Raw genomic sequence first — 264,526 nt, 5'->3', positions numbered from 1 at the left:
TTCAAATGCTATTAGATTATTAATGATAATCTTAAACTATAATTTATTTTATTATTAAGTTTATTTATTTTATTTAGCCTTGTTGTGCAAGCTCTCTGGAGCTTGTGCAGAGGCAGCAGCTTTTGCCAGAGGGGAACTGGAATCCCCTGGTTGGGCCTGGGTTCTCCTGAGGTTTTTTTTCTCGATTAGAGTTTTGGGTTCCTCGCCACCGTTTGCATACTGTTTTTGCACTATCTGCCTGACCGGGGGGGCTGCTTTAGAATTTTAAAGTTTTACTTAATTAATATTGCATATAGGAATTTATAGTCTGTTATATTTGACCTGTGCTTCTTTCTCCTTTATCTTAAATGTTTGCTCTCACTGTGTGTGCGTACTTGTTTGTGTACGTGTGTGCGCGTCCGTGTGTGTGTGTCTATGTCTATGTGTGTTAGTACATGTGCATATTGTGTGTGTGGATGTGGGTATGTCTGTCTTCTGTGTTTTCACCTTTTTCTTGTTTTTACAGGTACAACTTTAATTTGTTTTGCTTATAGTCAATATGTCTCATGTACAGCTGCTTTGTAACAATGAAAATTGTAAAAAGCGCTATATAAATAAAGTTGAGTTGAGTGAGTATTGGTCTTACAGGACATCTGTCAAACATGGGCTTTCAGCCTAGGGTAGTTCATGTATTTGAGGTGTTATCTACCCTGTCTAGGTCTAAAGTAGTGTCCTTGCAGGTATTTTTCTTCTAACTTAAGTCAGGCAAGGATAAAAGGGTGTCTTCTTATCCAAACTGACTTAAATTTCAAGCTATACATTTAGTTTTGTCTGTATGTATGTTCCCTGGGGATCAAACCCATGATCTCTGCAAAGCTTATGCAATGATGTGAAGATAGTTTGGCCGTCTCAAAGTAGAGGAAGCCCTATTAGATTGTTGAGGCAGTTACACAGGCTGGTTGAACAGAAAACCAGAGAAAATTCCAGGGCCCCGGTTTATGGCAGGGCCCCTCTTTAACCCTCTATTGTGACTGGACTAACACCAACAAATGTCCAGTGCCATTAGATAAGGCTGCTATAGGACAACTGCCAGCCACCTCTTTTTGGAGAAAGGGGGACCTCAGTCCCAGATCGGAAAGGAGAGGACTTTGCATTGGTCTACAAGATCACCAAAACAGCTTTAATTCCCCCTGACTCTCACCCTAAAGTTCAAGCCAGTGGGCCATAAAATTTCTTAAGACCTCCAGATGCACCATGCAAATTACATGGAGCAGGGTCAAACTTTTCCACATTCACACACTTGGAATCCCTAAAAGAGACAATACAATTGAAACACACCCTAGTTTCAATTTTACTCAAAACGTTTTTGCACATGGAGTCTATCATCCAGTATTAACCCACTTACCAACACATTGTGTACTTGGTCTTTATGCATTCAGCACTTTGCCAAGTATTGTGAAAGTGGTTTTGGAAAGGTAATGCGTAGGTAAAACTTCAAGAACGGTGTTCTCATTTAAATTTGTGTTTTTGTGCAAATGAGTTCCACATGGACGGCTAAGGGTGGGCTGTATGGTATAGTCCCTTTTTATATAAACTACTAATAATCTCACTGGGGTGGAAAAGAACCAGATTACAATGACAAAAAGTACCCTCTCAGTTTTTCAGATACTTTCAGATTTTTGAGAGGCACACATAAAGCACAATTTCATTTATGACGTTGATCTCATTGGTTTTAAAGATTCGGTATTACATTTTAATTTGAAATAAATTCATTAGAAACATCACTCTATCCATGTGTTTGTTGGATACTCAGTCTAATGAATACTTTGGAGAATTTGTCTTGTGTGTTTACATTTAAATTATTTGTAGAAAGAAATGCAGGGTGAGTTACGCTTTGAAGCCTAGGCTTCTCTTAACACCAAGTATGATAGTAATTGCAATGCTCGTCTTCTGAACGCTGATCTGCTATAGGCCTCATATAAATGACTAAATCCATGGGCTAATTCATTTCACACACGTCTGGGTCACAGCTCTGAGTAATCCACACAACACACAAGAGTGTGAACAAAGTTTCTGTCCTGAGAAATCTCCATCAGCAGCTCATAAAGTCCGTGATCTAGAGGAGACGTGGCCACTGCTGACTCCACTCTTCAGCCATTGTTGTGGCTGAAAGCTGACAACATGTGACATGCCACAAACGAATGAAGAATGAATTCCGTGGGTTGTATCTCCGACGCAAGTGCGGAAAGTATCAGAGCTTGAAACCAGGAGCCTGTGGTTAACAGATATGCACTGCAGGACTCAACAATATGACGGCAGCGCGTTTACTCACGCCGGAGTATTTAATAAGCTTGAAAACAGCTGTCAGCGACACGAACATTCCAAGACTGTTACGTAACCCAGAACAGAAGCACACACTACTCCACTTAAAGTTAATTGGGGAGGTGAGGTGGGCACATTTGCAGCCACTTCATACTGAAAAATTTCTCGAAATTGATTGGACACATTTGTTATGCAGCTGGAACCCCGAAACCCCAAAAACACACACATCCGCATGTGGATTACCATCAAGAATGTACTGTGGTATTATTTGAGGTACCATGAAAATACTAGGGTACGTAAACACGATACAGTGATGACAGTAACTGTTGACTGTTCCAAGATGGCAGACGCGTGGTCATGTTTGGAGTATTCAAATGGGGCATATCTATGCATATCATATCTATACATATCTACGGTTGTGCTAATACTGTTCAGTATTAAAGTACCATGGTAGCAACACAATTGACCCTATGCACAGTTACTTCTTGGTTTTCGATAAGCCAGTTCAGGTATTTCCAGTCAATATATAGGATGTCATTCTGCACTCACTGCATTCAAAAAGTGTAAAAAATGATGGTTGAATTAAAATCTTCTGAGGAGAATCAGTGTAATACGCAGCAGTACTCAAATGTTCTGAAATGTCAACGTCTTTTCATCTCGTTTCACGTTTAAAGAAATAAATTCATGTTAAAGCCACAATATGGACGAATTTTGTTATGAAATATCCAAAAATTTTCATGCAGTTGTGCACTTACATTATCCCAAATGTTCCCAAGAATGTGCAAATCCAGAGAAATTCCTGTTTAAAATAATGGCCCGTTGCTTGTCTCCCTTGTATTTGTCGCATATCAGTGACGTAATATCCGGTGCTCCGCACTACCCTCAGTTTCCCCTTGTAGAAACTACGGCAACACGCAAATGCGGAAGTGGTTATACCGCATCTGAGACGCAGCATCTGTTGTTCTGTTATTATGGATCTGTCACGGTCCTGCATTCTTAGTTCTGTATTTCTAGTCATGTGGCAGGATCGGGACGGAGCCCTTAGGTTCTATGTGAGAAAGCCATGAGATGTTTATGTTTTTTACTTCTCATGTGTTTTCTCGTGTCTTGTCATTGGCCCCGCCCCTCTCGTTTCATATATTGCTTCCCTGCCGTGTCTAATGTTTCCCACCTGCCCTGTGTCATTATCCCTCATTTGTCTTACCCTATTTAATGCCCTCTTGTTTCATTGTCCTGGGCTCTTGCGTTGTATATGTGTGTTTGGTAAATGTCCCCCGTAAGTGCAACTCTGTGAGTTCTTGTCTTGTTCCTGCCTTGTCTTTGGGATTATTATTTAACGTTTTGGACTTCCCTGCCTTTTACTTTGACGTTTGGTCGTGTTTTTTTATTTTTTATTTTGTCCTGTTGTTTTGTCCCCTCGTGGGTTTTTTGTTTGTTCATTGTTGGTAATTAAAAGTCTTGTGTAACCCCTTCATTGCCGCTGCCTGCATCTGGGTTCTTCCTCCACTCCACATTCGTGACAGAACGCAAGAGCATCACTGAACCCAGCAGGTAGCATGAGCACAGGGCGGTCCCACCTAGCTCGCCTCCTCTGCGGACTTTGCTAGGGGAGCGAGAGCGTGGACGAGTACGTGGAGAGGTTCCTGGACGTCGCCTAGAATGGCGTCTTCGGTGAGGAGGAACTCTTGGTGCTATTCAACTCCGGTCTCAGGAATCCACTCTCGAGGGCGGAGATGAGGGCGTTGAGGCCGCTGGACTTCGACTCCTTGTGGCTGTCTGCCGTGGAGCGATCGGAGTCCACGGTCTAAACATATAACAGTTACCCATCTCCGCTGGTCACGATCCCTGAGCGTGGGTCCCTGCAGATCGGGGTTGTGGGCACCACCACGCCATCCTCCTCACTCTCGGCAGCCTCTCCACCGTCCACCAGCCCCATTGGCAAGCGGGGGAGGCGAGAATCCTGGGGGTCCTCGTCGGAGGCCTCCAACCCCGAGCCAGCCGTGCCCTTCACCTCCTTCCTTCAGCCGACCACCAGACGGGTGGCTCGGCTGAAGAAGAAGCGGCAACGGAGGGGGGCACGGACTCCGGTACAGTCAGTGTCCAGTCCAGCACCCAGCCCGGTGCAGCCGACGTCCAGTCCGGTGCAGCCGGCGTCCAGTCCGGTGTCCAGTCCGGCGTCCCAGCCGGTGATCCAGCCGGTGCAGCAGCCGCCGTCCCAGCCGGCGTCAAGCCCTCCACAGCCGGCCTTCCGGCCGGCGCAGCAGCCAGCCTTCCTGCCGGCGTCAAGCCCTGTCCAGCCGGCCTTCCAGCCAGCATCAAGCCCTGTCCAGCCGGCCTTCCAGCCGGTGCAGCAGCCGGTCTTCCAGCCGGCCTTCCAGCCGGCGTCAAGCCCTGTCCAGCCGGCCTTCCAGCCGGTGCAGCAGCCGGTCTTCCAGCCGGCCTTCCAGCCGGTCCCCAGCCCTGTGCAGCTGGCCTTCCAGCCGGTCCCCAGCCCTGTGCAGCCAGCCTTCCAGCCGGTCCCCAGCCCTGTGCAGCCGGCCTTCCAGCCGGTCCCCAGCCCTGTGCAGCCGGCCTTCCTGCCGGTGCCCAGCCTTGTTCCCCCCAGGACTTCGCGCCCTCGAGCGCAGCCGGGGACTAGTACTGTTCCCCCCACAAGCCCTTGTCTGTCCCCACCCCCCTCCCATGTTTATTATTTTTGTTGTCCCACCCCAACCCAGTAATTGTATTTTCTGTGTTGCCCTTGGTTATGTTGTCTATGTTTATTTGGTTCCTGTCTTTGTCCCAGTCTGTCATGTCTTGTTTGTCAACCCCTTGGTGAACACCTGGGGGTGTTCATTTACGGGGGGGCTCTGTCACGGTCCTGCATTCTTGGTTCTGTATTTCTAGTCATGTGGCAGGATTGGGACGGAGCCCTTAGGTTCTATGTGAGAAAGCCATGAGATGTTTGTTTTATACTTCTCATGTGTTTTCTCGTGTCTTGTCATTGGCCCCGCCCCTCTCGTTTCATATATTGCTTCCCTGCCGTGTCTAATGTTTCCCACCTGCCCTGTGTCATTATCCCTCATTTGCCTTACCCTATTTAATGCCCTCTTGTTTCATTGTCCTGGGCTCTTGCGTTTCATGTGTTATACCTCGTGTCATGCTTGTGTTCCCCTTGTCCTGCCAAGAAACTTTTCTGTGTTTGCCTTTCCGTGTTATTAGTTAGTCTGGTTCCTGTCATTTTAGTTTAAGTCTAGTTTTCTTGCTTTCTTGCCTTTTTGCCCCGTGTAGGAAATCTTTGTTTTGTATTATTCTGCCTTAGTTGAGTTTTCCCCATCGAGGGTGTTTTTGTTATCAGTTCTAATAAAGTATTTTGTGTTAACCCCTTCACGCCTGCCTGCACTTGGGTTCTTCCACACCATCCCTGACAGGATCACGATTACTCTTTGGCGAGTAAAGGAATCCCAAAAAAGTGTAAACGTAGGCCAAATGAGGCAAGCAGGTTTATGGACAAACTAAGAGATAAAACAAGGATTAATATCGGCGTGGCGTTTTCTAAATGGAGAGAGCTTCACGACCAACTTGGACTCGACAGAGACTCCACTCTCGCATGTGTTTTAATAGACAGGTAAGCACATTTTATTTTATTTTACACGAAACACTCATGCACAGATTATTTGAATAGTTATGAACAGTTACCCTATAAAACACAGTATACAGTATGTCGCACAAAAATATGTAGCCAATAACGTTACTTGTAAATACTGTGGGTTCGTTCAAATTTACTTTTTAAACGACAACTGTATGACTGTTTTAAGTACTTAAAACTGTGTAGCATTACACTACCAAATCAATGGACAAAGTCCATTATCAGTCGCGGGCTAACGTAGCATTACATTTCACGTTTCTTGCAAGCTAATTCATTACGATGACATAAAATTAATTAACATGTCCCATAATGCCACTCTCCTACATAACGTCATTTAGCTTCTCCTTTTGTTGTTGTTTCGAAAGTGTGCCATTCCATATTGTGGCTTTAAAGGGTTACTGAAAATTCTGTCATGTATTATTTCGTGACATAGAAAATATGAGTTGTTCCAAACCTGTATACATTTTATTGTTCTGTTCAAAGAAAGATATTTGGAAAAATGTTGGACATCATTGACTACCATAGTAGGAAAAATCAAAATGGTAGTCAAAGGTGACCCAGAACTGCTTGCTTTCCTAAATTCTTCACATCTAATTTTGTGTTCAACAGAACAACAACAAAAAAAATGATATAATAATTCTTCCTACTTTGGTAGTCAATGATGTCCCAGAAATGTCAGTTGCTAACATCTTTCTTTGTGGTTATCAGAACAAAGAAATGTATACAGGTTTGAAACAACCTGTGGGTGAGTAAACGATGACACAATTTTCAATTTTGGGTGGAGTATCCCTTTAAGGCATGACTATTTTTCTGACTAGACTCTGATTATAAAATAAATATTACACTATTGATGCTGTTAAAGCTACCTCGGAAATGAAAGATATCCTCACGCCAACGAGTTCCCTGTCATATGGTCAATACTTACACAGCAAGTAAAGGATAGGAAACCCCCAAATAAGGTATGCAACAATGTTCTTATTATTTCTTTCACATCATTTAGATGACCGGTTGTGTATGGAAAGTTACTTTAACTGTCTTTTCCTTGGAAAGAAATGAGATGAAACAAGTTTGTAAGCACTTTCAGCACATCATGCAATGAACGTTGCCTCAATTACTGTAGATTTCAAAACACAAACAATCCCTTCAAAACAAATGCAAAGTACACTGTTTATCCACATAACATTTGGCACAAATGTTTGAACAGAAAATGAATCCTGAATGTGAGCTGATCTGCTAAAATGGCTTCAACCTTTCCATTAGTTGAGCGTTACAGTCAAAACAAGGGTGAAACCGTAACACTGTTTGCAGTAAGAAACAGATAAGAGTGTCAGATATGAACTCACTGCTCATTGTTCACCATTTTAAACATACTTCCTATAGTATACAAAACTTCTTTTAGTCAATGGTTGCCTCACTAATAACTAATCAAATAAAAACAAATCATCAAACTGATGTTTTGAGGAAATGGAACACTTGTAATTTCAAATCGATTTTTAAAATATTTGTGTGAAAATATATGTTTCTTTTTTCAATCTATTGAAAGATAACTAATTTCGTTGTATAATGAGATCCTGCTTTGTTGTGTTTCAGAAAGCCTCTGAAAGCATTTTTCACCGAACCATTACTAAGCCGGCCATCTTTCCATGACTCAGTCCGGATCATCTCTGCTCTCGGCCCCTGAACATGTGTCACGACTTGTGCTGTTGATAACTCCAAACTCTTGTGGTTATGTTATTATATCATTGGCTGTCTAGACAAGATAATAGCTTCAGATAAATGCATTAAACGTCATCTTCTCTTTTTGATCGAATCCCCCTCCACTATTCACTGTAGGAGAAAGAAAATGTTATTGTTTAGGAGTTCTTAGTTGTGTTTCATTTAGGTTTCAACTAAGCCTCAGATGTTTCTCGTAAAACTAATGGAAACAGAAACAAAACTGCCTTTGTTGAAACACACGAAGAGTTTGGAGGTGTAAAATGAATGTCGATTGTAGAAGTAAAATAATCTGGATTTGAGTCAATTTGATGAGAAATGTTTCAGTTCAACTTCAATAATATTGACTTTTGATTGCAGACTTGACAAATCTGAGCTCAGTTTGACACATTGTTGATATCTCTTCTTAAACTCTACTGTTGATTTCTGGCTCTTTTTCTCATCAGAAATATCTGATGAACAGATGAAATTTAAGCAAAAATGACCATTTGCTCTCCGTTTAATCTCATTGATGTCTTGATAGAGATCTCATCTGTAATTGTCGTATAGCTGTGGTGAAATTGTGAACTAAAACCAAATGTTCTGTTTTTTTATTAAAAGTGTTTCCTCTCTCAGAATAAAGGAATCATATTAAACTGTAAGTCAAGTTCTTTTCACAGGCAAAGTTTGCACACTTTCAGTTTATTCAGATGGTCCTCATGTGCAGATCAGATGTTTAAAGCCACTCATTAATAGGAAATTCCATCATATTTACAGGAAAGTCTCTGAGATCCTGGTATGTGCTATTTCTCTTCGAAGATTGAGATTTGGGAGAAAAGAGCAAGGTCATCATTTGTCTGAGTTAAAATAATTTTAAAATGCGTCTTTTTAGTTGGCTTATGAATTCTGAATGGGTTTTGCTAGTATTCTCCGTCATGGCTTTTCCCATGGTGTTTGGTGGATGTTCTGTTTCCAACATAAATAAATGTGCTATTTGATTTTAGAAAATTGTTCAGCCTTAGAGGGGAGCTTTCCCATAAGAGAGCAACATCACAGATGAGGTCAGATGTTTAATAGCTCATTATTTCTCCAAGACATGACTGAGATGTGAAGAGCAAGTGGAAACTTTCGCTTAAGTCTCATCTGCATTTCAGATATTTCTCCTGAGAAAAGAGTCAGAAACCTCACAAATGTCTCTTTCATTAGAGTTTCAGAAGAGACGTCAACAATGACCACGTTTACACGGACAACAATAATCCGATATTAACACGATTAAGACAATACTCTGATTAAGAACGGACCATGCAAACAGAGCTTTTTGATTCGCTTAATCCATCTAAACTCATAATGGCAGTAAACACAAATGGAATTAAGACGGGTGGAGTACTCCTGTTTTAGTGGCATTATGGAAGTGCAGTGTAGACATGTACACAACTTAATCGCTGGTGTCAAGCAAGAAAGCACATTTTTGGTCCGAACGGGAAACAAGAAAGATGCCAACAATTCTAGAAAATAGAGTGAAACACCAAAAACTGTATGTGGTACCATGGCGAAGACGAACCGTTTGTTGATAAATGAAATGATGGAGGGAACGTCGAACGGCGTCGCTTAGAGACGTAATGACGTATGCCATTAATCCAACTATGTAGTGTGACATGTAAAACGGGCACATGAAAGGTATATTCTTAATGTAAACACCTTAATCGTAATATTATTTTATTCAGAATAAGGCAAATAATTTGATTACTGACGTCCATGTAAACGTGGTCAGTGTCTCAAACTGAGCTCAGAGTTATCAAGTCTAAAATCAAAAGTCAATATTATTGAAGATCAAATTATTTTACCTCGACAATACATTCATTTTACACCTCTATACTTTCATTTTATGAGAAACAACTCTGAGATTGAGTTGATATCTAACACAAGTGAGAAATGCATCACATCTGATTTATGATAGATCAATCTGTGAGAATAAAAAACCTTTTGGTTTCCCACCAGCAGTTCTTCTGCACAGTTGCACATTATTTTTTCTATCTTTGCCGTTCCTAAATAATGTGTTAGACAATAGCAGCTGGAACTATCGCAGTATATATCACCCATCTCGTTCAGGGTAATTCAAAGCTAATCATTAAAATTTCCATTGAAACGATTATCAAGGCTCCCATTTGTAAGACCACAGCTGTGTCATTCCGCTTCTCCCAACCTCTCACTTTACTGAGCGCAGATGTGGAGCCGACCGTCCTAAGGCTTTAAAAATGGTAGTCCAGAGACCATACAGTAAATGATGACCTCATCTCTAATTCCCTCTCGAGCGTGTGTAGTCAGACCACACAGAGGTTTCTTGCATATGGATCACAAACATTCAGCGTTGCATGTTCCGGTCTGGTGTTTTAGGAGACTCGGGGGCCGGCAGACGATAGAGTCGTAGTCTTTTTTTGGGGTTGGTAATCGGGTGCAGATTAATAGTTGCTGTGTGGGCTTGTAACCAATACAGAGTCACGATCAGATTTGGGGAAACTTTTCTTTCAAACCTTTTGTCCAATCCAAACACAACTGAGGTGCCAAAAGTTGTTGGTCCTTACTGTTCGCGATTTATGACCGATGATGGAATCGTCAGAGATATCATTTGGATGCATAAAACACTACTTCGCTGACAGATCTCTTTTGCGTTTCGTGAACCGGCGAGTAAATGATATTATTTGAATTTATGGAAGAAATGTAGACATTTAAAAGCCCTGGTTATTCTCGGAGCTCTCCTCGCCTATTTCTGTCTAGTTTACGAAATAAATACTGACGTCAAGGTGATGGGAAAGGCATTATTCACACTATTTGACATGGTGACGCAATTCCAACATACTCGGTGTCATCACAGAGTGGAAAACCGGTGTTTAAATCATTATTCAAGCGGACTCTATGAAACACTTTGCCAGACGTGTGAATAATCTCATGCCACGACAACTCTGCTGCTGCTGTAACGTAATGTAGGCTACTAGTAGCACACGTGTTATTTAAATAAATACTACACCCATTAAAAGGTAAGGTTTGATCTTTTTTATATAGAAATGTTCATCAGTGCATATAAGGTCCTACGTTGTGATAAAAAATGATTGTGTAAAATAAAAAACCCTGTTCGTGGTGCGAAACAAATGATGTGTCACCTTTAAGTTGGAAAATGTATTAAAATAGCGTTCTAAACGCTCAAAAGTGTGTTCAGAGTCATAAACGTGTCATCGTCTGAGCAGAACGACTCACCTGAGGCAACATCTGGGGTGGGGCGACGTGTTCGCTCTGATTTTTGTGGCTTTGGGGATCTAGTGCTTTTTCATCTCTGATTGTTTTTTCTTGTCAGTGACTTCATAGCATTATAAGTGACAGCTGCGCTGTGTACAGGCCGGTGCAGGACCGCATGACGCGTACGGTACAATACCGAGGTTATGTAAATAGGCCGTCTGGGTGGGATGAGAGTCAAAAGAATTTTCCATATGTCTCCCTGATGACTTTAACATGACCTGCTGACAAGCACAGACGAGACCCCCACAGCTGACACGCTAAACCTCTTTGTTTGGACCCCGTGTGGTTCTTCGTTTAAAGCGATGGCCAGTTGTTTGAGATGTCCTGAAAGAATGAAAGAAAAAGCACAGATGAGATGTCTTTAATGTCTCCTAGATATCAATGAAATAAAAAGGAGAGCAAACGAGAAAATTCTCAAATATTTCTCGTGAGAAAATGAGATGTCAACACCGAGCTCAGATTTGTCAAGTCTGCAATCAAAAGTCAATATTATTGAAGATCTCAACATTTCTCATCCAATTTACCCAGATTATTTTGCCTCTACAATTTACACTCATTTACCACCTCCATACTCAATGCCCCGGTTTCACAGACAAGACTTAAGACTGATTTTGACCTGTCTTAACTGAAAATAACTTGCCCGGACAAATATCTGTCTCAAGATGCGCATCAGTAATGGTTTCTTATAAGGCATTTTAATAAAAGCGATTTAAATAGCCTAAATGAACCAAGGCATAGTCCTGGCTTAGGCAAAACCTTGTCTGTGAAACTGGGACTAGATGTGTTTAAACTTTTTATCTCTTCAGTCATAAATACAATGTTTCTGACTGGAATACTTTGGTCATGGCCATGATAAAAATAGCATCCATCATTTAAATGAAAAAAATGCTGTATGTAATCATGTTTAATGAAATGGTCTCATTACAAATTTGTCCATACTCTGTTGTATGTTTTATTCAGATGTCATGATCTGTCATGAGTGATAAATATTCACAGGTGTTTCTAGTTATTCAGTAGTTACTGTGCTGGCTTTCTATTGCTTTGTTGTTTAATGATTTCTGTCTGTCTCTATAGCACAAATTTCAGGACGTGTGTAATACTGCCACCTAGTGTTACGATTTCACTATAAACATTTACAAGCTTTCTATTTACTGAAGAAAGTGCAACTCTAGTTAAACTGGTAACACTTTACATTAAGCTTCCCTTCATAAAGCATTTATAAATGTGTTCATTAATGATTAGTAAGTCATTTACAGATGCATTATAAAGCAGTTATAACTGCGTAAATAAAAAGGGAATCTAATGAAATACCTGCCAAATAGTGAGCCATTTTAACTCACATGTTATAAATGCTCAAGAAATGTATTTATTCATTATTTATTTGACTCGAAAGCAGATTCATTATTGTCTTGATGTTGTTTGCAAAATAGGCTGTCAGACGGGAGACTGTAGGGGGTTATGTTGGTTTTTCTTATTATTGTATATTTCATATCGTATGTCACTTTTCAAACCATGTTGCTTACCTGATCCGATTCCCAATGTCTTCATCATGCTTATCCAAAGCAGTTTTTCTTGCTTACCAAGATAAATGCATCAAATCACTTTTTAACACTAAATTTACAAAGGTTGTTGTTTTATTAATGATTCAATTACTTCCAACAGTTAATCAAAACCTGAAAACATTTATTTATTATTTATTTTGTAAACAGAAACAGAATGCTTGCTCACAAGGCTACATTTATTGAGCATTTATAACATGTGAGTTAAAATGGCTCACTATTTGGCAGGTATTTTGTTAGAATCCCTTTTTATTTACGCAGTTATAACTGCTTTATAATGCATTTGTAAATGAGTTATTAATCATTAATGAACACATTTACGAATGCTTTATAAAGGGAACCTTAATGTAAAGTGTTACCGTTAAACTAAATGATTACAATCCAGAGTCGCTGAGTGACTCTTTGTGCACGTGTTTTTTATTATTGGAAACAGTGACCATATACATGTGTGTTTATAAATACCGAACTGATTAGCGTTAGCGTGTGCCGGCAGACACTGCTCCTGAACCCTCCACATGTTGCTTTATCACAAAGCACGAAGCTGCTTACTATTAGCTCGGAGACTCCTGAGATTTGATACTCTTCTCCATAAAACAAACATCTCAATTTCTTCTTGAGAATGGCAACAAAAAGTCCATAAGGTTAAATGAAGTCAAACTAGAGCAATTCTGCCAAAAAGAGTTGGAAGAGATTTGAGAGGGCATCAGAGTAGCCTAAATAAAGCCCAGAATGCCATACAAATCAAGATTAAACATAGGCCTATGTCTGCATACAGCCCATCGATGGCATTAAATCTGGTCATGTTTTTATGAAAAAAGGTTTGAAGGTTAATAAAATTCCTAAAAACTTGCCACATAAAATTTTGACCAAAAGGTGGTGCTTTTGGAAAAAGTATACTGATTTTGCCGGGCTAAAAAGATCGAATTTCTGTGACATCATCGACATTTCTGCGGTATTTTGCAGTGAAAGCTAATAATAATATAACTGTGACATTCATGTGAATGACAGCTGAAGTACATTTTCTTTTAAAGTTTGTTTCTTTATATTTGACTTCTTGTAAAAGCTTTCCTACTGTCAGTCTGCTGGTTGAAGGGGATTTTTCCATTCTTTATTGTGCTTTAATAAGCATTTATTCATAACCATTCTCCAAATCAGATCGTAGCACATCGAGTTAAAGACTTACAAACTTGCTCGAGATTGTCTTCCACTATCCATGATCCATGTAAATACACCATGAATCCATGTAAGATCATTCACACTACTGTCTGATGTTGCCTTCAGAGAAAGCAAAAGGTCCGTCTGTGAGAAGGACAAAGTCTGCAGGAAAGATCTCACCAAAACTCATGAAAGCGGAACATGTCACAGTACAACGAAGCGTTTCTATGATTTTCAGACGAGATGGCTGAATTCAATGTTCTTGGCTGATATTTGACAGGTCTCTTTTTCTAAAAATATCAATACATGTTTTATCAATGCAGCTGTTGCAACGTGTGTCTTTACGGAGGAAACTTATTTATTAGTTAGTAAATCTCTTTGGGCCAGAAGTGAACGTACGTTTACATATTTTTGACAAACTTGTCAATAAAATCGCTGTTAGCATCATCAAACAGAGGCAACACACTTCTGCACAGTGCCCTTCATACAGTTTTAGCAACAATATTTTTGTTGTATTCAAAATGGAAAAAGAAGACAGTTGACAGATTATGAACAAATGCAATCAATAAAAAAAATATTTAATAGGAAATGCTTGGAAACCTGGCATAAATCATTTTTTCTGCTACACGCCATGACCGCTAAGCTTTTTTCAGTGGGCCTTCTTTCTAAAGAGTCAACAATTTGGCAACATAATATGTTTACCGAAAAAGCCTTAAATAATGCACAATATGGCTTTAAACATCTTGACACTAATGCACCATGTAGACCAAACAATCGTGTGCTGTTACCCTGATTCGAAGCGCTACGGTGGCTGACACAGGACAAAGATGTCTTCCCGGTTTCAGTTACAGTATTTACCGAAGGAGATCATGTATTTACGAAATTGTATTTGTCCGTTTAGGGCTACTGTACATGGCGAATTCCATTCAAGGTGTATGCAGATAGAAATAGCTCGTTCTAAGGTCATAACAACATATCAATTCATTTTGTAAGGTCTTTATGCACCTCTGAAGACAGTTATGTATACTATATTGCATTTCCGTCAATAGATTCACCAAAAAATGACAACTTTAAAACAGCTTCTATACAAATATAACGTGCAACACTTGCTTGTCACCAGCCGAGGGCGCTCGCATCGCAGATTTGAGGGACATACACTGAACCCCCAAAAAACTTCATACCATAGATTTTCTATTGTTTTGTAGATTCATTAATCTGTATTTTTTTGTTTATTTTGTAAGTGTACAAGTTATGTAAACAGACATATTTAAATATTTCTAAGATGAATAAAAGACATATTTACTTTAAAGTGATGTGTTTGTGACAACATTTATTTAATACACTCATTTAGATACTCATGTTAGGAAGCATTCCTTACGTGACGTGTCTCCTCAGTATATAAATTCAATGAGAGATCTTTTTTTCGTTTTGAGCGAAATGTCCCTTTAATCTTTTGGAATTGAACCTTTTTTCACATATCAAGGAAAAGACCCATATCACGACTCTATTCTGTCTTATCAGCTATACTTAATCCGGCGGCATTAAACTAGTCTCGCAGTTGCCATAAATTGACACGATTTCCAGCAGACAGTGAGAGAGCGGGACTCATACGGGGATGAAGAGCTCCAGGGATGATGTAATCCTCACACGAGTGTCTTCTAATTCCCGTCCTCTTTTGATGAATCTCAATATCTCGGTTCGGTCCCGTCTGATGACTTTCTGTCTGTAGCACTCAACAGGAGTTCAGGTGGCAGGAATGAGAGAGCTCTGTGATGATATACAGCGTAACCACACAGCAACATGGAGAGATGTCCTCCCTCGGTTCATTTTCCTGAGCACATGAAGCAGATAAAGCGATTATGTGGCTGAAATAGAATTACAGAGAGACCGAGTGGGCGATGTAACAGAATTATCAGCATGGAGGATTTCTTTAGGTCATCATTAACGCTCTGAAGGCCAAACCAACACTGTAATGTATAAAAAAATGAGGGTCACTTATGCATTCTTGATTCATATTTTATACACTTTATATTAATACAAGTCTACAAAGTTACGCAATAATACAAACGTAATTCGAATTTTGTTAGTCGTAAATAAATAATAATTTAAATCTCGGTTATATTTGATCATCTTCAGTGTAGTCAGTCTTTGTGGAGAATTTGCCGAAATGTTCTCTTATGAGGTCTCACCTTGAGATGCTCTTTGAAGGAGTTCACATCTATTCTGATTTTGTAATAAAAATGTACCTAAATATAAACATTGATTTCTTTATACACAAATTCCCTTTAATGTTGGGGTTAAATAGATTTTGTTTTTTTGAGGGATTCTGCACATCAGCTTCTCAGCAGATTCCAGGCTGAGGTAAACTCAACATTGTTGGTTATTTTAAAGTCATCATGAAATAACAAAAATGTTTCTGCTTATTTTTTTTAACAGAATATTGCAGTGTTTGTTATAATTGATTGATCCATGCAGATCTTTTTTTTTATTATTTGCCCTCATAATCAAAATCTGAAATTTCCCTTCCAAACATCTCAGCCTGAGGGCGGGACTATATTTACTGTCTAAGGGCCAGGCATCCAACTGCCAACAATCCAATCAAGTTTTGAGCTTGAATCATCAATTACGACATATCGGTGAATTGTAAATAAACAAAAACTGTACAAATTTTCACATATTTTGAAAATGATTTTCCAGTTGTCATGTCAGAAAATTCTAGAACTGTCTTTAGCACAGGGAAGGTAAGCGATGGAGGATGACTACGTCTGGAACTTGGTTCGTGAGGACAGTACAAGTCATAAAAGACAAAAATGATCAAATGTACACTCCTGAAGACTCATTTTTAGTAACTCTTATGTTAATCTGTTGTTTTGAGCTCAGTGTTATGCCAGTACCTTGTAATTTGAGTAATAATACAGAAATGTATAAATGTGTTTTTTTGTGGTAAAAAAATGTAATGTGATTTTTGTGTTTCTTAAAACAACTTTTTTTACATTGTGTAATCAACAGCCATAAATATTGATGTTAAAAATCTATGTTTACTTTATTCCAAATACAAGCAACATAAACACAATGGTTAATATTTGTCATTTAATGAGAACATGTGCTAAATATCCTAAAACGAAAAAACATGCTTATCTTTAATAATTCAACATTTCTTAGGGTTAAAAAACTCTTTATCCCGCCTTAACCTCCTGTTACATTACATTATTGCATCCACCAAAGCTGCGCATTTCAAGACACTTCTTCAGGTCTTTAAGACACGCTGAGACAAACAAACAGACACATTCATCATGACTCATCTGTGGTTATTTACCTGTATTTACAAAAGACCACGATTGAAATTGAATGAAATTGTTAAAGGTCATGTTCTGTTAATGTGCTTAGTATAGTAAATAAATGATAAACCGAACAAAAGTGTGATTTTTGCAAATCTATTTAATAGATATCAATTTAAAGGGATGATACGACATGGCTAAAATGATTGAAAAATTTGTTTTAGATGTCATGCAATGTGTTTACATGATTTAAGTTTTAAAAACGCTGTATTTTCCACACACCTTGCATGTTTGTATCTCCTCTTTGCTCCGCCTCTCTGAATCTCTCAGATTTTTAACAAAGCTCATGGCTCTGAAAAGCGAGGTGTGCTGTGATTGGCCAGTTAACCGGTGCGTAGTGATTGGTGGAATACTGCAAGCGTGTGAGGGAAATGTCACGCCTCTTACCATATTCGGAACATCAGGTTCCTCTTCAATTGTACTGACAGGTACTCCCACCTTACTTGCGTTTACATTTGGTCGGTCTTAGTCAAATCAGACCACCAACTGACGTAGATTTGTGGGGGTGTGGTTACACGAGGCGTTTCAGGCAGGTCTGGGTGAGCATTCGCTTTTACATAGAATTTTTCTTTTGTTCCCACACTTTCATTTCTGCAATTTTACGTGTCTAATACATGCATGAGCGACTTATAACACACCAAAGACACAGAAAAACACGTGTTCGCGCCATATGACCCCTTTAATGCAACTGGTGTCTCATACCTATCAAGCATGTTTCATACGATCAGTGTTGGTTGTTCACCAGCAGGTGGCAGCATTCGCAAACCTAGTGCAATTCTGTGCTTTTTCTTAATCCAACAGCTTCTCTCGTTCTGTATTTCAGATCCAACACAGTCTAAACTTCTCCATGCATATGAAAGCCATCGAGCCATATAGTAAATCCATATGTAAATAACTCCAGTGAAAGCCTCGTATATTCGGCTTCCGACAAATAACGTAATATAAATAAGAAAGAGAAAGACTGAGGTGTATCTCCTGAGATTGCCTTTTTTTATAGGCGGTAAGCAGGGACGGTGGGCAGCCGAGTTGATCCAGGCTGGGGCGGGCGAAGAGGTAAATGTCATGCACCGCTTATTTTTATTGGAGGTTCTGCCACAATCTCCCCTTTCCGTTCTCCGTCTCTATTGTTTAAAGAGAAGCTTTTAATGCAAGGCACCAGATGGGTCCTCAAACAACTGTGGATAGAGGCATGTTTACCGGTCAGTGGTGTGCAGAACAGGTGGACATATCAAATTTTATGGAATTGTTAAGAGGATATTAGCATCCAGAAGGCAGGATATGAGCAGATATGTGTAGCCATTCAAAATCACATATAAAGGGAGGTTAAGGTTTTCCACTGCTGTGGATTATATGAGATGGATTATACTATAAGTATATTATATTACTCGAATGGAAAAGAATACTATAGGATATAATGTTATATTTACAAGTGAACTGTAGTACAATTTCTAGATACTTTATTTGTTTTATGTAAAAAGCAGCTGGATTGACAGAAATATACCGTAAAATAATATTTTTCCAGTACAATTATAGGATATACTGTAAGGATATATAATAAATTGTTTCCCTGTTTTTCTTGTCAGTTTGCTGTCTTTTTCTATAATTTTACAGTTTTACTTCGGCAGTATTTCAAAAACAAGCAGAATGTTTTACCCTGTAAAATCACACTTTTTCCCCCGTTTTTCTTGTAAATTTGCAGTCTTTTCCCTGTCATGTTTTGACCGTATTTCAAAATTATTCGTTAAAAATTGTTTAAAAAAACAGTATGTTTTTTTTTTTTGACATTTTACATGGAAAATCTGTAAAAAAGTTAAATCAAAAAGTTAAATTCTGGAAAATTACATTTTTTTTAAGTGCTGGCAAAACTCAGGCCACATTGTTACATTTACGCATTTGGCAGACATTTTTATCCAAAGCAACGTACATTGCATTATCCTACACATTTTGTTTCTAAGTATATGCAATCCCCTGGGATCGAAGCCACGACCTTGGCACTGTAAGCGCCATACTCTGAGCCACAGGAAAGATGTTACAAGAATTTTTACCATGTTAGAATAATGTAGCACAATCCTAACATGTTTAAGCATAATGCCAGTATGACTTAGCATGATTTTAAAAGGATGTGGTGCCAAAAAAATGACAATTCTGTCATGAATTACTCACCCTCAAGTCGATCGACAACCTGAGGACCTCTGATTATCTTCAGAACACAAATTAAGGTTTTGTTGCGGTCCAGGAGCTTTCTGACTCCTCCCATAGACTGCAATGCAACCACCTTTCAAAGCACTGAAAGTGAGTAAGTACATTGTTGAAATAGTTCATGTCACTCCAGTGGTTCAGCTTTAATTTAATTATACCATGGTCTGTTTGAATACTCGATTCTGATTGGCTGAAAGTTGTGCATTAAAACCATTTAATGCACAGGTAAAAATTAACTAACGAAAATAACTGTAATTTTCACCTGTCTGATCAGAGATGACACTGTAAACATCAATAATAACTTTAACTTGGCAAATGACCAAGTTATGAGCGGTATAATCCACTGCTACCTGTGCGATACAGTATTTTAAAGCACTTCACAGAAACAAACACTTGGCCTCCACGTCGTGCATCAAAATCCTTCAATGCACGGCTAGCCGTGGACTATCCCTTACTTATATAAAGTGAGGAGGATACTTTTTGTGTGCAAACAAAGAAAAATAACAACTATATTTAACATTTTCCTGACTTCCGTGTTAGTTTCCAACGCGCGTTCACGAGAGCACCAAGACGAGATGACAGTGCATCCGGGTTGTGTCATGCGGTGCTGACCTCGGATGCTCTCTTGAACCCGTGTCTTAATTTGCGTTCTGAAGAGAAATGGAGGTCCTCGGGTTGTCAAACGACTTGAGGATTAGTAATTCATAACATAATTTGAATTTTTCAGCGGAAGGTACCTCTTTAACATCTTAAACCACGATGCTAGCAAAATTTGACATGTTTATGCATGATGCTAGGACGTTTTCACATAATGCTAACATGATTTAGCATACTTTAACATGATACTAGCATGTTGCTAGGTGTTGTAAAGTTCTATAATCTGCTTCCCATGTGTTGCTATGGTGTTCTTTATTTTTACTAAATTATTTTGACATGCCGCTAGCATGACTTAGCATGTTTCAGCATGATGCTGGCTATTTTAGAATTTTTAGCATGATGCTAATAATATGTAGCATGTTTCAACATAACGTCGCCTAACAAGCTTAAAAAGTTTTGCATTCGATTTGACTATGTAGATAAAACCCTTTTGCTTTCAAAGAAAAGTCCCAAAACATACACAACATAAAGAAAAAAACATTGCATAATGTAAATAAACTGTCTAGCTAGAATGCTTTAACCTGATGGTAATATATATATTTTTTGCATTATGCTAACAAGATGTAGCATGTTTTAGCATTACGTTACCATGATCTAGCATGATGCTAAGCTATTGTTTTGCTGTATAATCTGATTTTTGTGTGTTATTCCTTGTTACTATGGTATTTTGGCTGTGTTGATATTAATAACCCAAGCAAAAACATTTGCAACGTGTACAGTAAAAGTGACGTGTATCATCAGAAGAGAACGTGCTCATACAGTATATTTCATACATGCTGGCATCCCTGTGTCATTGGACATATCCATGGTTGTGAGAAATGGGTGGAATGCCCCGTTTAATGTCTCGTATGATATAGGATGTGTGTTGTGGATTGCGTGTGTTTGAGCACCTGGCTCTCTGTCAACACAGGATCAGATCTCTGTGTACATTACGCTGCTCGCACCGTCTCACTGAACATGACAATGGCTGATCCATTTCCTGTGATTAAAACTGAAGGCCAATACTCAACACAATCCCAACACAGGCAGCACTTTCCCATTTAATGGTGCAAGCAAAGTTTTGCACCTTTGGTCTGGCTTCAAAAAAGACTGAATTATGTGATTGATAATATACATGGTGTATTATAGTGTACGTAACAATGCAATGATGATAACAACGTTGAAGCTGTGCCATTACAGGTATTGACCTGTGTGGTTTGAATAGCATCCAATTCCCTGTAAAACCCACTAATACCAAAACCTAAGACGGTTGAAGAAGCAGACTGCCCATTTTAATAAACTCTTTGATTGGAGTTTTTTTTCTCCAAAATTGACACATTCTATAACATGGACACTGCAACAGAACATTTGAACCGCTTTGAGATGAATACTTGTCTGTAGTCTGTCTATTGTCTTTTGAAAATGTCCAACATTTCTACTTCATTATTTCTGCTACAAAACACTTACTGTATAACCACAACTATAAACAATGTTATTCCTTCAACTTTACTGTGCCCTGTAAACAAAGGCGAAAATGCTGAATTCTATACATTATCTAAGGCCTTTTCTACATATTTACATGACTAGTGTAGATTAGTAAATAACTGTTCAAAACTTGATGATATTCGTGGGAAATCTCTGTTATGATTAAGATTCTGTGCTTAACTGCGGTGGAGGTTATCACCTTTTTTGGAACTTGTGAGAGCCGTAAAGATCGACCTCCAGATCATACATGAGATTTGAGATATGGCAAAGGATTATTGTTCAGTTTGCTGTATTTAAATGATTCGACTGCACTTTGACCAACTTTCCTCTGGGATTCCTGCAACGAAAGTGACGTATGGAGGCGTTTGGTGCCGTCAGAGACTCAGAATCGCTAGTGTCTCATTACGATCTCATTATTGTCCTCACTACAAGTAGCAGCAAACTGGCACAACTTTTTAACCTTCAGAATGATATCGTGTAAGGCCTATAACACACTATAATAAGCCTATAACGCAACGAACATAAATCCACCACCTTCTCTTCTGGCCTTACCAGCTGCCCTTTGACCCCGTGGCCTTTTTATACTGACCATGTGCTGCGAGACAAAGGGCTGTCTTCGCATTACTCACAGAGACAGCTCCGCCTGGACCCCCTACCCGGAGTCCTCGGGACAGAGACGAATGAGGCTCTGAGCCTTCTCCCTTCAGTGGCTGTCAACATGGGCGTCCGTCACCAGCTAATAATGCCAGAAGTCAAAGCAAGGGGGTTCAGGTCAAGTTTGGGGCCGTCGACATGAGCCTGTCGTCAGATCCATCATAGTCAGCGCTGGAGGCCAAACATGAGCAGGATTTAAAAGAGGAAAGATGTAATGGACTGCGGAGATGGTAGTTGTCTTTGTATGACGGACAGTTTCATAAATTGACAACAAGTCAAGAAAAGAAAAATGAAACTAAACTGATTGTTGACGTACAGTGACTACACAGCTATAAAATTAGAGTCAATCTTTTTTTATTCAATTATTATAAATATAGTCGTTATAATAAATAACACTATATTTTATTTAAACTATTCTTTATAACTTTGAATTAACTTTGTGTAAAAATGTGCTTTATTAATAAACTTGCCTTAAATGCGTTGTCTAAATGCTCTGTAAGAAAGTAGCAATACCTTTTTGTAATTTCAGACATAGGATCTTGAGAAATCTCAACGTTTTTTTAACTAGATGAGACAGACATGAAAGGAGTTTGTCCAAAGTCTATTTGCTCTCTAGTTAGTCTTGTTGCTGTTTGAGAAAGACATTATAAAAACAACATATTGTCATTGTCCGTTATTGGTCAGTAAATGCACATTTTTTTGCTTGTTGTCAGAAGTTAACAAGCTTTTTGAATGGTTTTCACTGGTTAAAGCAGCATTCCTTAACTTTTGTCTCCCTGTTGCTTTCTACATTTGAAACATAAACGATTCCCCGTTTCCCACGAAATCCCTCACCACTCAAATGACGAATGATTATTATAAACTTACCCTTGTGAATTGGGCTAAAGGAAGGAGACAAATGTTTATAAACTTGCTCAAAAGCTACTTGTTGTTCATTTTAACCAGTAAAAGTTGTGAATCGCAGCTTTAAATATACAACTCAAAAGGTTGACAAATTGTAATGATTTAGGAAAAAACTCTGTCTTTCAGCAACTACTGCATATAAAAAGATCTGATCTGATTTGTGAGTTTTCTGAGCACTGACTCTCTCGCTCTCTCTTTGTGTCATTGTCTCTCTCTCTCTCTCTCTCTCGTTCATCTCTCCGAGCATCTTTCTGGCAAGGCTGAAGGAATCCATCCTGAGATTAGACCCGACTGCTGTCTGAGATACCATTGACATTTCAACATGACATTTGAGACGCACTCCATCTAACTGAAAAACACCTTCTCTCTGCATTACTCCATTATGTGCATCAGAAACATTTACAGAATAACAGACTCCATCACATTAACCTTTAACATGTGACTGACAGCTGGGGTTAAAGGTTTCATTTTATTACGCTTCTTTCTCTGGAGTGATAGACAGCAGTTGCTCGTAAGCAACAGTTTATGATATTAGTAGTAAGATAAATCACAGCGGCAACTTTCGTACGGTCAAAACAGACAACAAGCCCGAGATTGTGTTAAGAAAAGCCCAACAAACATCAGCTAAAGTGGGTTTGGGATTTGATTGTCTAATCACATTCCTCGTAATAAACCATCAGCGCTCTGCGACTCATCACGGAAGCGCGGCGGCCAAAATCAGCTCCAGAGATTGAGAGCGTGCTGGTGATTAACGTGCCCATCCACCGATGGAGACTTCATCTCTACGCTATTAACATCCTGCATGGAGATGGTCTCAGCCCTCAAGTCCTTCTCGTGAAAAAAACACACAAATGATCTGAATAAGATCCTGATTCCAGCTCCACTCATTTGTCTTCTTGAGATGGAAATCGGGCGTTTCCCCAAAGCCTCGCCATCCGCAACACAGTCTAGGGCGTCGGTCGACCCGCGCTCACCGTCTTTGTCACGTCTAAAGTAGATGTAAAGGCATGGCCTTAAGCGCCCGATCTCATCTGCGAGGTCTTAGTATGCAAACCACTCCCTGATGCCCACAGTCTAATTAGGCCTAAATTAATTTGAGTGCAATCTTTTATGTCTCTGGGCCAGGCTGCGGTACTTCCCTCCATTTGCAGAATCATATTAATGTTGGTGTGGGAGCGCTACTCTTGGAGATGAAAAGACTGATACAGTTAATGAACTCCTGGCTCTGTTCTTTCCTTCTCCCGGCACAGGAACGATAAGTGCAATGAGCGGGGCCTTATTAACCCAATTATATGGGCTAATAAGGAAGATCATATACAAATCGAGGATGCTGTACTATTATAGGGGGATGCAAATGACGCCAACTAACGAGCTACGTGTCAACGCTGGAAATGCGACGTCCGGCATTCTCCGTAAATTCATGCGTAATTGCATGCTGCGTGTGTGCGTCTTCTTTATTGGGTGTCAACGCGGTGTGAAGAGTATTTGAGGAGCTGCTTTCAGCACCATGGACAGCAGCCACTGAGTTACTGTGACGTTCTCAGACGGCATCGGCTCGCTTCTGAGACTTCAATTCACAGACTGACGCTTCAAAACCTGTATGTGACTCTTTCGTCTGTGGAACACAAAAGAAGATATTTTGAGGAATGTCTCAGTGGTTTTGTGTTCATACAATGGAAGTCAATGGGGTTGCATGTTGTTTGGTTATCAACGTTCTTTAAAATATCTTCTTTCGTCTTCTGTAGAAGAAAGAAAGTCATACAGGCTTGGAATGATGTGATGTTATATTGTGTTGTAGAGTAATATATTATTATTTGTCAGATTTAATGTTACCATTGTAATACAAGTTTAATATGCAAACGTTGCACTAAACTGCCCTACATATTTAATATTTTAACTGAAAGGTGAAAATGTATTCTTACTGAGGTTTTCAAAACTAGATGGTTCAGCAAGAGTGTTTTGAGTAGTGGTTGTAATAGCAATAGTCAACCTGTAGGTGGAGTTGTGCAAGTGATCCTTACTAAACATACAGTACACTGATATTGATCTATTACAGCTTTAGGATCGTTTCTATATTGGGGCAAATTTAGAATGTGTAGATCTGCATCTGTCTATGCGATTTACTGTTTGAGTCCTAAATCCTCCTAAATGACATAAACAAAAGTAAAACTCAAAACTCCGAGAAATCCTGTCTTGTACATTAGGCTTGTAGACACGTTTGTTAAAATACCCTCATTTCTCTTTGTGTGGTTATGACTGTATTGTGTTTATTGTGTTGATAAGTCTTTTCTGTGATAGTATTAAGAAAAGGCTCGTGGCCAGAATGGGGGGATGTGCCGGCCGAGCAGCTGTATGCAAATGAGACGCGACAAGCACGCGCCGCACAGCAAACACGCGCACGCACACAATCCCATTAAAATGCCATCGAAGTGCGTTGTGCTCAGTTAAACCAAAACAAACCAACTTCTCATAATGTTAACGTAAGCGAAACTTGTTTGGAAAAGGGGAAACGTATACAGAAAGAACAATCTTTACGTGAGGCAAGATGTTAAATATTGATGAGAAAAACTCCTGCCGGGCGCTCGCGCATGATTAAAGCAAAATGCAACATTGCGATCTGAATGTTGTGTAGTTTTTTGTGTGTTTTTTTCAACTCTGTATCATATGATGTTTATGAAAGTGCGGGAGAGAATGACAGCAGGCGCATATCTGAATGCTCGAGCAATTATTTGACTGGGTCATACAGCAGCTTTATGCTAATGAGGGGAACAAAAGATGAATGCAAACCCGCGCAACACGTCTGTCCAATTATGCGGGCAGAAGAGAATTTAAAGCAACTGTTTCGCAGAATTAAAAAAGTCTAAACCTTTAGCTAAAGTGAACGCACGAAAAACAGCATGGGAAATGAATTCAAGACATTTGAATACAGCATTTCATTTCTGACGTGTATCAAAACCCTCTGAAAGTCTCTATAAAAACGCCTTCAATAAAATGTTTATGTTTATAAGTAAACTAACAGATCTAGCAGCGGTATACTGCTGAAGGAATTACGCGCTGTTCTATGCTTCCAGTCGTTTATTGGTGTTATTCAAATTGTAGTAAAACAGAGCTACGCGTTGCACAAATGTAGCGAATGACAGAGCATTCTGGCTTGAGTTGTCGTTGGTGAGGGAGGTTTGGAGTAATGTAATGATGGCTGACCCCTGGCTTGACCTCGAGGTCAGTGCGCATCTTTGATTGCGTCCAGCACGCGTCTCCCTTTTGGCCAGATTGCGCGTGTATCCCTGTTTCACAGCACAGAGGTCAATTTGCTTTTCAAAGGCAGAAAAGGCTGTGACGGCTGGCCAGAAGCGGCCATTGTGTCCAGAGATGAGATGAGAGCTGCTTCTGATGACTTATGCATGCGTGAGCCAGCTGATTTATACCGCGCGCAGACAGACGCGTGGCATTAGAAATGCCTCCCGATGGCCAGATCTGCAGACTTAGACAATGCAGGGAAAGCACTTTGGGCGCACTCGAAATCTTCACGTTTCATAAGTACTGATGAATAAATCAACAATATTCACCTTGCGTGTAATCCTTTTATGGAGAAGATACTTGGTTAGAGCGACCTTAAACGTAATAGATTTTTTTCCAAATACAAAGCTATAAAACATTATTTTACAGACAATGAAAAGTATTATAGATCAAATTCAAAATATAAATGACACATTGAAAGTATAAGTGTTTTTCACAGGATTTCCAAAAAGAACAGTTTTGCTGTATTTCCACCCAAACGGATCTTTTTCCTATTTAAGGAAAACTAAAATAACAACAACAACAACAACAAAAATAAGCATGCATATTCCACCCAGGGAAATGCACCGACACCGATTTAAAGATCAAAGTTAAGCACACATTACCAATAACAGATCTAAAACAAGCACTGGAAACCAACTTTCTTTGTTGTCGCTCATTTGAAATTCTGATGATGATGGCAGTGAGTGACATTTCCCTCGCTCCCCTATAGCCACGGCACGCGCTCCTCTCCATACATGTCCATCAGACCGTGAATAGAGACCAGCGCGCATCGCTATAAGAAAGGCCAGGTACATCTGCTCTGTAGCCCCCGGTCCGAATCTCTCAGCCCTCCCACGGGCAATTCCACAGAGATCGGCGCTCGCCTCTGATTGGACGAGGAGGAAGCGAGCAGGGGCGAGAACAATAACATCATCCCCGCTTAAAAAGAGTGCAGCTATGCGTTAAAGAGCAAAAGCATCTCTCAGAGGGAGGGAGGCGGACGGCGCTTCTGTTGCTCCGGATCATAGACCGTTCGTCCTGTTGTGCCTTGTCATCCTCGCCTCATCCATCCGCCGACATGCCCAAAGGATTCCTAGTGAAAAGAAACAAGAAGGCAGCGCTCGTCTCCTACAGAATTCGCTCGGATGAGGAAGGAGGCTCAGCTCCAGAATGTCACATCCCTCGGATGGAGTCATCTTTGCCCGCGCCCGTCGCTTCCAAGCCGGACAGAATCATCTCAGCATCCCCGTCAGATGGAGCAGATGCACCGGTGCCGGTCCACAGCGCGAAGCCGGTGCAGTTCGGCAACCCGGAGACGGTCTACCAAGCCCTGTACAGCCCCACCCGGCCCATAAGCAAGGAACACGACAGAAAATATTTCGAGAGAAGTTTCAATCTGGGTTCGCCGGTCTCCGCCGAATCGTTTCCCACACCCGCCTCTCTCACCAGCCTGGACCATCATCATCTTCTGTTCGCTCCGGTTGACTTGAAAATCGGCACCAGCAACAGCAACCGGAGCGGAACGGCGAGCAGCGTCGCGCACGCCCCGTCCGTCAGAACCGGCACCAAAAGACCTTCCTCCGACGCCGAGCGCAAAAACGGCGGCGGCGTCAAAAGCGCCAAGAAACCCAAAGCCATACGCAAACTGAATTTCGAGGACGAGGTGACCACGTCCCCGGTGCTGGGCCTGAGAATCAAAGAGGGACCGGTGGAGATGAAACCACGGGCGGCCTCGAGCAACAACACCAACAAGCCCTTGGGAGAGTTCATTTGCCAGCTCTGCAAAGAAGAATACTCGGATCCCTTCTCTCTGGCACAGCACAAGTGCTCCAGGATTGTACGGGTGGAGTACAGGTGTCCCGAGTGCGACAAAGTCTTCAGCTGTCCCGCAAACCTGGCGTCTCACCGGCGATGGCACAAACCGCGAGCCCAGAGCACACCGGGCTCGCAAAGCACCAAACAAGCCATCCAACCCGCCAAACCGTTCCCAGCGGAGCTCAAAGAGTTCTCCAACGACAGGGACTCGCCGAGTCCGGGTCTGTCGGAGTCCAGCTCGGACGACGGGCTGTACGACTGCCAGCACTGCGGGAAGAGATTTAAACGCCAAGCCTACTTGAGAAAGCACATGTTGGGACACCAAGCGCTCCGTAATCAAATGGCGGGAGACGCTTTTCACAACGCGGAGAGGCCCGATGCCGTGGACAGCCAAAGGAGCCAAAGTCCACTCAATCTAAGCCCCGTGGACTGTCTCGTGTGTCCCGCGTGCGGGGAGAACCTGCCCACCAGGGCGAGTCTGGAGCGACACCTGCGCCTCGTGCACGACGATTCTCAGGCGTTTCCCTGCAAGTTCTGCCCTGCCACTTTCTACAGCTCCCCGGGTCTCACCCGACACATCAACAAATGCCACCCCACCGAAAACAGGCAGGTCATTCTGCTCCAGATGCCCGTTCGCAACGCCTGCTGAAGGGCGCCCGCGCGCGTCTCCAAAAACCGACACCAACGGTGTCGACCTCTTACATTCATCAGTTTCCTCTCGCCCCGGAGAAACAAACTAAAACGTGTTAGTTTGGTCCTTACAAAGGTATTTTTCTAGAACCCTTGCACACATCATGGTAATGTAATAGCTTCTAGACCTAAGACACGTTCGTGTACCTCTGCCTCGAATTCACATGCTGTGCGTTTCGCGTCTGTAGCTTTAATCTGGTATGTGAATGACGGGACTGACAGAAAAACACATAGATCTTCAAAAGTTTCCCTTTAGTAGCCAGAAATGCCTTTAGAGAGAAATACAACAAACTACTGCCTTAAGAACTCTTAAGCGTTGAAATGATTGTTCTTGATCTTTGAATGTCGGCACACAATGACTTGTGTAATAACTTGCTATCATGCTGTAAAATTATTGTAATATGTTTATTATCGGTAATATTTTATTTATTTATGTATTTATTTAATTTCAATGGCTCCGTGTACCTAAATTATTGTTTTGTGCTGTCGAATCATTTGTCAAAGTCTCGGGTGGTGTCAAGTTTGGATGTGCGCTCCCTTGAAACGTAAAGCTCTTATAGATGCAATCCTTTTCTACGTATACAGCCTATTTTCCTAAATGTTTGCTACCTAGCGCTTCACGTGTGCGTCCGTGCTGTCTACTCAAATAAAATATTTTCAAAACGAAAAGCTTTCTGTTCGTGTCTTTCTTTCTTTATTCTTGCACTGTAAACACATTTCAGGCTTTACCTTTAATATCAGATGATGTGGTTTTGTTCGGGTTCTCTGTATAGGAAGTCCTTTTTTCTCCGTCTCAGCCACTGTATGTGAACAGCAGATGGCAACTCATAGTTCTTTCATATGGATTTCAATACAACTGAACTTCAAGGGGCCCCTTAATAAAATCCCAAGGGCCAGATGCCCCCATTCTCCATACATCACACTTAACCTAATGCTCTTTAATGGTTTTTATCGGTCGATTATTACAACTTTTGCAAAACATGAATGTATTGTGAAAAACAATTTCTATACAACTCTCAAGGTTATGAGTATTGAAACAACAAAGGCATTCTTCTACAGGTGTCAGAGATGATTTTAACAACCCATATAAAAATAGCATATTTCAGTATTTATAGTAAAATTCCTACATGCTATAGTGTTTTGGAAATTAACCACAGTAAATAATATAGTATACTATCAATTCACAGTTGTTAATACTGCAGTACAGAATATAAAGTGTAGAAATTCATATAATTTATTATTACAATGATTTAATATAAATTACAAGTATATTGACATTTTCTACAGTAAATACTGAAGTATAATATTGATACATTTACTAAGTGAAAATACTGCACAGAACACTAAAATACACATTAGGACAGGTTATGATAGTAAGTTCTGAAGGATTTGTTGATGTTGGGTTGTAAACTCTGTCCTTGCTTAAAGTGCAGCCGTATTGATTGTAAATGTGTCCGGTCATCCTGATTCCCAATGCAAGCCTAACTTGATCAATAAAATCATGTATTTGGCTCACAATAATTCAGCTGGAGTCACTAACCATTGTGATAATGAACACAGAAATGTACAAATGTGATGCATTTCTGCACAGGCGGTATTGATTCTGAGCCGGATTCATCACGCCTCTTTTAAAGACCATTTCTGTCAGTGGTAACAAAAGGCTGTCCATCATAATCCAGAGGTTTACAGTAATACTGTTACTAAATAAATAAAATCAGGGTATGTGAGGGCAGATCAATTACATATAGGAATCACGGCGAGAGAGAACACACGTTCTCCAGAATGAGCAAACAAATGAATCACGTGCGCACATTATTCAGATGTGCAAAGTTCAAAGTCCCTGTCATCTGTATGACTAACATGATTTTGATACAGCATGGTTTAGCGCACTTTTAAAGCGAGACACTGCAGGTGAATAGGATTTTTCTTGTTTGAACATATTAACTTGAAATGTTGTCAATAAATTAAATGACAAATTATTAAATAAAATGTTTTCTGACAAAACATATTTTGATATGCAAATGAGCGAATATCTCATTAAATATGTGCATAATTACATAAATTTAAAAAGCAAAAATCTAGACACTGACAACAGTTACACATGTAATCTTTGTTTCATTTAAACAACATATCAGTGTTACACATTTTTAAAGATTTTTTGAATAAATAAACACAAAACAAATTATCACCATATCCCCCCCCCCAATGGTAGGTAAATCAGCTAAAAAACACTGTGCTGTTAAATCCTTCAGAATATAACTAAGAATGAAAATGAAAAGTATAGCTTGTTTGTTGACATTTTTGGTTCAGACCGTTGAAAAAATCTCATTTTGAGAAAACGGCTGCTAAAGATACGCAATTAGATGAGGACAAATAGAGGATGGGAGTAACAAAACACCTAAAATATTTTTTTTATTGTGAACTTTGTCATTTTAAGGTAGCACTGTTAAAGAGGACAAGCACAATCTGAAAATCGAACATTATGCACAAAAATGACTTTTTTGCCTGCCATGTCTCACCTGAAAGTTTGAAAATATACACACACGCACACACACGCACGCACGCACGCACGCACACACACACACACGCACGCACGCACACACACACACACACACACACACGCACACACACACAGGTAGGCAGTAATTACATGCGAGTGTGATGGAGGCCACCTGCACGAGTTGGAGGTGTTGGAGTGCGTGTGCACCTGTACTCTGGTGAGACGGCGGGAGGGGACGCTTCTCTGCTCGCCCAGCAGCAGGGGAGACAGATGGGAGGAGGTTCAGGTTACTCTCAATATTCCCTCAGCGACAGAAGAACCTCTAACCCCGAGCTTCACCTCCACCCACACAATATGTCCAAGCATTCTCTCACAAGAGCACAAAGCCGCGGATGATTTTAGACCCGTATGTGAAAACATACGGGATGTGACGAACGGTTCTTCAACCTGCTCACAGGCAGGAATGCGAGATGTTTTAAGATGTGTCTGAATGCACGCGTGTCACACATAAGAGTTACCAGTGATGAAGCGTTTTGAAATACCGAGAAAGATTTTTAAAATAAAATACATCAAAGATTCACACAAGATTCAAAATAAGGTTCGACACCGAAAAATAAATTTGGCCATCATAGTTTCACCATTTCTTGTCATTTTATGTAGTCTGTAAATCTAATATCATAAAAATGATAATGATATAAGAATTAGAAAACACCGCTTGCCATAAGAAAGCAAAATCACAGATCTCTATCTCAATTCTCTCTCATCAATGGGATTAAATTAGTCTCATCTGCGTCTCAGGTATTTCTCCCGAGTCAGAAATCGGACAAATGTGTCTGTCATTAGAGTTTCAGAAGAGATGTCAATAATGTCTATAAACTGAGCTGGGATTTGTCAAGACTGCAATCAAAAGTCAATATAATGGAAGATCTCAATGAACTGAAACATTTCTCATCAAATTGAGTCAAATCCAGATTATTATTATACCTTTATAATCTACATTCATTTAACACCTCCGTTCTCTTCACGCGTTTCAACAATTGTCTCCAATTTTAGGAGAAACACCTGAGACTAAGTCGACACTTAATTTAAACCCAACTGAGATTTTGGCAATGAAACACACAACTCATATAAACATGATTTCAAATCGATTTAATGAAATGTTTCAATTTCTTCACATTTCTAGTAAAGATAAAGTAATTACTTTGTCTATTAAAAACAGTCTGATATGTTAACAAGTCAGAATGAAATCTTCAAGCTTCAAGGTCTTTTACAAAGATCATATTACAGGCATTAATATATTTATATCCTTCAGAATTCGTAGCATTCAGAAAAAAAACCAAACAAACAAAGAAAATCCCAACACGTAAGATACAAGGCTAACGGCAAAGTCTACGATGAACGTTATCATTAAAATTGAATCAGGCCATGTGCAGTAAGACACGTCGCCGGCGAGCGCTACGTCAGCATGCTGAACCCAAAAACAGACGGCCCGTTTCAAATCTGCACGAGGCGCGACAGATCGGCGTAGTGGTTTGGATTCGGGCTGTCGATTTGCATACATTCGCCAACGTTTTTCATTCAGAGCGGACTCCGAGATGACGACTCCTATGCTATCCGACCAAACAAACAAACACGACAAACAGGCAACACAAGACAACAAAGAGAAACGTGTACAGGTAAGGCAAAGTAGTGTGTGTCCTGTTGCAGCTCGGGTGGAGCGTAACACCTGGCATCCATGGCAACCGGGATGGGTCTCTACGGAAACAGAGGGGGTGGCGGGGCGTTGGCGAGTGGGGAGAGCCGGAGAGAGAAGCGCTGGCATGCTGCTGGTACGGTAAAGGGCACTCGGAGAGGCACGCGGGATTCAGAGGAAGCAGGTGGAAAAGAACCCCTATCCAGCATCTAATCAACAGAAGCGCCTCTTACAAAACACGGACAATCTCCTTCAATTTCCTCCGCTGAAACGTAAGGATCACACAAAACGTGAAATGATGCCGCTCTCCATCCAGCGAGTGCTGGAACAATTAAAGTTGGGGAAAAACAATACAAAACAAAAAAACGAGGCAATCACGCTCCAGCATGGACGAGCAGCTCCCCGTACACACACAAGTGCATTGAGCTCAGGTTTACCCGAGGCTCTGCCGGAATCTTCATCTCCATCGAGTCAGGTGTACATCACATTACCATGGAAAACATTCTCCCGTATATACACGAAACAAATATATATTATTAACTGAACCGCAACGCGGAGGGAAGAAATGAAACATGGGTCTACGCCACTGGCCGAGTGCAAAAAACACGTAGAAAAACATTGGAATGTCAGAGTAGATTTCCACGAGATCACAAACACAACACGCTGCATAAATCAAGCTCGTAAAACAATCAAACGAGTGGTTTAAAAGAAAATCATACGATTTCATAGCGTCCTACTGTAGTTTGAAAGATGGCACTGATTGTCCGCTCCGTTTACACGTTAGTATTAATCAACGTTTTGTGTGAGAATACTGGAAAACCATGTCTGATTCGCGTCTTCAAGAGGTTCAGTATTCTGTATGAACATTTCAGTGCTGGTACGGACAGGACATTCAGTGCACTCGCTGTCATTGGTCCAGTTTTCAGTGTTCCACACTAAGACATTTAGTTTATTCTGCATTACTATACTCCAAACCAGGAAAACATTAAAAAAGCTTGTCAGAGTATTTAAAAGGTTGAGGGAACTAGCCAAAGCCTCGGTTTTGTAAAAAGATTTTGTTGTAAAACAGTGATTTTGTTGGTTGACTCTGAATCGTTCTACGTGACTGGTGATGCATTACCATGCATTATTGCGAGCGACGGTTGCGTCTTTCAGTGCTACTCAGAAAGAAAACCCAAAATAAAATCAGTCCATGAATACATTCATCCACACAGCTGCAGGACGTTGCAGTCCGAAGCGTTCAGTTGGAGGACTTGCTGATGGCGCTGGCCGAGCGGCGGATCTTCCCGGAAACCCTGTTCTTGGAGGCGCGTGGCATGGTGGGCGAGACCTGGTCGCCGGAGTCGGTCACAGTAACGCTGAGGTCGGCGCTCGTGCTGTAGCTGAGGGAACCTGGCGAATGAGAAGCCAAGATATTACACACAGAGCGACCATGCTATCAACACGCTGCCTTTAAAACCAACAGCATGCCATTACTGGCTCTGACAGAGGCGGATGTGAACGGTGATAAATAAACACTCGAGAAATAGCAATCACGTCTATCTGCTTAAACTGGAAATGAGTCATTATTATAACAATCGGTCGTCAAGGTTGTTGCTTTGCTAATTCAGATGTTGTGATGTGAAGCGCAAACGCGAACTACGGCTGTGCGACACTCTAGAAAGCATCTAAATTAAACAAGCTTCCTGCTTTGTCAAGATGGCATCTGCCTGGCTATTTTCTTTCTTTCTTTTCGACCGTTTTCTGTGTTTCTTTTTTACGGGCCTCTCAAGTTTCCGCGAGCAGATGGTGCGGGGAACATGCGCTCATTGGAGAAGACCTCCACTCCCTCCAGGGCTTCTTTGAAAGAGGGGGAGGAGTCTCAGCACGTGAAAGGAAAATGGGAGGTGCAAACCGGGGGCGGGGTGGTGTCCCATCCACACGTCAGTAGAGACCAGCGCACACTGAGATGCCGGCAGAGAGGATCCACACTTACACACAGTGACAGAGAGTTACGTAGGGGACGTCTGCCAGTTATTGATCACAGTAATATCTCTCTGTCTTACGCTTTCACAAAATTGTCCTAAACGCACTATGAACATCAGATTGGTGAGGCGTGTGAATCAAACCAAACATGCAAACACCCAGATTTTTTTCTTTATGAGTGACCCTCTGTCTCATAAAGTGCCCTCGGAAATCATGGAGAGCACGTTGTGTTTGTCGTGTGAGAAGAAAAACTGGATAAACATTATAGGAGGCCAAACATAAAATAACTATATATAACATGCATAACTGTTTCTTATTTTGACATTTTGAAAGAATCACATGTTAAACATTAATTCAGAAATATAAATACATTTTGACATAAACTACATAAATGATTTTGCTATACACCGCTCAAAAGATTGAACATTCGCAAAGAACAAAAATGAGAAACATAGCGTGTTTAGAAAAAACAAACGTGTCACGCAGCGTTATCCATATAAAACAAATATATAATTTCAAAATGACGTTTTTTATTCAAATATCAAAAAATATTTGAAATAGAAAAGATACGACAAAAATTCCATGTGTCCAAACTTTTGACTGGCAAACATGTGATCGGATTTGCGTGCATATATAAAGATGTATTTAAATATCTTGTATAGTGACCAACTTCATATTTCAAATGTCTACAATTATTTCCTGTTTGGCCCCTTATAAAAACATATAGATAAAGTAAGTATTATATAAGGTAACCTCATTCCCATTGGCTGCCTGCAGCAATCGGAACAAAAGGCGTAAGTGACAAAGACATTTTCCAGTAGGGCAGGTGTTAGTGTCAGATGCGGCCTCAGGCAAACAGACACACGCCGAAAGACAAAGCAACAGGAGAAAAGAGTGGAAAACAGAGAGAGAGAGAGAGAATAAAGCAGAGACATGCAGGAGAGGACGGAGACTCGTTCATTCATTCATGCCGCCGTTCCGAGCGTGCTCAGATCAGCCAGCCCCAGCGCCGCCGCTCCGTGTTCCTTTAAAAGCTGCGTGCGCACGCCGATCATTAGTGAAAATAAAGAGGGGAAAGATGAGGAGACGAGCCGGGGGAGGAGGGTAGGGGCTTCTGTTCGGCCCTAGACTCTTACCTTCGGTTACTGTATTGACACCTGTAACACATTTAATCTACAGGGGGGAGAGAAGACAATAGAGGAACTGGTAAGATCGCACCATCACGGGAAAACTGTGTGTGTGTAAAGAGAGAGAGAGTGAAAATGTGTGTGTTAGTTATCACTCCTGATGGGTACAAGAGGAAAGAATGTTAAAAACACACACAAATAACACATGGAAAGTGAGTGCCCATTCAGACTGTCCCACTTCTGCTCTTTGTGTCATGCCGTGAACGGGAGAGGAAAACGGTGGGACGTAAAACACGTAAAGGCAAAACCACATTGAACATCACTCTTTTCGCACAATATGTGCATTCAACTTGGGTCAGTGTAACATCGGTCGTCCGCACCGGAGAGAGACTCTAGGTGCGGTTATTTTGTAAAATCTGGACGAGATGTGAAAATCTCTGCAGTGGTATTAAATCTCTTGTGCACGTCACGTGATGCTATTTCTATGGTGAAGTGACCATAAGTGACCCTTACTGAAATCTGCTGATGAAGCTGTATTATAGCTGAGGTTCAACTCACAGTTTAATTGAACAAACGAACAATGATGTGCTGGGGAGACTGAACATGTGCTCAGTTCACTTTGAAGGGATGGACATGCAGGGCATCAGAAATAAAGAGAAATGGGGGGTGGGTGGGTGGGAGGGTTCGGTGACATATGTGTAGGGCCACATGCCTAATGGAGGAAGCAGGCAGAAAAGTCTTACAGTCCAGCTTGGCCCAGTGGTAATCCATGTCCCAAACCATCCCTGGCCAACGCCTGCCCGCTGTCATGGGTGAGATGAGGATGAAACACACCCCGAAAAACACACAACAGCTAAAGTCCTACAACCTCTTCTTCTGCAGTCTGTGTGGTCTTTCAAACACTAGAAGAGTCCTCATCAAACATTTGGGTATACTTATATACTTTCCTTATAAGCCATCGAGAGCACTTTTTGACAATATTAGGAAATAGGAAGTCATGGGAGGTCCTAAATGCGTGCATGTACTGTACTTTGAAGGTAGCGAAGTCCACGAAGGGCAGTCCTGTTACTTCATTATTTAACATTCTTCCACTAGAAAATGTAGTCACTGAAAGGTAAACGCTTATTAAGATCTCATCTGTCTCTTCAAGTAAATTGTTGTCGTGTAAAGTAAAGGCGGTCCTGTGACAGACTAGCGTTTACACTGTAAGAATAATATACATTATATTATATAATTATACTTATAGTAAGTAAATACTTTTCATGTAATGTTGTCTTGTTTTTTTCTGCGACGCAAAATGAAACGACACAAAAAGAAGAAACTGGAGAACAGGCACGACAACTCGGGTTAAGCAAATGAAAGTATGAACATGAGAAAACCATGAGAACAAACCGATCTGGATAATTGGCGAAGAACATTTGATGTGTTTGATGGTTGAACAACAAGAAATCGAGGGAGATGCAAAAGAAATTGAGTTTGATGTGTTTAATGGGGTCATTCTCTCTCTCTCTCGCTCTCTCTCTGAGTGGGCGTGTCCTTGAGCTGTTTAGTATGCAGCTTTGTGACAGGTCCAAAGAGGTCACCATAGTGATTTTCAACGCCCCTCAAAGAAATAAAATGAGTGTCGCTTTAGAAATCAAAACTTTGCCTCAATCGTTCTGTAAATTCTCCCTAGGAATGTGTACTCTACTATGCATCTCCCACTTTTACTGCCCATACTTAAAAAAAAAATGAACGAAAACAAAAACAAGACAGGAAATCATTCATTTAACTTACACAAAAACTATACACAAGAGTTAGGGATTGTTCGGATTAAATAAGGCAGTGTTATCGCTATGGCATGTGCTTCAGCAATTTCTTTTCAGGATTTTATAATTCACATAATATTCTAAAGCCTGGAAATATTTATTTACAATACTGAAAAAAATACATGAAACCTAAATAATTAACAAAATGACAAACACAAAACAAAATTGCTAAAAAAAAACTCAAATTAGCATGAACACTAAAAATAAGAAGATAAAATCTCATTTAAAATATGTATAAAACTGCAAGCAAGCTTAGCGAAAATACTAAAATAAGCGATCTCGACTAGTGATTAGCTGCTATAATTGAATTTGTTTCAATTCTTTTGAAAAGTTAATGTAAAATAATACTTAATTTTGGTCAAGGTTTTAAATAACATGAGGGCGAGTAAATAAATAGAATTGACTTTTTTAGGGGAACTATGGACGGTTTAAACAACAACATAAACAAACGTTAGTGCACATGTGCGCGTTCGTCGACTGCCCTTACACATTCACAAACAATAGAGTGCCTGTAGATCATTTCTGATAACAAGCAAAAGAAACCAAGAAGAAGCGTTACTTGGCTAAACTTGTCTCTCCAATATTTTGAATTTAGACTGCGATACCATTCTCAACCACTAGATGTTAGTATGTCCCATACGGTTTCTTTATATACGACAAAACTACAGGACCCATTCAACAAATTGTTTATTTAATATACAATATAATAATAATAGAAATAAATATTAACATGCATTAAATGAAATATAAATAGTTACTGTATATTACTAGACACTAGCCAAACACAGACCGGAAGTTAACTGCTGTCCCGGCGCACGCGTCCGATGAAACGGTTAATATTTATACGAGCATGAACATTACCAGAAAACCCATAATTCATAAAGCTGTAATGCAGTGTGTTTTCAGCATGATGTGCTGCATCACACACCCCTGCTTTCCTCCTCAGAATGAATAAGGATCACAGGCCGTATTGATTTTATGTTTGCTTTCATTAATTGTAGCGTTCAGATCCAGATGTCCCATGTAGGGATGTGTTTCTTTCACCCCATGACTTCATGTAGACCCGTGCTCTCTTAACAGCACTCAATAAATAACCACCAACTCCAAAACATCTTTCATTCACTACCACTGATATGACACTTCTTACTATCATACACGTGTTTGACTGGTTCACAGGACGAAGTGATCAAATTATAGTTGCTATCTGTCAGTGCAGAGATTTCATAGTATGTTTCCAGAAAGGAAGGAAAGAGACTGAAGTGGTAGGAAGCAGAAGAACGTGATCAGATGCAGACAGACGGGTTCTTACCTGCACCTGCTGATGGCCAGTAGCTGGGAGAGGGCGAGAACACCTGGGCAGCAAAGTCCTCAAAGGTCATGTTCTCCTTGTGATTCTGAATGATGGCTTCCAGGTAAAGAGCCCTCTCTTCATAACTGAGAAAGGCCATCAAGGAAAATGTGATTCACAGCAAATAACCACAGGGGTCAAAAATACCTGGCTAGATTGAACGACAGCGGGAACGCAGAAAGATAACTCTAAAAAAAAAGGCTACTCGTTATTTAAGTGTAGCCAGAGGCACTTCCTGTTTTAGATTTTGAACACTACAACAACGTATAACCAACAAAACACTGAACTGAATCAAAATTTTATTCTTTAATATTTTATCATATGCACTTTATTATATTTACCACACTGCATTTGCAAGATGTAAACTTCTGATGACCAGAGATTATTTAGTGTTTACAAAAAAGTTTGTTTATTTGAAAATAAAAGGCCTTTTTTCTAAAAACATTGGAATTTGATTTCCTAAAAAAAAGCATCAGTCCTGAATGTCCAATCCAGCATCATGTGTAACTAAATCAATCTCAGCTATAATGGAAAGGGAATTTGTTTTATGCCAACATCAAGATTTACAGTATTTCATGTCCTTTGTTGTCTACGCTCACTCAGACTGCTCAAAGCATTTTACTCTCTCTTACGGAAACGAAAAAGGTTCCGAAGATTTTTCCTTTTTAAACCTGACAGCTCCTGCTCGGTCACTGTTTTTTCTGCATGCCAAAGAACAGCACGGCCATTCTGCTCAACATCTCCTTTTGAATAAAGAAACGGATTTGGAACAACACGATGATGAAAGAATCTCAATGTTTACATCTAAAACCCTCTTATGCTTCCACGAGCAGCTAAAGAAATCGAGGACTAGGCACAGTTTGCTTTAACTTCGATCGGGATTGATCCTGTCCCACTTTGTTTTTTACAGTAAATAAGACAAGGTGGGCATGGGTTGTACGGCAGATAAAACGAATCCCAGTCCGTCAGACTCGTGAAGTTTTTGGCTCTGGAGTCATTACACACATGGCGAGCGTGGCCTGTTCAGTTACAGAGCTCCAGTCCGTTAACCGTCCAAACAATCCCAGGAGCAGGTGTTTCTGCCTCCGCACACCAACTTGCGCCTGCCAATCCCCCAACAACCAACACACGTATACAATCTGCCTGTACGGCTGTATTTATATGTATAAACGGACGAGCGCGCGCTCTGATGTCTAATGAATAGCTTGTGGAGTGGAGGCAGGGGCGTTCCAGGGCTGAAATTCTGGAGGTCCCCACTGATGCCATTCCCATCTCATTAGGAAAGCTGCTTATTCCGCCAGGCGCTAGGCTGTTGCCAAGGCCTCTGCGCTCCGTCGTGACCGCCGCGAGCCGGCATGTGTGCGCGCGCCACGTGCCGGCGCAGCAGGGGCCGAGGCAACCGTGACAAATTGTTGAAAAGGTCCGTCTGAACCCAGCGCTGACAAGCACCTGAGCCTGCGGGCTACACGTGAGGAGGGAGCAATCTGGACGCTTTTACACGCAGTGGAGGGGGGAAGAGAACTTCATAGACGTTACGGCCTACCCTCACAATAAAAACCATCAGCGCATCAGTGGCGACAGTCGCTCGGCGACACACGGTGTTCCGGCCCACCCCGTTTCCTTTCAGGGATCTCTAAATCAGGCCTTGCTACTATGGAAACAGGGTCACAGTTTTAGTTCGCTGGGAAGAGAGCGCACAAAGCAGAAAACTGGTAAAACAAACGGTCTACGGTCAACGTAAAGAGAACAAAGTAGTAGGTGTACAGGAAAGTGTACGCGCGAGAGGAAGGGAGGGGGGGGTAAAGAGAGAGAGGAATGAGAATAAGGGATAATAAGCCTGATCCCACTAGGTCAACAGAGCCATATGGCGTTCCATTATCAGAGATGCAGATGACTTAAGCGTGGCTCGGCTATTGAGATTCCTAAAACAAATATTGACCCCAGCCGCAGTCACCTCTGCCAACCTGCACTCCCTCTTCCCCAGAAGAAAAAAAGACCCTTAACACATTTACACAGCGCTCATACCACACAACACAACACATCGTAGATTCATTGGCGTCCGTCAGTTCCGATAACCTCAGATTTTCGTGATATACTCGCCAGCTGTTTACATAAACGCACACTCTGGATTAGCCTTGTCACTTGTAAACAAGCTTTGTAATACGACAAATGGAAGCGAATGGCGCGATACAACCATAAAACCAACTCCCCAAGTCTAAAAACAATCACGCTTCGACTCTTCAATTCAATTGCTGGTCGCCCTTCTCTAACTTCTCCTCTTTTTAGGTTTCTCTGACACTCCGATTGTTGTGGCACAGGTTGTTCTGCTGAATGACAAGGGTTCACAGATGACGTGGATTCATTTAATAAAACAGAGACCGGTGACGCAGGTTAGCGGGTAACAATCAGGCCGGCGGCGTATATCGAAACATTGAGCTCCGAATGTTTGCACGGACAGAGGTCACTCAAAGGACGCCGCTCCGGCAAACCACAACGGCTGCGCTGAGAGAAAAACAAACACGCACGAGGTCCGGACGGCTAAGCGAACAGAAGCTCAGGGATTTCCCAACTTGAATGTAATTTAAGTCACCATTTCAGCACCTGCGATATAAAAACTCTCCGCTCCGGTAGAAACGCAGCAAAGTGTTGAGGTGGGAATTTCCAAAAAAACGTCATCTGCATGAAGAGAAGGACGTGGTGTCAAGAGGGCAAGTTTAACTCCCTCGTCCCCCTGCCATGTAAAATGAAACGATGACCTCATTCAAGCACAGGTCAGAGCGATGGGAGAAATGGACAAAGAAAAAAATCATGCAAAACAAAACGCACAATAGCTCGGTTAGGCTAGAAGGAGAAAAACAGGCAGCGAAAATCCACTTTGAGGAAAAGCGTACTTGAAATTATTTAGCAGAAAATGCTTTTTTCCACTCTCTTGGCAGCCACTTTTCCGCCCCGCGGTGCACCAGGTGACAAAGGCGAGGCATTAAAGGCCCCGGGGACCGTACGGACTCATTGAGTATTCAGGAAGAGTCCAAAACAATTCATTCAACTGGGTCTCCCGCCAGAATGTAGGAGCACAGTCGCACAAACTTCAACTGTTGTGTGTATACTGTACTTAACAACAAACAACTTGAATAAAATGACAGTAAGAATCACGAGCTCATACCCTATTGTACCCAAATGCTACCCAATTAGCCACCATGAAACGATCCTTTTTTTCTGATGTCAATGATGGGGTGTGAAGAGTTTGTGTGCTGTTGTCCAGATGGTAAGGGGTGGCCGGTGGGGAATTGAGAGGTCAAACACTTTGGCAGATCAAAGCCAAGGTCAGGTGGCGGTAGTGGCCATGTTCAAGGTGCAAGGGGACTGGAAAGGCCTCAGATGGCTTCTCATTAGCAGTCAGCTCAGGCCCCGGACCCCCGGGACCGCCTTCTGAACCCGGCTCACCCTAAAACCCCTCCCCTTTGTCCACCCAACAAAAGATCTCACCCCGCATGACACCTCAGCCTGGATATAACACCAATGACTGGGTCACAATGGCAGTTTGGCAAAAGGCATAAATCAGACATTTACATGTTCATAGAGCAGCAGATAATGCGGGCGAAGAGTTATGAAGATCATATTGTCATATTGAATAGTAAAGTAGAAGTCATATTTCATATCAGAAAGTCTATTCAAGAGGTGAATAACTGACAACCAACAACTCTTTCCTCAACAGCATTTTCAGCACCTCATTGTGTAACAGTATTAAAGCTACAAGCTTGTCAATTGTTGTGTCATAAATGATGAAAAATCATAAGTGGTGGCGAAAAGAGATAAAGTTCAGCCTTAAATAAACAGTTATATGAGAGTTGTATGCATTACTATATTTTGTAGGTTTAATGTGACTTAATTTTGACTTCTTATAGCTTGTTTTCAGTGTTATTGTAGTTTTATAAATATTTTAAATGATCTTTTTTTAAAATATATTTTCATGTTCATTTTAGTTTGATTTTGTTGCTTGCTATTTTATTACTTTTGTTTATTTTTGTTATATTAATTAATATTAATTATAAAAAAGTATACATTGATTTTTATTTCAGTTTTAGCTTAGTTTTTATTTTTGTTCAGTTAAATTTTCAGTGTCTCAAACTTATCCCAGTTAAAATGTCTAATTTCCATTGAAGTTTTTTAAATGATATTTTATTGGATTTCAATGAATAGTTTTAGTACACTATAGCTTCGCAGTGTGACCCATCCTTCTGCTTATGACAACCACGTCTCTTTTTTATAATTTGTAAACACAGATTTGGATGAGACAATGTGAGGAGAGCACAGATGGACGGAGTAACCCAGAGGCCTGAGGAGGAGGCAGAGGTTCGACTCGAGAGCCCTGACAGTTGGGTTTAATGCTTTATTAGCAACGCAGGAGTCAATTAGCAGACAGAAGGTTGAGGCCTTGCACTGCGGAGTCTGGTTAAACTGGAAGAAAGGCCAGGTCTGGTCAGAGGTGGAGGCTGTAATTGAAACATAAGGAGCCTGGAGCTGTAGCCCGAGGAGAGAGGGCCTGACACTGGGAAGTCACCATGATGCGCATCTTTCATTTACGTGCCTCTCTCTTTCATGCAGTCGAGCACCACAAAAATACTTTTGCCTTGTATGAAAAAACAAACAAATGAAGAAGTGCGTTTAGAAAGGTTGATGGAATGAGACTGCCCGGGAATATATGCTTAAACACCATATACACCAAATATATTTTTGTACTATTTTCAGTCTGAAAGGAATTATGTTGGTAGCGCATAAACGGAACAATTATCCCACTATGAATATAATGATTTACACAGATCCGACCAAACAAAAATACAAGCCGCGCTTTTTTGAACTGTCTTGTCACGCAGACTTCTATGTTTAGTGCATAACTTCAGTTCTATTACTGTAAGCTAGGGGTGTCTACCTCTTATTTCTTTTTTGGTTTATTTAGCCTAGTTGTGCAAGCACTGTCGAGCTTGTAGAGATGCAGCAGTAGTGCCAGAGGAGAACTGGTTCCCTCGAGGCTTTTTGCACACTGGCATCAGCTTTAGAAAGTTGTACTTGTTAATATTATTTTACATTTTGCATGAATTATTACTACCCCATATAATCATTTACAGTCTGCATAATATATTACCTGCGTTTCTCTTCTTTGATCTTCTGTCTCTGTGTGCATGTATGCGTGTTGTGGTGAGTGTCAGTGCGTGTATGTTATGTTCGATGTGTGTGGGCAAGCATATGGGTTGTGTCTGTGTTTCTGAGCATGACTGTTTGTGTTCGCTGAGTGTGTGCCTGTTTTTCATGTATGTGCGCTGTGTGTGCGTGCGTGTATGTGTACTGTATATTTTGTGTGTATTGTGTGAATGAGAGTGTATCTATTCACTTTGCTCTTTGTACCTTTTGTATATTATAAATTGATATAGTTCAAATGTTTTCATGTACAGATGCTTTGTAACAATGAAATTTGTAAAAAACGCTATATAAATAAAAGTTGAGTTGAGTCACAAAATTACACATTGACAATTATTAAGATATTGTGACACCCTTATTGATTACAGAATAAGATGCTATATAGTCTAATGAATTGTAAGTAAGTAAGTAAAAAATAAACAAAATGAAAAAAATCGAATGATTGCATTATTTCAATAGCATAACATTGATATTGTGAATTTGTTTGGCCACAATAATTATGTCGTGAAAAACAAGAAAACAGGGATCTTCCTCACGCTTCTATCACGTGTCATTTTTAACGAACCTTTACTAAGGCCATAATATCATAATAATGCACACAAATGTTTAAAATCAAGCCTCTAAAGTTTCAAGCGCAGATGCAAATTTCCGTCATTTCAACGGGGCCACAATTGAGTCACGGCAGAGGTTAACAATACATGTCTGCTTCCCTCTCTTATTTGGCCTCTGAATGGGCTCTTATGTGAGGACGAAGAAGTTGAAGAACCGGAGAGTGACCATGCATGCTCAACCTCCACTCCAGCCAAGCACCAGCCATTAACCTCCACCAATCACATTGACCTTGCCGTCTAGTCGGGAAGAGGATAATTGGCTGGTTAGGAAAAAAGCCCCGCTGCTTTTGGGACATTCTCCGAGCTGGCGTACTGCTGACATTCATAGAATGTTCCGCATACGGATGCCTTCCGCATTTGTTGCATTTGGGCACTAATTAGGCGGCGACATCAACAGTCAGATTACACGCTGACATCAACAGTCACCGACTAAGCGTCACAATGTCATTTACACTGGTAAGTAAGTATACACTATTACCATGACAGAGTCCGTAAGAGGGACAGGATTTTGTTTTGCAGTCGACAAGACTGAACTAGATCTAATAATTGCATTTCAGTACACTGTGTTGAGGCTGCAATCCGTAACGCTTGTTTAAATAAACTTGAAAATCATTACGCAAAACCTTAAGCCAATTCAAAGCGGTATGCTCAAATAATGATTGATGAATTGAGCTTTCGGGTCAGATTTCGCTGGAAATGTCAGTTTGATGTCATAAGTTACGTAAAGTAACCTGCAGTTTAATGTTTCAAACAGAGATGGCGATAGAGAGGCAAAGGTTTCTGATTGAAGCTCTTACGTCGAAAATAACCTTGAGGAAATGAGTCGGACTGTGTTCAATCGAATTTCTCCAACTGAATAGCGCAAGAAACGCTAGCCCCATCACGCGCTGATTACGCTGTTTGTGAACACGCACCATTTACAGACGTACACTCAAGCATAAATGTTAACTCGGAAATGCTCGGCCAATACGTAAAAAGCCCTGAAGTATCGCTTTTGCAACTAACGAAGCATTTCTGAGGGCTTTCATGGGATGGAAAACCGCGTGTGTCGAAAAGCACAACTAAGAACAGCCGCTGGCGAGATAAACCCGCTAAAAAGAGAGCGCGAGTCGCTCCTGACAAATGGACTTGACGCCAGTTACTGTCAGCTCTATCTGCCCGTGGGATAGCAGGTGTTGATTGGTGGCTTTCTGTGGCGCTGCCATAAGTGTACCTGTTGTCACGGTACCGGACGGAGGCGAGAAGCGCGTCTCTGTGGAAAAGCCCAAAGGAGGTGTGAGGTGATTATGAGACGGATGGGGGAGGGCGGGAGAGAGAGCAATCCGGAGGGACGAGTGAAACAATGCTGCCGATATGCTTGTCATTAGCTTAAGGCCCTGGCGTCTCATTAGTCAGCTTGTTCTCAGTAAGACACGATGATTACTGATCAAGAGTGCAAGAGCCAACAAGTGTGTACGAGAGCGAGTCGAACCATCAGAAAGCGTCCGTAAGATATGTGTGTGTGTGTGTGTGTCTTCCGCTATAAGCCGATGCTAATTAAGCCCAAAGCCTAGAGCTGAGGGGACGCGGAGCTAAAACAGGTTAATTGAACCTCCAGGGGGACGTTCACACCCTCCACATCTCACCTCTCCAGCATCCATCTCAGAACGAGACGCAACGACGTAGAATTACGAGCTTGACATCACTGGCCATGCGGATTCCCACATAGAGCCGCCATGTCGGCCGCGTCTGAGCGCAGATTTACGGCGGGTCTAAATCAAACGTCTGCCGTTTCTCAGCGCTACCTGAGCTTGCCAAACAAAGGGCGCCTCTCCCTACGGCGCTCTAACTATTGATCCGATCTACGGGTCGAGGAAGGGGGCTTGTCGGGACAGAGAGAGAGAATGTGGTAAGGTTAACAGGTTACTCCATACTGAAAGATCCACTGATACAGGTGGCACTCGTATTATGGATGTCGGGAGAGCTGTCCATGAAAACCATGCGTGCGTGACTCAGCGGCTCTCCGTGGCCACAGATTAACCAACTCGCATCTGCGGACCATTTTAGGAAAGCTCCGATTTCAGGTCTGAAGTATGACGAATATGACTGCATACGATCTGTTTTGAGGATTTGGAAAACACAAGCGAATTGGATTTTTTAAAAAAAGCACAACTTGACCCGAATCATTCTAGTTGTTTTTGGGCGACGGATACCAACGTCAGTTAAAGTCACTTTAAGAAACCTTTTTTCTCAGGCTGCCGTCTTGCGTGTATCCGATTCTGCTTCGTTCAATACTCTCTTTTAAAGGCTTCCATATGGGATGCAATAATAATGCGAACAAGCCAATACTATAAAAGGCAATCGGTGACAGGCAGTCCTTTTAGAGGAAGTTATAATAAGATGGAGCCATCAAGGCAGACGCATCTCAAGTCGGAGGTGGGCAGTGCAGGTTCTTTGAAGAGCTCTTTTGAATCAGACACACGGCTCTTTGTGATAAAAAGCTTCAGCGTAAATAAAGCCCTCCTCGCCGAAACAATGAGATTAATTCACATGCGAATTTGCATCGGGTGCTGAATAATTAGCTAAACACAGGCTTGTGAATGGACGTGGACTGCGAGATGGAATCGGTGAACCTCTTGTAATGTATCACACAGATGCATGAAAATTAATAAAGGAGTTCAAATAAATAAATAAATTTGGCAGACAAAACAGAGGGGAATAGACCTACCTAAACTAGCGATGACTGTTACACTTCTGTATTAAACTGACAATGTGACACTAACGTTCTGTACTCAATTTGTTTAATGTAACTTTTATTTTGATTTTTTCACTTGAATGCAAAAACGAGCAGTATTTTACAGTTTTAAAATGCCTATATATTTTTACTTAAAGGGATACTTCAGCCAAAAATGAAAATTCTGTCATCATTTGCTCACCTTCGAGTTGTTCCAAATCGGTATACACTTCTTTGTTCTGATGAACACAGAGAAAGATATTTGGAAGAATGTTTATAACCAGACAGATTTTGACCCCCATTGACTACCGTAGTAGGAAAAAAAACAATGGTGGTCAAAAGTGCCCCAGAGCTGATTGCTGTCCTACATTCTTCAAAATGTCTTTTGTGTTCAACAGAACACAATTTTTCCTACTATGGTAGTCAATGGGGGGCAAGATCTGTCTGGTTATGAGCATTCTTCCAAATATCTTTCTCTGTGTTCATCAGAACAAAGACATTTATGCAGATTTGGGACAACTCGAAGGTGAGTAAATGATGACAGAATTTTCATTTTTAGGTGAAGTTTCCCTTTAAATACTTCATATGACAAAAGATATTTTGAGAAATGTCTTTTGAGTGGTTTTGAAATTGGGGTTTTCTGTCACATCTAACTTTTCGAAACGGAGGACGTTTAGGTGGGGACGGGGGAAAAGCAGTAAACAGACTTTTGGGTTAGAAACTCTCAATCCATCTCTTTTCTTTCTTTTCTTGGGGGGGGGTAATTCTTGCCTGCAGGCGTCCCGAGCAGTCAAGCGCACTATTACGAGGCAACAATTAAGCAGGATGTGGAAGGCGGCACCTGGTCCGAGGCATTCAGAGGCTTTCAGGAGCAGCTGACTGTACAGTGTCCTCCACACCAGGTGGTCCTCCTTCAATGACATTAGCTAGTGACTCCAGGGTTAATAAAGGGCCCGTACTGGCCCAGTGTGCTCGCACAAATCCCATTCACTCGGTACGCACACTGGCTTCTTAAATAGGCTGACCAAACAATGTGCTTTCCCAACACCCACAGAAAGAGAGCTGAAAACACAGCAGACACATTGAGAACGTTACTTGGGGTGGCATTAGAAAGCAAGGCTTTCTAAAAAAAAACGTAAGCACTCTTCTCAGGATACGACACTGGAGGAGCCGCAATGTTTGCCACATAGTGACTAAAACGGTGCGCTTTCTTGGCCAATAGGTATTTTCAGTGCATATAATCCATATATCCTTTGTATTTATACCTCCTTGTCTCAATGGCTATCGTGGCCCATGGTTGCTTAGCGACGAAAGATGCCAGGAGAGCGCAAAGTCTTTGGGGAAAAAAGGAGAACGCAGTGCAGCTCGCGTTTTCCGTGCGGTTTTAGACGTTAAATGTGAATCGGGCCTAAAGAAGTCAGAATGCATGACATAGCATGATAGCTTCGCTTTAACATGACATCAATTTTTACACTCATTTTACATCAACCTACAACTTAATAGTGTAAGATTTGAATTCCCTTAAACAACAACAAAAAATGAACAAAAACACACCTAAACCTCACTATGGCAAGATTAACGAGCTGCAGCGCAGCCCATCTTGACGCAGCGCAGATAATCTTGACTCACTTGATTTCACTGTGATTTCACACTTTTGGACCACACTATATGTATTTCAATGTGCATTTAGTTGTCGCTAGCTACCCCTAAATCCATTATTACAGTGATTTATCTTTGGAATTTCTTCACGACAAAATAAAATACATATTCGTTTGGGTGCATTTACTACAATGGATGTGCAGCTCCATAACGTAGGTTGTAAACACTGCGGCAGCATTTTGTGTTGAATACAGGGGTTTGACACTGAAACAACTATACATGTGCAGCCAGGTTGCCAATCTTCACATATTTACATTTTGTCAGAAAGTATGAAAGCTGAATTCGCAAAGCATTAGCACAACTGTACAGAAAATACTGCAATCCAAACAACATAATGGGAGACATGTCACAGGTCAAATAAGGACAAATTGCTGGTGCACTTCTCGCTGGTGCATCTCAAGTGATGTCTCAAACCCACGGTATCCTGGTTAACGTCTCCATACTATGACAGAGAAAATATTTTGTACAAATATGCCCTCCAGACATCACCTTTGGCCACTACTCTACATGCATTAGGAAAGCACCCAACGTTCTTGACGGCAAGTATAAGGTTTAAACTCGAGAGTGAGGAAATATTACACTTAAAGAATGATGAGACACAAAACAGCTTACACAGTACTACAGAGGTGAGTAGGGCTGTCACAGTATCAGATTTTCATCATCATAACGGTATTATCAAAATATCTACTGAAATAAAAATATTAAAAAACTATGCTATTAATCAAATTTATCTTTCATTTTGTGTTTTCTATTTGTTCCACCAATAAAATATATACTGTATCTGTATATTGAGGCGAAGAGAAAGACTTTGCAACCATCTCTTAAAGCAAAATTTAAAAAATGTGCTAAATGATGTACGATATCATCATATGTGTAGAACACGATAATCAGTAATCGTGTTTTTATAGTTACTGTCAATACCGGTATATTGTGACACTCGAGTGGAGGAAAAGAATGAGTGTATCTTTATGTCTGGAAGATCAAGACTAAATATGGGTTGAGAGGGGGGTCTAGGGACACTTTCTGGTCATTCTCACATCAGAGCTCTGTGCAGTAAGCATGAATAAGACTAATATACATGACAACAGCTACAGCTTTGTAGTGGCTCTTCTGTAGTAATTAAAGAGCTGCCTGAACGGTTTGAAAGCAAGATGTGCAAATCACAATAAAACGCTTTAACAGTGCTTTAACACGCTGGATGTCTGGAAATCAAAAGAAGGACCCAAAATAAAAGCATCACGAATGACCGATGTGCAATGACGTTCTGAAAAATGGCATTGCATTACAATGAACATTTAATTAACAAATCGCATGTTTTGTCGAGATGACGCATCGCTGTGCATTTTCGAAATGCAGTCATCTAGCGTGGTAACATTAGTGGGGCTTAGCTCTTCACCGACAAACTGCACTCTTGCACTTCAGCACCTAAAGAACCTCCATTTCCACATCAAAGCCCGGACAGAAAAAAGCACGAGGCACACTCTGATGTCGCGATGCGTATTATTTCGTTGTTGTTGTTTTGTTTATCTCGCCTAGCCTCTTCGGAGAGACTCGGTTTTGTGCGAACATGCAAATGGAGAGACACAAGGACATCCTTTAGCTCGGAACAATCGCGGGCAGCTCGCGGAGACGACGTCTGTTCCCTTTGAACTGTTTAAAGTGGTATTAATGGCCAACTTATAAATAATCAACTAATTCCCTCTTTAAAGATATCCGCCAGGAAGCAGGGCGCGCTAGTCTTTAAAGAATCGACCGTTCTGACCCGAACGTGCAATAAAACAACCTCTTGAAGCTCTGCGTGCTTTTTTTATGTTACAAAAGAATGATTTCCAATATAAAAGAGCCGTTTGGGGTTATTTGCAACAATGTCTGTAAGCATGCTCTAGATGACCGCAGAAAAAAATGTCGGGAGAAAAGTCAGAAAAATGTATGTACCTTGAGATGTAATATCGATACCATTTTTGAGATGGGAATTCTTTTCTTGATAATGGAACGTATAGCTAGTGATATTCAAAAGGAAAGCTCACCCAAAAATCAAAATTTGCACGAAACACTAAAGAAGATATTTTGAGGAATGTCTCAGTGGTTTTGTGTGCTTTAGTGTTTTGCACGAAAAGGGACACGAGGGTGAGTAAATGATGTACGATGTAGTGTTTTTTAATTAAATTAGCATCAAAGTTACTTTTGTTAAAAAAAGGACGAAAAACCAAACGTATTACAGGAAGAATAATATAGTTGCCGGGTTATATGGCGGCTGACATTTGAGTGACATTTAGGAAAGAATCGGATACGTGCGGTATATGAAGGGATAAAAAGGGACGGCGGTCTTCATTCAGGCCGAGAGAGACAAAACTGAGCGAGCGAGCTCGGGGAGATTGAATGCTAATCAGGGCACTGCTGATACTCTCTGATTGAAGACTCTTTCTCACCATTGGAGGATTTCAATATCACAAGAGCCCTAGAGGCCGTATTCTTATCATCCGGCCGCGGACAGAAAAAACCAGATGAGATACAACCTTTAATGAGGGCCCGTCCAGAACAACCATGACGATTAGCGAGAGGGAAATCAGGCATGCATGAAGACCCAAACACAAAGGCACGTAGGCCCTCAAACGTGCACATATATGCTGGCACGCACTCGCGCGCAAACAAACACGAGCCTTGAGACGTGGGAGCGCTCCAAAGAAATCTTTTGAGGGACGTTATCGCGCGAAGAATACCTCCGCTGCTGCGGGCAATTGAATTCTAATGAGCGAAAAACAAAACACAAACAAAACAAAGCCACGGCGCTCTGGAAACGCGCCGTCTCTCGTACGTTCAGATGCTCCCGCACTTAAGTGGCGAAGCTTGCCAGAATTGCTTATTATCACTCCCTTTACAAGACTATAGACAAAGAGCGACCGAGACAAAAGCCACACGCAGCTCATCAATGCGAACGCACTCATTGTGAAAGAGAGCGCGGAGAGGCGTCCATTCGGATAACCTGAGAGGGCTAACAGCTTTCTCCTGGAGTTGGCAGGCCGAGGAGGGAGGAGAAGAAAGTTCATTAATTAAACAGGGCTTGGGCGGACAGATGGAAGTGCTAGCTGGATGCTAATTACTCTGAGAAGACGAGCAGGTTTAACACTCGTCCGCCCCTCCTCCGCCATCAATCACAATTAGCGCGCCGTTCCAAACGTCCGTCCTGCCTGGCGGACCGACAACAGCATAAGCGAGAAACAACAACAAACTACAATCGGCCGACCGCTTCACGTCCAATTATGGAAAACCAAAGCAACATTTCTTTTGTCTTGGATAACGTTGATTAGGGGCAACTGCTGTGCAACAGGTCATTCACATTGGCGTGGCATGTTAACATGCACTAGCATGCTACTTTTCTAAGCATCTTGAATCATCAGTGTTGGAGGTCAGGTCAACCTCGTCGAACATTTCCTGAAAAAAACCTGCATTCTGTGTCTATCACGGTCGCCTGCTATCTAGACACGAAGTAAACAACAACAAAACAACACGGAGTGCAAAAAAAACATGGGTGGGCAGGTGCCAACAGGAGCCGCTCTCACGCTTACGAGGCGCTTTAGTACCGTCACTCCTGAGGGAGCAGTAATAAAGGAGCAAGCTCTGAGTAACTCTACCTCTCTCTCTCTCTCTCTCTCTCACACACTCGCCGGGATCCCACCCTGAGCTGGCAATGGCCCCTCCATTCACAATAGTGGCAGAACATAGACAGATGTCAAGCATGAATGCCGAGCGGAGTGCCGGTGAATTCTTTTTAATGTGGGAGGAGTTTCAAATTTAAATGTACACTGTCAAATTCAAACTCTATACAATGTAAACACAAAATGTCCTGATGACAAATACACGGCTGTTGTGCCTTCAATGACCTTTTTAATTCACCCAATATTATACATATATATACAGTATATACCCAATTACTCTTTATTGCCTCATCCTCTTTAAAACTCATTACCAGAGATATATTAATATTAAATGAGGTAAAAGAGCGGGGAAATTCCTAGATTTGAAGAAAATGCTATGCAACAATTTCGAGGAGGTTAGGAGGATGCGGGGGTTATTATCACTCACTATTTATGTTGATTTAAATCATATAAAATTTAGAGCAAAAAATTATTTGAGAAATAAAAATGAAAAATGTTGACCTAGCAAAGAAGGGAAATAAGTGTAAAGGCACTAAAATTATGAACAGAAAAAAACTCAACTAAATGTGTAACTGAAATAAACCTAAATAGGAATAATAATATTAATAATAACAAAAGTGATAATTATAATAAATAATACATTCAATATTCATAATAATACAATTTGACAAAATAGCTTAAATTAAACTAATTTTAGCCAAAAATAAATAAAAAATACTATAACGATTTTGCGTTTGCTAAAATGTTGTGAATATTTTTTTAGCATGTTGCTTTGCAGTCGCTATGGCATTCTGGATTGTTGCTAGGGTTTTCAGGGTGGTTGCAAACAGACTCGTGTCTAAAGTCCACCTCCAGTGTCTATGATATTTAGTCTGACAATTAATAAAAGCAAAAGCACATCTTGTCTCAGCAAGGCATAAAATCTGAGGTACATGAACAATGTGGAACTATAGTTGAATTGTTATTTCTTCAATTCTTATGTAGGAGCATTAGTGATATTGTCTAAGCAAACAAAAGTAACAAAGAAACTGTGAGTATTTCGCTTGACATTGATAACGCATGAAGAAGTTTGACCCGGTAGCATGCTGTACTCCTATCGAATTAGACCCGACTCGATGACCCGCGAGTCTTCCTGCTCCACACGGAAATTTGATTAAAAAAGCTATTGAGGATTCCAAGCATGATTATAATGCGCCGAAAAGAAAGCCCAGGCCGACCCGAGTCCAGATAAACATGAAGTACACACACCTATTACATCTGCCACCTGTTTTGTGCCAGCTCTTTTAATTCTGTCACTGAGTTGTTTACTGACCTGTGTTTAAGTTCTGGCTTTACCATAAGAGAGAGTCCCCTACGGGCATGAATGCATGTGTGTGTGACTATTCATTGTTCCAGGCATCAGGAGCAGCAGGAGGGGTAGAGAGAGAGAGAATGAAGACTAATGCTATGAGTCATTTGGTGCTGGGGTGGGTGGGGGTGAGGGAGGGAGGGAGAATACTTGAGTATTTCATATAAAGAGGCAGCAGTGAGACGCCATATGCCATATGGGCAAAACTGACTTTCCACTCATGGCTGGGCTTGACAAGCCTGTGGATGGAAGCCCCCCCCCCCACACTCCAGTGTGTGAAGAACAACAACAGTGTTAGGCTTGTTCAGAATGGAATATTATTTCAACAGTATTTCATAATTCAGACATCAGCATTCTACACTGATCTCATTCCATTGAACATTTATTTCATTTAATTAAGTCTTAGAAATATACCTCAATCCAATTTAAACCCAATTTATATCTTAAGTGTATTCAAGAATGTTCACACCAAAACAATAACTATTAAGATAATTTGATTTTAGATTATTCAACATTTGTATTTTTTGATACACCAGCAGTATATACAAAACAACCTGTAGTGAAATGTTAATCTGTTAAACTTTATCTACAGTGAAAACATTTGTATTATTTTTACTGCATACTTTCATTACATTTTTTTATATACAAAAAAGTATAATTGTAAAATTAAGATCTAAAAATGTGTTGTTATTACACATTCAACACAACTGAAATTTAGGTGGTAACATTATTTCACATTTAAAGTCCTTTATATTCAAATAGATTTTGATTGGCTGTCATTATTTTTTAAGTCATCAGCTGGAAAAAATTACCCTGAAAGTGACAGTGACCATATTGTAGATCTTATTTGATTTGATCCTTGGTGTGAATAGTCATGAGAGTAAAATCACTGCTTGTATTACGTTCGGTTCATCCACTGCACTGGAAATAGAAGTGCATTGCATTGTGGGATTGAATATTCATCTCAGTGTGGTCTGTTGCATATTATGGCGAATGCAGCAGGTCATCTGGGTATTGAAAAGATTAGGTTTCATCCAAAACATTGCTGCAACATTAGGAGCAGTATTCTAAACATAGCCCCAGACTGTGTGCATGCTTGTGTGCAGGTGTGGAAACGATGCCGAGGGGGAAAAAAGACTGTGGGCAGGTGTGCGTGGGTTGGCATAACTCGGTGATCTAATGCGCCGGACTTTGTCGGGTCCTCCAACAACAGCTGGTGAGTTGGGAAGCACAGGAAAGCAAGCATGGGGAGCGAGACAAAACCACGTGGGGAGAAAGAACAGCATGCTGGAATGAAAATGGGATTAGAGGCTCTGAAGTCATCTCCATTCATCTTGAAGATGCTCTGCAGGGCCAGAGACATTCTCCAGGCCAGAACTTAAATGCGAATGCTTGGCCGTCACTATCAGGCCCTATGGGAACATACTGTAATCATTTCATCACTCATCCACAAGATAAGACACTATCCACAACTACACTCATAATTCTCTGACCCGAATTGTGCTTTACATGTGACCACACCCCAACCTACCCTTAAACATCCTCCTGCAATCGCAGGTGCTAAAAGCACAGTCTCGCATGACTGACGGCAGGCAGGAACAGATGACGGCTATTGATTTGTGCCCAGAGATGGATGTGAGCCAGGAGGAGAGAGCGGGGAAGGAAGCAGGCTAACTCCATCGATTCTCGGTCAGCGGGGGAGGCAGCAAAAGATACTGAAGGTCAGTGAATCTCTGCATCACGTATTAAAGGCCACTGGCCTGCCATTAGAAAGCGTCTCTCTTGATATTGCCTCGCGCAGAGGCGGAGAGAGGTGCTGCCAAAAACACTTTGACTTCAGGCCAAGAAGAGGCGGCTGCCCCCTTGCCAAATCAAAGTAACTGGATAACACCAGGTTGACTGTTGCCGGTGAAATCCCACCACTCCTTACTTGAGGGTCTTGAGGGCATATTTTTGGGCTGCAAATCAACATTAGGCTCGTAGTGTTTGTGATGGGAGCTTTGCGACTACCCGCCACATTTGTCGGGTCGTCAACAATATGGATTCTGAGTTATTCGGTGTGAACCAGAGGTCAGAAGTACCACTGTCAAGGTCAAGAGAAGCCCACGCCTAACAACTGCCGGCAAAAATACAAAATATTGCTCCTGGAGTCTGAGAACATAGTTGGTCGGGCAATAAACACAGCGGGGAGTTGAGCTGATGAGGCTGTTAACATTCAGAAACTCACTGACAAACACAGTCATGTGCGCCGACTCTTCATTTTCAAAACAATTATGCAAATAAGGTCAACAACTGAAAATCGATGGTTGCAGACATTAAAACCAAGGGTACTCTTGTATCAGACAAATCTTTTTCATTGTGTAATACCCTGTTTCGCAAAACTCGGCCTGCATCAAACTCCAGTTGATGAATCAATAATCTTGGATCCTTACTTCACCTTAAGGACGATGTGAATGGTATCAGCAGGAGATGGGACTGTCCATTCAAACATCCCCGTTAAGCCCTTCGAAAAAATGTAATCCCAGAGCCGTGCGTGACAGAGATCCATACTCGCCTGCGTACACAAACGTACGATCGCAGACAATAGAGTGCGGGCGCAGGCCAGCGTAGGGCACAGGGGTGGATTGCAGTGCCCCATGCCAAGCGCTGGTGGTCATTTCACCAAAACCCATCCAATTAGAGCTGAGTGATGGTTCGGCCCGCTGGAGTCCCCTCCATCACTGCGGCGGGGCCAGAGAGAGACACCTGCTTTTATCAGCCGGCACAGGGTGCACGAGGACTCTCTTTGAAGAAATATTCAACTAATTACATTGGAGCACCGAGCACAACAAGCGGGAAAATTGCAGGGTCCCCTACCCATTGTGAAGCAGAAAACTCCAGCCAAGATTTCATCTCGGCACAAAAACAGATGCCTTTCAGAGCGAGAGGCAAGGTCATTGTTCTGACCGAGAGCAGAGGGAGGAATGGAGTGGAAGAGGCTATGTTCATACCGCAGCTTAATGTGGAGGACATTTGATTTTTTTTCCCTTTACATGTGATGCGACCTGCCTTTGGATGACAATGTGAACTGGAAAAAGCTAAATCTGGGCTGCAAAAATGAACTTCTTATTTAGTATTTTTGGCTATTTTCAGTACAAATTCTAAAACGTAAAAAAGAAACAAAATCTTTAATTCAATTAATATTCATTATAATATTTAACAAAACTATGACCAAACTTATTTCAGCTTAATCAAATAAATGTATAAATAAAATAATTTAATTTTCTTTAAAATTTTTTTTATTGTTTTTGGCATTAAAACAAGGCTTGATGTTTTAGATCATTTTGACCTCTCAATTGAATGTATCTTGATTTAAGTACTTGCAGACATTTGCATAGTAAAACAAGACAAAGATTGTTGTATTTTTTGTGTCACCTCATGACATGTTTTTCCGTCTCCTCTGGGTCAGTTTAGGACAACTGTCTGTTAAGCCCTGTGTCTTAAGTGGTCCAAGTTAAAAAGGTCATGTTAACAACCTCAAAACAACTAAAGACGGATTTGACCAGAAAACATCGCAGAAGAGATGTAATGGAAAGACCAACAGTGAGTGAGTGACTTTTGTGCCGATACGTACAAGCGGCGACTCTAGAGCAGATGTTCTTACGATAGACAGATAAGAGGCAGTGGTGTAGAGGCAGCAGTAAAATGCAGATCAATTATTCATAGGGACAGATCAAGTCATTGCAGGAAGCTGTGAAAACGAAATATCCTTAATGGCTGTTCACACCCTATTCACAGGAGACGCAATAATGATCAGTGACGTAATACCGTTCCAAGAACGAAAACACTTGGTAAAAATGTAAGGCATGATATCTGTTCCACTGCACGCTGGAGGTGTTATACGGGCCTATTACATGACTAAACACTGATTACAAAATGATATAACGGCTTTTCTACAGAGTGCTGCTACTTGGCCCATGGCTCTGTTGGATTCTTTATGTTGATTGGTCTGACTGTCTATATCTTATAAAGGCACAGTATTTCTTTATGTCAGGTGTTATGCGTCGATGCTGTCGATATACTCCAGTTCTATTGTTATGCGAAACATACCGATAATAGCATGTGTTGATCTCACAGTCTTTCAAAGTAAAGGATACAAACTCTGGTAGAGCGGCAATCGAGACTTCACGGCCCTGCTGGCGTTGATACACGTGGCCCGCACCAGACTTGGCAGCAAAGTTCCCGTCACTATCGCCCCGTCAAACAGAGGCCCAAAGAACGGCACCTGATGGATAGAAAACAGAAGAGAGGACGCTGCGAGAAAACCTATGAAGTCTAATCCCAACGCCGTGTGCAAAAATCAGAAACTAAATCAATGTGTAAAATAGCTCGAACCAGGACAAACGAATCCAGTCCATAGTTAATGCAGCACTTCCATTTGTGGAGGCTTGTGTTTATCGAGTGGATGAAATAAGAGTTATTTGAGCTTAGAAGCAGATAACGGCGGCACAGCCGAGGGAATTTCACTAATTGCGGCTGGTGACAGAGAGCATGAAACGTACATCAGACGCCGTCTGATTATCGCAGGCCGCTCGGCACAAAGCAGCCGAGTTCTGTGGCGGTGACGTGTTTACGAGAAATGACAAATGATGCGAGTTGAGTTTCTCTGGGGATCTAGTGGCAGATGCAGGAGGAGGAAGATGAAAGGCAGCTTGACCGCGATGAGAGCGGCGTGCCGACGGTGCAGTAATGGACTTTGAGCATTAGTGCTCTCAGAAACGAGACAGGAAGAGAAACTTTCCCCTCCAGCCACAATCCACATCTCCTGCCAATCAGAGAAACATTGCACATCCTGATCTTAAGACGCCTCTGGAGAGGCATTTCACGTAAGACGTAAAAATCGGGTGAATTACAGCGGATTGTTGCGGTATTTAATGTAACGTAATGTCATTATGATCACGTTAGGGGACATACCTGCGGTTTCTTCATGATCTGAATGAAGAACATGTGGTTTTTCATCGGGTAGATGATGATCAGGACGTCTCCGAAGTCAGTGGGGATGATTCCTCGCCTGTAGTCCCGCGTGTGCTCCGACCACACTATGTGCACTTCGTCGTTTCCCAAGTGACGAAGCTACGGCAAAACGCATCAATAAATCTGACGCTCAACCCATAAAACCTTGCCGACATTAAACATTCATTTCATCTGAGAAAAACAATTGCAGAAATACATTTGTGGAGCGCATGCATATTGAGTAAACAGAAAAAAAGCCTGAAAAATAGAACTAAAAAAAGGCCTGCACACATTTATTAACACGCAGAGAGATGTTTTCTTAATAGTGAGCAATAAATCTAGAAAGAAAAGAGCAAAGGCAGAACATCTATTTTAGTCTGTAACAACTCCTGAAATTATTTAGGGAATTTTCAATCTTAAATGAAATGAGCTAGAGAGATTGGGCTCATTATGTTTCAGTCATTTAAGCAAATTGATTTTACCTAGAAAATTGCTTAGATTTTCATTTTACATACAAATATACATATATCTCTAGGAAATGCATTTTTGCAAGCTCATTTTGCTAAGAGTGTACCGACTCGAAACGCAGGAGCCCTGAGAGTCTGTTTAATATGTAATGCTAATGTTAAACCACCAGTAATGTGTTCAGATCATTTATTTCACATTGCTTGTAAGAAAATGTCCATAATAGGTGCAGAGATACGTAGTGTACCAGCATCCCTAAAACCTGTTTAAGTCCACGCAGGAGAGATTACATTTGTACAGACTAGTTTAGAGTCGGGCGATATACTGGTTAAAACAGGTAAACATTTGTAAACCAGTATACATTTCAATCAGCATTCCTAATTTAGGATTCTACTACAGTTGCAAGAAAAACGTAAATAACTCAAAAACATGGTCTAATCTAAAAAGCGGACATTTTACTGCGAAACGTCTTGATGCATTTTACAGTTAGGGCCATAAATATTTGGACAGAGGCACATTTTTTGTTATTTTAGCTGTGTATCAATATGTTTTCGAGTTACAGTTTTATAATAGATATTGTCTTAAAGTGCACACTCTCAGCTTTATTTAGAGTGTATTCACATCCAGATTATCTGAAGGATTTAGGAATTACAGCTCTTTAATATTAAGCTCCCCCTTTTTCAAGGGACCAAAAGTAATTGGACAATTGAATAAAAAGCTGTTTTTTTCACAGGAATGGGCTTTTCCTTAAATAATTTTGTCATAAATGAAGCATTTAAGAGCGGCCAAATTTGGTACATTCTAAGAAAAAAACAACACACCGCTGAGCTCAGTAACAAAACAATTGTGGGCGTTCATATGAGATAAAAGTGGTTGATGATGACATTATCCTCTCCATGATAAAGAAAAACACCTTCACAATGTCCAGACAAGTGAAGAACACTCTCCAAGAGGTAAATATGTCAATGTTTGTCAATCAAAACAATAAAGAGAATACAATTAAAAAATAGAGAGGGTTCACAACAAGGTGCAAAAGCCTCAAGAATAGGATGGGTAGATTAGACTTCTGAAATAGCCGAACAAGCTCTAGAAAGCATTTTTTTGTAGAGATCAAATTAATTTCAGCCTGCATAAGACTAAAAAGAATAAAAGATATGGAGAAAGCTTGGAATATCTCATGATATGAGCATACAACATCTTCAGTAAAATAGTGTTCAGGCAGTGTGATTCCTTTCCACGCATGACGTCCTCAGGCACTGGGTCACTGGTGTTTTTTGGTGATGTAACAGAAGACAGACGCATCCGGATTAATTCTTCACTTGTCTGGAAGTTGTGAAGATGTTTTTCTTCATCATGGAGAGGATAACGTCATCATCCACCACTTTTATCTCAAATGGACGCCCAGGATTGTTTTGTTACTGAGCTCAGCGGTGTGTTTTTTTCCCCCCAGAATGTCCCAAATTGTTGATTTGGCCGCTCTTAATGTTCCTGGCATCTTTCTGACGGATGTGTAGTGTTTTTGAAATCTAACTATGGTCTGTTTCACTTGCATGGCGATCTCCCTGAACCCCATGATGTGGGTTCACAGCAACAGCTTCCAAATGCAAACACCACATGTAGAATCAACTCCAGACCTTTAACGTGCTTCATTTATGACAAAATTATTTAAGGAAAAGCCCATACATGTGAATAAAACAGCTTTTTATTCAACTGTCCAATACCTTTTGGTCCCTTGAAAAAGGGGGGCGCTTCATATTAAAGAGCTGTAATTCCTAAATCCTTCAGCTAATCTGGATGTGAATACACTCTAAATAAAGCTGAGAGTGTGCACTTTAAGACAATATCCATTATAAAACTGTAACTCGAAAACATATTGATACACAGCTAAAATAACAAAAAATGTGCCTCTGTCCAAATATTTATGGCCCTAACTGTATTTTTGATGGCAAGAATTCAGGCTCTCTTGGCTTGTAGTGCCTTTCCAATCCTCATAAGCGTTGTGCAGTTTTGCCGGAATGTTCAAACCTGACCCATCTGAACATTTTCAGAAGCAACTGTGGAACACTCACGATGTGCTGCAACGTAGTTTTTACAAAGATGTGGTATTAACATCATTTGTTCAGTGTTCTGCTAGCGGACGTGGGTTTCTGGTGTTATTCTGCTGTTGCCCTTGGGTTCTCTGTCGTCAGTAATATCCTTGTGTGATCAGAAGATGGCTCACATCAGAACCAGGATGGTTGAACAATAGTAAACCAACCTTTCTTCAGAACAGCAGAATTGTTAAGCGTCTTTATTTAAAAGACATGCACCTGCACAACCCACATCTTCAGTCTTGTCTTATTAATTGAAACACCTGACTCTTATTATTTCTGGATGAGTTGTTACCACTTTTCAGTCTGTACTGTGCGTGACTGTGTTTAATACACAACTGTTCGTTATGCGTTATTAATCAGATTGCGTTTCTCTATAATTGTGTGTTGCGTTTCTATCATTGACAGTGATCATGCAGAATTCAAAGGGGTTATGCAGGTAAACTCAACGTTTTCTTGCAACTGTATCTAGAGAGTAGGATGGCTGATTTTCAATATGGATGCTATTGAATTATACATAAGCTGTACATATATAACTGATAAATTACATTTTACTCAACGTTTACAAATAAACAGAAAATGTGTAAAAAATAAAACGTGCATTATTCATTGAAAAGGACTGCTGGGTGGTGTGGCACGGTTATTTCGAAATATAGCGGTGTTTCGTCCAAATTGATCAGACTAATTGTTTCTATTGCGGTTGTGCATAAAAACAGGCAAACCAGTCACTTTAAATATTCACAAAAAAAGAAAAAGAGTTTGTTGGAAAGAACTATATGACAGGCCCAACTAACGTGGCCTTTTTAAGGATCTTGTTTTAAACTGCCAGTCTTTTAAAAGCATATCAAAGATGTATATTATTAGGATATCCCAATACTATGACCTGATTTGTATTTTTTGCTGTATCGTACACCGTAAACATGATCATTTTAACACACTGTACATTTGTTTACTCAAAATCTATACAAAACAAAAACAGCACCGACCACAAAGAATTCATTGTAAACAAATAACAACAATTAAGCAGACTATTACCAAAATGGTAAGAATCAAAGTGACCGTTTTGAGTTTTGGAAACAATGTGGTCGCGATGGCGCGACCTCCAGCGAACTCCTCTCAATGGGTTTTAAACATCTGCCGGTGCACCGAAGCCTAATGAGCCATTACCAAAACATGTCCTCTTCACCAAAAAATGCAATTACCACATTTCCCCATAAGCCCTTAATTATTCTAATGGGCTAAAATTAAACAAACTGATTGGGCCGGCGCATACCGAGCCATTTAGCGAGACGGCAGAAGAATCGGTGGTATGTAAACAGGTTGGGCGGAGACATGAGATGCGTGACATACTGTACGTGTGCACCAGATGTCAATCTCAATGAAAGGGAGCAGGTGTCAAAGAACGCAGACTTCTAAGATAGCATTCTATTTGACTTCATTTAAGAATAGATAGCCGTGCCTGCCCGTGCCAAACTGGCCATTAGCATTTTTGAGTTTCGACAGCGGCTGTCAGGGTGTTGCTTTGTGGTTGCTAAGGGTTCTTGAGCGGTTTTAGGTGATGCTTGCATTATCAAATACCACTTATAAGAGAATATAACCGCTCATACGTTGCCTGGAGCACAACATATACGTAGACTATTAACACTGAACAGAACAGAAGAGATGCCCTGAGGCTTAAATGCTGCCTTGTACAAACAGCAGCGTCCATCCCTCTGCAACAAAGAACCGTGTGTGCGTGTGTGTGTGATGACCGGCTGCCTCCTGACACGACGGCCTCGCATGGCAACACCCTCCCAGTAACTGCATTACCGGGCCAGCCAGCTGCTTGGCTCCCTTCTGTCCCCCAGCACTCAATTGGATTCAGAAATTCTTTCTCTGTGTTTTTCTTGGTGTCGCCCCTCCTTTCTGTCCCTGTCTATGAAAGTTGCATTTGTTAATTAGAGGAGTTACTTCCTGCCTGTAGCCGATAAAACAGCCCTTTCAGCCCTGCCCCCGCCCGACCTCTCTCGCTCCTAGAGTAATTACTGAGCCAAAATGAATCGAGCGCGGCTCTCGGCACACGAGCGGAGTGCGGCTGAGACGGGCTAATATGAGCTCTGACAGAGTCCGGGAGGAGACGGGAGCCTGATTCATTTTTGTTCTCCGCAGGCCACATGATCGGATCGAGCCTCGAGCTACGCGGGTTCCCACCGGCTCATTTCGCCAGCGCTAACCTGCTAACGCACGTCAATCGCTATCCTGCCGACACGGGCGGAATTCGATAGCAGGGCCCTGCTGGTATCCGGCAGGCCTTTGGCCCTTGCGGTGTGAGTTAATGTGCTGATCGGGGCCCCGGTCACAGCGCGCGCGAGAGCCCGGAGAGCTAGAGCTGTTACTAAATCTGCACGCGCTCAGATCCCTCGCTGACAACATGGTGTCTGAGCTCGCAGCGGTCTGACAGAGACATGCAATCGGCGGAACATCTCTGGAATCACGCTTGAAACACGTGTCACTCGCCTGCTGCTGTGCTTGAGCGACACACCAGCCATAAAACACAGTTAATGCTAAACTAAACTGTTTAAAAAATGATCAGGGTCTGAGTCGGGTGGAGGATATAAGCCCAAATAAAAAGTAATTTCCACTCATTTTTAACTACAGAAGTATATTGCCCTCGACTAATCGAAATAGTTTAATACACATGAACGTGTCTAAGGCGATAGATACAATGTGTGTGTGAGACGATTTGTGATATTTTGAATGTACCTTTTTAGTGATGGAATCGTCTGAGTCAGAAGGCATGCGAGTGGACACGTGGAAGATGACCTCCACGTTGGAGGTAGCGTAATACGGCGCTGTGTTTCCCGTGCTGCCGTTCCTCTGTAAACCTCCCATGAACCCACAGTGAGTGGCCAGATCCACCTGAGAGAGAAACAGAGAGAGAGCGTCACGCTCACAGATGAAGACTGCTGAAGTTGGTTTCATTGTATGTGTTCGGTTATGTGAGCAGCACCTCCCATCCGAGTCCAGAAACAAAGTCTTCATAAGCCTGAGTGCCTTCAGTGTTGGACAGAATGGAGTATTTTTCCTCTTGGCCTTCTCCAATGTAGAAGACGGCAATCTTATGGGTCTCTCGACTGAAATATACAAAACAAACCAAAGTCATGCGGATTAAAAATGATAACTATCGTTTAAAAAAACTCAATTCAGTTCCCTTACCACAACGAACAACTGTAAGTTTATAACGATTTATAAGTTCAGGAAAGTTTAACGTTATTCATTTTCAGAACTTGTTCAAATAAGTGTAAATGAATCTGCAATTTGATGTTTCAAACAGAGATGGCGATAGAGAGGCAAACGTTACAGATTACAACTTTACATAATCTTTCAAATAATGAGTCACAGACATATCTTATGATATAAACTGCTTACATTTTAGTTGGTATTTTTATCAATACACAAATCACTAAATAATCGTAAAAGAAATCAAAAACAGATAAGAGGGAAATAAGAGTGTTACTTAGTAGGAGCTAGCTAGAAACCAAAAGTTGGTTTGTTAATAATGTCAAATTTAAATTTCCCATAAACTATAACAGTTTTCTTACAACACTTTGAAAACAGGCCAAATCAACTCAGAAAAGAAGTCCAAATGACCAAATGATACTTGGGTGTGACAATTTTATAAAGTATTTCCCATTTTAATAGGGACATTAAATGGGCTACGAGAAATAAAGAATATACAATATAAATATAAAAAATAAATATACTTTCAGTAAAAATTGTAAGATTTAATGACTAAATAAATTGTTTCTAAAAAGGACTGAATAGCAAATTCAACAAATGACGAAATTGTGTAGGTGCAATTGTTGGATCAAAAAGGACAGGCAAAAAGAAATGGATGTGTTTACACCGGCTACTTGTTATACTGGGAATTTTATGTTCACTATTAATTTACGTAACAAATCTAGTCAGAGACGGTCTAGAAAAGAAACGTACGTGTTCAACCAAACCAGAATTCACGAAGACATGAATTTGAAAAGACAACTGAAGCGTTGTCGCACCGAGTGCCTGTCTAGGAAATAAACAAACCACTGGTATGTGTGAAAACCTGCGAGCGGCGTCTCTCCCTGAGCGGTGTTGCTAGGGAAGCATCATGCCCTTGCAGCGAGATGTTTGGCATGCTCAGTCAGCGGTTGCCATGCGTGGGGCGACTCTGAGCGCCGAGGGGAACTGCGGGCCGGTCCTGTGGGTATTCTTTAATAAGCCTCTGTAATTAGGCACTCTGAGCACCCATTGATCGCTGCCGGCGGAGAAGTGTGGAGCTGTGATCAGCCAGACGTGAGCAGGATTAGGCTGTGAGGAGCAGAGGATCTGAAAGTGGTCTTAAGACATGTCTCTTTAATAGTGCTTTTAAAGGACTAAGCCGCTCTCTGTAGACTGGCATTAGGCTGCGTGATTGGGCTCTCCAAATGCACGCTCTTGTTTGCTAAGATTTGTAGCGTTAAGTGCTGTGAAATCTAAAGCAGGGTTAAAATAATGTTTTCCTGTGGCGTTGTGCGTGATTTTCGGCATGAAACTTTAAGCCATGGACCAGAGCATGTGAGCAGAGCTGAGCGGTGAGAATTTCCGCTCCCTGCTCACGTGGGTGTTCGCTCCCCCCGCTCTACCGCTCCAGGTCGCACCAGACCGCTCCGCTCAATTCCGCTCCGCGCTCACCTACAATTTCATCCCGCTACGGTGAAATCGCTCCACGCTCGCTCAAATTTAAAATTCCTCTGCATGCCTAACACCTGCCGTTTTCAACCGAAGCCTTACCCCTCGTTTACACCTCACGCATCTGAGGCACGTTACGGCTCCGACACGGGCACCGGAACTGATAGCGGTCATTCTAGTCTATGCTTGTGTTTACACCAGACGCGCCGCGGCACGTTTCAAAAGCGTCCCAGAAGCGCTTCGCTTAAGATAGGTGCCTAGTCTATTTTTGGCGAACTGGATCAAGACAGAGCGATCGCTCTGTCCTTTGGATGAAAACCCGCTCCGCGATCCGACTATATTTCTCTCGGTCTGACTATATTTCTCATGCTCCGCTCCCTGCTCCACTCCGCTCACATGCTCTGCCACGGACGCTTTCTGAAAAACGAAAAACGTTACCACTGCCTTGAGTCCAAATTCTTCAGCTCTCTCAAGAGCTTAGAGTTCTTCTTTAGAAGATGAAAGCTCTTCCTGTGGAATAAGAAAATGTAGTAGTTAGGAAACCAGACGTTCCACAAGTATGCTTACCTTTAAATGGTAAAAGTAACGCAAAACATTTGTTACACTAGAAAACATCTCAAAGTTCCGTCTGATTATTACGCAACTAATTCAATTACAGTGTCGACGTTTACACTAGAGGTCAACCGATTGATCGGCCGGCCAAAGTTTAAATCCTGACCTGTTAATTCCCGTTATTTACGCATTATGTCCGTAGGCGGTACTTTCCTGTCAGGCTTTCTATTGTCCAATAAAACAGAAAAAGGCTAAAAGCTAAATATAACTAAAAACGCAGTTATGAGCAGCAGGCTGTGTAATATGAGTGATTTTTTTATTTTTGTTTTCACTTAGATTATGACCACTTGACTTATAGCAGTGTCTTCCAACAAACATAAACAAAAAGCATGATTCAGAACAGTTTGAGAAGGTGCTTAAAAGTTTTGAGCAATGTATTATTACTATGAATTAGACTGCTATCTTGTACCCTGCAATAAACACTTACTCAACCTTTCTCAATCAAGTGCACTGATTTGAAGTGCACTTGTCTTCAATAAATGTTTAATTTGTTTTAATATTTAAAAGCAATATTCTGTATCACTTCTTGTTACTTAATTAGATTTTATGAGATGAAGGTGGAAAAAAGAAAATCGGCCAAACATATCGGCCAAAAAAATCGGCTTCATATATTGACCATCGGCTGGCCTGATTTCTAAAATCGGCATTGGCCAGAGAAAAACCTATATCGGTCGACCTCTAGTTAACACAACAGTCTCTCCGTCCTATTTGGAGTGCATTTGACTGCATACAACAGAAGTGTCTTTAAATGTCCAGGACTGAATTTTGTGTTTAAGAGAACCACACTTGACATTCGGCCGTGTCATTGCCATACGTATGACATGAAGCATGTGTGTCTACAGTAATTACTATTTACTGTCAGTCACTAATGTTGGGCTGTCAGCTTCTCTTGGGTTACACAAAAATGGCAGAAAATGGGGCTATTGTGTGGTCTGAGAGCCCGACAAAAGCCCTGTTAAGTGTTCGAGTCACGTGTTAGTAAATACAGTTGTCAATCCCAAATACTGACTTTGTGGTTGTAGTCTGTATGTGTTTTAAAAGCTGAAAATAGATAACAGATATCCTAAAAACGGCAAACATCTAGAGTATAAGATAATGGAATTATGAGCATTCTACCCTTTTGACTTTCATTGTTCTCATTGAAACTCAAAAGAATGCCTTTTTTTACTCTTTCCCTGCCTGAATTTTACGTAATTTATCAGCCGTCATTGGATAATTTACACGACAATGTTTCCCGCATTTTGCTGTTGTACAGTAGGGGGTACTGTTTCACATCTTTTGAAAGAGTACAGCATCTACTGATACAAAAGCAAAAAATACTCTGTTTTAATCATCATTCTGAACCTAACCAAGTCTTTGACGAAACGCATTTTCCTCTCTGTCGCCTGTGAATTACCTGCGGTCCCACGAGTTCATGCCAAGGTCATTGAGGAGAAGTCTGCAAAGGTAAAAGGGTGATTTGGGTTCTTGGTGCGTGGGCTCTCTTTGAGAGGCCGCTCTGATGCTGGAGTCCTCGCATTGTCTCCGTGCCAGCTCCTCATCCTCCTGCTGTGTCTGCCTGAGGATGGCATCCATGATAAGGCCTTCCATCTCAGGGTTCATGCCCATGGGTGGAGACGGCGGCTGAGTGAGTCTCTGCTCGGGTTGCGGTAGGCACTCCGGGCTACTGTTTCCCAGGTCTTCCAGCAGCTGATCCAACACATCCATGCCATCTTCCACCTCTACTTCTGAAGAATGGACGGAGTTCTGCTTGGATGCAGCGGCAGGCCGGATTGTCTCGTGACATGACCCCTCTCTGCTGCCGGCCGAATTCGAGGCGGCTCCTTCCAACGTCCGGTAGAGAACGCCACCGTCCCACGAGTACTTCCCAGAGATGTCCCGAACGATGATGCGGACCTCTGAGGAATGGTCTCTGGGGTTTGAATTAACCGGAGCAATGCTGGAATTGTCGGAGGGGATCTGCATGTACGAGACTAGCGTGCTGTCATTGAAGACAAAGAGCTGCAGATTGGGGCTCTTGAAGACTTCAGAGGAGAGTTCGGAGGACTCTACGTAAGGGTTGTCGTGGTTCTCATTCACCAGGCTGTTAAGGATGGCAGGGCCTCCGCTCAAAGGATAATGTCCTAAATGATTGACCAGGTGTGTCATTACCATGCGAGCAGTTAGAGGAATCAGCTCCAAGCTTCTTCTTTTCTTTTCTGAAATAAAAGACAATATATACAATATAATAAATGTAAAGTTAATCACTTTACATTTGAAAAATGACTAACCCTCAGGTATCTAAGATGTAGGTGACACTGTTAGTTCAGCAGAAAAGTAAATCATTTTTTGCTGTTTTACTGAGAAACAGTGTCACCTACATTGTGGATAGCATGGGTGTGAGAAAATTAACAGCAAATGCTTACTTTTAGGAAAACTAATGCTTTAATAATTACAAAAAAAAACAGTTTATTATTTCAAGAATTAATGGTTTTCTTTCTTTCTGAATATGTTTTTTTGTTTGTTACCTTTTTGGGGGTGTGCAGATTTTTTATTTCATAAGTGACATTTAAGTTACATGTCCACCCGTTACAGTTATTACGCATGTACAATAACAAATCTTCTTTTCTTACACAAGTAGGCTTACAATAATTTATAATTGGAGACTTCAAGTTTGATATCGCAGGAATTGTCCGTTTGGTATCATCTTCAACCAACGTAAAGATAAGAACTTAAAGTGTAATTTCAATTTTACGTTCAGGGCTCAACGCTAAGGATTTTTTCGGTCGGGCAAGTGATTCCAATTTTTACTGTCCCCATCACAAAATGTATTAAATAATATCTAGTTTTTTTATTACCTATGTAATCTTAATAAATAAGGGTATGATCCCATAAAAACTATTAGCCTATAACTCAACATTTCAAATCTTGTTGAAGACAACTAATCAGTGAGTAATAAAATAAGATCAAGTAATAAAAGTATGTGTAATAGCACATATAAATGTAATAACATAAAACATACAAATAATCAGTGCATTTCAGACGTTTAAGGTTTATCTAATAATAGTAGTTATCAGGTACAGAAATTAAATAGTGTAAATACTTCATAGTCTTCACTGTATTAAATATAATATTGATTTAACCTTACTATGTTACAGAGACTGCCCTTTTAAAAGTACATAATCACTTAATGCTTACCGCTGATTCAGGAAAGGGAGCTATTTTGATTCTCCTCGACCTTACGGCAGCTTTCGATATGATTGATCACAATATTCTTTTAAATCGACTAAGTCAACTCTGAGGCATTCGAGGAAATGCTCTTAAATGGTTCTGTGCTTACTTAAAAAAACAGAAGTTCTGTAGTTCAGCTGGGTTATTTATTTTTCTGACTCCGCAGCTTCCTGTTGTGGGGTTCCCCAGGGATCAATTCTGAGGCCCATCTTATTTTCCTTATATATGATTCCACTCTGGTTTATCTGTCGTAAATTCAATATTCCATACCATTTTTATGCAGATGATGCACAGCTTTATCTTCCACTGAAAGTAGGTGATGATGATGAGTTAGGTGATCTACTGACCTGCTATCGCGAGATTAAACTATGGATGGCTCAGAACTTTTTACATTTAAATGAAACTAAAGCAGAATGCCTAATATTTGGTTCTATCACAATGTCTGTACACGCGTTATCTGATCTAGGTGTTATTGCCTCAAATCTGCACAAGCAAGTTAGAAACTTGGGAGTGGTCTTTGACTCTGAGCTTAAATTTGATAAGCAAGTAAACTCTGTGGTTAAGGCGGGATATTTCCATTTAAGAAATATTGCAAAAATAAAACATTTTTTGTCATTTGAGGATTTGAAGCGTGTTATACATGCTTTTATTATGTAAAGACTGGATTATTGTAACTCTTTGTACTTGGGAATTCCTGCTGTTCTCATGAACCGTCTTCAAGGATTACAAAAAGCAGCAACTAGATTGTTGACTGGGACCAAGAAACAGGTCAGCGTTTCCCCGATGTTAGCCTCCTTGCACTGGTTGCCTGTTAATTTTAAAGTTCAATTTAAGATTTTAGTGTATGTTTTTAAAGCTTTGCATGGCCTAGCACCTGAATATATTTCTGACATGATCCAGCTTTAATCCACGTCACGGCCACTGAGGTCATCGCACAAACTTTTATTAAAAGTCCCAAAATCCTGTTTAAAGTTCAAAGGGGACCATGCCTTTTTGGTAGCCACACCTCTTCTCTGGAACGATCTGCCACTGGAAATCAGATGCTGTACATATTTAGATCATTTTAAAGCTCTCTTAAAAGGACAATTACTTACCCGGGTATTTGGTGTGAGATAACCTATATCTGATCTGTCTTATATCTCACTGCTTGTCATGTTGTCTGTGTATTATGTTGTCTTAAAATGTTTGTTTTTTGTTACTTTATATGCTGTTTATTGGAAAGCACTTTGGTCAACATCAGTTGTTTTAAATGTGCTATATAAATAAATAAATGAATGAAATGAATAAAGTTATAATTTAATCAGCGAAGAGCAGTGAGTGTTTTTGTCTTTGTTCTTTGATGAACAAAATTGAGATGTTTATTATGCTGCTGCCCCTTTAAGAGATGCACGGATCTAATATAATGTAATACGTGCGATTTGTTTCCACATGCGTTTTGTTCCCGTAAGACATAATTGATTACATTTTACAAGGATACTTGGTAATATTGGCATTTTGGCATAATTTTGTGTCGATATGTCAGATTAAGAGTAAGAAGATGTGAAAGAGAACTCAATTCAGTATTTTGCCCGTTGTCTGATGCGGCATTCCGGCCGCGCACATATCTCAAACAACACGTGAGAACCGAATCCAGTCCTCTTTTGCATCTTCTTGGGAATATTGTAATAGGCAAGTCTTAAAACATACAAATGATATTTTCCATGGCGATACAGCACTGGCCCGATCGGGCAAGTTACAGTGCTCTCAACTGGCCCGAGGATCTCCCATGCTGGCCCCGGGCCATCGGACAGTCCTTTAAGTCGAGCCCTGATGTTTTAAACATAGATGGCGACAGAGAGGCAAAAGTTACGGATTGCAGCTTTAAATCAATATTTTATTAGTCGTGTAATAATCTGGATAGTGCAATATAACAAATTTGTTTCACTAATAACGGACTGACTGTGCATTACCCTGTACATATTGTAATCTGCCTTTTAGCACCATCCAGTAGTCTGTACGGAACATATCTATTCAGTCTCTTAACACCCGACTGAAAGAGCTGCACTAATGAGCATCACACCTTTAGCCATGAGTGAATGGGGCTCGACAAACAGCGCACGAACTAAAGACCTCCGAAGGCTGAACATCTCTCCAAGTGAGAAATCTAGTGTTGTCATTAGTGGATATTAAGATTAAGATGAGAGAGCGAGGAGAGGGGGAAAAAAGCCAAAGTGCTCACATTGTGACAGTGCTATCAATACTATCATCCTCATCAAAGTGGAAAAAGCTCTTTGGAAAGACGAGCAAGTTACATTAGGGATGCATGGAGCTTTGAAGTGAGCTAATCAATATGAGCTAGGTAGTGGAATATTGCTCGCGAGTTGCTCTTTGGCTGGGCTTCTTTGTTTTTTCCTTCGCCGAGATATAAAAGGCATGTCAATGGACCGAGATGTTTGCGTTGCAAAAGCCAGCATTCTTTCTCTTCCTCTCCACCGCAGATATAAATGTACTGTCATAAAAGGCAGTTGAAAGAAAGCACTGCCCCCCCACCCCCCATTCCCACCCACAGCCCGAGAACACCAAAAACACATGACATTTGATGACATGCCAAGGTAGAGAACACAGAAGAGAAATATTGCCTAATGGATAAAGCAAGGTTGGAGGAGGAAAAATCATTTCTTTAATAATTGGCATAAATGGGCTTGCTTTGAGTGGATCAGGGAACTAATGCACACCTCTTTAAAATTCTATTTCATTTCACATTGTGCTACATTTGCTCTAATATGATTCAACAGAGCTCAGTCAAAATTTAAGGGACAGATTAAAAATGTCCCTTTTTTGGTCTTTTTCTTTGTTGTTTCTACGGGGATGCAGCAGTTTCGCAATTAAGGATGAAACCCTGAAAGCCGCTGTAATACGTTTTGTAAATATAAATACCCTGAGTATTTTGTCTTGATGTGGCAAAAATATTCCAAACAAATAATAATTATATCATGTAACGCACAAAGGTGTTTTATGAAGATCACAAAGAAAATGTCCACGTCAGATTTCATGTGCATATGTGTATATACTGTACGTAAAGATAAATCAGCTTGGCCCTGTTAGGAATCGCACTGTGAAATCATTTCAGAACTAAAACAGGATTATTGTCTCGATGTTTTGTGATTTTCACCCAAATACTACACAAAGGTACTACAGACAACCTTTAAATATGAACAATTATGCTCATTATGTTCACACTATCGCCTGTCCTTACCTTCAGCCACAGTAAGCAGATTTCCAAAGTCTCCCATGGCATTGTGTACAGGTGTTGGTTCAAAGCTCTTGACTTGGCCTAGAGCAAGGAAAGGCTCGTAATCTGTGGACAGATCGGCGAGACTGAGGACGTAGTGACTCTGTTGAGTGTGGAGGTTAGACCCTGATACACAAGTGTGGAGCACCTGAGACAGCGGAGAGAGCAGAGAAACAGTAAATTCATATTCTAATGTATAACATATGCTTAGAAATTACACAACGACTAAGAAGCTGCATAGGGCCTAATACAAAACTCTGAGGAACACCTTCACAGCAAAGGTGAGATCACAAGCTAAAAACGATGTATTTAATAATAAACAGCTTTCTTGGATGTAGAAGCACTACTGACATTCTTCAAAGGTTATTTAAACGACTTGAAAGCCTACGACATGCATTAAATAGTGGACTCCAGCCATAAAGATTTCTTTTTTTGGCAAAACACCGAGATGAATTAAAAAAATCTGTAATACACTGAAACGTTGTCACACCCCCCATACGGTGTGGTTGAGCGCTACAGGGTCACCATATGGAGATGGGACGATATTTACAACGCTAAGCCAGCAAACCCAGTGAGAGGGCCTTTATGGGCTAATAATCTATTTCTCGTGTGATATGGGAGTGTATCGATGTGCAAAAACAGATGGCCATGACTCGATTGGCTGAAGATGATAAGACACAGTCCAGCATAGTTTATCATACTGCCTGAACAGGTTTGCTCTGTTTGATTTAATTAAGACTTTATCCCTTGGCTCATTCTCAAACATTGCACACTCGCATGCAAACAACCACCCTGTAAGCTAAATAAACATGAAATCCATGTAAAAATACCTTAAAATACAATCATTTCCAGCGTAATCACCACCCTTGAGCCGTATAGTGCCATCTGGTTCAAATGCAAATTGCCGATGTTTTAGAGACATGGGTCATTCAAGGTTGTGATGGATGACCTCTCAATGTAAATCAGTAACCAATGGCATACTACACAACTAATTGTTTTAGTAGATGAAGCAAGATTCATTTGTGCTACATTCTAATTGTTAAACTGCGCCAAATGGATGACTTTATACCACATCAATACTTCTTCCTTCATGTCGATTCATTTCTACACCATACCAAACAATAATCAAAATATTTGCTATATTTTATAATTAGATTTTCAATTCAGTTTATTCATTTATTAAAGCAAAACTTTTTGTTAAATGAACATTTAATGAGCAATTACATTGATGTCACTTTAAAGTACTCGCGCATTAGTTCAACTGTCATGAATACTGATTTTAAATTGTCTATAAAAATGTCTATAAATAAAATCATGAGTCCACGACCCTAAAGGACAGTTAACACAAATTAATATTTGAGCAGCTTCAGGCCTTGAGACGCACAAGTACCGCCCTGGGTTACATACATGTGCTCGCGTTAAGACACCACTCAGCTCTGACAAATGGGAGATTAAAGTAATCCTGCTGAGCGTATAATAACTAGAGGAAAATGATTAACAGTCAAACGAGTGCGGAGGAAAACAAAGAACATTTATTCTTCCCTTCTACCCTTTGCAGCAGGTGCATTTTCTCTCATATGACGATGAACCGAATTCTGCCGTTCGCCATTCATTGGCCATCTTATCAATCCCACAATGGGGCATTTAAATAATTTGGCCATTTTTTTGCTGGGAGCATGACATCTGCACAAAGGTCCGGGTCTGTCTGCATCTGCACAACAGCCAGGGACTAATATCTCATTTATTCTCTGCCCCTTTGTGCCCTCTCATTAGTGTCTGATGACTAAATATGAGCCGCCTCTCCCTGCGACGAGACAAGTGCATTTTAAACAGAAGAATATCACACGCGTGTGCTTTAACATTTCTATTGCGGTGGATGGTGACCTGTGCACGCGACCTCTCTCTCTCGCTGTACCCACCCTGTAAATGTAGTCGAGCAGAGGGGCTTTCTGCGAGGCGGGGTCGTCCAGCACGGGCATAGTGATGGGCTCCAGGAGGATGGAGAGGGGTACGGCCATGCACCAGTCCAGCAGGCACAGCAGTAGAGACACCATTAACTACAGCACATGAAGAAAGCGTTCATTCAGCACACTCATAACACCACTAGAAAAGAATCAATAAACCGGCAAAGCGACAAAGAGAGGAACGTGCGGCAAATGAAGTACGGCGTGTGGCACACAAACAGAGTTGGACTCACAGCTTTACCTTTTTATCCGCCTCGACTGTTGAGTGCTCGGCACTGGGCAGAAGAAATGCAATGGTTGCTACAAATATCTAAAAAACAAGATAAGCGTGAGATTGAGGAGGGATCACCATGTTATTTGACATCAGAAGTGTTTTCCAGAAGGCTTCATACCTCTATAATTCTTTTGGGAAGGGATGACTCCAGTCTCTGTAAATGCTGCCAATGAGAGATCAGCAGCTGAAAGATGTCACAGGCCACACTGGCCACCACCTTATTTCCAAACTGAAAGAGAAAAACGCATCGAATCAGAGCTCAGAGGAGGACTGAAACCTCATGTCTACACATTTCGTGATTTTCTTTTGCCACAGATCATTATTATACGTCACCCTTTATGTTTGTCGCTGGGTTTTGCAAATATCTAACCAATAAAAGTATTCAAAAGTGCTTTATGCAAGTATTAAAAACACAGTGTGCAATCATTAAAAAAGTTCAGTGTTTTTTTTCCATTTCCTGAAAAACTGCAAATTTGGACATATGAGGTTTCAGAAGGACCGAGCGACAGAGTCAATTCAATTATTGTTATTTAACGGACTTATTTTGGGGTATTTTAGTTTGGAAACGATTATCTTTGGCTTTTGGGTAAACAAGTGAACAAAATAAATGCACCTAAAAAGCTTTGGTAAATCATGACGTTTCAAACTGAATCATTAATTCATGGATGGCATTGCAGAAATGTATAGGCGTTAATGCCATGAGCATAAATCAGAGACCGCAGAGACTGAGAATCACGAAACTGGCCTACTGGCACAGTCTTTAAGAAACTTGATGGCCAAGTAAAAAAATCATTAAAATCAGGGCGAAACAATAAAATAAAATGCAACGTAATCAGGCTTATTATAGTTTCACAAAAACCATTCAAACTTTTCTGGTAATAACGTAATTTAAAAGAAATAAGAAATGTTGCCTTAGCAATAAACTGAAAGAAGTTTAATATGAGTCACTAATAGTACAAACTGAAAATAAAAAGCTGAAAAACCTATATAGCAATATTAAAATATGCACATTTGCTAAAAATTCTAATAAAATGTACATTTACCCCCCCTCCCCAATTAATAAATAAGTAAATAAAAGCGAATTCAAAATATTAATTTAAAAACTGAAATAAATCTGAAATACTCAAATGTTAATAATATCGTACATGACTGAATACTGCTTTAGGGTAGATGGACCTGAGCCATCATACATCTGTAAATATATGCTATCTTTGGTGTAACTTCTGTTTCTCATCCTTTATTTCTGTTCAACAGGTGTTTATTGTAAAAGACAGATGCCGTGAAACACATCCACGCATAGATTCATGGACACTTTCAATAGTGCTTTACCCACAATCCTCTCTTGCTCTGGTAAACAGAGGTAAACAGCATCTGCGCTTACAGATGGGATCTCAGTGAGCTTTATTTGGTCTTGACCTGCTGTGTCAACTTGTACAGGACGTTATAACTGTTCCACGAGGAAAGGAAAGTGAATGCTCAAATTGGGAAATGTCATCTGAGAAAGGTTTGAAATGACTTTCTGTTTCAGAAAAATGTATCAGTAATGTATATTTATGAACAGTATTTTGGCAAATTTATAGCATGATGAGACTTTAAAATAAGACTATTTGTTTGTGTTTAACTGAAGAAAAGAGTTTTCATTTTTGGGTGAACTATTCTTTTAAATAAGGATAATAAATGAAACCTTGCTAAGAAGAATATAACGTAGTGGAGAAGTACAAAAGTGGAGAGCAGATGAATTGAACTCACCTTTAAAGTGACACCCAGGACGTTGATGGCGTCTTTCACCTGATGATGAGTTTCGGGTTGTACCAGCTCCTCACACACCCACAGCCCCAGACTGCAGATAGCTATACACCTGAACCACGGTAAAAAAAAATAAAAAAATACATCATCAGACAGACAGAGATAGTCAGATTGAGTGTTGTTCTTGAAAGGGATCACTGAATAAACCATGAATAGATTCTTTAATAATGTAAATGAAGCAAGGGGACGATGGGTAAAGGATGGTTTGATTGTACCTGGCTCCTTCACACGACTCATTGCGGGCAGTCTTCAAAAGGATGTTCACAAGATAGTCCTAAAGACAGATCAAATCCATAATAAACAACACCTGACAACAACTCTAAGACATAAAGAAAGATGAAGGGTGTAAGATTTCTAACCAAGACTAAAAAACACAGCGATAACTATATTTGCATCCACGACAACGGACGAGAACGTTACGTTACGAATTTGTTACGCTTTAGCACTGCAGTTTCACGTGTTAAATACACAAGCCCTTTAAATGTGAAGGAATTCTGATTGGCTGTCATTAGTTTAGCTGGAAATAAAATCACTCTGAAAGCGATCACAACGATATCAGTCCTCTGTACCGTTACTGTTATAGTCGCGATGGCAACTCCACTCTTGCCTTTAAATTCAAAAAAAGTATGTCAAGCAGGTTTGGGTTTGGGTTCACGTAACTTCTAGCGAAAATGATATACCTTCATGTCTTCATTGCCGACCATGATGTCCTCAGATCCCGGAAGAGACTGCAAAGAGGGGATCTGGCAATACAGGTTGGGAAAGCACACCAGAGACCCCAAAACCGTCTGAGCCTCGATCCGTGGCGCCTGTTCAGAGAACGCATCAACGTAAGGCCGTGTGCTTCAGTGAGGGGTGAACGGCTCTGATTTAAAGCTAGCTGCAGGTACCTCAAAGGAGTCCGTGTTGAGGACGCGGGCGGCGGCGGTGATGAAGACTCCCACGAGCATGGTGAAGCCCGGCAGGCCCAGGAAGAAAAAGCGCGGCGAGCACCATCTGATCATTGTGTTCAACACATCCTAAAGAAAAAGGTGACAGCGCAGATAACAGTGTAAAACATGACGTAACCCTGTCAGCTTCCTGAGCCATGTGTACAAACAAACAAACATGGCTGCTCTGTACCTGCCACATTTTCCTTAATTGAATCTTTTGTAAACACTGTCAAAAAAAGCCCTGTACCGTAGGCAATCCAGGCGCACAAAAAGGGTCCTGCTGAGAGGGAGATGTGAAATTGGAGGAAGCGGCGCATCTGCAGGGACATTTTACCCTCATTCTGCCATAACTGACCTTTGCAATGCTTAGCAACCAGCGGTAATTAAGCGCCACCAAACTGCACCGTGATTACCCAAAATGAGCATGTCGGAGGAAGCGGCAATTGCGCAAAGCGGGTCTATTATGCAGCGGTAAATACAGACGGCCCAATCTAAATCTGCGGTGTGTGTGTTTAACAGTCTGAATTGTGAAGAAAATGCCGTACAGACGAGCGTAAGACTGTACATGTGGCTCACCCTCTTAGATCTGTGACTCTAAACACGGCAGAGGTCAAGATCAGTGTGTGGATGGTCAGCGCAGCTGGCATGTCCGACACCTGTTGGCACTGGTCTTATTTGTTGACTTACCTGTTCCTATAGCGCGCCACAAAGAACGGCTTGATCATTAACTACAGACTCAACATTTCACAGCGCACGCTAAAGTAAACCAGCACACAGAGAATACAATAATGTGTAAATAAACTTCTTTAGTAAAACTAAAATACATAATAACATAACAATGAATCATTGTCTGAAATGACACTGCAAAAAAAAAAAATGCAGCGAAAATTTATTTTTATCACAAGTATTGTTAAACCTATAGTTTTTGAATGATCTTCTTGACAGCAGAATGACCATTGATGCCTGTGAGTTTCTATCTACTGTATCATCAGAAACACCCTGCACGACTCCTCCATACTTTCTTATTCAACACATTATTTCAAATTGCCGCTCAAATCTATCCCAATTCGCGTCGTTTTTGCGGTCTGCCGGGAGCGTGTATCGTCTGTTCAGACCCGTCACATAACCCGAGTTAAGCTCAGCTGTACCGACTCCATCAAGTCAAAGCTAAAACGCACAGAAAACATCTGAGCTCCATTTGAGCAGTTGAAGTGAGTGAGAAATGAAGTCAGCTGGGACACTAACACAACGGGATCATTATCTAGACACTTAAAGCATCCACAATGGTGCCCAAAGCACTTTTACTGTCTCTCCCATTCCATAAACCTCTGTCACTGTCCAATCTCCAGATTCACATAAACGCTTTAGCCACTTTATAAAACTAGAGCAAAAAACACAAAAGCTGGGAGTGTGATTTCAATACACCCATCCAGACAAAGAGCTTAAAGAGATGTCATGAATTCAGTTGGATGAAGATTTTTATAAGTGTTAACACTTTGTTCTATTTCAGGAAACGTAGTTCCAATGAACTATTCTGTGAAGAACCAACTTTTGCTATACGCAGAAGTATAAAAACAATCTTTTAACAGGCACTAAATGTACACACACACACGCCTCTTAGTCACAATTACATTATTCATCTGATGATCAACAAAGATTGAAGCATCTCACACAGAACAGACAGTTGTCAAATGCTTCATCACATGATAAAAATGACTGCGGCACCATCTAGTGGTCAGACATCACACAGAAATAAGACAATTATACCCTAAAAGCATCCAATGGCAGGAATATCTGGGTGTGGTATACAGTAGGGCTGTCACAATTTCAGATTTTCACTACGCAATTATCGTGGCCAAAATATTTCACAATAACAATATATCGCCATGTCTATTGAAATTATAATGCTATCACAACATACTAAATTGGTGTGTCAACCAAATACTGACGCTGGATTATTTATGACAATAAGATATGTAGCGGAGTATTAACACAATATCAATCACGGTTATTAATATTACAGTTATTGACAATACCAGCAGTACGTCATTATTATTTAACGTATGTGTACGGGCAGTGAATATAACACTGAGATTTAATAAATAGGCTGCTAGGTGACGATCCATTATATGTTGATGGCGTACATGATATAAGGGGTGGATTGCTTGTACCAAACAATACGTGGGTAGTTGACAGACTAATATCCAAATTTGTGGTGTGATGGCAAAAATGTAGAAAAAAACCTAACATAAAGATAAATCTTTCTTATGCTATTTTATATGATGTAATGTTAAATGTAACATTTTGGCTGTCTAGGACACTGCAGGACCCATGTACAGAAAAAACAGTCCACACACAAAACATTATTAAATATTACTGAATTCATATACAGTATAGCTTTACATTTTTGACAGAGCAGATACAAAAATGTTTGTTCTAAAAGCATTCTTTTCCTCTAATTCTATTTTTGAAGACTTGAAAACTGTACAGTACATGAAACATCCATGCATGTTATCAATGCAAATTGTGAGTGTGACATTACACTCCAGACTGATCCCAGGTCGAACTGATTCCTCTTTACAACAAAAGGAAAAAGTCTCAGACAACTCATAAACTGAGAGTAAAACTCTTTTAATATGTTTTTATTCAATGCACAAGATAACTCCACCAAAAATGAAAATTCCTTCATCAATTTCTCATGTCATTCCAGAACGTTATGACTTTTTCTTCTTCAGCAGAACACAAACAAAGATATTTCGAATAATGTTGGTGACCCAACCACATTGAACCCCATTGACTTCCATTGTATGAACACGAAACCACTGAGACATTTCTCAAAATATCTTCTTTTGTGTCCTACAGAAGAAAGAGTCGTGTACAGATTTTGAACCACATGAAAGTGAATCAATGATGAATTTAGATTTTTGGGTGAACTGTCCCTTTAAACTGTGTCATTTAGGCGATCGTTATTTATTTATTTAATGTAGATGGGTCAATGACATATAACGACCACTTATGTGGTGTGACCGATAATATCAATAATTGTATTTGATTCAAAATAAAATCTGTCATTTTGTGGCTGAAATATGAATCTCTGATACATTATGCTTAAGTGAATAGTACTTTTAAAACAAATCAGTTTTCAGAAAAATAAGTTTGTTCATTTTGTTCATTTAAGAAGACAAAATTATAGAACAAACATATGAGATGATTACTTACCAAAACTCAAACAAATGCAAAAACTTCGTTTCTAAACAACAAATTTTAAGCATGTCAATTAAATGAATTAATTTTACACACCACATGACATTTTTAAGGCTATGGCATGTGTACATGTGTGTACACCGCATTCTTAATGTTGAAATAACAGCAATATATATACATATATATATATTATTATATCTTTTAAATAGGCATGACGAACCTCCTTATACGTCACTGACCCATATATATTTCCTTTAGTAAGAGACAGTATACAGTCAGTGAATTTGAGCCAGAATAGCCCTTTATATAGTGCATGACGAATGGTACCTGATCGTCGCTGGTGAAGCCCTTGTGCATGACGTGGTAGAGATGCACCAGGAAGTCACTGTTGGGCAGCACGTCCTGATGTTTGGTCATCATCTCACAGATGAGTTTATACGCGTGCAGCTTCCCAGGCTTGAACTCTGACGGCAGCATTGTAGCCTGAGTGAACACATTACAGTCAACCGTCACATCCTCAACAACTCGATTTAGTAAAAAAAATATGTTTTCTTGCACGTTACCTTAAAGAGCCAGGAGGCCAGCATGCGCAGAGGAGGGATGAACAACGGTCTGGCCGTGGCTGTCTCTGTGTCCACTCTGATCCCGAGGTTATCTCTGATCTGATACATCAGAAACATCAAGATATGAATCTCATGGATTACAAGGTGACCGTATGTAAGGTTCTCCAGGGTCTGATGGTGACCCACCTTGGCCAGCTTGTGCCAGAGCTCATAGAGGTAACTGAAGACCTTGGCGTGGATACGGGCACAGCGGATGCTGTTAACGTCGCCCAGAATCCCCAGGGTTCGCCTCCAGAGGACGAAGGCGGAGTCGGCGTGCCATCCGGTCAAACTGCCACCTGCGATGATGCTGATGTCTTCCGCCAGAAACTCGCTGCTGTCTGGAATGAAGAGCACACAGAACATATCGATGCTCAAATAAGTTTCCCTTCAGTTTTTGCTTCTCTGTTGGAAACGAATTACACTTCAACAAACTACACGTCTGTCCACTAACTCGCTCACTAGAGGGGCGGAAATCTTTCCTCTCGAGAACGATAAGTATGGCTTGAAGAAATCATACTCTCCGAAGGTGTAGAGGTCACAACAAGAGGAACTCTGGGATGTTTAAACGTCGGGCTGACGATCTCTTTGAGATGAATTAAGCAGAAGTCAGATGAGTCAGGAAAAACCTCACCGGGTCTCTATTAATCCTTGACCGTGCTGAACATTCGTCTGAACCACAACAAATCCCCAAAAAACACTGCTCTACCGCATTCATTTCGTGGTAATGTTGTTTTGTAGAAATGTTTTTTTTTGTACCGGTCAAAAGTGCATTTATAATCCCGTCCTGCACTCTACAAGTCAGTCAGAAATGCAGAAACCATTTCAGAGAGAGCAAGTTCTAATGAAAGGTTTTGAATATAAACGTCAGAAAAATGAATTAATAAATTATTTAAAGAGTAATTTCACTTTAGTTCATGGAGCGTCCAACAACAAGTTTACGTACATTATACACTGTGTAAAAACACTTTCATTTCTAATAATAGGCAGTTATTATTACTTTACTTCTTGACTGATTCTTTCGGCGATTCATCTGTCTAATCCCCTCCTTTCTGTCAGCCTACTCTGATCTGATTGGTCAGATGGTCTAGTCTGCTGTGATTGGTCTACCGCGTGCAACGCCGCAAATGTAACATAGGCGGCCATTACACGGAGTGATGCAAATCTGACCGGAACTGAAATTAGAATGACAGATGACTCGATGATTCAGAGTTTTTCCCAAGCCAATAACTTTGTTATTCGTTCACTTTCGGCTTGGCAGCTGACGGCATGAAATGTCATTTTAAGGACATTGTAATAGTTACTCTTTAAACATAAAAACATAGAAATCTCTACGAGGACAGAACAGAAGTTCTAAACTCATTTTGGCTAAAAAAAACCCTCTCAAACTAGACAACATGTTAAGTTATCCTAAGAAACAAGACACACTCTGTTGCTCATTTCTCCGTGAAACAGCAAACGTGAAGGCAGACCGTGACGCGTGGTTTGAAGAATGAAGGTAGAGTGGGTAAAGATGAGTTTGAGGGAGGTAGAGAGGATGAGTGCTATACCCAGAAGGTCAGGCATGTTCATGGCATCCTCCAGGAGCTGAGGGCCCTCACAGCAGCCGTGAGGCAGGAGAAGAGCTGGGGACACTGGGGGACAGTGAGGAGGGGCCGCACAATTTGACCCTACACATGATACAACACACATAACACAACACGGTGATGGATGGGGCGGGGTGGTGAGATCACAAAAATCACAAACACAGTCACCAACAGACACATGAGGCGGATCATGATAACCTCAAACGAATGATTCAAAGGAATGCTCCAGGTTTACATATAACCGACATCGATGGCATCTGTCATTTATCCGTAGTCAGTGTATTAGTGGTGGATGCAGAAGAGTCAAAATCTCTTTTGGGGTAATTAAATATAACAAATAAAACAACTGTAATATTTTAAAATATTATAATCACACCGGTCTTATGACGGCTTAGGTAACATTTAACCGAAAGAGTACTGTTCATAAACCCTGAATATTCCTTTAATGTTTGATCACATGAGTGCTGATGTCATCGACACATCCCACGTGGCAGGGCGTTGAGTAATATCAACAAGCAAACTTTACACACAACGCAGAGGCTGAGGGACAGGAGGTCACGTGACTTTGCGATCACAGAAGTGATGCTTGATCACATGAGCTTCGGGCGGTATGGTGTGTATTGTGTTGTTTCGGGTACCTGCGAGAGCGTCGGTGTGGCTCAGAAGTAGACTCCTCTGGCTCTCTGTATCCACGGTAACGCTCACGTCATGAGCAGAGGAGGAGTCCGGCTCCTCCTCCAGCGCATTCCACGACAGCAGACCCGCATCTGCGTCGTTCAGAAACCCGTTAGACGTCTCGCTGCTCACGCTCTCACCTGAGACCACACGCAGAAAAGTTACACGTGTACAGCTCGGGACAAAAAAAGATGCAGATCATAAAAAAATACATGCCATGCTAAATTTGGGTAGTTGAAAAAATAAGATGAAAATATGTTTTTTTCTTTTCAATTCAGGATTTAAGTCTAGAACTTAAAGGAATGGGTCATTTAAAGTTAGACGGCTCCTCCCCTTCAACTGTCAGTCTGTCAGTCCATTTCGAAATGCAACGGCTTTTAATACAATGCAATCAAAACGCAAAGGAAGACGGAAGCTATTCAAAATTCCATTTCATGTGGAAATGCTTCAAAATATGGAAGTAAAAATGATGGAAACTTCTTGTTCAGGGGGACTTTAAGAATAAAAACGTCAACATCACATCACGTGTTTTGTTTAGATTTTGAGCAATTTTACTAATGTATTTTTTTATTTGATTATTATTATTATTTAAAATTGTATTATTTTATTAATTAAAATAAAAATGTATACTTTTTAAATTATTCATCTTTTCCTTACACACTTTTTAGTATTCATGTATGTGAAAATGACCATAAGTACAGTAAAACAAGTCAAAAAAAGTTTGAATGAATGAATTAAAACCTCACTAAATGTAACACCTCATTTTCCAACAAAGACGAGACAAACTTTTGTTAAAACTAAGCTTACTTTTCTCCCGCAGTTTAGGTTTCAGGAGCGCTGGAGCTCCCTCTGCTGGATAATCCAGATCGGCCGGACTGCTGCTCCTCCGGATGAAAATCTAAGGAGAGATGCACACATTCCGTCATGACGTCATTCACAAGAGACCGATGTGTGACTCGGTGATGTCACTGACCGTAGGAGCATCACTCTCTCTCTTCCCCGCAGAGCTGATCTCTGACACGGACGTTCTGCCTGTCTGTGGTGACTCCTCTCTTTTCTGACCTGTAGTTCACATAATTCAGCATTTAGCACTCATCATTCACGCGAGTGAAACTACTTCTGCCCAGATTTGTGTGAGCGTGATTGGATACCTGGGAACGTGTCGTTGATCTGTTGTGTGATGTCAGAAGCGCTGCTGCTGCGGGGCAGGGGACTGTCTCCATCTCCTGTCTCACATTCAGAGAGCTGACACTCCTCCACGTCTGCTGGACAGACAGACAGACAGACAGACCATCAGCACTGCATCATCTGACACTGAACGCTCGCATTTATCACAGCTGAATGGATGGAAGTGTATTTAGCAGCTCGCATATGTTGCTGTGGTTCAGTGACTTCTGAAAGCGCTGGTGGAAATCACTCTTGCTTTGATGGAGAATTGAGTTGTCATTTCTTGAGCTCTGAAAGCTTCCCAACACGTCGCCGGTACAACCTGACCAAAGCAGCTACATCAGCAAAGCAAACAAACAGCTGGTCTGTCCCGTGGAAACCTGGAGATGCCTCCTGTGCTGCTGTTTTTCATCAATCCACATCAAAGGATAATCTGATATCATTTTCGTGAGGAATAATTCCATTTATCGGTAAATTTGATAAAGAATCATTCCTTAAAGGGATACTTCAGCCCAAAATGAAAATTCTGTCAACATTTCCTCACCTTCGAGTTGTTCCAAAGGTGTACACATGTCTTTGTTCTGATGAACACGGTGAAAGATATTTGGAAGAATGCTTATAACCAGACAAATCTCGACCCCCATTGACTACCATAGTAGTTTTTCCTACTATGGTAGTCAATGGGGATCGAGATCTGTTTGGTTTTAAGCATACAATGGTGGCCAAAAGTGCCTCAGAACGGTTTGCTGTCCTACATTCTTCAAAATGTGTTCAACAGAACAAAACAATGAAAACGTTTTTTTCCTACTATGGGAATCAATGGGGGTTTGGTTATAAGCATTCTTCCAAATATCTTTCTCTGTGTTCATCAGACCAAAGACATGTGTACACCTTTGGAACAACTAGAAGGTGAGGAAATGGTGACAGAATTGTCATTTTTGGGTGAAGTATCCCTTTAACACAGTCCTTATTGGTTCAGTTTAACCAATCAGGTCTGGGTCTGGGATAGGGAGACCTGTCAATCAATCTACCGTTGAGATGTGATGACTCCTGAGTGACGGGGTTTTGGAGCGAAAAAGACCAGATTTTGTACATTGAAGCGATCGCAATGCCAAAGCGGCCCAAATGCACGTTGAACAGTAATGGGAGTAACTCAGATCTTACAACGTGGTGACAGACGACTCAAAGACTATATATAAATATAACTATAACTGAATTCAGAGCACAGTTGAATGATTTAATGAATATCAAACTGAATATGGGATTATCCTACTTCTGTTCATCATCAGCACACCTTCAAACTGTACAGTAAATTTTACATTATATGTTCTGCAATATATACTTCACAAAAGACAAGACATTTCTTTGGCCCGAACAAAAGAATTGGGATTAATGTGTAATGCAGCATTTTATTTTTATACAGAAGAATAACTTTAACACTTATTCAAATCAGGATAAACATTTGTTTGCAAAGGCGTACAGTAGAAAACCACTCGTCAGCCACACGTGGTGTTTTATCTACAGAGATCAAAGCTCTTCGGCATAGTATTGTGTTCAGCAACAGCGAAACAAGAATGAGCTTTAATAACACTTCAAACGTGAAAGCAAGAGTGTTTTCCCACCAACACTTTCATTAAAATACAGCTGTGTCCAAACCGAATAATTCACGCGCTTGGACAGATTTTCTCACTCTATCACAAAAGTGTTTTTTGCAGTGAGGATGAGATGACAGGATGGAAATGAGGAAACGAAAGCGACAGAAGTTACCTGAGAGTCTGTGAGGGCAGTGAGAGATGCCAGGTAAGAAAGAGCTGACAGTGTGCAGCAGCATGGGCACGCTCTTAGTGGCCGGAAAAGCCTCACAAAGATGCACACAGTTGCTGATAGACTGACTTCTCTTAGCTGACCGCAGAACCAGCCAGAGAGGAGAGAAAAGTTTGAAAGGTACAGACAGAGACAGAAACGATTACATTCTACAGCTTACATAAAACAAAAACTTAAATATACATCCCCACGCAGCAGAGCAGAAGAATAAAAGCAAACAGTGACTGAACAAACATTTAGTCTTGTTTCTTTCAAAGACAAACATATCACACATCATTTCTTCCTTTATTTGACAACAGCAGAAATGTGATGTTTTTCACGTCACTCACTCAAAATGACAAACTTTTCCCGCGAGTGATAAAGAGTATGGAACGCGATTGTTCGTGTTTAGTGTGAACACAGCCTCTAAGAGTTTCGAGAGGCTGACAGCGTGTTGCTATGCCGTTGCTAAGGCATTGGACTGGCTGACAGCATCTTGCTATGCGGTTATTAAAGTGTTCTGAGAGGTTGACAACATGTTGCTATGTGGTTGCTAAGGTTCTCGGAGTAGTTGACAGCTTTGAAATATAGGGTTTCATAACTTAAACGTTTATTGGAACTGGGCTCCGGCCTGAAGATGTGCCTCAGACTCCTCCGTTATTCACAAGATCGGTTAGAAATGTAACGCAACATTCATTTAGGAGTTACGTCTTAACATTCAATAAATGCAATAAAACCTCCAACATAAACAGTAACAGTTACACTTGTCACTTGGCGAACACTAATAATACCATACAAAGTAAAAGATCATTGATCCTCTCCTACAATTCCACAAACGCTCAGCGTTTTTGAACATAAATAAGTCAAACAGAAGACGCTCTTTGAGGAGTTCTCATTTGGCCCTCTGCGTCTTTTGATACTCGAGAAGGAAATACGAAGAGCGTTATTTTTAAGTTTGCTCTGCCAGCTGTGATAAGACGAAATATTAGCGTTGTGTTTTCTGGCCACTCCATGTCACGTCTGGAGAAGAGCCGTGAAAGAGAAGGCTCTATTATTCCCGCTTTAATTACCGCCTTCTCTTTCCAGATTACATCGCCTTCTCCGACTTACCTAGTTATGCATAGTAATGAGCATTAATTACGCTCTTAATTAAACTATCAGAAACGAGCAGGCGGTTTGATGAGGCGGCTCTCTGAACGTTTGAAGATCAATGTGGGAGAAATCCAATTAGGCGAAAGAAAGGAGGGAATTTCAAGCCACGGCGTTTCATGTGTCTCGCGCGACCGCGGATGTTTCCGTGTGAGAGGCATCCTTCAGTCTCAAACGCATCTGCTCCAAACTCAACAAGCTCTCCACCATAAAGAGATACAATCATCTCAGAGTCTAGAGAGAGCGAACGGAAAGCTTTGAAAGGACACAAAGAAACCGAGCGAGCGTACCCGAGGCTTTCTGTCGGACGATGTTGCGGGCTTTCTCAACGGCCGGAGCTCCGGTGGTTGTGGCGCTGCGGAATCTCATGGGCTCCTGAGCTCCCATCTGATCTCCAGAGTTCCTCCAGCCCACAGAGAACATGCGACTACTATCCGAAGACTTCTGAGAGTCCTGCATCACTCCTGAAACACACACAGTCAGAGACAGATATCATTTGTCCGTTCTATATTTGAGATGATTGCGTTGACATTATAACATTAATATAATATACAGTATTACATTAATATAATATAACGTTTCTGCATCAGTACACCAATTTTGGGCTTGACAAGTGAAAAAAGCATCAAAATATGTTTGATTAACATTTAAATGTTACAGACAGATAAATCAGGGCAGGCCTAGAATCTCTTCGTTGTTTTGCCTTTTTGAGATTACAGGCAACTCTTTAAAATGTTTTCGATTGAACTGTTTTTCAAGAATAGTGAATTTAAGTAAAAAACAAATAGAATCATTGATTTTATATATGAGATTGCTTTTACAAATATCAGAGAAAGTTTCACGAATTTTCACGAAGTTTTTATTAATGTAATATTGTTGTGTTATGATGGTTAGTAAATGAATATATTCTTAACTAAAAATCGATGAAAAAATGTAATATATATATATATACAGTATATACTGTATATACACAACACTTTTTTATATTTTTTAAATAATAAAATAGTTTACATGACATTTTTCATTATTTATTAAAGAACCAATAAATAATTAGTCATTCGTTTATTTTCTACATACATGAACATTTTGTTTTAGCTTTAAATATTTATATGACAAATACCCCTTTAAGCACTTTCAAGGGAATATGGAAACAGAGATACACGTGTAAATACCATGTTAACAAAAAGACATTTTTGTTTCTATCACCCTCCACACGGCATTTAAACACACACCCCGGCCGCGCTGCTTCTTTTCCTTCTGCTCTGAGAGTTTGTCCAGCGGCAGGTTGTGCAGGTCCAGACCGTAGACGTATCGTGCCAGTACGGCAGTGAGAGAGTCCATGATGCTGGCCCACTCGAACACCAGCTCCTCCCAGTGGCTGAGAGACGACAGCAAAGCCAGCAGCTCGTCCCACAGCTCACGGGAGATGAACACCGTCAGGTTGGCCCGCACCCATGCCACGAAGATCGTCTGATAACAACAAGTCAAACGGTATGCGCACAGTGAAAACCTCAATATCGACGAAGAGAACTAAATGAAGGTTAACACTATAAATGAAGTGATGGGTGACTCACTTTGAAGAGGATGCTGGCCAGGCTGTGGGCGAACACATCTTTTCTTTGGCTCTCCTGCGGTCTCTTCATCACCGCTTCCGTGATCCTCAGCAACACCTGCAGCAACTGCTCCCTAAACATTACCCACAATGCCTTTTAACAGCGCCGCCTCAGTCAATCTCTGAATAAGCAGTAAGGCAGATGTGAGTGTGGAAACGGGACTGACCAGGTCTGACGGTCCATGTTCTGCTCCATGATGATGTGGCGGTACACGCTGAGCACTCCTTTGCACACCTCCAGCTGGTTCTCCATCAGCTTCGGCACATCCTGACATGGCTCCAATAGGAACACATTAGCAGAGTTGGTCAGGAACACCTGGAAACCAGCACACATGACCTCAAACTACATATTTACAGATGAATGTGGAGCTCATTGAACTTCTGCTGTTCTGTGTGATGTGAGCTGGGATTACGATTGAAGTTTAAGTGGATTGTCAGAAGTTTGGTCCATATAAATGATATGTGTCTATATGTGTGCGCACGCATGTTTGTCTGTGCACCTGCAGGGCGGGCTGAATGCCGGCCTTCACATTGTGGTTCTGTTCTGCAGTCAGACAGCCTCTGCTGATGGCGCTGCTGAACGAGTAAGTGCGCCCCCAGCTGGACGATCGTTTGTGTCCGTGAGTCTCGATGGCCTGCAGGATTGATGGAGGACATGTAAGTTAACACACTTCAGTGTTTTAGCATGAACAGTCTTGGTGTATAAATATACATGAATCTGTGCGCTGTCTGTCTCAGAGACGAGGTGTTCTTCCTCGCCGTCTTCCTCCCGGCTGCTGTTCTCGGGCTCATGCATGAAAGTGGGCTTCTCCTGCAGGAACCACTTCCTGTACACTTTGATCACCTTACGGGTGGCTGAGGCTTCACATGACGGCAGGAGGAATGCCTGTACAACACACAAACATTCACGCTCAAACAACTGTTCACGTTTATTCATCTGTCCAACATGCGTCATTTACATTTGGACCCTTCTCACGTCAAAAAAAAACGTATTCACTACGGTAAACTGTATATTACTGTAATTACACTACAGCATTATATAACTACTAAAGTACACCACATCAAAGTATACTACAATATTGTTTTCTCGTGTGTTTCAGCCAAAGCATCTTACAAAAATGAGAAAAACAATGAAGTGATTCAGAAAGTGACTTTTTTATCTATGCATAATAATACTAAGAATAAAAATAATGTAATATTTATAGGATACAATTGTCAATTATTATTATGATTATTATATAAATAATACTATTATATACAAATATTATTTATAAATTACTACTGTTTAGTAATTCAGAAAAAATTAAATCACACTGTAATAACACAATCTGACCACAGTGTGGCAGCAGAGAACAGAATAGTTAACCAGGTTCCAATTTTGTTTGTATAGAAAACCTGGCAAAACATCCAGTCTAATGTACTGTATACACACACACACACACACACACACACACACATGTCTGGTTTACTATCCACAGCCTACACACGATAGAACACAGCTTGTTACTATCCGTGGACATCCATAGGCTAATTTTATACTGTACAAACTGTATTTCTATCCCACTATCCCTAACCCAACCCCTAAACTAAAGATCATAGAACACTTTTTGCATTTTTAGATTTTAAAAAATATTGTTCTGTACAATTATTAGCTTTTTGCCCATGGGACCTCAATTTTGGTCCCCACAGTGACACGAGTCCCATGTGTTGGTGTGCATTTCAGGTTTAGGTCCCACCGGGATATACACATCACACACACACACACACACACTTGTCTGGTTTACTATCTCCGTGGGGACAGTCCATAGGCTTAATGAGTTGTATACTGTACAAACTGTATATTTTATCCCCTAACCCAACCCCTAAACCTAAAGATCACAGAAAACTTTTTGCATTTTTAGATTTTCAAAAATTATCATTCTGTACAATTTATAAGCTTTTGTGCCCCTGGGGACGTCAATTTTGGTCCCCACAGTGACACGGGTCCCCATGAGCTGGTGTGCATTCAGGTTTAGGTCCCCACTAACATATAAAAACATGTCCACACACACACATATATTGGCCACTTCCCAAGATGTACACACTGGTCCAGAACCACTCTCCGTTTCAATATTATTATTATTATTATATTTTTACATGAATAAATCTTCAAGATATACGATTAATATTTTAAATTGGCTATACATGTTTTATGTGCTGACCTGATGGAAGACCTCGTTGACGAAATTGACGTTGTCTCTGGTGGACAGCAGGATGGACTGCACCATGTCGTAGACGGTTCGATGTTCCTCCTCAATGCTACACAGACTGGAGTTACTGCCCCTGCGATCGGACAGCGTGCTGCTGTTTGAGTGACTCTTGTCCTGATCCACAGGACCGTTGGGTTCAGAATCAGAGCTCTTCTCCTGACTGATGCCGCCCGCAGTCACAGTCTGATCACACAACACAGATCAACACTTCTCGGTCATTCTCAGTGATGCACAAAATCAGTGCTCGATTTGAAGGGGGTCTGGGGGGATCCGGGACCCCCCATAAGGCATTAGGGACCCCCCATGAGAAGTAAAAAATAGACTCAGATAAAAATAGATGAAATAGTATATAGTTATGCATTTTGTGATCAAATATATTGTGTATTTTGTATAAATTGTATATTGCGAGACTAACCCCCACCCCCACCCAAAAAAATTTTTTTTTTGGGGTTCCCCCATAATACTTGATTCAATTCGAGCACTGCACAAAATAATTGTTTTTCAAAATAATTGTGCACAAAATAAACTCTGTTTCTGTTAGGATACTACCTAAAGAGGCATCTCTCAGTGTTTCAGAGTTTCAATGTGGTTAAGTTCTACATGATCTTGTTTCCGCTCACCTGGATGAGTTTAGGAAGCACCTCTCCTCCATTCTTTGAAGCGCTCGTGTTTGAGTTCACATACTTCTTCTCCAGGAAGAAGTTCACGAGCCACGTGATGAAGGCCACGCGGGGAGCCAGGTACTGGTCCCTGGTGCAGTATGTGCTCTCGTTGTTACGCGTCACGGGGACGTAAAGAGGCTTTGGTCTGTTTATGGGAAGATCTGAGAGACAGAGAATAACATTTAAATGGCCAGTCGCAACAGTGTCAAATATTCGTCTAACCGATTTCCAACACAGTTGTGCCGTCTCTTGCCGCTGATATTCTCACCTCCTTTATGTCCCTTTATTTATTTAGTAAGCTTTCACTTATTCCCAGAAGTGTAGAGACAATAAATCTGTCCAAATGGCCGTTACACATGTTATAAACCAAAGATGGCTAAACTCTGGCAAGGCTGCCACTGTTCCTTTATTTTAATAAAACACTAGTGCATTTGAGACAGAATTTTGGTCACAATGACTCATTTGACAGAGTGCAAACTTGATCCAATAGATGGCGCCAAGATGCACTATGCAGTTCCCTGGTGCCGTGACGTGAATTAGAGAAAAATAACAGAGGTAGTAACTGAAAAGTCATTGTGAAATTCTCTCAATGTCACATATTACATCTTTTTTACATATTTGTGAACCTGGACCACAAAACCAGTCATTTGGGTCCATTTTTGGAAATTTGTCAGGATATAGCAATATTTGGCCGAGATACAACTATTTGAAAATCTGGAATATGAGGATGAAAAAAATCGAAATATTCAGAAAATCGTCTTTAAAGTTGTCCATCAGAGGCGCTGTAGCAGGACGTTGCTAAGAAGAAACAGGTTTGTTTTAACGCTCTCTATTGTCTAACCGCTGTAATGACGTTGTGTAGAGTAGATGAACCGAAAGCTGAAATTCGAAGCTTTACATAGATACCAAACTTGAATGCTTAATTCCCAAAAAGCGGGCAGCAGCGAGTGAAGTTTGCAGGCGTGTTTCCAGCCATTTTTGATGGCGATTTTCCTGCATCCACTCACAAAAATAAAGTTTTGATATAACTGCGGTAGGAAATTTACAACATATCTTTCTGGACCATGATCTTTGCTAATATCCTAATGATTTTTGGCATAAAAGAAAAATTGATAATTTTGACCCATACGATGTATTGTTGGTTATTGCTACAAATCTACCTGTGTGACAAATGATTGGTTTCGTGGGTAATATTTGTACATATAACATACTTGCTATGCAGGGTCGAGGTTTTAAGTATTTGAGCGTTTCTTTTTTCCTTCACTTGGGTTTGAAATTTAAAGTGGCTCCCACGTCACAATGTTTGCACAAATACATTTGTATTCATACATTCTGAATTCATAATTGACTTGTAAAATGAGTTTTAGTACGCAGGGGTCAAACCCACCTAACTGTGGTTTGTAGAGATTGGTGTGTTTTGTGAAGGAGGGGAACAGGTGAGACAGGTAGTACTTCTTGAAGAGCGAGAACAGAAACCTGAAGCCTGTGTCCTGGTTCTCTTTGCTTTTCCACTCCAAGCTGGAGGCCTGTGGAAGAATTCGACGTTTAAATGTCATGACAATTCGGTTATGAGCAACATGCACGTTCACAATTAAGCTGATGCTGAGAGACAGACCGAACTCCATCTCACCTGGACAACCATGACCTTCAGGATGATCTGGAGGATGGAGCAGATGTGGTCGTCCGTCACTTTCTCTCCAGGAACAGCAGGCACCAGTGGGGTGATCTCTTCTGCTATGATCTTAGCTGCAAAACCACAAACATGAAGTCACACAGGTTGTCTTGAATAAAACACAAGACGATGCTTTGATTCAGCTCTATTCTAAAATGATAAAACTTCACCTTTCAACTATACGTGCGCAACATTGGAATTTCTTTTCAGATTTTACATCAGACATCAGGCCACCTATGAAGCTTCGTTCTACCTTATTCCCAAATTTGTCCCTTCGTTTTTTACATCTCAAAAAGAAGGCAAAACCTTGAGCGTGAATCAGAGCATGTGAGCGGAGCGGAGCGTGCGAAATATAGTCGGAGTGCGTTTTTATCCAAAGGCCGGAGCGATCGCTCTGTCTCGCTCCGGTTCGCCAAAAATAGACTAGGCGCCTATCTTTAGTGAAGCGGATCTTTTGAAACGTGCCGCGGCGTGTCTGGTGTATACACAAGCATAGACTAGAATGACCGCTATCAGTTCTGGTACCCGCGTTGGAGCTGTAACGTGCCTCAGATGCGTGCGGTGTAAACGAGGGGTAAGGCTTCGGTTGAAAACGGCAGGTGTTAGGCATGCAGAGGAATTTTAAATTTGAGCGAGCGTGGAGCGATTTCACTGGAGCGGGGTGAAACTGTAGGTGAGCGGGGAGCGGAATTGAGCGGAGCGGTCTGGTGCGACTTGGAGCGGTAGAGCGGGGCAGCGGAAATTCTCACCGCTCAGCTCCGCTCACATGCTCTGGCGTGAATATGTCTTTCACTAACAAAGTATTAAAGCTCCTCGGCGCAAACAGAAGGAAAAATTCACCCATTTCAAATCCGCACAAGCTCATTCAACGTGCTTGAAATGAACGTGTCCTTACCAGTTCAAGGGCATCTATAAAATCTATTCCTAGAGGAAACATCAAGGGAAATGGCTTCCTTTCAGAGTTTAACTGAGTCTGACCTCCATCCCTGAGCACGCTGTCTGTGCGCTGCTATTTGATTATAACGCGCTAATAGTAGATTTAAAGTGTCTTTGTGCCACGAGAGCATTAATGGCCACCATTAAAAACTGCATTCCATGGCACAAAGATAGTAGATGGGTCATAAAAAGGGTGGGGATGAAATGCAAGAAGGGCAAATATGTGAACAGGGAGGAATAAAGGGGTGACTGGGTACTTCAGGTGTACTTCTGGGTACCTATGCTGAACATTATTATTGACTTTAACCTATTTGTCCAGGTGCTTCTGTTGAAGAGGGTACAAGCATTATCTGAACGTGAGTACATTTCATCTCCAGCGCTCAGAATTAACAGACCCATAGGCCGCTCAGTGGGCCAAGTGATACATGTTGTGCGCAAAAAGGTGTGGTTGTGTGTGTTTTACCATCAGGCGGGTTGGAGAAGGGGTTGTATATGATGGTGTCCAGTGTGCAGGGTCCTCTGGATGAGGGTACAGCAGGGAATCCTGGGATCAGACAGGCGAAGATGAGGAGCTGCTCTTCGGCACAGTTGTTCTGCAGAGCCTGTAGCCAGAGCAGGAACAGACGCATGCCCTCGCAGCGGATCTACACACACACACACACACACACACACAGATCATCACAACCTTAAAATCACTGCATCTGGTTACACATATATCAGATTCAGAGCCAAATGCCATTATCATAATGTTTTGGTTTTATGTGAACCAGATAATCATTTATTTCTTTGGGGATGCATACGCTACCTTGAATGAGTTTCCAGTGTGCAAAAGCTTTTTGAGAATCGAACCTGAATAATAAATACAACGGTGTGAGAAAACTTCCAGTCAACACACGTCAACAGCTTTCTGACACACCTAAAAACATATTGATATTAAAATGAAGGTTTAATAATATTGACCATGGTTAATAATATACAGTGCATATATATATATACAGTATATACAGTGCTGTGAAAAAGTATTTTCCCCCTTCCTGATTTTTTTGTTTTTTGCATATTTGTCATGCTTAAATGATCCAGATCATCAAACAAAATGTAATATTACACAAAGAAAATACAAAATGCATTTTTTAAATGATGGTTTTATTTATTTAGGAATAAAACAAACCAAACATTTCTGACCCTATGTGAAAAAGTAATTGCCCCCCGTGGTAAATCATGAATTAACTGTGATGAATTGAATAACTGAGTTAAATTTCACTAGCCACACTAGTATTTAATTACTGTTACATGCTCGGATATCATGCAGTGGGTGGCAGGTAATAACATGCGCATGATGTGCAGATCAAAACAAAGCTATCCGTCTGGAGCGGAAAAAAAGGCAATAATGCGAAACAAAAGAACAAGGCGGCATGTGTTTTTGTACTATTTTAAAGTCTTATTTAGTTTTGCCAAATGATTCAATAAATTACTTATTTAACAATTCTCCAATGCCAATGATAATAAGTCATTTTTAGTTTGTGCCATCACATTTAGAGAATTATTTGTGTTTTCGTATGCTTAGCTTTCTTGAGTAAACTGTTTTTGTCATGCTTTATTTTTGTTAGTTTATCGCTCATTTGGTTAGTAAAAACCAGTGTTTTTTGACAGCTGGATATTCCAGAGCAACGCATGTCGTCAATTTAAATTCGAATGAACTTTTATACTTAATTGTTCTGACTGTCAGTCTTCATTCGTTTAAGTGTGTTAACTGATTTATTTTTTACTTTACAGTTATGTTTATATCTCATTTTAATTCTTTGTACAAGGGCCCCTCACAAGTTTGCTTAGGGCCCCAGATGTCTAGGATCGACACTAAAACTATTCCTTTTAGATCTATTGTATACTTTAAAAATGCTGATCCCTACTTGCTTCTCTCGCTCTTAAAAAGCTATTCTATGTTTTTATGCACTGAGGACTGTGTGAGGTGAGCAGAAGAAAATATCTTTGCCCAACATACAAACAACTGGAAATACCTGAAGACACCCAAACTGTTGCATGAATCTCTGACTACATTTCCCAGAGGAATGAATCGAGACGGTCTGTGTGTCTGTATCAATTGAAGCGCACTAATTGAGGTTATTCCCCCCTTTGAGGGTCTTCCAGTACGAGTGACTGAAACCCCCAGACGCATAATTTAATTTAGTCATTTGCATTTCAAATCATGCCTCTCATTTGCATTTCTCATTTATTAACCTCCCGCTCTCACTCTCTCTGTATCATATTATTTTCCATCAAAAAGCGAAGCATTTAAACCAGGTTACAATGACTTGCCTTTGAACCCGAGTCACCAGCAGATGCTCGTGAAACACACTCGACGGGTCACAGTAACAAAGACGCTGTTTCAGTGAATTACTGCGACAGTCTAAGAGGTGTTTAGAGTCACTTACCTATACTGTGAAACTGCCATCGACTGTTGATTTTCTCAGGTAGAAGTTGCAGAATTTTCTAAAGGAAAGAGAATATGTTACTATTGAGTAACTAGAGCTAAAAATGTTGACATCACAATTTCCACAATTCCAAATGACACACCTTGAATGTCATAAGGGTGAGTAAATTATGGTTTGAATTTCATTTTCAGGTGAACTATTAGGGTAATACATGAAGAGATAAGTAGACAAGGTCATGTCATCAGTCACAGTGCATTGTGGATAATGGCATCATGATACACTCTACCAATCTAGGACGGCCTGGGATCAATTCTGACAATGCAACATCCGTCAACAGTGCAACACTCCTTCACGACTGAATGTGGCCGTCCTTCTGAAAGCACACTCGAAGAGTGTCGGCCTTGACACGCTACACATAAACCTGCCTCTCTGTCAACATAATCTCGCATGTTGTGCGACAGCCGTCACTCAAGAAGCGAACTGTCCTGTCTCATGTTGTCATTCTCGATTACTTCTTGTGCTGATATGATACGTGATGACACATGAGGCGGAGAGCATTCAGGCACGCTTGTATTGATCTGCAGCGTCTAGAGGACGACGGCTCTGGATAACAGCCTGTCATTGCCCTGAGGAAGCAGACAAACAACCGGTGCCGACGTTTCTGTCTAAGCTCGCGCACTCGGGGTCCTCGGAGGAAAGCTGAGGTTTTGGTGGCTTTTTACTCCATCTTGTCGCCGTGAAAAAAAACACCTCCCTGCGGTGCGGCAACACAAGTTGGGATGGTGGCTTCTGATGCCAGAGACGGCAGTAATCTGCAGCAGCTCTCCAAGCATAAGGATGAAGCATTACAGCGGACGTTCCTGCACCTGCATTATCCACTCTCAACGAGCTTGCCACGTAGCGTGCATGACTGAGAATACACTATGCGATGAGCGATGGGCCTGCACGCCGTCCGGGATTTACAGCTGTCACGTGCCACCACATCTTCTGAAGCGGTGTGTCTGAGTGACACCAACAGCCGATGAAACGCTTCAGAACTGATATCTGTTATTAGAACAAACATTTTAGGACAACATTCTTGCAAACGGAGACCTCTGTGGTACAACTACTGAGCAGTTTATTAATAGGAGAGTGAATAGTGAAGTTCAATAATGCGAGTGAGGAATAGAAAGTGGTCTTAATTGTTGTTATAATAATTACAATTAGTGTTACACTAACATTCAAAAGTTTAGGATTAATAAAAAAAATTATCAATTATTTTCGACTCAAAAATCCTCTGTTTGATGATCTTTAGTGTAGTCAGTCTTTGTGTAGAATTTGCAGAAATGTTCTTATTTTATCAAAGCAACTTTTAAACAGCAGTGAAGGAGTTGACATCTATTCTGACTATGGCTCCAACTAAGAATTATTTTTCGAATTTATTAATGTTGTGACTATATTTTAATTAATCGGTTAATCTAAGCATTTTTTATTTAAACAACCGATTATTTTTTGATTAGTAGATTATTTTTTAAGACCAGAAATTAACAAGACTGTAAATTAAGACTATGCCAAGAAAGGTAGATCAATATTGCTAAAATAGACTAGAAATTAGGGATGCACAGAAAAAAATTCTTGGCCGAAACAGAATAAAAATTAAACACTTGGACGAAGGCCAAATACCAACACCGAACATGTTTTTTTGCATTTCTTCTATGTATTTAGCCAATTTTTTAACTATTGCATAAACTGAAAGGTTTTCCATTAATACAATTTAACTTTAAAAATAAAACTGAACAGATAAAGTAAATAAAATTCCCTCCCTCAATGGACTGACTGCGGAAAGAATGTATTGTACTAAACGTACTAAAAGTGTTATTCAACATAAGCCAAAAATACGAAAATGATTTAAAGAAAAAACATCCATGTAAGCAATGCTTGTTCTTCCGGCAAATGGCGGTGACAAAATCTCCCACCATAGTAGACGCTATCCTATTGGCTGAAAACGAAAAAATGCAGCGTTCGTCACCGGAACTTACTACATGCCTGCGTCATCTGCCTGAAGAACAAGCCTCTGGTTCACGCGTCATTCGAGAGATGACGGAAGCTAGACATCAACGTTAATAGCGCTGTCAATATGGATATTTCTCTTAAACAAACACATCGATTCGCTTCAGAAGACCTTTGTTAAGACCACAGAGCTGTGTCGAGCAGTTCTTTGATCTATGGATGCACTTTTTGGAGCTTCAAAAAATCATCACTTTGTCACTCCCATTCTACCGCTTGGAAGCAAAATGATACGTGGTATTATAACTCTGACTGGATTATTCTTCCAGATGAAAACCATATTCAGTTAGTATGCGTTGAGGGTGAGTAAAACATGGGGAAATTTTGATTTGGTAGTAAAATACCCCTTTAAGAGTGGCCGCTCTAAGCAGGTCTAATGCGCTTCCTATTTTAACTACTCTTTGCATTCATTTAAGACATTATTTAACTCGTTGAAGACTGTGCTTGCGAAAATACTAGACAAAATGTGCTTTCTGGCATAATCTTGTGTGTTTTTGTTCATTCAAGCACGAAAGAGAAGTTAATACTGGTGCGCTTGTCTGACAGATTCTGACGCAGCCTTTAGCCCGTGTGTTCACCAGACGGGACCGCTGTCGCGTTGCGCCGTGTTCTACAGCCAGAAGCTGCCAATCTATACTGGACATGTCAATACAACCACTTCTAAATAGTTTCAAGGCCTTTATACAAATTAGAGCGTGATTATATAATGTAACCCTAGACAATGATGACATAAAAAATGGAAGTTGAACAAACTGCAGCAAAATAACTGCTGAGACATTCTCTAATCTAGGTAACACAGATCTAACATAAGAGTGAATAAAGATTACGTAATTAACACAATAATTTCCACACAGTTCAGTCAAGTCACACGTTTGACCGCAGTGTATATTTCTATATCTGTCATTTGAAAGCATGTGACAAAAACAATTTCTGTGCGAGTAAAGAGACGTCACACAATATAACAATTATAAGACTATATGTATGTAATGTATGTTTTAGTCTGAGATTTAAACGCCATCGCCTCTTTTGACATTAAAAACTACTGTCACGATTTAGCAATAAAATGTCCTCACCGTACAAACATCAAGCACCTCTACTGTAACAATAATGTACACCTTCAAGACAGCGTTTCTTGCTGTGAGGAACAACCTTGCTTTGCACACGTCCTTTTCTTTTTGACAATGACAGTTTGGGTAATAAAAGGTAACAGGCTTTTTTTGCCAGCAGGCGGTCAACAAAATAAACTCCAAAGGGTCAGAGTACAAAGTCTGTAGGCATAAGGCTTAACGTTACGTTATTCCTCAAAGCACAGCATAAGAAACAGTGTTTTCACTGCAAATGTGTCGCTGTAATGCTGTAAATAGAAAAAGGCCCTAATGGTGTGAGGAGAAGAGGACAAGATTGAACAGAAACTCTATTTACAACACACACACTGCATGCCAATAAAATGAGTTCCCCTGGACTTTGACTGCTTTTAAGTCCATCTTATATAACCCTCACTACACATATGTACATCTGGTGAACTCAGCTGCAGACCAAGACCCTTTAATCCCAAATTTAAATCAATAAATCATAAATCATGACTCATGAATAATAATATTGAGAACTGTTCAAGCAACTGCCTTACTTAAAATGACCCATTTTAGAAATACTATTTCATAAGAAATGCCCCTGCAATACTGGGATGATCCAGAAGGGGGAAGCAACACAATGCACATCACTCCAATAAATCAAATAAAGAAACAGAACTATAACCACTAAGTTTCACACATTTGGTAAATTAGGAGAGATACAATCATAAAACCATAAACAACAACATGAATGGCATCTGCATCTATAACAGAATGACATTTTATACAATTCCTACATCCAAATTTAATAGCTTGTTTTTTTAACAGTCTACAATTTCTAGCAAAGAGGAAAAAAGAAACAGAGGGAGTGACACAGTCAGAAAGTCAGAGGAATAAAGGAACAGGATGTGCCAGTATTTCCAGATCACTAACTGAAATACATCTACTATTATTAAAGACTATTAAGGGTGTATACTGAGGGTTCGGTTTTTATAAAACGGTGAATAAATAGACAATAAAAACAGAGTAAATAGACAATACTTTTCTCCAACCTCCGATTGGCAAATTAGCAATAGGTAAAACTCAAGACCAACACTAACATCAAACATTTTTATACAATTTCATGTTTTACTCTTACAAACATTAAGCATAATGTGTTATATGTCATATTGACTTGATAACAGACTTAACAGTGAGTTGGTACCATTTCAGTCTCTTCACATTATGACACTTCAAATTATTTTTTTAATTCTTAATGATGTGTTATTAATATTTGCTATTTACTAACACAAATCAAACAAACATGACAATAATCTAACAAACAATAAGGACAAACAGTGCCATGCCTATATTCACAAAATAACACAGCCTCTCGCTCACCCATTATTACTGCAAAAACAAATTAGGGGAGAGAGAGAAGAATAGATCAGGTGTGTATATTCTTCACCAGAATCAGATGGTTACATGAGGCCGTTGACATTGATGAGAAAAGAGGAAGTGAGCGAGTGAGAGAGAGAGAGACTGGTAGAAGACTGTTTTTCGAGCTCCTTGCTTTCTTATTTATGACCTTCTTAGGCCATTTACATACTCAAACCTTCTAATGGGCCTAAATGGACATTGCTGATGGCCAATGAGTTACAAATGTATTACACACTGCCAAAATCCTTTTTCGTTTCGTAGAGAACTTGGCATCATATTAACACATGATCACGGGGTTATGTTCTCATCAGATTAGGAGAGTGCTAATACAATCATATAACGGTATATTGTGATTCTTTTTCTCAAAACGCTTAATTGATGAGGGGACATGCTGTATAGATGGTTTCAAAGCAACAACATAAACAAACGTTAGTGCGCATGTGCGCGTTCGTAGACTGCCCTTAACCTCCTGTACACATTCACAAACAATAGAGTGCCTTTAGATCATTTCTGATAACAAGCAAAAGAAACCAAGAAGAACCGTTACTTGGCTAAACTTGTCTCTCCAATATTTGCAATACCAAGCTCAACCACTAGATGTCAATATGTCATTTTGCTGCAGATATTGTGAGGACACCAAATCTTGAAAGCTTAACAGCAAAAATAGAGAATTTAACAAAATACACTGATGCTGCGTCCACTGCAGTGAGCATCACTCTTGAATTTACAGGTTATAGCAAATGTGTTATGGGCAAATGGGTTTTGTCTTCAACCTGGGATAATGTAAGTACACGCGCATAAACAAAATATACAACACTTTGCTGGTAGTTTTGGGTGTTATGATGCAAAAAATCGTACACACTGTTCCTTTAAAACATTAACATGCAGTCATGCTATATGTGCATGTTACGAACACAGCTGTGGTTAGATTTACATGCTTAAATTCACTTTGACCGCATGAATCTGAAGGAAATCTCATAGTGTTGCTCCACGACTCAAATGTGAAGTCAGAGGAAAATCATTCATATAAATTAACAAATAGCATATATAATCAACATGTTATAATAATCATGATCAGAGTAAAACGATGTTAAAAGCAGCATTGCTGCATTAAAATGACAATATCCTTATGCATTTAGTGAAGAATCAGAGCAAGTTTTCAGTAAGTCTGATATCCACATTCATAGTTAACAACAAACATGTAAACATGTCCAAGTTTCCCTTTACTAAGTAAAGATGGCAAAAAAGGCTACCGGACAGCGCTGACACAGGGTCAAGTCCAGTCACATGAAATGAGATTACAGATGCAGGGATCAGAGGTCTGATGGTGACGGACAGAAGGGCCTGAGACCACAGGGGTAAGAAACCGGTTCAGGGAGTTTCTCCTGCAAAACCATCAGCGTTATTTCATAGAAGCTGATTCAAATTCTCTTCCTAAAACGTGCACTTGTATATTAATCTCACAAACATTTATATATGAAATATATTACATCAATGACATGAAATGTAATTTCATTGATGTTGAACCTAGAGCGGTACTTTAAGAGATGGAACACCAGGCGAATACGTGTCTTGATTTTGCCAACTGCCTCTCTCTCTTTGCCATAAGAGACTCTTTGTGTTTGTGTCGAGTGTGTGTGTGTGTGTGTGTGTGTGTGTGTGTGTGTGTGTGTGTGTGTGTGTGTGTGTGGCACCTGTGAGTGTGAGACAGGGCTGTGGGCAGCAGAGAGGAAGCCGCTATTATGTGCCCATCTGGATGCCAAAGACGCTGTCTTAAGCTAATGACTATCGAGGGTGATAACAGTGCTCTCATTCATCATCTGAGAGGTTTCCTGACCAGCCGTGATCAGATGAGTGTTTGAGACAAAAGGGCGTTCAAGATGACTCTAGAGTCTGCACGAAAAGACACATTGAAGATAGTTGATCTTCAACTGCGCACCGCTGCAATGCATGATAAAGCCCGATCGAACGCCTGACCTCACTTCATGACTAACACTGTTTACAGCATGAAGCCATTGTCTGTGTATCCTATCCGATGCTTTCAGAACACACAAGCTTCTGAGTGCTAGTCGCCGCATGGCTACGCATTTGCATAAAACTTTAACACACGTTGTCAATGGTGTCTGTCACTCACACGACAATGAAACTGCATCATTTCTGATGATTTCGGCATTGCACATAACAGTTGCTGTAATGCAGGGCGATGGGATTATGTGAACGCTGCTTCATCACATGTCAGATTTGTCAGGATTTCATATCCACAGAAAAACTTACACTTGAAGCATGTTTTCAACCATGTGTTCATTTACACACAGCGAAACGCAGCCAAAATCCACGGCGGATGGTGCCAGACACAAAGAGAGAAGCTCAGAGGAGGAGGAGGTGTCGAACAATAACACCACCCCCCGCACCCCCCTCTCGACGGCAGCTTGAGCGATCATCTCTCCTCTGCCGACCCATAAAAAAAGGGTCAAACACCCACCACACCGCAGTCTGGTATAATCTCCTCCAGCACCATCATAACACACAACAGCAACCGTGAAAGGATGAGAGAGGAATGAGGATGCTGCTGATGGAGACGCAGGGCTCGTGTAAGATGGTGGCTGTGGTTCTTTCATGCTGCATTAACAGTGTGATGCTGGCACAGCGTGAAACCAATCGTGGCACGTCTCTTGCTGTTACCCTATGCTGGAGCTCCACTAGATGGCTGCGGTATGTTTATGTGGACACAAGACGCTTTTGAAACTAATGAGACGTGAAGAAAAGAGCAAAGTACACTATTCAAATAGTCTTATAAAAACATGCTTTCGTTAGCTTTTTTGTTGTTCATTATATGCGTCCATGTAAAATAAGTCTCTGTCTTACTTTAGCCGACAATTATGCTCCTTCCTCCAAAGGAATGACATCAATGAAGAATTCCAGTCTGGATTTAGAGCATGTCACAGTACAGAGACTGCTTTGATCAGAGTTACAAATGATCTGCTATTGGCGTCTGACCGAGGTTGTATCTCGTTATTGGTGCTGCTAGACCTTAGTGCTGCATTCGACACCATTGACCACAGCACACTCCTACATAGACTCGAAAATTACGTCGGCATTAAAGGAATAGCTTTGAAATGGTTTCAATCTTATTTATCCGACCATTTTCAATTTGTAGCAATAAACAATGAGGTGTCACTCAAATCGCAAGTCCAGTACGGTGTACCACAGGGCTCAGTCTTAGGGCCTCTGCTCTTCGCATTATACATGCTACCTCTAGGAGATATAATAAAGCAACACGGAGTTAGCTTTCACTGTTATGCTGATGATACTCAACTTTATATTTCCTCGAAGCCTCATGAAACACAGCAGTTCCATCGAATAATGGAATGCATAAAAAACAAATTTTATTACTGAACTCGGACAAAACAGAAGTATTACTTACTGGACTGCAAACCGCCATACGTAACAACAAAGAATACTGCTTAACTATTGACGGATGTTCCATAAAACCCTCGTCATCAGCTAAGAATCTTGGTGTTCTATTCGATAGTAATCTGTCATTTGAGAGCCATGTCGCAAACACCTGTAAAATTGCGTTTTTCCATTTTAAGAATATATCTAAACTACGTCATATGCTGTCAATGTCAGATGCAGAGAAGTTAATTCATGACATCTAGATTACTGTAATGCACTGTTAGGTGGTTTATTACAGGTTTATTACAAAAACTCCAACTGGTCCAAAACGCGGCAGCTCGAGTTCTTACATGTACAAAAAAGTATGAACATATTAGCCCGGTTCTGTCAACCTTGCACTGGTTACCTATAAAGCATCGCGTTAACTTCAAAATCTTGCTTATTACCTATGAAGCCCTACATGGTTTAGCTCCTCAATACTTGAATGAACTCCTTTTGTATTACAGTCCTTCACATACATTACGCTCTCAGGCTTCCTGTCAGTTGGTAATACCTAGAATTTCAAAATCAAGTGCAGGTGGTAGATCCTTTTCCTATCTAGCGCCTAAACTTTGGAATAGTCTTCCCTGCACTGTCCGGGAGGCAGACACACTCTGTCAGTTTAAATCTAGACTAAAGACGCATCTTTTTAATTGCATACACTACACTTCCATAATATAAATCCTCTGAGGGTTTAGGCTGCATTAGTTAGATCAACCGGAACCATGAACACTTCCAACAACAACTGGTGAACAGTATTCTACTCTCAGCCAGTCTTGTCTCATTGTTCCAAGGTTACCACAGCCTGATGGTAGAGCGGAGAATGGGAAGCAGCGACCTGACAAGAGCTGAGATGATAGAGTTGGATAAAGAAGGACATGGCGATTTGACACGTCTTCACTACAAAATTTCAAATGCTATTAGATTATTAATGATAATCTTAAATCTATAATTTACCTTATTAGTAAGTTTATTTATTTTTATTTAGCCTTGTTGTGCAAGCACTGTGGAGCTTGTGCAGAGGCAGCAGCTTTTGCCAGAGGGGAACTGGAATCCCCTGGTTGGGCCTGGGTTCTCTTGAGTTTTTTTTTCTCCATTGGAGTTTTGGGTTCCTTTGCCTGGCCGGGGGGCTACTTTAGAATTTTAAAGTTTTACTTAATTAATATTGCATATAGGAATTCATAGTCTGTTTAATATTTGACCTGTGTTTCTCTCTCCTCTATCTTAAATGTGTACTTTCACTGTGCGTGCGTGCGTGTCTGTGTGTGTGTGCGTGTTTGTCAGTGTGTGTGTGCATGCTTGTCTGTGTGTGTTAATGTCTATGTGTGTTGGTGCGTGTGCATATTGTGTGTGTGGAGTGTTTTGTATGTGGGTATGTCTGTCTTCTGTGTTTTCAACCTTTTCTTGTTTTTGCAGGTACAACTTTAATTGTTTTGCTTATAGTCAATATGTCTCATGTACAGCTGCTTTGTAACAATGAAAATTGTAAAAAGCGCTATATAAATCAAGTTGAGTTGAGTTGAGACACAGATTGAACTTTGTATCAATAGGTTACCACTGAAGCTATAGACAGCACACACACACACACACACACACACACACACACACACACACACTGAGAGAGAGAAGTGGCTTGCATTCAAATGCAACGTAAAAAATAAATAGCAAGACATGTTAATGTACAGTTTATGTACAGTGTGTGTGTAGATACTGTACATGCACAGACAGATTTTCTGTATGCTTTGTGCACTAATGCTGTGAAAAAAACTGCTGTTGTTTCACACGTTATCAGTTGAGATAAAGGTCCAGTGTGTAATTTTTTGGAGGATCTTTTGACAGAAATGCAATATATTATACATAACTATACCTTACATAATGAAGCGTCATATTTTTATGATCTTAAAATGAGCTATTTCTATCTACATACACCTTGGGCCCATTCGCCATGTTGTTTTTACAGTAGCCCTAAACCAGGGGTTCTCAACCTTTTTGACTCCAAGGCCCCCATTGTATTCAATAATATTCAAAGGCCTCCCTTCTACTCACAAAACCTCAAAATTTCTACCCAATAAAATATTTTAGTGCTTAATGTTAATGGGAATAGTGCTTAAAAAGGGAGGAAGAAGGGGTGGAGTGAGCCTTTGGTTGGAATTCGCAACCTCACCACTAGATGACGATAAAATCTACACATTGCTTTTTTTAAGAAATGATGGAAACGCCCCGTCAAAATGGAGTAAGCTGTTAACACATAACCTGAGCACAAAGTGCTGCATAGTACTACTGCTTGATATTATAACGTCCAAACTAGAGAAATTAAATTGTAATAATACGATTCATATATTATCAAATAAATGCTTTGGCTCTTATCTGATCTTTTGAAGATAACTGGTAAACATAAGAAGCGTTTTCGATGAACTACCAGATGTATTCAGAACAGGCCTGTTGCTTGTTGCTAAGCCAAAGTTTGCCAAATACCGTTGTTATTGAAGTCCGTTGAAAACTTACAGTATGCCAGTTAAAATTGTTTGGCTTCATTACTTTAATATTAACAGATGTTAAACAGCTTTCAGAAGAAATCCCAGTGTCCTATTCCATAATCTGATCATAGGGAACATCCCAATTCTACAGTACATGAATGTTCTGACATCCTTCTCATTTACTTACGCACTTACTGTCCATCTTTGGCAAAAACAAGTGCTTTTGCATGCAGACACTTAACAGTGAAACTAGCGAGTGAATGTTAGCTGCGTGGCATTAATTCAGGAAAACGAAATGAAAACAAAAAGCTACTTGTTTTGACAAAAAGCCAAACTCATGAAAAGCATTTCTCCAGGCTGACTTTTTAAGTCAACCTTTGGTTATGTAACGCATACTCTCCTCTCACACCCAGCCTATTTTTCCTGAAAGAGACACACCGCTCGGCTCCACGAGCAAATGAAACCAGAGAGCTCCCGACTGCCTATTTGTATTGCAAACTAGAATCTAGCTTTCAGCCAGGTGGGAAAAGCACAGGGAGGATGGCACCTCCAGGACAGAGTGGAAAAACCTGCTCCGCTCAAAGACGCACACAAACAAACAAACACGTCACAACCCGAATGCACAAATGCAAAACCAGCAGGTTAAGCTAACATCAACAAATCAAGAGAAAAAGGCATCTTCGACAAGACTATACAAAGTGTGTGTGGAGGAAGCTTACTTCAAAAATAAAGAGGATGGAGTCCAGCTCCTCCCGTTGAGATTTGTTCCCTGAAAAAAGCGACACAATTAGTAGGTTATGAAGTGAATTTCAGATTCACTATGTGTTAGAAATGTTAAAGATATACATTTAAATTATGGTGTTGAATTGTATTACAAATACTTCTACGAAATATAGCATTTCCAATAGAGTTATGTTAGAATGTAAGCTGTACACTAACACCGTGTCTACACCAGACGCCGATGCAACACACGGCTTGTTCTAATGGGATTGTCGCGCAGCACCACGCCACGTCCGGTGTGGACAAAATTTAAAATGATAATGGGTTCTAATGCATTCTATTGTCTCTTGTCACATCGTGCCGCATCTGGTGTAGACACGGTGTAACAAGCAGATTGACAAAGCACACACATGCATGGGATAAATCAGTCCATTTATAAATTAGACTGATCTATTTTTTTTTAAATCAGCACTGAATGAAATACAAGAAAAATCTAAATGTTATTAAAAATCTGCTCTGAAATGACATTGTAATATAATGTTATAACATTGGAGGCTATTTTGTTATCTAGTATCTAATGGACTATTCAGCCTACCCTGTGTCAAGTCTGTAATCTTACAAACTGCACTGCAGTCAAATTGAACTAGAAATTATCTCTAAAAGAATGTAGCACTTAAACACATTACATTCATTGCTTTTCTGTCACCATCAGTGTTTAGATTGAAACAGCCGTACTTTAATGCCAACATATACTGTATAACCTCCAGAGAGCAGCCAATAAGAGCTTAAACATGTTCCTTACCTTTTTGTTTTAAGTTACTTTCCAGTGTAATGAAATTTTCATAGAAGATAAAATAAATCTGTGAGCAGTTGGTTTCAAAAAATGCCTTCAGTTCACTCCTCTCAGTATTATCTGCGGAGAAAAAGGACAAAGAAAGAGAAATATTGTGAAAATTGTGAAATAAAGAATGTGACGTAGAAACAACTGTAGTTCACAGCTAATCCAATTTACAGCATAGCTCGGAGATCGCGTTAACCGAAAATTCTCCATCATTGACAGAATTTTTATACCATTGACGGAAAAATCTGAAGGCCCTACGTCAAGGGTCAAAACTGGCCAGCAATAATATCTGGCCCGCGCCAGCAGCATTATTTTGATCATTTTGCCAGCAGCTGGTTCTGAAATAGATCTGTCGCAATCACGTCTTTAGTGAATTTGCCTTCAAAATAAAAGTACGAGAACGTTTTTGCAGCAATGTTTTATTTTGAAATGAATAGAGAGCTTTTCATTTGAATAGTTCAGAAAGATATTCTAAGGAGTCTGTCGATCGCTAGACACACTTCTAAAATTGCCGTCATGAAATATGGTGTATGAAAAAACTAACAGTGAAGCATTGAAACGTTTTCTTATAACGCGGGGCCTCAGCACGAGAGCATGTGAGCGAAGCGGAGCAAGAGCATAGCGTTAATATTTCTCGCGGAGCGGAGAGCGCCTTTCTGACATCGCATGAGCCTGAATAATAGCGCAACGGCATGCGTGTCAACTACAACTCGTCCATTTGCGGAGTTGCACGGGCGACAAGAGGTTTGATACAGGCTCATTTCAGTTAAAAAAACATTATAACATTTATATTTATTTCTCTTAAGACATTGTGTCACTTACCCAATGTAACCGTTGCTTTTCTGAAATAAAACCTGTCATATGCGGCAAATGTGATCTCCGCATGCATGCAACCTTCGAAGATGCAGCTACTTTGTCCAAGTTTCTTAAAGTACATTCTAAAACGCTGTTACTTTTGAGGTTTGACGTTTTAAGACCGCATTTCCCCTTGTTTCGGTCTATTTTTCTTTAGAGCCTGTTTCTTTTATTAACCCCGGTAATAATAAAGGTGTTCATAGTGCATTTCATCTTTTGTGCGTTTATATTGAATGTTGCACTATGGCAGCTATATGTTCACGGAAATAAAGTAACGAAAATCAAATATACTTGATCAGTTATTATACAGTTATTTTAGGCACTCTTTAAATAAAAAATGACAAAAAATATTGGCTGTAATGTCACAGAATGTCGGACTGAAACATATCTGCTCTTTTTCAGCCTACTACTTAAACTGAGACATTTATTCAGGAAGTTTATTATAAACTGAAAACAATTACACTCTAAAAAAAAGCCGTAAAAATAGGGTACAATATACTGTATTAATATGAAGGAATTTTCCGTGTTCATTTTTACAGTTGTTTTACCTGTATTTACATTTTGCACTGCATTCATTTGCATTTTAGCATTAATGGAAATGTCCGTAAAATAAAGGAAAATGTACTGGTAATTTTCTGCCAGTACTTTATCTGTTTTTTTACGGGATTTTTTTTTACAGTGTAGGCTTACTAGACACATTTTATGTCAGAGTGGGATTTGAGTGTGAGCGTAATGTGAGCGGAGCGTTTGCTTGGTCCGAAGCGCACAGTCATTGAGCGAAATATTGAGCGCTTCGCTCACATGCTCTGCTCAGCACCAATACGTGAAAAATAACAAAGCAAATTCAGCTTCCCTTTTTTTTGAAGGTGCCATGCTTCGTCTCGTAGTGCCGTCTAATATTATATTCTTTGCAAACAGCGACAACTTTGTTGCAGATAAGACACACCGGCTTTGCATTCACAAAACTAGGTCGGATGAATTGTCGTTCCATTCCTCTTTGTATGCCCTATTTTCGCTGTCAACGACTCTTTGAAAGTGCCATTTTCTCTCACCATCTAGCTATCTTAAATGTTAACATCAATCTGCACACGACGTAATAGCGTACCCCCAGCAGGCAAAAAAATGCAGTTTAGTATGTGAGGAGTGTAAAAAAATAGGCTACGTTAAATAATTATATAATAGCTATGCTATTGTAGTTGCATTTTTCATCAATTAATTTCTTAAATTATCCTTTGACTATGTTCTGGCCCGCCATGTAGTGGCGAATTAGGTTTTTTGGCATAATTTTTGGATTACAATAAGGGCATTTTGTAATTCCCCATTTTGTCGAATTGGTAGCATCCAATCATTTCCTTTCATCAGAACGTGATCGCAAGCGACCAGAGGTACCCCTGCCCTGAACGCGAAGGGACGCGTATGTTTCTTATTCATTACTCATAATCGCCTCATTAAGGAAAACCCACACGGGATCAGCGTAGCCTCACGATGTGGAGCCAGGCGCGTGTAGAAACAAGGCATTAGATTATGACGGCCCCCCACAGTCTAATTTGTTTCACCATAGTTTCAAAACGAACTGAAAATCTTATTACACTATTAAAATAACAATCTCTAACGTTGATTGTGGCGTTGTTTCTGGATCTGATTCTGCAAAGCATGCATCTGTCATTCAATCGCACAAACTAGTGGTGCGGTGTTTACAGTAGTGCTGCAACGACGCGTCGACGTCGTGCATGAAATGCGTCGACGCTTCGTATTATTTACGTTTATCTGCTGTAATAGCAGTTTCTGTTCCCGGGCGTGTGTAAGTTAATCAGCAGACCAAGAGAAAGTATAATACACCCGACAAAAAGCGATCGAGAGCCTCGGACACAGTAAGTTAGTGAATGGACGGAGGAATTCCCCCTAACGTTAAGTTACCCCAGGAATGCGATCATCACAGCATGGACACGCAATCACAAACGGACGGAGAGGGGCACGTAGATGTAGACTTTCATAATAAATTACTTTTTTTGTAATTTACTTTTTTGTAATGTAAAACTACGCTTTACATTAATGATTTACATTAACGCTATTGTACTAGTGTAAGTTAGTGTATGTGAACCTTTGCAGATTGTGACCCTGCTTAAATTACTCTTAATCTTCAAAAAGGACTGAGTATCATGAAACCACCAATGCACTTTTTATGTCATTCGATAGCTTTATGCGAGGAATAAACCAATATAGCATAATGAAGAAACTCTGACCTCCGCTGGTGCTGTCTGTCAATCTCCAGTCAGCATGCGTGTGTACGGTGACGGTCAGGACGCTACTCTTTCCAACATGTTCCAATGTTTTCATTATTCTTCATGATGACAAGATGATTGCTAGAAATTTTGCTAGAGACTGTGAGTTAACGTTACTCGATGAGTATAGCTTAGCTTATTAGAAGCACTGGAAGCGGTCTGAATATTTTGCGTCTTCATATGAAATAACTCTCTTTAAACCGCATAACTGTAAATAACGAAGCGAATGCATTAAGCGCATCATTCTGAGTTCCGGGTGCGCGGGCTCGCTTTAACGCCACTCTGCATTAGAGTCTTTTATTCGGTGATAGTTTTGTACAATAAACAGAGACAGATACTAGTATTTTACTTTTACTCAATTACATGATGAGACTGAAAATAGAGTTGGATATTACTTGGAGGAAAAAAATACAGAGCATATATCATGCTCTAGTATTTCATATACACATTTTTTTATGTTTTTACATTTACATTTAGTCATTTAGCAGACGCTTTTATCCAAAGCGACCTACAGATGAGGGAAACAATGGAAGCAATTGGAACAACATAAGGACAACAAAAAGCATAAGTGCAATTAAACATTTTTATTTACCTTTAATACTTAAGTACATAAAAAATCAGTATTTTTTTACTTTTAAAATTAAAACTACTTAATTAAAAGAAGATGGATTAAAGACACGGATTAAAATGTTAAAACAACAATATTTATTTATAAAATGTAGTGGAGTAAAAAGTATGATTTGCTTTATAATGTAAGAAAATACTAGAATTTATTGTTTATTTGCAAAGTTTGCCAAAGGATTAATAAAGTAATCCAAAAAATCTTTATTAGATTAATAAAAATAATAATCGTTAGATTAGTCGACCAATCGAAAAAATAATCGTCAGATTAGTCGACAATTAAAATAATCGTTAGTTGCATCCCCAGTTTACAGACTTTTTTCCTTCAGACAGAGATAGCGACTAACGTCATTTCGGATAAACCTGTGTAAAAATGTCTCTCTGCATCTTCTTCGTTCATGACCAAACAGCATCTTAAAGTTACTCAAGTGAATGAATGAATGATTACAAAACAGCGTTTACAAGCACCTGTCATTGTTACTGACTGGACATATGAACATAACATTTGTCGGTATAATATTTTATGTCTAAAATACCGTAATGGCAGCATAAAAAGCACAACATGACTCATATTACGTCTTATCACACGTGCACCTGAAACTAGTGATGGGAAGTTCGAGTCATTTTTGCGATTCGGATGTTTGAATCTCGTTCAGCAAAATGAACGAATCTTTTTTCGAGTCATTTCGTTCATCTGAGCAGAGTTAAATTAATTTTGCATGTTAATAGCCAAATTACCCCATAACCTTTATTTATGCTAGTTTTGATCAGATATATAATAAGAAATAACTTATATTGTAGTTAGGGACAAGTTATGAGAAACAGTTATTTAACTATTTCCTGACAGCATTTCTGTAAAGTTATGTATTTATAATTCATTAACAATTTTGGGTCACTCAGGTATGCAATAAGGTTTACAGGTTGTTGTTTTTTACTAAAAAGTCTCATGCAGTTTGCAAAGTATATAATAATAGGCTATTGAAATCATTTAAATGTGCAATTATTTAATAAGAGATCACTTGTGTTTTTTACTAAAACGTCTCGTGCAGTTTGCAAAGTATATAATAATAGGCTATTGAAATCATTTAAATGTGCAATTATTTAATAAGAGATCACTTGTGTACATTAGACATAAACACTGACTTTGCTAGTGTTGCTTATGTTTATATTTTGCCAGCACAGTTCTTATGCAAAATAGTTAGTTATTAAGATAAATTAAAAACACATGCAGAAATCCACAAGAAACATTTATGAATATACTGACAGAAAAAAGAACAGAACGGTACATTTTAGAGAAGATCTTTATTGCACATATCTTTTGATAATTTTATAATATTTCTTCCTATAATACAACATATAACACGTAAATCATGCATTTGACTGATGATCCGGGAAGTGGTCGCGTAACGTTAAAGACTCGGACTCGAAGACTCCGGTACAGGCTGCAGGTTTGCCTGCGGAGCTACCATTTGACAAAAGAACAAAAGGGCTCGGACCCGATGACTCGAGAGACGAACTAATCATTTCTCTTTCCGGTATAAAAGAACGAAAGGACTCAGACCTGATGACTCGAGAGACGAATTTCATTACTGTTTCTGGTACAATGTTGCACATGCGCGGTCAACACAAAATGAACGAATCACTCGCTGAGACACTCGTTACTCCCGAGTCATTTTAAAGAATCGTTCAAAAAGAACGAATCGTTCATGAACGACCCATCACTACCTGAAACGCTTCTGCGAAAGGAGAGACACAGCTCACAGACGGCAGAACGTGCATCCTTTTGGCTTTCTTTATTTTACAAAAGCACAATGTTTTGTGGTTATCGTAGATCTACGCAAATAAATGTAAACTCTTTAAAGCTTTGAATGATATCATACGTGTCTGTATGATGGCTAGATGATACAGAGTTTAGTAAATTTCGGCAGTTAAAGTGATCGCGTAGATGCATCACGCATGAACACACACAAGTTCTAGCTAACTTGACCGATAGATCAGGATCGCTGCTTCACTACGCAGAGTGGGAGATGTTAAGAACAGAAAGAAGACAAGAAAAAAACATTTGATATTGGCATTTTAAAATAGCGATTTTATTCATTATATGCGCGCGAAGTGTCATGTGACTGAGCACGTGAGAAGTGCATTTTCCGGGTTCGCAGGATTACAAACTCACACTTCCCCTGTGAATTTATGTCTGTCCGAACTCATGAGTTTTTTCACCGAGGAGCCATGCAGATTTATTTTTACAGACGTCCTCATGAGAAACAATTACCGTCCGACACCCGAATCAAACAAGCAAACATCTTTAAAGCTCAAACAAGATCAGGGGGTCGTTTAGATAGATGGAGTGACTCTCAAGCCCAAAGTATACTTCACTCGCCCGTGTGTCCTCCCGTCTCACAGAGAACACGTGTGAGATTACATTCCTAAACAGAAGGTTCTCTAAGTGGAGGACAGATTGGAGAGGAGAATACATGTATGCTAATGTCTGACTACACATTTCATCTGTCGTATATCATTGTTGTGGCATAAACATTAGCTCATCTTTCCAAAACAAAACCATCAAAGCACCAGAAGCTATAGCGCTCTCCAAAACGGGTCCACCGAGTGGCTCCAGGGAAACGCTGGCATTTGCAACCCATTTGCAGCAGCTTGGCCTGATTTTTAATAGCAGCGGGGAGAGATGACAGATGATGACGAGGAATGGATTTGATGGCTAAAATAATGTTTTTTCTGGAGCCAGAATGGGAGGGCTGCGAGAGTACAGCCATTTGATAAATGTGCATGAAGTCACTGGGCCAACAGTGCTTAAGATGGGATGCACTGTATTTTAGGTAATTGCACATTGAATATGACCAATTTCTGAGTAATGGATTAGAACATCTAAATGTAAATTACATGATACCGCCAAAAAAAGCTATGAAACCAGAAAATATATTTTGATGGGTGAGCTACCCATGTAAAAACCCACATCTGACTGAAGTAAGAGCACAAGAAGATGAGTTGCATCATCATTACTTTAACTAGCACAAGAGAGGAGCTTCAGGTCAAAAAGGAAATGACTTAACATGCCTTGGATGTTGGGTTTGTAATTTTAGCTGTCTCAATTCATTGTCTCATTGAGACTTTGTCTGTGTCTAGTCAGAAGTTGCGACTTTTTCATTGTCCGTCATTTCGGCTCGTAGAAAATCCGTCATAATCTATTTTTACCCGTCACTATGGTGCAAGGTGATGTTACGTGCTAATTAGCATGTTTGTGACATCATCACAATGGTCGCAAATGCAATCGTTTTTATAACGTGCGAGGTAAAACACAGAATCCATAAAATTTAAAACCGAAAAAACGAAATTTTGGAAAAAATATAATGGATTTCATAGGACCCTAATAATACTAGCAGTTTATTTCCTTATATTCAAATCCTATTGTTTATATAATTTCTTAATCTTGTAAAAAGTTAGATTTAGTGAACCCTGAACTCTATTTGGAATCAAAAGCCTTGTCAGGTGACATTTCTGACATGCAAAACATATTAGATCTCAGTGTGTTTCCCTTTTTGTGTGCAAAGTTCACTAACAAACAAATCAAATGTCTCTGTATTACAGTGCATTCAACACAGAGAAGAGCAGAAGATCAGCAGTAACGGCACAGCGTGTCTCTTATCACAGCGTCTCACATGCTCTACATTTCAACTCTCATTGTGTCGACCGTCTTCCTGCTACCCTGGAAAACCTTTAAACTCATTACAGAGAGACCCAGAAACATCCTCACACAAACAGGAAACCGGAGTTTACATGAACATGTTGAAATAGAGATGGGTGCCTCTGACAGCATGTCAGACGTGAATGTGATGGTGCTAAAGTTAATTTCCATCATCTTCGATCACTGAATAACAAGTAGACAATAAGGCAAAAAGACAGTGCTGTAAAAAAAACATTACTGCTTGATTGTCTTAATCCAAACCCATTTCTTGTGTTCAGTCATTAACTGTAACAACACTGAACTGTCAAATTTGAGCTAATTTCAGTTTTTGAAAATACAGTAAACATTTAAAAGAATTATTAGCGTGAGGCAAAGCTTCATCTCCTCTGCCCGGTCACATTTCTGTCTGTCAGTGTCTGACGGTAAAATCTCTTATGCTTGTCTGACTTGTCTGTCTGGTAGTGGTCTCTGCTGTGCGAGCGCCACGCAAGCTCAACTTCCATGGGAATGGATTGAAAACGCTCGCCCTGCTCCGAGAGCGGCGCGAATTAAAGACTAGGATCCATAATAAGTAGAAATGATTTCCCTGGATGCGACGCAACAAAAGCTTTGTTTGAAATGGTTTGATCATTATGTTCATTTAAATTAAAGCCCAGAAGACACATATGATGGTGTTTTTATTTCTCAGCACAGTTAATCATGCAATAACAACATTGCAGTTATGATATACAAGCATCTTTCTAGGTTCAATTTAAATGTGACTTTTGTCTGTCTAAGTTTAAAAAAAGATCTAAAATCAACTTATTTGTGGTCAGAACTGAATAAATGCATACAGAGTGTATAACTGGCAAATACTGAACATGAATAATATAATGATTCCAGTGGCAAATTAAAAATAATCAATATTATAATCAAACTAAAACCCTCAAGTGTTCTTAATGTAAAAAATAAACCAATGTAAACCGAATCAGCAAAATAAACTTATGAACAGGTTTTTTGTATTGAAAACACCAAAAATGTACATGTTGCTCATATTATATCATAAACTTTTATCAACAAGCATTCTCTTTGCCTCCCCATCGTCTTGTCAATGATTTTGCTGTTTCACTGTCTTCAAGTGACTCTCGCTGCTCTGTGCTGTGAGCTGCAAATAACGCTGTAAACAAATACAAACAAGGCTAAAAAGCCCGTAATCTAGCGCTGTAGAGAAGACACGTCTGACTTTTATGTTGCTTAACAACCTACCGGTGTCATGACCGCGGACAGAAGAACTCAATTGCAGAACAGCGACGGTGGCAAATAGAGCTGTGTATTGGCAAGTGCCTCCCGATATGATACATATCACGATAGATGGGTCACGATATAATATGTTGCTATGTATTTCGATACGATACACATTTGCGATATATTACAATACTTTAAATAGAAAATGTAAAAAGTAGAGCTAGAAATACAACATGCTGTACACCACTGGGGGTTTTCTGTAAGGATAAGTGTAAAAACATCCCTTACCTCTGCAGAGTGGCCATGATGTGCGATGCATGGACCTTTAGATCAGAGGTTTGGGTTCTCAAACTGTGGGTTGCGCCCCTCAAGTGGGTAGCACAGGGGAATAAGGTGGCTCACGCAAGTCACTTGGCTGTTGTGGTGCATTACAGTTAAAACAATGAACATGGGCAGTATAAAACCCCTGCTTCATCCGTGCTGTAAATGTGCTGGTGTCACATCCGTGAAAGCACAATAAATGTCATTGTTACTTTTCTTAATAAACTTTTTGTCTAATGCACTGCAGTAGCCAAGTGACTTGTGTCATGACTTGCGAAGCCTGTAAACAGCATTATTTTATATAACTCATTTGTCACGGTTCTGCCTTCTTGTTTCTGAACTTCTAGTCGTGTGGCAGGATCGGGACAGAGCCCTTAGGTTTTATGTGAGAAAGCCATGAGTTGTTTACGTTTTACATCTCATGTGCTTTCTCGTGTCTTGTCATTGGCCCCGCCCCTCTCGTTTCATGTATTGCTTCCCTGCCGTGTCTAATGTTTCCCACCTGCTCTGTGTCATTATCCCTCTTTTGTCTTGCCTTTAAAATGCCCTTATGTTACTTTGTCCTGTGCTCGTGGATTGTGTATGTGCGTGATGTTGTGCAGCTTCTTGTTCGCGTCATCGTAGGGCTGGGCGATATGGCAAAAAAGTAAACTCGATAGTTTTTTTCTATATTGATCGATAACGATATTTATTTCGATATATATTTAATTAAAAAACTGTATTTAAAATAATCTATTTTAAATACAGTTTATTAACAAAAGTTAACCTTTAACCAGTTAAAATTCAATTAAATGAATGCACTGTTGCAACACAGAGGATATTAGGCCATAAACAACATGTACCAGTTCATTCAGTCTCATTTTGACTAAATTGACTCGTTAAGTAAAGGGAGTGTTTATTCAGTACATTCAACCAATGAAAGGGCTCTGTTACTGTGTACATTCGACCGCTATTGGCTCAGCACCTGCGCACATACATAACGCTGCAATAATGTCTTGCTCGAGTAGTGGGATTCATTCAATGCATTCAGTGAACCTTAGTCTTTAAAAAAGACATCTCACATAAACTGTAGTACATTTCTTTAATCATGCAAGCATCTTACATACAAGGTTCAATATTTTAATGTGCACACAAACTCACTTCATTACATCTCTAATCTCTACAGGGCAGCGCTGGTTTGTTTCATATGCACCAGCTCATGTTAGCAGATATGTTAACGATGGATATAAAAACGTTTGTGCTTGAGTTTCGAAGTAACTCGCTTGCAATTGCGCCTCAATTTTGTTTTGTTTAACTGGCGATTGCGAAAAAAAATAAGACACTTGATAAACCGCGTGATGACAACTCGAGGTTAGTTTCACCTTTGTTTCCACTTTCTGTCATGTTTTCCTCCTCATGTCGAGTTTTCTTTGGCAAGTGCAGTATGAAATGGACTTTGTACTTTGACGCGCATGATAAAAGCTGCACGCTGACTGACTGTTGCTGCGTTTATTTCTGCGTTCTGTTAGACTGTAAGATTAATCCATATCGAGTCAAAATGCCAATAGCTTATCATCGTTTCTGAAATACATTCTATCGCGATTCGATATGATATCATTTATCGGCACAGCCCTACGTCATCGTCTTGCCTTGTCCTTTCATCTGTTCCCCAAGAGTGAGTTTATTAGTTGACCTTTGTTTCTGTTTTGCCCCCACGTGGGAAGTGTTTTGATTTCTTGTTTTCTTCCTGTGTTCTTAGTTCCTGTTTTGTTTTGCACCCCATCGTGGGTTTTTGTTTTGAACAATTAAAGTCTTGTTTTGTTAACCCCTTCACGCCTGCCTGCATTTGGGTTCTTCCGCCACGAGAACGTGACATCATTACTCCATGACTTATTTTGAAAACCAAAGCACACCCACACATCAGCTCTGAGAGCTCCAAGCGTTCTTATATTTTTCGCCATGCTCACTTCCACTTACTTTTGGCCGTATGTATATGACATGATTAAAAAAAATATCTATAGTAGAGGTATCACTATCGATACACTATCTAAAATTTTTTTTGCGATAGTTACATGTATCGATATTTTTGCGCAGCCCTAGTGGCAAACAAAACTTTATTTAAACAATAAACACAAAACAAAGACCCACAAGGGGGTAAAACACTAAGGACAGAGATAAATAATATATACAGACTTGACAGGCACACTACACTGACTAGACTAACTACAAAACACTTGACATAAACTAGACTGACTTACTAATGACAAGACGAAGACAATCCAAAGTACAAGAAACAGCGAATACCATTAACTACAAGGCAAGACAAGATCTCTACAAACTATGACTATGAAATCTCTTTGATAGAGAGTGAATACACAAACAAAACGAACCAGCACAGGACAGCAAACACAAGGGCATTAAATAGGGGATAAATCAAGAGGGGAACAGGTGCAGGGCATGAACTAATTAACAATCAATAATAAGGAAATGAGAGGGCGGGGACATAGACAAGACCCGAGAGCGCGTGGTATGCCTTAGCCAACAATACCACGTCTCTCTCACACTAAACGCGAATCATGACAACCGGTCTCTTTTTATTCCTACTGTTTGCATAATTCACAACGGTTTACCGTTTGAACCAGTAAATCACCCAGCACTAACTGAAATTTAATTTATTAATGATTAATAAATGAAAGATAATAATACTCATTCTTTAGCATCACACAACACTGTATTGTTCAAATAAAATAAGAAGTGGAGAACAACAGAGCAAGACAGAGGTGTTAATGGAGATTTCACTGAACCTCAAAAAGAAATCGTGGTTAGTGCGCTGACATTCACCGCTAGTATGCTCGCAGCGACCTGAGATCGATTCCGGTCTCGTGCGGTCCTATGTCGATCCTGCTCCCCTTTCTCTACCCAACACTTTCCCGTCACCTCGCCACTATTAGGGATGCACCAAATGTTTGGCAACCGAACACAAATAAGTGAAATGGCCAAATAAATTTTAACGAACATGACGTGTGATTCGATCAAGCAGCAACCAGCGCAGAGAGAGAAAGAGAGTGCGCACTTTATTAATGCAGCAAACATGTCGGCAGTGATGTGTGTGGAGCATTTTAAAGTGTCAGAGAAAGACACAGAACGGGACTTGCCATGCGGGAGTAAATTTCTGAATGAAAGCTGTCATGGACGTGGAGGTGAGACACGGACAGAGGACCCAAGTGCAGACAGCGGGTAATGGGTTAACACAAACTTTAATAAATAATAAACAAAACAAAAACCCATGTGGGGGTAAAACAACAAAGCACACGGGTATAAAACATGACATCAGGGACAAGGACTAACTACACCTAACCAGACTAAGACAACACTTGAATTAAATACAAAATTACTAAACTACACTGACAAGACAGGAACTCACCACATAAGACACACAATGAACCAGCACAGGACAGAGAACAAAGGGGCATTAAATAAGGGATCAAATCAAGAGGGGACAGGTGCGGGGCATGAACTAATAACGAGCACTAACGAGGAAACAAGAGGGCAGGAACAATGACGAGACCTGGAGAGAGTATGGCGAGCCATAAGGGCCAAAATTACCTCCTCCACATGAAACAAGAGGCTCTGCCACACGATCAAGAAAAGCAAGACAATATGGGGCAGAACCATGACAGAAAGCATCTTTACCGGTCGGTAACTTGTGTACTTCAAACGGTGGTTGCGAGCACACAGTTCCCTGAACTAAACAACTTGTGAAAGTATGGTCTGTGCATCCCGGCCCACGAGTGCATCTTCTGAGAGAACAGTCAGCTTTTGTGGGCGGAGTTTGGAGGAACTGAAATGGTTGTCTGTCAGCGTCAGTCATGATGCATTGATGTTTTTTTCTTTAAATCATTTTGCAGTGTAGCCTATAATAATCCAACAGTTTTCGTTTATTCATATTTTTAGCTTATAATGTTGAATGAAACTTTTGAATTAAGTGTTTTGTTGTAGGGGCACAGAGTAAAGTATATTCTTTCAGCAGTCAGTTATAGGCCTAATATAGGCTATTCACTCAAGAAGGGCTACATTTTTTTGTTTTAATTTACTTGTTTTGCTCAATTATATTTTAAGTCATATTTTATTCTATTGAAAAGCAAGACAAAATATAAAAAGCACATTTTGAACATTCAGTTTATGCAAAAGTGAAACAATTGGCTAAATAAATAGAAGAAATGTAAAAAAAACATGTTCGGCCTTCAGCCAAGTGTTTCATTTTTATTCGGCTTCGGCCAACAATTTTCATTTCGGTGCATCCCTATCCACTATCTTATCATAATAAAGGCAAAAAGCCCATAACTATAACTAAAAAAAAAGAAATCTTCATGGGCAAAGCATTCAGGTCCTTTCAGGACAAAACGTAATCAACAACCAAAGAAACAACAATTTGAATACAGTCAAAAAGGGATGTAAACAGAAGCGAGTGGCCTCAACTGTGTTTCAGATCTGACATGTCCCTTCTGCAACAGCTCGACCCGTCAAGCCCGACAGTACAAGACTACGGATGAAGCAAGAGAGAGATATCCTGTCCACATGATAGAAATTAACTAAGACAGGAATATAAAACAGCTGTGGAGAGAATTCCCATGCATTTGGAATGGAAATCAAGAACCAGCTCGAGTTGTCTTTTCAGTGAATCTCCTCTTAGTCTCACGTCTAACTTGATATTCGCCTCTGGGTTTGACTGTTTGTCAGAGTCTCTTTACACACTATGTCCATGTAATGACAGAGGACATCTGACACTTTAATTATGACACTCAGATCAGTTCATGGTTCAAGGGCTATCAGCTTCAAACAGGACAATGGTCTGAGAAAGGTAGCTACATTTCCTGATATATTAGAGGAATGTGTTTCTAGAAGTCACTCTTGTCATAATCCCTGTATTTGACCAAGATGACTAGATCGAGCTTTGAAACTTTTTGTTGTAAGAAGTCCGAGGCTATTTATGCATTTACTTCATGCAGGTGTAAAGCAAACAAAGTTTAATAGAATAAAGTCTGTAATAACAAAACTGGTTGTAACACTACAGGTGACCGATAACCAAGCTTAACTAAACCTTACAACAACAAGATTTATCTTAAAGTAGGGATGCACCGAATATGTTCGGCTGAAAATAGCAAAAAACACAAGTTCGGTGTTCGGCCGAATTTGTGAAGTGGCCGAATAAATTTTACCGAACATGACTCGTGATACGATCAAGCAGCAACCAGCACAGAGAGAGAGAGAGAGAGAGACGCGTGTGCTTTATTACTTCCGCAAACATTTTGGCAGTGTGTGTGCGTGTGTGTGTGTGTGTGTGGAGCATTTTAAAGTGTCAGAGAAAGACACAGCATGGGACTTGCCGCACGGAAGTAAATTTCCGAATGAAAGCGTGTTTACCGGTCGGTAACTTTACTTCAGACGGAAGCGGGCTGTCTGACAGTAGCCCCGCCACTCGTGACATCCTTTGACATCATACAGTGGTCGCGTGCACACAGTTCCCTGTACTAAACAACTTGTCAAAGTATGTTCGGTGCATACGAGTGCACCTTCTGAGAGAACGGTTAGCTTTTGTGGGCGGAGTTTGGAAGTGAGACGTGAACCGAAATGGTTGTCAGTCAGCATCAGTCAGAACTGCTTGCATTGGATGGTTTTTTTCTCAAATAATTTTGCAATGTAGCCTATAATAATCCAACAGTTTTAGTTTATTCGTATTTTTATCTTATAGACCTAATGTGGAATGACAGTTTTTAATGAAGTGTTTTGTTGTAGGGGTACAGAGTAACTTACATTACATTCTTTTAGCAGTCAGTTATAGGCCTAATTAATATAGGCTATTCACAGGCTCAATTTTTTGTTTGAATTTACTTTGTTTTGCTCAATTTTATATTAATAAGTTGTATTGTATTTTATTGAAAAGCACATTTTGACTATTCAGTTTGTGCAATAGTGAAAAAAAAATGCAATAGTTAATAAAATAATTTATTAAATTAACATGACGTACATCATTGTAATGTCTTACAACTTACAACTGTCTTAAACTGTGCAGTTGGATCGTTGAATCAGCGTATACTGTACACAGTGAGTTCGCCAGTATGAACGCACATTGCGTTCAGAACGACTCGCACACTAATGACTCATTTGAACCGATTCATTTAAACTATTGAACTTTTCAGTCACTAGCGAATATAAGAGATCCTTGAATCATTTAAAGTGAACCACAGAGAATGCAAGATGTGAATGAGCTTTGCTCATTTAGTAAGACTGGTTAATTCAGTTGGCTATTGTGGGCTGAAAAGTTAGTTGAAATGATAAAAAAGCTTTATTTGATTAAAAAAACATTTCTGTTTGGTTGAATAAAAGTAATGTTTTATATAACTTAATAATTATCATTTTTATCTAATTTTATTAGAACGTTTAATATGTCAAAGTCTCTTTGGTTAAGCCACTTAAAGATACGGTAGGCCTACGTGTGTATAAAAGATCAGGATGGCACCACCTCCGCCTCATTTTGAGCCAGGAAAAACCCTGTGCAACAATACAGCTCACCCACGGTTCAATACAAACCTCAGTTTTTCACCCACGGATTTCGGTTAGGTTCAGATGGCTTGGCACATTAAAGTGTTTTTTCATTGTTCTATGTTTATGCGACAGGAACAGTAAAAAGTTAAGAAGAAAAAAAACTATTTTACTGAAATTCTCTTTATTTTACTTGACTTATTTTATTATCTTTAAGCAAAAATCAACTTGTATAAATTCCTGGTGTATTGAATAAATGTAAAGATTTACACTGGCAGCTCACAGCAGTTTTTGGGTTACTGTGCATCAACATGCCAGTAAAATAAGCCTCTTGAAGAGGTTTTGCGCATCAGAGTATTTAAAATAACGTAATGCAAAACTTGTGATTGCTGTAATGGAAGTAAACGTGCGGTGCAAACACCAGCACTCAATGGGAAAGGCCAAAGATAATAGACGCCTTTACTATTAGTAAACATTGTGACGCGTTTTTGTGGGCGGAGCTTAGTTGGAGGCAGAAAGATCCCACTGACCACTGATTTCTAATGCTAGGTAGCACATTTTGTTTGCTTGCTTTTTGACAATGACTAAAAAAACCTGATTAAGTTTTAACATTTAAGGTCACTCACTGTCTAGGACCGCGATTGTTTTTGAAAAAGTTAACTTTAACGCCATGAACCTGGCCAACCTGTACGTGCTCACTCAATGGATCCAGGGACGAACTGAAAGGATTACCTCCAGTTAAGTGGCCTGACATCTACACCTATTACACCTACCAGACAGAGAAACCAAGCGTGTATAGTAAAGATAATCTGAGAGCGAATAAATCTAAAGATGCCTGCGTGTACTAACAGTGGCAAACGTTAGCAAATGCATTTACTTGAAAACAAACCTGACACATAACATGAGCGTTCTCACTGTTCCCTCTCCCTTTATATGAATGCACTTGTGACAACTAAAGAAAAAGATGACAAACAGTTTCCTTTATGTTTAGTTTCTGGCCGATAGTTGCTAGTTGTATAACTAACAAAGTTAGCGAGCATACCCTATGAGTTTAAAAGCTAATGCTAACTTGCGTGAAAAATAACATTGTTCCCCAGTTTCTGATTTGGGCATAACGTACTTAAGATATTTTTAGACGCATACTCAAATCATAATCCACATCAACAAAAGACAGTAGCTTTTTAATCTTAAGTGTTATGAAGTGAAACACGAGCATTTTTGATGATCGTTTCGGTTCAGTCCGCTAACGGGACAGAGCCCGTTATTGAAAACCAACCAATCTATTTCTTATGTTACTTTGAAAAGAAGTATTGTAAAGCTTTTGATTTAAAGACTTTAACAGAAACAGAGTTCTTCACCCCAAAACCTATTTTTCCTTCTAAGTGAACAATTTTATTGTTTGACACCTCTTGCTTTTCAAAATAAATCTTATCTGTTTTACAAAACACCGCCCTGCAGAACGGTTTTAAAGAGACTGGAGAGCCGCAGAATGAGTTATGAGTTGTTTCCTAATGGGCTGCTTGTTTCAGTCCGCCTGTTTCCTGAGGCCATGAACATGGGCCCAGCAGCATCTGTTAAGTTATCACGTGGGGACAGAAAGTGTGAAAAATACAACCTACAGCAAGAGCTGATGGGCACATGAAATATTCACAGCGGGCGTTCAGGGAGAAAATAACAGCTATTTAAGGCAGGGAGAATTCTCTATGTTATCAGACATATTGAAAACAAAAGAGAAATCATAGGCTGGAAATCACAGACTAGAGCTAGACTGCTCTGTGAAACTCATAGATAACAGATGCTTTTAGCAAGCCAATTCCAAAGCATTAAACACGCGGACCTAACCGCCATCTATAACAATAAATAAACCGCAGATAACAAATAAACTAGCACACACTTTGGACTGTAGTAACTGAATGCAGCAGAGATTCTTAAGTCATATGGAAAGAAAATCTGGAAATCTGGTTCATTGTTTAGTTGTTTATCTGTATTAAATTAGCAAAGCATCTGGCACAATTGACTAGATTATCCAAAATGAGAATTTCAACATATAAGGGATAACGTACATCTAGAAGTTTGTTATCGCAAAATAAATAATGATCAGGAAATTGCATTTCCAACAAATGCAAACCTTTGACGAGGAAAGTTTTAGTGGTTTTCTGTCAGTTTTAGCGGTTGTTATTTCAGAATCAGAATCAGAAGAGCTTTATTGCCAAGTGTGCTTGCACACAAGGAATTTTCTTTGGTGTTGGAAGCTTCTAGTACAGACATTCAACACAATGACAATACAATATAATACGATTTACAGTCTAAAAGATTCTAAATTGTGCATATATAAAATAAAGACTATTTTACAGAAAGTGGGGGATAATAACATATAAGAGACATTGCACAGGGTAGTATATAGTAGAATATACATATTAATATTAATTTGGGAATACAGAACATGGAATTTTGCAACTAGGCATGGGCCGAAAAGCGGGTTCAAGGTTATGTTTGGAAAAGCTCAAGAAGTTAAAGTCACTAAAATTTACTGTTATACCGTTCCCAAGGTATGAGCTCTTATTTAAGTCTCATCAAAGATGGAACGTGTAGGAATCAGGTTCTGTGCTACTTTTTGTTTATGCTTAATTTGTTGTTTACTCATCTGCATTTAATTTATACATGTATGCAAGCATGTAATGGCACTTTTCCACTGCATGGTACCGTCAGGTTTAGTACGACTCGGCTCAGTACAGCTCATTTCACTTCGGCTCACTTTGCTTTTCCACAGCAGTTTAATAGCGCTTCAAAGTGGGTGGGGATTAGACATGTGCCCGGTTAACCGCGGTTACCACTAAATTCTGCTGAAACCGAGCTGGCTGCGATAATGCAAGGTATCGATTATTTTATTGATGCGTAGCTTGTCCGTGAAGCACGGCTCTGGGATCAGTAGGAAATGCTGCTCGATCTAAAAGCAGTGCGAGTTTGAGTCGCTTATAACGTGTATTTAAAAAAGCAACACCCGTCAAACATGATCATTATAAATATACTTTATTATCATGAAAACACCTGAGGAGGCTTGAGGAACAGTGATAAAAACATGTCATTAGGCATTTCCTAGAACTACGTGTGTTATGGTCTTCTTCTGCAGTGCGTATTTGGAGTTTCTGCACGAGAGCGCCCTCTGGCTTTCAGATGCAGCAGCATTTTACCGTACTTCACTCACAAGTTGTGCATAAATCACGTGATAGATATTTTCGGTTAACCGGGCAGATGTCTAGTGGGGATTATAAACTTATAGTCATGGTTGTGCCTCCTCTACTGCCGTAGCATCATTGTGAATGCGACAAACACACGCACAACACAGGAGTAATGGAGCATATCGATTTGGATGGCAGCAAAACATTATACTGCTAAAATACCAGAGAGTTTGGGAAATCTTACAGCAAAGAGCAGACAACGATAATTTGGTTTGCTCGACGGTGTACGAGGGTAAGCTAATGTAGCATTTAGCATTGCGTTAAGGGTCTCAATCTCTATTTTACTGTCAGGAAGCATATAACGAAATGCCAATATTACGTATTAAAATGCGTATTCATGTGTTGCAAATCCAATGACGCTGGTAATGATTCTCTCTGCCCAATCAGTGATCTGTGTGTAAACACGTCACATTTTGATATCGGTACGGTACTCTTGGAACCCCAACCGAGGTGGTACTAAAAAAAGTATCAGGAACTATGTACTGTACCCAGTGGAAAACCCCCCAAAAGTGAGCTGTACCGCGCAGTACTATGCAGTGGAAAAGCGCCATAAGTTACTAGAAATGCATGTAAAAAAAATGACTAGAAAGGGGTGCCATGCTTTCAAAAGGTTTGGGAACCATTGATTTAACCTGACAGACAGTACATGTTTACTACTGTTCCAAATATTTTGCTTAAAAATAAAATATATTGTGTTCAATGTCATACCGCGAAACCAGAATGATTTGGCTTAAGGTTATCATAACGACAAAATCTCGGTCCACGCAGGCAACTGACCAATCAGAATTAATTCATCCTTTTTTATCACTTAGGGTCCTCAATGGGAATTTAACTTGACACGTGATAGGGCCCTGACAGGCCTTTTGTGACAATACAAAGGTTTATTTCAATGTATGTCAATATATCAGCAGAGAATGACATTATGTGAGCTGAAACATGTGCACTTGCCCTGTGGACATCAGGAGCTGGCGTGTATCTGCAACAGCCTATTAAGTTAATTGAGAAAATGACAGAGGCAGCAGCTTCTGACCACATTGTGACAGGGGTTAATAACAAATCCATGGCTTTCAGCTGGAGCTCAACCCATATGAACGCAGAGGGCAGTAAAGATATGGCCTTTATAGCGCTCTAATACAGCAAGCCGCAGTCGCACTGGACGCTGATAGATTCTTGGAACGGCCTCAACATTCGAGACGCAGATAATCAATTCATCATCCTCAGTGGGACAGACAGCTTTCATCACAATGCCAAACAGAGGCAATTCCTCCAACTCCCACATGACCCACGGAGATGCTGAAAGCATCGGAAAACATGTTGAGCTGCGAGTTTCATTCATAAAGCTTCACCTGCAGGACAGCGGGAGGTGAAGAAAGGAGCTCTGCCACATGAATAAGCTCAATAACAAAAGCCTGTTAGCACGCTGCTGAAAAAAAGAAATAACAGCTCAATATAACAGGCCTGTTTGTTTGCTGCGATGTGCATTCGCGAGACAACTACAGGAGGATAATACAGAATTTCCTTGATGAGCAAAGTGCTTTGTTTTGCGGTCTCTCTGACCTTGTCGGGAGACAGTAGCATTGGACATTAAAGTTTTTGTCTTTATTAGAATAAATAAACTTTCCTTTTCATCCGTCAGAGTTGGTGCAACTTTTGTTGTGGTAGGGAGGGATGCTCATTTCGGTTCATTTCCCTAACCGAGAACCGACACACGTTATCCGAACATTAACCGTTAACTGCTAAGATTTTAATATTAAATTGGAATTAAATAAACATACATGCTGCATGCCTGCGTCTCGTTTCGAAGGCAACAAGAATTTTAACATGCAAACGGCAGCATAACGAATAGATCAACAACAGCACCTGCATTCACATATTATCACATTTTCACGAACCTGCACCATTTTGGACAGTTGAGAAAAGCTTAAATAATTTAAATCCTATTCATAAAATAAACAGGCGAGAAAATACAGAAGAACCGGCAAAGTTTATTTCCGCTAGAAAGTTTTTTCATCAAATAAAAATAGCAGGCCTACTTGATTCCAAAGCTTGGCTAGTTGTTATTTATATAGTTATTTAAGTTATTGTTATTTAATAAAGTACCATGTTTACGTGTTGTGGGGACAGTCTGGAGCCTGTTGACAATTAGACCTGAGGCAAAAAACACCCTTTCAGATGGCACGGCTGTCCCGGGAATGCAGAGATAACACCTCAGGAAGCACGTTTCATTTGCTTTCCACCAGCCAGGATTAATATCCGAAGAGGGCATAAATGTGTCTTAGCTAGACAGATATAAATCCGATCTGCTATACCCATGCAAAATACAAACATTATTAATTACTTATTCATATTTCACATTTGTATTTTTACGTCACGTCTAAAAGAAGGCAGGGAAACTACGGGTCGCGCCGTTTTCTCCTCCTTTCCAAAGCGCACGGGAAGCTGCCAATGCTGCTGAGCATCCATGATAAGTTTATCAGGGCTCTAGACTGCGACCAAAATGCTCGCAAATGTGACCATTTTTTTATAACGTGCGAGGTAAAATTTCAGAGGGTCGCATTGGTGCCAGTGCGTAAAACAAATTTTTGCCCCGCCAAAGATTTATTTGAACATTTAATGTGATGACGTGCTTGTGATTAGTCCAGGAAAGAGCGAGCAGAGAGCTCGTGCACTCCCTCCGTCTCCAAACTAAAGTGTGTGTTTGACTTCATTCTGTGAAGCATCGCAGGACAGAGCGCTCCATATGCTTTTAAAACGCTCTCACGGAACATTGATGTCATATTCCGATCATTCTGTGCAGCACTTAATGAAGTCAAATACGTCGGATTATGAACTGTCTCTCTCATTTCATAGCCAATATATAACTTGAATATAAAACTAAATAATAACAACTGTATAAAATAACAAATACAACGTTTCTTTTCATTTATTTTGGATTTATTGGGCTCGCAAGTGTTAAAGCGCAAATATGAAGTGGTCTATAGCCGACTATTTTAAAAGACAGAGTGACAAATTAACAGAACAATTCATCAACTGAGGTTATTATGCAAGGTCTTTATCAGAATCAGAACCAGAAAGAGCTTTATTGCCAAGTGTGCTTGGACACATAAGGAATTTGTCTTAGTGACAGAAGCTTCCAGTGCACATACAGGTTAAAAAAGTGACAAGGCACAGGTAACAAAATGTAAAAAATAAATATGTGAGAGACAATACACATTTGGCAAAAAGGACAATATTAGACAAAAGGACAATAGTATATTGTATGTACAGATGTGCTATATACAAATTACACTGCGTTATATACAAGTTATGCAGGGGAATGTGGATAGCTTAATATTATAAAAATTACTGTATGATTACTATAATAAAGGGTGCGACCAAATAGTAAGTTGGTGCAACGAACTGAGAAAGTGGGTCGCATCAGTGCGACCAGTGGGAAAAATGGGTCTAGAGCCCTCTTTATGTAAAGGATAAATTGATTGCTAGCACCGAAATTCCCTTGCAGTAGCTCCACTATTAGCTTTGCTTTGCTAAGCTTCATGTCACTGCGGTTTAGACCAGAGCATGTGAGCGGAGCGTGCAAAATATAGTCGGAGCGTGGAGCGGGTTTTTATCGGAGCGAACGCTCGGTCTCGCTCCGGTTCCGCTCCGATACCGCTCACACCACGAGTCTAGGGCATGCACAAATCCACCCAGAATTCACCTGTGCCTTCAACAATTAACAAAACTGTCAGCCTACACTTCAAAAATCGTTCGTTGTGAAGGAGAGATGTCTGATGTAAACACAAGCATAGCAGTGGCGATCCGTGACTCCTCTTCAGGGGAAGCAGTAATGCGAAGCTCGGCAAAACATGTATTTAGCCCGTCATGTGTGTGGCGCATCATATCAAAATATGTGCCTGCTGCAGACGCGTCGAAAGGGTTTTTAATAAAAGAGACGCTCACGTTTGCTAGACACTCGCTTAGTCTCATGTGTAATCAGAGTAAAGTGTTAACGCAGTGTCTGAACGCGAGCATCTCTTTTATCATAAACCCTTTCGACGCGTCTGCAGCAGGCACGTATTTTGACATGATGCGTGATGCACATAGGTTCACGTGAAGCGCTGAACACGTATTTTGAATTCCAGCTTCCCCTGAAGAGGAGGCACCGATCGCCACTGAAGCATAGACTAGAATGACGCCGATCAGTTCCGGTAGCCGCGTCAGAGCCGTAACGTGCCTCAGATGCGTGCGGTATAAACGAGGGGTTGAAAACGGCAGGTGTTAGGCATGTAGAGGAATTTTAAATTTGAGCGTGCGTGGAGCGATTTCACCGAGGTGGGATGAAATTGTAGGTGAGCGGGAAGCGGAGCGGTCTGGTGCGACTTTGAGGGAGCGAACACCCACGTGAGCGGGGAGCGGAAATTCTGACCGCTGAGCTCCGCTCACATGCTCTGCACCCCGGGAAAACAGAGAATGTAATGACGCGTTGTGAGCGTGATTGTCGCGCGTCTACATATAAAATGACGAACTTGAGCTTGAGCAAGGCTGCCAGTGATGCACTCCATTTGGAGGAGTAAAGCCATGACAAATGTGGCCTCAACAATCAGATGGCTTACACTTGTCCAGTTTCGTCAAGTGGTTTGTGTGATCGGTATCTCGAAAACGTTTCGGAGGGCATTTACACCTGGTCACACGCATCTGCACGCTCCCTGAGTTAACAAATGTTCAGGGTTTTTCCTGCATAGAGAAATTGGAGGTGGCCGCCTCCGTTTAATGTCGTGCCGCCTCAGACTCTTGCCAAAATTATGTCGGGTGTCATCACAAGAAATGCTGCATGCATTTAACAGATTGCCATTTGTAACTGCAGTTGCGGCATTATGCCACAGTGGGGGCGCTGTTTCGTTATCAGCACACTGAGGCGCTAAAAAGAGTTGCAGAACAAGAGCTGGCTGTGTTTCAAGGCTGTTTGTTTTGCATCAAAGTACGTTTAATGTCTTAAATTAACATGCCGTACATCATTGTAATGTCTTTAGCTGTGCATATACTGTACACAGCGAGTTCGCCAGTATGAACGCATATTGCATTCAGAATGACTCGCACACGAATGACTCATTTGAACCGATTCATTTAAGCTATTGAACTTTTCATTCACTAGACTCTAGAGAATATAAGAGATCATTAAATCATTTAAAGTGAACCACAGATAATGCAAGATGTGAATGAGCTTTGCTCATTTAGTAAGACTGGTTAATTCGGTTATTTCATTTTCATCTCATTTTATTAGAACTTTTAATATGTCAAAGTCACTTTGGTTAAGCCACTTAAAGGTATGGTAGGCCTTCGTGTGTGTGTGTGTGTGTGTGTGTGTACAAGATCGGGATGGCGCCACCTCCGCCTCATTTTGAGCCAGGAAAAACCCTGATGTTTAGCATGAACATCCCTTATATGTGGCATTTTAAAAGAATTCTTATAATTGTTTTACTTATGTATCTACCTTATCTCAACTTCTGTTAAGCATGTAGGCTAAATGTATGGGCTTTACTAGAAGGCCAAAATGTCCTGCAGGTTTGTTTGTTTTTATTGCACCAATGATTATGACCAAAACAGAACACAATTTAAGAGGAAATTGCACAGAATTTAACAGAACAAACCAAAAAAAGAGTACATAAAACAAATTCAATGTTTCTTATGGTTTCTAAGTCATTACAGATAATAATTCAAAACAGCATTATTCGTAATAACAATGAATTTAATGTTGTCCTGATTTTTTGCACAATATTATCCCCCTTCATAGCAAAGAGGGAAGTGAAAATAATGTTTCCAACAAAGCTTGGGTCATCTCAATTTCAACTATGGAATTTGTTTACAAAGTTACTGCTAGAGTCACTTTTAGGAGCAACCAAGAGCCATTGTTCCTGTCAAAGTCAATCTTAATGCTAGTTGACATTTCATCTTTCTTGCATTGAAACCTCACAGTTGACAATAGTCTCTATTATACGAGTAAAGGCACCTAAGCAGCATGTCTGTGTGGAATAATGGACAGGTGTGGCACTACAGCCTGCTGAGCAGGAACAGGAGGGGAACTCCGCTCCCTCTGTTCCTCCTGCATACCAATCCCTAAAAATACCTAATTATGACATTACAATTATTACAACTGTCATGAAAGTGGGAACAGCAGATGGGTGGCACTCCTAAGTCTTCTGAATGTCACCAAACCAGTACAATGTTCCCTTTCTCAATGGACCTGCCAATGTTCACCTTATCAACTTCAAAATCACAACACAAACTTGAAAATCATAATCTGAAACAGCAAAATATTGTGGGTTTTTTTCAGATCTGTTATTGTGGTATTGTTTTATCATATTTAGACTTATCTGACCCCTAAACAGCATGAAAGCTAAGTGAATTGTGGTTAGGCACTTTACATATTGGCAGGGCCGTACGTTAACTTTTTTTGCACATAAAGGCTTAAAGTGTTGTAGCACAGGCTAAATAGTTATAGTATAAAAAATAGTATAAAAAGTGCATTTCATAACATAAATAGGCAGGTAAATGACACAGGACATTAATGTTACATACCGATGGATAAATTAGGGCCATATCATTTTTAGTTTTTCCAAATTCATTTTTTCCTTTTTAATTGTTCCGAGTTCTGTATTTTCAATGTTTTGTTATACAATAGTAAGAACATTTGTCCATAAAAACTGTAGTATACAATAGTAATTATAATATAGTAAGTATTTCATTATAGTGAAATTCTTGGGTACTAGTTTTGATTAACCTTACTATAGTAAATATTAAAGTATACTATAGTATTCACTAGTTTCTAAAATTACTACAAGTAAATATTCTTTTTCATCTGGTTCAAATTAAGTCTAAAAGTAAGACTTTTATTTTGGCGGGTCGTCGCAAAGACGCTTGAGGTTCAGTGTGTTTGACGGTGGCTTCACTCAAACAGTGAAACGCTTGTAAAATATACTCAGAACAGCTCTGTGGATGAAGTTCATGTGCTCATGTCTTCGTATAGTGAGATACGGACAAATCCACGAGTGTTACGCTTGTAACATGTTAAAGTGTACAACTCATTCACTCGTACACATGCAGAACAAGCAGAGGACATATTTAAATAGTAGAATTCTGCTTACGCGATTCCTTCCACGGTTTCCCACATCGCGCAGATCAGGGCTCTAGATCAATGGACTCAATGCAGGCGGATAACAAGTTTTAATCGCAAGAACTAAATATAAACAAAACAAGCGGCTCTGTCTAATGCATCTGCCAAACTGTATCGCACGCTTGCTACACGATTACATTTTTCGTAGCACGTATGTCGCACTGTACAGCCCTGCATATTGGTCCTGTCCAAGTTGGCGATTCTTGACCAACACAACCTGCAAATCATTAATGTCGGCATTTTAGCAAAACGTTTCACAAACATTTGACAGAGTTTCAATGGTAAATGTTTGCAATAAAAATGTTTGCAAAGGATATTTGAAGTCTTGAGACTGGTGGCTGGATTCCTGTACAGCTCCGTTCTTAACCAAACAGCTCAAGGTTCAAAGTGACCTCTGGCGGGACAGGGCCAGATGATGATTTGCCTCATTCAAACCCACATGCAAAAACAGGACTCATGTAAATAGTTTTCTTTTAGCTTCCTGGTAATCTGATGTCAGGATAAAGGTGCTATATATAAGATAAAAATATCATCATAATCAGTTCTCCTAGGCCACGTACACACTGCAACGTTTCGGGAGTGACAACTGCATCTAAATGTGGGAATGAATTTACTGCACAATCGTTCCATGTTTGTACGGAGCGGGAGTCACTCCCGCAATTTGCGAGTTGTAACTATAGCAACGTGTTGACCGCAGCAGTAAGGAAACATTAATCCCTAGAGTTTAACCTGCTTGGTATGTTGTTTTCTGGTAAAGATTGGTTATGTTCCACATTTTGAGCTAAAGTAACGCTAAGAGAGATGCGGCGTTTTCTTTGTCATCGGAAGGCTGCTTCAGCTGCCATGTTCTCTTATTTATAAACGTTTCGTGTTTGTTGTTTGGTCATCATTCATAAAGCTACAGTATAGATACTAATAGTTAACAAAGCTGACAGCTGGGTGTAGCGTTTTTTTATCTTATAAAATATAAAATATGTCGATTTTTTTGGTTCATTTTGGGCTTACCCCTGTTTGCTGATTTTTCAACTTAAATATCTGGCAACACTGTCACTTGCACATACACACTGGTCTGAGCAAATAGCACAATAAATACACAAAACTTTTGCAATGTCCTCGCTGGCAGGATGAACACACAATGTTACCTGAAACATGCAAAGTTTGGAGCTAATTTATTTTATTAAACAGTTGAAGCTCCTTGGGTGTGGTCAGAGCCATTGAGAGAGAGAGTTCTGCCATTGGAAGTCCAAAACGCTGGAGCGTCACGTGATTCATGGAGCCTTCAGATAGTTCCAGGAAGTTATGTTTTCTCTTTAAATGCTTTATTTCTTTCATTTTTTAAAAGTTAAAAGTTTATCTCAGTTGGTCTGTTTTTGACAGCTCCATGCATAACTAGTAACTTCCGGGAACTATTGAGAGCCTCCATGAACCGCCATTGCTGTGAATAAACTTTTCCATTGGAGTCAACGGTGTTGGGTGAACTGGCTCAGAAAACCGCAGAACAGAGGCTGGAACTGTATTCAGCATAATACCGGTTAATAACACATAGCCTATATAATCCAAATTATTGACGGATTGTTGACTAGTTACATGACAATTTAGAGGTAATGACCTACAACAACATCTAGTAGACAAAAATAATTCATTAAACAGGGGAGGGTAAATAATAGCTTAATTGTTAATAATTACTGCTGGAAGGTATTTTTGTAAACAGATTTTTACCAAAATGCATTTGCATCATCAGTCAACAATGTCACAAAACTCCCTGCGTGCTTCAAAAATGTTAATTGTTTGTTTTAAGTATGGCGATATGTATAAAAATAAAAATGATCAAAATATATGAATAAATTCTTAAATACTAATCAGTTCTCAGTCAAAATCAGTCAAAACTAAGCACTGTGTTTCAACATTATTGTTTGGCTGAAACAACAAACTGCCAGAGTAAATACATATCAAGATATAAATTGGATGTTGTCAAAAGTTTGCTAGATTTTTACGATTTCCATAAAAGGCTAATTGAGGTTGTTAATCAATGCAAGTTCATCGATTTGTTTTGCAATGTATGATGAATGAGGCTTTTAGACTACCAGTGTACATTAACACAACAAAGTAAACAGCAAACACAAGGTGAGTACGTTTACAGTCCCGACACTGGATTAAATTTACAGCATCGTACCGAAAGTAAACAGCCCTCTCTGGACAAACAGCATAATGTACAGCATGTGTCAATCAGACACGAGCCAGTAGAGTTGGTCATCTCGTAACCCGGACTGTTGACTGTTGGTCCTGTCTCAGTGATAGCTATGGCTGTGGGGGTTGGCTGTGTGTGATCAGGTGATGCTGTAATTACCAAACTCAACCAGGCATGACCAGTGACTGCATGCACAGCAACCACAACACAGCCACAGCTAAAAACACGCCACTAGCACATAAAGATAGAAAAATCCAGTCCGATTCAGTAAACGGTGTATGCCACCAACAAACACAGAGGAACTAACTGCAACAATATATTGTTTAAAAGTAAGAAGGTGAAGTTACTAATTCCTGCACCACCAAACTAGAGAAGAGTCAGGATGGTCAACACAATCGCACAGGAATTCGTAGCTATATTACGAGGTGTTCATATTAATTTGTATGATCTTATTTGTACGATTTGCTTTTGTGCTAGTATCGTTAGGGTTAGTAAGTCTTCAGTATTACATTTTCCAAATTATCGTACGTTTTGTACGATTCACGTCGTTCAAATTTATATGATTTAGTCACTTCGTAAAATAGTTATGAATTCCCTCGAGATCAGGTGAGGGTTAGCTAGTCAAGCTGGGCGGGANATGACCAGTGACTGCATGCACAGCAACCACAACACAGCCACAGCTAAAAACACGCCACTAGCACATAAAGATAGAAAAATCCAGTCCGATTCAGTAAACGGTGTATGCCGCCACCAACAAACACAGAGGAACTAACTGCAACAATATATTGTTTAAAAGTAAGAAGGTGAAGTTACTAATTCCTGCACCACCAAACTAGAGAAGAGTCAGGATAGTCAACACAATCGCACAGGAATTCGTAGCTATATTACGAGGTGTTCATATTAATTTGTATGATCTTATTTGTACGATTTGCTTTTGTGCTAGTATCGTTAGGGTTAGTAAGTCTTCAGAATTACATTTTCCAAATTATCGTACGTTTTGTACGATTCACGTCGTTCAAATTTATATGATTTAGTCACTTCGTAAAATAGTTATGAATTCCCTCGAGATCAGGTGAGGGTTAGCTAGTCAAGCTGGGCGGGAACTAGCTTATATAATTGTTGTTTTGAAAGAGAGTTTTTTGGCGTGCTCTGCTTTAGCATGCAAACAGTCAAACGATAACTGTTATCGAGATAAAACTGTAAGGTACACGGATAAAAAATAAAAGGTTATTTTGCACAAATATTCATTAAATATCTATCAGGGTCCTATACCAACTATTTGACTAGTCATATCATTTTTTTTTATGTACGCTATGAGCTTATATGCTAAATTAGTAGGCTACATCATGGAGGTCTGCTGGCAACAGCATAGAAAAGTTGACACTTAAGCAAGTAAAAGAACACGTGTGAAGATTTTGCTTGAACAAATTTGTCAATGCGTGATTTAGCCTACTAACAGGACCAAGTTTAAAATGACAATTATAAAACAGTCAATTCTGGTGCTTGATTCTGATTGGTTGAGCAGAGTTCTAAGCCGTTATAAAATACCCCTGTAACCCACTGCTTCTTGGGGCTTATTGCTTTATTACTAAGCACACTTATATAAAATCATATTGAAAATCACAAGCAGTTTTGACCTGGTATAGCACCACTGGTATTTAAATAAATCTGTGAAAAATCAGATAAAATTGGCCTCTAATGTCCTTTCTCTTTAGTGTCCATCACTCATCCCCATTTCCTGTCTACACAGGAAACAGCCGGTAAGAGGAAATCCTTCTTTCCTTTTATGAAAACACTGCACCATGTCACATTGCAGCCGGGTGAGAGTACATGGAGATCCTAAAAACAGCTGATGGCAAAACAGACCGGTTTTATTCAGCTCCAAACTTACAGACTAGTAAAAACACCAGGAAGTTCCAGACAGGTCCCTTTGTGACCTGTGACCTCTGCTCACTTGTCTTGACATTGAACCAGAAATGAGTCAGCATGAAAAGGACTGATAAACTACTCACACAAAGTCTGAACTCAACCAGACTCCTTTGAATGTCATTGAGATATGCCTTATAATAAAAGGCTAGAATAAATAGGCTTCTCAGTACAGTTTCAAGGGTGAAAAGACTAAACAAACAAACATTTTGGGCATCATGGCAGCTTCTGATGTGCAAAATTCTGGCAGAATTGGGTTTTTTAAACACAACCACGGCCCGGATTAAATTTAGGGCAATTAATAAAATAAGTACAATTTATAAAAACCATCACACATAATATACATGGCATAACTAACTAGTACAACCCAAAATAAAATTCATGAGTTTGAGACAGAGATCCATATGCACCGAAACAACACTAACATTATGTGAATAAACGATCACGTAACAGTTTGCACTGTCAAGTCTAATATTTTGAATAAATTAACACATCATTTAGTTTTCTTACTTACTCACGCATGTCAGTTAGTTTATATATATATATATATATATATATATATATATATATGCACATATAGTAGCCTGTTTGCTGCTATGCACATTGACATAAGTAAGGTCTATTGCTAGATTAATAATAAAATAAATGTAATGTTTATTCTATATTTGCGATCTATAGTTATACTCTGCATATCAGTCTGTTGATATATATTGTGTGTAACGTTATATTCAAACATATACTAGTCTGTCAGGTCTGCTATTATATATTCTGTGTATATTCACTCATATTCGTGTTTCAGATCTGTTATATATTCACACATTCACCAATGAGATTACATATTATGTCTACACAAAAATTAGTCCGTCAGGTCTGCTGTTCTATATTTTCTATTTATTCGCATACATACAGTACATAACAGTCTGTCAGGTCAATTGCCATATATTATATGCATATTCACAAATATATCAGTCTGTTGTTATATATTCTGTCAATATATTTACACGTACACAGAGACATCTGTCTGTCAGTCTGTTGTTGATGTAGCCTGATAAGCTAGCTAACGCTAGTAATTCAATTTATACATTATCGATCACAAATAACGCCAGGCACATATTACAGGCCGTTGTTTAGACAGCACACGAACGTCTCTAAAACATTTAAATCCCCGACAGGGATGATTTTTATTAGGTCGAACCCGCGCAGAAGGTGATGTGTTTCTGAACGCTTCAGTCCTGTCAGAGACTCACTCACCTAACAGCGCGCGCAGATGCTTCAAGCGCGTGAAAACATCCTTCTTTGGGTCCAGAACTTTCTGTGTAGATTTCTTGACGTCTCCATAACCCCTTCGAGTGAACATTCCGCTGTAAAAGGCGATTTTGTGGCCGGGTTTTACCTTCCTGTCACCATTCAGACCCGTGTGTCTCTGTGTGTGTATGTGTATGAAGAATAGCAGCTGCCTCACTGACTGACTGACTGACCGACCGACCGGGGCGCCAGATGCTCGTGAAATAATCCCCACCGTCATCGAAGGCAATCTCCCGCGCTTAGTTTATAACAATCACATCAACTATTGCGTAATTAAGACAATATTGTTGTCAACAAAAATCTCACTTACAAAATAATGAACTTTAATGTGACAAAAAACGACTGAATAACTAAAAGCAGGTTTGGTTTCGGATTGCACCGAATCGATATGTCTTCATCGAAGGATAATATGTATTATGGTCAACATAGTATATTTAAAATATATTATGTGTATAATTAAATTATGTCAGTTTCACATATTTAAATATTGACAATGGATTTGTACAGAAACACATAAACGGTTTTGGCACAAAATATGGCAACACGTGTTACCGTTTGTGGGTGTGTAATTACGGAAGCAACCATAAAAGATTCAGATGTTGATGATGATAAAAATGATGATGATTATTAATATTAATATCCCTATTATTGTTTTATACACAATTTTAAACATTATCCAGTGGACATCTTTAAATTTATAGCCTATGTTTTTATCATTTATTTTATCTTTTTAATTATGTTTCACATTTTCTTGTCGTAATGTGCCATAATGTAACACTGCAATTCTACTTTCATAATAAAAGCAAGCTCTGATTACGTCAAGGCGTTTGCTTACGCTCTCAAATGACATTTATCAGGTGTGGTGTTACATAGATTGTTCTACATCGCCACCTGGTGTTTTATGTTTAAACTGCGCTCATCCACATTTACTCGCACTACGCACGCAGTCGCTCCAGGTGTAATAATACATTTATTATTATGTTAAATGTACACTAACGTTTGTTTATTTTACTCATTCGTTATTTGTATTTTTTCTTCATTTTACAACGATAGCAAACTCATCAAATCTATGGAATAACACAAAACTATGTTGTTTGTCAGTGGAGTAAAACTGAATAATTAGCAAACCTGTGAATAATTGGCAGAAATGTTCTTTTGTCATTTTATCTTGAGGTCTCACCCTGAGATGCTTTTAAACAGCGTTGAAGGAGATCATATGTATTTTGAGCTCTTAGTGGCTGCTTTTTTATTATTCAGTCCAAGTCATCCATTTCAAACACATTTACATCTAATAAAATTGTAGTTTTCTAATTAAATAAACTAATTGGTTGCACGATTATTTTTGCATCCACAAAACTAATTTCTGACATTCAAGCAGAATTAAGCCTTTGTGAGAAATGTTTCACTGAAGAGACCTTTTATTTTTATTTTCTTCTACTGAAATACATGACATGTTTTAGTAAAATATTCTAGGATAATGTTCTGCACAAACTTATATGCCAATTTAGTTACTACAGCAAAAGAGGGACAAACTTGTGATGCTGAAAATGAAGTAAATATCGAAAAAAATGTGTTGCGTTAGAAAAATGCATTTCCACGAATGGTGTCAAACATTGGACATTGTATAGCCAGGAAAAAAGAAAGAGACCACTCCAAAATTATTTTCAGTTTTTCTGAAATGATTATTTCTATGTTTAAAGTTATAGTTCGCCCCAAAATGAAAATTTTGTTATCATTTACCCACCCTCTTGTCATTTCAAACCTGTATGACTTTTTTTCATTTGCAGAACAACATTTCAAAATGAAATGCCAAAATGTATTCGTTTTTGGGTGAAGTATCCCTTTAAGTGAAATGATCATTTTTGTTTAATTCTGTGAACAAGAACAACATTTCTTTGTAATTCCAAATGTAAATATTGTTTTAATTTGCATTTATTTGCAAAAAAAATCAAATGGGACAAACTGCTCAAAATAAGATGCAATGTTTGCAAACTATACTGCAAAGGAAGCAATTACATACAGTCGTGTTTAAAGAACACGTACTAATGTTTCACGTGTACAGTATTTTAATGTATGATGGGTTAAGCTTTATTAAGCTTATTTCTTTTCACAAGTTTCATGCGTCTTAATATTATCTCAGTATTTCACATTGCTGTTGGGTCATTCCTGAGGTTTGTTTCTGTTGAAATTCAAAAGACACTGGACTGGAATTAGCACAATACATGCAGAAATGCAGATTAAAGGCAAAACTAGAGTGCTCTCTCAATTTTTTCCACTGCTGTCTGAAAAAACTGTCAGCTGGTCAATAATGCAAACAACAGGCCTTGAAAGATTGATCAGATCTCATGACCTAATTGGTTTATTTTGCAATAATGAATGGCTGACTGCTTGTCTAATAAATAAAAGTTGTTTTAATCATGGGAAAAAGGCAATGAAAAGACATGAAACCAGTACAATTACTGTATTAAACAAACTCGAACAGTTACACATAAATAAAATGGCATGATTGTGAAAATCTAAACCAAATATTCATGTACTAAATATAACAATCTCTCTTTTTTAACACACCTGCAGACGCATCAGTACATGGACAGAAGCTGAATGTTGGTCTCTGTGTGTGTTGTGTGTTACTGGCTTGTGTCTGAGTCCCTCTGTGCTCACAGCTGGATGCTGCACCGTTGAAGGGCATCGGGTCATTGGCACACACGACCAGCCGCCAATCATTTCAGCTGCTTACAGAAATCACAGAAGCACCTCCTGTGGTGTCAGTGAACTAAAGCTTGCTCTGTTATGTCAAGGTCGCCTTATTAGCCAGGCAGCAAATTAACATTTTGTGCAACGTGAGAATGTTCTGGCAAAGCTGAAATGTCATGTAAAATGAGATTCATATGTTTTTCTTTACTTCTTTATCTACAACTACAATAAATAAATTGGTTATTAAACCTCTAAATTAATAAAAGGTTAATTGCTTGAATACCTAAAACCTATGGAAATATATATTATATAAATTATAATGTAATATATAATATGTTATCAGATTATGTATCATGTGTTAGCAAAATGGTGTGCAAACAGATCAAATTATAATGGGCAGCTTTCTTACTAACTATTATACTAAAACATACTTATATGTACTGTAGTACATAAATGCTCACCTCTTGTTTTTTAACTAGTTTTACTGATGTTCATTTCTATATGTGTAATAAGACTATGCACGAAAAGTGTATCCATTACCCATTACAATCGTATACAATTCAATATGAAAGTAAAACTATTATTAACCAGATTATACACTAAGGCCCGGTTTCACAGACACGGTTTAGTTTAATCCAGGACTATGCCTTAGTTGAATTAATGACCTTAGAAGAAAACATTACCGGTTTGCATCTTGAGACAAAACAATGGCACTAATATATTTTAAGATATTTCTGGGCAAGTTATATTCCGTTAAAACAGGTCACATGTTCATTTTAGTCTGGGACTATCCTTAAGCCTCGTCTGTGAAACCGGGCCTAAGTGACATTTGTAAGTGAAGGTTAACACAGACAGCAGATGGCGTCGTTGAGCAAAAAAATGTGATAGAATGTCTTAAAAATCCAAAATGATCAAAATCAAAAAATGATTTAAATTTGAGTATTAAAATTGTTAAAATTAGTATTACGTTTTATTGGCCAATTTGAAATATTTTTTGCCACTTTGAATTGAAAATGAATTATACAATACAGTTATTATATCACTATATCGCTATGTTCTAATGTAATAGAATGCATTCATCATGTGTTTTAACTGTTAACAAATTAGTTGGATAAATTATAAGTGATTCGTTGATCCAGTTTACTACTGGGATGAATAATTCTGGAGGCCACAGGGTGGCGAGATGACTCCATGAATAAATCTACTCCTTCAGCTTCAATAAACACATTGGTGAAAGGCTTGAAGCACTTGTCTTTCCTAAATTCACATGGAGAGCTTGGAAATGCTTGACTTTTCTCTTTGTGTGGTTGTTTTCTCCTTCATGTGCGTTAAAGTGTCATTAAAACTTTAAACACATCCGGCGAAGATTAAAAAGACAATGAGCCCGTAGCCTACTATTCATAAAACAACACGCTATAAATGTATCTTAAACACAATATCACGTCCATGAATGTGAACTTTTTACCTTCTGTATTAGTGTGCACTCCTTATACTGCAAGAAACTGATGTTGATTTGCTACACACGACAGCATTGCAAGCTTTTATTTAGATGACATTTCATACACCCAATAGCCTACGTTTTTTCTTAACCTTAACCTTTTTCTTATAATAATATACATTATTATGTCTTATAAATGATAAAACATTCAAAACAATGATTTCTAAAGAAAAATGTGCATTTGTAAACAAAACGTATATTAAATGGATCCTTTTTCCTTTAACAACCACATTTCTTTTCTTCTCCACACCGTGTTGGTTTTAACCATTTTTAAGAAGACTGTCCTCCAGGGGGCGTTTTCAAGTTCATGTTTCAAAGAGAAGAGCGATAAGACATTTAAGTTGCAATTGGTGAGAAGAAATTAACGTCAAAATGCATTAATACAATAGCTTTTTTAGAGCTGCTATTTAATTGTTTTGATTGAATTGTTTAATTGTCAAATATACAGGCAAAAGTGCATTTTGTGATATACATCGAGGTCATGAAAAATGTTAAAAATGTCATAAAAAAATACAATTCAATTTAATTGACTCATAAAAAATAATTATTTAAATAAAAATGATAATTTAATGAATGAAATATAATATTTAAACAATTACAGTAGGCTAGCCTAATATTTGAAATAGAATAACATTTGTATAATTCTAGTAAGGTTACGTTCAATGCTGAATTATGCCTACTTAGAAACCCATGCACACACTCAATTAAAAACCACAGCCCCCCCAAAAAACAAGATGTATCTGAGCAGATAATCTAGTGTGAAATGAATGAGCATTAGAGAGGGGAATTCTTATAATGGAGTGAAGGTGTTTTGGAGCGTATACATGGCAGGGGTCTCCGTGTTGAACGTGTAATAAAAGCAGCACAGCAAACAGATCTTCAGTTTCTCTTCCTCTATAATCTGATTCCAATTAAACTTGTCATCAGACACTTAGGGAGTGAGATAGCAGATGTGTAATCCAAACATCTCCATCTTAATTGAGTTCATTTCAATGTAACATTAAATGCCTTATCGGTACTTATCTTTTAACATCGCAGTTGGACACGATTTGAACCGTACATCAGTTAAGGCGGGAAATGACGTGGCCGTTCATTTATTCATCTTGGAAACGAATAGACTTGCACGTAAACTATAGCAGCCTCGCAACATTCATCTGACAAACAGATGCTACCGTGGTTCTCAACAAGACGGCTTGATTTCCAGTGTCCTTCAGTCGTGAAGTTATCCAATTGTTCTCATGCTTACTTTCTCGTTTAACAATAGAGAAAAAAGTATTTGCTGTTCTTAGTTAGGCTTAATTTTGAGAAATGTTCAGACAATGGAAGTCAATTGGGTTTAATGTTGTTTGGTTATCAACGTTCTTCAAAATATCGTCTATTCTGTTCTGCAGGAGAAAAAACGTATAGAGCACGTAGTGAGTAAATGATAAAAGAATCTCAGAATCTTAGTCAAGATTAACAAATGCTGTAAAAATATCACGTCTATTTTTAGGTTATTAACACCATTAAATAATGTTAAGAAACATTACAATAACGTGTTACCCAACAAGCAACATAAAGGCACCCGTACAAATGAATAATACACTTTAATATATAGATACAGAAATCAGCAGTCGGTTTGATAAGGAAACGTAACCTCCGAGGTAATTCCACCCTGTTTCATCATCACACAATCACATCCCTTCATTCCCCCACCTTCAAAAAAACCCATTTTCCATACCGTCTCTCCAACACTGATTGGTGCTCTGGCAGTTTGAATACTAATGCCCGCTGTGTCCGTCCAACCCCATGCACACAATCCCCAACAGCAGCTGAACATTAATAGCGTGTTTGTGAGAAAATGTACATAGGAATTTCTTTTACAGGAAGAGCATAACATACTGTGATTCAATCGGATTGATTCTACTGGATATGTTGATAGCGTGTAAGGGTAAATGCCAATACCCGTGAAGCATCTGAACCTAACCATTAACCGAGATGTAGACCACAATCAAAGAAATTCACCCGATTTGTGGCTTTAATTTGATTCTTTCTGTATCACTAGACATAAAACCATTAGGCTGTCCAATACAGCCTCCAATATTTTCCTGCTCCCGGTCAACAAAACATACACATTTAAGTGGCTCTTTAGGGACCTATTTAGATGGCCAAGAACAACTGGCTTTTCAGCCTCAGATTAACCCTGTTAGCCCAGCAAGTTTCATTGCTAGTTTTTAAGGGATTGTTTTCAAACTTGTAGCCACGGGGGTGTGAAATAACAAGCGCCGGAGGGATTTCAGACCGGCCGCCGTCACACCAACACAGTCCTCTGAAAGTCCGGCGCGGACAGTGTTTTGAAACGCTTTCACCTTCTCTCAGTCACTTCAGTGAGAATGCTAGAGAGCCCAGCATCGTCATTATCTTTCCTCCCTGTCTGCGGCCGAGCTCGCCGACCCACCCCCCTTTTTAAGGTTTGTTTTATTAGTATCTTCTCATCGCGGTTTATCGTGTACCAAGTGCGGACCGAAAGCCTCTTTTCTGACGTGTTGACAGAAAACCGATAGCTGCTTTCCTACGAGCGGCTAATTAACGAAACACTTGTGTCACGTCGGGTCCACAGGTAGTGGCTTTGTGTCAGAAGATCGTATCGGCTCACTGAACTACAGATTAAAGTGTCAAGAGGTGAGAAGTAAACACACGTGCAAGATAACGTATTCATTTTCTCCGCTTTAACACAAGATTTGACTGGAAAGTTCTCTGGCTGAAGATTCGGCGGAAAAAAAACTGAGGGAAACGGCCAATCCGGAAAACACCCCACCAGGAGTGACACTTGCAAATTTCCAGTGCGGACAAGGTGGCTGTACAAACGCTTGATAGATGGCAGGGAATAAAAGGGCTTCTCCTGACAATCTTTCAGCAAATGTCAGCCTTTCATGGTGTTGAGAAGGCCCATTTCATATCTATTACAGCAGGCTTTCCACGCCCGATATTGCCGATTTTAGCGCTCGCCGCGCCGCAAATCCTCTGCCAATCTTCCCCGCAAGAATCTCTGCCAGCCTCCCCGACGCATTCCTCCCCTCTGTACCTCCCTTGCTCGCGTCTTTGATGTGACAGAACAAACCGCGACCTATTAGGATTAAGGCTTTGAAAAGATCTTTGATGCTGCTCAAGGTTCCTTTAAACTGACAATATGAGCTGTGCGGAGGCAGCCTTTGAATGAGGAGATTGGTCGTCCTCGTCGAGGTCTACGCCAGTCCCCCACCTTCCCTCGCAATCCCCGAACGACACCCCTGAACCTTGCGAGAGAATTCTGGTCCGGCCGCGGCCCGGTGCGAGACACCTACGAATGTGTGTTTTGCTTTGGGTTTTCTATTAGACTCGGTTCGGCGCCCTTGTCGTATCTGAACTGTTGCCTGGGAATCGGAGCGAAACAATAGCTCATTTTACCCCCACCTCCCCTCTATTTATTCCTAAGGACAAGCAAGCAACGTCTAAAGAATCTGCCGACTGCAGAGCCGAGGATGTGAAGGACGGGAATAAATGGCGTGCCACGTTATTCAAAAGAAGCGAGCGATGGAAAAACCTTTTAAAGGAAGAGTCAGCGTTCGCAGAATTGAATTCCAACCGCACCCACAAGCGTTCCTTTATATCCGCTAAATATCGAGCCCCACTGTTTTGATGACTGTCGTCGACCTCAGTGGGGATATTCGGGGTACGGGTGTGCGACTCCTCGCAGCCGATGCGGAGAACGCGTAAACTGTGACTGAATTGACGGCGGGAGTGAATAGCTAACTAGCGTTATTATATTGCACTTTGGTTCAATACTGTTCATTTTCAATTTCAACATAATCTACGGCTACGCAGCAATAAATTCAATCATTAGATGTCATAGAAAGATCCGAGTTGAGTTTTCAAGTGGAGACAAAGAGCGAATGAAGAAACAGCGTTACAGAGCAGATCTCTTCTGTCAAGCCGGCACCGCTGTAGTTTTAGATGCGACCTTACTTTCATAACCTTATTGACCTCGTCTCTGTAGCTCTGCATTTCAATGCTCAATACTCTGAAAGCCTCTTGGGTCTAGAAGAGGGGTGGCTGATCTTTACAAAGAAGAGCTTCGGGTTTCCTCTCTGATTTGGAGATTGCCTTTTTTCATGAAAATAACAGCGAGAGGTGATAAAAGGAGAGAAGCATCTGGTCTAAAGCGTGTGAAGTTCTTAGAAATGTGGTCTTTTATTCATGTCGGATTCATGCAGTACATTTCTGAAAACCGTTTATACCACTTTGGACGAAAATTTTGATTGATGACTATGATGAAAATGTCAAGTGGTGTAACATTTTTAAAAATCCATACTCTAACAAATGCTGGGCTGTTTTCAATGCATGGCTGGGTAAATCCAGAACCAACAGCTGGGTTATAACTGAACCTGTGCTGGGTTGTTTAGACTAGTGGTTCTTAAACTGGTGGCCAAGATTGATCCAGGGCACCACAGATTTTGTCATTTTATGAAATATAGAAATGTATCATATTTTTTTGCGATCAAACATCAGAAAAGTAAGACCACCAACCAAGAACTGATGTTCCAGCATTGTATAACTGAATATGTTTTTGGTTTAATTCAAATTTAAGAGTACATTTTATAATCTTAAATTTAAGATTATAAATCCTTATTTGGGGGCCATACAACGATAAAGTTTCAGAACCACTGGTTTAGACCCCTGGGTTGAAAACAACCCAGCATTTCAAGTGCATGTAAAAATTAAACAAAATATCCCTTCAAGGCATAATCAAGACATTTGGTATATTTATTCAAGACATTATTCATTTATCATTTTGTTTATTTATTTAACCAATTTTATTTATTTATTTATTCAAGCAATTCAAATTTTTATTTGTTCATTTATTCAAGGCATTATTTCATGCAGTTATTTATTTATTTATAACTTACATTTTAATTTTTTTATTCATGCCATTTATTAATTATTTACTTGTTTGTTTGTTCAGGCCATTTAATTATTTATTTAAGCCATTTTGTATGATTTATTTATTTAGGCCACTATTTGTTTATTTATTTAAGACATTTTATTTATCGTTATTTTTATTTAAGAAATAATCATTTTATTTTTTGTCAAGATCCACTGGGTTTCCCAAAAATCGTATATGGCCCTCTGGCATGCTTGATCCTGATTGGTCAACCACAGCATTCTGCTGTTAAATACATTTTGATTGTAATATATCACATTTATGATACACGACACGTTTCACCGGCGTATGTTTCGTTCACTGCTTTGCACGAACCAACAAAGCAAGGCTTAGTTTAGGCATCTGTTTGGTCAGCAAACAGTGAACACTGAACAACAGTTTCCAAACTGAACAATGCACCATGGTACTTTCATTCTCTTCATAGATTCACTGCAAGGAGAAGCGACAAGGCTTGACCGGACATATTGTTTCTGTGTAGTGGTGCCGTCAGACGCCTGTTTGTTTTTAGGCCCGCTTTAAAAGACCCAATGATGCATTTTGTTAGTTCCACACAAACAGCAGCTGAACATCACCAGCATGCCATCCCCATCCTTCGGGCCATGAATGACCGTCAAACAATAACAGCCGTGACGACGTTCCAAGGGTTTGATTAGCACCGTTGGCCGCGGATGACTTTAGTGTATCGTTCCATTAAAAATCCCTGGGTGTGAATCCATAATCCATACGCATAGTCCAAATTCCCTCCTCTTCGGCCCGTGTCAATTTTCAGTGAGATTGCCTGCATAGAGTGGGTTCTTATGCCGCCGTTCAACTAATCATATCCTCTTCTGTCATTTCATTAGATGTAAAAAGATGAGACAGCGACCATTAATATGGTATTGCTTCATCTGAAATTAAAATAGAAAAAGCCCAGGGAATCAAGAGAACAGCGAATCAATTTGCCACAGTTAGCACGTTCACTTGAAAGGAAACACTAATTTGTACCATTATCTGTCTGAAATCCCATTAAAACTGGGTTAATGTGCTACCACTGTCAGATTACTTCTACAGTATATCGATATCCTACCGACAGGTGTCGTTTCTTTCTTTATTTGATTTTATTTGGGGTTACATAATGTTAATCTGATTCTAATATCAAATAACAATCCTCAAGAAAAATGAACGAGCTATTGTGCATTTACTGTTAATGTCTTATGTGTGTCTGGATTAAGACTTCTTTGGATTGGTTTAAAAATCATTGAACATTATAGAAGCCCACTAAAGTGGCCTACTCACGATTATTTTACACACTGCCTTCCACAAATGTCTATGTACACTTCAATCTATCCAGTCGTGATTCTTCTGTGCGCTGTGAGGGCAGTAAATAATGCTCTTCTGAATGCTCATACTCAGAATGATCGCAGATGACAAGAATGTGCTTTTAAATGGGCTTGCGTTACCAAGAACATAGTAAACTTGCAACGCTAGTTGTATTGCGGACAGCAAAATAAAGTGTTTCGCCGAATACTTGATATCAAGCATTATATAAACATATAAAGTCAAGAGTTTTCGAGATTAAAAGAATAAAGCAGCGAGCTTGACGCATGACCCTTAAACACGACTGAGGAATTGTACGGTGCGGATGCTGAAATGAAGTTTACAGTTCCAGTCAAACACAGGTAAATGGAGAGGCATCAATTGTGCGTTCCCCGCGTCTTCTTTCATTGTTGTGAGGAATCAAGGACTCTTCACCAATATCATCGGCTGTGTCGCTACAGTTTGAAAAATACGCCTCATCTGCACCTGCACCCTGCTCTCATTTCATTTCTCTCCTTCACCTCGCTCAAGGTTTATAAGCCACTGATTTATTATAAACAACTGGATTGCTCGTGACATCATTACATTTTGTTTTTGAGTTAGATTTTTGGCACAGTAGCAAACATCGAACCTGATCTCACTAGAATTCGTAACTATTTCATGAGATGGCTTCTTCGTAAAAAATGCGTACGTTGTGAATCATGCAAAAATGGACGATTACAAGAAAAAAGCAATACTGAAGCCCCACCCTTAACCCCACCCCTAACCTTCACTGGCACGAAAGCATCATACTAAAATGAATGAATGGGATCGTACAAATTCGTTCGAATTAGCCAAAATTAGCCACATCGTAAAATATCAAGGTCATCAAGTTTTGGAGTGTACAATGTAGTGTTAGAGGATTTTCAGCATGATTGCAGCATGAAGCTCTTTGCACTACCTCACATCTGCACTGTTGTATACTTCACTGGTTTGCACTCTATCTGCCATTACCTATCTTCTTTTTCTTTTTTTAAATATCCCTGCCTGTAATAGTTGTATTTTACATATATATAATAATCTGTATTTTTTCATATATATTCTTATTCGTAGTGTTATTTGTATGCACCATGGGTCTGAGAGTAACGCAATTTCAATCCTCTATATGTATGTACTGTACATGTGACAGCATTGACATTAAAGCAGACTTTGACTTTGATGATGTCATGGGAAAGGAATTTACGAGGTGGCACATTTGTGGGGTTTTTTAGAATGTGAACTGTCCATAAACGTACGATTATGAATGAAATCGCTATAATGATGCCCCACACCTAACCACATCACTGGCACTGTGAACTGGCACACATGAAATGGATCATCATGAAACCTACAAATGATGTTGTACAAATTCGTACGAATTTGCCGTCTCTAAAAAAAGTAACGAATTGACATTCGATATTGTGTTGGGTATTTTTGTATGTTGTTGTCACAATCCACTGTCTGCCCTCTTTCACCACCGGACTACACTCCCCATAATCCTTTGCACCCGTCTCACCTGATCCCCATCATTCATACATTATTAGTTAATCCCCATCATCTGTCTACCCCTCATTATCTCTATTATTCAAGTTCTCTTCTTAGTTTGGTTACTTGTCCGGTATTGTTTATGTAGATACATGTTTATGTATGGGGTGATGTGCTTCTGCCTGGTTTCCCTTGGATGATTTTAAACCTTTTTTTGGATTATCTGTGTTTTCTCGAGTGTTCCCTGCACGCACCGTTACAGTTGTATTCAAATGAATTTTTAATAACCCTTGGAAACTAACTATCTCAGAGATACTAATGTTTGTATGAGATACGAATTTTAGATCAAATATTGGCTGTCAGTCATTCTCATCCTCAGGCAGATGGCTATACATATACAGTATATTAATATGGTGGCTTGGTGGTTTTGCTTTCTTCTGTTTCTTTAGAATTACATCAGCAATCTAGTCGCACATAGAGATGAGTGGCATATATTCTCACATTGGTTTTATTTTATTTTTGTCAGTTGTTTTGTGTAGCTCTCTGCCTTTTAAAAACAAACCCCAAAGAACAGATCTATGAAGCTAAAAGAGTGTTGAGCGCTTGTAGAATCGAAGCTGAAAAGTAGTTCAATAAATTTGTGTACCCCTTTACACTTAAAGCAACAATCCGTAGGTTTTGCCTCTCTGTCGCCATCTCTGTTTGAAACTTTATGTACTTATTTTTACGTGTGCTCAAGTCAAATAACGTCAAATTGACATTTCCGTTGAAATCGTACACGAGAGCTCAAATCGTTATTATAAGATTACTGTTGTAAATCATGGAAAAGAGACTGATTTTATTTTATTATGGCACTGACAATGTGAAAGAAAGTGAAGCTGACTGAAGCTGTGCAGTCTTGAATAACACGGTTTCACACTGTGCGTCTACATTTAAATATACAGATATTTTTCATAGATAACATTCTCTAAATCAGTTCTACTAACAATCAGGTTTTCCCTTCTTTCAGACCAAGGCTTTTTTCATAACTTTTGTGAAAATGACGCCATATCCAAAAGCCATTCTGTCTTTGCTCTTCAATAGTTTGAGATCATAGATGGCTTGGAATTCTGTGTTTTGTGAGACGTGAAAGTAGAAAACTCATTGTTCATGCATTGATCCATTTCACAGCCGTATTTGACTTCTGTCTACAAGGCATTGTGTTATTGTCTGCCCATACATATATTCACTTCAATGGAATCGTTTATAATGTCTCGCAAAAGTTAAAAAAGGGATTCAGATGCCTTCCATTTTACTAAGTAAACTTTATTTCAGCACCGCAGGACCTCAACGAAATACTAACCTGATCTCTCCTGTCAATATATGCTGATAAAAACCCTCAAAAGAAAGTTCATTCAAAGTCATTACATTATCGGGCAGATAAACACTAAACAAACGTTTCAAAAAGTGTAGTTAAATATCAGTTGTTTTATTTCTACGTCATTGATAAACATATTATTGACCATCGATTTCTTTCTGCAATTGGTCAATTTTCACACAGAGATCAATGTTTTTGTGTCACATCTTGCTGTTTGTCTCAATTCATAAATCCCACACTTTTGAGATGCCGCATCAAATTTTTGAGAACTGATGCATAATTTGCCTAACACCATGTCTACACCGGACGCGGCGCGGCGGGACGTGACACACGGCTTGTTTTAATGGGATTGTCGCGTCGCATCCAGTGTGGACAAAATGTAAAATTATAAGGGGTTCTAATGCGTTCTATAGGCCCGTTTCACATGATGACACGCATCTTCCGTTCTGCCGCGAAGCAGTGTATCGTTACTTCTGCTAGCGCCTCAGAATGGAGTTTACAAAGTCCCCTGCACAGCTGTCACAAATACGGCTAGATGATGTACAACATCTTGCAGACAAATTTTAGCTTAAGACAAGATCAAAGCTAGATAAAGGATATAAATTCTTCGTTGAACAGTGCCTGTTTGATTATGAAGGTAAGTGTTTTGTATTCATTTTGTGTTAATTAGGTGCTAGGATAAGTACTTGAATAAGTGTTATGTCCGTTTTTTTTCACTGTTGTTAAATTCCAGCGTGACGGCAAAACGGAAGTTCTTCTTCTTCTTCTTCTTCTTGTTTGTTGCAAGACGGATGTTATGATACACTGCTTGCGAAAAGGCGGAAGTTAAGTGACGTCATTGTGAAAAGGGCCTATTGTCTTTTTTCGCGTCGCCTCTCGCCGCGTCCGGTGTAGACATTGTGTAAGAATATTATGAGAGCAATCTTTAGCAGTTTTCAAGTGTGTAAACAGGCCTTTGTATGCAGATTATAAAAAACAATAAAAACAGCACAAAGAGGGGAATAAATTGTGTTATGTTTATTGTCTCCGTTTACAATGAAATTACAACGATAAGCTGGTAGCGAATTTTGATGTAGTTCTAGCCATATGCTGCTTCCCAATCTGCATACTATCTGTCCTAAATAGTATTCTAAAATAGAATTAGTATGTCCCAAATTAAAGTATGCTGAAGTGAGTTTTCTCAAAGTACCCAGATGATCTACTGTTTCCGGTAAAAATTCGAAGTGTGAATCCATGGACACTTAACGACTGCTATTACCCACAACTCACGGCGAGAGGGCGGAGTTCAGTGACGCTCCACATTACATATAATTTTGTAATTATATTTATTTAATAAATTTATTTATTTAATTAAACATATAATTCATAATGAATGAATAAGAGCTGTATTTTGATGTTCATGACAGTTCATCATCGCAGTGTCGTCTAGGCAACAACGGCCACTTCCGTTTCGTGTTAGTTTGTCCCAGTGCGTGCATACAGTTCTGCATGCAATATACTGTATATACTTTTCGTAACAAAAACAGTACATACTTTTAGTGCATATTATAAGTAGGCGCATTGGGATGCAGCGATAGTCTTTTGACTAAAATGCAATTGAACGTTACTTATGTTTTAGTCATCTGCACTGTTTTAGTTTTAGTCTTGATGTAGTTGAATAAATCTACAGCCCATAAGGTCTGGTTGAGCAAAATCTAAAGGAATTAACTGCAACTTAGTTAAAGATGTCATTAAATGTGCCACACAGGGAAATAATTAACTGTTGTGATACTGTATATACATCTTTATTAGTTCTGACTGGAAATTTGTATTAGTTAGTGACAATGTATTTTCATCATAGATTCATCATCATAAATCAGTTTTTATTTAGTTATTGTCTCATTTTTGTCAGCGATAGTTAACCTAAAAATGAAGACTGTCATGATGTATGTCAAACCTGTATGAGTTTCTTTCTTCTGCAGAACACAAAAGAAGATATTTTGAAGAATGTTGGGAAACACTAAACAACATTGAACCCCACTGACTTCCATTACGAACACAAAACCACTTCTGTTCCGCAGAAGAGTCCTACACAGGTTTACAGCCACATGACCGTGAGTGAATGATGGCAGAATTTTTGTATCTGGATAAACTATCCCTAAAAAAGTGAAAGAAAAGCCGTCCTCGAGCTAGTATGGCTGCGAGGTGTGTCCTCACCTCCGGGGTTGGGCTCATTTACTCAGTCATCTCTCAAACGGTTAGTGTTTGACTTCCTCCCTGTAGGAGTGGGTAATTCAGCCGCACCGTATGAGCTTGTTAGATCACCGAGGCCCACGGCGGTACCATTCTTTGCAGACCCTTGACAGCAAATATGTAGTAATGATATTGTCTCCAGCTGGGTAATAACACACAATTCAGCTGGCCGCACGCCGCAGCGCTGCAGAAATAGAGGGGAGAGAAGAATTGCGCTGAAGTACTGCAGGAAAATCACTGTGGAAATGTCTCCAGCCTGTGAAGTGGGGCATCGAGAAACGTTCTCCTGTACAACTGGACCCTAGATAGCGGTTTGATCTCTCAACAAAACAAATACGATGCTTGTATAGATATAGAATAAACTCATACAAACGCAAATTGTGCTCATATAGAGACAATTTTGGGGTTTTATTTATTGTTTGAGGTTGCCTGTGTGCCGGTGTACTTGTAAAACGTTTAGCAAAAATATGCACTAAACTATCTAAAAGGCTATTGGCTGCCGCACATCCCACCCCGACATTCTCTGTCAATGGAAGATATGTCAACAAATGAAAGAAAACAGTGCTCATTGAAGCCGTTAATGAGAATCGATTGACATTGATGGATGGCACTGGCATAAAAGCAGTAAAAGTTTCCTCGGCTCACCCCTGCTGTAGTGTGAAATGGTGGCCCATGATCTGTAATGAGTGTGAAGCGTAGACAGGGTCTTGACATAATACCTCAGGGGCCTCACTGGAACAGTCTATTAGCTTCCCGCTGGGCTTTGGCTCACACGCGGAGTTAACTGCTATAGATTTGCTCTAATGTCCCTTCGTGGATGCCTCTAGGCTGCGAGCTCTACTTCTGCTGTCAATCACGCCAGTTAAAAGACCGCTGAACTGTTTGCTTTACTTTTTAGTAGCGCTCGCTACAGGCACCCTAGCAACTGCATAGCAACAACGTGGCGACACCTTAGCAGACCTCTTTACCAGATGCAAACACTGGTCCACTTCCGGTGCCATTTTTTATGTTTGAAATGTACATGCAGAATTCAATCTTAAAGATATTCGTTTAAAATTTCGATTCGGTTCTAAACGTTGGTTGTATTTTGTTCAAACGTTTGTGTAGTGTTCTAAAGATGGTCTTAACCAAGAAACGTACAGAAAGATTTATGATAGTGTTATTTTCTTTAGATCATTTATGATGACTGAATAAAAAGCCTGTGTTCATACCCACTTACACATTGCAAAAAAACACATTTTCCCTGTAAACAAAATGCTACAAAATGGGGGTTTTTTTGTGCTTAAAACAAGAAAAAGCTGTTTGTCAGTTGGAAAAACAAGATTCTTTTTAACCTGTTATCGCACAAATTTGACGAGTTGGCTAATTTGTATGAATTCATATAATGCGAATCGTACAATTGCAAGGAAAAGGCAATAATCAAGCTCCGCCCCTAAACCTAACCGTGACTGGCGCGAATGCAGATCGTACAAATCCATGTGAATTAGCCAAATAGTCTTAAATAAATGTAAATAAAAAGTTCAATAAGAACTGAAAAACAGATCGGAAATAAAACTAAACATTATACACAGACTACACATACTATACATAAAGTGCACGTGTGCAAACGTCACAATTCTTATTGTCAATGTTTTTGCTTACGAAGTCAGTAAGAATATAATGTACACTGTTAAACAAATGGAATGAGTTGTAGTGCGGGCTTGTATGTATTTTACTGCAACTGGAAGGCTTCCGTTGATACTAAAGCTGTCTGGCAGTGACCTCAAACACGGAGGGAGTCCACCCCCACTCCTACACTTCCACGCGCTCGCAGACGGATTGTTCACGAGGGGTTGTGTATGGAGAGCTGCCCTCGGGCAGGAGAGAATGTTTTAATCTGAATGGCTGATCGTGGCTCTGAATCGTCTCTCTGTCACCCCGCTCAGCTTGTGGCCCTGAACTCCGTCTCCCGTCTGAGCGGCGAGCGAACGATTGGATGATAGAGAGAGAAAGAGAAAAGAGCTTCCTGTTCCTCTCCATTATTCCCACCCTCTGATTCTGATATTTCAAAATGTGAAAATAAATTAGAATGCCATGTAAAACGTAGCCTTGATACACCCCGGCAGAGAGAAAAGGAGGCACATTAAAATAGACTAATTCATCGCGTTCTTGGGCTGGAGAGCGGCAGCGTATAGAGCATACATTTCATCCCCCGTGACCTCTAGTGATTAAATAAACGCAGCTAAAAGAGACTTAAATGATGAATGCGAGCCATACAACTTGTTTCGCCTATTGAAATAATAAAGAATGACATTTAGCTTTAGCTCTTTTGAAGTGCTTCATCCAAGTCTTTGCTGTGGACGCTCAACATCTAAAACCCGTGAAAGACGTACAGTAGACACATTCTGACACCGAAGCCACGCTAAAAATGTATATGAATGTCTTTGCATTATATGACAAACCAAGTGCCATATATTCAAAAAATGAAGATGAAATAAAAATATGTGGAAATTTTCGACTTGTTCTTGGTTAAGGTGATAAACTTCCCCCGTGCAGTAGTGTACGCTACAATTTCTTTATAGAGTCCTCAAAATTCACACTCTTTTAAAACAGAAATGTCTACCGTCACCATGCAAGTGTCACTTGGTTTGATATTTTATATGTAATGCAGTCAATGTTCATCTGTCTTTTATGTTTTTTCATGAGTTTAACGTGGAAGTAACAGTGTGCTGTGCCATGTCACGTATCATGTATTTGATCATTTTTTCGTACGTTCGCGATTAATCGCATCCAGAATAAAAGTTTGTGTTTACATAATACATGTCTGTGCACTGTGCATGTTAATTCATAAAGACAAAATACATGCTTATAATTAAGAACATTTTTAAATATACAAATTAAATAACATTTAGATGTAAATTCAATTATTGAAAAATGTAAATATTTCCTAAATATATATACATGTATGTTTATGTGTTTATAAATACAAAAATCTATATGTACGCAGTACACAGACATATATTATGTAAACACAAACTTTTATTCTGGATGCGATTATGATTAATCGTTTGACAGCCCTACTTTATATGTAGGGTTGCCAACTTCAGAAAAACTAAGATCAATCTTTGTTCTTTATAGAAAGATAAAGGGAAGTTCAAATATGAGTACTGTACAGCAGTACATGGATTTCCATCAAAACGTGAAGCTAATCTTTTTCAAATTCGAAAAAAAGAAAAAAATGAATTACGTTTACGTGTCCGTCAAGCTGTTCAAGCGGATGGCGGTGAAATTGGTAATCTAGTAAACCATAAGTAAATAAAATAAGACAAGCATCGAAAATGGACCAGAAAGACACCATCAGCAGAAACTAACACATTCTCACTACCGACTCGTCACATATTGACGCCCGGTCAGCGCCCCTCGGCGTCACTTTTTAACGCGCAGTGCACCCCTTTGGCGTCGTTTTTCGGGCACAAAATTTTTACCGTCGTTATGAAATTGGATATTGGATATAATTTGCAATGATGATGTGTCGGGGGTTGATTTAAGTTTAACGGCAAGGATAATTGCATTTACATGACACTATTCAGGCAGTTTGAGCAAGTAATCTCAGGCACTCCTCTCCGCTGGTTCAAATCCTACCTCTCCGGCAGATCCTTCAGGGTGTCATGAAGGGGCTCGCTGTCCACTGCTCACCACATGATCACTGAGGTCCTTCATGGATCGGTGCTTGGACCGCTGCTTTTTTCCATCTTCACGACATCCTTGGGACCCATCATACGGGCACACAGCTTCTCCTATCACTGTTATGCTGACGACACCCAGACCTACATCTCGTTGGATCGGTGCTTGGACCGCTGCTTTTTTCCATCTTCACGACATCCTTGGGACCCATCATACGGGCACACAGCTTCTCCTATCACTGTTATGCTGACGACACCCAGACCTACATCTCGTTTCTCCCAGACCTACATCTCGTTTCACCCAGACGATACCGCTGTAGCAGCTCGCATTACAGCCTGCCTAGACATCTCAGCTTGGATGAAAGAGCATCACCTCCAGCTGAACCCAGCCAAGACAGAACTACTCATGTTTCCAGCACACCCCACGGTGCAACACGATCTCACCATCCAACTTGGCAATACCACAATCACTCCTTCCAAATCAGCCAGGAACCTCGGAGTCATATTTGATGAACAGCTGTCCTTCAATGATCACATTGCAAAGACAACGCGGTCATGCCAATATGCCTTATTCAACATTAGAAAGGTTAGACCCTATCTCACTGAGCATGCGGCACAACTCCTTGTCCAGGCCCTGGTTATCTCAAGGTTGGACTTCTGCAATGCTCTCCTTGCTGGTCTTCCTGCAAAGGCTATCAAACCGCTCCAGCTGGTTCAGAATGCAGAAGAACGTCTCATCTTCCAACAGCCCAAAAGGGCTCATGTGACTGGCTACCGGTTGAAGCCCGTATCAGATTCAAGTCACTAATGCTTCCCTACAGGACTATCACTGGATCTGCACCGGCATACTTTCATACCTTCCTACACCCCATCAAGACCTACATCCCTGCGTTCAGCAAACCAGCGGCGTCAGTAAACCGCTTTCCCGCTCATTCTCCTTCACAACTCCTTCCTGGTGGAACATTCTTCCTAACTCGGTCCGGTCAACCACATCTCTCACAACATTCAAAAGACTACTTAAAACCCATCTCTTCTGTGAATACTTGACAGACAAATGAGAAAAAAACACTAACCCTCTCTCTTTCTCTCAACAGGTAGTGGTCTAGCTTTTGTTGAAACTAGTAACTTTGTATTAGCACCTATTGTGTTATTGCTCCTGTATGACATATCGCTTTATTGCTGCCTGAACTCTCTGTAAGTCGCTTTGGATAAAAGCGTCTGCTAAATGACTAAATGTAAATGTAATGTAACAGTTTATTTATCGTAATATAAAACACAAGATAGAAGCAGTCACAATGGCGTTCAAAAATACAGATATTCCAAGGGTACCAACGCGAAACGATCGATTTGTACGAGGAACAGATGTGAAAGCGATCACCGTCTACCGTAAATCTCAGATCCGGTGAAGAACAACAGATGATCAAAAATTGCCACCAGTAGAAGAGTTACGTCAGCTTCGATGCCATTGGCTCTCCTGTGTCTCGTTATCGATCGCGTCATTTTGCTGGCTTTGAACGTGAAACGGTTTTGGCTCCCGCGATCGACTGTATTTAGCTAATGTTCCGGTTTCTTTTTTGAATGGGAGCCGACTGCATGCATTCACGGACACGTCATCTTCATTTAGAGTTATCGTACGGCTTCGGTGCAAAAAGGTCTGCGACACGAGTTGTTTGTAATACTTTTACACTGCGTTTGGTCAGTTTGTGCAATAAATACCTGTGACTGTCCTTTTATTTGCGTGTTGTGTTTTATATGGTTGAGAAGTGGTTAGGTTTAGGGTGGGGTTAGGTGCTCCAAAATATTAAAACCACAAATAATTATGAAATGCTAAGAACTGTACGCATCTCAGTCTGGAGCATTTAGCGAACTACAACGCAGTTCCCCGCTCATCGAAAAACGACGTACCCTGCGCATTCAAAAGTGATGCCAAGGGGCGCTGACCAAGTTGTTTTGTTCATTGTTCTTTGTAGTTCTTTTGTTCATTGGTTCCCCTTGATTGGTTTCCCAGGTGTGTCTGGTTTCCTTGTTAGATCCCTCATTAGTTCTGTATATTTAAACCCCAGTGTTAAAGTTGTCTTTTGTCATTTGTTGTACCTGTTATGTTGTATGTTACGCGCTCGTGGTTCTTCGGGTGTTTTTGGATTTATTATTAATCTGTGGATGTCATGTCACTCTGTGGACTTTACTAATGGATATTTTACTGCATTTGGATCCTTTCCCTGTTTTCCTGCCTGCCCAAATGTAACAAACACAGAGTGATGGAAAAATAGCTGGTGTCTGTAGTTAACTATGTATATAAATTACAGTTTTTGTCTGAATGAAATGCTTAAATGAATCTCAGACATAAACATTTGTTTTGCTTAAACTATCTGTGTTCAATTTCTGAAAGTTTAATGTCGTTGCACACAAACTATCTGCCTGAGCAAAATGTACCATTACAGAATTAGGAGAAACTGATTCTGTTATTTAAAGTGGTTCTTGTCATTTTTATTTTTAAAGTACTCAGCTGGCCTGTATTTTTTCTTTTTTTTTTGCAGTTGATGTAGACATGTTTTGTCTTCCGTGTTCCACATTTTTGCCACTGTTCAGCCACTGTTGCTGTAAAGTTAAAGACGTCCCCTCACTGTCTGCTGACGTCAAGGTAACATAGCAACACCCAATGACAGACAGCTCCTCACACATACACCTCGTGTACGTAAGTTCACGCTTTAATTCAGTAAGTGTACATACTGTTATATCGCGCTGACAATACTGACTGCACATTTATATACAGGCCACTGTAACATCATGGCACTAAAGATTTTGACTATAAAGTAAATAATTTGGTAACACAAAAACGATAACACAAAACACAAAAAATGATAAACATAACTGTGTTCTCTACGTTGGACAAAGCACAATTTTAACATAGGAATTTTTTTAAAATCTTTTTTCTGCTGAAATTCTCATTAACGTAACACATATTGAATTTAAAGAGAGTAAAATTAAAATATTCGGAAAAAAAACAATTGGATGTTCTAGATGTTCTCAAATGACAAAAAATGACAAAAAAAATCATTGACAAAATATTTATGTATAATAAAAATGAAATGAAGTGGGAAAAAGAAGTGTCCATGACTGATATTCTCATCCTCCATAACATTTTTAAAGGTCTGTTTACACACAAATATATTTACATTAAAGGAGAACTCCGACCAAAAATGAAAATTCTGCCATTAAGTAGTTTAACATCTGTAGGACCTCAATTTTTCCCCCAAACTGGCAATCTTCAAAGCGCTGAAAGTGCGTAAAGACATTGTAAAATTGTCCACGCGACTCCGGTGGTTCAGTATAAATTAATATAATGCGACGAGGCTACTTTTTGTGCGCAAACAAACAAAACTAACGACTATATTCAAAAACTTCCTAATTTGAATGTTAGTTTCCAGCGCGCGATCCTGAGAGCCACAATACAGTGCATCCGGTGTCAGCATCGCTCGACGCATGCGCGTTCTGACGTAGAGCCTGTGTGGTCAGAACGCGCATGCGTCGAGCGATGCTGACACCGGATGCACTGTCATGTGGCTCGTGTGTTTGGTTGCGTTGCAATCTATTGAGTAGTCAGAAAGCTTCCAAAATGACCTTCCTTTGCGATCTGGGGAAAACGGAGGTCCTAGGGATGTTCAACTACTTGAGGGTGAGTAATTAATGGCAGAATTTTCATTTTTGAGTGGAGTTCCCCTTTAAGTTTGAATTTATGTGAAGAAACACATCTGCCAGTACCTTTCAAATATCTAGCAGGTTGACAGATTACTTTATATTTTTCTAGTTAAAACGTAATATTCTCTTGACACGCTGTGTACAGGATTTTTTCATTCTCATTACCGATACAGATTATTTTCCACACAAAAAAAGTATATGTTACATGTATAATTTTCTAGCAAAATATAATTCATTATTGTCTTATTATGTATAATTAATAAAACTCGCTTAGGCATCATTGCTTCTGTAAAAAAAAAACATGCTATGGGATTGACAGTTTTAAATGGTTACGATAATGAGAATTTTTAAGACTTTTTTTGTAAAAAATTGTGTTAAACTGTCAGTAAAAGTTTTGAATTTGTTTTCCAAACTTGTTTTTTTAACAAGTAAATTTGGTGATACGAGTGTTTTTAAGAATATCGCGTTTGACATCTTGAAACCAAGATTTTGTGAGAATCACCCATACGCCTCTCAATGTTGCATACACGGGATAACCTGCGTTTCATGTGCGTTTATAACGGAAGACATAATACCATACATTTCAACTTTAAGATTTCGTTAGTGTAAACTTGACTACGATGATACTACAAAATGCTCACTGTGTTGAAAAATACACACACAGGTAAACAGTTCACACACAAACCTGTGTCGCCATTGAAAATTACATGTCAGAACACCGGACACCTTCTTCCTCAAATCTGTCATTTTCAGCCCCTATATTATTTCCAGGCCCTATATCTTAACGCCGGTGTTTAACAGCGTAATACACTCCTCAACATCAGTCAATCTACTGCCTACATGTGCTGGCAAATGGACAGTGACTGGTGTTATGAGCCGGCGGTCTGCGGGATTGTTTTATTATCTCAGAGTGAGGAAACTTCAATGCTTCCCCATCGCTCCCCTCCCGAGAACGCCGGTGACCGCGCTGCAGAAAGAGCGCACTGCAGGTGGGGAAAAAAGCAATTTCATGGTTCATTCAGCCTGTAATGTGCGGCTGTAATCTTCGGATAGAGCCCGGCTTTTTGTTTAAGTTTCTCAGAGGACGGAGCCGAGGCCGGCCCAATTAATCATTCTGCTAAAGTGAACAGCGATGGCGGGGGAACCAGAGCCTCTGTTGCTTATGCATGTGCAAAAAAAGGTTTCGTCTTAGATCGTTCCACATGCTTGTACGATTTCGCGCGAGACCCGAGTACATGAATATGTCACGGTGTGGATTTGGTTATCCTCTCTCTCTCTTTCTCTCGCCATCTCCGGCTTTTGTTTTCGTCTCAGAGCGGCAGGGGAAAATCACAGCATGAGGGTCATTTTCTGCAAGAGCTCACCTCGGCTTCCCCTCTTGGCCAGCAGGACCACTAAATTAACACTTCACGCCGCTGAACCTTGCCGCTGATGAGCTCTAACTACGGCAGGAGGAGGAGGGTGGGAAAACAAACACTCCGTTTCCGCGTCGTTTGGCCCTCCAAAGGAGAGATACGTTCACCTGGAAAGGCAGCGACTGATGACAGTAGCTCAGTTCTGGCCTAAGCTAGCCCTGATAGGAAGGTCGCTAGGGCCGTCTGTTTCTGTGTTTTGTGAAAGAGTGAGATTAGCGAGACGATCATGAGAACGGGCTAACCCATCCTGCTGAATACTATATGAGGGGCTCGTACACTAGCCGCGGCAGCCACGCTAACGACTAGCAAGATGCGGTGTCACGGCCCGGAGCCCATCAGTTCTCTTACACCTGTTGGGCTTCATCTAATTACTCAACCAGATTGTATGCAACCCGTCTGGGCCGCTGTGAAATTGGAAGATGGCGACGGCGGCGGAGCGTGAAATATGGAGCGGATCATGTGTGGCCAGCAGACATGATGGGAAAGCGAGGTTGTTGTGTTTCCGCGCGTTACCGAGAGGGACCTTGTGCATTTGTTTTCACACTCGATGTGCTCAGAAAACAAAAACATCGTGTAAACCAACGCTTGACATCCTTCACGCGACTAGTTTCGTAGCCTAATTGCGGTGAAGAGACATTCCGCACGTAAATCCGGCGGAAAGCGGAATGTCGGAGGTGACGGTAATTTACGGGGTGGCGTGAGCATTCGTCATTTTATACCTTCAGTCAACATTTTTTTATTCGTTTTTTCAGTTCTCTTTGTTGTTCTGAGTGTTTATTTGCGCGCATAAGAGGGATTTGACGCTTTGTATCCGAGCAAATAGAAGCGCAAAAGTGCTTGAGAGTGGAATTAATTAGCGTGCTCTTAAACACGAGCGCCCGGCGAGTGTTTGTGTTTGTAGGATGAGGCCAAGCAGCGGTGCGGTGAGGGGGTGGATTGCAGGCAGGTTAAAATTACTTGTTATGCTGGAGATCATCATCATGATAGGATTCCAATTGGTCAACGCTGGCGACAAACAATCAACACGGCTCATGGACGGAAACGCTTCATTCCTGGTATGGCTGCTTGAATGCGGAAGGATGCGAGCGGTCACGCATGTGAATGAGGAAAGGAAAAGCAAATCGGGAGTTCAGCTTTACGTGAAACACAAAAAAATGAAAGGCCAATAATAATTCAACAAATAAGGCAATAGTTATTGTGGTGAAGATGTTTTTTGAGATCTCAATGTCAAGCAAATATTGCAGGTCTGCTGTTTAAGTGTAACAGACACGATCAATAAAAAAGTGACATCAATAACAGAAGTGGCTTGTCTGAAGTGAAATGGAGAATCAAATGTCTGTTTTGGGTCTGATAAGATCCAGGTAAAGCCTGATGTTCCTTTAGATAGCGCATTGCTTAACATCTCTATTTCTGAAGTGTGTAGAGAGAGAGATGTTATCACAGATTAACAAGTCGATAGAGCTCCCATCTCAAACATACAACCTTCGACTGGAAAAACACAATGTTAGCTTTTTACCACATAAATAAAGAGACAAATAAGTTTCGAAGTTCTTGTGTTCAAACATTTAGTCTTTTAAGAGGCTTTTATAGGATTGTCTTATTTTTTCAGTATTCTTTCACACACACATTCACATGTAGACGCTTCATTCTTCAATAGCATCCACTTTCTGCCTCACAGATTTATAAAACAAACCGCACCGAGCGATCTTAATCAAAATATACACTTCAGATGCTTGTTTCTAATGTTGTGATCATTCAGAAAAACTCGAAGAGCAACAGGTGCTACACAGCCTGGTACAGTCTGCGACACATCTCACACTTGTTGTCAGTTCTTCTAGTGTTCTGGGTTATAGTATCAATTTGTCTTGCAGGATGAGTTTTTGAGTAAGCATGGGCGTTCATGTGTTGATGCATTCATCGATCTCACGTCAGAAAGTTGTACAAGTTGGATAAAGTTCTGAAGTTCTCATAATACAGCTCTTTCATACACAGTGTAAATGCAAAGGTTTTATACCACCCTTTTTCATATGCCCATTAGAGGGAAGGTCAGTGAGACAAAATGGCGGCGATGACACGCTCGCTCGTTTTCAGCGGTGCTGCTAAGCTCTCACACCCTGAAGTGGAGGCACTTGAACATCGAGAGTGACAGAAACTTAACATAAGCTAGAAGGACTCTGTCAACGGTCTCCCTCCTAATTTCTCTCCCAAATACGCCTCACCCCGGGGTCGCCCCACTGTTCTCCCGGGTCACAGGCCGCCCCGCGTGGGAGCGCACGGCTACAGTCACAGGTAGAGATTAGAGAGGCGATAGTCCATGATCCCTCACCTAAAAAGCAAGAGGATAAAAGAATGAAAGGTGGGATACGCGGGGGGCTCTCGTCCTCTCTGCGGCGAGCCGTAATTGTTCCGCTCGGTTCCCAGTCACAGGTGCCACCCAGCAGTACCGCAACCATGTAATCCCCCCAAATCCAGCCTCTTCCGACGAGCACTAACCAGGAATGTTCTAGCGGGGTCAATGGATTAGATGGAATTCGCCGACACGGCTCGGCTCGAGAGGCCGAATTAGAGGAAGGAGCGACGGACGCGGAGGGAAAGAAAGGCGTTATATTAAAATGAGCTTACCAGGTGGTCCCCCGAAAAGTGGACACAGTGTGTCGAGTAATCTGAAAAGCTCCCGGCTTCACTCGCTGCTCATTGGCTCCCGCTTGAAAAAGCGAGAAAATAAGGGAGCCAGAGAGGGGGGCGGAGGTGGGCCCTGGAGGTCGCACCCATGTGCTCTATTGAGGTCTCAGTGAAATGTCTGTCAGGCTTGGTTTACCACAATCACAGCAGTGATTAGACTTCTTTTGATGATAGGTTTAGTTTTCTGGCCATTCTGAGAAAGAGGAGAAGAGCAAAGGCTGGGGGAGGTGCAGCCGGGATGCGCACAAGGAACGGGGAGGGCTACGGGGACGGCATATTAATGTCCCACACCAGGAGGGACCTCCTACGTAATTTCCCAGCGGGTCGAAGGGGTCAGGTTTGTATTTAGTTAGTGGTAATGATCTCGTTAGGGATCTGAATGGACCACCGTCTAAGCCTTTTCAGGCCAGCGAGCGTGCCTGTCCTCTCCCCCTCCCCCCGCCGCCGCTGTGTGGGCTTCCGCAGCCCCTGAACTGTGATTAATAGACTTCCAGGGCTTAATAACTTGCAAAACAGCATTAAACAAGAGACGGCCTGGGACAATCGGCCCGGGGGAGCCCGGGAAGGCCGCTGAGGGGTGGGCCGTAAAACTGGGACGGCAACAATCGCCAATGCCTGGAATTAACTAAGACGGCAGCGGAGAGCACAATGCTACAGCTGGCCGCTGGCGAGGCGCCGGGGTGGGGGCCAACGTGCAAACTCCATTGCAGCTTCCAGGTGGCCTGAGCCCAGCCCAGACTGAATCTTTTCAGTTTTGTAAGTGTTAAAAGATAGAGAAAGAGAGCGACTGGGGCGGGCGGGTGGTTGAGGGGTTGGATGGGTGTGCTGGGGGACGGACAGTGAGAGGAAGCCATTGAGCAGGGACAAGAAAGAGTGTAAAGAGCAGAGAGAGTGATAAGCAGATAATAGGCAGCACATTCAATGGAACAAGTAATCCTTGACATGTCAAAGCCCGAATATGAGCGCGCTTTGTTTTTGCAATTCGCTTCGCCCACAACACTAAAGTGGGAAAAATGGGCATGGTGACCCATACATACACAAACACACGTAAACAACTTCTCGGTCGCTGCCCCCCTCCCTCCGCCGGCCCGCATATCTTCCAGCCCCTGCGCTCTCTGTTCCCACCCTTGTGCTCTCTTGTCTAAATACAAATGTGCTCAGCATGGCGGCTTGTTCAATCCGCCCTCTCTTCATGTAATGTAGCGGTTCTTTTCTTTCGCTCGTGGGTGTGCATTTTATGCCAATATATCAGTGCTTTATAATAAAGTTGCGGTGGACCTGGAAAGAAGCGCTTTTGATGAAGAAAGGCTACGTGGCCTCTTGTTGCAGGCTCGGTGAATGAACGTAGTTTGTATAAGTGTTTTGTGTAATTTACGTAAATACCGCATGTCACAGTTTGGTAGAATTTCACCTTATTTTATGACATCGCAGAGGGCTGTGTTGATAAATAAAACAAAACCGATCAAATCGTTCTTATCGCCGCTAAACCTAGCGAGTCCATAAATCGAACCTGTCTTCTACATATGCGTCCGCACATGCACCTATAGGAGACTTGTTTGCATTGGTTTGATGGATGCATCTCTTTGTATAAAGGCACCGATTGCGCGCCATACTGAGAACATGTGGCCTCTGTGAGCAGGGACAGAGATGGGTGGCAATACAACATTCATCTCACAGAAAAGCTTATAATCAGACCATCAATTAAACAGGACCGCTAAATGGCCATTGGCAGGAATCGCGTAAATCGTGCAGCATGTGCTCAATTATCACCAATCATGAGACAATTTCAAAGGTATCTGCTTAGAATAAGAACAGATCGCTTTTCCTCTACGATTTTCTGCTATAACATGGATTGAGCGCATGATGCTAAAATGGTGTCGTACCAAATACTAAATACATTTTGGAATTTACGTAAATTATGCCGATCATTTATAATGATAATAAAAAAACATTTTCACGAGTGATCTCTGACTTTTGAACCCCACTGTTGTTTTTAAAGAGGAGGAGTTTATTGCATAATAGTGTTGTAATTACAGTATATGCAAATGAAGTCATGTGATCAGTCCAAATGCAGCAGGTCACTTGTCTTTTTCCAGACACTTGTTAAATATGGAGCTGTAACGTCATTTAAACGAACTAAAGTGCATTTCTATTATAGAAATATTAATGTGAACGATTGTGTTTGTGTTGTTGTATCGTCTGCATAACTAAGGCAAGGTTCAAAAGTGTCTTTGTAGGGTTTTTTTGCGTCATTTTCGCTCCTCCTCGTCCCCTCTCCTTTTCCCATCCTGAAAACCCTTTTTTTGTGTCTGCTTTGTCTCGCTCCCTCTCTTTTCTGACCTCTCAGTTCCCTCTTCTCACCCTTTCTCTCTGCTTCTCCCAGCTGTCGCTGGCTCAGCCTCTATCGTAGCGTGGGGGTCTGGGAGGGCCGGTACGGGTGGGCTTCTCTGCAGTGCTAAGCCCCTGACTCCATGCTTAGCCCTGCCATGAATAATGGATTGAGAAAATACATTTATCTTTTAATAGCCATGGCCTCCCCCCACGCCCCCCTCCGTCTACTCCCACTCTGGTTGGCTGACACTGGAGGCTATGGTTCACACTTGTCAATTGTCTCCTGTCTGTTTGAAGCAGTCGCTTCTTAGTGTCCTAGAGAAGTTTAGTCAGGCTTGATTTGATCTGCCAGCGATATTTCGCTTTTTAGTTTGGGGATCAATATCAAGCATCTTTAGGGAAGATATGATCATACACTGAGTGTTTTTTTATTTTGCTCTTGCATCTATAGTATTTACAACATTTACAAAAAGTGTACCATTACCATTTCGATTCAGTTATAAATGTTCTGTTTATTCCTACACTGTTAAAAAATATGTGATCAATAAGTCATGGCAATTATTTGTTTAACTCATCAAAATAGGTTAATACATTTTAACTTAGTAACAGCAACTTGCCAAAATGTTGAGAATTTTACAGTGTAGTTCAAAAAATTGAAACAGGAAGTGCCAGTGTTGTTTACATCTTGCAAAATGGTCTATATTAGAAAGTGAATCCAGATTGTATTACAATCGAAAACAAGCGTGTACTTTTGTTCCTCTCACAAAATCACAAAGTTCTGTTATTATTAGTATTATAAGTCTCGTGTAATTTCAATCCAAAAAGTCAAATATAAAATCCTTGATGCAGAGCTAAAAATCTTCCAATAAAGTACAATGTAATAAAGAAAACAAAGAATACATGCCTACATTCTTTTTCTTTTTGAGAGTATTTAATTTCATCGTGCAATTCTAAGAGATGGAAAGAAGCATCACAAACAGAGAGAGAGAGACAAGTGAAGAGTATTTGCAACAGAAATAAAGGAGCACTCCTTCAGCAGCTCACTCGCTCTCACTCTTAATAAAGTGCCTTTGAGTTTCATCTCAACCAGCCTCTCAGGCCCTCGGTCTAATACACCAATAACTCGGCCCAAATGCAAGAACACATCTTCTCTTCCATCATCTCATCTAGACACGTAAGCCGGTGAAATGCAGGATTGCTCGAAAGTCCAACACTGCACCCTAAAACAATGTTTTATGTTATGAACATACGAGAGAACACGTTTCAAACGACCTAATCTGGAATGCTTTGAATGTTGTTACTTATGTCAAGTTTGACAAAATGTTTACATTTATAATTCTGAATAAGAAACAATTAGCACAGTATGATGCAAAAATACCCAGTGTGCATGGAAATGCTTGCTGTTTGTTATTGTTTTACGTTGTTTCTCTAAATTCATATGCTTTGTTTCTTAGATTGATCTACGGTAATTAAAATCACAACAGGACCAGGAGAGGATCCCAAAAAACATGTCTGGCTATCGTCCACCTGGGTCTACTATGATATTACTGATGGTGAAGTTGTTTTCATCTATTCTTAAAGGGACGGTTCACCCAAAATGAAAATTCTGTCACCATTTACTCACCCTTAGGTTGTTCCAAACCTGTATACGTTTCTTTGTTCTGCTAAACACAAAGGAAGATTTTTGTAAAAATGTCAGTAACCAAACAAACCATTTATTTTCCCTACTCTGGCAGTAAATGGGGAATGAGATCTGTTTGGTTACTGACATTCTTACAAACATCTTCCTTTGTGTTGAGCAGAACAAAGACATTAATACTGGTTTGTAACAATCTGAGGGTGAGTGAACAATGACTGAATTTTCATTTTTGGGTGAGCTATCCCTCTAAGAGTGTGACATTTGTAATGTTTTTGGTAAATCTGTAGTTAAATGCAGTTGTTATATAAACGATATTGATTGTCAGTCAGCATGTACTGTACAATTCCCTGCACGAGTCAACTTGAATACAATGAATACATGGCAAAACAAAAACAACCATGTAAATCAAAAGCCTACACAGAACTATGCGTGTAAATATTCCCAAAGCTCGTTTGCAAGTTTTAGGAAAGATTTTCTCTTTTTACTGTGAACTAGAGAGGTCAGAATAGAGTTTGAGATACTATCGCCCTTCACCGGACGACCATCTTCATTTCCACACCCCACTCGTTTCGCCCGTCCCCTCAGCGGGAGCCGTACGCCAGCCAGCGGCTCCTCAGCACTGCTTTCTGGGTTGGAAGAGCAAAAAGAGACACGGAGAGGAGACTGAAAGCCTCATTTATCATCACTTGTGTGGGCAGTGTTGCCAAGGCAACGCTCAGGCTGGCAAATGCCACCGCGTTGAATAGTAATGAGGCACTTGGCAGGGCTGCGCGGAGGACACGGCTGTCGCTCTGCTCCAGAAACCCTCAGAGCCGAGGTAAACAGTCAAAAGGGAAATCAATTAAGGGCCTTCCACAGGGCTTTGGCAAGGGTGTTAATCTGCAAAGCCACGTTTAAAATAATGCTCCAATCTGCCTGCGGTACCCTCCAACTTTTGGCTTCGCTAAACTAGAGGAAAAAACAAACAAAAACACGAAACAGCAGAACAAGGAAGTTTCACTTGAGTGGCATATCGCTTTTTATTATGCTATATACCAGAACGGCAGCATGCGTGTTTTGGGAAACAAAATCTTAGAATAGTGGCCTTTTAGAAATGTAATTACCTGTATATATAACATATTTGCCATTTTCTATTGATTTCAGCTAATGTAAAGCTACAGTGCTAGCATAATGCATTGATTCAAAATGATTCAAATTCACTAATAAATATACAGTAAAAAAGCGAACGCACCGTAGCGTCATAAACGTAAAATCCCCGATAAAGCCTTTAAATACTTCACACCAGTGTTTCTTGAGAACCTGACCCACGATGCCTCCCCGAAGGCACATTTACATAAATCCTATAGCGAGCAGCTCTGCGTTAACAAGACCACCAATTTCCACCTGACAGATCGGTGTGCTTTCTCTCCTTTTCTCAGGTAATGGTGCCGGGGATAAATTAAGCAGGAGCATGTCTTCTCCCCGCTCGCTGCGCTCCTTTATTGATTCAGGCACTTTGATCGAGCAGGTCCTAATCAATTCTTCAGCGCCGAGACGTGGGCAAAATCATTTCCCCGACAAACCCCTTCAAATGACTTGTCATTAATTTGCCTCTTTACTGGCACTTGTTTGCTCAGAAAACGAGATGCGTTTGCCTTTCTCTGTCTATTAGCAGGGGTTGTGCTCTTTGGGGGATTTTCATGGGCTGCTAAGCGTCAGGGAGGGCACGTGGAAGGATTGGATACACCATGTTTGCTCATCCTTACCGAGTCACTTATTAGCGCTAATTGGGTGGGACAGTTCAAACAAGCGCGGCAGAGTGGGGTGTCATGCGAGCGTGACAAGGGTGCAAACAGGCAGGCGGTATGACGTGGGGGTTACGCCGTCCGCGCACCCGGCCAACCTGGCACGTTCTCCACAGGACCTCCGAACCCCAGGCCTGGTAGCACCCACGTTCATCGTCCTTATTCACACCCTTGTCATTTGAGGTCAGATGAGTCATGACAACACCCAGAATTTCTTGCTCCATTTCTGAATTGCATAAATACACACCCAGTACAAGACAGGGCAGCCGTGCGCCGTTACACGCGGCCCTTGGGAACCTTATGCTAATCCAAAATCACCCCATCTCACTGTCAACACCGAGGCCCTAACCGCAAAAAAATGCTAATTTTCAGGGATTATTTACCTCCATAATAGCTGCAATTATATTCCATGCTAACCGATTTAAAGTATAAGCACCAATTAGTAACTGGTCATTATCTTGAGCATTTGAAACTCACAGTGAAGTAATAGGCTGACATTTTCTAGCCCGTGCAGTGGAATCGCTGTAGTGCCTCTATAATTAGAGCCTGTTTACCTTCAGTCTGCAGAAGATGCTAGAAATTCTCAACTCTACTCTTCTGCGTCATGCCCAGAGCAAAACTTCACTGTAATCATGAAGCAAACATCACATCCTGCTCAACAAAGCAAGTCAAAATCATTTTATAGATTTGCGGCATTCTCTTGTTTTCAAGCATGGAAACGATTGTAATTTTGTTACTAATAAATACAAAGCAGAGCGAAAACAAATGTAAAGATCACAGGTTTCCTGTATGATCAAATTCATGGACTTAATACTTCAAGTAGTCAAGAGTGTCCATACACTCAGAAAATTATTCTTGCCACGAATCAAAATTAAGCAAACGATTACAATAAAAATATTTGGGAAAAGTACTTTTATTGTTCCGAATTACTATTACACACCATGAATGGAATGGAAACAAGTTCAACCTGATCAAATGACTTGCTATAATTGATTTGTATAAAAAAAAAACGTGATGTCGACTCAAAGAAAGAAATTGAATCAATATTGATTTCATAGAAATGTAAAAATGTTGTATGCACATTTCATACCATAGGGTTGTGCACATAGCCTGTTTATGTTAAGTTATTAATTATAATCCCAAACTGCACACAGGAAAGTGGGTACGCAAAAAATGGCCATTAAAATTGCGTACGTAATTTTCCATGCACATATCATGAAAAAAACAAACAAACAATAATCTGCACACCCTATACGGACACTTTTGACTATATTTACACATTATACAATTTTAGGCTGATAAACAATGAATCGCGATTAATGGGATTCAGAATATTTTATTTATTTTTGTATTATAAACACGTATACATACACATAAACATATTTAACAATTATTTGTATATATATACTGTATATATATGTATGTGTATGTGTTTATGAATACAAAAATAATATGCACAGTAAACAAACTTTTATTCTGGATACGATGAATCGCGATGAATCGTTTGACACCCTTATTTTTACAATAACTTTAAATGGTAAACGTCTCAAAAATCCACCTTTATTTATGTGTGAGCGTAAGGATTGTCTTGATTTCCGCAAACGTGAATTTACAATCCCAGTCATTGTACGCAAAGTCTATTTAAAAAACAAAACGGCCTTAAATGTCGCAAACAGTCGTAAATGCTGTCGAGCGGTAACTAAGAGCTGCGGCGTGTTGTGGTTTTACTGCCGTCCACAGCGTTCCCTGCAACAGCGGGGCGGAGAGCCTCCATCTCCCAATAAATCAAGACAATACATTGGGTCTGGCTAATGGATGTTTAACAAAACCCCCTCATTTCAAACAGTTTGACCCCACGTCCCAAAACACAATGTGAAAACTCCCCCTGGATTACCGCTGACCCCGGGGGCAGGCAGGCCACACAGGCTCTATTAGAAGCTACTGTTGCCGTCTCGGAGCACTGGCCCTGGCAGGACGCGTGAAGAGAAAAGGGACGGTGTATGCGTCGGGGACATTTGTATGCATGTGTGTGTGTGTGTGTTAGAGCGTTACATGACAGTGGGTTGGAACAGGTCACCGTTGAGACTTCTTAATGGACGGTCACTGACACCCACTAAAGCTGCGTTGCGTCGGGGCGCTTTTTAATTAGGCTTTGTGTTTCCATGCCGGTAGGCGTCGTAGGTGGTTAGGACCGCACTCCTCTTCCGAGTCCCCGGATTAGCTTTCCTTTTCAACGTGTATATCCTACATGCAATGCACAACGCTCCGCCTCGAGAATAATATTCATATAGCAAGATCAAAATAATGATTTCTATTCTGTCAAAAGTGGCCCCATGAAGTTTTCTAGTTTTCATGAACAGAAATGTGAGATTGAGGTGGGAGCAGTCAGACAGGCATGTCGAAATTATTTTCTTAGTAACTGACCTTGATCTGACAATCAGACGGGTCAAAGACTCTCCAGTCATCCTTGGAGGACCCGACAGAATGATAATGAATTGCCGCGCCGCATATTAAAACAAGGCTTTTCAGCGGCGCTGTCTAAACTGTTTCGGCACGTCGAGTATCTCTGGCTGAAAGATGAGAGAGATCTGGTCGTAAAACCTGGTACAACAACGGTGAGGGAAGAAATGGGCTTGGAAACATTCCACTCTATTCCAGCAGGGTGGGTATTTTCCTCCTTATTCTCTCTCTCTCTCTCTCTCTCTCTCCCCGCGAATGAAAGAGGTGGTAAATGAAAATTTCACTCCAATGAGGACTGCGTGACATTGTGCTGTTTTGGGGAGCACAATGGGTCCTTTCAGGGCCGGGCAGGAGCCAAGCCGTTTCCGCTGGCCCGGACGTGTTTCAGTATTTATCTGTGGTTTTGTTTGGTGGACAGCTGCAGGCCTTGTTTGTCTTGGCCTGTTTTTGATCGCTTAGCATGCTTGAAGAGGCCACGAGTCACTATTGTTTCAAAACAGAGTCTGGCATTGTAAGTGCCGGGACTGTTGTAGTGCTCGCTGGCTCCAAAATCCAAACAGAAAGTATACAGAAAGAAAGATTATTCTGGAAGGAGACATAGAAGAAATGTTTACACAGATTTTACCAAAGTTAATTATTAAAATAAATATAGTGTTAAAATGCTAAAACCTTATACAGTAAAGACTATATTTATATTTATATATATATATATATATATATTATGGAGAAGCTCAAGTTACAGTATACTCACTGTATGTAACTACTGAATCTACTCTAGTAAAACTATACATTAATAAAAATAACATTTAGCCTATATTTGTAGACTGTAGTGATGTACTGTAGCAATTATAACAGCTAATTTAGATTTTTTTCAAGCGATTTCATTACTTGATGTTGTTTTGTAGGATATATTGTGATACAAAAAGATTAGAGTATAGATTACAACATGACTATTTCATTTGACTATTTAACACTTTTACTGCTCTTTTTAATTTTATGTTAAAATTTAGTTCCATTTGACAGTGACAGACCTATTCAATTTTTATGTCTTTGGATACAATAGGTTTATTTAAACCTTAAATGCTGTAAGCTCCATAACTAAAAATGGTAGCAAACAAAGGTGTGCAGCAAAAACATACAATGTAAAAAACGTGGAAAATGTTATTAAATAAAAAATAAACGGGTTATTTAAATTTCTGTTTTTAAATGTTGTAATACTATTTTATTGTTTGCTTCGTATCGTGTTGCCTATGAAATCATAAGCTGAGTGTTTTGTTACGCTCAAACAAATTAAATATATCATATATTATATACATTAAATATAATATATTATATAATATATGCTAATTCTCTCAAAATAACACTGTAATATAATATCAATAGAGCATAAATAATATTTATTCATTTAATAATGCTTATTGATTACTAATAAATATCATAGTACGATAATTATGTAATTCATTTCGTCCATAACTACCATGGAGCTCATGTTGATAAAAAAACTTTAGTAATACATTTATTATTATTGATTATTCATATTTTGTATTAAGAAAAAAATATTTTCAAGCATTTCCAAAATCATTTAAAAGTGTGTGCTTTGTAGCAATAATGAAGAAATGCAAACAGATCAGCCCTCTCACACACACGCACACACACACACACACACACGCAGGATGACGTCTGCCTCCACCCTTCACATTGAGATATGTGTGCAGAGACATTCGGAGGGGGGGCTGCTGTTTTTAACACCTCTCCTGTAAGAGTGCTTCACACAGAAAGCTCTGATGATATATCAGAGAGAGAGAGAGAGAGAGAGAGAGAGAGAGAGAGTTAAAGCAGGAGAGACAGAAAGCTGTCTTGCTTGTTGAACTCTAAAAACCTAGCACTAGCATCTTAGCACCAAGCTCTCCTTCCTCACCGGGTCGCAGCTGGGATGAACGTAGAGAAATATATCAGCGGGCAACATCTGCAGATGGTGATTAGCATTAGGAAATTGCCTCCTTGAATGAAATTGGAATGTCGACTGTCAATTTCCTTTCACGCTCGCTACTGCTGTTCTGGAAAGCTAGAGACTACAGCTTTGTCCTTAATTGGTTACAATTTAGATATCGAAAACACAGACATGTGCGCGCGCACACACAAACACACAGTGTTGTTATGATGTATTTTTAGAACACAGAAAGGACAGTATTAATTGTATTGTTCACGAAGGCATTTATTCTGTGATTTGTGGATCTTCTCTCGGTGGTGTTATGTTTTTGTTGGGATGTTATCAAGATGTTTGTGGGTAATTTTACAGCGAATGAGAAGCGGCAGTAATATCTTCAGACTTCAGCTGATGAGGCACAGTTTAATTGGGCCTGTGCTTTAAAGTGTGTAGGGCTCTCCACGGCACACAGAGACGCATTCATCCTTTGCCCATTTACCTCGAGTGTGTGCTACACGTAGATATATTTTTTTGCGTTTAGAATACAAATCAAAAGCTACACAACACAGAGTCATTTCATTTGATTATTACTTATCTCAGAGAATGCATAATTCAGTATCAACATCACGAATATTATAAAAAAAATAAGCAGTTGTTATTTTTATTATTATTTTAATATTTGTATTTGCTATTAATTATTATTACTACCATTATTATGATTATTATTTATCTTTATTATGGATATTATTATTATTATTATACTAAACAACTACCTATTTGAATAAATAATTAAATAAACTAATCGCTTCATTTAAAATAGGGTACACGTGGTGTACAGATTTATTCAATTTAATACTTGCAACACATTAAATATGTAGAGAAAGTATTTACGTATCATAGTGTTCAGTTATACTGTTTGTGTGTTTGTTAAAGTGAAATCGTTGCACTGTAAAACAAGCCCACAACTTCTCATGTCTCCTGATTTAGCATATTTAGTGGGGGTAAAATGAAACGTTATTATTATTATTAAATACAACGTGAAGTCTATCTACATTCAACAACATTATTGAGAAATGTAACATTGAGATGTTAGTCAGGTCATTGAACGAGGAAGGTTTCTCTCCTGCTGGGATATTTGTACAGTTCTTAAGACGTCCCGATCGCTGACTACGACAACAACAGCAGCAGTTCTCTTTTCTCTCTTTCTGGTACAAGCAGGATTTACACAGAGCCCAGATGTGCCACAATAAGGTTTTAACTCTGGAGCTGTAGATAAGGCTAGAGGCTTGTGTAAACGCGTCGCACGCACAGCAAAATACTCCGGCAATTAGCACGGCCGTTAAACCCTAGTGCGGCCATTAACCAGGGAAAGATGACGTGTGCGAGACAGGCGAGAGTCTGTTCCTGCTTCCCAAACTCTTCAAGAATATTTGGCATTCTTTTTATGGCCATATGCGCACGGATATGGAGTGCCTCCGACCGCACAGTTAGCGTAGCACTGCCGATGAAGTGAGGAAGACTCCTCCGCCACTCTCATTAGCCGCCGCGGCTAGGCGACGCTTCGCGGAGGCACAAACGAGGCAGCTATCAGCCTCCGCCTCCACGCTCGGCCTTATCTCATTAGGTTCCACATCAAAGTTAATCGTAGATGGGCATGGTAATTGGTGGAGGAGACAATGGCATGCATCGGGGAGGGGTGGGGCTCCTCCGCAACGCGTGTCATCTTGAAACATTGGCAGGGCTGGCGACAGAAGATAGGCAGCGGCACAAGATGGAGACGGGGGGGGATTGTTGGGGGTGGTTGGAGGATAGAAAGCCGTAACGGCAGAGGCATAACAAGCAAGCTGCTCAGAATTAATGAGCTTAGCCAATAAGAAAAGAATAACCAATCAGCGTGTGTTGGGCAAATATAATTTAGGAATAATTGCTTGATTGCTTTTCTATCGTGGGCTGATTTGACCACACACAAGAACCGAGAATTAAGATGTCAAGACAAGAATTAATTTGGCATGCGAGGGCACGTAAATTCTTTCTCTCCTCTTTTACGCGCAGCGTTAGCCGAGTCGTCTCCCGCTAATGATGAAAACACAGAGGTAGATTGCGCATTCATTTCCTGACTCCATTATCCGTAAGGAGTCGCATCGCTAATGCCACAGATGCCCCGATATCATGGAAAAGAGTGTGTATGCTAACAAATTTAATTGCCGTTTTTGCATATTCCACTCCAGTCGTGATAGCAAGCCCCGGCTGATTGTGCGGTTTGTTTCTGTATTGATTTCAGATTCTTTTTTTTGTTCCCAGGCACGCAGACTGTAATTGCGATGTCTGACAGGCCCCTCCCCTCCCGAAACAGTGCTCAATTTTCAAGATCTCACTTTTCTCGCTGGATTACAAATGTACGCCGGCTTAAGAGGGGACTTTTTATTACTCGCTACCTGCTTTGAGAAATGAGCCGCAACCTCTCTTGACAGTCGCCTTGGAGAGCTTTGTCGGAAGCATTTTGTCTTTTTGGGAAGAGGTCACGGGTAGACGCGGCACTTTAACGGTCGGAGCGCCGGGTCCGCGATAGGGTCTGAGACTGCGACTCTAATTTACTGACCCAATATGACAAATGCTTTATTTCAGCTGTATTAGGAAAAAGGCCAGAATGTAGTTACTTATTAAATAAGAAGGGAGTCTGTAATAACGGCTATATCTAATGCAAGACTGGGTTTGACATTAGCCTGATCAGTCGGATTGAGTTTGAGCAGCCCCAGTTCAATTTATATTTAAATAGACGCCGTGTCCAAATAGGGGAACGTGCATATGAATATAGCCGTATATTTGCTCCCACATGCGTCTGCTACTTAGTTCCAATTAGGGTGGAAACATTGCCACTGTGGCAGAGTCCGCTCACAGCGCCCGACTTATCGCTGCTCTGCAGGTTGCACAGCTATGTGTTTATTCATTTCATGCGCGTCGACAGCAGCGGCAGGTCGAGTAAAAGGGAATAAACAAGGCGGCGAGGTTTGTCAGGTGGGTATCACGACTGGCCTCAGTGCCCCTGCGGCTTCAGCCGGGACGGCCGCGTCCCGCACACCGTTCGCGAGGTGCCTCCTCTCTGAACTGCGTGAGGCCTAATTGAGTCACAGGCGATGACTCTATCTCTCCACATCAAGGAATTTGCCTGTGTTCGATTATTTCACCAGGGGATTAAACCTCATTTTCGGGTGTTCCGCATTAACCTATTAGGAAGGCTCATCTGCATTGCTAATGCGGGCAGGGGACAGCTGTCACAGGCGAGGGAAAACATGATCGCGCAATCCTTGAGTGAGTGATCCCGGCTCCGATTAGCCGCAGTGAAGTTCGCTGAGCCCGAGTGATAAGACGGGCTGAAATTCCCAAGTTGCCAATAGCTCAGAAAATTATCAGACTGTAGGCAAAGGAAAAATTGTGCCTCGCGGCGCCGGGGCTTCAATCCAGGGACTGCCCAGATTGACGTTATTTAAAGCTAGGGAAATGTGCTCTGCCTGCCTATCAGACCCTGGGTAAAATAAGATTTTTCCCCTTCGTGCTCCGTTTGTGAACATTTTCTGTGTGCTGCCATTCTCGAAAAAGCAATTTGCGAGTAATTTAAACATTTTATGATCTAATCTGGATAACAGAAATAAACAAACCTGCACACCGCCGGGAAGGATGCAGAACACGGCACTTCTATGGGTCTTAGGTCATACAGAAACCCATGCAATGAAAACGAGCATCAGTTTCAGTTCTCATTTATATACATTTCTATTGTCTGTGGTAACGATAACATATTATTTGTGAACGGAACTGACGGTACATATTTGTCTGTCTACAGGGGCATCATTATACGTGTAGTCATTTATGGTTCAAGTGCAGACTGAGTACATCAGTCCACCTTAACTCGTCTAATTTATACTTAGCAGAATACTAAAATTATGGACATTTGAAAAAATACGCCATATTTCAATGTGCAGTTGTCACGCTGATGTGCTGTTGACATGTACAATGACAGTTTCTACAGCAGGTAAACATAAGAGCCTCATTGACCCGAGAGAAACATGCCTCGGTGCCAGCGCTGGTGCATTTACAGATGTACAGATCAGGATTTAGTGGTCTGTTAGGCTTCTCTTATGTTGGGCATTTGCCAAATTCAGTTACTGTTGGAATAGTAATGAAAGTACAGTCTCATCTGTATGCAAATTGTGCTTTTCATTGTTATGTGAATATAACTTTTGGCTACTGAAACGTATCAACACAACCAGCAAGCCGACACAACTGTTTTGTTTTTATGTAGACACTGTGATAATACCTTTCGTTACACACTTTGAACACTCATATTATTATTACTCTCCTATATTTGGCATAAAAACGCCTTTGAACAGGTTATAGTCCCAAAACCTAAAATCTATATACAGTAAGCATGAAAAATGCTGGTAAATTGTTTCTATTTGAGAGTTACTTGCATAACAGCTACATCTTTCACAGTACGTTTCTATCTGGACCAAACCTAATCAGTGTCAGGGTTGAAGAAAGCATCCTTTGGCCCAAGCTGTTTGACTTAAGCGTCCTTTTTGTGCTTTCTTTGGTCCCACTGGCTTTGTGTGCATTGTAATGAGTGTTACCATAATCCTAGGATTTTCCCTTGGCTTGACCCCAGGCTATGCCTTCTCTCTGTCCCTCCACACCAGGACACCGAGAGTTTACCCCAAACAGTGTGGCTCGACGAAACACAACAATGACATGTCCCCCAAGAGATGCGTCCATTTGCGGCTGGTTTGGAGCTTTCTCTGATAGACCTGGAAATTTTAATCCTATTAGAGCTTCCCAACAAAGGGTGAAGCTGCAGAAGGCAGGGCGAAGACTGAGCGCTCCCGATATCTGCCGCAGGGACAGTGATGCTCCCCCCTGTCGACACCCCCATCATTATCTATTAGAGTCACATGAAAAACAAAACCTCTGGCAATAACAGAAGCCAGTGTACAGAAAGGGGGACCCCAATAACCAGGCATCTACAAAGTCAACTCATCCATCTCCAGCCAAAACGGATGTGTTATTGACGGAGAGGGTGATAAATTTCTCGCCGGCCGAGGCACAGGAAGTGGATCTGTGGTGCCTTGTGAGCGCTAGTACCTAAGTGTCGTGTCACAAAAGATCGGAGAAGCTGGGAGGCCTCAATGTGCTTTTGTTTTGCTCTCCGATTATGGGACACGCGGTGGCCAAGTGTGCTGGTGGTCCGTCCTGTTGCCCCATCGCCAGTGTCGAAGCTTAAAGTCCTCCATTGTGACGGATGAGGAGGAGGGGTGGCAGGGTCCATACAGACAGAAAGTCTTCTTTGGCCAAACAGGCCAGGATATGACTCTTTAAGAGCCAAGGGGGTGTCAATGGACAATGCCATGACAGAAGAAAAAGCAGCTCTATGTTGGGACGACTGGGTTAACAAACGATCTACGAGGATGATATACATGCGTAATGCTTACGGTTTTCAACTAATGCAACTACGTAAGCTGCAAAGCTGAGCATCACATTCACACCATTTCTCACAGAAACGTATACATTCAGGAGCGTCAACGTGACAACCTTTACCACACAAACCTGAGAGCCACACTATTACTTTCGGACTTTTTGTTTACAGATCAGGGATACTGCAGAGTTCCAACCCCTATCCAACACACGTACCCGTCATTCTCAAGTAATCCTGAAGACGTCAATGAGCTTTTTCAGGTGTGTTGGATTGGGGTTGAAGCTAAACTCTGGAGGACACCGGCCCTTCAGGAATGGAGTTGACTAACCCACATTACACGCGTATCAAGTTTATGACCCATTTACACATTATGCAAACAATCACAATGTAGGACCCTTTTTACCAAGTCGTGGTTATTTCTTCCCATTGTAAAAGAGGAGTGGGATGGAGAGTTTGGATGATTGACAGCTTCTTTAAGGCTCCTGTGTGCTTAGGTTTACTCTGTGTCCCCAGAGGCAAAAGTGTGGGATGCTAAACACGGTGCTATACATTTATGTATGGACCTGACCTTTTCAATAATGAGTTGACACGGTAACAGAAAATACATTCAGATGCTCTCCGCTGAGGTGTGTGACAAGAACCAGGGGAAAACACACACACACACACACACACACACACACACACACACACAGGAAACAAAACAGAACAACAAAGACACCTACTTAATGATGCTCAGAATAAAACGTTTTTTATAGAAAATTACAAAGTTTTTGTCAACATCAGAGTAATTTCTTTTGTAATTTCATTGAAAGTATGCAAATTACTTAATGGTTGACTTTTGCAACAAGATTTCAACTTTGCCCAATAAAAGCATCAACTAGTTATGACATGGAATCCAAACTAGAAATCTTGCTAACTGACAAGTAACTAACACTTATGTGCGCTCCAGTCGCTCCGTATCTTTTGCTGCACAGTGCATGTTCTTCCCCTCGTGTTTTCATCCGCTGGTAATTCCACACACAATGGACACAAAGAGGCGTGGGCTCGCCCAACACATGCCCCCCACATAATTGCCTCCTTTTGGACGTGGCGCATCCCTGCCACAAAACAAGCGCCTGGCACTCTAAGCCGTTTATCACGGTCATGCTAGGTTTGCGGCGAAAGGAGCTAAACGTTATCACCACACGCAATCACTAAACGAATCGGTGGCGGTAGCTGCTCATAGCTGCTTCATTTTATCACAGGGACGGAGCAAGCAGGAGCCGTGCGGTGAAACACATCAGCTGTTTTTTCCCCGAGAGCCGAGTTTGCTGGCAAGCGCACTGCAGCAGGTCAGAGAGTGTACTTGACAGAAAATATGCATAGTGAGTGGCTACTTGTGCCGCTTTTCATTTGCATTGTGTATTGATTTTTGGGGGGCCCCATTTAATCTAATATTACACCTACTTTCAGACACGTGTGAGGGGGACGCTTTTATGGGGGCTTAATGATTATTGCCACAGTTGTGGTAAACCAAAGTAGATCCCGTCCTGTACGCCCACTCCGAAACACCCCCATTTCTCTTCATCCCAGCTTCCGCCTCCAGCCCGCTAAGTCAAACCCGTCGGACACGTTCTGCATACGCATCGAGGAAAAGTATTCCAAGACGATGGATGGCTGACTGTATGGAGGATAATTGAACAAATACAGCTAAATCCAGTCCTGGGAAAATAAAGAATCCCTAACACGGCTTACTTCGCTGTGAAATATAATTAACCTTTCCCGCTTGTTATTTGGGTCTTTAGTACACTTCACAATAGAAGGAATAAGAAAGGCTTTTTAAAAGGTGACATTTCTAATTCGTGTGCGATTACCTATTCCGTCACAGTGTCCACTCGCTCTTCCCGGACCACATTAGATGTTACATGGAAATGTCACTTCCTGAAGAAGACATCAAACCCACAGCTCTCAGGGGATCTCGATAAATGCCGCATCCATCTGTACAAAAAAAAACGACAAGCATGGTGTGATGGTTATCATCGAACACGTATGTAAAAATAATTACTGCTGCCAAAACATACAAATAGTATTGTCACCTTCCTCCGTCTCCTGATAGAACCAGATTAAGCTGTCAGAGACGGCGAGGCGCTAAGCTGTTGTTTGATCTACAAATGAAGAGTAATGAGGGCCACTGGCAGCCAAATACAGTCACACACATCTCCAATCCTCCAGGACAACATTTCAATTCATGCCTGAATGTTGATGCTCGAATCTTGCCAAGTGAGAATTCAGGTGTCTCTCATCATTCATCTAAGCCTCCCTGCTCGGATGCGGAGCTGGTAACTGTTGCGGTGTCCAAAAGGGCCCCCGTTTCCAGGGTTGTTTACATCTCGTACGCAAGTAACGGACATGCACAAACATTAATGAGCTTAACGAAGAGCGGGCGAGGAATATTAATTAGATTCGCCAAAGAGCTCTAGGCTTAGAAGCGCGCAGACAGAAGGCCCCTCAGGGCCGCTGTGGGCACAGGACGCCGTTTGAAAGACAGATGTCACAGGAAACGTTTTTGCGCAAGACTTCATCAAAGCCGACAAGTTTGATCAGGAAACGTGCTCGGGAAGACGGAATTGAACGTACGTCTAGGCGAAGGAGGCCGTTTCTTGGCGTGAAAGTTTTAAAAGTGACTCGAATGCTAATTAGACGCAGGGGAGGCAATACTCGTTGCTTTGCCGCCTCGGCTAACAAAGAACTATGGCGAAGGCGCATTTTCTTGCCCGCGAGCCACACTCGCATGATCCAGATTCAAATAGCGCTATTTGTTTTGAACATCAATGAGCACCTCTCAGTGGTCTGTTTTAACCTCTATTAGGCAGGATTACAAGGCTGCTAGCTTGCTGGCATTTGGTAAGTGTCACAGTGACAGCACTTGGTGGGGAAATGCTGGGCTGTCAGCGGCGAGCTTTATCACCAGGCTTCTCTCCCGCACCGAGTGTGGACTAATAAGCCTAGAAATTACAATTGCCTCCCTGCCGAATCCCCGATAGCTGCAAATAATGATATCAGTGCCCCGCTAATCTCCTCCGCTCGCGGCCTGGCATCAACCTATTGAGTCACCTGTCATACTTATTTCTGATGAGGTGAACTTAATCTTGCCGTCCGTAATGACAATGGAGGCCATTTGAATGTTAAGAATGATATTCGTCAAAGTCTCCTGCCTTTTTTTGTCCTTCAACGTCTTTTTCAGACAGGGCAATTGAAATGCCCTGTCAAAATGCATGAATCCCCAGACTTAGTTAAGACATATTCAGATATGAGACTTCTTTCAATTTTCTTCTCTATTCATGATTTCAAAAGATCGGCCTCAAGTCGACAAGTTTTCATCATTTCCATCTCTTGAGAAATGCGAGCGCGTATTATCGATTATTTTCACAGACCTCCTCAAAATCACCATTGCGGTTTTCAGATAAGAAGCGCATATACAGTATACAGAACGCTGCGATACACTGTCATGTAACTGATGTCTTCTCATCGATTGAAACTCTCAATGTGTATTCTTATATTAACCACAGTTTACATCAATCTGAATGAACCCTGAGCGGGTGAATGGAAGAAGTCAGGTAGAACGGATCTATCGTGTAGGAGGAACCTTGCATGGTCATCTGTCTTCAAAAGCTCCCTTTGTGCAGCTGTATTTATGAGCGCATCCAATCACGGTAACATCAGGTACAGACCGACAATGCCACATGCCGTTATGACCCATCTTTTCCAGCACTTGCAGATATGAAGCAATCAGAGGTCGCCGAGGGTATGTGCCGATGCCCCTCTATCCTGTATTATTCAGTCCTATGGAGAGAGCCGAGCGGAGATAAATTGACCTAAGAGACCCACACAGAAGTACAGTGTGCGTTAAACTAAATGTTCTGGAGAGCGCCGAACGACGTGTCAGTCTATTCACCGGCTAGCTCTCTGTTAACAGCTGCATCTCAGCCACTTAACTATGTGCCGTGCCTCTTTAACAATTTCAGCCGTTTAAAAAATGTCTTTTGCCGTTTCGCACCGGCTGACGGGAATTATAGAGAGATGTGGAAAATGATGAATTTCATTGCGCTGTGTAAATGACACCATTAAGTGTTGAGGCTGAAACAAAGAGAACATCAATTTGAAACATGACAGAAATGCTGTCATTTCAACCGTGGAAGCATTGTGTCACAGAAGCACATCACAGACGTTTACCGGTCCATGCGTTTCTTAGGAATCAAACCTGTGACCTTGGCATCGCGAGCACCGTGCTCTACCAGTTGTGCCATGGTAAACTATATTCTGCTTAAATATCGCGCACACTTAATGACCGTTATATCCGAATAATCGTTCATTCTGTAATTCTGTGCTTGTGCAAGTGAGAGCAGGAATGACTGGAGAAAGGTCTCGGTTGTGATAAGCAGCAGTGCTTTGCAGTGCCATCATCCACCTCTTCATCAAGCATTGATCATTCAGACGGAAAACTGTGCCATTAGATAAATGACCGCTTCCCTCTGCTGTCGGATTAACACTGATGGCACTTTCTTATTTATGTCTGCGCGGACAAAGAATCATTTAGTTTGAGCAAGTACATGTCCGCTCTACTCCCCGCCACAAAGAACAAATGACAGTTGTCACCATGCACCGTGAAGGGAAGTAGATTTTTATCAACTCATTTTCCTGTAACCTTTCGTTGAAAATGGTGATGGCCCGTACAGAAACAGTCTAGTGGCATTAGTGGAAATTTCTTCAACAAGACAATGTTTCTTCCCAGTCAGACAAGGATTATGCAAACAGTAAAAGGACAGTAATGTTTTGCATTTGATTTTGAGTAAACATCACAAGTAATATTAATATTAATAATTGACGGCAATTCTTTCTGATTTCTGTGAGGAGAAGCCGTTATAACAAAACACAGGTCGTGCATTTCCGCTCATGCCTGAATTATCCAGAGATTGTATTGGTCAATATACTGGTCGTGGTTTTTATATACGACCCTGCCTGCGAAAAGCAAGCTAAAGTTATTTATTTTATTTTCATAAATAAATTCATTCAATGAAAATATAACATTGATATTTTTAATATTGACCATGTCAAAGATTGAAATTAATATTATTAATTAAGGAAGCCAACCTCTGGTGTTGTTTTGTGCAAATAAGAATTAATACATAAATAACAATAAAATCATTCATTTCGGTATTATAAATGAAAATGTAATTACTGTATGTGAAAATCTATCATTAACAGCAATAAACACACATGACCTATTTTCACCGTTTTTATGGCTCGGACTCCGCTCTGATGCTCTTAACCTCATGAATAGATTTTGAGACTTTAGCTTGAATTTCACAGACAGGCTTATGGCCGTTTTTGTACTGACACAAGACATGAACATGCCATTTCCTAAAGCGTGCACGATAATCAGAGCAAAACAGACATATTTTTTTCCTCAGAATAACTGCCGGCTTCTCAACTGCAGCAATTTTAAATCTGTTTGGCTCCCATGAAGAGGAGTATTATGTCTGAGGAGGAGACACAGGCGCGCTAATGAGCGTGGTTATAAACATCATTATATTTTAAGTGTCATTCTGGAGTTCACAGCAGGAAACGTAAGAAATCTCGGTAATAATCTGCTTTTCAAAGTGACAGAAGAATCTGTCGCTTTAAAACCGCCGAATCGTTTCGGTGTGCCGGGGAAGGCGAGCGTTAATGAAGATACGTTGAGTAGGACTAATTTGGTTGTTCTTCAGTTTGAGTTACTGCCACGCTGATATTTGGTTTAATTCGCACTGATGTCTCGACAGAAGTAGCGTGCCGCTTGAACAAAAGGGCTAGGGTATGTTAAGTGCTTTTGAAATGGTGAGCTTTCCAGGCAGCGGAACCGCGCCTGATGAAAGGGTGTGAAATACTATGTGGAAATCGATTTCACAATCTCCCCGCGCGCTTGCCAGCTCTGTCGTACGTGGCCGTACGTTTAACGCACTCGACAACGAAGGATTTAGCGGTTTGCGCAACCGTCATTAAGCTTGACAAATGAATGCATGTTTGAGTTGGAATGAGAGGTAGACGGATGGAAATTTTCAACTGCTTTGAAATGGACTGCATTGTTGATATAATGTAGTGCCACTAGAGTTGCGATTCTGAAGACAACTCCTGCATTTTGTTGCCTTGGACAGCTTAAACAGACGGCTTAAATGTTCCCTGATGAAAATAAAAATACATGCCGTGGCATCTTAGATTGTACGGACGGCTTAATTAGCATGCTAAGCGGTGCTAATGGCAAGCAAGGAGTAAAGCCCTGAGCTCCTCTCAGAGTGATTGACGTCTGAAGCGTACTTGTCAGGATGTGTGATGTGTTTGCATCTTGGTGTTTTTGTTGTCGCGAGTCTGTATTTTTTTTCCTCGGTGCACGTGTCAGTCGATTATAAATGGCAGCTCAAAAGGTCTACAGAATAGGAATTGATGGGACAGGCCGATTTGAGCTGGTTTGCCGAGCCCTGTTTGTACCATCTGTGTGATTGGGCATAACACAATGAAACGAAAAGCCTTTTTCTTTCTGATTAATGGCAATGAAACACGTCAAGCCATTTGAGCATATTTAACACAAGTACGGCAGAATGCAGCTGTTGCATTCTTTACATGAAATAGTTGGGGGTGGGGGCAGAAAGCATTGCGGCAATGGCAAGCAAAAGAAAAAGGAGATGTGTGGCGTATCTCGCAGCCACTGTTATTTCTCCCAAGGGGTAATACATTTCAAATACAAAAATGTCATGGGTAATAATGCTGATGGCGGACATCTCAAAGTTTCGGCCGCTTTTAATCCTTTCTCTGCCATTTGCTTGTTGTCTCCAGTAAAATAAATAAGTAGATAAGCAAATAAAGGACAGAACCGAACCAGAGTCAATTAAGGAGATTGTCCTTACAGAAACTAGGAAGATGAACCACACTTGAGCTAACTCGGTCATCACCATATTACGCGAAGGGAGGACAAATTATGCTAACGATGAGCCAGTAATGTCTTCAGTGACATTGTTTGGCCTCAGATCCTTTTGCGGTTCCTGCCTAACGAGATACAAGAAAGGCCGGAGTGATGCGCCTTTCTTCCGTTTTTGTTTTGCGCAGTTAACTCGTGGCTCTGTCTTCGCTCGGCTCTGTCTCTTGGCATCGGCAGGCCTGATTTGGCAGAGGAGAGCGCACTAGAGTGGGGCTTCGCAGCGGGCGGGGGGGCCTTTGATGGGGACCCCCCGGGAGCCTGACGCCAAGGCAGCAGTAGGATCACAGATGTGGCGGCTTTCATGTGACAGTTAACTTTTTCCTAATTAAAGTCGCCCGGCTAATTACAGGCGCTTCTATCTGATCATCGGGAAACAGGATAAGGTATAGCGGGCGACATCAAAGACGGGCGGCGAGCGGCGATTGGAGCAGATGGGGGTGAAAGCGTGGCTCTTGTCTGGGATTTGGGCTCACCTGGACGCAGGAGTGCAGGAGTCACCGAAGACGGCAGGGCCCATCTCATTTGCAACAGTTCCTTCCCTGAATGCTGAGATGTAATTACGAAAGAAGAGTTGCGAAAAAAATCCACCAAAGAAAAAAATCCCATAATTAGCGAGGCAACTCCAAGCACAAGAAATGGAAATTAGTCACAGTGTTATAAATTAGCCCGTGCATACATTACGTGAAATGAACACCCTCGGGGCCTCGAATTAGCGCTTTTGGCTGTGCACCCTCATGTATCTAAATAAAACATTCAGTCCTCGCTTATTATGGGCTAACAAAGAGACATCTCGTACACAGTCGTTCTCTACAAATTGGCCACACACACATCATTTATGAGAGCTCTATATGCTGCGGGGGGTGTTGGGCATTTGTCGGTGGGTGGGGGGCTCCTCATCTTCTTGTGTACAACACTCGTGTATTTGTAAACCAGCACGTAGCTCCTTTTACTTAGTGCCTGCATTTTGATGGCCTATTGCACCGTGGTATATAAATCAAAAATGTTAATTTCAGCTGGAAGACTGTTACATCAAAAACGTTATAAATTCCGACTGAAACCGCAAATGGCAAGCGAATGAGAAATTAAAAGTGTATTTTGTCACCGCTCTATTTGGAAGTGATGAGCCAGAGACTCTGGGGTTAACAAAAAAAAAACCTTGGGCGCCGGAGCCGTGTTTTGATGAATCTTATCTAGAGCGATTATTCATACTTGTCCTTCTGCTTGAATTAAAGCAAGAGTGCTGGAGCCTGTTAAAGCCAAATACTTGAATGGCTAGTGAACTCTCACCTTCGCGCGCATCCATTTAGCTTGCAAATGAAAGCCAAGTACAGTCGGCGAGAGCCATAATGGGCCTTTCTTCTTGCGGAGTGCGGTCATTACATACTAATTTCTTCTGGAAGCTCTTCAGGAATTGAAACACTTGGCTGCGGTGGCCCAGCCTCGTGCTGAAACGCGCAGGCCAACAATGCCGGCGCACAAGGTGTTTGTTTAAGGCCGTCCTCGTGGCGGCTGACCACAATCAGGCTCATCTGAAGAGGGCTGATTGCGGCTTGACGCCGCGCTGTCTTCAGACCTATGCCAATCCTGAATATCATATGAAGAAGGACAATGCAGTCATCAGTAAGGGCATTTTTTTTAAACCTTTCTCTTAGGCATTAGGATATTGCATATTATGAGAATCGCAATAACCGTGATTATTAATACAGATAATACAGTAAATAATTCAGCACTTGTTTCACATTTCGCCTTGAGAGGTTACAGTATTGACCTATTAATGTTATTAACATGTGAAGTCACTTGGCAAATGATTACAGATAAAAGACCATATGAACTATTAGTTAAATATAAAGCATGTATTAGCTCAGGCACTAGTACATGATTATTTCTGCCCTCATTGATTTCACTTTGTTAGTGAAATTACATAACAGTCTCAGGGGAAGCTATTAATTCATGTCAGTCAGCACGACCTTTTTCATGTCACCCAGCACGACTTTCAATCGAATGTATTTTAATACGCAGTATCTTTCATATGAATAATAAATATAGGTGGCTCATTCGTGTGAATTCCTATTTCCTACGATCTCATTAGTATGTTTTGTAATGATTTGACTTTGCCCCTGCGACGTTAAGTTTAGGGCGGGGTTTGAGTAGCCATTTATCATTGCATTGCCACCTTGTGAAACTCGTGTTTTTAGCTAAATTAGCCTTCGCGGCTGTGATTTTAGGGTTTGGGGTGAGGTAAGGTGTTGGTTAGCCACCACCTACAATATGTACGACTTCTTTTGATATCAGGTTATATATATATAAATGTACATAGTGCTGTCAATCGATTAATCACAACGCTCTGATATTAGTAGCCTACTGCAACTGATGTCTCTATTAAATTGATTTTTTTTTACATTAATTATAGCCATTCAACAGTATAATTGGGAGCGATCTTGTCTAACAGGTAGGAAATATACAGAAATTGAATGAAGTTCTCAAACACTTTACAGTCTTTAATGCTAAATTGTAAATTAAATACAGAAGAATTCTCATTAATGCTACAAAACACATTGAATTCCTCTTTTCTTTTGTTCTTTGATTAACATGGTGACAGGAGTCACAGCAGTAGATGTCCCCATTTCCACAACTCCTTGCATTCATTTAAGATTTGATTTAACACGTTGAAGTCTGTGCTAACGAAAATGCTACACAAAACTGGCTTTCTGGCATAATCTTGTGTGGTGTTATTCATTCAAGCACGAAAGAGAACTTAATACTGGTGCGCTGTGTGACAGATTCTGACAGAGATTCACTGACGCAGCCTTTAGCCCGTGACTGTATACACCAGACTGGAACTCGCATAGCGTTTTGCCGCGTCCAACAGCTAGAAGCTGTCTATCATCACTGAACTCGCTCTTAAGTGGTTTAAATGCCTGTACTTGAATAAGAGCGTTATTATATAATGTAACGTTAGACAAAGTATGACAAAAGAAGCAGATGCTGCGTTAATTGCATTAAATATTTTTAACGCGTTAATCTGAAAAAATGAATCGCATGCGTTAACGTTGACAGCCCTAGTACATACACATGCGGCATGTGTATAAAAATGCGTGCTGAGTGACACGAAAAAAGGGGGAAATTCGTGTCCATGAATCAATAGATTCCAAATGTCGTGCCTATACCACGAACTGCATTGAGACTGGGTTGAATTACACATTTGGTCAAATAAATGTGGCCCTATGCTACACAATAATGTAATATATAATGTGCTTTCATTGTTATAAGAATGATCCTTCTTTCTTACAATGATAATAATAAATACAATAAAATTGTAATTAAAATATAATATAATGAAAAGTAAACACAGTAATGATAATGTAATACCAATAGGGCTCAATTTAAATTGTATGTCTCGCACAACATACACATCTCACTGTTTTTTGTGTGTCCTGCGAAGAAACATGCATATGACAACTACTCATATTTGAACGTATGGCTTGGGTCTGTTTGTTTACATTAAATGTTTTACTAAATAAGCACAAAGTTAACAATTTTCTCTAACAAACATATCGTTTCACATTTATTAACTGGCTGGAGTCATTTGAATTACTTTAATGATGGATGCTTGTGCTTTTTAGACTTTCGCCCCCATTTGACCCCCATATAAGATAACACGACAGCATTTTAATATATCGTCGCTGTCCTTCTGAAACCATGTATCTCCATATTTTGTGATTTTTTTGTAAATCATAAATCATTATTATTCCGTAAGTCACCCTTTTCGTATGTCACTTGGTTTTGCAAAAATCGAACCATTAGAAATGATTAATAGTCAATTTGGACATAAGAGATTTTGTAAGGAAAGCAAATTTGGGGTAATTTTTTGTTTGTATTCAACTGAAGAAACAAAGTCTTTTATTTACATGCACTCTTGGAAAGGGGTGCATTTAGAGCTGCAGTCACATCTTTTAGAGAGGTTAGTGATTTGATTATGCAATTAGGCAGGTGGATGATTAAAAGCTTAATAAATAGAGATCATGATTGCTAGTTTTCCCAGTTCAAAGCAGTTTCCAGTTTAACCATTCCGAGTCTTCAAAATGTATTCCCGGCAATTCCATAATCAAGCATCGTGATTTAGGTCGGTCAATAAACAAACTCCTTTTAGTTTACTGTTATGACTTAAAAACGCAATATGGATAATTGCGTGGTCTTTAATTACCAAACTATGTATTCTGTTTGCTATCTCCATCTCACCTCCTCAAAGGTGTCCGCACCGTATCCCGCCGCTACTTAAAATGATTTTCCGAAGACAGCGCGACCTGTCTGTCTGTCACATTGTGATTAAGACATCACAGTAATCCATGTTTGCATTGCTGTCTGCATGCGTGTTTGTGTGCGTTTGGGTTTGCGTGTCCTGGGCCGGCGCTAAACACACAGAATTAAGTTCTTTCGACACCACTGGGAATTGAGCACATTATCTGGCGGGGGGGACGTTTCCTAAAACGCACGCCGTACTCATAATAAAACGAAACGTGTGATGTGCGCAGAGGATATTAGCAACGTACGTCAGAAATCTCGAACTTCCATTTCCGCCGAGTCACGTGGCCGATTTTATCCACTAAAAAATCCACTTGCCGCATTCCCTCTCAGCAAACCTCGTTCTTTCTAGCGTTCTCACTTTCCCTCGCTCTCCTCCCTTCTCTTTCTTCCTCTCTCTCTCTCTATCTCTGTCTCTCTATTGCTTGCTCAGAGAAGCAGCCCATGTTTACTTGCCCTTATCCGGTCGCCTAATCCCTGCAGCAGTGAAAGACTCCACTAAATAGGTGCTGGAGAAAAAAAGAGGCGAGAGGGACAGCAGAGCCATTAAAGGAGAGTTTATCGGAGTCGCTCAATCTGTTATCACTCCTGTCCCTCTGTCTCCCCCACCAGCCGGCCTCCCCCCACTGTCATAGAGCCACTGATTACAGCCCGCCGTGCCGCTCGCTCGTGGGTGTGTGGCCGGATGTGTGTGGCTCTGTCCCTTGTGTGAGAGAGAAAGACTGTTTTCTCTCTAAGCTTTGAGTCTGTATTTGGATGTTTTTGGACGGTGGCGAGGAGTGACTTCTTAATGTTGTTTGTTTATCCTTGTGGTTCCATCGGGGCTTGTTGTCAAATTGGTTTTATTCTTTTTTATTTATTTATAGTTGCGCATGTACGTCCGGCTTGTGGGTAAGGAGTGTTTCTTCTACCAACAAAGCAATGCTGAAAAAAAACTCAAACAGAAACAAGGGATAGTTCACCCAAAAATAACATTTATGTCATCATTTATTTACCCTATCTGTATATGACTCTTTGTTCTGCGGAAACACAAAAGAGGATATTTTGACAAATGTCTTCTTATGTGTCCATACAATGAAAAAAAATATTTGGTTGCAAAATATGTTCTTTTCGGTCGGAAGTGGGTGAGAAATAAAACATATTATTTATAATAAAAGAATAACAATAGCTAGAAAGACAAATTAATACAATTTGGAAACATTTTATGATTCTTACATCATATAGATATTTGTTTTAAATAATATATATATATATATAATAATTATTATGCTATTTAACAGTTATCTTGACACATTTTGTGTTAAATAAATTAAAGGGACAACTCAAGTTGTGATAAATGAATTACAAAATGTGCTGTCCTGAAAATAACGCAGAGATGTGTTCAGTTCACTGAACACAAAATGTGTTGTTTTAACACAACTCTTCTTATATGCAGAGGACTGTGGAACTATTCAAATTGATCCAAAAACAAGAAAATAAACTGATACTAATACAGCATAATTACTGACTAGTCGCAAAAGGAAAGAACGATTTCTCCATCTTTGCCTTCTGTTCAGTGCTTGCTGACTGTAATACAGCTGTGGAAACAAGTGAAGATAAAGAGGTCCACGGTCAGGCCGGCCATCAGAGCAAGCAGCTGTCATGTTGACAGAGGTTCCAGTACTCAGGGATAAGAAGACCTCACGGTGCCTGTGACCTCAGCACTTTACTAAAACAGACCAGTCATTTTCCCTCCAGCTTAATATTCTCTGGAGATAACCACTCAGCAAGGCCATCTGAGCAACATTCACTGTCCGTTTTCTCACTTGAGCGTGACCTTATCGTCAATAAGGCCTATTGATTGTGCACAAACACACACGATCTGCACGCATGCATCCTAGTTTACCCAGTACAGTGCACAGTAAGCATTACATCATTAGCTTAATACAACAAACGGTCACACTTTACTGAAAGCCTTTATGTATAATGCCTTATAAAGGGTTATTAAAGGGTACGATGCAATATAATTGTTCATAATGTGAGTTTTAATACATGAAATTTTGTTGTAAAGAATTATAACCAAATTAAAAATGCAAAGTGTAACAATGAATTGACAAGTGTTATAATGTATTAACTGTAGTTACAATTATTCATAAGGTGCATTACACAGCGTAATTAATACATCAAAACTACTTTTATAATGCTTTATATACACGTATGCTTTAATTAAAGTGTATTTGTTGTACTTTTGTCTTAATCATAAATCCTGACTGGCTTATTTTTTTATATTTTTTGTACTGTTCTTATTTATTAGGTAAGCAACCGACAATACAAAGACAGCCGTGAAGAGGTCAAATTTGTATTTTACTATTTCTACGCTATTTTTAATGCTCAATTAATATGTCACATGACAGAATTTAGCTTGTTGCAAAAGTCAATCATTTATTCCAAAATATTTGATGGCATCTTCCTGACCTCTCAAAATCTCATGTTTGAGAAAAACACAAGATCATTTCCAACTGCTATTGAGTAAACAGATCTACAATGTTCCTAACAGCACAGCTCTCACATGCAGGGCAACAGAGAAGCGCAGGAGCCCCTAGCAGCAGCGGGGAGTTGTGTTGTCAGCCCAGCGTACAGAAGCACAACGCTTCGACTCTAATGGCTGGTAATGTAAGCGGCGTGTTTACCGAGCGCCGGGTCTCCAGCACGCAGGCTGTGACAAATTATGAAAGGCGGGTCTGCGCAACCGGCCTGAATTTCATTAAACTTTAACTGGCCTTATCTGCGGCACGACAGAGGACAACATAATAAACGCTGACAGGTATCTAAAGATGTGTGTTTGGACTGGGGAGAGGAACAGCGGGAGAGATGCTGGCAGCTTTGTCACAGAACAAGGGACATATGTTGTGGGCTATAAACCGTAAAGCAGATGCTGGTGTTTTGTGTGTGTGTGTGCTTATGTATAGGCTGAGATTGTACTCGAGTAAAAGAGCATTTTGCATTTTATTTCTCCTAAACGGAAATGTCTAAGTGATTGAGGTGCGTCTGCTCTGTAGTTGTTTTTGTAGTGGGGAATCTGTATAGAATAGGGAACCTATTTTAGAATGGATAAAATGCATTTATGAATGACCTTCACACGTAAAGCCCTTTCTCTGTACACAAAAAGGTAAAAGTAAATACAGCAAAAACTGAAAAGAAATCTGCGAAGAAAGACAAAACGACCAAATCAAAGAGAAAAAGAAAAAATCAACGGTTTCCCAAAAACTTTTGTTCACTCTGAGGCCGCCATTTTGTTTGCGGCACAATACATGATGTCACATGATTGTAACCCAAATTGTTCTCTTAAGATGCAAAAAAGAAAAAAAATGCATACATGCTTTATATGGGAGGTCAAGATGGAAACAAACGAATATAAACACATTCGAGAGAAAACATTCGAGCTACTCTAAATTTGGGTTGCACGGTTGTTTATTTGTTGCTGTCAAAGCAAAACATTCACTTTCCAAAGCACCAAACTTTTCTTTGACTTTTGTACTGACCTATTTCCCCAGAATTATGTGAGAAGTGTTGAAAGGTCCAGTGTGTTTTGTGAGTTTAGATTCTGAAAAAGAACTTTTATGTAGAATATAAGAAGTTTAAACAATGGGCTTAGTTAAAGAAACATGAGCCGAATGAAAACTTGTTGTCGTTTGAGTTTAGCAAACAATTAGTTCCCATGAAATCAAAATAGTTCCTTATTGAGGACATGTATAAACTAATGTGCGCCACCACAACATTGACAACAATTCACATTTAGAAAATATAAGCATTTAAATCTTAGTCTCTCACTTTCACCAATATGGATCAATGGTTTTTATGACCTCATTGTGCGCTTCTCATCAGATTCCAGGCTGTGAGGTAAACTAAACGCTATTGGCTACTTTAAAAAGGGGAGAGGCTGCTGAAAATGCCCCGCCCAACACTTCCTGTTTTATTGGAAATGACATCAACACATGGATGTGTTCAGTGACCCTTTAAATGAGTGAATTAAACTGTGTTGTAAATAAGCTATGATGGCAGCTACAGAGATTTGGTGTGGAATTTATATATTGATGTGCCGTAATAGGAAGTAATTTGTATTTGAAAAGAATCTATTTTTTTTAAATGAAAGGAATAGTTCACCTACAAAATGAAAATTCTGTCATCATTTCCTTGGTTTTTTAAACTGTGTGAAGATAATTTGTCACCATTGACTTCTATTGTATGGACACAAAACCAATGCAAGTCAAAGACGACCAACATTTTTCAAAATAAAGTCATACAGGTTTGAAATGTCAAGAGGGCGTGTAAATAATGACAAAAGGTTCATTTTGAAGGTGAACTATTCCTTTAAATTATAATAAAATTGTAAGACGAATAATAGAAGCTGCACAAAAATATGACATAAATAGTGATTACTTATGTATTTATCCAATGTTTGTCTGTTATTCTTGCGTGATAAAAGCAAATGCCTATCCACTGCAGCATCTAAGAGGAGCATCTTGTAGACGAGAGGACACTCAGGGGGGAACAAGGCCCTCGAGGCAAACCCGAACCACACTAACAACACACAAACACACTTGTGCCACCACTCAAGTGTCCCCGGGCTGATCCGGTGGGTTGTGTGGCTTTCCCATTTCAAACAGGCCTCTAAGCTCTTGCACAAACAGTCCGAAAGTGGTCCTCTGCACCGGGAATATTTGCCTTCGTCCATCTCATCTACTGCCCATTGTGACACTGGCCGCGCTTACATTTCAACGGCAAAAACATCCGCGGCTGAATATACCTCAAATTCCACAGCCTTCCTTGCGCGTTGTCATGGCGTGTGTTCGCTCGAAGAAAAGCCATGTAATCAATAACGCGCGGCCTTGAAAATGTTTCCAAACAGATGGTCCATTGAGAACGGAATGCCATCGCTTTTGTGCCCGGAGCCTTTGCATTAGCAGGCTTTAATTCACCCACAGCCTGCAAATTCTTCCCCATCACGGTTCTGAGAGAGCGTTGCCAGCTCGCCGTCTCTCACCTGGCTTTTCTCTCAGTTCTCAGTCCTTAAAAGAGCACAGAATGCATCATCTTAACTTGCGCCAGAGGATTTGACTGGAACTCGATGGCACGATGAGCCTGAAACAGACATGGAGAAAAATAGCATAGCGTTTCGTTTTTTTTCCGACTCGGGATCGGCCGTTCTTCGTGCTTTTTTTCTAGCGAGCTCTGGCTACTCCAGGAGGCGCAGTGATGCGCCATAACCGAGTGAATTCATGCTCTCCAGACACCTGCTCAGCTTTGGAGAATCGCAAGATATTGACCTTCAATTCAGCCAGCATTCAAAAGCGATGAAAGGAGATAAGAGCTCTAATCGTCCCTCCATCTCCGGCTTCCCTTTATTGACTAACTGACACATACTTATTCCAGCTCTGCTGCTAGCGCCCGAGGCTTCGTAGCCTTGCAGATAGCGCACGCCAAATCGAATGAATGTTTTTCTGTAAAGGGGGCTAATATGAAAATTGCCACCGAAGATACACAAATGAATTAGCCTTGTCAAAGCTAATTGGATATCGAGTAATGCATCATGAAGGCCGATCTGCTCCGCTCTGAAATATATAAGACGCATTGTTTTCCTCCCTTAAAAAAAGTAAGCTATGGGAGCGTGGCGCACTTAAAAACACGGCTGATGATTCAGGTAGTGTGTCTTGACCCCCGAACGCTTCTTTATGGTTTGCTACATTAAAACACTCGAGTGCCACCACAGTGTCCATTCGTTCTCTTAAAGGAGCCGGCGGGAGCAGATGACTACACTAATGGCAATCCCTCCCTCCCCACCCGCACGAACCCGGACCGTGTTTTACAGACCCCTCCGGTCATTTTCCTATTTATATTTACATGCATATGAGTGTCCCCATCCACCAGAATGCAGGCGGTGATATTCCAATTCCTGTCAGAGTCCATAAATACCCCGCCTGGGCAGATCCAGTGGTTTATTTATTTGACTGACATTGTCTAAATTGAAGTTTGACACTCTTCACCACTCTAACCTTTATGCAAATGCAAAATCATCCAAATGTGATGGACAGAATTCAATTAACTGAGATGACAGAGAATAATCTAGTGAACTGAATACATCAGCCGGTTGAAAGGTAACACAATCATCGCCGGCGAGGTGCGGGGATGGAGGGTTGTTCGGAGAGAGAGAGAGAGACGGAGGGGGGCTAAGCATGCAGATATAGCCCATTTCCCCTGTCTTTTCTAATGGCGCAAGCTCTATTTATCCAAAGCGAAGTCTTCAGTCCGGTAAACTCTTGATCTCAAATGAGAGGTCTGGAACACTGTTGCTAAGCAATTAGAAGGCTTTATTGAGCAGCTGATTCCTGCCGCTCAGTGTCCATCAGTGTGATTTCACCTCACCTAATAGACTTCCATACTGATGAAGAAAATAGCCCCGTGCTCAAAGAAAATGGCTCAGGAGCCGGCCTTCCACTGAATGAGCTTTCCTTAAAACAAAGCCTACTTAAAACAACTGTTGCTCTCTGTATATTTCTTTAATTCTACTAACCATGCCAAATAAAGAGAGAGCGATAAAAATAGCAGTATTATGAGCAATGTAAGTCAAGCTTACAAAATGTAGCCACCAGATTTGATATTGCATTACTAATATTATCGCTACTGAAATATTTGTTATTGATCAAAAAGAAGAGCATCAGCTGATTTAATAAACAGATCACACAGTGAAATGTCTATGTGAATGCAGCGTCAGAACATCGTTGTCGCCAGATGGGGGCACCCTTAACCAAGTTTTGAAACGGTTTGCTTTGTCAGTGCCAGAATACCACAGTCTGTACAAATAATATCTGAACAGGTGGTGAGGGCTGTAATGACTGCAAACATTTAATGATTAACAAACAGCAAACCTCGAATCCTCTCAATGACAATATGAATGGGATTCCTGTTGTGTGTTGTGTGTGATGAAACATTGCATGATACACAATTTGTAGCTTATATATAATGTATACGGTACCATAGTGACTATATATGTATATAGTATTTTTTTGTGTAAAATTAGTGCCATAATCAGAAAGTATCTGCAGTGATCCTAAAAAAGCACCATGCAGCTTTGATTTCTGGAGTGACATCTATAAATAACTGAAGAGCTGGAAATGTTCAGGAATGGTAACACTAGATGGCTCTGTTGTGATACGTGAGGTGCTGATGGACAACAGAGATTTCTTCCATTTGTATCTACACGCACACTCTTAATGCACTTTGTATTTGGCAAACTAGTTTTTCTCACAAGTGCATTTGACCAAGACGCATATTAAATATCAGTGAAATTCAATGTCATTTTCAAACAGCGTAACAAAAAATTGACGTCCTTTCATACGCTTCCGCGGCCCGCACACAGGCGCAGTCCTCTGTGGATCTGAAAAGCTGTCGGTTGAGGTGAAGAAACGCGAGATGGAGTGGTCGTCAACCGTTTCCCTGCGCACAAAAAGCTGTTTTATGAAGAAGAATTGCGAAATGTACAGCATGTTTTTACATCGCAAATTTTCCACAGTGTCCTTGGCACATCTGCAGCCTCCCTTTATCAACTGAAGACTTGCTTTAAACCAGATTTTTAACGCTTTGAACGAACCAGCGAGCAAAGCGCTAACGTTAAATCATATCCATTAGCGTTAGTTAAGTGATTCTTCGCCGTATCCGTTACATAGAATGTAACTTCCATTAGCCCGCCGACTGGCTACAGTACATGCCGTTTAATTAAATATAGCCTTTCAAAGAAAGCCACCGCAAGCAATTTCGAGAGTAGCGAATTTGAAGCTCGCATGAGGTTACTAGTGCTTTTAACCACTAGTATGAGTGCATAGACTGCTAATTAACATATTTAGAATTAAGTGGATTTGCTATGCACTAATCAGTCTCTAATTTACTAAGAACTGAAGCCTTTCAAATGCAGGACCGCAATCGCAGCCGCCGAGCATTACATAATCGCTCATTATGTCGCGGATACTAAATAAATAAAAAAACAACTGATGGATTGCGTTCATCAATATGATTGGTTAATGAGAAGTCATGGGACTTGCGCGGGCGGGGAGGAAGCGTTCTCGTCTCAAGATCATCAATGCAATTGTCCTTTTCTTTTTTCGACTAAATATACACAACCACAACCTATCTGACACTTTTGATCTGCTCTATGGCTACTATGAACATTTCCAAGCGCACGCAATTAACCCGACCCTCTCTGTTGAACTTTCTCTGACAATACTTTAGGGTTGAAAATACAGCGTCTTACGTAGTCGCTGACACAGCCTTGAACTTTCCCAGCTAAGAAAAATCGCCCACATGGATGACTGGCTCCTCGCAGACCTGTGGACACGCTGCAGCCCTTCCTGCAGAACCTACGGAAGAAAGACCTCACCGCTTTCATTTCGCTGCGGTATCCTCAGTCAAGCAGAGCGGTGACATACAGGCCAATTCATTGATATGAGAAAGAAGACGGCATGGATAGCAAGTTGGCTTTGATTTATTCTGGATTGCATACAAAAAAACCTCACATAAATGACTCCTTCGTTCAAAGTATGAAATGTGAGTATAGCTAAGAATGGATAATAGATAAGGATACAGACAAACATATAAGAGACCATGAAAAACTCGCCAGGTTCTGTATGAAATTGATGGAAAGCTTTAGTGACGTGACCACAAAACCAAACTACTCACACGTTTGAAGCTGACTCTAACTGACACACAACGTAGTGATACTTTAGGCCTGTGCTTGCATATGGACATGTACAATGTAGAAAAATCCAAACAAGCCTGAGCACTGAAACCCATCCAGTGTGAGATGCGAGCCAGTGTAAGGCAGCGTGAGGGTCTGTTTTCACAGCCCTTCATTCCTCGGCACCACCACTAGGCCAGGGCCTGTTCAACGCCACGGCGCACTGGAGGAATATGAGTGCCGCTTTGTTTGACTTCCTCTCAGCCTCCGAGACACCAGCCGGGTCTGGTAATGAGTCTGCAAACAGGACTCGTGAGGAACGTCATGCCACTCATGACTAATTGTGCTCCAACACTTCACTGAAGAGGAAAGCAAGTCTGGAAGCCGTACGGTGTGCTAGTTTTGAGAGCTTTTCGGTTTTACGATTTTTTTTCTTGAAACCTTACCTGGTTACAAGGCAGAAAATCAAACAATATGTGGTTCCCCCTACATCACTGAGTCATTCATATAGAATGTACTGTATAACGTTTTGGTATAAAGCACAATATTTATAGAGAAAAACCGAACATACAGGGTGTCTCATACACAGTTTGTTTCCTACCTACAACGTCTGTGTTTTAAGGGCAAGCGAATGGAAAGTGGTGCTTTATCTCCATTTACAAAAAAAACGATCCCCGAATACACACTGATTATATAAAATTACAGCTCCGGAACAAGACGGCACAAAATCCTCCTCTCTCTGCTGGAATGGGGAGGGATATTGTTCAAACCAAGCACCATAAAAACAGATCGCTCGGCCTGTGTGCTGAGGAGAACTGGTAAGCCCCTGTTTTATTCATGAGCATGAAGGCTCCAGCATCTGAGAAACCCCTGCAGTCTCTTCCAGCACATCAAGGTTTTGCGGCCGGATTACAATCGGGCCCGGGTCGCAGCTCCGGCGCGTCGCATTAAAAAGCAACAGAGATTAGCAGGCCCGAGTCAATTTGGGGATTGATGGACGGGTCCTGGACTGAAGACAATAACGGCGGAATAATCGGAGCGCGCTCAGTCGACTCGTGCAACTCGAATTTGAAAAGAACACAAGACTGGCTTTCAGGAGAGCGATAGAGAGAGTGGGATTTGAAAAGCGAGAAAGTTTGCAGTGTTTATTATTACAGTAACGGCGGTAAATTTCCGGCGAAAACTAAAAGAGAAACTGAGAGACCGATGTAACGGCTAACTCTAGTTTCAGGTTAACTCTAGCCTTATTATGAAGGTGCAAAATCTGTGCAATGTTATGTAACGATAAGATGAACACGACGAAACGAAAAGAACGGTCTCATGCTGGAATAATAAAAAAACCAGGCCGACACTCACAAACAGACAAACAGACATATTCACTCAGGGAGAAACACATGAAGACGACCTGACAGAAAATGAGCCGAGAAACAAACGCAAATGAGTCACTTTGCCAATGAGAGGAGAAATAATTGGTCCACTTCCCATTATGCTAATAAACAAGCAATAACGATAAACAAAGTTCTAGCGGCGATTAAAAAAAGAGATCTCAGTGGGAGGCCACATCTCACCCTCCATTTCACCTCCATTAGATGTATCTCACAAAGTCAAACAACAACAACAACGTAAAGATTTTTTTTGGCATTGCGTCCAAATGTACAGTTTGGAGGACGTCCCCTAATTGCCCTCTTTGGATCGAGCGTCCCAGGCTCCCTGTCATTTACGGCTGCATTGAAGTCCTAATGAGTGGAATTGTCATCCACAAAGACGCCCCCCTCTCTCCCTGCTGTGCGAGCACATTAAATCCAGACAGCTCATTTCCATTCCCCTGCCATCTCTCCAGAAATGACGTGCGATGCTTGAAACTGTTTATTTCCAAATTCAGACCTCCTCCGTAGCAGCCATCGGCTTCAATTACCAGTTTTTCTGAGCGCAGCCATCAGGCAGCCTGACACTAAGGTCCAACCTAATTCCCACCTTCTCCAGAGTCAAGAGCATAATGTGCAGATAAAAAAGGTGGAAAATAGCCTGCGCCTCATTAGCATGCGCTGGCTGCCTGTTCATTTGCTCGCCCGCGAATGAAAGTTCTGACACTCGGGCGCCTTCTGCAATACGAGGATGGTCCTCTTCAGACAGTGCGCCATCCTTACCGTGACAAGAGAGGTCACGGAGGGAGGGGGCGCGACGTCGGACCCCGCTCAACGCGCCCTGTGACCGGAGCGCTCGGAGGAGGGTATCGATTTTGGAAGCAGCTCATTACCTGCTGAATCTACACATTACGGGCGCGTTTCAAGCGCGTGCCGACGAATTGTTTACCAGTGTCTTTAGTGCGGGCCAAAAGCTAGCGCCGACAGGGCGCGACCACACTCGTTAGCCCGCGACCCGACAATTAGATGTTATCCGATACACCACTATCTGCGGTGCCCGTCTAACCGAGGCCGCTGGCCTGCGATGGCCTGGCCCATTACGTCCGCTCGTTCTCTCTCGCCGCTCCTTCTCTTCCCTTTTCTCACCGCTCCCCATGAATGTATCCATTAGGCCGCCAACGTGTAAATTGTTTTCACCTGCGCTGCGGGCAGATGGAGGAGAAGGAGAGGCGCCGGACGCGTAATTTCCTATGCATGAGCTTTCTAATCAGCTGCGGAGAAACATGATTCCCCGGCTTCTCGTGGATATAGGAGCAAAAAAGAGTCTCTCGAATGCACAATCTGCCATCAATATTCATGCTATGTTATAGGGATATTGGAGGCAGGGGAGCCGGCGACTGAGTTCATGCGGGTTTGTCTTACGTAAGTGAGATGGCTTAATGCGAAGGATGCGCCGCCCGGCCTGATCCCATCCAGTGGAGATGGAGTTCAGCCGGTACTGGATGAATTGGAGGATAATTTGACCTACAAGACAAAGCCCCCGTAAGCACAATTTCCAGTGTCGGCAGAAGGCGACCTCGATGAGTGACAATGTGCACGCGGCCTCACATTCGCGCAAATAAATTCTGCCTCTTTCTTGTGCTGCGACAATGTTTCGTATTTCTAAGAGGGTCTGGTACACAGCTGAGGCTAGCAAGTACAACTTAATTATGATGGAGATATAATGTGTTATGCCATGACATGAAACAAGTAAAAATCTTACTAAACAACCTGATCATTCAGTCATTTTGAAAATCAAGTACGACTAAAGACGTAGAGTCAATCAGATCAAATCACATAAGGAGAACAATGCTGACACATTGAAAAGTACAGAAAACAAGCATGTTCAGAAAGTCTTTTAAGCTACAATTTCAACTGCCACCAGCATCCAACCACCTGAACGACATACTGTATACACATTTAATAATATTTACTCTGCTGCATTGACATGCGATGATCACTGGTGTCACGTGACAACCGAAAGATAATGCAGCTAATCATAACCAGCTTCCGTCTAGCTTTACAAAATCTGTCACCTAAATACTGATCCACACCTGTACCGCTATTACCTTAATTTCACTTAATGACTTAAACGCAGATTCGACCATTCTGTGCCTTTAACACCCTGTCTACATCAAATGCAACCAATGACGCATCACACTGCACATTTGTTTTGAGTGTGCCGCACTAGATGCGTCATTCTATCACAAATCAAGCTCAATGCATGCTTTATGACTATAGCAACAGTAAAATTGGTGAAAAGCGATCTATCCAATTTGTTTCAAAGGAAAAGTATTTATAAATATAATATCCATATTACAACAACTGCACATACAGTACAGTACAGTACAGTACATACAACTAGAAACCACAGACGATTTAAATTGGCAGACCACAGATTAGAAACATAAAGCTTACTTTTAATGTATAGTGGTTTGAAGTTTTATCCAAAATGTGTTAATATGACACAATTCAATTTAGTCAAGTTTAAAGGTGCATTCTTAAAATTCCTGGGTTGTTTCCATCCCATGGTTGGGTACGGACAGAACCAAGCGCATTGAGTGCGTTTACATGCACAGTCTTACTTCGATTAACAAGCTGATTATATGTAAGGTCATGTAAATGCGTAAAACGGTTTTCTTTTATCAGGGAAAGGTCATAAACGGCATATGCAAAACCGCTCGGCAGAGGAAGTTTTTGGCCCATTACCCCAATTTCGCATTGCATGTAAACGTCTTTATCGGTTTTCTCTCAGTTTTGTTTATGTGCGCAATGCGCATGTCTGACAGCGTCAGAGTAAATCTCTCTAACGGAATTAACAGTAAAATAATTCCGCTCTCAAATCATGCAGTTGTAGATGTAGAAAATAAATTGTTGCATTTGCGCATATACTGTGTACAGGAGAAGAGAACGATTTCCCGCTTCATTTTTAATAACTAGACGGACCATCGATTTTGCCATCACTGCACGCGAGTAACTTAATAAGTCTTACATTTCCATGTAAACGTGGTTTTCTGCGTAGCTGGTTTATTGATATGCATTTAAACACATGAAAACTGGTTTCTTTTATAAGCTGATTCTTGTTGTAACAACCCAGAATTTTTAAAGCATAGACATAGAAAACTCTGAGGCAGATTTACATCTTAAGGTCTTTCTAAAGATTATAACTTTAAAATCACAAATCAATTCCTGTAACACTATTTGTATTTCTGCATAAACACCACGGCATAAACTGCGATATTACACAGCTCTCTGGAATACTTGATTCTGATTGGTCAGCTACAGTATTACTAGATAACAGACCGCTCATTTGTGTACTGCAGGTCTCATCTCATGTTTATCACCCCGCTGTCTCATTTCTCATGCAAACATAAACACTACACCTAACTGGCAGAGAAATATCCCATCAATATTGTGTGTCCAATTATAAACCGGATAATCTAAATCCAGCTGGTTGTTATTTCAAAATAGACCGCTTCAAGGTGATACTACAATGCACTGTCTGTGTTTATTTTGTACAACCAGCTGGATACACGTTATCCCTTACATGTCGCTGTAAACAGCATTCTGTACAGTGCGTGTAAACAAATTCTATTTTCATACACCAATTGACACCTTAAATACACATGGTATTGTAACCATTGGCATAAACTTACTCGATTCAACATACATATTACTAAAAACAGTTGAATCAATCTAATGATAATGTTAAGTATGTATTCTAAAACCTTACGTGAATGAAGAACCTCAGGTATCTGTAGAAACAACCTTCGTATAGCCAGCACAGTTGAAATGAAATGGAGGTATGCAATGCTTTCAAATCATTATGTTAATTGTTAGATATTGACTCCCAAACAAAAACCACCTAACCACAAAGGGAAGATAAAATGACAGCATCTGTAACATGGGCCGGGGAAATATTAACCTTTTTACTCAAGTATACTTATCTATAAGTATCTTAGAGTGTTTTTACTTTGGGAAAATTTGACTTCACTCATTTTTTTATGTGTTTTTTATCTTTAATACTTAAGTGCATTCAAAATCTACTATCTTACTTTTACTGTGAATTTTACAGTACTTTTTTCATGTAAAAATTGACATGTACTTTTTCAAATGTAGTTGAGTAAAAAGTATGATATATGCTATGATTTATAATGTATGGAAGTAAGAATTTTCCAAAGTAAAAACACTAGTAAGTAAAGATACTTGATTCTTGAGAGTAAAATACACAAGTACTTTATTACAGTTTACACGGAGAAGAACGAAAAGGATTGCGAACCAGTTTTATAAATGTCTGTATAAAGGTCACATTGTATATTACAAGTGTTGCTGTAGTTTAACTTAAGAATGTACTGTAAAATACGTAAACCGGAAGAATTCCGGCAACTGGGACACTAGACAAAAACGTAAAATTATATATTTTTTATGTTATTTTACACCTGATATGTAATTTGACATTTTTTATTGCATCTCAAAAATTCTATAAAACTGTAAAATTACAGTTTTTTTTAAGTGTGGTGGGTGGGTGCTAGCAACCCAAGTCATGTTTTTTTTTTATGGAGAGCATGAATGTGTTATGATTCTGCCTTTTCTGGTCATAGTTTCTGAGTCTTGTGGCAGAATCATGACAGACCCACGCGTTTGGTGTGGGAGAGACGTGGTATTGCTTGCTATGGCATACCACGCTCTCTCTCGGGTCTCGTCTATGTCCCGCCCTCTCGTTTCCTCATTATTGATTGTTAATTAGTTCATGCCCTGCACCTGTTCCACTCTTGATTCGGTTCCCTTTATAATGCCCTTGTGGTTTCTGTCCTGTGCGAGTTCGTTTTGTACCCTGTCTGTTAAAGGCGCAGTTCTTGAAAATCAGCGGCCACTAGCTTTGTATTATAGTTTTGCAACGAATCTCTGAGTCATTTGCCCACCCCTCCCTTTCGAATTACGACGGTGGCCGCAACAGTAAAAAAAGATGTCATCTACTGAGACAGCGGATAGCAGTGATACAAGCAAGTAAGGCAATATATTAACGTAATTAATCATTTAACATGTATTCTATTGCGAAGGTTACTGTTACGATTCTATAATTAGATATATTTCTTGCGTGCTATCTAGTACACGCTGAGAGTAGTGAAGTAACTAAAGTTAGCTAATCGTAAATAGCAACGCTGTTCAAAGCGTTTGATCTGACAGTCACATAGGCAGTTAGGTGTAAGTTAGTAGACGTTTGTCTCCCCCTTTGTAAAGTCAGGAACAACCGGAGTACATACCGCAGGGACGGAAAAACATTATTATTCGGAGGTTATGGCCATTTGTATAAAATGCTAACGTTACCGTTTCAACAAAACAGGTGTTTGGTAAACATTGAAAATGTGGAAACATAGAAAATGTTGAATTATCTTACCGGTCTAGCAGAAAACAGGCAACTTCGGCGTCGCCTTGAAAACATTTGTCTTTCAACAGTGCCTTCCATCTGGTAATAGATACACCGATGTTTATCCTGGATTTCTGCCGCCGTTTGTCTCTAATTCGTCTGGCAGCATCACGTTTGTGCTTCTTTGACGACGGAGATTCACGCTCTGTCGGCTCTTGTGCACAATACGCATGGTCCTCCATTTTATCAAAACGTCTAAGACAGAACAATCAATTGCTTCAGCTAGACGACGACTACTCCTCCTCCTCTCCGTACTACGACTTACTACTTTGTGCTTCTTCAACTCAGTGATGACGCAAGCTGCGTCTAAAAACACACACGAAGACCAACATGTACGAAACGCGCTCTGTAGAGCTGTTTGTCCGTTAGAGCTTACTGTACAAAACATGGCTGCGCAACATAACAAATTCCATGTAGATAGGCCTGCTCCCTATGTAGATACAACTGGTTTATTCTAAGGTAATAAAAACATAACTTTTCATTATGTAATGTTTTTATACACATCTAAAGACACAGTTTTGTATGTTATATTGCATTTCTGTTAATAGATCATACAAAACATCCCGCACTGTACCTTTAAGACTTCATGTCCTGTTCCTGCGCTGTGTCCTGTAAGGTTTGTCTAGTTTAGTCAGTGTAGTTTTGTATTAGTCTAGTGTTGTATTAGTCTAGTTTACGTTCCTGTTTTGTCTATAGTGTTATTCCCTCTGTCCTTGTTGTTTTACCCCCTCGTGGGTTTTTATTTTACGTTTTTGTATTAATAAATCAGTGTTTCATGTCAAGCTGCCTGCGCTTGGGTTCTCTCCTTGTCCCTCCCTGACAGAATGACTGTGAATAGCTTTGGGCATAGACATATTTATGGACAAATGTATACTACTGTATAGTAAAGCATTGAAAATACAGAACTCAGAAAAATTAAAGGAGTCATATGGAAAGAAAGCCTCTTTGTTTGCCCTTGAGACAACTAATAACGAATGGTTACATTTTATTTACAACACTGTTCCAGAACAGTACAATCTGAATATTCAAGTGTGTGCGGCGCATTTCACAGATAATTGCTTCATGAACCGATGATCAAGGCCGGCTGTGCACGAAAGCTTTTGTTAAAAAGTGGGGCAATTCCAAGCATTACAACTTCGCAAGGACAGTCTGGCGCTTCAGATTTGCACCCTGTAAGTATATTTTCATTGTAAAAGACTTTGTTACGGACTAACGCGAGTTGAGTTTGTCGTGTGTTTGTAGCGCATGTTGTTTCTTTGTGTGATCTGCAAATGCAGACACGCGCGCAATGTGAAAAAAGACAACATAAGTCCTAATAATTAGTAATTGTGTTCCAACTAGAGGCAACAAATGTCGTGTTTATAATGGGGTTTATTGTCTTTGTTGAGACGCGACGAGACATGGCGTAACACTGGTGGATCACTAACGGCAAATCTTTAGAACGTCTTATATTAAAGGTAAAACAGTTAGCTATAGTTTTTAACTATTTAACATAATATATATTTTAAAAACCTTACCAATCCTTTACATCCTACTCAAGTCGCGTTGGCAAAGTTGATGTATCGCCTCGATCATCTTCATTTTCCTGATCAGATTCGGGCTCGAATTGATAAGGAAAGTACCGATGACATTTTATCACCTGTCAGTACAATTGCTCGGGAACCTGATGTTCCGAATATGGTAAGAGGCGTTACATTTCCTTCACATGCTTGCAGTATTCCACCAATCACTACGCACTGGTTAACTGGCCAATCACAGCACACCTCGCTTTTCAGTGCCATGAGCTTTGTAAAAAATCTGCGCATTTCAGAGAGGGGGGGCAAAGAGGAGATACAAACATGCACGGTATGTGGAAAATACAGCGTTTTTTTAACCTTAAATAGTGTATACATATTGCATTACATCTAAAACAAACCATAATATTCGTTTAAGCCGTGTCATATGACCCCTTTAAAAAGGAAAAAATAATTTGGCCCTAATTTATCCATTTGTGTAACGTTAATGACCATTTTCAGTTACCTATCTATTTATGTGTTGCTCTGCACTTGTGTGTTTTTTTAAGATGATAATAGACGTATGCTTGTGCTACAACTGATTGGCCTTTAAACCTCTGTAGCACCGGTGCTATGTGCAAAAAAAGTTAACTTACGGCCCTGCATATATGTAAAACATACAGTATGTAATGTCGTTTATGACATTTATAAGTTTTTATAAATATTCTGTATGATGTTTTCACTCCAGTTATACTGTAAAATAAAACAAAATTACATGAGAATGACATTAGTAGACTACCCAATTCATTAGGGATGTTACAATATCAAAATCACACTGTACGATAATACCTCGGTATAATGTCCACGGTTCAATATTTATCGCAATTTTTAAAATGACAAATGATGACTTGGAAACGTGCCATAATCCTCTTTTTCTTTATCCTCTAATCATAACTGTTGCTTAGAGGTATGCAGGGCCAGCTCCAGGCATGGGCAGGGGTGGGCTGAGCCCACCTAAACGTCTGTCTTGCCCACCCAATGAGAATAAAAAACAACACCAAAAATTGCAGTATTTTCTATTGGTTGAAAGCAACTTCACTCTTCACTCACAGAGCGGCTTTAGTTTGTAACAGAGATTATTTTGGAAGCAAAATAACGGAATTTTAGGCGCACTGCACTCTTGCTTTGAGTTTATTATAAACAGCATGTAAAATGAATTGTGCAGTAAAATCAGATTCATTTATTATAACGGGAGTTTTTGCTGTCTTATTTTGTGAAGGAGAAGGACGCGTCACGCGAGCGGTAACATTAACAAACAGCTATTATTTGCTTGCAACATTTAGGCTAGATTTTAACCTATCGACCGTCAGGAATGACTGAAAGATCCAGCTTTACAAATAAATCTGTCTCCCTCCATCTCAAACACCCCAATTCATAGTGAAGGTGGTAGCGAAACACTGTGCAAACGGGTTTAGTTTAGGCGCACTGTGTGCTCACGGACCTCATATACAACAGCAGATATGATGTAAAGTTCACTGTGCCGTGTAATCAGATTCATTCATTAAAACGGGAGTTTTTTGCGAAATGAAACAGAATTCAGTGAGCGTTCAGTGATGGGAATGTTCTTAGCCCGCTTTCTTTATAGGCTTCTATTTATTTTACATAACCACTTTATTAATGCGTAAAATATCAATAAAATCAAACGCACACAATTACTTTATAAAGGGCAATAATCAACAATAATTATTTTTGTTTTAATCTTGCAGTCTTCTGTAATGAATGTCTGTTTTAGATATTTATAACATCATAAATCATTTAAATCCTGCATGTATTGAAGTCATATATTGCAGTGTTTGTTGAAAGTCACCCAACAACAATATGAAAGACTGAGAGCATGATAATAAACTCATTTAAAAAAAAGCAGGGTTATTTCATAAATCATCTTTTTTACTTTTTCTAATACATGTAGGCCTACAAACATTAGTTTTGTGTTTTTTAAAACTAAATATGGACTTGTTTTTATTTTTTATATGAATTTTGAGGGAAATGTTGTCAGATGTTCATAGAAATAAACAAAAGTGATAATTTTACCAAAACACATTTTTATCTTATCAGAAAAAAAAATGTTTAAATGGTTTCTTAATTTTTTTCTGGTTCCCAGGATACCTGCCCGCCCACCCTTCTTCACCTGGCAGGAACCTGGCCTGGAGGTATGAGTTATAGTATGAGATGGTTTAAATGACCTAAAAATCGCACTTGCAAAAGGTAACATCTATTATCTTTTCTAACATTCTCTATGTTAGGCTCGGAACACCTTTCGTTTCATACAGTCATGTGACCACAATAATATTTACACAATTTTGCTACTGCGATAACACGATATCGATAATATTGTTACATCCCTACAATAAATAAAAACATACACAGGATACTGTATGAAGCGCTGTAATTGTGTATTTAGAACAATTGAGTTGAATTGGGGCTTATAACATAAAACGAAAAGCAAACTATATCTGTCAACAAAAAGCTATCCCTTAAAAATGTGATTTACTTCAATTCTGTAATAATGGAGCGCTTTCACACCTAGGTGTCAGTTTTGTGCATTCTGTGCAGGTTACCTCATTGTGACGGTGTATGCTTTTAGCGGGCCTCTTGATTCTGATCAATTTAGTCTAATTAAACTGCTTTACATTAACTATGGCCACGTTTTCCAAAGGCATTTCAAATTATCCCTGGTAATTAGTCAGGATGAGATCTCATACAGCACCCGTCTTTGTTTTTGAATAACCTTTATACTCCATCTGTTGTTAATCCTGCTCATAAAGCACAAAAATTGCCGTAGGTGACATGGGTGACATGACATCTTGACATTTGTTTGGGACACAGCCTGTGTCCAATTCCTCCTCTAACTTAGACTTTGAAGAAAAGCTTGTCATCAATCCACACTCCATTTTACTCGAATAATGTTTTTCAAAGGGGGGGTTGAACATTTTTGCTTGTTTCTCAACAAGACAAACACATACAAATTCTTGGTAAAATCTTACATACATCATTTTTCCCGGCCAGAATAAACTCTTTTTACCTTGTTTATAGAGATGATCCACAGTTCCCGTTTCCAAGTAACTCGTCCCTCACCATGGATCGGCAAGCTGGTTTGGTCTATTGCAAACTAAAGCAAGAAAAGTCATCAATTAGCAAAAAGTGGAATGAGGATAAAAGCTCAGTCAAATTCACCTTCCTGATGGTATGAGGCCATTAAAAAAATCAAGTGACTATTGAATTAACACAGAGAACTTGAAAGCTTTTATACTCTGATGCAGAATACATTCAGAGTAAAAATTAATTCACCCCTTTAGCAATTGCTCTGGGATGCTCTTGAGCCACATAGAGACAATTTATTCTCTTTAAAATGAAGATCTCTATTGTGAAAGCCAAAACACGGTCCAATGTTTGCAGTTACAGTATTATAGGTTATATGAGTTTCTAATCATACATTTCTGTTAATAAAAGAAATAACGTGCAATGCCTACCACGTTATCAAATATTTTATTTACCACATTTTAGCTATAATGTAGGTCCCTGTGCATGTTGTGCTGTTGTTTAAAAATTCCAACGAAATGAAATTACAGTGAATCTGAAATACTGCCACTAGAATAGATTTTATACAGTACATGTCTAAAAACATGGTGCATTTATCTGTGCACTCTGTTCCAGCTTTCATGCTGGAGACAAAACACAGCCTTCAGCAGGGAAAAATTGAAGACCATTTCTATGAGTTGTTTATCAAATTATTGAGCAGACAAATGTTTGTGACTGCTTCACGGTTTCACCCTGGATCTGCCAGGCACCGAAACAAAGGTCTGAAGGAATCGTTCGTGACGTGCCCGGAATATCAATTTAATTTACTGCCGTTAATTCACATGCAAATTTTGACCTCCGTTAAAGCGTATCAATTACCCTACATACTGTATCTGAGGGACAACAAGCAGAGGAAGAGACGAGAACAACACAAATGAATAGCGGTTACACAACAAAGTATTTCCATACATGCCTAATACAAAATTCAATGCATTTATAATTTGTGAGAAAGACATTAATTGCAAGCGATTAGATTAAAAAGTAACCTTACACACCGGGTTTGCATGGTGCAAATATTTCAGACAGTCATAAAAATCAGCCTTCAACCTTCCTTCTACATTTCCAAAACAGTTTAAAGCGTAACCTAATGTAAAAATGATAAGGCCAGCTTTGGAGTTCAAGCAAAGTAGCCAAGTCCAAAGCTTAACTAGTTCCAAAACCCATTGAAATCATTTCAATGATAAGTCACAATATGTCTAAATGGGTCAAAACTCCCTTTCACGACTATACAGACTCTCTCTTCACAACAGCATCTGTCTTATTCAACTCAAGTGGCGCATCCTTTAGTACAATATCAAAAACCACTACATTATGAGTGCTTGCTGAATGACACATTTGTCAAGGATTGATTGCTTCCATTGAGCTTTGTTGGATCTTAGCGGAAGATGGGCATTGAACATTTCATTATCATCTCTTCCGAAACAGTATTTTTTTGCTCTTGCCGGCTCAAAGAGCCCGTGACAATATCAATTATACATGCAGCAGGCAAACAAGGGGATTTATTAGGCAACAAATAACCTCACAGAGTGACCGTGAATGGAGGAGATTAGCATGTGAAAAGCAGAGCAAAACTCCCTCGTTCCACTGCTAAAGAACAATTTAATTGGACTAGAATTGGGGAAATTGCTTGATTAGAGGACACAATTTGAAGGGACCGCAAATAGCACACCTCAGTTTAGACCTTGAGCCCCAGCCGTCAAAAACGAAAATACAGTCTATCAGTGCTGACAGAATACAACGTGTGAATTTTTTGTGGAAAAAAAACACAAATCGATATTAAAACTGTGGATTTTCAATTGTGTTATATCACAGGATGGACATTTTCTACATCACGTCAGAATCTTATGTAGTGACTGTAGTGTATAGCCGTACAGGAATTACTTAAATATAACTTGCTTTTACCTTTCTGTCAGCGTAACGCCAATAAATGCCAACTGCAAGCCAGTGGTTTCTGAGGGGAGTTTCCTTCTCTGGCAGAAAAGGAAATAGAGAAAACTGCCAACATGTGTAATAGATGTCGGAATAGAGAGCAATTTACAGTAAGTGGGTTTAACTTCTTTCAGATTTATCTTGGAGAAATGGTAAGAATCCGCAAGATTGCCACCTAAACGAATCACGACTGACAGGCAGCGGTGTGTCCCTGACAATGCTTCATTACTCACCTCCATCAACTTGAGAGACACTTACCTTCATGTTCTGAGCGTCTATCTAACTGATGTTCTGCTGAAAATCCCCGATAGACACACACAACTCACATTCAACTGCTTCCTTTTGAATGTGGATGTCAACCCGCTATAAAGACAGAAAACAGAATTTAGTAGACCACTTTTATGAGGGTCAATGAACTGTTATTTCTGAAAGCTGTGACACCTGTGGGCTTACCTGCTGGAGAAAAGGTGGAGAGGCTCAAAGAGAAAAGCACAATGTTAGTGTTGAAATGACAGTATTACACTGTAAACCCGGATAAGTTGGCAATACTCAAAAATTTTTGAGTTTTAGAGATTCTTGGTTTAAGTAAGCAGAACCTTCAAATTTTGATTACTGTTAAGTTAAAGTTCTTAACAAATCTTAGTTAGTGCGACTTTAATATTTAATTTATCATTTTTATGAAATTAAGTAGACAGAACTTAAACAAATAAGTACCAAAATTGCATTTTTAAGTTAACTAAACTAAATTCTTTCGATTTCTTTATTTTGCATATTCCTTAGTCTTAATATGCATAAATCAAACACCTTGACTTATGCAATCCAAAATGAGCAAGAAGAGACTGATCTCAGAACTGGCATTAGCACAGTTACTGCTCACTAGTAACATAACACATGTTACATGCGAAATGTAGCTTCGCAGAGACTAGGCACATGCACCACTCTTCTAAACAACTGAACTGAATACTGAATACAGGCAATCTTGAGCTAGACGATATGACCAATACTCACATTATTACTGGAATATAGTAAACATAAACATCCCATTTTGCCCCTTGAATATGTAGAGTAAAAAGACAAAATTAATCTTAATAGCAGCTGTGTTCGACTGAATTTGATATGTCGTTTGTCTCCATGTTTTGCCCGCTATAGGAGCTCACTATGGTAACTTTTAAAAACCAACTCAGGACTCTGTCAGTGAATTTAAGTACACTCTCATTTGAAAGTGTTTAGTAAGTGTTCATTTTGCAACATTTCACATGCTTCTCATAATAAATCTGGTCAAATCTTGTGATTCGAATTAAATTTTAAATTTGAATTTAAAACTACAATAAATCGGCTACGCTTTGCATTTTCCAAAGATAAAGATCATGCAGTATGAACTCAACTACACGCAACTCAAAGCAGACTTTACGTGCGCATACCTATTTTAAACATTGGAATAACTGTACTGAAATTTGTGTAACATCTTACTGAAACACTTAAATAAGGAACTGGTCACTTTAAAAGTGTAAGTCACCAATTCGACAAATGCCAATAAACAGCGACATTGTCAGCTGGAAGTTGAATTTATAATGTTGGGAATCACAGCTGACAATACCTAAGCCTTGTCAGGGCTCAACGCTAAAGATTTTTTCTACTGGCCAAGTCGGGCAAGTCATTCCAATTTTTACTGGCCCTGCCCAAATTTACACTGGCCCCACCACAAAATGTATTAAATAATATCTAGTTTTTTTTATTACCTATGTAATCTTAATAAATAAGGGAATGATACCATAAAAACTATTAGCCAATAACTCAACATTTCAAATCTTGTTGAAGACAACTAATCAGTGAGTAATAAAATAAGATCAAGTAATCAAAGTATGTGTAATAGCACATATAAATGTAATAACATACGACATACAAATAATCAGCGCTTTCAGAAGTTTAAGGTTTATCTAATAAGTGTTTCCCATACAATGCATTTGAGCAGTGAGTGTTTTTGTCTTCGTTCTTTGATGAACAAAACTGAGATGTTTATTATGCTGCTGCCCCTTTAAGAGATGCACGGATATTATATAATGTAACACGTGCGATTTGTTTCCACGTGCGTTTTGTTACCGTAAGACATAATTGATTACATTTTACAAGGATACTTGGTAATATTGGCATAATTTTGTGTCGATATGTCAGATTAAGAGTAAGAAGACGTGAAAGAGAACTCAATTCAGTATTTTGCCTATTTTGGCAATTGCGCGCGGAATATGCGCCCGGAATGCCGCGCGCATATCTCAAACAACATGTGAGAACCGAATCCAGTCCTCTTTTGCATCTTCTTGGGAATATTGTAATAGGCAAGTCTTAAAACATACGGTGACCGGGAAGTGCAAAACAAAATAACAAATCGCAAAACTAAAAACAAATCTAAAAACAAAATAGCAAATCATAAAACACAACAACAATTCGGGAAACAAAATAACAAGTCAGAAACCACATCGACAAGTCAGAAAACAAAACGACAAGTCAGAAAACGCAACGACAAATCAGTCAAACCGGAAAAGGTAGGTATTTCGTTGGAATGGGATAGCTACTGCTGATTGGACGAAACTCCTGTCAATCAAGATATCCAGGACGCTCAATGTTACTATGAGAAAGGACATGCATATGTGATACAGCGCATATTTGTTAATTAAGGTTCAAAAGCCACATTTTGTTAATAAAGTTGAAACGGGCTCATCTTGCATTAGGAGTAGATGCGTGTCTGTTTCACACTGCATGCGTGAGCCCTGAGCAGCACGCATAGAGCAGCTGAAAGGCGACTGCCTGTGTACCATCTGTGATCATTTTCCCCTCACAAGATACATACAATATAAGCATATAACATGATATGTATTTTAATCTGTGTCCCTGTTGGTTATGGTGTGACTGACGCGATCGTTTGTTTTCGCTTATGAATGTGCAAATGTTCTGTGTCTGTTATTATGAACGTTAGCATACCTCAACGTTGTTTACATTTTTTAAGCTAAATTGTTCACGGGTGCGGGCTGGAGCGAACGCACAAATTACGGGTGCGGGCGGGAGTGAAACACACACGTTGCGGGAGCGGGCGGGATTGGTCAGAAATTCACAGAGAGAATTCGCCACTGAAATGAATGGGATCGTGTCACTTTGTAGCTTATAGTGTGAACGGGGCATTACGCTTGTCATAGACCATGTGATGACATCACTAGTATGCTAATTAGCTTGTGGCATCACCTAGCAACATTTAGCCATTTTCCATGCTACTTTCCTTTGAAAATAGTTGGGCAACACTGATTCAGGCCATGTCGGAATTACTGTATTTACAAGGTTCTGACTACAAAAAGAATTCACATCCTTATACTGTAGAACTCGCAAATGTAAATTCAAGATATGTCGGAATGATTGTTTTTACAAAATCTGTGGACATAAACAAATTTATCATTAGTTACTCACCCTCAAGATGTGGTTTGGTGCTGACGTAGAACCCCGGCTTCTGTGTCAGCACCGCACACTAGCATCGTGGATTGTTGCATTGTTGAATAAATTGTTATTTTTTGCAAAAATAATGCTAATAATGCAAAGAGTATTCTCGTCGCTTCATAAAATTTAAGTTGAACCACTGTTGTGACATGGACTAATTTAAAGGTGTCATGAACTGGCCTTTTTTATTGTTTTACACTGTTGTATGATGTCTACTTCTGACGTACGTGTGGTTTTTACATTCAAAAAAATCAAAATCAATAAATGATATGCTATTTTCTACTCGAGTTTTGAGGCTGGCTCGACAATAGCTCGGTTTTAATGGGCGTGCCGCATTGAAGACTTGGCAGTAAACGCCCACTGCTATGATTTCATAGCAGTTTGCATAGTAAACTTAGTTGGAGCCTTCTGTGAATTTGGTTAGACACGTAACGTTAGGTTACACATTATCAGGACATATCTATCGATCTCTAACAAAGCAATAGAGAGGCATAGTAATAATATGTTTACTCGCATAAGATTGCTGCGCCATTCCTGTCGGATACAATATTGATGGCACAGCACTGCTTTTTAATTTTTGTCTCTCCACAAATCCTTGGGCCTTGTTCACAAAGGAATCCGCGGTGAAATGAAGCAAACAAATGCTCAATGTTTTACCCACATGACCTGGAACGTCTTTAAAAATAAACTTCAACCACGCATTACTAATGTTGGAATTCGAAGGAAGGTTATGCAGCGACTGTGTTCTTCCACAACCAGGCACTGCACAATATTTTGCGATCTTTAACGGCATGATTATTGCTTGCTCGCTGTATCTGGTTCCACGCAACTTGTGTTACTTCAGTTCTGTCATGCGCGAACCAGTGGGCGGGGCTAGAGAAGTAATCATTGATATTCTTCTGTGGAGGCGAAGTTCAATGTATAGATAGGTGCATTCCATGACCTGGCGTCCGCTGGGCCTGGTGTCAATCAAAGTTGTAATTTCAGTAACAAGGGCGTCTTCAGTTCTGACACTTACAGGATGTTTGCTTGAATACGATTAGATCTTATATAACAAATGCTTCAGTTAAAATTGATGTCTTAATTCATGACACCTTTAACAAAGTCGTTATACCTTTCTGCGCCTTGAGAGTCTGTAGTTGCATTGCAGTCTATGGGGAGTCAGAAAGCATGGACTTCATCAAAAAATCATCTTAATTTGTGTTTAGAAGATGAATGAACATCTTATGTTAATGGAATGACATGAGGGTAAGTAGTTAATGAAAGAATATTTTTTCTTCTGTGAACAATCCCTTTAAATAATCATTGTAAAAACAAGAAGCTGTTCAACAAAAAAAAGTGTAATTGTGAATGCTAACAATAAAATGTAGTTTGTACAAAAAACAAGCCAGAATTCAATCTTATTAACATTATTTGAAGCCTAAACTGAAAAACCCAAAATTGCACACTGTGCAGATTATCACTTAATTATAGTATTTTTTTAACAAGCGAAACACACAATTTTTCAAGTTAAAATCAAAATGCAGAACACGCCATAATAATAAACACAAATTTACGAGGGTGACGTGAACACACCATAATTACAATATGGAAACATGCTGAAACACTCAAAATAGCAACACACCCCAGGAAATCAAATTTAGATTGCATATAGTAAAATTTCTGTTTAATAATTCCTAGAATTGACGATTTAGATTAATGTAGTTTAGTGAAAATGTAATGCAAAGATTTTAAGATATTTTCAGATTATCTTGATAAAGTGTTGTTAACATGTGGCTCAGCACGCATTTATTATGGGGTTCAGATCTATCATACATTAAAAGAAATACTTTAGACATTATCTTCGATAAATTGTAAACTTGTCAATTTACCTTTCATTTTGTATCGTTGTACCTTCAAACCTGTTTAGTGCACATTTCCCGATTGAGTAAACAGCAAAATCTTCACTTAATTGATACATTATTCTGTAAATTTGTCGTTCTTATAATTCTATATACAACAATTTATCATTTTATGTCCTTCGAGTATTGTAAGATAAACTGTTACCAAAACCCAACTTAATTCTGTGGCCAATGCGGTGTCCAAATCTCCGGCTTCTTCTTGTCGACTGGAGTAAAATTGGCGCCCTTTACGGCTCTCCCTCGCGGTCTCCTGGGTAACGGTGCACATGGTAACCCGTGTAAACAACGCGCCCTGCCGGGCTGAGGTAAAGAGAAAGCTAACAGACAGTGATGGCTTACTGCAACGCTGACCATTTCGAGCAGATTGGAAATATGCAGAAGCAAATACACGAAAGGTAATAACACACTTCTATGTTTGGTCTTTTCACGTTAGTCACAATAAACGGAGAATAGTTTCGATTTACCGTAGAACGGGAATGTAAGCGGGCCTCGAGCGAGGCAGCGGTGTAGAGTTGATATGTCGCTGGCTAAAGCTCTCCAATTCGGTGAGGACAGAGACCGATGTTAGGTAAGACCGCAGCGGACAGCTCTCTTTATACAATAGTAAATAATTTAATAATACTAGTGGTTTATGGCAGTGTGTCGGAGTGGACATTGACTACATTGTACAAGGCAGACTGCTTTAAAAATGCTTTTTGCGTGAAAACATTATCTTATCAGATTCTTGTGTTTTAAGAATTACTGCATTATAACCTACTTTCTGTTCTCACTTTTAGTGTTTGTGAGAGATATAAAGTTACACTTGAAGGTTAATATCGCACTGGAATTCCATGCAGTATTTTGGTAAATTAACCATTTTAAACAGGCAATATATTATAGGAGATCATGTCTTTGTGCATCGATTTCATTTATGTCGGTTGAACAAAAAAATCTGAAAAGAATTGAAAAGTGTTTCTGTATTTAGGGAAAGGAGGAGACATGAGCTGGAAGAACAACTGTTTGCTTACTTAAGATCAGGGGAAAGGCTGTAAGTATCATATTAGAGAAACATGGCCCGGTTTCACAGACAAAATGAATGAGTGACCTGTCTTAACTGAATATAACTTGCCCAGAAATATCTTAAAATATATCCGCGCCATTGTTTTGTCTCAAGATGCAAACCATGCCTTCTTCTAAGGCATTTTTATAAAGCGACATAAATATCTTAATTCAACCAAGGCATAGTCCTGGCCTAAGCTAAGCCGTGTCTCTGAAACCAGGCCATATGCTGTTATATATAAGATGTCTGTCATCATAAGCTGTATGTCAACATATAGCATCCGTAAAATAATGTTATTGACAAAATATCATATGATATATATTTTTTATATACAAGACTGTTCCTTCCTACTATCTCTAAGCTTTTTAGAGCTGCTTGTACCCGAAACTAAAACCTGAAAAAGTTTTTTTTAAGTCTTGCTTTCATGCTGTATCGTTTTGTATTTAAAACATGCAGTTATAATGTGTTTAACGTCACATTCATTTTCAAACTGTGCTCTCTTTTATTAACGCTCCCATATGTTGGCTGAATGGTTTTATCTCTAATAATAAAATTTTAAGGAGGAATAGGTAGACCATGCACTGACTCATTGATGATTTTATGATACTTACTGTGTCATCTGTTTCTGTTTAAGTGCTTGAGATCGGTTTGTTTTTATGACGGCTCTATTAAATGCATTTATGAAAAATAAAAAACTGTGAGATGAGGTCATGGTGGTCAAGGGTGTGTGAGAGGTTAGTAGATCAGCATTTATCATTCATTTTGAAATTTCAGCCATCATTATCCATTTTGGCCCTTAGCTAGTGGCACAGCGCCATCTTAACTGTGGAGAATCCATTAGTACTGTAAAGTGGCCCTTGACAGATATGGAATGTTTTTAGTTTTGTCCTGTAATATGCATAGCGAGGAGCGATTACTAATACTAATCAGCTAACATTTATAGTAATGTTTGACCCATTTGTAACAAGGTTCTATTTTTATTTTCAGTGCAACCTTATCTAAAGCTGTACGTTTTACTGTGTTTCCTGCTCCTAGAACTAAGATGAAGTGTGCCAAGATGCTCTGCTATTACAAGGCGCTGCACGAGAGAGAGCGGCAAGCAAAGACGCGCAACCTTGAACTTCTCGAGAATGTCGAGAGCTTGGCAGGAAAATTGAAAGAATTTTCCATTGATTGTAGCCGGCTGCTTCAAAAGAGGGTAACAACCTTGGGCGGCGGTATTTGTCCCGATATTCATCATTTGTGCTCCCCAAAATAGTATTGACCGTGCCTGGTTGTCTTTTAGTTTTTCTCTATGAATCTTTTTTATATCCTAGAACCTCCTTGTATAACTAGGATCAAATGATCACGTTGTCGTATTTTTTTATTGTACCTTAATCGTGCTGTTAATATAGTTCGATTTTAAGCCTGTAATGCATTTTTAATCGTGTTTGAGCTGAAATGCCCACACGATTTATATCAATAATGCCAATAATAATCATTGAATATAGAAAGTATCTTTACTACTTTTCTTTTCACAGGATGCTAAACATATGAAAAATAATGCAGGCTTACTTTAGACAAGGACTTTTGTTTTCAGACTGGGTTTTTTTAGATAATGAGGTTGCACGGGTTATTTTCCCTGAAGTCCTAAAATTTAAATCCTCAGCAACTCTTTTTCTGAAGTCTTGTAGGTTAAACTTCCCATAGGATGCAATTATCCAAATGATAGCTATAAAATATTAGTATAGCTCAGTGTTTCATTTGCATTTCCCAAAAGTAGGAAATTCCTTTGAGGCAAAGATTTTTTGTTGTCGTTTCATATGAGACCATTGACATAATCCTGTAATTGTCTGTCTAATTGTCTTCCAGTGTTTAAGCATTCACACTTATTGTTGTTTGCCGACAATCACGACCACTCCAACACTCATTTATCACCGTGCGCAAATGAGAAAAAGTCAACAACAGCTCCGTCAGATAGTCACTTAAAACTGAACAGCGCTCCGTAGCTTAATATCAAATTAGACAAATTGTTTAATTACACCACCACAAATTAATCGCTGTATGTTCAGATACTGAAGTGCCTCTGAATTTCTCTTTTTGTGCAAGGAATGCGTTTTCTCCCCCGTTCGTGTGTGTGTTCATTGTATTTATTTGTTTGCTGCGGCCTAGTTGCTTTAAATTGCAGTTGTCAGGGATGCACGCTTATCTCCCCGGCAGTTAAAAATACGACTTTATTGGATTCAGTTGAATTGAATTGCTTAATTAATCATATTTGCACATCACCGCATATCATCAGACTTCCTTTTCATATTCCTCACTCTCTAATAATGCTTATGTTTGTCTACTTGTAACTGTATGGTCCACTTTGGGTGCTATTATCACATCTTAAATGAGCGTGAATGTTTTGCAGTCGGGGAGAATTGATATTGTTTTAGGAGAATGAAGTGGGAGGTTGGAGTTAATCCCAGCGCCCTCTTCTCTGCCAGTCTACTGGTTAACTCACCAAACTGATGAAGAGTCTTGGCAGGCACTGTTAAGGGCACTCACAAGGGAATACGCGCGCTGATGGCCACTACATTTTTTGCGCATAAACATTACTCTTTTGTTCCCATTGCACCATTTGCAATGTTGGAGGTTATACATTTTAGTGAATTTGAATTTCTCTGCCAACGTTACTGCGCAATGTTATTTAAATGTCTCCTGAGTGATTGAAAGCAGATGTTTGTAAGCAGAGGTTTGCCAGTAAGGGGTGATAGATAAATGAGTGTAATTTTGTTTAGAAATCGATCTGTGCGTAGTAATCATTTGACTGAATTTATTTCAGATGGAGTACAAGAATCGTATTACCAGACTGAAGAAAGACGGGAAGAAAATAGAGAGCAGGGGAGAATCGGAAGCATATGAGGTAAGAGAAAATTATCGTGTCATCTATGGAAATTACGGTTCAGTGGGGAATTTACAAAGCTATCTGTGTGGCTTTGATAAAACGGCAGAGCTGCGATGGGATCCGACGGAAGTGTGTCGTGTTTTCAAAAGAGAGTTAAGAGTTGTGGAGAGAAATAGCACAGCCATTATTCCGCTCAGCCTCCCTCTTCAGGAGACACTTTTGCCGGCGTATATGGGGTATCAGTGTTCAAAGGCCACAATTAATTTCTTATCAAAAGCGAATTGAAAAATGCTTGAAGTAATTACTGTTTTGCTCAAATGACTTCAAATGACTGCTTTGGTTTAACAAAGGAGTATCGCAGTCGCAAAACAAACGATATCGCTATTCAAAATATTAATAGGAATAGGGAAAAAGTTTTACGGTGGTCTGTACCAACCAACCCGGCGTACAGCTAAGAATTATGCGTCAAAACTCTCTCTACCAGTCGCCGTTATGCAGATTGCTCTGCGTTGGCCACGACACGAGGCCGTTCGTTTGGCTCGTGGTATCTGCTCCCGCAGGTGTCTAATCCTAGTCGCTTCGCCCGCGTCGCCGATGTAGTTCAAGCCCGTGGCTGCAGCTTTCCCTCTCTTCAAGCGGCTCGAGTTCTCTCGGATGAACTGCCGAAGACAGCTCATAATGACTTGGAGCACGCTGTCTAGAGCAGTCACTTGTGACTCTGCCGCACCCCCCCATCCAGCCTGCCGATATTGTAATGAGCGGGGATGGGAGGAATCGCTCCATTATGCATACGCGCCACCACTGGCTGCGTGCATGTCCCCGAGGCTGCAGCATTCATTAAGGGGAGCTTACCAGCCTGAAAGCTGGGAAGCCATGATAACGGGATATGATTTTCATATTTAATATATTCCTTGGAAGAGCAGGCGCGTGCCGCAGATTGATAGAAGAATCAATTGCTACTTTAGCGAAACACTTTCTACTTTGCCCTGCGGCAAGCGATGGAATCACTCAGCCAAGAAATTAACTTTTCCTCTCACTCCATTTCTTTTTTTTTACTTCTACGCTGGATCTGCCAGACTGAGCGCGTGGTTTGCAGTGGGTGTTATTAAGCAGCTAACGGGTTGGTATTTAAGACCCTTATCAGAAAAGAAACAGAAGCCGTGTTTTTTTTTTCTGTTATGTGTGCTGGATTTTTTTCTGTAGCCATCCGCCACTCTTCCCCTATAGTGCAGTATTTCTGTCACGAGTTTTGGAGCAAAGAATTGTTAATAAGATTGAATGTTAAGACACGGATCTCGGTGCACTTAGCAGAACAGACAGTGGGGAAAACATCTAACCTTGACAAATAAAAACCCTAGTCAGTTTGTATGAAGCCACAAAAAGTGATTCCTTGAAATATTTCAGATGAAAGTTTATTTGGAAAGGAGCCACTATAACCTGAATTGTCGGGGTTGAGTTTTGAGGCCAAGGACTAGTGGAAGTAAAGCAATGAGAGAATGATGTAGCAGAATTTAGCTCCCACTTACTGGCAATGAGGCATCCTTGACCAGCCAATTAATTTTCACACTTATTAATCCTCTTGAGTCAGCGTACTTGACATGCTTTTTTGTTTTCGGTACTCTTTCTTTCATTTTTAATGATTACAGAAAACTAGCCTATCACTTTTCTCCAAATATTAAAAAATATATTTTTGCCGTTGATTAAAACATTTCCAAACGGTCGTGGGTATTCAAAGGGAAGCCAATATGCACTTTGCAATTAACGCACTTTCTCTGAGTGCGTTTAAAGGTCCAGTTTATGAAATGTAGCGAATTGCAACCAAAGGCTTAAGCCCATTGCACATTGAGTCCGAAATTTGCGTCCGAAATTTCCGCACGTTAAAAAATAAATACGACCTCATGTTGTGTCAATCACATTTACACGCTGCCTCCGATATTTTCGTCCGTCATAAAAAAATTCGGACCGGGTTTGATTTTATGCGTTTTTCGCATCCGTCAAGCATTTTGAGTGGCCTTTTTTAACAATTCAGAGACACCGTACAAACAAGAGCCAAATACGAAAAACGCATACGAAAATTTCGGACTGTATGTGCAAAAACCTTTACTCTCCATTTTCCTTTCGAAGCACTACGGAGGATGATAGAGGACTAAGATGTCGTCACGTTTTCGCTTCTTTGCCGAAGGAGATCACGTATTTACGAAACGTTCTCTGTAAAGCAGCTTGTCTGTTTTAGTCTACCGTAGAAACCACATGGTGAATTTCATGTAAGGGGACCTGCTGTGTGTGTAGATAGAAATAGCTCATTCTAAGGTAATAAAAACATAATGCTTCATTCTGTAAGGTCTTTATACACCTCTGAACACATAGTTATGTATATTATATTGCATTTATGTCAATAGATCCTTCAAAAAAATCACACACAGCTCCTTTAAGTCGTTATTTGCTGACATTTTAAATATTTAAACATGGCAGGTAAATATGGTGGCCCCAGGTTTGATTGGTTAATTGGTTGCTTTAAATGTCCAAACTCTACAAACCAGTTTTTATCAGATTAAAATAAGTGAATGAACTTCAATTTCTGTCTTTTTATCACAAACATATCTGAGGAGTTGACAAATAACCCAAACATGTGTCCTATGATGTGACAGCAAAAAGTTTGAAAACAAATAGTTAATAATAGGGGTGGGCTGAATGACCAAAAATCTGAAAACCGCACCCACCGGGGGGGGAACAATCCTACCCTCTCCATTGACATTCTATTGCGGGAAGCTGCCTCCTTGTCATTTCTGACTTATAACAAAAACAGAATGATGTTTACAAACTGCTATGTGACAAGGTGTACAGTATACAAGCTAAAAAACCCAGAACTACATTTTTAGACATATCATTTTTTGAGATGTTTTTAGAGTCAGTGTGGACGTGGCCTAATGGCTCTGTCTCTATAGAAAAATCTCTTAAGGTTGACATTTTATTCGGCAGTAAATGCATATTCCGTTATACCGCCCAGCCCTAATTAATAATATATCATTCATTTTTCTATTTATAATGTAAAATAGCATAAGAGAGGGTTATCTATTATTGGTTTGAAACAATATGTCCTTTAGTAAACTTATAGAATAACAACTAATTTAAGGCCTGTGATGAAGTTACCATCAACTGCTGTTTTTCACCATCAACGGCTACTATGTGTCACCTGCACAGCAACCAAACAGATTCCTTCTGCCCGGCACGCGTGCAACATCACAGAGTGCTGTCATCTTTACGGGTCACCCGACCTCCAGTGGCTCATTTGGAAAAGATGGCATCATCACCACACACTTACTAGCTCGGACAGAGCTCATACCTAATCACCCTTCACTCTCTCCTCACCAAAGTGCCCTTTCGATGTACGGCCGTGTTTCAAACGCCACACACCCTGCCGTCTTATCTGATGACATTCTAAAATCAGGTGTTTGCCTTGAGGGTGCACGTGTCAGCGACGTGCACGGTCAGCAGATGGAGTCTGATTCTGACTTCTCTCAGAGGGAAGGCGAGCCCCGGAGACGGGAGGATCTCGACTCGGCCTCGAAAGAAGCTGAAGTGTCCTCTCGATCTGTGACCTTGAAGAGGCCTGCAGCCGTTGTGTCATTAGAGCGATGTCCGACCCGCAGTCCTCCACCGGATACTACTGATCCAAGAGATTCCCCTCAATATAGAAGTTCTAGAGGTGAGGATGAGGCACTGTCTGCGGAGGAGAATAGTGGATCAGTGCTAGGAAATCAAGATCTTCCAGGTGTGAATTTCCTGTCCATTTCTATCATTTCATATTCATTTTTTAGAAAAATTCAACCTACTTTAGGAATTGTATTTACTTGCGGTTTACTTACAGTTATCTACACATTTTAGATCACTCTCAAAGCAGATGTCCCAGCATTCCCAGTCCAGCTGTTGAAAGTAGACCAGAACCATCAGCACATAAACACCGTGACATTTCAGTTTTAACAAATCACACCTCAAGAAGAGATGGTAAAACTCAAGAGCAGAATGTAATACACATTCAGGAGGAGCCTGTCACACATCAGTCTGGACGGCCTGGTGCTCTTGAACCCCCAAACAGGTACAACGTTCCTCATTTTACTTGAACTTAAAGTGATAGTTCACCCCAAAATGAAAATTCTGTCATCATTTACTCACCCTCTTGTCAATTTTTGTCTTTTTCAGAACACAAAAGAAGTAGGGGTGGGAGAAAAACTCGATTCACATATGATAATCTATTATCGATTCGAATCGATTCACAAATTTCAAAAATTGATTTTTTAAGCGTTACTGAATATAAAAACGTGACGTCTTTGGAACAAATAAGTCAACTGCAAGAGCGGTGCAGCACCCGTACCTTTTACAGAGTGCACACCTCACGCGCAAACACAGCGGAGAATACAGGAGCCGTAGAGAAAAAGAGAAAACCAATACATTCAGCCTTGTAGGACTAACACTGCAAGATAAACGAAATACATTTTTAGGATGGTCTTTCTCTGCATCTGCTCTGTGCAGTGAGTGAGCGGCAGGGAGAGACAGCACATTTCATTTACTCTACCGCAGCTGACTTTTCAGTAAGTGCAAAATAGCGTCACTGTTTGGACTAAAGAACATGAACAAACTTCTGCAAATATGCAGATAGCCAGACGGACGCGCTGGGTGTTCTGCACGGGACTAATACACTAATGTGTATGATGATTTTGTCAAACGATGTGGCAATGCGTGGACTTATGGTCAACGGTAGTATAACTAATGAGTCGCGTTTAATTACTATGTACTTGTTTTAATGTCTGACAGCAGAATACGTCAATTGTATTAAAACACAATATGTGACAGTTCTAAGAGTAGAAGCCAAAGTACCAACACTAGTCTGACTCTGAGCGCAAACGTGACGCGATGACATCTTAGATGTTAAATGTGCTAATTAGTACATCAAGAATTGAATCGTGAGGGACCAAACGATTCCCACCTCTAAAAAGAAGATATTTTGAAGAAAGTTGGTAACCGAACAGCACTGGGCCCCATTCACTTCTATTATACGGACACAAAACCAATGCAAGTGAATGGGGGCCAGTCAACAACATTTGTCAAAAATATCTTCTTTTGTGTTCTGCAGAAGAAAGAAAGTCATAACGGTTTAAAATGGCCGAAGGGTTGGGAGTAAATGATGACAGAATTTGTATTATTGCGTGAACTATCTTTTTTTTTCATTCTGTCATAATTTACTCGCCCTCATGCCATCCCAGATGGATATGACTTTTATTCCTTACAAATAATTGTATTAATTAATTTTTAAAAAATGTATTAATAAATAACACTTTCATGTATTATTTGTTAATAAATAAAATGAATGAATATTTGATCACATCATTTATTTTACAATGCAGTTCTGTACTGTTTTTAGTCACTGTAAGTATCAGCAATCAGTGCCGTAATGATAAGAGGAAAGAATGTTTCTTTTACAGAGCAGGGTTTTGACTGAAGGCACGATGACTGGGAGGTCATTTCTGTGTATGGTTCTGTTGGGAGGGGGTGTACGGATGTAATGAACTAGCGTCCTGCTTACTCAGTGGGGGCTCAGATGTGGCTTTAGGACGTCTTGTACAGAAGGCTCAGACCCCGAATCCAACATTATTGGCCTAATCCCAGATAATGCTGTAACAGAGCAATTTTCTCCTCGGGAGATTTGACCAATCCCAGTGGACACGACAGTTTCTTGACTCCATAGAGTGCTCTGAAGAATGAATGGGGGCATCACCAGGTCTGCGGGAACAGGGATGCCGAGAGTCCTGTAGCATCACCCCTACCACCCCGTCTTACTGACATGCGGCTGCTTTCAGACTGTGCACATGTCCTGTGAAGGTTTTCCCGGTGATGTGTGCTTGAGCAATACATCATAACACAGTTAAGACCAGTGTTTACATCTTGCAAAGTGGTCAATACATACATTGGATGATCCAATATATTTAGGCTAACCACCCACATATCATGTTCTTGTATCATAGGACCTGTGTTCATATTGAATGATAAATAAACGGGTTTGTAGTAGTGACCCCTCTGTGATGGTATTCTTCTTTATAGATGTGTACCCGAGTTTGTGGCCTTGTGAGGAGGCGATAACAAAGCTTTCACACCTTTATTGTGTGTGGAGGCGAGAGGAGAAGGATATTTTAGTGTTAATGCTAGCAGTTAGTAAACACATGTGATGTGCATGTTGTGATGCGAATGTGGAGTCAAGGCTATCATGTGCGCGGGTCTGTAGAGGAGAGCGTATCATTGTATTCTTTTGAGCGGATTCCTGAGAAGTCGTCCTCTCAGGCTCTCGCCTGATGGCACGAGGTTGTTCTTTCAAAGATCTTGATGCGCTGTAGTTGATCTCCCCACTAACCCATTGTGGTTGCGTCTTTTTTAAAAGAAGAGACCAGCACTTAAAGAGCCTGTAATGGATCCAGTGTGAAGGCCTTTGACGCCGAATTTGTAACGAGTCCATGTCATCACCTATTTATTCCTTCTATAACATATTTGCGCCTCAGTGTGTGCCATGTTGCTGTTTTTAGAGAGGTCATTTAAAATGGAAAGCGATGCGTTTATTTCCGCGGCGGACCAGAATATACGCTAGAGCCAGGAACTGATGTGGAGACAACAAATGGGTGAAATATGGAGAAGATGCACCTCATAAATGTTGTGGAGAGCAAACACCTGTAGACGTTGCCAAAAATACTCCATAATCAGCAGCTGTTTGGGGGCGTTTGGTGTTTTCAAGAGCCCTGGCGAATAAACTGGAGGGGAAGATGATGACGGAACAGTGCAGGGGGGATGTTTCAGCCGCTCTAAAGAGGACTTTGCCCAGATGGATTGTGCTCGACAGAATGTCACGGGTATAATTCACACAGGCAGCTTAATCAGGGTGTTTCCAGGAAACAACCTGCCAAAGAGAGCCAGGGATTGTTTGCTGGCCCCTGACCCCGGGGCCCATTATAGATTGTCATAAATTCTTTTCGCCTGTTTTATGTGGTGGGGGCTTGGGTCTGCTTTTCTATAAGGGCCACCCAATGCTTAATATGTCAGAGTGAGGAAAGCTATAAATTCACTAGAACAAAATGAGACGCAAACAATATTTCACATTTCTACAGCTGTCCAATGAGAAAATTCATTCATTTTACACTTAAGAATGACAGCAGGGGCACAAAGGATTAGTGAATTAGTGAGGTCTTTTAGAAATTGTATTCTGGTGAAGTTTTTGTACTTTAAAAATGGTTGGGTAAGGAATCAGCACATTGTTCTGTATAGACATAGCTTACCATATATATATACTGTATATATATTTCTTTTGTTAATTTCTCCAGGCTGTGCACTGGAGGATTTTGTCATCTTCTAGACCGCGTCGAGCGACGTCTCCGTGCTAAAGATGTGACCATATATCAGCGCGGCACAGTCAGTGAGCAGAAACTCGGAGATATCATCAGGTCAGAGAGATGAAATGTTTTCTTCCCCTGCTTCAATCTGCATGCTCTCATGATGCTGTAGTGTTCACAGATTCACAGGAAATGACATTATCCTGCCTTTAATTGCTCTCACTAGAAATTAAGTGCCATCACTTTGGCACCAACAACACTAGCAATAAATCTTTGAATGGCAGGGAATTGTTAAACTAACACTTTGTTGTTGTTGCGTTGTAAAAATTATGGTTGAAACGGTGTATAACAGATTATGCAATGTATTGTTCTTTATGGTTAAAGTCAGTGTGAATTAAAACGTTGATTTTTTCATGTTAAAGGGATACTTCACCCAAAAATGAAAATTCTGACATCATTTACTCTGTATTCATTTCTTTGTTCCGATGAACACAGAGAAAGATATTTGGAAGAATGCTTATAACCAGACAGATTTTGCTCCCCATTGACTACCATATAAGAAAAAATACAATGGTAGTCAAAAGTGCCCCAGAACTGTTTGCAACAGAACAAAACAATGATTAAGTAATTTTTCCGTCAATGGGCGGCAAAATCTGTCTGGTTATAAGCATTCTTCCAAATATCTTTCTCTGTGTTCATCAGAACAAAGAAATTTATACAGATTTGGAACAACTCGAAGGTGAGTAAATGATGACAGAATTTTCATTTTAGGGTGTGTCATGCATTCTGACTTCTTTACAATGTTAAACGTGCTGTCTTCTCATGCTTAACATGGTCAACTTGTCAAAAAGCGAGCTGGGCGTATTACATAGTATTTCTGTGCTCGATACACTCCCCCAGCGATCCTACAGGTTTCGGAAAGATTTTTTCGAACATATAAAACTGTTTCGTAACTATTTTTCTTAGTCCCTTATTGGACAATTCTCCCGGAAAAGCATGAGAGCATTCGTTTGCAAAGTTCAGGTGATTGTTTGTTCAGGGCATTTCAGTGATGAATGTTATATAAACGGTGGATATAACACTGGATTTGGAGATCGTTTGATACTGATATATGGAGCCGTCCCAGCGCTAAAAGATGCCGGACATGAACCGCATGCGGTGAGTGAAACTGATGTCTGTGTTTTGTTGGCAATGGGTGCGCACGTGCTTTAGTTCAGCCTACCCCTCCCCCCGCACGCGCAGTATGATTTCGGAAAAAATCGTACAGCTGTATCTGTCTTTTATAAATGTGATCAAACTAAATACTCTCCGAAGATACGAAGTACGCAATACTACTCTATAGGTACTCAAGATTAATATGAGATTGGCAGAAACCGCGTGTGTTAGGGCCGCTTTAAATCAAAAATGCAGTTTAGTAGTACTTATGTATATAGTGTGTGTGCGCTTCTGAACTATATTTGTTTTGTTTGTGTTGTATGCAGTATATGCAGGCAGCGTGGCAGTCTGGATGATGTGGACCTGCAGATGTGTGGCGCTGTGATTCTTCATCAGTTGCCCCTGCTGTGCTGTAATCTGCCTCAGAGATGTCTGTTACCTGCTGATCTCATCGACACTCACTGGTCATCAACTACAAAGCAAGAACAGATCAGGTATAACACCTATAGCCATGAGCTTATTAAACTGAACATATTGCAGTCATGTACTCTAAACCTGAAAATGCACCGTTTATTTTATTAAAGGAATATAGTTCACCCAGAATTATAATTTCTTTTGTCATTTACTCACCCTCATGGCACCCTTTCTTCAGTTGGACATAAACAAATCACATCAAATTATCTTCTTGTATAGAACTCAAAAGCACATATATCCGCGGACAAAATTAAGAGATCATTTTAAAATCAGTTTTTCATATTTTAAAATGTACTATTTATAGGTATGTGATTTGGTAGAATGATCATTTTTGTTTCCTTCTGAGAACTACTATCAATATTTTTTTACCAAATTTCAAATAAAAATATTGTTTCTACTTGCATTTATTTGCACAAAATGAAACTGGAGAAACAGGTGAAAATAACAGAAAATATGTTTTTCCCATTTCTCTCACAGTTTTCATGTGTCTTGTCATGTTCTCGATGACTTTGTCTCTTCTGAGGTTTGATTTTGTTAAAATTCAACGAACACTGGACTGGAATGACCACAATACATGCTGATTAAATGAAAATTTGGAAAGATCTCTTCATCTTTTCCACGGCTGTAGATTCATCATGAAAGTAATCTATAAACGACTGAAATTTCGATGTTAACACCTGTAAATCTCATTGGTTCTTGTGTGTTTTATTGCGAAAATTGCATATGACAACTTTGTGTGAATTTAGCGCTTGGCTGCTTTTATACCTTTTAAATCATGTTAAATAGGTTCGAAATACTATTATTGTTAATTCTAAGAATTTTTTTATTTTGCATCAGAAGACATTTGTTGCCTTGGAATTATACGGTTCGATCTGACATTTTAGTCAAAATTGAGTTATTCACATATTCTTATTCTGTGACAACTTATTTACATTATGTGATGTTTTTTTACTTTGTGTACATTTTGGGACTTTTTTAGAAAACAAAAAATGTTTTATCTACAAAGTCAAATGGAATGCAAAAACTGTGAAGCTCTGCTCATAATGCAGATAAAACCTTAAACTTCCAAGGCAACAATTTATTAACCAACTGGAGTCTAAATTACTTAAATGATGCGTTTGTGTACATATACCTTACTGTATATTAAATATTAAACAATTATTTATAAAATATTAGTTCACCAATTTACAATTTGCTTATGAAAATTACTTGAATTTTTGTGTTAATGTGCATCAGTACACATATCTTGTCATACACAGCGCAAGAAACTATTCGGATGACTAATATATGGCTTGTTTAATTGTGATTATTTGCATGCGGATTTCTTGATGGTTGACAGTAACTTACAAACCATCCATCCATCTGCTCATGTTGCAGTGTTTTTGTTTCTCTGATCATGGCTTCTGAAGACACTTGTGTGTGTGTTTGTGTAGATCGTGTCTGTCTGCTGAAGGAGCTTCGCTGTGGGAACAATGTTTCAGACACATGCTTTATCTGCAGAATCAAAATGTTCTGAGCACAGACCTCGTAGTTCAGATCTTCACTCCATTGCTGGTGCTCAACAACGCCACCTACACAGACAAGGTATCACTCTCACCTGCTTCCTGCTCGCAACATCCTTCTTGTACAGCAAGTCGCTAAAGAGTATTTGACATGAATTCTTCAAATCTTACACTAGAGAACGATCCATTAACTGGGCTATCAGAGTTGTGTTTTAGTCAAATTAAAACCTATATTTTGCATCGCAGTAAAATCAAAGAGTATCGAATACCAAGAGGCGAAACTCTGGTGCTTTCTGGATTCTGGGTTTATAATGCTAATACTTGAACTTAATAGATTTTCAACCTAAACTGACATGGTTTCTGGAGAGCAAAGGTTTTGTGTTAAAAATAGAGTACACAAAGTCTGTAAAATAACTGTTAAAAGGATTTGATGATTACTAGTCCAGTGCTTTATTATGTGCTGTCATTATTCAGGTTGGATTTTTAACAAAGCAGCTGATATTGCCATAGCGACAGCAAAAACCTTTTGCACTGCCGAGTCACTTTCAGCCCAAAAAGGCGGAAGCGCAGGGCTGCTGCTGGGCGCAAGTGTTGCAATGGAACGTTCTATTGAGTTTCGCCTCTTGGTATTCTATACTCTTCGGTAAAACTTTGCACGACAAATCTCCCGAGAGCGTTAAACTTTGCTTGGGAACTTTGCCCTTATGAGAAAACTGTCATTACTTTATTCCAGTCCTAAACTGTTTACGTGGCATATTGCACCATTTTTCTGTAATGGCTCCAAGTTCCGTAAGGGTATGACCTGGAAATTTACATCACAGATTCTGAAAACTGCCTTTAAAGGTGCAATGATTCATGCTAGTGTTCATGAAAGCACTCTTTTATGCATGTCGCAGTGTATTATTGTACTGGAGTATGGAATAATTATGAGGAAAGAATGTTTGTGCTGTATGAAGCACCTGGTGCAGTAAAATGACCTCATCTTGTAAATGTGCTTGGGCCTTGAAAAGAGGCTTTTTCCTCATGGCAGCCCTGCCATATATTCCAGCTCTTTTTAAATGAGCTCATAAAGGTTTTGGAAAAGCTGTTTGTTGTGGCGTGTCCATCTTTTTATCCTCTGATTTACTTTGTCAATGTAGAGTGTTCTTGTCATTACAGTTTCTTCAGATTCCTTCAAAACTGTAATGCAGTGTTACAAAAAGTGCAATAGCTAGCACAGTAACTAGCTTTACGGTTGTTTTATTTTCATGGTTTCTGTCCTCTTCATATTGTGCCATGTGCAAAGGAACTGAATTCTGATCTGAGGATCTGATCTGTTGAATCTTATGAACTATTTGAAGTGTCTGGCTTTTAATATCTTGCTGATTCAGTAATGTTTGGGATTTTTTAATTTGATGAACAGCAGCTTGAGAGCAGGGCTTTGAATAGAAAACGGATTTCGATATGTTCATTTAAAGGTGTTTCTGACATCTGTCAGTGTCAGGCTTGTGTCTGTTGTGTGTGTTAAATGTGTGTGCAAGTAAAATCTTTCAAATGTTTTGACACAAACATGGCTGCTGAGAGTATACTGTAAAAAATGGTGCTATATAGCACTAAAAGTGGTTCTTGGCTCGTAATCATAGGGGAACCACATTAAGTGCTATGTAGTAGAACCACATCTTGGTGCTTCAGTGGTTCTTCAGCGGTTCTTTGGGATGACTGTGGTGCTATACAGAACGGCTAAAGCACCATACAGCACCGCTTCCGTATAAAGAACCTGTTAAATCTCTGATAAACCTCTGAAGAACCACTGAAAAACCAAGATATGGTTCTGTATAGCACTTGTATAAAGCACCATTTCTTTATGAGTGTACTTATCAGTACCCTGGGTATCAAACCCATAACCTTTGCACTGCTAGCGTAATGTTCTAACAAGCAACACCGTTTAAACTTTGCATAAGCTAAAGATTTTAAGATTTAATGATGGGCACTTTTACTTTTGTGAAAATCATTGGCAGAGGCCCATATTTAAAAAATACGTCTGTTATGTTTTATTTTATTTTGTCTGATATTTATTTTGTTTAATAACATTTTCATGGTTAAAGTTCACCCAGCGATAAAAATGGTTTATTGTGGTTGAAAACCTGCGTATGACTCTTTCTTCTTCAGAACACAAAAGATATTTTGAAGAAAGTCGGTAACCAAACAACACTGAACTCTATTGACTCCCATTGTATGAACACAGACATTTCTCAAAATATATTTTGTGTTCCACTGATGAAAGAGTCATATATAACAATAACATATCTGAAGTTTAAGACAGCTATGCTAGCATTTATAATGGTTGACTACCATACAGGCAAACATGTTTGGTTCAATGTGTTTTTTAATGGTTTCCCAATATCCCAACAGATGTTTTTCATTGGTTTCTATCCCTACACGTTGAATCGGGTCATGTTGACTTTGGGCTTGGTAAACACATCACTGTGAGTCTGAATGAAGACGGGTCATCTCTGTGTCACACAGGCAGGAGAGCTGCTGAAGAGGCTTCTGGCCTACGAATCTGATACCCGTCAGCCGTCAGAAAGCGAACGGCCGTCTTCTAGCAGCTTGTCTTCGCTTCTGGACGACAGCGTGGAAATCAAACCCGCCAGGCCTTCCAAAAGATATTCTCCAGTCGCTGAAACACGAGGTCGGTGTGTTTGTTGGTCAGCTCAGTTTATCCTTTCTCGCATTTGCGATTCTTTTCCTTCCCCTCTGGGTTTAGCATCGCATCTAATCTGTGTCGTATAGAGAGGTTTTTAACGATTCGGCCATACAGAGTACGGCGATGAGAGCGAGAAACACCCAATAACCAGCCAGAGCACATTAATGACTGGTTTTTAGTGCCAAAGCGGCGAGAAACATCAGCTCGATAGCTCCATTCTGATAGAGGAAAAGGGGACCTTGAGTACTCGCAGGATGCCGGAGCTCGGCGACCCTCCCGAGAATACACTTTCGCCCAAATCTCATTTCTGACAAAGCCAGTCAGCCTTCATTCTCTCTTTAAACCTGTCTCAATCAGTCCTGCTGTTCACATTCAGAAAGCTCCCCTCCCACGTCTCTCTCTCCGTTTCTTTCTCGTTGCTCTCCCACCATCTCTCTGAGCCGTGCTTTCCTTCTTTTTTCTTTGTTTCAGAAATTCAAAGTGCTGAAGAGGACAGTGCCGACCAAAGCCCAGTGGAAAGTATTCCTATTAGAGGTAAAAAGGCAGCCCGCTCTGGAGTTCTTCTGTGCCCGTTTTGTCTTTCCTCTCGCGCAGTAGATAATGGGGGTCCCCTTTTCCCCGACTGGATAGCTGTGAAAGGATGATCAAGGTGAATCAGAGGTCAAAGTCCCACCTGAAGAGTGGAGCAGCTTCTCTAATTATCGCCAGAGAAAACAAGCCCCCGTCCTTTCTTCTCCTCTAGGTGCGAGTGAAACCGAGATTCTCAGAGCGCATAATGCCGAGGTTTAATTGTCCGCCGGCTGGGTTGGGGGGCGCCGCACGAGATCTGTCATTGGTTCTCATTATCTGCTAAACAATGCCAGCCAGAGGCGGACTTGAAAAGACTGGATGTCCAGGCATCCTTTGAAAAGCCTCGGGTAGCAAGTCCTAGCACCGGCTCAGAAATGTAAAACTATCCATTATTCCACTTGGCTATCTGATTTCAAACTGTGCCTTTCATGCGCGCGGCTAGCCAGAGATCACCGCCGAGAGACGAGTCCGGCAACTAATCAAAGGTGTTATGGTAGTAGAAAACCGCCTCTGCTGTCTCGGGTTGCTTACGAGCTGTTTACAGGCGGCTAATGAAGACCGCGTCGAGTTCTGTTGCTCTTGCGCTACACAGCTGTGCAATCGTCGGTCTGCCGAACGTCGGTCTTCTTACCATCCGTGTCTGTGTCTGTACGACAGTGTGCAAAATGGTGTTTTATGTATATGGCCAACAATAAAAAAAAGAGTTCTTTAGATGCTTACATTTTGTAGTCATTATACCGAGAGAAACGGGGCGACAAAAACATGTTTGTCGCAACCGTCCTATAAACGTCAGAATAACGAGATTCGTCCGATATTCTTTTTCTCTCTGATTTCAAGCGAAAACATTTCGGCGTTTAAAACTTGTGTGCTTTCCTTTGCCTTGCCTCCTTTTCATAAAACAGTTTGAGTCTGAATTTGAAAGTTTTCAGAACATGAAAGACGGTGTTTTAAATGGAATGCCGTGATTGGTTGTGAAACACAAAAGATCTTTTTTTTCAGAGCCGGTGGCCCGTCTGTGTGCGTCTGAATTAGATCAATAGTTTAGCGCTTGCTCATTCTGTTTTCACCTCGTCTCTTTGCTCAACCGTGGCCTTAAAGAGCTGCTGTTGTTGGTTCATCAAACACCACGGCTCTGCAAGTCTGGGTCTTTAGCAAATATTTGACTTGCTGCATTTAGTTCTTTTTGTGTTTCCTTTCTCTTTAGAGACCAACGCATATCAGCTGCTTAAACAAACTGTGGCACAAGAGAGACGCTGCAGTGATACGGAGGAAGAGGATTCTGAGTCGTCAGGTAACATGTTGTAAAGTCAAAGAAATCACAAGAACGCTTGTTCTTGTTTGCTATTTATAGTGTTTCTAATATCAGTGTACCTGAGTTGTGACATTTGTTGTACATTGTATTTACTCCCTTAAGTCTAAAAGTGTGTGATTGAGTTAAAATCAGTGGCTCTTAGCAGGGGGGACGTGGCCCACAAGGGGGCCCCAGCTGACTTCCAAGGGGTCTCAGGATGACTAATAATTTAAAATTAGACTAAATGAGCATTGAAATACATTTTACACAACTAAAAACCAAGATATTACTTATTATTTGTCCATTTTTAAATTGGATAAATTCACTTTTTTTTATTGGGTAGAAATTTTGAGTTTTCGTAAGCGGGAAGGGGGCCTTTGACTACTGTTGAATACAATGGGGGCCTTAGAGTCATAAGGTTGAGAACCCCTGGTTTAGAGGTTATGTTAGGAGTGTTTTTGTAAACAATTATATTTACTCTATATGGCCCATTCTCAGGAAACTGTGCCATTTTTGCCTGAAATGGTTAAAAAAAAGACACGTGTGTTACCTGTCGGCCCTGTTTAAACCATCATGTATGGGCTGTCATGATATCATGTTTTCACTGCATGCTTATCACAGCCGACCAACTTTGCGGTAGCCATATTATCGCAATATGTTTTTGCTTTTTTTTTAATAAATGATGCCATCAGTGAAATTCAGCATTCACTTTGTTTATTTTGTGTTTTTTTCTGTTATTTGGTTAACAAATCACAGTCATAACACAAGTGTATGGAGGCAGAGAGAGAGAGAGAGTTTGTAACCACTAAAACATTTTTAATGTATTCTGAATAGTTTACAATATTACGATATGTGTACAATCAACACAATACCGATAATCGTTGCTTTTGATATCGCGTTTATTGCCGGTAGCGGTATTTTGTGACACCCCTACTGTCATTTATTTTAAAAATTCAAGTAATCCCTCTTTCTATGTGACTTGTAATCAGTGTTGGGTGTAATTATTTACTGTATTTGAATTACTTTTCCCTTGAAAAGTAAGGGATTGCTCAAATTGTTTCTGTAATTTAATTACAGTTACTTCTTATGTAATTAAACTAAATACTGTGTGTAGTGCAATAGTGGAATTTACATCAAAATTCAAAGTCTAACTTTAAAATCTGTGCTTTAATGTAAAATTCTCACAGTTGTAATACTTTGGTCAGTTAGTAACACTACTTTATGTAGTTTTATATGATTTATTTGAATTAATTAAAGAGCCGTTTCATGTCTATCCTTGAATCACTTAACTAATCAAGGTTGATTTAGGACATAGAAAGTAATTAATAATAAGTAATCAAATACTTTTTGGAGAGAGTAATTTGTACAGTAATCTAATTGCACTATTGAATATGTAATTAGTAACTAGTAATTTATGACTTTTTCAGAGTAACTTGCCCAACACTGCTTGTAATAAATCACACAATTAAAAATAAAATAAATATATATATATTTTTAGATCAATAATTAATTAGCTTTTTCCTTCTAACAGTGTCTTGTGCAACAACATTCAAAGGTTTACAGTGTTAGAAAGAAAACGCTGTCAAAAAAATGCTAAACTATTCCCAGTCAAGACAAAAATGTATCACTGTTCTTTTCGTCAAGGTTGAAGTTTTGACTGATATTCTGAGGAAGAACACTTTAAAAAAGTGAGGCGCACTTGCATGGGGACGCAAATGGCACGGTTTCTAAAAGTATAAGCCTTAAAATAAATAATGTATTGTTATTTTCTAATTTGCTTTATCATACAAACTAGAGAGACAAAATAAAACATTTGCAGTAAACCGTGCATTAAGTGTTAATGCATTGTTCATTTTCTGAACGTATAATAACAAACTCTTTTTTGATTTGAATCTGTTATCCAAAGACATCACCAAATCAGAAAGGGCTGAGGCACTCCGAGATTCTACAACACAAAATAGCCGGTAAGTACTTCTCCTCAAATCTTTTTCTCCCCCCGTTTTGTCTTCTTTTAATAAAAAAGCAATGCGTGTTTGTCCTTGAAACACTCTTAGCATCATTAACACGGGTTCACGTGGGAGGCATGAGTCAAGGTGTAGTCTCATTCAGAGCTTCCTCTCTCTCACCATCGCCGTTATTTGATTGCTTCGGCAAATCAGGACTTGAAATGATGAGAAAGGATCTTGAGAGTACAGTGTTTAGATTTTCACATCGACACAAGTTCGCACAATCAAGCCTGCCAACAGACGCTGTCCTTCGCCAATCCATTAGGTCAGGTAATGGACGGGTAAACCTGGTGAAGAGGAATCGTCTCTGATTTCACGTGCTTTACGAGCATCACGCTGACACCGGGGGTCGAAAGTCTCCCTCCCTGTCTCTCCGTCTTTTTTTTTTTCTCCTTTAGCATGTTTTGCCCAGTCTGTCCCCGCCTCCTCTCTGTCCCTCAGCTAGTTTGCAATGTTTGCAGAGGAGAAGGTGTAATGATCAGACTCCGTCTCTGATGCTTGCCCAATGAATGCCCTCATTAATAAACATAAGCCGTAGATGCTTTGGATCATGGCAGAACCTCGTATTCACACAGAGCTCCTCAGAGGACGCCGCCGGAGACTTCTCCGTGTTTTTTTACAGAGGGTGGAAAATTTGTGCGGCTCAGCTTTCAGGTGGCTTTCTCTTCTTTTTTTTGGGCCGTGATGGTGTTAAAGAATTTCTCTCGCGCTTTATTGCTTCCACAAGTACCCTGCACTCGAGCACCAGCAGAACACTGCATGTTTTCCCATCCTCTCTCTCTCTCCATCACGCACGGCTGTCGTTCTGTCACCGAGCCGATGGGCACATTAAAAGATCCCGGGTTTGGAACGAATCTCGCAAATCAAATAAATCAAGTGCCTCTTTTTCTTAATCATAATTATTTTTAATCATAATTATTTATCAATTATTATTTTGCAGTAGAGCCGAGGCGGACTGGGAAGAATTAAAGTTTAAAGCAGACGCTTTGTGTCAAAAAAATGCATTTATGGGCCTTTGTGCGCCTCCTCATTATGTGCGAAGCCGATTCATTAAGTAATTGGTTTGCAGTTGTTTACATGAGTATTAAGGCCCCCTATTCAGTAGTCTTTGAGAGATACATTGTGCAAATGTTGCATGTTATGAATGGCCAATGAGAGGCGGGGGGCGCCAGGCCTATTGGCCAAACACGGCGGCGGGCTGAAAAGACCAGAGAAAAGCGTCAGGCGCTGCTTTGCATAGCAATGACTGGCCCATAATAAGCTTTCCAGATTAAATGCATGCAGTCCATACAAGATGCAAAGAGATACTCTTAACACATTTATGTGTGTTCATTTCACTATTATTGCGCTGAAGAGAATTGGGCTCTTTCATATCCACCCCCTTTTTCTTGATTCCCCTCCCTGCTCTCTTCTGTCGTCTGCGTGCCATTTCGGGGTTTTTTTTACAGCAAAATACTTTTCTTGAACGCTGCGTTTTAGTGTATTATAATGCTGAGCTGTTGTGTTTGTCGCGCATGTGTGCCGGAGCGATACGGCAGCTGCACTCCATGTAAAGACCTCTTGTTCCTGTGCTTTGTTTAGGGCTGCGTGCCACAGCTTCTTCCTCTTCAGCCGCTGTCGTGTACTCTTCTACTGCAGGCATGTAGCACAGATCTCCATGCGTCTTGCTTCATGAAAAAAAAGAGGTTAGGATTCGATACGGTTCGCACATCTTCAGAACGCTCTCGGTGGAAATGAAGTTACAGTGGTTGCCTCTGTATAAAAACAGTAGAGGTCTATGGAATGTCCCCGTTTAGGTAGATAAGAAAATGTGTTTGTTTGTGATGTAGGACTGTCACAATTCTTAAATAATCTTCACATCGCAATCATTTGATATAATCACAGTTATTTCATATAACCGCAATTATATTCTAAATTGTTGTAAACAAGGATGATCTGCAGTAACTGGAGCATTCCACATCCATCATCCTTGAACTGCACTCACGGGTACATTTCAATAACATTTCTCCATCATCTGTGTCAGTTTTGTATTTGTTGCGTTGATGAGTTTAATTCAAGTGATTCCAGACTTGCTGTATCCAGACACCCCGGCACAATCGTCTCAGTTTTAGTTTGAGTGCTCAAGACAGTCATTATAGGTCACTCTATAGTAGATGTTATTAGGTATATACAGAATTTTCACTTTTATAAAGGATAGATTTTCGTCATCGAACGAATTCATTGTAATGGATCGTTATAATTGTCAAAGCCTTAAAAACGCCATGTTACTTCATAGACAAATAATAATACAAATAATAGACAAATTTCATAATTGTGACAGCCCTAGTGTAAAAATGCCGAACGTTTTCTGTGGTGGTTAGGTTTAGGGATAGAATATACAGTTCGTACAGTAAAAAAATTGTTACGTCTACGGAAAGTCCCCATAAAACATTGAAACCCAAAATGTGTGTATGTGCAGGTTCGTTTATGCCATTTTAAAACTGTGAAAAAATGACTAAAAATGTCCACACATTTTAGTTCGTCCTTCACAGTATAAGCGGAAAAAAATATTGTGATTTAACATCAAATCATACCACTTGTGTGGGGGTTAGGTTTAAGGACAATGGTGGAGTTAAAGGGATAGTTTACCCAAAAATGAAAATTCATTTACTTCCAAACCTGGAAGTGACTTTCTTTCTTCAGAACACAAAAGAATATATTTTGAAGAATGATAATCACTAAACACATTGGAGCCCATTGACTTCCATTGTATGGACACAAAACTGCTGGACACGTGTCTCTTTTGTGAGTCAAATACAGGTTTTGAACCACATGAGGATAAATAAATAATGACAGAATTTCGATTTTTGGGTTAACTAACCCTTTACAGAAAAGAAATATAATTATCCTGGCATGAAAAAAAAGAGAAATATCTTCACTTATTAAGGGTGTGTTTGGGTGTGTAGCCAGTGGGGGTCACTCTCTTTCTTTGTGCTTCCTTTTATTTATCCACATTATTCGCCAAAAAATCCATAGAAATTTATATTATTCATATATTTATATAGCCAGAATTTATTTCTGATAAGTTACTACATTAAAAGTGTAACGCTGCTACAGCGAAACTGAAACAGATCGTACAACAGCACACCTATCTGAGTTAAGTTGATGTCTGTCCCCACAGCAGCTTTACAAAGAAAATCCCCCCAGCTGTTGTCATGCAGTTCTGGTTGTCTTCCAGCAGAGGGCACTCATATTTAGGCCAGCTGTGTGTGAGGTGACACATAGTTTCAGTCAGCGACACATAGAGGGCGCTGTCCCCGCTCATCCGAGTCCACAGCACTCTGCACTCACACAGAGGTTTAGTGAATGATGCTGTGGGTCAGAGCTGGGACGGGTGTGGGAGGTGCTGCCTTACACAAACTGATCCACAGAACGCGCTTCATTAGCATATACGTGTAGGCAGACAGACGTTTATATTCATAAGGCATATTCTCATATATATTTATCATGCGTATTTATATAACGAGGCTCTGTGGAAGCTACTGTACCTCCCGTGCGCGATTATGATGATGTATAGATCAGCTAGGAATGAGTAATCAAAAAGATTGTTTCTTACGTATTTCTTACATTTATTTTCAGTCTTTTTGTGAACGGACCTTACATAGGAAATTTAAGGTGGAGTGTTTTCAAAGGAACAATAACACAATGATTCTCATTCCTCAGATATAATTGCAGGGCTCTAATCATACGCAATCGCAGGTATTATGAAAATAACGTCGGACAAGAGCCGCAGACTAACGGCGGTCTATTTACATGAAGCTGCATAGGATGCCGAGAGACGTCTTTTATTCATAGCTCGGATATCATGACAACAACCCACACATCACATATATTAATGTATCAAATGGTTGCCTGTAAACGCACAGGGGCACTTTTCATCAAACAGCACAAATACATCCCAACGTACAAAACAATGTGGAACAGGGGGAGAGAGGGAAGTAAACGTCGCAAAAGAGAGAGGTTGCCGCCAAAGCGGTAATTTGCATCATTTTACGCATTACATTCACCTCTGTGTATGAGACGCAGCCAAATAGTGGCCGGCCCTGTCTTACATATTCAGATTCGACGGCTCAATTAAGTGAACCTCAGTGCAAGATGAACTGGCATAAATGTTTATGGAAATGGAATATTAGATTGGAGGGTCAGCGGCATTCAGAGCTCTCTATGATAATAGTGTCTTGAAATCAGACTCATCACTGTCTGAAGTGGCTCAGCTGATAGAGCATTCCCATGGCAAGCAAGTTATAGAAAAGAATAGCCCTATTTACCCACCCAAACACATGGGTTTATTATTGCGCCTGGCACTAAAGGGGGAAGAGAGAAAGGAAGCTGGAAATTCCAGATTATAAAGATAAAGTATTTTTTGTTTATTCATTTGTGGTGAGAAGTTGCCTGTTGTAAGTGTTATACTGTGTATTACATTTGTAGTCATTTAAGTTTTTAATGATTATTTTTAAGTACTTTAAAAAATCTGTATATTTTAAAGCTTTTATTTGGGAAAAACTGTCGTCTTATCCAAATTTACAACAGTAAGCTAATAATAATTTCTATCTATCGGGACGTTTTTTGCGTGAAATGTTTTTCAGGACATGTAAAGATAAATACGTAATGTAACTTAAGTAAATGTTATGTTTCAAGCAGAGATAGCGATAGAAAGGCAAAAGATACGGTTCGCAACTTTAACGTAGCCTATATACTGTATGTGACCCTGGACCACGAAACCAGTCATAAGGGTCAATTTTCTGAAATTGAGATTTATACATCATCTGAAAGCTGAATAAAGAAGCTTTCCATTGACGTTTGTTAGGATAGGACAATATTTGGCCCGAGATGCAACTATTAGAAAATGCAAAAAAATCTAAATATTGACAAAAACGTCTTTAAAGTTGTCCATCAGAGGCGCTGTAGCAGGCCGTTGCTAAGAAGAAACAGGTTTGCTTTAACGCTCTCTATTGGCTTACCGCTGTAATGATGTTGTGGAGAGTAGATGAACCCGAAAGCTGAAATTCTATACTTTACATAGATACCAAACTTGAGCGAGCGTGTTTCCGGCCATTTTTGTTGGCGGTTTTGCTGCGTCCACTCACAAAAATAAAGTTTTGATATATTTACGGTAGGAAATTTACTAAATATCTTCATGGAACATGATCTTTACTTAATATCCTAATGATTTTTGGCATAAAAGAAAAATGGATCATTTTGACCCATACAATGTATTGTTGGCTATTGCTACAAATATACTGGTTTTGTGGTCCCGGGTTACATATGTAAATGTTATTTTGTCATCTTATCCATGTGCTTGGTTTGTGCTTACATGTAAAAATGTCACCTGTAGCTTTCTTTTCAATTTCCAGAATTTTAAATTAAAAAGTACATGTACTAAAAGCGACATATGGCATAGTACTATAGCTAATAAATGTGATTTGCCCTAAGATACTTTCTCAGTTCCCAAATTCAAACCGCACAGCACCAAATCATGTGTCAATGATAAATATTAATAATTAAAATCCCATCTTTTCTTTCCTTTCTTGTTTTTTTTTGTTAATCCTAAAGTCGCCAAAGTGAGCTTTTGCAAAATCGACTTTGGAATTCAACAGCCAGTATCAGTTACAAAACGTTTTTCCATGGGCTTCATGGACTTTGTGTTCTTTGACCCTGCAAAGACAGATCTGTGAATACGTCTCCACGGTACATCTCGTATCCATTGGCTGTACTTTAGTGCCCTGTGTTTCATGAGTTAGAGATGTATTCTCATTGGGCCAAAGATGATTTATGTAACTTGTTAGCTCTGACCCTGATCATAGCATCTGCATACGTGCATCAAAAGAATTTTGTAAATGCTGTACCTTTTACAAAGATGTCCCAGAAACAAAAGAGCTAAGCTGAATCACACGAGAGTTCAGATACGCCTTTACAGCTCTTTTAGTCAGTGTCAAGGTTGAGAGCACATGGCAGAATTTGCAGTCGGGTCGTGCGGGCACGTGTGAATACACATAGAACGGCCGTTTTATTTATTCATCCGAATCTGTCAAAGGGAAACCAACCATCCCTAGTCGTTTGGGTGGAATCCTTTAAAGTACAGAAACAAAATCTGAAATATGGATATAGGAAGACATGGAAGATGATGATGTCATTGTTGAGGTCTGAATAGCCCCTGTGCCGATGTAAATGAAGAAGCAAGCCTGTACGACAAGTGGCGCTCGCTTTTGCATATGCAACACTGCAGATCAAAGGCTTGGAAGAGGTTATGCATTTACATAGAGATATCAGTGATGCTATGGGAACCCAGCAACCCTGCGCTCGCTCCACTTATTACTGACTGGGTCCTTCAGCACCGTTAGAAAAAAAGTAAAGGAAGTTTATTTGGTCACTCGCCCTTCCCGAGAATCAGCTTAGCGGAGAATTGATGATCCGTTTGCTCAGAAAAGAGACCCGTCGACTGTATTTTGGTAAGAGACGACAGATTCAACTGTCATTGAACTAGGAAAATGGTTTTCTGATGCTTAACAGTGTCAAAAAATGTTTGTATGTTTATTATTTTGTAAAACAATTGATTTTTTTTCTCTCTTTCATAGGACGAATGTTAAAAATAAAGTCAACGCTTTCTCTGCCATCCAGTCAAAGGGTACGAGCAATATACATTTCATTTACTAAACCATACCAAGACCATTAGCAAACGTGTGTTTATATGTTTTTTACTCCACTAGAACATTTGGGTTGTTACTTTAAGGGCCGTCTAACGATTAATCGCTTTAAATCACATTTAGAATAAAGGTCTGTGTTTACATAATATATGTCTGTGTACTGTGCATATTAATGTTGTGTTTATAAACACATACATGTATATTTAGGAAATATTTACATTTATTTATATTTACCAATAATTGTAAAGCTATATGAATGATTAGTAATTTTATATTTATATTATCTTAAATATATGCGTGTGTGTGTGTGTGTGTGTTTATAAACACAAAATTAATATGCACAGTACACAAACATATATTATGTTAACACAAACTTTTATTCTGGATGCGATTAATCGTTTGACGGCCCTTGTTATTTTTATTTTGTTGCTGTAACGTTGTTATTTTTTGGATCTCTGAACTTTGCATTATTGCACAAATGAAGAACGATAATAACGTTTGTTTACGCTTTTGTTTTCAGCATTTTGGGGAGAATCAGACGACTCTGAGATCGAAATGGCCCTACGTCCTCAATCCCGTAACGGAGACGCCAATGACTCTGATGATTTTTATGATTGATGTTATGCAGTCGACCGTCCGCAGTGAAGGGTTTTTTTTTTTCAACGAGAAGTTAATACGTTTGAAAGAGACGCCTTCGTACGATTGAAAAACAAACAAAAATCTTCAGAGAGGAACGAATGCGACATTCCGTGAAAACAAATAAGAGCGAGCCTCTTTATTGTGGCCAAAGACTGTGAAGGGTTTTCAAAACATGTCGATGTTAACCCTGCTTGAATCTCTTTAGCTGAACAACACTTGGACCTGGTTGAAATAGATTAAACTTGGTTTTTAAAGTGATTCCTTTGCACTGTGCTGAATATTACGCATTTTCGATGCTGCAGGTATCTGGCGGCGAGTTGGAGTGGAATGCTCTGAGTCAACTCCAATGAAAAGCCAGTGCACAATGGCCACTCCGCATGGTGCTGGAACACCTTTGAACTCGCTCAAGTACCCGTGGCCCATTTAGGAGGACAAAATGCGTTGTGCTCATCTCGGTAGGGAAACAAACGCTCTCTGTACTCGCGGTGGCTTGAACCTGTTTTCGTCAGCTGAATGCGACAGTGTCTGCCTGTCTTTTTCACGCCAACGATATTTGGACCGGAGTCCGCTTCGGTGCAATGCGCAATAGTTCATTTTCAGGTCTTCATGTATTCTGATGAGGGAGATGTTACAGGAATTTGTAACAAATTTACGAGATTGCTCATTCGGAGGATCGTACGAAAACGTGATTATTATCAAAACTGAAGCCCCTCCCCTAAGCAACCATCACTGGCACGAAAGCAGATCGTAGTAAAACGAAAAAACGATGATTACGAATTTCCATGAAGTTGTGTTGTTCTGACCACTTTTTGCGAGATTTTCAGTTGCATTTGATATATTCTGTTTTATTGTCATAAACATTCGTGTTATTGTAAACAACCACAAATGTTTGACGTTCGCTTTATTTTCAAAGTTCTCTTTTAATAGGCCGCTCCATTACTGTTATTAATACTGTTATATTCGAAGACTTGTGGTTAAAATTAGATTTAATTAGGAAAAAAGCACCGATCAAACACATCAATATCATTACAGTAATAACGGTTATTTTTCCGAAATGGCCGCCGCGACTGCAGCAGCCCTTTTCTAATGGAGCTGAAAATAACATTACAAAGTAAAATTGCTGTACACTGATATCCAAAACTGTTTTCCCAGCCGTCAACAATCACCTGTGACTCGAGGTTTCTCATTTTGCCTGTGACTCCGAGTTCATTTGGTTTTTATCGTCGCTGCGTTGTATTTAACATGCACACAGGCACGTTATCCTGTAATGATACCCAATCCGTGGCATTCTAGCCATCAGTAGGATTCCATTAGTTCGCTTTTAGGTAACTTCATGGAGCCGATACCACTAAAGTAGGACTCCACACTCATTAGCCGTAATGGCCGCGGACAGCCCTGACCCGCACGTGCCTGCATAATTTGGGGATTGCTAAAAAGGCTCCCCTCGTATAATATATGTGTTAAGGATCATGTCAACAGATACTTGTGTGACCGAGAGAGATACTGTGCCCGCCGCTTCTGTAAACAGATTTCAGGGTGAGAAAACAGAGCACATTATCAATAACCACTAACATAATTCTAAATATACCGGATGTGTTTTTCAAAAACTGTACCACTCTTTAGTCGGTCTCGGCAGGGAACGCTTTCTTGAAATCTTCTTTCATTTAATAGATCAACAGAAGAAAGACTCACATGCGGGTTTTGAATGTCATGAGGGAGAATAAATGATGACAATATTTATGTTTTTACCCATGAATAGGCTACTTGCTTTTCAAAGCATGCATTTTTCCAGGATCTTTTAATGGAACTGAAATGTTTGCTAAATGGCTTCTGCTAAATGACTAAATGTAAATGTTTGCCGAACTCGCTTATGGTGCGGCACACTTACCGTTTTTACAATCATCTTTAGTCTACAGTAGGCTACATTGCCTTTATTGGTCGTGATTTTGTAAAGTCCCGGGGCGTGCAAGTGAAACTTATTCTGCCGGTGAATAATACGCTGCGAAGGCCAGACGTGTCTTTGTTTTTGGAACAATGACAATGAAAGACGGGAAGACCCAGATGAAAGCAAGTACGGAAGTTAAACACTCATTAACAATGATCTGCCAGCATTCTGCTATTTGCATATTGCGTGTCTAATTTATTCACGTTTATTCGACAAGTTGAAGTTTCAAGTGTGTCCCTTCCACTCTCCCCTATCCACTTTTATTTTTATCAGGGAATAATGATTTAAAACAAGGTCATTTGATCTTCTCTTTCAATAGACCAATAATGAAATATTCATTCACTCGCCCGTGGTTTCTCTCACAGTGTTTCTGAGGATGTTCAGCAAGACACAAAGGCCGAGCTTTTCATCATTCGAGCCCACGAATATAAATAATTAAGCACCTTTTTACCTAAAAAAACAACCTATAGTTTACCTAATATGGGATTTTATTGGTGTCTAAGCAGAAGCCATTCTGTAATATGCAAATTGAATGTAGAGAATGTGGGCTGTGTGAAATATGGAAGCTTTTCGGAGGATTATAAAGACTATATGCAGTGTGCTTTGTCCTTTCTAATGGCTCTGCATGAACGATCTGTAGTGCAACATCTCCATCTCAGCACATTTGTTTGTATTCAGACAGCAGTTTTTATGGCTCAGTCGACCTGTTTGTACGGAATCTGTCCTCTGACAGATTGTTGCTGTGCTGTGTTTCCTAATGTATTCATTCTGTTTGTGAGCAATGAAATAATGAGTTTTTCAGCATTTATTAAAGGGATAGTTAACGTAAAAATCCTGGTTTTAAATCTGTAAATTAATCTTTTGTGAAAAACAAAATATATTTTGAGAAATGTCTCGGTTGTTTTGTGTTCATACAATTGAAGTCAGTGGGTTTCGGTGTTGTTTAATTTCCAGCATTCTTAAAAATATCTTATTTTGTGTTCAGCTGAAGAAAGAATGGCATACAAGTTTGAAATGACATGAATGGCATAACGTGGTAGACGTGGAATGGCATAATCCTGGGAAAATCAAAACATTATGACTATATACTGCTATTTCATACTTAGTGTATAATGCACAGCAGTGTTACTGGTAGATCAAAAGTGAAAGTGACCTATTAAAGTGAAAGTGACCTATTAGTCAGATATGGTGACCCATACCCGAAATGTGACATCTGCATTTAACCCATCTAGCAAGTGGTGAACACACGTACACCCGGACGTGAACCCCGTTCAGATTACATGCGAAAAAGCAACACGATCCCATTCATTTCAATGGAGAGCTGGCGACTTCCGGCGACCAAATGGGGCTTGTCTAGCGATGCAACAAAGTTGAGAAATGTTCAACTTTATGCAAACGAGGAGCGACATTTGGGAGCGACAGCCAATAGGAGTGAAAATAGGAGCCAAGGTCAACGCCGCCGCCGCCATATTGGTGAGGGCAAAAGCCGACTACAATGACATACGACTGAATGGTGGAGCTGCAGTTTTCTGGATAAAAACACATCATTTTCATTTCTCAACTAATTTCAATACTCTTCTATTTACGTGGACTACAGAAACATTTTGGCTCCAGGTAAAGATGGTTATTGACTTGAAAATGTATTTATCGTCATACGGAACTGTTAAAACTCAGGCTTGTCAAGTTATCATTTAGGCTTAATAATTGTGTACACATCATCGCTAATGTGAAATAATTTAAGGTAGATTAAATGCACATGATCAGAAAACAGCTCGTTCACTTTAAAATCCTGGGAAAATCAAAACATTTACTATATGACTATATACTGCTATTTCATACTTACTGTATAATGCACAGCAGTGTTAATTGTTTTACTATATCACATACATCATGTTTTACTGCGGTAACGGTTTTACCGGATTAAAAAAAGAGAATCCTTTATCTTTGAAAATGTCTAAAATAACTACAGAAAAAGCCATTTTTTACAACATTGGTTTTTATATAATACGTAAATTAAACTATATTACCTCGGGTGTTTTGTTCGAGGATTCAAATAAAACTCAGAAGCGATCTCTACATGTCTGTGTTTTATTCTCGACTACTGCAACGTGGTTATTTATTCTGTTGCTTGTCTTGTCTATAACACATCACTGAACAGGGTGCCATATAGTGGATTCTAACAGACACAAATAATGGATTTCACATTTCCTTATGAGAATCATTCATTTTAAAGTAGGCTATAACTATCGAGATATGAAGCAACTAAAGACATGATAAAGTTGTACTCTACGTATATCGTAAACCATTGAAATATGTTAAGAAATGTTAACGTGATTGTGCTTTTAATGCCGAAAAGCGCAGCTCTCCCATTGGGTTCAGTGGGCTTTTAGTGCACTGTTGCCCTCACTAATATGGCGGCGCCGTTGACGTATCGCAGCACTGGAGCAAAGCGGCGTCTAGGTATTTATCATGTCTTTGAGTGAAAATGCCCACTAGCGACCGGCACTCACTAAATCCTTGGTGTGTCGAGTCAGACGTGATCACCCAAACGTTTTTTTTCGTCAATTTTAACAATCATATGTAGTTTAGATGGTTAGGGTGTGGGTTAGGGTAAAGGTTTCGTAAGACTCGAAACACCAAAGATTTAGTCAAAACCAACAAGGTTAGGGTAAAGGTTTCGTAAGACTCGAAACACCAAAGATTTAGTCAAAACCAACAAGCCACGCCCACGGATCTGACTCGAAACACCAAGGATTAAGGCCCAATCCCAATTCTAGCCCTTACCCCTACACTTTCCCCTACTCCTCCGTTTGGCGCGTTCACGTGAAGGGGTAGTGGATAGCCCTTCAAACGAAGATTTTTCGGGACCTCGCTTCAAACGAAGGGCCAAGAGAAATTTCCAACATGGCTGCTCACTCGAGCAAGCAGACCCATAAATGTAAGTAATTTTTGCCATTAATAAGGATTTTTATGACAGTTTTTCATTTTATGTATGTTACATTCAATCTTGTGTTAGTATTTACGGTGATGTTCTTTTAACGTTTGCAAAAAAATCGCTAAAGTTTGCTAGCGGACAGCACTGATTGCACGATACTAGAAAATATATTTTTATGTCATATACCCGGTGCATCGGCGCATGTCCTCTGACGTGACGAGCTAGCAACGACGTATATGATGACGTATAACAGTGTAGTAGTGGTGTCCCATTTCTTAGCGGAACATTTGTAGCCCTTCCCCTTGCCACTTTGTTTCAAGAGGCAAGGGGTAGGCGAAGGGGTAGAAAATAGAATTGGGATTGGGCCTAAGTGAGTGCCACTAGCGACCAAACCGCCAACTCCTGGCGATTTGCAGTGACAAAATCACTTGTAATCTGAACAGGGCTTAATCTAGACGGTTTCAGCAACAATTTAAACATTATGTGGCCCAAATTTAACTTCCAGTAGACCTCTGCAAAGAGTCTATAACTTGAGTAGTTTTAATCTACTTTAATACAATTAATATACAATTAAATACTACTAGAAAAAAAAGTTATATTATAACCGAACACAGACCGGAAGTTAACTGCAGGCCAGGTGTGTGTATCCGATGACGGTTTCAGCAACAATTTAAACATTATGTGGCCCAAATTTAACTTCCAGTAGACCTCTGCAAAGATTCTATAACTTGAGTAGTTTTAATCTACTTTAATACAATTAAATACTACTAGAAAAAAAGTTATATTATAATATTAAAGCGACACTTTTGCTCACGGGTTCCCCCATGTGGTTGATAAGCGAAATTGTCTGTTACCAGTGTTGTTAAAAATGTCGCTGTATAAGCTTTCCCGTGGGCAGCGCAATACACGTGAATTTGTTTACTAAGATGATGGAACCAGCGAATACAGAAACGTCGTTTGGAAACCATGTCGCACACTTCCGCAGGCAAGGGATGGGCGGGGCTATTTGTACCGACGCGAACACCGAATTTACAGGCCGAGTCCGAAATCGCATATTCAACGAGTAGGTACTCAATTTCAGTAGGTACGTACTCAACGGGGCTAAATGGGTACGTACTGCTTTCCCTGAATGGGTGTAGTATGAATGCGATCGGCCGTTGTCCGCCAGATTGATAATCTTCTTTTCCTTTTTAATGGCGGGGAGCAAATTACGTTTGTTGTGCATATCCGCCACCTACTGTACTGGAGTGTACACGGGCCAGAGATTAACCATGAGACGTAATAACAAGCGCAACAATAATAATAATTGTAATAATAATAATAACATATTAAATTATGAGAGACAGGTGCATTAACATCAGTAATGCTAACTTTACTTCCATGAGTTTCCCCAGCATTTGCAACATGTTTGTAATGCCTTCACAAAGGAGACGTCGTGCAGCTGCTCCACGATCTCGCCTTAGGAGAGCACGTGCTGATTTTATTGTCAAGGAATATAAGTATTATTGCTTAAAAATTAAGTTTACCTAGAAATGCATTGTTAGCCCACACCTAAACTTGTGCACAATATTATTGATAAGTGCTGACCAATACTTATTGTTATTTTTCCTGAAAATGATATATTGTATTAAAATAGGCCACTAAATGTACTTGTATTGCCATATGCCATCTATGCATTAATACAGACTACAAAAATGTGAATGCATACGTTTTCAGTGAAGCAATGACATAATGCTTTTTTACAAAAAACTATAGAATAAACATGAATAAGAAATACGTAAATTTGATGTAAGAAAATAAACGAATTGAATAAATATTAATATATATACAAGTAAACATCACATAAATCAAAGCTTTATTTCAATTTACTGTTGTAACAAATGATCCTGTATCTACAGGCGTTGAACCCCACATCCTACTGCCATCTCGCAGCGGACCACCGTCGCCACCTTCGTGATGTTAACCAGTGTGCTCATCTGTCCCTGTAACAGTCAAACAAGATTCAAGTGACCTCTGTGGTTTGTGCTCAATACTGCATTTAAATGTGGAGGTAGTTGCACATGTGTTAACTCGCTGTTTATTTAACTCAAATTTTCATCAACAGTACTAATGGACAAATAAAATATATACATTATGTTTAGTTAAGTAAATATGTTTATTTGCATTACTTGTATGTATATGCAAGCAGTGAACAATGCTTTGTACCACATATTAACAGACGTAAGCTACATTACTGTGATGTGTATTTCAATTTGTGATGTGCTCATATGCAATATTTATCGAGAAAATGACAGGTCACATGTTACACAGACAGTGTCTTTAACTTGCGTATGGTTTTAATATATGTAACGTTAAGTCTACTTCGAAGACGCGTGTGTGCGTGGAGCTCCCTTTAAGCTAGACATATTAAAACACTGCATTTTCACATCAAAATCACAAATATACTTTATCTAGCATCTTACAGGTTAACTTTACGCTACAGCAGTGATGTACGTTCTGTGCCGAGAAATCCCGGAAGCTTTCAGTGAAGCGCCGTCGAGGCTTGTATCGCTTTAGACCAATGACGTCATAGATGACGTTTGAAGCCTGAGTCGGTTCGAATCTTGCCGCGACATTTTGACAGCTATATAAACCAAGTTACACAAGCACATTCACTGCCTTCTGCCCAGTTAAGCCGAGACACTTTCCAGTTTAAGAATAATAATATTGCCCCTTATGCCTATTATGACCAAATAATTGATTTGCACACATTTGATAGCCCCTTTCATTTCAAGTCAATACGTTTATTACACAGTTATGTTATACAACCATTATATACCACCAGAAAATACACATTATATTCATATACATAGATTAGGAAATTGGAAGTCTATTTTTTCTTCACCGTTATTTCTAAGCCGTAACTGGCGCAAAATACAGTGCATCACAGACCACATCAGGCACATCTGTAAGGTGTCTGCTTGTTTTACATTCTTTGGCCACTAGGTGGTATTGTGAGCAAATGAAGCCTCGAGAAATGAACCCTTTTGTGAACCACTTGGCTGAAAAGGTTCAATTCTTCATGGGGCTCTCGCCGCGACTACGCTACAGCGTTTTAACAAATGCGACTGCAACGCAAAGAAACGCGTTGTTGGCTAGTAATACTCATATTTGAAAACACCTGCCTCGCAGTTCTCCGCTATGCTCCTGTATGAACGTATCCTGTCCCGTGGGCTCATGGGATAAATAAGTATCCCAAGTATCTGTCGCTGGGTGCTTCAGGCATAACCAGTAAACCATCCGGGAATTTCTCACCTACTCTTTTACCAATACTGAGGATTCGGACATACTACTCTGTTTTCTCATACTATATAGTAGGTAAGTAGGCATATTCGGACGCAACAGTAGTATACGCACGTCCAAATCTCGCGAGAAATAGTGCACCAGCTGGGAAATTCTCGCCTACCGTTTTATGAAGACCGAAGGTGTGTCCCCAATCGCGCACTTATGCACTATTCTACGCCATTTTGTAGTATAAATAGTGTGAGTAGTGCGTTCACATTGAAAATCCTCAAAAAAGAAGTGCACTGTAAGTACCCGGATGATGCACTTTTTCGACCGAAAATATGAAGTGTGGAACTGTGGACACTTCACGCACTCAACAGTCGCAGTTTCGCTTACTAGCGGAAGGGAGGCGGGGCTATCAGACGCTGCTCGTGCAAAACTCTCCGGCTGCAGAGTGATAATAACGCTTCAATCTGATGATGACTAAATTAATCCTGGGCAAAACACATGGAAACTACATTAAATGTACAATGTACAAATTGATTTTTATTCACACTCATTGTGCCGTGCGATTGACGTCATTTGCGCTCTTCTGGGAAACCGATAAACTTCCGGTTAGTATAAAACCGTTTAGTATTCCATTTGGAACGATACTACCCTTCTAAACTTCATACACTACATGGTTGAGTGCTTAGTGCGTAGTTTAAGTGCATAGTGTTTAGTATGTCATTTGGGGCACAGCTCGAGGTTTCGGACATACTATTCGTTCGCCTACTGCTTTTCGCCTACTATATAGTATGGCATTATGCGATTTCGGATTCAGCCAGAGTGCGGTTGTAGCCGCCATGAGTCTGCTCAGCAGCGGCAGTAGACTTTGTCCGGTTAAGAGTTGTTCTACCACTGAAATAATTGTAGAGACATTGACATGTTGCTTTAAGAAAATGTAGTAGTAATATTACTACTCAAACTGTAATATATAGCCATTATTTATCCAATACAAGTACTATAATATAATGTATATAATGCTATATGTTTTAAATATCTTTTAATTACATACTGTATATAATGCTTTACGTTTTAAATATATTTTAATTACATACTGTTTTTAATATATATTTTTTTCTGCAAATACCAATTTAAGTATTAGCCTTCAAATGACATGTTTTTCCGATGCCCGTTCATTTAAATTTGATGTGTTTGTCATAAAAAATAATAAACACAGTGGTTACTAGTACTGTGAATAGAAATGTCTGACTACAAACTTATGAAACTTCAGTTAAGTTTAATCAAAATACATCATACTAAGATGCCATGGATTATAATAGCATGTCTTCTTTATTCTTCATAATGATACCTCTTTACTACAGTAACTACTGCCTAAATGTATGTAAAACTGCTTTGCAACAATGCAAACTTTTGAAAGTGCTGCTATATAACTAAAGTATACAGTATTTTTATGTGGGGTATACACAACAACAACAACAAAACAAAAAAACACACGTCTCAATCAAATCTCTCATGAATTCAAAAAACAATTGAAGCATACACTGTAGAGCTTTTCTGTAGTTTTGCAGCAGGTTTGCTAGTAACTTACTGCAGATTTAACTACTACTTAATACTTTCCTATTAGTAATGTTTTCATTTGAGTTAAACTTTACTTTAAAGGGTAAGTTCATACCAAAATCAAATTTGATACCGAGTACTGAATACTGAGTAAAAAATCACACAAATTAGATTTTGGGATGACCTTCCCTTTAATCAAAATTAAAACACTTAATTTTGAGATTCAAAATGAGCAAGAAGAGACTGGTCTCATTACTACAGCAACACTGCAAAACATGACATTCTTTCTAAGCATTTTTGTTTTGTTTTCTAAAAATATTTAAAACTTCTTAAATTAGGATACATTTGCATAACAAGAAAAGTGACTTAAGACTTGTTTTATGAAAGAAAATATAAGTTTATGATCAAAACAAAATTGTAAATTAAATATACAGTAAGTTACTGGCAAACCTGCTGCAAAACTACAGCAAAGTTTTACAGTGTATCTTTTCCGTAAATACTTGACAGAAACATGTTGACTGCTTTTCTGATTAGTTGTAATAAAAAAATCTAGTCCTCTCTCTCAACATTGTTCAGCATCACTTTGCACTATATTACTGCCTCCAATGATATATCGCATAATTGTTTCCAAATTCTTGGATAAAAGCGTCCGCTAAAGGCCTAAATGTAAAAACAAATAGCAAGTCATATTTTATTTTACCACTAGGATATTAACTGGGTAAACTAAAAAGCTAACGTGATATTTGACCGTACTGCTCATGTACACCCAGTGTACGTTCGTTTTGTAAACGATGACGTCACTGTTCCTCCAACAGTACGCTGCAATGCTGTATTTTGACACAAGCTGAGCTATGTAGCATATAGATGAGAACCTCAAGCATTGGATGTAGATCCATAGCAGAGGAACTCTCAACATCTCTGAAGACCATCGGGCCCTTGCATCTAATGCACAAAATCAAATTATAATTAACCACATTTAAGTTGGAGCAGCAAGTCCCTCCTTATAGGTTTCCCGCGATCTCGTTTTTTCCTGCCTCGTGCCCGTGGAGTAATTAATATGGTAAGACATCATGTTCAGTGAATTCCGTCGAGATGGCTTTGCGAAAGCTGTTAAAGCCGAGAGGTCGAATTAGTATTCATGCAGATTTTCCTGCTACTAGTCCTTTCTCCCGTTGGGACCGAGGGCGAGATTGGGTAGACAGACATCGTTCCTCTTTGATTATGTGAGCGGAATGCCACCCGGCCGCCCGAGCGAATGGGGAACAGCACTGTTCCTTGGGCAGAGAATCAATTTCTGTGATCCGCTAAATGGAACGGCAACACCGTGATACCTTAACCCCGCACATCGGGGCAGGGAAATAAATAAATAAAGGTGCCGAGTTAGGATGATTACCGGCCATTACCTATAGTCGGGTCTTCTCCATCAGTTCCCGACCATATAGGGTGAGATTTTACATATGCCGTGATTGTGCTATTATAACTGAAGGCATGAATGCGCTAGTCACATCTGTTTTCCCCCAATTAGCCGCTACACCAAATCTAGCTGCCAGGGTATTTCACGTCTGTTTTGTTCACAAATAACCATTTAATGTTACGATAAAACACTTCTGGGTTTTCATTCATCATGTTATTGACTGTATCTTGCCCTAATGGATTCCAGGGAACAGGTTGGAATACTACATAGAGGTGTAAAAATTTTGAGGGTCTTATGAATTCTTGGCTCATGGATCCGGTTGGGTGACCTCTATGGCCTGCTCTCATCCATGGGTGACCCTGCCCTCTGAGGTCTCTTGACCCTGTTAAGAAACCTGGATTGTGAGCTTTGACTTTCCATTGGAAAATTAACCCAAAGATGAGTCATATTACATCCGTGGAGCAATCTGCCAGGAGGTAATTCACCGCTCCCTGAGCACAGGGCCAAGGAACCGGCACCTTATGCTCCGTGATTGAAGACAATCTCCTGAGATGAACAGAATTAATCATCGCGGATAAAGCAGAAATAGTTTTTTGTGTCTCTCGCAGCCATCGGCTCTCCACTCCCCGGCTCGGTACACGCAGAGGGCTCGAAAGGGGTCACCCCTTGCGTTTTCCCGTGCACGGATACGAGGGCTCCCGTCGTGTTTTTAACCTCTGCACTCGAAGCATTCAGGCGCAGTTCATAACCTGCTGTTCCATCCGTAGCGTTTCACTTCATCCCCCTTTGTGTTTACTGCCGCGGGGAATACAAATGTTTATAGAATGAAGGGTGCAAACTCTGTCTGGGAAAGCAGAAGTCACATTACGGTAATCTCTGCCTGGATTAGATCTGTTGTTCTTGGAGATGTTAACAAAGGTGATAAAACAAGATTAGCCAAGACACACAGAGCGGGGATTGTGGAGTGTGTTCTTATTAGCATGCACTGTGCTCTGGAGAAGAGAGCCCGCTCAACTCTCATCACGGGGGGAACAGGGTTCAGCCATTAGCATGAATAGGAAATGCTAATTTAAAGCTTCACACACCTGCTCCTCGCCAGCGCTCCTGTGCACTAGCCATGGTAATATATGTTACATATAGGAATCGAGTGGAATTTACTGTGATTTTAACATCAGAACATAATACATGTGGTATACCTACGCAGATGCTGTCCAAAATGACTTCCAGTGCTTTTAATACAAATTTTGTGTCTCTGGGTTTCGAACTAAGACCTTTGCGATGTTAACACCAAGCTCTACCAATCAAGCCATAGGTTGAAAAGTTAAATTTTTGAACAAATTTTCCCATAATTTTCCCATAAAGATGGGTAAACACATCCGAAAGGGCCTCCATCCACCGTTACCGTTAAGAATTTGATTTGTGAACATTACAATGCAATTAATAAAATATACAGTAATTTATCACGTACTGTATATACCCATTATTTTGTGTAATGTTTTAACACATTCAACTTATTTGTAAGGTTGTGTAATTTTGGACATTTGTGTGGAAAACATACAACATAATTATTTGTCATTTAATGGGAAAATAATGTAAATGTTCTTCATTAAACAGGGATGCAAACTTGTCACCGTTTTGGATCCAAGATAGGTCATTATTCTCATTTGTCTACACTGTAAAACTTTGCTGTAATTTTGCAGCAGGTTTGCCAGTAACTTACTGTAGATTTGATTATTACTTAATATTTTCCTATTAGTACTGTTTTTAATTTGAGTTCAAAATTAAAACACTTTGAGTTTTGATATTCAAAATGAGCAAGAAGAGACTCGTCTCATTACTGACATTACACTGCAAAAAATGACATTCTTCCTGAGCATTTTTGTTTGTTTTCTAGTAAAAATATGTAAAACTTCCTAAATTACTGTACATTAACATAACAAGAAAAGAAACCTAAGCTATTTAGTCTTAAATATAAGAACCAAGTGTATGTTTAAAACAAAATTGTAAAAACTGTAAAAAGAAGTTTTACAGTGTACATCTGATGAGTTTGCATCGCTGAGTAAAGATGATAATTAGTAACTGCTGCTACTGTATCATATATG

The 264,526-nt window shown here is 40.1% G+C and overlaps 3 protein-coding genes and 1 long non-coding RNA gene across 22 annotated transcripts; 2 read left to right on the top strand and 2 right to left on the bottom strand.

Moving 5' to 3' along the window:
• Positions 1–26,861: 26,861 nt before the first annotated feature.
• Positions 26,862–29,287, top strand: insm1b (insulinoma-associated 1b). The gene has a single exon (XM_057344140.1). It carries the CDS (start codon positions 27,199–27,201, stop codon positions 28,582–28,584), a length of 1,386 nt encoding a protein of 461 aa, XP_057200123.1. The 5' UTR covers positions 26,862–27,198; the 3' UTR covers positions 28,585–29,287.
• A 2,976-nt stretch (positions 29,288–32,263) lies between these two features.
• Positions 32,264–141,879, bottom strand: ralgapa2 (Ral GTPase activating protein catalytic subunit alpha 2). 6 transcript variants are annotated; one of them, XM_057343302.1, is made up of 42 exons: positions 141,591–141,879; positions 110,270–110,380; positions 109,467–109,516; positions 98,301–98,358; positions 96,677–96,720; positions 96,335–96,515; positions 94,894–95,009; positions 94,651–94,789; positions 93,222–93,424; positions 92,554–92,784; positions 91,065–91,238; positions 90,853–90,987; positions 90,520–90,668; positions 90,315–90,426; positions 89,973–90,210; positions 89,031–89,204; positions 87,556–87,690; positions 85,773–85,886; positions 85,595–85,683; positions 85,429–85,519; positions 84,585–84,761; positions 83,911–84,030; positions 82,508–82,701; positions 82,322–82,420; positions 82,086–82,241; positions 78,513–78,641; positions 78,303–78,431; positions 77,838–77,896; positions 77,566–77,674; positions 75,935–76,045; positions 75,784–75,852; positions 75,498–75,635; positions 73,543–73,726; positions 68,494–69,295; positions 66,924–66,995; positions 64,786–64,909; positions 64,539–64,694; positions 59,203–59,361; positions 58,386–58,513; positions 39,028–39,152; positions 35,920–35,956; positions 34,097–34,210 (listed from the first exon to the last, which is right to left on the bottom strand). In XM_057343302.1, exons 1-41 carry the CDS (start codon positions 141,862–141,864, stop codon positions 35,952–35,954), a joined length of 6,063 nt encoding a protein of 2,020 aa, XP_057199285.1. In that variant the 5' UTR covers positions 141,865–141,879; the 3' UTR covers positions 34,097–34,210; positions 35,920–35,951. The 6 variants fall into 6 exon arrangements, with proteins under 6 accessions (XP_057199280.1, XP_057199281.1, XP_057199282.1 ...); XM_057343297.1 differs by lacking the exon at positions 35,920–35,956 and having other exon boundaries at positions 32,264–34,210; XM_057343298.1 differs by lacking the exon at positions 35,920–35,956 and having other exon boundaries at positions 32,264–34,210; positions 85,773–85,883.
• A 2,158-nt stretch (positions 141,880–144,037) lies between these two features.
• LOC130559875 (uncharacterized) lies at positions 144,038–218,291 on the bottom strand. Of its 3 annotated transcripts, XR_008963629.1 has the most exons (5): positions 217,897–218,291; positions 217,612–217,679; positions 215,654–215,740; positions 186,101–186,224; positions 144,038–144,373 (listed from the first exon to the last, which is right to left on the bottom strand). It is a non-coding gene; the product is annotated as an uncharacterized LOC130559875 (long non-coding RNA). The 3 variants fall into 3 exon arrangements; XR_008963627.1 differs by having other exon boundaries at positions 217,612–218,291; XR_008963628.1 differs by lacking the exon at positions 144,038–144,373 and adding an exon at positions 167,756–168,286 and having other exon boundaries at positions 217,612–218,291.
• Positions 218,292–222,965: 4,674 nt separating this feature from the next.
• Positions 222,966–255,320, top strand: kiz (kizuna centrosomal protein). Of its 12 annotated transcripts, none has more exons than XM_057343641.1 (17): positions 223,298–223,414; positions 223,489–223,587; positions 223,796–223,862; positions 223,984–224,046; positions 225,094–225,256; positions 226,865–226,945; positions 230,129–230,699; positions 230,813–231,023; positions 234,289–234,408; positions 235,779–235,946; positions 237,360–237,510; positions 239,934–240,099; positions 240,586–240,648; positions 241,889–241,975; positions 243,882–243,939; positions 250,596–250,645; positions 251,185–255,320. In XM_057343641.1, exons 2-17 carry the CDS (start codon positions 223,581–223,583, stop codon positions 251,280–251,282), a joined length of 2,124 nt encoding a protein of 707 aa, XP_057199624.1. In that variant the 5' UTR covers positions 223,298–223,414; positions 223,489–223,580; the 3' UTR covers positions 251,283–255,320. The 12 variants fall into 12 exon arrangements, with proteins under 12 accessions (XP_057199625.1, XP_057199629.1, XP_057199632.1 ...); XM_057343653.1 differs by having other exon boundaries at positions 223,299–223,414; positions 230,450–230,699; XM_057343646.1 differs by lacking the exon at positions 223,489–223,587 and having other exon boundaries at positions 223,283–223,414.
• Positions 255,321–264,526: the final 9,206 nt, after the last annotated feature.

The sequence above is a fragment of the Triplophysa rosa genome, linkage group LG10 (genome assembly GCF_024868665.1).
Source record: "Triplophysa rosa linkage group LG10, Trosa_1v2, whole genome shotgun sequence".
Classification (NCBI taxonomy): Eukaryota; Metazoa; Chordata; class Actinopteri; order Cypriniformes; family Nemacheilidae; genus Triplophysa; species Triplophysa rosa.
Note: the sequence above shows the minus strand (reverse complement) of the source record. Positions and strands in the feature narration are given on the sequence as shown.

Bases quoted from the DNA above. Each gene is read 5' to 3' on its own strand.
- insm1b (XM_057344140.1), top strand. From the start codon at position 27,199: ATGCCCAAAGGATTCCTAGTGAAAAGAAACAAGAAGGCAGCGCTCGTC.
- kiz (XM_057343641.1), top strand. The intron at 234,409-235,778 runs GTCAGAGAGATG...TGTTGTATGCAG, and splicing joins AAACTCGGAGATATCATCAG to TATATGCAGGCAGCGTGGCA. The intron at 240,100-240,585 runs GTCGGTGTGTTT...TCTTTGTTTCAG, and splicing joins TCCAGTCGCTGAAACACGAG to AAATTCAAAGTGCTGAAGAG.
- ralgapa2 (XM_057343297.1), bottom strand. From the start codon at position 141,864: ATGACGGTGGGGATTATTTCACGAGCATCTGGCGCCCCGGTCGGTCGG. The intron at 73,727-75,497 runs GTGGGTACAGCG...CCGCTGTCTCAG, and splicing joins TGCTCGACTACATTTACAGG to GTGCTCCACACTTGTGTATC. The intron at 58,514-59,202 runs GTATGTCCCCTA...TCTATCCATCAG, and splicing joins AGATCATGAAGAAACCGCAG to GTGCCGTTCTTTGGGCCTCT.